Consider the following 288,358-nt stretch of genomic DNA (forward strand, 5'->3'; position numbering starts at 1 on the left):
GGGTTCAAAGAAATAATTAACTCTAATCAGTAGGGATTTGGGGAGGCTTTATAGGGAGTGTCATTTCAGCTGAATTTTGCAGAAGTTAAGTTTACTTTGTGAAGATTAGATAGATGATAAATGTTCCAGCCTGAGGGAAGAGCTGGAAAAGAAGTATCGCATGCTGTAGAAGTTTATAGAAGGGTTCCTAATCAGATTTATAGGTCAAGGGAGATTTTTCAAGAAGGTAAATTTCAAAGCTGAGGGTTAAAGAAAAAAGAAGAGTCATCTAGATGAAAGGGGAAAGGATAGGAGTGTTCCAGGTAGAGAGCACAGTATTTGTGAAGCCTAGAGACAACAAAGCATGGTTTATCAAATATCTGAGAACTGAGTGGAGTTTAGAATGGCTGAAACCAAGTGGTTCATGTCAGGAAATGCTGCACTCTAAGTATCAAGGCCTTTTCATGCAGAGATTGACAAACCGTCCTTAACAAAGAAAGAGGAACCCTCCAGAATTTTGTTAGGACTAAAAATTGACCCAGAGAGAAGATTTTTGTAGGTGATACCACAAATGTTTGTTGGTCTAAAACAGCATTTGAGTTGTAGCACCTTGAAAGTCCATAGAAGACTAATGTTGCTTGATGAAAGTAGATGTCATTTTTTGTGTATGAAATAAAAAGTCACAGTTCGTGCTTTGTGGCAAGATTAGGATTATTCACTATTCAGAAAAAAAGGGGATTACAAGAATGCTAGAGTTTTCAAAGTTTAACCAAAAACTTTTAATAAGAATTCTGATAATATTTTAGTTTTTAATCCAGGGCATTAAGGATTTTTGTGGGTTTCGGGGTTTTGTTTTGTTCAGTTTGTTTTAAATATTAGCCTTTCACTGAGGAGTCTTAAACTGACTTGGACTTTGCTTCTGAGAGCTTTAACCAACTCCAAGGCTATGGTAACCAGTCCTCTCACATCCTGTCACAAGGCCGAAGACCATCCGTGTCTCTCCATATCCTGTCTGTTTTCCTTCTCCTCTTTCATCTTTTTCTTTCTCTTTCTCTTTTTCCTTCCTTTTTAATGCTTTGTTGTGTCTGTGTCACATTTGCCTGCCCACCCTCTCTCTTTCTGGGTCTATTTCTCCCCTACCCCCCATTTTTCTTATTCAGTGCCCCACAATATGCACCGAAGTCTGTTATATTGGTTATACTTAATAAATGTCATGTTGTTTTTCTCTTCTTTTAAAATACAACATTAACCATTGGGATTTTGAAAATCAAAACCACAAGATACTACTTCATTCCCACCAGGATGTCTGTAATATAAAAGACAGACAGTAACAAGCTTTGTTGAGGATATAGAGAAATTGGAACTTCATACATTGCTGGTGGGAACATTAAATGGTACAGCCACTTTGGAAAACAGTCTGGAGTCTCTAACATGGGTAAACACAGAGTTACTACATGATCCAGCAATTCTGCTCTTAGGTATATACCCAGGAGAACATGTATCTGCACAAAAACTTTTAGATGAATGGTCATAGCAGACTTACTAATAATTGGCAGAAAGAGAAAGCACTTAAATGTCCATCAAATGATGAATGGGTAAATGAAATGTGGTAGATTCATACAATGGAATATTATTCAACCATAAAAAGGAATGAAAAACTGATATATGCTACAGTGTGGCTGAACCTTGAAAGCCTTATATTAAGTGAATGAAGCCATCACAAAACACCACATATTGATTGGTTTGATTTACATGAAATGTCCAGAATAGACAAATTGTACGGGCAGAAAGTAGACTGGTGGTTGCCTACTACTTGGCGGTGAGAATGGGATGAGAAGTGCCTGCAAATGGGTACATGGTTTCTTTTACCCTTTTTGGGTCTGCACTCATGATTTGTTTGCATAGATTTTCCCTTTTTGTACTGTTATTAACTGGTTTGGAAAGCAAGTTTGTGCTAGCCTAATAAAATGAGTAAGGAAATATTTATGTAATATCAGAATTATCTTTTCCTTGAAGGTCTGGTAGAACTTTTCTGTGAAAGTTCTTCTGAGCTCAGTGTTTATATAAAAAAATATTTTTTTTAATTATTTTTTTTAATCCTCACCTGAGGATATTTTTTCATTTATCTGTAATGAGGGAAGGAGAGAGAGAGAAACATTGATGTAAGAGAGAGAGACATTGACTGGTTGCCTCTTGCAGGACCCAACCAGCGTTGGGAACCAAACTGCAACTGAGGTACGTGCCCTTGACCAGAATCAAACCTGTAACTCTGTGGTCTGCAGGCCGATGTTCTAACCACTGAGCCAAACTGGCCTGGGCAAAACTTAATGTTTTAAAAATTATAGTTTACATTCACTATTATTTTGTATGGTTTATACATTTTTTTTTTTTTTTTTTTGCAAATGATTCTATTTATGAGTTAGAGGACTAGTAGGACTTACTCCCTTTATTTCTGGTCTTTTTGGATTTCTTCATATGATCCCAGCAATACATTTAATTTGATTTTTTAAAATATTTTATCCAGTATTATTTGCTGTTGTAGCCACCACAAGTATCATTTAGAAAATGTCTTCCATTATCTAGGAAATAGAAGCCTTCATTTAAACATCCTCCCTCTCCAAAAAGACCTGCAATATCACTCCATTAAAATTTCTTTTTTCTTTTTTTCCTTTATTTTTGTTATTGACACTATTACAGATGTCCCCATTTCCCTCTCCCCTTCACCAACCTCCCCCACCCCGCCCTCGCCCACTTCCCTCTGGCCATCACCACACTGTTGTCTGAGTCTATGGGTTATGCATGTATGTTCTTTGTCTAATTCCTTCACCTTCTTTCATCCAGTGCCCCCTCCCCACTCCCCTCTGACAGCTGTCAGTCTGTTCCATGTATCCATGCCTCTGTTTCTGTTTTGTTCGTCAGTTTATTATAAGCAATTGGTAAAAGACAGAACTGCTCTTTTTAAAATGATCAATACTCTCTAATTTGCCAAATCTAGTGTGATTGTCCTCGTTGTATTCAACTTTGCAGCAGCATTCAACACAGCTCTTCATACCATTCTTTTTGAAACAGCCCCTTTTTCACTTTATAATAATTATCTGAGTTTCCTGCCAGTCTGGCCAGCATTGTCTCTTCTTTCTACCCGATATCTAAGTGTTGGCTTTCACTGGAAGTTGGTTCTTTTCTATCTCTATATAATTTTTCTCCTGAAGTGACTTTATTATTTTTCCATTAGAGTACATTTCTTGTGTATTCTTATTGCTTCCAAATTTATATCTTAACTTACAAGCATCTCAAAATCATCATCGTTAAAACTGAACTCTTGCCGGGCTTGTCTGGCTCACTAGTTGAGCATCAACCCATGCACCAAGAGGTCATCATTTCGATTCCCGGTCAGGGCACATGCCTAGGTTGTGGGCCAGATCCCCAGTGGGGGGCATGCAGGAGGCGGCCAATTGATATTCTCTCTCATCAGTGTTTCTGACTCTGTCTCCCTCTTTCTCTAAAATCAATTAAATATATGTGAGTGTGTGTGTGTGTGTGTGTGAGTGTGTATTTAAAACTGAACTCTTAACTGAACCTTCATGTCTTCATCTTAGTAAATGGCATTACCAGTTAGTTACTTGATCCAGAAAACTTAAAATCATCTTGATATCTTGATTCCTCTCTTTCCCACCCCTTATGGAAATGTCTTGTTAATTCTTCATCTAAAATAGGTCTCCATCTTCTCTGCTACCCCTGATCCGGGTAGTCATTATCTCGCCTAGACTCGTCTAGCAGCTGCTCAATTAACTGATAATTCTCTCTTGATGTTCTGGAGAGTGACCTGTGGCTACTTTGCATTGAGTGCTCTGGGGAGGCCTCTCTGAGGACCTGGCATTGCAACTAAATCTGAACACCAAGATGAGACTTGCCATGTAAAGAACATTCTAGGTGGAGAGAACAGCTTCTTTTTTCTTTTTTTTTTTCTTTTTTTTCCTTCATTGATTTTTAGAGAGAGAGGTAGAGAGAGAAATATTAATGAGAGAGAACATTGATTGGCTGCCTCCTGCATGCCCCCCACTGGGGATCTGGCCCACAACCTGGACATGTGCCCTGACCAGGAATCAAACTGGAGACCTCTTGGTGCGTGGGTCGATGCTCAACCACTGAGCCATAGTGGCCAGGCTATAACAGCTTCTATAAAGACCCTAAGGGCAAGCAAGTTTAGAACGCTTAAGAACCACAAAGAAGACTAGTGTGGCTGGGGCAAGGATTGGAGATTTGGTTGAAGGGTTTAACAGGAGCCATATTATGTATGGAGTTTGAATTTTATTCTAAATGTGATAGGAAGCCAACGAAAAGTGATTATTTATATTTAGGGGGTAAGAGAGAAAATTCAAGGTCTGGAGTTTGGTAAAAATGTGAAAGACTAGACCTAAAGACTTGAGGGTCATCAGCATATAAATGTATCTGTAGCTATGGGTCACACAGATAGAGAAGAAGAGAGGCCCAGACTGAATGCTGGGACAACCTAACATTTAGAGGAGCCAGCATAGGGAAATGTGACCAGTGAAGAGAAAGAAAACCAGGAGCGAATGGTATCAAGAAGCCAAATGAAAAAGTTTCAAGAATGTGGAAGTGGTCACTTCTATTGAATGATAGGTTGGAGAAGAAATAGAAATACAATCCTGCTCCTATAAAGGTCATGATCTTGTAGTTTCAAGGACAATGAACGTTTCCTTTAAGTACTCTTAAAGCAGTTCTTGAGGGCAATAAACAAGTATCTGCCATGTTCCCCCAAAAAAGAGAGAATCTTCAAGGAGCTTCCCTCCCCAATAAAGAATGCCACATTTTTTACCAGCAGTAGCCTATGTTCAGCCCATCACTCAACAAATACCTCTAGATTTCTTTGTGAATGCTTAGTAGGATCCAAACTATTCTTGTTAGACTGTCACATGTTTGGTTGCCTAATTCATGCTGGTTTGGCCCACTGCTATTTTGTAGAAGTAATTTCAGGATGGTTGATAACCTTTTGAACCAGATCAGGTTCTCTTAGAGCTTACAGTTTTGCAGTATCTCAGACTGGACAGACACAAAGAAATAAATATGTTCTCCCTGGCAATCAGTCAACTTGTCATATTTAGAAGACCATTCCTTCAATCATCATTTTTGAACAGACTTTTTACAGTGAGTAATTATTGTTTGAAGTAGTGACTGGCTTTATGAATGTGTTTACTAAACAAGATTTTTAGAAGGGAGCAGCAGGGAGACACTGAAACTTATCTTTTGAATCCATTTTCTGACTATTTTGGTCCAATGGCTTTCTGACGTGTGGGACAGTAATTGCTTCCAGGGACTTGTTTTGCTGTCTGACTAATCACCATCTCATTGCTTCTGGATCATTGACCTCCTCTGTCCATCTGGACGCCGGGATCAAGCCTTGAGTCAGTCTGTACAAACTCTACTTGAAATGTTTAAAATTAACTGTGGATTTGCAGTGGTTTCATTTTCAAAGGTTTATTTTTAGTGCTAATATTTTTATATGATATCAGCTTGGGTTTATTAAATGAGTGTAAGTAGGCCTGGAAGTATTTATGCATGTATGTGTCTGTATGTATATAAAATTTATATTTGTAGTCAATCTTAGTGTTCATGAATTAGAATTTTGTTTGTATTTTTATACGTTTTTTAACTCAAAATTAGCTCAAAACATACCTAATATTTCCTGGTTATTTCAGTTACAGGGGCTACGAACTGGCAAATACACCTTAAGAAGCTTACAAATTTCTCCACTTGTGTGGATCCATTATAGATTTTTTTGCTCAGATTTTGATATACAACTACAAAATGATTGCCAGTAGCACTGCCATCTCTCCATTCCCAAAGATCACAGATCTCTAGAACACCAATCACATATTGGTAATTGATGTGGATCCATAAGAATTAAAATGTGTGAAGAACAGATTGCTCAGAAACGATGTTCCCGTGGTTAGACATTATGCCCTGGAGCCACTGTCCTCCCCCATTGCGCTGTCCTGCAGATCTGCATAGAAGCTCAGAACTGTTGTAAATGTTCTGTCACCATCTCACTTTAATTTTTTTGTCCTGCCCCTCTTCTCACATCTTCAGAACCCCTGTCCTACCTTATTCCCAGGGTTTAGCTCACACACAATCCTGATCTTCCCATCATTAGTTCCTTATCTCCTAGATTTTTCTCCCTCTAAATTTATCAGTCCTGCAGGGCCCTGTTCTCTCCTATGGAACAATAAACTCATCTCTGCTAAAGTGTTTCCTCCATCCAGAGATTATATTTGCACTTTAGTAGATCCCATATCTTAACTCAGAAGAGAAGATAGAAATGTAATGGGAAGACTTGCTTAAGATACTATAGTTAGTTGGGAAGCTGAAACTTAAGAGTAGTAATTTTCAGTCACTTACTTCACCTGTAAGTAGAGCTGCACTTGCCTATTATTTTGCAACTCCGTGATTTAAACTCTTAAAGCATTGTGTTTGTCATGAAAACAAACAAACAAACAAAATACTGTTAGAAGCTAATGAATGGTTAGTATTACTTTGTTTCTGTAGCTGATTTCTCTCAAAGTCACAGAGGAATGGACTAAATTATGTCCCTTATTTCCCCTTTGTTAATTTCTTTATTTCTTGGTTTATGCTCTGATCCTCATCATATCTGAATGAATCTACTTATGTCTCAGTTTAATATGGTAAATGTGGGAATTGAATATGATTTGCTTTATTGGTATCATAATGTATTGGAAACAGGCTAAAATGTGGAAACTTTCTCCATTTTCATAAGGGGATGTGAAATTTCCAATTTAAATGTTATCTACCCTCCTTTACTTAAAGTAGAATTTAAAATATCAAATCATTGGGCTATCTCACCAGAATACTTTAAATGAAAAAAATATACACTTATGTATATAATTCATAGCTATGACTAGCATATGATTTCATAACATTGTGGGGGAGATTTCAGGCCTTTCCAAAGTTAGCCGCAATAAACTAAACCAAATAAGAATTATATATATTTCTTGATGCCACTTCACCAACTATTTCAACATAAGAAACACACAGAGCCCACCCTACTTTAATAATATAGATACTGTGGCTTTTAGGGCTTTTCTTGATTGAAAGCCAAGAATCTTATTTACATTTCTTGAAGGGGAAACTGTAATGAGGACAAAGTATTGGCAAAATGATTGACCAAATAGAGTGGAAATTATAATTTCAGACTTCAGAGTTCAATTTAGGATGTGTATGTATGTTGCTTCCTAAATAATAGTTGAGGAGTAGAGAATACATCCATTTGGTTTGGAATCTACATACCCCAGTTCTGTTTTCCTGTGTAGTTAGAATTTCTCCAAGTAATTCAGACTCTTAAACAGATACACTCTCACTGGCCAGTATGGCTCAGTTGCTTGGGGCCTTCTCCCATACATCAAGATGATGGGTTCAATTGCCTGTCAGGGAGCATACCCAGGTTGTGAGTTCAATCTCAGTCGGGGTGCATGTGGACACAACAGATCGATGTTTCTTTCTCTCTTCTCTCTCTCTCTCCCCCTCTCTCTCTCTAGAATCAATTAAATACACACACACACACGCACACACACACTCATTCTTGGTTCTTTACAATCCCTGAAAAATTTCTTCTTCTATTAGTCTATCATCCTTTATTCTCCCGTCTGGTTTTTCTTTCATCAGTTACACCTGTAGTTTTTATTTTCTAAACTACATTCATTGACCAGAACAACACAAAATCTTGCCATCAATGTTTTTGGGTCAGTTAAGACATTATTATTTTATGTGGCAACTCCTTTATAAAATAATATGAATGTGACAATTTTTACTCTAAAACCAAAAGAAATAAAATTTAAAATACCAGTATTTATTTATGATAAAAATGTTCAGGACTTGATCAGCCCCAAAAACTATTTTTAAAGTTGATTTAATAATGGCAATGTTTCTTTTCTTATTTTAAGTGTTGTACCTAACAAACTAAGATTTGGAGAGTATCTAATTTTATTAATCATTTGCATTTCAGCTTATCCCTGATACTGAATTTTATTATATATTATACTTTGCATTATAATGTTAAAATTCAGTGTACAGTGTTGGAGGCAAAGTTTCTATTAAGAATCAATTTTAGATAAAATGCAATCAAAGCAGTTTTTAAAAAGAACAAAGTCAGATGATTTATACTCTCTGATTTCAAGACTTACTATAAAACTACAGTAGTCAAGACTGTGGGTTTCTATAAGGATAGACATATAAATAAAGGTAACAGACTGGAGAGACCAAAAATCAACCCTCACATATATGGCCAGTTATCAGCAAAACTACCAAAGCAATTCATTGAGGAGCGGGAACTATTTTAATAAATGGTGCTGAAAACACTGGATAGCCTTATAGGGAAAAACGTACATTGACCCATATCTTACATCATACATAAAAATTAGCTTGCAATGCACTGTAGACCTAAATACAAAGGCTAAAACTATAAAACTCCTTTGCAGCCTTGAGGTAGGCAAATTTTTTTTTTTTTTTGATAGACACCAAAAAAAAAAAAAATTTTTTTTTTAAATTGTAAGTTGGATTATTTAATTTAAAAAGATTTTGTTCTTTGATAGACATTGTTAAGAACAAAAAGGCAAGTCGCAGAATGGGAGAAAATATTGGCAATATGTATATTCATCATATGCAAAGAACTCAATAATAAAAAGACAAACAACTTAAATAATGAACAAAAGATTTGAACACACTTTTAAAAAGAAGTGAATGGGTGCCCTGGCCGGTTTGGGTCAGCGGTTAGAGCGTCGGCCTGCGGTCCGGAGAGACCCGGGTTCGGTTCCCGCTAAGGGCACGTACTTCGGTTGCAGTTTGTCCCCGGCCCTGGTTGGTCGTGCGGGTGGCAGCCACTCGATGTGTCCCTTCACGTCGATGTTTCTCTCTCTCTCCCTTCCTCTCTCTCCCTCCCGCTCTATCTGTACAAAAAATGGAAAAAAATATCCTCGGGTGAGGGTAAAAAAAAAAAAAAAAAAAAGAAGTGAATGGGCAATTGCATTAACAAGTGTTCAATATCATTAGTCATCAGAAGTCTAAACCTACCATATAACCCAGCCATTTCAATAGTACATATTTACCCAAAAGAAGTGAAAACATATGTCCACACAAAAACTTCTTCATAAACATTCAGCAACTTCATTCTTAAAAGCCAGAAACTAGAAACAACCCAAATGCCCATCAACATGTGAATGGATAAACAAAATATGGATATTCCTATAATAGGATTTTACCAGTAATAGAAAGAACAAACAATAGATATACCCAGCAACATGGAGCTATCACAAAAAAATGCTGAGTGAAAGACGTTTGACATGAAAGAGTATGCCATTTGTATGAAATTCTAGAAAATGCAGACTAACACACACTGGCAGAAAGCCGATCTGGGATTGTCTGTGCTCAGGGTACAGGTAGAGATGAGCACAGAAAGGCACAAAGAAATTTTGGGTGGTAATAAAACTACTGTATATCTGGAATGTGGTGTTGGTTACACAGGCGTATATATATGTCAAAACTTATTGAATTTATGTTTTAAATGAATGTAGTTATTACACATAAATTACACCCCAAGAAAGCTAATTTTTTAAATTGCAATTTGAAATATTTAGTGGTTTCTTCAAACATTATACTCTGCTTTTAAGAATGAGAAATTAGTATCTTGTACCTACTACCATTCTCCCTACGCTATCTCTTTTTAAAAGATCAAAACTGCATAAATTTGATAAGCATTTAAAATAAGTATAAACAACCCTGGCCGGTTTGGCTCAGCGGTTAGAGCGTCAGCCTGCGGTCCGGAGAGACCCAGGTTTGGTTCCCGCTAAGGGCACGTACCTTGGCTGCAGTTTGTCCCCGGCCCTGGTTGGGTCGTGCGGGTGGCAGCCACTCGATGTGTCCCTTTCACATCGATGTTTCTCTCTCTCTCTTCCTCTCTCCCCCTCCCACTCTATCCGAATAAAAAGTGGGAAAATGTCCTCGGGTGAGGATAAAAAAATAAAAAATAATAAAATAAATATAAACAGCCCTGGCCGGTTTTGCTCAGCGTCTCGAGCGTCGGCCCACAGACCAAAGAGTGAAGGATTCAATTCTGGTCCAGGGCACGTACCTCAGTTGCATTTCGTCTCCGGCCCTGGTCGGGGTTGTACGGGAGGCAGCCAGTCTCTCTCATATCGATGTTTTTCAGACTCTCCCTCCCTCCCTCCCTCCTTTCCTCTCTCCCTTCACCCCTCCCAGTCTATCTAAGATAAATGGAAAAAAATATCCTCGGGTGAGGATTAAAAAATAAGTAAATGAATAAAATGAGTATAAACAATCATAACTATTCATTATGTAAGGCTATTAGAGATTCAACGGCTAAGTAAGGAGCCACCCGGTGCAATGGGAAGCATGCAGAATTTGAAGTACAAACATTTAATTTGATATCCCAACTCTGTTTCTCACAGTATCTCTAAATTATGAGAGTACCAAATATTTGATTTGAAAATGGGGATATCAGTTATTACCAAAAGTCATGTCTGTTTCAAGATCAAGTGAAATAACAGATGCAAAAGCACTTTGTAAACAAAACAAATCCCTGTTGTTATCAGCTTATAGCTTCCTGCAAGTAAAAATTCTAAATTAAACTTTGTTCCATTTTGCCCATGGACTTTGTGAGGGCAAAATATAAGTCATTTTCCACCGGAAATTGCTAGTACCTAGTCTAGCACCTGGCATATAGGGGCACTAAATACATGTTGGGTGAATTAATTTCAATTTCTGTTTCTGAACCCCAACATTTTTATCAGTATTGGGAAATAAAGGCCTGTGGAGCCATGGACTGTCTTCTATAAGCTCCTGAACCCAAGCACAAAAGGCTTATAAGAAGAGGTATTAGGCCCTGGCCGGTTTGGCTCAGCAGTTAGAGCGTCAGCCTGCAGTCCAGAGAGACCCGGGTTCTGCTCCCGCTAATGGCACGTGCCTCGGTTGTGGTTTGTCCCCGGCCCTAGTTGGTCGTGCGGGTGGCAGCCACTCGATGTGTCCCTTTCACGTCGATGTTTCTCTCTCTCTCTCTCTCTCTCTCTCTCTCTCTCTCTTGCTCTCTCTCCCTCCCACTCTATCTGAACAAAAAATGGAAAAATGTCCTTGGGTGAGGATAAAAAAAAAAGAAGAAGAGGTATTAGAACTCACAACTTTATACCAACAACTTTAATGTTCAAATACATATATGTTAGGTGCCTATTTGCTTCTGACATCATAAAGGAACAATCACAAGAGACTTGAGTTTAGGCTGTCCATTTATCTTGACATAACAAGTTTCCAGGTTCAGAGAATCAAGTCCCTGTAGAATTAAGCCTCACTGCTTCTAATCCATGTATAACTTTCTACTAAAGATGAAATCTGATAGTCCAACCAGTGTGGATCAGTGGTTGGGCGTTGATCCATGCACCAAGAGGTCACTGGAGGCGGCCAATTGATGTTCTCTCTCATCAATGTTTCTATCTCTCTCTCCCTCTCACTCTCTCTCTCTCTCTAAAATCAATAAAGGAAAAAATTTAAAAAAAGAAAGATGAAATCTAATAAAGAACTAGCCATGAGAGGAAACATAAGTCAAGCCGATCATCACCTTCTTTATATCTTAATTAGTTAATGGTTCAAAACCTTTTCTTTTTTGGGTGAACTCCTGAATATACTCTCTACTCCCCACTCCTTTCCTGTAGTGTTAGGCAACAGCTGTGTATCTCCAAAAGGCGACTGGGCCATTGCTGCTGACATTTTCCCATTACGTTTTTATTTCATTGATCTTAACGCCACACGTGCAACTTTTCAGTAGCTAGTGGGATGCCAGAATATAACCTGAAATAAATGCAAAGGCATTACTGGGATGGTATAAGAAGAGAGTTGTAAATTTTTGTCTCCTCTGAACCCAGGAATGAGCATAACCAGTGCTTTTGGGAACTAGAGAGAGAGTCCATCTTTTCCACCTTCTCTGGGATGGAGGACTGAGCAGATATGTTGCCTGTTGGTTCAGAATTTGTTTCTGGAACTCTGTCTTTTCATTCTACTGTTATCCTCTAATAAACTGATGCATCCACTCTGTAAAATATAAGAATATGGAGTTATTTTATGTGCTTATAAACACACTTTTGGATAAATGGTTCTTTTTATTTTCTGGTTCATCTTCATCTCATTTTCATGTCATTAATTTTAGGTTTCAACACAGTACTCTTTTAAAGTAAGGATTTAAACAAAAAAAAACAGTAAACCTAGGTAAAGAACTAAAGAATTTTGATATTTCCGAATTATTCTTTCTATTTTTTTAGTAGTTGTTTGACCCTTACAAATATTTATAATAGCCAGCCACTATTCCTATTTTCTCTTTCTTCTGTGTTATAAAAATTATAACTTTAAAATAATAATGCATTACATTTTAATCAAAAGAAACCATAATGAAGTCTTTATATTTGAACATAAGCAACAACATGAATTTTTGAGATCCTATTTTTATAATAGCATCTATATTTTGTGATGTATGTGGTATGTCAATATGTGTGTGTATGTGTGTATATATATGTTGTACATTTGACTACATTTATATGTTCACAGAGATTTACATAGAGGCATTAAAATAACAAACAGGCATAGTCAGTCATGGGTGTTCGTTATATATAAAGGTTATTGGGGATGCAAAGATATAAAAGATAGAAGAACCTAGTAATTGCCTTTAAGATCAGAGCACAAAGCATTAGTTTGGATTTTACAAGGCCAGCCAGCAACAAAAGAGCAGTAATTTATGAGCTCAGCGTAAAAGAATAGCATAATTGCATTAAAAATTAATGCTAATGAACACTAAAATGGGGAAGGTGGTTATGATGAAAGTTTGTATTCATCTTCTCTGGTTTGAATGATGGCTAGTGGCTTGATTAATGGCTTAATTTCTATCAATTAGCGGGGAAAAATCTCCTGCGAGACAAGGGTAAATTGAGCATTGAATTACATATCTTGCTTTTGTGTGCTAAGAAAAAAGAGCTGCGTATCTCTGATATTAGCCACAGTGACAAATGTGGTGTGCCCTGCGATGTCTGCATTAGCTCTCCTGACAGGCAAGTTGTGTGTGGTTATGGGGTGTTTGGAGATGGCTGGCAGACAGCATTCAGTGCAAGTTCCTTAGAAACATACAGCACTTCCATCTACAGAATTTTAATTAGAGTCAATAAGAATTCTAGAATTAAAATGGACAGCAGACGGCAACTTCAGAGTTTGTAGTCTGCCCTATTAATTTGGTATACCTCAAATTATATTTCTTTCTTCTATCCTATTAAAATAAGAAAACTTCCAGTAGCCTTAGCTTTGTTGGAATAATTATTTCTTTTTACTATGAAAGTGGATTTGAATACCCATGTTTATCACAATTGAAACAATCATAAAGCAGCAGTCTCTATAGTTGGACTACATAGTGGTTATTGGTTTAGCCAGGTTCACAAAAAACATTTTATATTTTTATAACAACAATTTTATACAATAGGCAAAGAGCAGCTCTGAAGTGGTAATTTACTACTCAGGCTGGTTTCAGGCTTAAATGAAAGAATGCCAAGTTTCCTAAAATTTTTATTTTTCTTATTTATTAATAAAGGTTTTAAGAATATGACATATAATTTTTTTAAAACTTTTTCAAATGTGAAAGATTCAGAAAATATATATCTGTAATCTAGCTCAAGATAACACCAAAAGACCAAGATAATATATATGGCATCTCCTCTACAAATAAAACTACATTGGATTTTATTAAATGAATAAGCATCAAAATGCAGAATAAGAACAATACCCAAAACAGTTATTATTTCTTATAAATATATGGGAAGGAGGAAAAAAGCAATTTGTTGTTTGGCAGGTGGGGGTAAAGAATTTATTTTATCAGGAATTAATGACTGGATCACAATTTAGAGATTGGATCTCATTTCTATGGCTAACTTGTCATGTACAATGGCCAAAGTCACTTAGCCTCAGTTTCTCATCTGTACAATGGGAATAATAATAGTTCTCTCTCGCATGGTTGTGACAGTTAAATGAGGTAGTCCCTGTGAAGTACTTAGCCAACAGAGTGCCTTAAATGTAAGCTTTTGTTACTGCTGTAATGACTACTTTTGCTACCAGAACCGCTCATCTGGCCTTTTTAACAACCATTTAAATGAAAAATTAGCCTCTCTGACCTTCCTCACTGGAAAGGCATTCCAAATATTGATGATCAAAACAAAGTGTCTGTAGGTCTACAGACACTACACTAAAACACATTTGCTTTATAACATGATTTCTACCACACAACTACCATGTGGGGCAGTTCATGTTGCGAGACATGCATTAGGAAGTGACAGGACCTCCCATCTCCTGAGTCACTGGAGCCTGGGAGGCCCTGTGTCAGCACAGCCCTGCTTCCCCACCCTGCAGCAGTCTGGAGTCGGTGTGGACGGCAGTGTCCTGGTGGGGGATAAAATCCTCTGGGCCTCCGTGCCTTGGAGATGTGCACAGACCTGACCCCTCTTCGGATCAGTCCCACAGAGCTGCCACACCACAGAGTGTGAGCTACAGCTAGTTTCTACCAAAGAGGTTGCCATCTTCGACCATATGGTTAGAAACTGAGTTTATGTACAAACTTTGTAGCCAACTTCCACGTCTGTAGTACAGTTACTAAATTAGCACACTAGTACTGTTACTAGTAATATCAATCATTTACTAAGAGATTTTTTTTTTTTTTAGAAAGAGTGTGAGGGAGAGAGAGAGAAAAAGAGAAACATTAATGTGAGAGAGACACATCAGTTGGTTGCCTCCCTCACGACCCTGACCAGGGCTGGGCATTGAACCTGCAACCCAGGTACAGGCCCTTGACCAGGAATCAAACCTGTGACTCTTTGATCTGTGGGCCTACACTCTAACTGTTGAGCCAAACCGGCCAGGGCTACTAAGAGCTTTTAATGCTTCCTTAGCCCTGTATCATCAGCACAGGTATCATCTCCCAGATATTCATGACTTGTTCCTTCACATAATTCTTCTCTCTGCTGTAATATCATCATGTCAGAGAGTTCTTCCCTGGTGACCCACCTGAAGTAATGTCCCCACTTCATTCTAGCCCTCTACCATGCTCTGTTTTCCTTGATATTATATTACTTGTTTACATGTTTATTATTTGTCTCTTCCATTAAAACATAAGCTCCATGAGAAAAGAAACTCTTGTTTCTAAACCCTAAAATGTCTAACGATGCCTGGTACAGTGAATGCCCTCAGATATTTGAAAGGAGAGAGGTGGAGTGAGGGAGGAAGTCAGCCTCTCGCTATCCTATGATGTTTAGCTATTACCCCATGCCACGTTGGAGAAAACTGAGACCATCACAGCTTGGACCACTTGCCCAAGGTCACACAGCTAGTAAGTAGCAGAGACAGGGTTTAACCCAGATAGTCTAAACCTAGCTGTTAAAACTAACCAGTTAAAGAAATTTACTTTTTTTTCAATTTCAGTTTATAGTCAGTATTATTCTGTATTAGTTTCACATGTACAGCATAGTGGTTAGACAATCATATACTTTACAAAGTGTTCCCCTGATATTTTCAGTACTCAACTGGCACCATACATAGTTATTACAATATTATTGACTATATTTCCTATGCAAAGACATTTAATTTTGTAAGTTACAGAAATGCCTGATAATTTGACATTTTCCACCCCCATGAAGTTTTATTTTTTAAATGGTTAATTATTCTAATTTTTAATTTTTCAACAAATGTTTATTGACCACTTACTAAATAGTAAAGCATACTACACTAAGTCTTAGTGTTGACACAAAAAGGTATGTCCCCACTAGCTGGAGAAATGAAGCTTTCACTCATGAAGAGATTAATACCAATGCAAGGCAACATATGGCGAGAGCCAAACAAATTATGGAAGAGACCCCATTTCTCACAGGTGGCAAAGGAGAGCATCACCAAAAGGTGGTATTAGGCATGGCCTTAAATGACAGGACAGAATCAGAAAAGTTGAAAGCATTCTGGGTGATAGGAACTAAATGAGGTATTTGGTGGGGATTTTGTTTTTAATAAAGCCTAGCCTGATACCCAGTTCACTTGCATTTATTAAAATGTTTATCAGAAATTCTCACTGGTACATTCACATTAAAGTTATTCCTGTAACTTAATTTGATATGGGAAGCAGTTTAATGTAAGATGACTCTGTCTTGGAGTCCATCCGGCATGGGGGAGGTTGTTAGAGACACTTGAGGAGCCTCATCGACACATGTAACTTGGTTCTGTGTCATAAGCTTCCAGAAGACTAATAAACAAGCCACATCCTACTTAAGAAGTTTTCTCATCTTTCAAATTATTTGTGGATATCAGTTCTGAAAATTTATGCCCAGAGATATGGGACTCATGAACACAACCCTAAAATGCTGGGGTTGGATGAATTCCTAATATGTGCTTTGTATACAAAGGGAAAGCAGTGGTCGTCTTTTGTTAAAATTTATGTTCGTAAGAAATTATTTTAATAACTGTAGAATTTCATAAGTTTTATGGGCTATTTTATTTGTTTACATATTTTATTGACTTTGTTTGTTTGTTTGTTTATCGAATAGCCAGATTGCTGCTGTTTGCTCTTTTTCATTCTTGTAAAGCACATGAAAATGCTTCCCATTTCAGTACCTGAGCATTTTGTTTTCAGTATCTAAATTGTACTCCAAAAAGGAATTTCATGGACATTTACATTCTTGATGAATATTTGAATTTATTTAAACTGAAAAGAAGATATACTTATTCGTAGATTTGTAGCAGTGCTATTATTAGTATATACATTTTTTTTTCCTGGAAGAGAAGAGTAAAGTAGCATAGGTAACTCAATAACTATGAGGCCAACCAACCCAAATTCTTTGTAACGTAAAATGCATTTTAACTTTGAGTAAGTTCATAAAATATTAATATTCAAAAGGAGTCTGTTGAAGATGAGATTTTCATGTGTAAGATATCTTTCATGAAACTCCTGCTCTTTTATTCCTTGGTCACGTCTTGGGTAATAGTGCCATCTGCTGTGTTCCGCCTAGCATTGCTGCTAGTTTAGAGGTCTGTTTATGTTTATGATTTACAAATGGTGTACAGATTAAAATTTTGTCATTTCAAATAAAAGAGTTATATTGGACTTTGTCATCTTTATTTACTAATTTTAAATTTGTGTACCACTTGATACTATTTTAAAAGAAAATTCTGTAAATGTTGTATAATGTGAAATTGTCAAATATATAACCTGAAGTAGCAGGTGAGCCTAATTTTTATAATATAACATCAGCAATAACTAATAAAATAATTTATTTTAATTTTTAATCACGAAAGAAACAAATGATTTTCCATGCAGTGAGTTAGTGTTGATTGTTTTAGTCTTCAATGACTTCGCTTTCTGACTCCATTATTGTTTATTTTACCACTACGAAGCAGGTCTCCCTTCTGCTGACATCTTACAACCTATGAAAGTCATTATATTTACCAATAGTGTGTTCATCAAAAAGCATCCAGTGTTAGATGTTTCCTCCATGTTTACAGCATTATTATTTTTTAAATCCTATAATTTTAGTTTTCCCAATAACTTTGTCACTTTTATTTTTACCTAATGGTTGATGAATGCAAAATACATTGTATGCTAGGCATTCATGCCAAGTATATAAACAATGACTAGTTTTCTTTCACATTTTTCTCAGTCTTAAAATTAGCACAGAATTTTTAAATGACAAATTGGCATATATAACTTAATCTGAATTTAAAATAGTTTAGTATGTATTATTGATGTGTTTTATTCTGCTTCCCAAAATGACAGGGTTATACTCAAGACACACATTTGTGGACATCAATATTAGGATTTTGAGTATGAACCAATGTAAATTTTTATGCCCGTTGTTTTCAGACAGCATGGAGCTGAGCTGTTATGAGGCTGAAAATCTAACTCTCCCATGAATCTCTCAACTTTTAATTTAAAAATCACTTTTACTCTTTAATTTAAATATCATACTCTTTAATTTACATATCACCGGTAAAATGGTTCCCACATTGAAAGATAAAAGCTGTGTCGGTTTATTTTCAGATTGTTAAGTCAGGCTTTCCCCTGTCTGTCTTGCCACTTTGTTAGTCCCAGATGATTGTTAAAAAACACAAAGATAATGTTCTGTTTTCCTCTCATCTTTCTCCTTCCTTTCTTTATAATTTCTCCAGTGCTATTTTGTTAAACATGCTGGCTGGTTGTGTGTCCGTATTTAAAGCTACAAACACTATCAGCTTTATACATCAAGTACTGTTTGTGAGCTCACCTCTGACATTTAATACTAATGATGTGCTTTGCAAATCCAAATGAGAGAATATGTTAAAGAAAAATTTCAAAGGGTCAAACAGTTTCTACGTATGAGACATCATCCTGAAGTCAGAAGTATTTTACTTCTCTTGGGAATCAGTGATTGTAAAATAATAGTGAGCTAATTAAGATCTATACAAACAGTTTTCATATTGGCAAATTAAAGTTGGATCGTGTGGAATGGTATACATTATAGTTTTTCTCTACTGTATTAACACTAATAAAAGTATTATCCACTGATATGGGATGTGTTAATATTAATAAATTATATGAGCAAAGAATCTCATTTCACATGCTCAATTAGTACATTGCATAATTGAAATCCACAGGAGCTTTTATTCTAAAGCATGTGGAACTATTAGCTCTTCCCTGATACTCTTAACAGTGCTTGCTTTTATGTAAAAAATATTCTTCCAAAAATGGGAGTGTAAGCTCTGGCATCTGTTACATCCAAACACTCCACGAGCAGACTGGTTACAGTTGTCAGGAACACATCTGCAGAAGCACTGACTTCCCCTTAAATAAACTGGAGCTTGCATGAGACTGTATAACTTGTGATTGACCAAAAGTTGAAACAAAGATTTTTCATAAAATGTTCGTTTTTATTGAACTAATGAAACCAAAATTTTTTCATACTTTCTATAACATTTAACCTTTTCAGCCTAGATCTACTGGGATGTAAATATTACTTTGATACAAATAATTCTACCATGTAATTACTAGTTATTACAGTTGTTTTTTAGACAATAAATTCAGCTATTATTCATAGTCTAAAATCCCAACATTTTTGTATGCTTTAGCTGAGTGTACAGTAGCTTCTAATTTTGCTATGCATTCACATGAGCTTAGAAGAAGAGTTTAAACAGCAGGGGGGTGTGAACCACAATGTTGCATTTTTCCTGCCCGGCTAGCATGTGAAAAAATATATATCTGAAATGACGCATGCGCATGGCTATTTATTAAAGTACTAATTATAAAAGCAAAAGACTGGAAACAACTCAAATGATCATCAAAGGCATTGATGGGAAAAACTATCATAACTGCTAGAAATAGATTACTACAGCTATAAAATGGAATGAGCCCTGGCCGGTTTGGCTTAGCGGTTAGAGCGTCAGACTGCGGACCGTAGAGTCCCGGGTTTGGTTCCTGCTAAGGGTACCTACCTCTGTTGCAGTTTGTCCCCAGCCCTGGTTGGGGTCGTGTGGGTGACAACCAGTTGATATGTCTACTTCACATCGATGTTCCTCTCTCTCACTTCCTCCCTCTCTCCCTCCCGCTCTATGTGAAGATACATGCAAAAATGTCCTCAGGTGAGGGTAAAAATAAAATAAAATAGAATGAGGTCTCTATACTGCTATGGAGTGATAATGAAGACATTGTTAAGTGAAAGAAGTAATGTACATAGGAATGTATAGTATGCTATTTTGTGTAAGAAAGAGGATATGTATATTTATATTTTCAGAAATAAACAACAGAAGGATAAAAAACAAAACTTATTAGAAATGATTACCTTGCCCTGGCCAGTTTGGCTCAGCGGTTAGAGTGTCGGCCTGCGGTCCGGAGAGACCCGGGTTTGGTTCCCGCTAAGGGCACGTACTTCGGTTGCAGTTTGTCCCCGGCCCTGGTTGATCGTGCGGGTGGCAGCCACTCGATGTGTCCCTTCACATCGATGTTTCTCACTCTCTCTCCCTTCCTCTTTCTCCCTCCCACTCTATCTGTACGAAAAATGGAAAAAATATCCTCGGGTGAGGATAAAAAATAAAAAATAAAAAAATAGAAATGATTACCTATGGATTGTGGGGAGAACATGAGTAATGGGAATGGGAAGGAAACCTACACTTCTCTGAATGATGTTGTTTTAAGTTTTTACTTTGGAACCATGTGTTTTATGCAATTAAAAAACAAATATTAATCACAAAGACAATAAAACAGCCCGGCCAGTGTGGCTCAGTAGTTGAGCATCTACCTATGTCCCAAGAGGTCACTGGTTCGATTCCCCGTCAGGGCACATGCCCAGGTTGAGGAGGCAGCCAATCCATGTTGGTGTTTCTCTCTCATCGATGTTTCTGTCTCTCTCTCCCTCTCCCTGTCTCTCTAAAATCAATAAAAACATATTTTTTTAATAAAACAAAATAAGACCTAAAAATCAAAAATGAAATGAAACAAATTAATCTAATTGTATATCAAGTTAGTAGCATAATCATATAGAGAATTATTTCAAGTAACTTTAGTGTTTTGATAGTTCATCAGTGGAATAAATTCTGAGATTAAAAAGAATCATAAAGAAATTTTAAATGGCATTAATTCATCTTGTTAATAGTAATGTTTGCTTTATTATTGTAAAGTTAATAATACTCAGTTCACATATTAGGTAAAACAATTATGTGCTTTTGATCATTATCATTAAGGTCTAAGTTTTTTTAGAGTAAGAGAAAAGATATATAAATATAAAATTAAAGAGTATAACTAGAAGTTCTGTAATCTTTAATTTGATTGGTCCCTTTCACGTCGATGTTTCTCTCTCTCCCTCTCATTCTATCTGAACAAAAAAATGGAAAAATGTCCTCCCGTGAGGATAAAAAAAAAAAAAAAAAGCCCAAGCTCCTTAGAGAAATGGCCAATTTCAAGTCTGGGATGGAAACTACTAAATAAGCCTGGAATACCTTATCACATCTTAACCACTAGGATTGTATCAAAAGTATGCGGGAACCACCCTGCAGAGGTTCCCACTACCCAAAGGTAGAATAATTTGAGCATCAAAATATGAAAACAACTACATGGACTGAAATGCGTTAAATATATAAATATTTATTAACTTATATTGGTCATCGTTGTACCAAAATGGACAGAGGGAAAGAATTAAACATATGATCTGATGTTCCCTGTATAGACTAAATTTTACAGCCACCAAATAGTCACCGAGGGAAGTTCCTCTTTATAGAGGAATCAGAGCTAATAAATGCAGGAAGAATAATAGAATTAGAAAATCATTTTGCATTTTGAAATGATACACCTAAGCAACACATTAATATCTGCTCAAACCTTTAAGTGAAAGGTTGATGGAGAACTTTAAAATAGAAGGGTCAGGATGACACCACCGTGGACCCACTGCTAAATCTTAACCTCACTGACAGTGGGAGAAGCGCATCCTGAGGTGACGTAACAGGAACGACACCGCAATATCTGTGATGTACTCTCGGTCAAAAGAAATGGAAACTGAGCCTTATCAAGACTCCAGATCTAACTACTGGTTTACACAAACTGTGAAGCATAGAGGAACCAGTTAAATGACACCATGAGAATAACAATTAGCCAAATCCAGAGTGTGGAAATTTTTACAAGATAAATGATCCAGTTTCTTCAGTAAATAAATGGCAATGAAAGGAAGACAGTGGACTGGAAGTGATTAAAAGGGGTTTAAGATACTTATTAACTAAGTTAATGCATGGACTTTGGATCCTGTTTCAAACAAACCAACTGTAAAAAGACATGTTTTTGGACAATACGTGGGAATTAAACATGGACTGTATAAGGTAATATTAAGGGAATTGTTGATAATATTGTTGGATGTGAAGATGGTGTTGTAGTTATGTTTCTGGTTTTCTGTTTTTGTTTTTTTCCTTAAGCCCCGTCTAAGATGCCTACTGAAATATTTAGGGGTAACATCGTATGATATCTGGGATTTACTTTTAAATAATCCAGATCTAACCCCCAAAAACAACCTGAAGTTGTGATGGATAGATTGAGAATAACAGAAAGTTGCTGATTATGGAGGCTGGATGATGGGTACAGGTGGATCTATTGTGCTATTATTCCTTTTATGTGTATTTCCAAAATGAAGAGGGGCTTGGAGCTTGTTTTTTAAAAGTTTTCCCACCAGATTAGCCCAGATTAGCTTTGAATATTATAGCAGAGTCTTCTCAGCAATGTTTTAGGTTTTAGGTAAGAGTCTTAGTGTGTAGGGACGTTATATTTGCAGATCTTAGGGGAAGAATAGTTTTTTGCTATAGCTTAACTATAACTATAGCTTTTCATCCAGTTAAATTTTTCTTTTCATCTAGTTAAATTTTGTAAGTCGAAATTACTTCATAGAAAGAAAGAACACTGCTTAGGTAGAGTGTCGTTAACAAGCTTATATGCCAAAATACACTGACATTATACCCTTTTTTTTTAGATCAGACCACCCTGGTAGAACAAGTAAAAAGAGTAAAAGAAATTGAAGCCATTGAAAGTGATTCTTTTGTTCAGCAGACATTCAGATCAAGTAAAGAAGTCAAAAAGGTAAGTCTTCATCCAGGCATTATGAATAAGCCTTTAGATTCCAACTGAAGAGATGCTTTATTAATGGATTTCACTTAAATGTAAGTGCTTCTTCTAATAGATGAAGTAGGGTGAGAGAGTGTCAGCATGTGATTGAGAGAAAATGAAACAGTGAGAATCGGTTTAAGTTTAACTTGTCAAAAAATATACTGTGAAAATGTATCGAATGCCATTTTTATTTTTAAATTCACTGGGAAAACAGAGTAAAATGTCAACACAACAGTTATTTAACAATAATATGCATTTCATGAACATACACACATGGTTTTCTTTTCAAGCATATATATCTACTTTTGGAATTGATGTTGCTAGAGAAAAGTTAGAAAAGGACTTTAACAATGAAATTATAACCCAAATAGTAACATGTATCTACAGTTCTGCCCAAATGAGTATCACTTATTCAACTCTGGTAAAAGGGGCTTTGATTAGCATTTTATTACTGTTGAATATTTTGTGTATTCTTTCAATCATAATTAAGGCTGCTTTTAGGATTATATGTTCCTTTGGTAGAAAAAGGCATTCTACTATAAAATACATATGATCTGCCCTGGCAGGTTTGGCTCAACGGTTAGAGCGCCGGCCTGCGGTCCAGAGAGACCCGAGTTCGTTTCCCACTAAGGGCACGTACCTCGGTTGCAGTTTGTCCCCAGCCCTGGTTGGGTCATGCGGGTGGCAACCACTCGATGTGTCCCTTTCACGTCAGTGTTTCTCTCTGTTTCTCTCCCTCCCACTCTATCTGAACAAAATATGGAAAAATGTCCTCGGGTGAGGATATTAAATAAATAAATAAATAAATAACATACATAACATACATACATACATACATGTGATCTTTAGTAACATACATATAACAAAGGCATGGTAGTTACTAATTACTCAAAAATATTCTACATCTATAAATATATTAATGGCTATATAATATTCTACTGATGGATGTATCATTTATATATTTTTTTCCTCTGGCATTTGATATTGAAGGAGTTGTAACTTTGTAGGTTATATTATGTAGTTGTAACTTTGGAGGTTTTATATGTTTACAAATATCCATTATTGTCACCTTAAGATAAAATTTTCAAGATTAGTTTTTTGTAAAAGGTTAATGTTTATTTTCATAAGTGTTCCCAAAGTCGTCCTCTAGAAAGGTACAGCTCAGATGCCACCCAGAAGCACAGGGAGGTGCCAGCCTCTCACGTCCTGGGTAACAAGTCCGTTCATGTTGACCGACCTGATAGGACAAAACTGACCTTTTGTGTTCCCATTAGCATTTCTCTTGTAGTAGTGAAATGAACATCTTTTCAGTCACCAACTACTTTTAAAAACAATTCAGTCTGGAGACGTGACTCGAGTGTTGCACAGCATTGGACAGCCTTGGCTGATCCGTTCCCCACCTTGCCATCTGGATTTTATTTGAAATTTTTGTAGTTGCTCCACAGCTCCTAAAAAATGGAGTTGTGAAATGGACATTTATAAATATAGTTTGCCATTTGATTTAATATTTTACTCTTACATTTAAATTTTTAATTTATTTTTAATTATAGTTTTATCTTCTTACATATTAAAAGTCATTTATATGTCCTGATTGAATTTTAATTTATTTTAAAATTTATTCTCCTAGTCTTTATTTTGTGAAGTTCATCCTGACTTCCTAGTTCTCACTGGACTTGTGTAAGATGAACTAGCATTTTCTTTCGGTAGAAATACGTATTCCTCTATAGTTATTCACTGGGTTTTCTTCTAAACAGCTTTTTCCTGTTTGGTACTAATTACTAATAAAGTTGGCCCTCGTTTATCACGGTTAATCTGTTCCAGACTCTATCGCAATGAATGAATTTCTGCGAAGTAGGATTCTTTATTTGCACAGAGTCCTCCCTCACCATTTGTGCTCCGACTTCCGACGTTCACAGCTTCCCTCTGTCGAGATCTTCCAAGTATAGTGTAGAATAGTGTAGTATTTGACAGCCGCACGGGGAGGCTGCGAACGTCCAAGTGTGAAGTGGCAGGGACTACTGTATAGTACAGTTATTTTTAATTTCATTCCTCTCCCTCAAGATACCAATAGTAGTAATGGTTCCAATAACTAGTGAAATTGTCCATAAGCAAGGAAATTGATCAAAAGCCTACTTGATACAGTGGAAAGAACATGGGCTTTTGGACTCAAGGAGATCTGAGTTTGAATCTTAATTCCCACACCTCAGTCTTCAAGTTCATAAAATAGAGATGATAAATCCTACTTTTTAGCGTTGCTGAGGATTAAATATAATGATTATCAAGTAACTAGCATAGTCCTTGATTAGTGTTTATTTGTATTTATTTATTTTTTATCCTCACTCGACATTTTTGCATTTATCTTCAGACAGAATGGGAGGGGGAGGGAGAGAAACATAGACATGAGAGACACACATTGAGTGGCTGCCACTCACACAACCCCAACCAGGGCCAGGGACAAACTGCAACTGAGGTACGTGCCCTTAGCGGGAACCGAACCCAGGACTCCCTGGTCCGCAGGCCAGCACTCCAACCACTGAGCCAAACTGGCCAGGGCTAGTGTTTATTTTTAAATACCATACTCTAGCATGTAAATTATTTGATATCTAAATAAATACAGTCTATAAACTAAGCACAGTGCTTAAACACTTCTACTGTAGGTGCTCAATGTGTCTGAAGTATAAACACCTTACCCCATTACAATGCTCTTATAAACCCCTTGTTTTCCCAAGTCTCCATGCTGACCAGTAACTCGGACTTCTTGCTGAGAAACACAGAAATTCTCAGATGTCTGGTTTCACCTTCAAAGTCTTTTGAAATGTATAAATGTAATACTATTTATTAGAATTTCATGATTAGTAATGTTTTTACCTTATTGTATCACCTAGAAAAGTTTTAAAGATTATTTCCCTCTCTGGCCAGGTGGCTCAGTTGGTTGGAGCTTCATCCCGTACACCAAAGGGTTTCGGGTTCAATCCCCAGTCGGGGTGTGTGCAGGAGGCAGCCAATCAGTGTTCCTCTCTCACATTGCTCTTTCTCCCTTTCTCTGTCCCCCCACCCCTTTCTCTCTTTCTCTAAAATCAACAAACATATCATTCAGTGAGGATTTTAAAATAAAGATTATTTCCCTATAGGTTATTAATCTTAAAATAATTCCAAGAGAAAAACTATTTTTCTCAAATCTACAACAAAACCCTGTATAATGAAATGGCTTCCCATGGGACCAATATAAAGGAATTTCACCTAAATCTGTGATCAAAGGGGGCACCATTATTAATTATTTTAAGAATTAAGTTTGTTTCCTGTAGTTTATAAATGCTACCATCAGGAATTGAGAGATCTAACATGGAACAGGGTCCTCTCCATTTCATAAGGAGCCTTTTTAAATCTGTGTGAAAGAAACCCAACTTCTGTTTCAACTATTGTTTAAAACAGGTTTCCCTTTGTGGAAAGCACTACAGTCAGTTCTTGGAAGCCTAGAATTAGCTAGTTTTAGGATGGATGAGAGTGACAGAGAAGCAAACACGGCCTAGAACTATTGTTAACTTAGCACTGAGTTGAGTCAGTTAGAAATGTATTTAGTTAAAATATTTTACCAACATTTTTATTTCTGTCCTCTAAAGTCAGAACCAAATTGCAGACATCTTAGGTTTAGCAATAGGGAAGCAGTGGTCAAAAGCTAGTCAGACAGACTTGAAACCATATTCTGATTTTGCCATTTACTGGCTCTCCGTCCTTAAACTATATAACCTTATTAAACCTTGGCTTTCTTGCCCTGGCCGGTTTGGCTCAGCGATTAGAGTGTCAGCCTGCGGTCCAGAGAGACCCGGGTTCGGTTCCCACTAAGGGCACATGCCTCAGTTGCAGTTTGTCCCCTGCTCCAGTTGGAGTCATGTGGGAGGCAGCCACTCGATGTGTCCCTCTCACGTGGATGTTTCTCTCTCTCTCTTCCTCTCTTTCCCTCCCACTCTACCTGAACAAAAATGTCCTTGGGTGAGGATTTAAAAAAACAACCCTTGGCTTTCTTATCTTCTAATGGGGAGAATGCCTGTGGCACAGGTATTTCACAAGATAAACCACACACTTTATTAGAACAGTTAGCCCAGTGCCTGGCACAGAGTAAGGACTCCAGAAATGAAAGCCGTTCCCTGCTTCTCTCCCTCCTGCCCCATCCCACCTCCTCCTCCTGCTGAGTGCTGAGAGCTCTGTTTGTCTGTGGCTTCCTTAAGAGGAATTGTAGATACAAGCATTCCCGTTCTGGTTGGGCCAGAGATTGTCGTAATTTTTTATGGTATCTGGACCCTAAAATTCTGGTAATATCCCAGTGCCCCCTATTTATAGCTAAGAAGGCTGAAGCTCAGCAGACTTTCTAACCCATGGTCAGACTGCTAGTAAATGACAAGAAGCAGCATCTACACCAAATTTATCCAACTCCAGAACTTTTTTTTTTTACTACTAATCAGATGTCTCTAATAATTGTAAACTCAATGCACTGTACCTGCTGTAGTATAAAGAAAGCATACGTTGAAGTAAGTGGCACCAGCAGGGAATATGCTAAAAAGCCTCAGAAGATGGCATTTACCTGGGTGAGTGTACAATAGTAATAGCTATCCATCACTGGTCTTCTATTAGTAACTGAATTTCAAAATGATCATAAGAGCTGTGATGGGCCAACAATGAATATACTCACACTCGAATGCAGTATAAAACAGAGGGCCAATTTATTAGTTTAGAAAGTAATACCCTTTTTGAGTTTCTGACATGTCTGTGTCTATAGTATAAGGTAGGAATTCAGGATGCCCAAGAAGCTGAATTATTTATCAGGAGATTACTTAGCACAGGGAGGTAAATTATCTTGAAGACAGTTTCATCCAGATCACAGGGAAACATGATGGGGTATCCCTAATGCATAGTGAAGACTCCCTTGGATACTAAATTACCCATGACCCAAGTTTCAACATCTTTTTCTCCTGGAAAGTTCTGCACTCATTGGCATAAAGTTTGTATCTCTGAAAAGGGCTTTTCTATACTAGCCACCCCTTCAGCTGGTAGAGTCTTTCTTTATCTGTGTTAATTCCACTAATTAAGCTAGGGAGCTGCTACCAGAAAAGTAGCTATAACAATAACATGGTAGACATTGTGTCGTCTGCAACACATATCAATTTAACTAGTTTCACCCTCTGCAATTATTCTCTTGAGAGGAGATAATCTGATAACTCCTGCTATATCATCACCTTCAGGAACAAGATGCAGCTTGTTTTCAAATTGCAGTTCCTAATAAGCATATTATCAATTATTCAGCCCTAATATTGTTATATCTGGCAAATATCTGCCTATGTGTAAAAAGAGGGTAATTGCCCTGGCTGATTTTGCTCAGCAATTAGAGTGTCCTCTCATAAACCGAAGGGTCATGGGTTCGATTCCCAGTCAAGGACATGTACCTGGGTTGCAGGTTTTATCCCCTTCTCTGATCATGGTCGTGAGAGAGGCAACCAATCAATGTGTCTCTCTCATATTGATGTTTCTTTCTCTCTTCCCTTCCCTCCCTTCACCTGGAAAAGTATCCTCAGGTGAGCAATAGATAGATAGATAGATAGATAGATAGATAGATAGATAGATAGATAGATAGATAGATAGATAGATGATAGATAGTAATTTGTACTTTTAACTTGGAAATAAAATTTGAAAACAATTTTTTCCAAACTGAACCACCAGGTGGCAGTACCACTCAAAGCTGTATGTTTGATAGTGGCCTTGTTGAGGGGTTTTTTAATCATAAAATTTTCTCTTACAATTTTCCTCACTTAAATAAAGAAGCAACTAATGGTTCCTTTCACACATTTTAAATAATGTATTATTAAATAATAACTTCCATGCTTTGATTCAAACCTCTGAGAACTTCACTTATGTATGCATAAGAACTTCTCAGAGAAATATATACTGTATAGGTAAAAACAGAATGAGATTACTTGGTTTTCATAATAAAATGCTATAACTGCCATACCATTGGCAACTAGAATACCAGCACACCACAGTTTTTCAAGGCAGTCCACTCAGACAGCCAGTCGTCTAGCTAAGCCCTGTCAAAGAACGGCTGAGATATGCAGGATGACATGCTCTTATATTCTCTGCACAGCAACATAAGCTACCAAAAAATGATGTCCTGGACCTCTTTGGATTAGGATACTTCCCATTTTTCTCTATGCAGAATATTGGGCATCACTGTTACCTGTCCTCAGTTTTATAAAGAGTCAGCGTCATAGCACTTGTATAAGGGTTGTGAGACTTCTAGGCGCAGTATGTTAGAGGGATAGAAATGTCTGAGACCTGGGGGGAAAAACTATATTAGCTCCAAAATATGAGAATAAAACTACCAACTCAAATTTAATAACTATTGATTTAAATATTTTTATGTCACTTATTACAGTTTGTGATTATGTATTTATGTTGGTATTTATTTGTTAGTAATCTGTCAGTCCCATTAGGAAAATGTAATCTCCAACTGGGACAGACAACACAACTATTTTATTCTCCCTTGTGTACCCAGTGCTTAGCAACTAGTAGCACTAAATAAATCCTGGTTAAATAGATGGATTTCTAATTCTAAGATAAGTTATTCTAAGAAAGGATGAACTCATTCATGCATATTTCATTTTCTAGATGATTTTTCTTGGTGAAATCAGTTTTGCACTTCATTCAGAGAAGTGAATGTTCAGAAGTAGATAAGTTAAAAAGAAAATGGGAATTGAAAACAATAGGTATGGGGGGGAAAGGCGAAGAAGTTGAATTAATATTCCAATTGTCTTGATTTTTTTATCTTCATTTTTAATTTCAACTTCTCATCTAATTCCTTTATCCATGAAGCCTTGCTGTTAACCAGCTACTTCCCTGGCTTTCTCCTTTCTTAGGGAAGGAAATACTGGAATTAGCCCAAGTTAGAACTACACTGCTGGCTCCTTCCAGGCAGGAAAAATGATTTATTAGTTTTTTTGTTCCCAGCACTTAACACAGTTTCTGCATTATTCAGCAATAAGACGTAATGAAGTACTGATTCATGATATAATATGGATGAACCTTGAAAACCTTATGCTAAATGAAAGAAGCCAGTCACCAAAAACAAAAAATAAGACATAAAACCCACATATTGTATGATTTCTTATATATGAAATGTCCAGAATAGGTAAATCTGTAGAGACAGACAGATAGATCAGTGGTTGCTTAGGTATGGGAGGGGTGGGGAGAAAAGGGGAGGAGTAACTTCTAATGGGTATGGAGTTTTGGGAAGGATAATGAAAATGTTTTAAAGTTGCTTTTGGTAATGGTTTCAAAACTCTATGGATATGCTAAAAGCCATATGATTTGTAATATGTGAATTATATCGCAGTAAGCTATTATTTAAAAAATAACCTATACATTTGTTTTTTATGCCTAAAGAGGCCAACTAAATGCTGGAGATTTGTTGCAAGCTTGTTTTGTAATAGAATTTACACATATGAAATATATATTTTCTCAATAGTATAAACTCATAGTACTAATTACTTTTTTTTTTTTATCCTCACCTGAGGACATTTTTCCATTTTTGTTCAGATAGTGCAGGAGGGAGAGAGAGGAAAAGAGAGAGAGAGAAACATCGACGTGAAAGGGACACATCGAGTGGCTGCCACCCGCACGACCCCATCAGGGCCGGGGACAAACTGCAACTGAGGTACATGCCCTTAGCAGGAACCAAACCCGGGTCTCTCGGGACCACAGGCCGACGCTCTAACCACTGAGCCAAACTGGTCAGTGCGATAGTACTAATTTCTTAAGAAAATTATGCTGATCATAAAAAAATGATAAACCTTTTCCAGTGTTTTTGTATTTGTTTGCTTGTTTTAGGAATAATTATTTCTTACTCAATAACTTAGGGCCTTTTTGTGATTAGTATCATCTCAAAGGAGACTACTGAGCAATTATTATTCAAAATCAGAAATATTAAAACAAAATTCTAATTGTATATTGTAATGCAATTAGTAATATGTGTTTTATGTTTCAGTCAGCGGAACCCAGTGAAGTGAAACATGCAACTGTAACATCAGGACCAGTATCGGTAGCTGCTGATCTACCCAGCAATGAAAAAGAAATAGACCCGAGCAGCATCCCTACTGCTATCAAGTACCAAGATGACAATTCTCTGGCTCACCCAAATGTAAGGTCCTTAAACCTTAAGACTGTCGATTGAAGTCCAGTTGACTGAAATTAATTCATACTTTTGTCCTTTTCTTGTTGGCAACAAGAAACCATTGAAGGAAATATTCATATGTTCTGATTTGCTGAAAATAGGCAGCTAACCCCCAGCCCTCAGGGCTGTTGCGTATATTTGAATATGGTACGTCCAGGTCATGTTGCCTGACTTCTAGAAGTAGTATTTCTATGACTAAGGAAAAAAGTCAAGAAGAAGTTTTGTTGTCTTTTTAACCTGGCACTAAAAAATCTCATTCTGGCTCAACTCTAGATGGTTCATTGACTATGAGCATGTCACAGACATATTTTTCTGTCTTTTCTGAAATGGTGTCATTTCACCAGTTTCTAAGAAAGATTATAGGAAATAAACTTCACAAAATAATGTATATTAATGTTAACCAAATGATGTTGATATTAGTCCTTTTACTCTAAAACTACCTGGTCATTTTTAATTCCAAATAGATGATTTTCAACTAAAAAGTCATCAAGAGTTAAAGAGTATCCAAATCTTGTGCTGAAAGACGTATTTTATAAAGGTGACTTGCACCATGTAAGGTCAAACCCAAGTTATGAGCAGATAATAATATTTTTTTCTTCTTTCTTTTTCAGTTATTTATTGAGAAAGCTGATGCCGAGGAAAGGTGGTTCAAGAGACTGATTGCCCTTCGACAAGAAAGGCTAATGGGCAGTCCTGTGGCCTAAACAATACATGTGTGAATTAACAGTGACGTTGGAAATTTAGGTGTTCAAATCTCAATTTAACTTTTTACTCTTAAAAAGAATTGACCCAATTATATAAAAAGGTAATCTCATTTCATTCATTTCTCATGTGGGCTGGAATATTTGTTGATTTGAAGTTAAATATTGTGAGTATAAAACTAATATAAAATTGAGGAATGCATGTAAGTGCCCTACTGTGCCCTGGCCGGTTTGGCTCAGCGGTTAGAGTGTCAGCCTGCGGTCCAGAGAGACCCGGGTTCGGTTCCCACTAAGGGCACGTACCTCAGTTGCAGTTTGTCCCCAGCCCTGGTTGGCTCGTGCAGGTGGCAACCACTTGATGTGTCCCTTTCATGTTGATGTTTCTCTCTCTCTCTCTCTTCCTTTCTCTCTGTCCCACTCTATCTGAACAAAAAATGGAAAAAAATGTCCTCAGATGAGGATTAGGAAAAAAAAAAAGAAAGTGCCCTACTGTTAATAAAGCTAATCCTAAAAATTTCAATGTTAAAATAAGTGGCACACAGTATCGTTTCTAAGTTCAATTTTTAAAATATCAGGTTGTCATTTAAAAACACAATTTTGATCATGCATATATAACAATCAAACTATATGCTATAAATATGTAATTTCATCTTCCATGTGTTATGAAACCATTTTGAATCTTTTATTTCACCATACTGGAAAATTTTAGGCACAATAAAAAGCACTCTTAACAATATAAGCAGAATGTACATGTTAATATTTAAAGAATAACATATTTATTGAAAAAATTCTTGAAAATTAAACAAATTGATGATTTATTGCTTCGAGATCAGCTTTTACTAAATGTTCCTTTTAAACATGTGAGCAGATCCCAGCTCATTCTTTTAGAAATCACATGTTCATGCTAGCCCTAAACAGTTGGCCAAATGCCCATGATAGGGAAATCATTCAGGGAAAACAGGTAAGACTTCTCGCTTCAGTCTTACTCAACCATGTGCTGTCCCCTGAAGAGGATGCCAGCAAAATTCTGAGAAGGCTGTCTGTCACCACAGAATACCTTTCTCTAGTAGCCGAATGAAAATCAGTGTGCGTTCCATACTGAACATGCCAGAGACAAGGGCTGTTAGGCCTTGCCTTACAAACCTAGTTCTCAACAGCTGACATAAATATTTCCCTTTCCTGTTTTGTTCTGTTGTCTGGTCTCATTCTAATTTAATCTTTATGAAGACTGTACCTCAGAACACAAGATAAACATGGAAAATTTGGGGGATAGGATTACCAATCTATAGGACATCTAAGGATATCTTTTTTATATTTCTGAAACTACTAAAATTTGAATTTCTGTTAAAAATGAAAACTACAAAGAGCTTATACTTAATTGCAAAAGGTAAGGAAAAGAGATTGATAATAACATACATGTTTTCATACAAACATGTTTTCACGTTCTAAATAGATGCTAGTGTTCTCTTTTTCGTCGCTGTAAATGCCTAGATAAATATTTAGTGACTTAAAAAATGGATTACAGTTTCCAAAATATTTTGTATTTTCTTCTTTGCATAACTTGTAAACAGTAAAAGTACTGTCACACTTCTAGAAGGGACTAGGCAAGAATACGGGTTACCACGGGGCCACTAGTGATTCTCCTGAGAACCTGGACTAGGCTTTTCTTCTCAGCATGACTGACGTTCCTCGTATACATAACAGTGAAAACACCATGATCCACTCTAATCGTGTCTAACTCCAGTGTTCTCTGTGGCAAGTAGCTCAAATACAGAAGCTTGAACTGCAATAGATTTGTATTTTAAAGCTAAATTTTTCATAGAGATAGAGAATTGGTTATCTTTTTAATTAATTAAGCTGTAGTCCCTGCAGGAATTCAATGACTATTTCCTGTTCTTCCTGATTTCCAATATGATTCATTTTAATGTATTGTTAGCTGTGTGTACCTACATTCCTATTGAAGACTACAGTATTACCAAACACGCCAGATCACATTTAATGAGAAAGACTTCATAGAACACTATCAAACACATCACCCAGCTCAGGCTAGGTGATGCATCTGGCCTTCTTTAGTATCCTAGCGTAATTAGTCTATAAAACAGAACAATACCTTTCATGTCACTTGAATAATGATAATAGTTTGGACTTACATGAGACATCAAAGTGTTTTTTGAAGTGTTGATTTTGTATAAAATGATGAGTACTAGTAATGCAAGTTGGATTTTCATTTCTAAAGTGAGTACATTCTCAGGGAAATGGAGTAAGAACACTTTTTTCTGGAACTCCCTAATTAGGAGGGAGATATGTAAGGTTATAAGGACAGGACACACTTCAGCATGCTAGCATGTGAAATGAGAATACTAATAGTGGACTTGCCCACTTTGATTTTCAGTAAAATAACCTAAAAGAAAACCCTTCATAGAAAGAGTCTGTTGTTTATGCCAATGTAACTTTTTGACTGGGAGCCGTCTTAATGAAATATGGAACGAATAGTTGCATGGACAGTGATCCGAAAGCTACACCACAGCTCCAGTGCAGCGGACTCCTTTGTGGGTATGTGGACGACCGTGGCCAGTAGACCCCATCCCGGCATTCCCTGACCTTCCTGCCAAGACCACAAGGAACCCTACCTGCTCTACAGTTGGTGACCTAACTGACTTGAGGAATCTCCGGTCTTCTTTGGACGAATTTACCTGTTTTTTAAACCAAACTTTTTTTTAACATCTATCTTGGGCCAGGCACAATAAGGGCAGCTGGGTGTACAGAGGCTTAGTTGGGAAGCCCCAGCACGTGAATTATGTGAGAGAGATAATATTTAGTGGCAGAAGGGAGGGCATGGTTGCAAAGAAGAAGAAATTACTCCAAGTCATAAAATTAAGGAAGGCTTGGTGGAAGAAATCACAGCGAAATGAAGACTGGAAAGGACAGAAGGTTCCTGGAGCCATGAGAATGCACATGCGTCTGCTTCCATCTGCCTGGTAGCTGCTCCTGAGGACTGGGAACCGCTGCAGCCCGACCCAGGCAAGGTCCCTTCTCTCCCAGTCTTATTAAAAATCCAGGCAAAGTGTTAGGTTCCTGGTCACTCTTTGGCATTCTATGACCATTTCTTCCTTTTGGTGGAAATAAGCTAACCCTTCATTTGGCCACTGGCTTCTACAGTCTTGTATCACCACTGCTTGTCAGCCAGGATGGCATAAGTCGAGATGTGCAAGGGCAGCTGAGAGGAGACCTTCAGGACCTCTGAGAAAGGGTCACGTCTGCAGGAAAGCCCCCCCCACCCCCCGCACAGCCATGTGGACACTGTGTTACACCCGATACTCTTTGTTTTTCTCCTGTGTGTTATATAAAGCAGCAGTTTGGAGCTAAGAGACACAGTTCACTTGCCACAGCTGTGGTTAGATCCTTCCACAAATTTCCTTTGCTTTGGGCATCAAGTGAAAATCTTTAAGTGAGCAAATGAAATAGTAAAACAAAAGCTAGAAATGAAATAAGACAGGGAACATTTTGGGTCACTAAACTATGAATGAATTGGTCTAGAATTCTTACGCCCATGTTCCATGTTCCTTCTTCCTCCCCCTCTTTCCCAGCCCCAAAGTTCCTTGTATTACAGAAGAGATTTTAAACCAGGTCTTGGCCATCAGTCAATTGACACAGTGCCTGAATTATTTAGAAATGTTTAAATGCCATCCTTTGGAGCTCCCTTATAGAATAGTGGAGAAACAAATCATCTTCATAAGAAATATCTGAGTCTTTCCAGCAGAACAGGAATAGAAGTGGAGGTAAGAAAGAACCCTTTGTGAATACTCAAATTATGTTCATCTTTTATCACAGGGACGGACATTGATCAATATATTCAACTCTATTTTATGGGAATTGTTCTAAATCAAAGAAAATGTTCTGTCATAATATATTTCCAATTTATTTTTGTTATTATTATATCCTCAGAATCTAGCCCATGCCTGATACAAAGAAGGTTTTCAATTAATATTTTTCAATGGAAGAAGAGTTGGTTTGTTCATCTCAAATGGGCAGTCTATTTAAGTTTGTTTATTTCGATTACTCAAGCTATTTGGAGCCAGTGCAAAAAAATAAGTGTCTATATATACCCAAAATAATTGAAAGCAGGGTCTTGAAGAGATATTTCTATACCCATTTTCATAGCAGCATTATCCACAATAGCTGAAACATGGGAGCAACCCAAGTGTCCACGAATGGATGAGTGGGTAAGTAAAACGTGGTATTAAAATACAATGAAGCCCTGGACAGTTTTGCTCAGCGGTTAGAGAGTCAGCCCGCGGACCAGAGAGTCCCAGGTTCAGTTCCCACTAAGGGCATGTACCTCAGTTGCAGTTTGTCCCTGGCCCCAGTTGGGGTCGTGTGGGTCTCGCTCACATCGATGTTTCTCTCTCTCTCTTCCTCCCTCTCGCCCTCCTGCTCTACCTGAAGATAAATGCAAAAATGTCCTCAAGTAAGGGTAACAAAACGAAACAAAACAATGAAATATTATCCTGCCTTACAGAAGAAGGAAATTCTGCAATATGCTATAATATGGATGAACCTTTAGAGCATTATGCTAAATGAAATAATCCAATTGAAAAAGAAAGATACTTTATGATTCCACTTGTATGAGGTTCTTAGAGTAATTAGTCAAAATCATAAAGACAGAAAGTATAATGGTGGTTGCCACGGGCTGGAGAGTGGAAAAAAAGGGGAATTATTGTTTAATGGAGTTTCAGTTTCACAGAACGAAGCAGCCTGGGGTGGATGGTGGGGATGGATGACAACAGTGTGAATGTATTTAATACCATGGAACTGCACACTTAAAATGGTTAAGACGGTAAATTTTGTGTGTTTTACCACAGTAAATATATGTAAATATATATATGTGTGTGTGTGCATATAAAATAAATAAGTAGATGGATTTTATAGCCCAATTAGTTTGGTTTCTCTGATGTATGTCTCCGGATGTCTCTGAGCTGACGAAGGCCTTGGTTCACGCAGAAGTGCAGAGTAGCTAGTGCCTTCTCTGTTGCAGCAGGGACTGACAACAGGGGCTAGACTTTAAGCAAGAATCTTACCAGTCCTGTACTTGCCCAAACTTTCTTTCTGGTCTAACTATTTTATTGTATAAATAAAACTTCAAATGACGTGGATGTGGTCATTCAGGGTCCACTTACCGTCTCCTGTGGTTGCTCCCCTGGCAAGCTATAGGTCACGTTTCGAGAAATGAGGTCTACCGATATTGTAAGACAACACTTGCAACTCCACAGTGTACCGTTTTATTTTTAGGTCTCGAAAAGGAATGGCAAAGTGATCCTGCTGCAGCTCTCAGAATGACGAGGTGAACTGAGCCTGTCATTAGCATCCTGTAACTTGGCACTCAGGCCCAGCGAGAACGCAGGGAGCTGCAGGCTCCCTCCATAATCTCTTAAACAAAGCACAGCTAAAATCCCATGTCTTACATCAAGTCCACAACCACAGTCTGTCTTCCTGTGCATGTTCCACAAAAATTATGTCATGAACTTAAAATAGAATTGAAAACATAAATTTTTGAGAAATAAATGTTTTCCAAATACCAGCACAGTGGAGCGAATGACTATATTAAAGATTGAGTAGATTTTTTAAAACAGATTTTGTAACTGGATTATTTATCCCCATTGTAGCTTTTCTCTTTCCTCTTTCTATCACAGTAAGTCTAAATGACCTGGAGAAGACAGTACATGATAACTCATTGACTAATAGTTTGAAAAAAAAAAAATACTTTTTTTGAAATGCTGTATATTCAAATTAGCTGCAGTCTTGTTGTATGAAGTAAAAATGGAAAGCCATCCAAAATTAGAATCTCTGATAACTATTTTCCATGTTGAAATGTTTTATTTTTTTAAATTTTTATATACCTACTATAGAGCAAACGTAGTATCCAAAGCCATGTGTTACTTAATAGTTATGCCACGAAAAACATTTGAACCTTGAGAGAGAAAATCATTTTTCTTTTGACACTTGCTCTCCAACAACCACACTTTATTTCGAAGATCACGTGGGCTCTTTTCAGCTTAAGGTGCTCAGAGACTTGATTCACCTTCTTTATAATTAACGAGAAAATGTGACAAGTGATTGGTAAGTAGGTGAGCATTCACCACGGTCTAGAAAATACCACAGACTTGGTTTCTGTTTGGGGTCCTTAACTCAGCGTATTTTTTTTTCTTGCTATAATAACTATGCATTATAATTCCCAAGAAACATCATTCAATCGATTAATTTCTAAATCCCTCTGAAAGGCATTTACAGAGACCTTAGAAAGCTTTGAAAGAGTTATAAAAATACTGTTAAAAAAAAAAAAAGTTGTAATTTGTGGAATATAATGAACATAACAGTCTGAGGAACAGGGTAGTCCCAGGGATGTGGAAGTGGGGTACAGACGGACAATCCCCAGAAGAGGGGGTTGTGGGGGAGAGATAAACCACAGAACTTATATGCATGTATGCATGAACAATGGACATGGACAACAAAGGTGGTGACAGGGCGGGGAGGGAGGGGAAGGGATTATCAGTGGGGGGGGGGGTGAAACATCTGTAACAAAAATAAATAAATAAATAAATAAAATTTGCTATTCAAGACCAAAAAAAATAAAATAATAATAATAAAACGTGTTAGAATTACCACAATCTATGACAAAACTCTTTTTTTACTAACAAAGGCAGCATGGATTTGAAATGTATTCTTACCTTTAGTGTTTTCAATATAATTTAAATGTCAGTGGGGGGGGGGGGAGTTGAATATTGGATTCCAGTTCAGATGTGTGATTTTTAAATTAAATATGAATGGCCACCATTTTACTAAACTAATTTTCTTTAAGCTAACTACTTCAACATTTTTTCAATATTCATTTATATATTACCCAGAAATTATATAATTTAAACATGACAGCTAGCAAATGATCACATAGAATTTATTAAATCTGCTCATTTGCTAACCTTGTATAAATACAGGCCACCTGATAAAAGAATACACAAAATAAAATTATATCAAGAATTAAGCTTTTAACGCGATGGTTTCCACATTTTTGTGATTTGGGTTTATTTTTTCATTGGAAAATACTAAAAGCACAAAAGGAAAGTTACATTCCTCATATGCAACCAATTTGTGGATGTAGAGAAACGTCTGCCCCTCCTATTCTGCTGCTGCTTTGTACTTACTACCAGGTGACCACTGTCCTTCCCAGCCTTTCCCTCTGTTTAAACAAACATCTCTGAAGAGAGATTGACACATGGACTCTGTTCAGACCATGAAAACACATTGGTCTGCCCTTTTCTCCCTGAGTAAATGCCTTGAATAGCTTTCCAAATGGTGCTCTATTCTTGTTAATGGCTGTGTAGATTCCTAAAAGTGGAATTGCTGGACCATAGGATATGTACCTTTCACACGTAAACTTGTTAATAACAGCAACAATAAGTAAACTTTCAAGTAGATTATTTCATGCAAATGAAGACTATCAATCTCTGCAAATCACTTAAAAACTAAAAAGCCATGTTATAATCAGAGTATATTATATGTAGTTCTCTCCATCAGCCCTTCAGAATCAGCCTTCACTTTTTTTTCCTCTCTCAGTGTTCCAGGAGGCTGATCTTTACAGGTGGTGGCATCACCCAGTTCTCCTGCCTGATGCCCCTAGTTAGGTTCAGCTAATAGGAGGCACTGGCCGGAAAGCAAAGGAAGAAGGAGAGAGAACTGGGTATCTGTTCCCCTGCTGGCCACGTGTTCCTTGTGGCTGCCTTCCTCAGGCCACAGCTCTTGTTGGCTAGCGCCTCTGCTGAGGATCAAGCTCTCACTGCGGTCGAGTAGCAGCTCCCTCCGCCCCTTCCAACGTGGAGGCTGGAACAGTTTCCTGTAGCTGCTAGTCGGACTGGTCGGTTCCCTTAACCCTGCTTGCATCCCTGTATGTAATGCCCCATTAACCTTTGAGCATGTCACCTGTTTACTACTAGGACAGAAGCTGATAAAATATCTTCAAGGGCAGTGTATCAAGTAGGATTAAGTATACCAATTAGTTTTTCCAAAACAATGACAATAGCAGCAACAGTGAACAGTGGCTTAAATAAGAAAAATGTTTATTTCTCTCAAGAGAAAGCCATTTAAAGGCAGGTATGGTGGATTCATATGTCAGGAACCCAGGCTCTTGTTTCGCTACCCTCAGCAGGTGGCTTCCACCGCATGGTGCGGCGTGGCTGCCAAAGCCGGAGCCACCATGCTCGCATCCCACATGCCCACGTTCCAGGCAGCATGAAGAGTGTGCTCCCCTATAAGAAGACTCAGACATTAAAGCTAAAGGGTCCTGGAAATCTGTACCTCACCGACTAGATCTTAAACAAATGATTATTTCCCTGTTGCAAGAGAGATTGGGAAATGTAGTATTTCAGCTCGTCTTAGCAGAAAACATCCTAATAATTATGAATCATAATATTTCTTTTAAAACAGTAAAGGAAAACCCTGAAGAAACCTAGCTATATAGCACATCTACCCATTCAAATTTTCATTAATTCTGAAAACAGTTTCATGGAATACTGCTGGGTGGCATGTTCCCTTTCTCAGCTGCCCAGAGGCTACTAGACAAGCACACTTTTCAGGAGGTTATTAATCAGTAACAGCTGTATGTGCAAACATCACAGGCGGAGTACGTGGCATTTGGACCCTGAGAATTCCTAATCACCATTGCTCCTCAGCTCTCTATTCCAGGCCCATACTAAGCAGTTAAGGGTGGTTCTGTGACCCAGAATATATCACATTTAGAGAGATCTGGCATGAATGTTACAGCTTGTCTATATGTCATAATGGTATGACATCTTGGGGTAAGGGTCCGGGGGAAAAGAGGCAGCAAGTCATCAACATCACCTTCTCTTCCATTTAAGTAGTTCCCATGTCTTTATTCAACTTTTTATGCTTTAAAGGTTAAAAAAAACCCACCTTTCATTGATCTTACATTGTAAGCACATGGAAAATGCTCAATTCAATTCTAATTCTACATTTGTCAACCAACCTTTGATCAATGATTTCTGTCTCCACCAGTAGGGTCTTCCTGTCGACAAGTATTTTATTTTACTAAAGATTGATTTAACCAAGTGCATGATTTCATGTAAGTGAAGCAATACAATTTTTTCAGCCTGCTCTTGCTCCTGAAAAGCCAAGAGAAACCATCTAAGGTGAATGACAGGCATATTCTGGCTCTCTGTCTTCAGAAGAAAAGGTTGAAAAGGAGTCTGCCAATTTGTCAAGGTAGCAGATTAGGTAGAATTAGGGGCAGACATCCCAGCTAGTATAATAAGCCTGGAGCATGCTTTTACTTCTGGGAATCAAGTGAGCTAGCAGGAAGGGGCAGGATCCAGCAAGGAACATAAGAACCTCAACTCCGACATGTAAGGAACAATATGTAGTAGAGTATTTGTTATCCATTGTGATGGCTCTAAAACATGTCTCAAATTCTCTGATATTTCTCCCATTGAGAGGTGGGGTGTATGTCTTCTTCCTTGAATCTGGGACATTCTTGGTGACTTGCTTGTAACCAACAGAATGCATCAGGAGTGGCACATTATAATTTCTGAGGCTAGTTCAGGAAAGGCTTGTGCCTAATTCTCTTGGGATGGTCACCCCTGGGACTCTAAGCTGCTATGTAAGATGACTGCTCAAGGGCGACTCTATTGTAAGAGAACCCCGGCAATATGGAGAATGCATATTGGTGTTCCGGTTGACAGTCCCAGCTGAGGATCCAGTCAACATCCAGCATGTGAGTGAAGACTCCTCCAACCACAGTCTCCCCAGCTGAGCCCTTAGAGATAAGCCATCCTTATTTCTCAGTCTAAAACCCTTGCCCACAGAATCGGTGAGCACACTCCAGGTTCTTTTATACCACAAAGTGCTGGTGGTATAGTGGCCAGAACACCAACCCTACTGAGTCACTGAAACTCTGTGTGAACCACATACTGATCACACACTGATGTTTACTGGAGTTCTGAACGCTGGGCGATTGTCCTTGTTGGTTGAGAGGCTGCATGACATGCTATGAATATGAGCTATACAGTTGAACCCCCTGCCCCCCGAGCCTCTGTTCCATGAGCCAGCACACAGGAACAGGAACCCTTATTTGCAGAGGTCCTTTGTGGATTAGAGTTGATGTGTATAAAACAGTCAGCACAGTGCCTAGCAAAGAACAAGAATAATTTTTTCTTAATTTTTTTTTTCCTCACCCAAGGACATTTTTGCATTTATCTTCAGATAGAGTGGGGCGGTGGGGAGAGAGAGAAATATCGATGTGAGAGAGACACATCGACTGGTTGCCACGCACACGACCCCAACAGGAGCCAGGGACGAACTGCAACCAAAGTACGTGCCCTTCGCAGGAACTGAACCCCGGACTCTGGTCCACAGGCCGACACTCTAACCGCTGAGCTGGCCAGGGCCAGAATCAATTTTTTTCTAAGTTAGAAACAACAATGCTATAATTTTCTGATTTTACGTTCCCTGTTATTTCACTTGGAATGAAAATTATACTCTTGTGAGTGATCTTATTTTACAAAACCAACTCACCAAATCCATGTAAGTTGGACAGACAGACAAATCTATAAAAGTGTTTGGGTTCAAAGATAAATATAATTAGAAAATGAGAGCGCCGTGTAAAAACAAATACAGGGTTATTTAGCACCTTTGGCTAGAAATCAGCATGTCCTATAAAGCTGACTGCCATGAGTAAGATTGAGTGAGCTGCAATCATCAAAATGACTGAGAATTAAGAAAGAAAATTAATTCCTAAAGGAAATCACTGTAGATCTCATTAGTTCAGGAATAACCCACCTTAGGACTTTAATTAAAAATAATATTTATTCCAAATAAATGAGTGCTGGCAGGTTTCTGTAGAATCCATAATCTTGGCTATGCTAAATCTTTTCTTATATTAAGGCAGACATCATTAATCTCGTTTGAGATGCCCTCCAGTCTGACAGCCCTCACGGCACCAGGGCGATTCCTTCAGCAGCCGTTTTATCTTCACAAAGGAGTTATAACTCATGCAGATACCTAATGTAAAAAGGGCCAGGCAATTAGAGACATCACTCTGAGATCTACACTGGCATTTCATCATGTTAGAAAGCATCTCCTAATGAGTTTGGTCTCAAATGGAGGCCAACAGCTCAACACTACCATCAAATTAACAGTGGTTATTTTATTGGTTTATTTATTTCTGCCATTCTTTGTTCCAGAAAAGTATTAAGTGTTTTATAAAAACACATTCATAGAATATGACCAGATAAAAGGCATTTCAACAGGTTAATGAAGAAAATAGGGCAAAGGCGAGAATGAGAGTAGCAAAGGTAGGAAGAAGTTACAAGGAATGAGGTTACTATCCAAAGTGCATGCTGGAAAGTAATGAAATTCTGTCAAGTTATACACTCACTAGCTTGCCAGGACTGTTGGCTTTTCTAGTGATTCATTTTGAAAATTTTATTCTGTACATATTCTCATTATTTTTGTATAAGTTACTACTAATAGGTGCATGCACTGGGTTGACTAGTATACCCCTAAAATTCATGTCTCCCAGGAACCTGTGAATGTGACCTTATTTGAAAGGATCCTTGCAGTCTACGGCCATACCACCCTGAACGCGCCCGATCTCGTCTGAAAGGATCCTTGCAGATGTGACCTAGTTAAGATGAGGTCATACTGGATTAGAGTGGGCCCCAAATCCAGGGACTCGTGTCTTTATAAGAGAGGGAGATTTGGATTCAGAGACACACAGGGGAGAGACAGTGTTCAATACATAAGATGGCTGATGACAGAGGCAGAGGTTGGAGGGACATAGGGACAAGCCAATGAACCCTGAAGGTTGTCAGCTAGGAAGAGACAAGGACAGATTCTCCCCTGAGCCTTCAGAGGGAGCATGGCCCCGCTGACAGCTTGACTTGAACCTCCTGAGCTGCGGGAGAACACGTTTCTGTTGTTAAAACCATCCAGTCTGCGGCACTGCTATGACAGCCCTGAGAAACCAACATAACACTTAAAAACGTTTTCCTGAGAGCCTGGAGTACATTCTCAGCATAAATATAAAGGTTTGAAGGGGAAACAATGAAGGAAAAGAAATGAAATTCTAAAACAGTTGCCTAGTAACTTTCTGTTTAAAACCTATGGCTCTCCTGTACATGTTGGCTGGTGACAAAATGAGTAGCAAGTAAACAAGGGACAAATATTAAAAGGAAATACACAATCCGGCAAGCATCTAGTCACACTGAGTTTAACAGATTGTTTTTATATGGATAAATAGGCTTTTGATGCTTGATTGCATACCTTATTAGAGGCTAATATTTCCAAAACTATACAGGGAGGACAGTGTTCAATACATACAGACTTGGAATGCAAACATTTTAGAGCACAGGCAAGATGACATCAGATTGCAGAGCCGCTTTAAGACTGAACAGAATTAGAAAGGTGAAACAATACCCAGAACCGGATAAACTTGTGCTAAACTTCTGCAAGTCAGATGAAAACAATAGTTCGTCATCTAAGTACCCTGCAAAAATGAAACTGCTGCCTCTTGGCCCTGACGTTTTAAGGTGTGGACAGCCAGCAGCGAGGCAGCGCCTGGCGCCCACTCACTGGCCTCCTGCTAGGAGTCAGAGCACTTCAACCTACAGCACAGGATTCGCCATCAGCAGTTTTGTATTACACTCTGAAGCCAGTGTGTGGGTGTTGTGGGTTCCGGTGTCCTCTCGTGCCATGAAAACTCACACTCTCAGTAACTAGATCACAGGCTCAAAGCCTATGGACCAGATTCAACCCAGAGGCTTGTTTTGCTTGGCCTGCTCAGGCATTTTGTTTTTAATGAATTGCAAACTTTAAAATATTGGGGGATATCCTGTGAAATTTCCTAGTACCAGTGGGCATAAATTTCTGCAGGGCAGCCACCTGGAGCTGAATAGCAGTTGCCCCCTTGGCTGGAGCCAAGCCCCCTCCAGTGACCCCGGTCCCCAGCCTTCCAGGTGCCGGTGGTTGTACAGACAGCACAGGGTAGGAGTGCAGGTCTTGGCCTGACTCCAGGACATTTCTCTTCTCTGAACTTTAGCTTCCTCTCCTGTCAAATGGACATAGTAACAGTGTCTGTCTCATTGGATTTGGGGCGGGGTGGATTAAGGGAATTAAATCGTGCACAGCACTCGGAGCAGTGCCTGTCACACGGAAACTCATACATGTTTGTAATTATTTTGATTATTACTAATTCTTACCATCTTACCTATCCCATTTCCCTCACCTTTGTGACTTATGTGCCTCTTACTGGTGTTTGTGCTCTTGACTCCAGCTGTCCGTAAGACTTTGGCCTCGGAGGGACGGAGAGGAGACACCTGGTCTCCTGTGTGCACCGGGCAGCAGGGGCTATACCGGCGAATTGATGAAGAACCCAGATTCTACAGCCAGACAGCCTGGCTTCCAGTCCCAACTTCTACTTCCTAGCAGCATGTCCTTAGACAAATTACTCAACCTCCAAAGCCTGCGTTGATGTCTGTAAAACATTAACGGAACTGTCGTGAATCAACGTGCCTAGCACATACATAGCACGTTTTAGCTTTTATTATTAAGAACACACACCAGCCTGGCCAGTGTGGCTCAGTGGTTGAGTGTCGACCCATACACCAAGAGGTCGCCAGTTCTGGGTCAGGGCACATGCCCAGGTTGTGGGCCAAATCCCCACTGAGGGGCATGCAGGAGGCAGCCAGTTGAAGTTCTCTCTCATCAATGTTTCTCTCTCTCTCTCTCCCTCCCTTTCTCTATAAAATCAATAAAGAAAAAAAAAAACTTTTTTAAAAAAAGAACACACAGCAACCCAGCCGGTGTGGCTCAGTGGATTGAGTGTTATCCCATGGACTGAGAGGTCCCGGTTCGATCCCGCGGGGGGCCATAGAGAAGACAGCCAATCGATGTTTCTCCTCTCTCACATTGATGTTTCTGTCTCTCCCTTCCTTTCTCTCTAAAAAATCAATAAAAACATTTAAAAAAAAGAAAAGAAAAGAAAAAAGAAAAGAAAAGAAAAGAAAAGAAAAGAAAAGAAAAGAAAAGAACACACCAGGCCACAGCATTCTCCTGCTAACCAGCAACCCCAGGCCTTGGCTGCCTCAGTTTCCCCCACAGGCTGCCAGTGCCATTCAGTAGTATGAGCCGTGCTGGAGGCTGTGTCCCACGGGGGTTCCAGGTCTGAAGGAGAAATGAATTAGAAGGAAACCAGGTAGAGCTTGGGCCACTCATTATTCTCTCCCTGTTGCCCCTTTATTTTGTTACCCTAAAATATACGCCCCAGATAGTATTGAAACGTGCATGCCCTTGAAGGTAAGAACAACTCTTCTAAGGTGGAAGCAGAGTTTTCCTACCATTTCAAATATAAAAGCATCTAAGCATGTGACAAAGGGATGAAGGCACTCAAAGTCCTTAATGTTTTCCAAAATACGTTTCTCATTCCCTGGACAGACTCCTCAAATGACTGCCTTCGCAGTGGGACGTCCACCCACAGCTTGAATTCCTTCCAAATCTTATCAGAGATTTAAAAATAACTCTTAAAATAATGCTTTAGACAGTCCCATCAAACAGTTCCTGAGGCAGATGACCTTAACAGTATTTCTTAAAGAATGCTTTCTCCTATTCAACTTGTTTTAGGCTCTATGGTTCTAAAATTAATCATTTTTAAAAGAAGCAACAAAGTGTTTCTTCTATTTCATGCACAAAAGAAATATAGACAGTCAAAAAATCAAAGTGTTGACTCAATAAGAAAACCTCCTTGTGAAATTGTCTGCAGAAAAAGTTTTTCGAATCTAACAATAAAGATTTTAAAATAGCTGAATGTTAGATCGATTTTAAAAACTAATCAAGCTGGCCGGAGTGGCTCAATTGGTTGAGTGTCATCCTGTGCACCCAAAGGTTTCGGATCTGATCCCCAGCCAGGGAGCATTTGGAAGGCAACCAATAGATGTTTCGCTGTCTCTCTCTAAGCATGTCCTCTGGTGAGGATTAAAAAAAAAAAAATTAATCAAGACATGCATAAGACGCCCTGGCCGGTTTGGCTCAGCAGTTAGTGTCGGCCTGCAGTCCAGAGAGACCCGGGTTCAGTTCCCGCTAAGGGCACGTACTGCGGTTGCACTTTGTCCCCGGCCCTGGTTGGGTTGTGTGGGTGGCAGCCACTCAATGTGTCCCTTTCACGTCAACGTCTCGCTCTCTCTCTCTCTCTTCCACTCTATCTGAACAAAAAAATGGAAAAATGTCCTTGGGTGAGGATAAAAAAAAAAAAAAAATGCATAAGAACGGTCATAGAACTTTTGTCTTAAGAGCAAAAAAATAAAAAATAAAAAAATTCAAAAATCTATCAACAGTAGATGGGCAAATTACTTGTGGTAAATTCATACAACAAAATACTGCACAGAAATTAAAATGAACACACTACTGCTGCATGCAACAATATGAATGAATTTTGCAGATATAATTTAAGCTAAAGAAGTAGGTCTCAGAAAACTGGTCACCTTGGAGAAACACCCACTGGGAAAGAGCCTGAGGGGATTTCTGGAGTATTTTGGAAATGCTTTATATCTTCAACTGGGTGGTATTTTATATAAGTTTATTCGTCTATAAAAATGTGTTGAACTGTACACTTAAGATTAGTGGACTTGCCCTGGCCAGTTTGGCTCAGCGGTTAGAGCGTCGGCCTGCGGTCCTGAGAGACCTGGGTTCGGTTTCAGTTGTGCGGGTGGCAGCCACTCGATGTGTTCCTTTCACATCGATGTTTCTCTCTCTCTCTCTCTCTCTCTGTTCCTCTCTCTCCCTCCCACTCTACCTGAACAAAAAATGGGAAAATGTCCTCGGGTGAGGATTTAAAAAAAAAAAAAAAAAGATTAGTGGACTTTACCATACTTAAGTTATTGCTCAGTTTTAAAATAGCTTTAAAAAATGAACCAGGCTTTAGCTGTAGGTTTTCATCAGCTATGCGTGGCTCCATGAATGGGCTCTGTGGAAAGTCTGAGTGTTCTTGGTTAAAGAAAGTTAGTGTAACATATTGGTATTTTACATTGTCATTCAAACACTTTGTCTTTGGAGTAATAGCCTTGATGTTTATGCATTACAGAACATTTTTGTTGTTTGTTTTTCAAGAAAATTAAAAAAACCTCTTCATGTACTTAAACCAAACCATCTATGTCAAAGTTTGGACTGTCCTGACAATCTCATATCCATGTAACATCACACCATCAAGTCCTTTTTCGTTATGAGGCCTTACTGTGACTGTAGCGAGACAATACTGGTGGGCAGATCTGCATCCAAATCCCTGTTCCACCAGTCGTCAGGGGGAGCACCCTGGAGAACAAACCTCTCACCTCCCTGAATCTCTGTGTCCTCGCCTGCAACATGGAGATGGTGCCTCCCTCACAGGGTTATTGAGAGAATTAGTTGGGCTGAAGTTTGTAAAAATCTTGGTAGACACTTTTGAAATGGAAACTATTACTAAATGGAAATGAGCACTTATCTATGTTTTTATTTTGAAAAAGATTATGACACATGCTCCAAAGTATCCAAGCCTCAAAGATTTACATCTAAGACACGTGGGAAAGGCCAACATTTTTGCGCATATTTATGAACAATAATATCATCTTTGGCTCAGCCCTGTCCCTACAGTGGGTCCTCAGCTCCTTCCCAGGATTTTCTAGCATCTCCATCCTCTCTGGCCTTCCATCACTGGAACAGAACATCCCTCTGTTTCTCTCCTACCAACTCCCTCTCTGCCCTCTGAATGTTAGGACCCCACCCAGGGACCGGAGCCTCAGTTTCTGCCCCGGAAAGGCCACCTACAACGTCTTTCCATGAGGGCAGATCTCTTGTTCCCAACACCCCAGAAGGTGAGATTTTCTGATATTTTTCTAAATAAAATATGACCCAGTTACAGCGTGTGCAAAATAAACCCCAGCCATGAGTATACACCTCCACAGAGGAGATGAGCTGCAAACACCACACAGCCGAGAAAGTCTGCTGCTTGGTCTCAGTTCGGTGTGAACAAGACTCCTGGCCCTCCCCTCAGCAGCAGGCGCCAAAAAGGAGGATTTAACACTGGAAAATTACCTCCATGAACTCAAATTTACTTTGAATTTTTACTTCCCTGGAGGAAAACCAGAGTGTACTTCTGAAGGGAGAGGGGTGCGGTTGGCATTCAGGACAAGACAATTCATCGCTGGGCCAGACTGTGCCCCGCACTGTGAGATGCTCCGCGTCTTTGGCTCTGCCCACTGAGGGAAATAAAGATGCTTCAGGGATGCAGCATGGATGACAACCAACAAACTACACCTTGACATGGTCTCCCTGGGGGAGGGGGATGTTGCTCCCCATGGAATGGGGGCCCAGAATATAAATTAATTCTATTTGCAGGAAAATAAAATTGCATTTTTACACATGAGTTTGTGGATGGAGTTTGGCATTCATATACTGTCGTTCGTGGAAAGAACTCAGGCTTGGGAGTGGGGCTGCCGGGGACAATGTGCAACACCTGAGAGGGCCCCAGGCGTAGCATACACAGTGTTAATGTGTATATTTATTAAACCGTGTTCCCATTAATGAAAGCTTCTTGAAAAAGACACCCGTTCCTAGCTGAACAAAGATGCCATATGGACTAGAGGCAGCCCTGACAGGGAATTTGAAGACCTTGGGACCTATGCTCTTATTAGCTAAGTCATTTACTCGCTCTGCCTCTTTCCCCATCTTTCATAAGGGATAATACAACCTTGTTAGAGGACTCCTAAGCTAGCTAGCTGGAAAGAAGATAAACACAAAAAAGGAAATGAATCACACCTTTTAGAGAGAATGGATTCATAATACAACTTTACATTTTTAAAAAAATTTGAAAAAGAGCCCTGGCCGGTTTGGCTCAGCGGTTAGAGCGCCTGCCTGCGGTCCGGAGAGACCCGGGTTCGGTTCCCGCTAAGGGCATGTACCTTGGTTGCAGTTTGTCCCCGGCCCTGGTTGGTCATGCGGGTGGCAGCCACTTGATGTGTCCCTTTCACATCGATGTTTCTCTGTCTCTCTCTTCCTCTCTCTCCCTCCCACTCTGTCTGTACAAAAAATGGAAAAATGTCCTCGGGTGAGGATTAAAAAAAAAAAAAAAAATTTTGAAAAAGAGAAAGATCATGGGATTAGGATGGGGTTCCCCAAAAGTTCAGTCCCTCAGTAACATATTCACTGTGCCCCCAGGACCAAAGAAACACTGAATAGTTCTGTTTATTGTGTAGGAGGGTCCAAACAACTTTATTTATGTTCTAACTACTCAGTAGCCTTGTAAAACATAATACACGTAAATCAAAAGGAAAACATTTTATATCATTCTTAAATAATGACACTTACTAATGGATGGGTGCTGGCCTAGCACCGCTCAACCTCTCAAACTTGGAAAACAGAGTGGACTCTGCCCCAGTGTTCCTGTTCTACATTGGTTTTCACAAGGTACTTCCTTTTCATCATATCAAGTTGTTGTTCTTATTGATTTGAGAAAGAGAGAAACATCAATTTGTTGTTTCATTTATTTATGCATCTATTGGTTGATTCTTGTATGTGCCCTGACGGGGGATCGAGCCCACAACCTTGGCATATCCAGACAATGCTCTAACCAACTGAGCTACCCGGCTAGGGCCTCATGTCAACTTTTAAAAACCTAGCTTTCCAAAGATGACACCAACTAAAGGAATGTAGCACAATCTAATACTGAAATATGTAAACTACGTCAAGCTAGTATGTACAATGTTCAGCAGATGTCAAGTTTCTCTGTTTCTCATAAAAATTTTAAATGTCCCATGGTGCCCTGTGAATTTGCTGTGACAGCTCATTTCCAGACCACCTCTGTTCACAGTTTAGGACAAAGGGATGAGGACAATGAAACCCTGGGCAAGTTGAAATAAACTGAAGTAAAGGTGTTTATAATGGCTTAACACTCATGGCTCTGCAGAGCTATAATTAAGTCTGAAAGTCCAGCACTTAGAGCCTATTTATTTCTTCTTGGGTACTCGAGATAATGTCTTCAAAAGCATTTGGAAAATTCCAAAGTGCTGTAACAAGGGTGATCGCAGAACTAGCTGGTGAAAGAGCTATCTACTAGAATGTGAGCTCCAAGATGCCAGAGAGTTTCGTATCCTTAGTATCTAGAATAGTGAGTGCCTGGGATATCATTGGGCCTTAATAAATATTCGGTGAATTAATGAGTAAAGAAAAGAGGACTCATTGACATTTTGAACTGTTGGTGTTTTTAACAGAGTTGTAGGATTGGCTTGGATTTCACACTTTTCTCTGTTCTCTAGGTCAGTGACATTCCAAATAAACCATAACTTGTAGTGTGGTTGTAGATTATATAGGTAAAAATGCCTGGTATATAGTGGTGCTCAGTAAATGGTTAATTTAATTTTTATAGGAAGGCAAAGTTGGGTGGTAGAAAAAAATATAAATTTTGGGGTAGGGCTAATCTGGATTTGAACTGACTTTTGAATTAGAATGGACAATCACCAAATTTCTCTGGGTCTCAGTTTCTTCACATGTAATGTGGGAATAAACATCTTATAGTATACAGGGTTGTTATAAGGATTTAATGAGAAAATGTATGTAAAGCACTTAATGCAATGCCTAGAACAAGGAAGTATAAACAGGAGCTATTATCCTAATATGTAATTTTCTCTTTACTTGGCTTATCTCATTCTTCTGAAGGCAAGTTCAGGACATATGACTAGACTGCACATTATATACACCAAGCACATGGTACCTCAGGGCCTTTGCACTAGCCTGGAATGCTCTTTTAATAGATGTCTACTTCCTTCCATTAAATCTGCTCAAATTCACCTTCCTGATGAAGCCTACATAGAATTTCCTACGTATAATTGCACAACCCCCCTCTCCTTTACACTGCTCAGATTTTCCCCTTTTAACATCCTACTCATTATGTCCTTTACTTTCATCCTGCCCTCACAAGAATATGATCTACAGGAACAGGGATTTTGGTTTTGTTCACCAATGCCACAGTGCCTGATCAGTGCCTGAATAGGTTAGGCACTCAGTTTTTGTAAAATTGAATTTGAATATATTCTCATTGAATTTTATACTTTTTAGTTTGGACCTATTATTTAGTTTGTCAGCTTGATTTTGAGAAAGTACCTGCTTCATACTGAATCTTTAAGTGTGGCCCATCATCCACACTCCATGCAACCAACCCCCACTAAAGAGAACTCCAGGCACCCGGCCCAGTTCAGCCCCTAGCTCTGTGAACCTTGGCAATTCATTTAGCCAATCTGGGTCTCTGTTGCATCCTTAATAAATGGAGCTAAAAACCATCCCTACTCCATAAAAATCTTTTGAGGATTCAATACATTAACGCACATGAAGTGCCTATAACAACAGTGCCTGGCACACATAAAATAAATATTAGCTATTGTGACTGTTTACAGACAAATTCAGGACCCTCTCCCCTTTAGTCTTGCTCTGCATCTCTATTCTCCCCTGCTTAGGTATTCACCCTCTCTTGACTGACCCCTTCTTTTATCTCCCACTTCTTACCCATGAGGTAAGAAGCTGGATGAGGTCTCTCCAGCTTCAACTCTATTTCCTCCACTAACTTTTTTTTAAAGCATTTGCCATTAGGCCCAAACTGCTTTTAGAAGCTCCAGGTAACTCCATGACTAATATGTTTTAACAAATGTGAGCCTAAGAAAAATCCCCAATGGGAACAAGAGGGAAATTTTTCTCTCAAATTGCTTTATTTGACCTTAATCCAGAATTATTTTAATACTGTCATTTATCACCAATAACTTACCCCATTTCATTTAAGTTTTTTTTTTCAAGTGTGTCCTCCTTAACATCTTGGGTCATACTATTTTAAAGAGAAAATAATGCAAGTCTTATAGCAATTTTTTGTTGTTGTTGTTTATTTATTTATCTATTTTTTGTTACAGATGTTTCTCCTTTTTTACCCCATTGGCATCCCCCTCCCCAACCCACCCCCACCCTGTCCCCGGCTTTGTTGTCCATGTTTATTGGTTATGTATACATGCATATAAGTTCTGTGGTTTATCTCTTCCCATCCTCCCCACCCCCAGCAATTTTTTTTTTTTTGCCTTGAAACTAATTTAGAAATCCCCAATATATATATGCTTCCTGAGCTTCCTTCTGGGGCGAGAGGAGAAAATATCTTCTTCCCTGGAAGAGCTCTACTCCCTTTCCTTGGGCTATGAAGTCTGCCCTACCTCTTGCCACCAGCCTGGGATAAAGGAGGCTACCAGAGAACTTGGCTAAAGGTAGAGAAGTAAAAGGTCCAAAGGATTAAATTTCCATCTCCCAAAATAACCCCAGAGTGCTCCTGCCACCTCTAAATCAGGGCCTGCACGCTTCTTTGTGCTGGCTGAGTGCCACCTCTCTGGCTCCATCCCAGGAAGCCCTGTGGAGCCATAGATGGCCCTCTATCTCCACAGAAAAGCACCCTAGAAAGGTTGGGGAGTTCAATGAATTAAAGGTGGACTTGCAGTTTTATCATTCTTTCTTTAATGTCCTCTCTTCTATCTTCTCTTCCACCTGCTTCTATGTTCCTGGAAGACCTCAGGACAGTGTTTTGGGAAACTCAATAATATGTGTGCCACTGTCATACTGTGTCTTCCCCCATGTTCAAACTCCACCCGTGCTGTTTCTTTAAATTAACTCACTTTTCACTCAAATTTTTAAAGACTAGCTATTAGTATGTGCTTTAAATTTCAAACCAGTTTCACTTGCCATAAAAAGAAGACTCACATATAATTAAAACAAAAATGTACAGTAATGGAATTTTAGTTGGACAGGGGTGCCTGCTGCAAGCTTTGCGCCTGAGTCTTGCTCTGCCAGGTGAAGGAACCGGGGAGGAGCATCGAAGTGGCACTTGCTCCCTGAAATAGAGACTGTAAAGAGGGCTGAAAAGAAAGCAACTTTCTCATCTTTTTTATTTTTTTTAATCCTCATCCATGGAGATGTTTTTATTAATTTGAGAGAGAAATGAGGAGAGAGAGAGGGACATCAATGTGAGAGGGAATCTTCCATTGGTTGCCTCCTCTCTGCACCCTGACCAGGGATTGAACCTGCAACCTTTTCTGTTCGGAGAACGTTCCAACCAACTGAACCACCCAGCCATGTGTATACATAACATAAGCATTTCCCACTTTGGGATACTGTCTGAATTACAGACTTACACAAGGCAAATAAGTTTGTTGAAATCTCATAGGCACCATCCATCCCATTTCCTTCAAGCACTGAGTACACTATTTACTAACTGTACTCAAAAACGTTTTGCACATTTTTTTTCTCATTATTTGTGCACAGCTTTGGCCAATGACCACAGGCTATTTCAGATATAAGACTCCTGTGCGTCACAAAATGTGGCTGGTGAATGAGTCTTTGGATGCCACCTAGCTCAAACCTTGATGCATCTTCACTTTCCTGAAAAGAGACTTGGGTTTCGAGGCCAAGGGCGACTTGCCCAAGGTCACGCAGAGGGCGGTCTAACTGTACACGTGCTGGCCGGAGCACAAGCGCGCGTCCCTCCGGAGGCTGCAGGGTTGCACCCGCCCAAGGCCCAACTCTCACCTCGGTGTTTACCGCGGTTGTCACGGCAGCGGCGCATTGTCCCCGCCTCGTCTTTGTGACGTCAGGGAACCTGCGTCCAATGGGAAAGCAGCTCCGCGCCACGCACCGCCTCTCCCGGGGGCCCCGCCTTCGCGGCCGTAGAGAAGCGTTGAGCGTGCGGGGCAGGCGGGCTCCCGCCGCGGCTGCGGCCAGTTATACATCGTTCTGCAGTCTGTCCGCGCCGCCGCGGGACACAGCGGGATGTTCAGGATGCTGAGCAACTTTGACGAGGACCCCTTCTTCTCGTGAGTGTCGGGGCGGCAGCCCGCGAGCGCGCGGGAATTTAGGGATTTCGAAGGGAGCTATTTTAAGGGGAAAGAACAAGTTTTAGAGGGCGAGAGGGCATTGGGGGGCCTCGGGAGGCAGGCCGAAGAGGAGGACCACGGGGCGTGAGAAGGACCGGAGAGGAGGACTTGGGGGTGTGAGGGAGGGGAGAGGAGGACCGGGGCGTAGAGTGAAGCAGGAGGGTTTGGGTCCGTGTTTGGGTCCGTGAGGTGAAGTAAGAAGGATTTGGATGGGAAATGACTTAGGGACGTGGTGCGGGGAAGGCTGGGGGCGTGAGGCGGGGAGGGGCCCGAGCAGCCCTCCCCTGCCCCCCACCCCGGTGAGAGCCGCCCTGAGCCTGGCCAGACGTCGGGTGCCCCTTTGCTTTCCGCCCCCGGAGGGAGGGCTTCGCAGGCGCAGGGGCTGTGCGGGGCGCGGTGACCGCCCCCTGGTAACGCGTCTCCGTGCTCACAGGGCCCTGGCCGCACCTGCCCCGACTCCACGGGGGCGCGAGCGTGTCTCTCAGGACGGCGGTTCTCTGAAAGGGAGACGTCTCCAACACAGCACTTGTAATAATATAGGTGTTTATGACAGCACAGCAGAGTTGGAGCATTGTCCTGCCTGTCACCGCCAAGGGCTTGGAAGTTGCCGGGTGCGATGTTTGTTTTCTTTGCTTGCTTTCTTACAAAGCCAGCCTTGTTTGGGAGGGACTCTGCCCAGGCAGAAGTACAAACAGGGCGGGGGGCAGGGAGAGGGTGCATTTAACACCTCGGGTGAGGAGGGCCAGCCCCGTGGACCGTCCCAGGGAGAGAATGTGATGCCTTAGGAAGAGACACCCAGAGATTGATTCGTTGTTCCATTATGAGCTAGTTTTCTGCTTTGTTTAATCCTTCCTTTGGCGATTTTATAAAAGTAATAATCTAGTTGCATCTCTAGGACTGGAAGATATGTGATACGTTTTTGCCCACGTGTTTTGACAGTTTGAATTTTGACTTGGTGTCCTAATTTAATTTGATCACTGAAATTCTCTCTCTAGGCAACTAAGGGATCTTTTTTTTTTCCCTTTTTTTTAAAGATTAAAATGTTAACAGTTTACTACATAGATTTTTTTTTAAAGGAAAATATTGACTTAAATGTGTCAGTATTGTTTTAAACTGCCTAACAACAAAGTAATAATTGAGACACCAGTTAACAGTGGAATGGATAAAATGATTAATATAAAAAAAGAAAATTATAAATATTTTATTCTAAAGGTTATTCATTATAATTAAGGTATATATGGACTCAGGCAAATTGATTATCCTGTTCTAGTTCACTTATTTAGAAGCTCTTGGGACATTACAATCAGTGTCATTTTAACAAATTTCAAATTTTATATTATGATTTGCTCTTTTAAAAGCCTCTTGAGAATAAGGACTAAATATATTCATAGATTAGTGGAGCTGTTGAAGTGGTTCTTATGTAACTGTGATATCAGTACAATGAGTTAAAAAGATAATAAATAATACACAACTTTTCTGTTGTATTATGTTCCTGATTATATCAAAAACAGCAATGGTTTTAACTAAACTGTGAGTGTATAATTAGTACCATCTTTAAGATGTCTAGCAAAACTGTAATTTAAACTCTTGGGTGACTCTTTTTGAGCAAAGGCAATGAATCCAAGAGTCAGGGTCAGAAATAGTAACAGACCACAAATAGTAGGCATGCCTCAAAGAACTCTTCCCCTGTACTTAGGATGGAAAGGACCATCAGTTACATGCCAGTAGGTCTTTTAGTCATCACTTTGTAGCCTTTTTCAAATGTAGGAAGCGATATAATAAAAATTTAGGATAAAATTATTGTAATTAACTTTATAAAACTGAATCATGCTTGTCATTTCTTTGCTCCACAATGAACAATACAGAGAGTAAACATACTTTGGGGAGGTTAGAGAGAAAAGAATGTGAGTTTATATTTATTTCAAATAATGTCATTTGATCTACCCCTTTTACCCAAACTCAAACAAAATGAGTATCCATTACTTAATATAAATTAAACCTAACTACTTCATGCCATCTTTTATATAAACATTATTCCTATTGCTAACACTATGTATCCGGTCATTGGGTTCCCTAGTGGGTAGTTTAATGTCCAACACGTAGAAAGCTTTTAATAAATATTGTGTAATGATAATCTGGTGTTCTTGACTCTTGTCTTGTAGTTAATCTGGTATTTATTGCTTAAAGTAATTATTTGCATTCAGATGCCATTGTTGATGTTGGTACCTTTTTTGAACACTACCATTTTCTAAATAATGCATCAGCTCAGAATCAAGGATATCAATATAAGCATACTCCATTACTTTACTAATTATGCAAAAGTGGGAAGATGAAAAATATATACTTCTAGATATAAAATTAAAATTATTTTAAATAATTTGAGACAAGTGAAATACTGTGGTCAAATTGTCAAATGCTTAAAATATCTGAATAAAAAGATAATTAAAATTTGTGGTTTTGAATTCAAATAAATTCATTTTAAATGTCTACCTTTACATAATAGCTCATATTAAATGTTTTGTCAGAAAACTTAAGGGAAACTTTAAAAGTGATATTTTAAAGTTTGTTTCATTATATATTGGGGGCTTTTTTATATTGGTATCTTCTTATGTTTCTGAGCTGAAGTTATTTCAGTGAAAATTGACTTATGGCATACCTTCAGATGTAACTTGTAAAGAAAGAATACTTGTAATTTAGTTAAAAACACAAAGGCTATGACTGCACATCAAGAGGTCCCCGGTTCAAAAAAAGCCCCCATAAAGCCTAAAAAAAAAAAGCTGGTACTTCCTGGCATGCAGTTTTCTCTCAAGAACGCTATTTTCCCTTCCCATTTGTATTTGCTAAAGAAGAAATAAAAATCTGCATGTATGGGCAGGAAAATTAATTTGACGTTAAAATTATTTTGGTATCTATCCTATACCCTGAAAGAATAATTTACTGTAAACGTTTATATGTATCTAGTACAATCTAGAAATTTCTACTTTGTATGAGCTACAGAAATGGAATTCTGATCATGCAAGTCTACAAAGAATAGCTGTAAGCTATTAGACATTAAAGGCTCAGAAGTGGGTTGATATATTTATCACCCTTATTTTTAATCATAAATTGTTAGCATTTCCTTAAGGCACCCAACTCTTCATATGGGCACCATACATGTCTTTGGTCAAAGAACTGCAAATATTCACAAAATGTTGCTTTTTCCATCTCTTTGATCTCCACAGAAGCTAAAACTTACATTTTTATAATCTCTATTTAACTTTTTTATTTTGCACTTTGGAGGTAATTGGAGGACACTTTGACATACTTATTGAATGTTGAAAGTAAATGTATTCCATGTACAAGAAAGATACTGACTGGTATTTTCTTAATTGAGAATTTTGTCATAGTTGGAAATAAGACAAAATTACCTTACTAGATAAGCTTTTGTAAACAGTGTTTGAGGTTGCTTACATATTTGTTTTCAGACATATAGTTTGAGCTAGGGTCTTCATCAAGATAATGTAGTTTGGTGCTACTGAGTATCCATTACTTAATATAAATTAAACCTAAGTACTTCATGCCATCTTTTATATAAATATTATTAGTATTCTAATTCTAATAATTGAATAAAGATAACTGAATAATTCTCAGCTAAAATTTAAAGTTTTGATTATCAGGATTCCATTTTAAGACTCCTAACAGCCACTGTGAGTTTTACCACTTAAAAGTTTCTGTCCTCAGAAATATTTTTATATAGATAATTCTTATAATTGAACTTTATATATATCAGGATATCATATTTATAGAATGAAGTACTATAAACCCTAAACTGAAAGAATTTCTAAGGTAGACTTGATTTGGGGTATTTTTTGGTTCAGTGGGTAGTTAAGGAGCACGACACATTTATAACATAGTTGCTGGGTCAAGGAAAGCCTTTTGGTAGCATCTAATCATATCATAATGCTTAGTTCTATCAATAAACATAAATATTCACAAAAAAGTAGGGCATACTTATAGGATGTGAGAGGGCTTAGCCATTCCTACAACCCACTCAGTATCAATTTTAAATTGTGCTTCTGATCATTGGGAAAATAGAATTGCCTATAGCAATGTAATTCATTCTTCAAGTATTTCTTAGGTTTCTACTGTATGCTTAGCCCTGTGGACTCTAACATAAATTTGTAGAAGTTATGGCCCATCCCTCAAGAATTTCTTATGAATGTTACATGTGTTTATTTCTAGCTTCAAAATTTGGATCACCTGATGTGTGTTCTTTATACACCCATACACCTCATTGAAACTAGGGAACATTTCTTTATGATCAAAAGAACCATAACAATCTGCTGCCTAAGCTTTTGCTACTACTATGTATAGTGGAAGGAAGGAATTTCCCTTGATGAATGGGACTGCCATGTCAATCTGAGACACTTCTGTAACAAATATTGTAATGGTTTTTATTTAGAAGCATAAATATCTGTATTCTTGTACAGGCCCAATAAAATTGTAACCTCTCCCCCCAAATATGTATGTGCATGTAGATATATACATATGTATATTTATATTTGAGTCTTAAAAACAGGGCTTATTCTGAAGTGAAACTATAGCAGTCCTTAAAAAAAAAAAAGTTTATGTTGAAATTATTCCTAAGAGACCCAGAATTAATTTAAGAGTTAAAGTGTTATGTGGGGGGAGGTGGTAACAATTTATTTCTCCTAGCTTGTGATAGGTTGATAATACAGAGTAGAAAAATGACATTTAGTACCAAATGTCATTATGTTTGGTTGTGGTTTGTGTCAGTGATCTTGAAAGAGGCAGTATGGCCATCATATTAGTATAAGCAAATTTTTCCTGAACAAATGAAACATTTATTTTCAAAGGAGAATAATATGGATAGATAGAAATATATAAAAACTATTAACTTCTCACCTGATCAAATAAACTCTGTATTAGGTTAATTTAAAAACAACGGTTTACTACAAGAGATTTTGGGCTTTGATTTAAAAAAAAAATTCAGACTTGAACAAGAGAAATAGTAAAGTCTCATCTCCGAACAGTTGCTGTTCTGGGTAGACATGAGTTTAACTCACTTCAGGGTCCAGCCAGATTTCTTCCTGAATGGTTCAGACAGGTGCAAAAGCCAGAGTGCAAGCCCACTTTTATCTCAATGCTTTTTCCAACAGGCAGCCTTTTGTTCATGTCACTCAAAAAATAAAGATTTCTTTTTTAGCATTTGCCCTACATATCAATATGCCTACTCCTATTTAAATAAAGAGAAACCTAGGCAACATTTTAAATTAGCCACATTTAGTTGCTGAATTCTAGCCCAGTTGTAATGCAATCAGAAAAATACGTCTCACTAAACTTTGTTTCAATAGGAAAATAGTAGCTGTTTAATACTCATTTATCCACGGTACAAAATCTTGTATTCCCTTAAATATTTTCTGCATCACAGTTGAATCTCACCCACGTATCTAAAGGAAAGGTGAACTGGTTTTTTGTTTTTAATGTCTTTTATTGATTTTAGAGGAAGAAAGAAAAGAGAAACATTGATGACAGAGAATCCTCTATTGGCTGCCTCCTGCATGCCCCCTACTGGAGATCCAGCCCAAAACCTGGGCATGTGCCCTTGACTGGAAATCAAACTGGTAACCTCTCGGTGCACAGGACAGCATTCAACCAAATGTGCCACATTAGCCAGGGCAAACAGGTTTTCTTGAGTAATGAACATTTTACTCATTCTCATATCCTAAGCTTTAAATATCCAGTGAATATAGAGTTCTAAGCAAAAGGACTCTCTTTTGAATCATTCATTTAAAAATATCAGGTGGTATGAAATCCTTTAACTCTACGTAGTTCTATTTCTTTCTTTATTCTTTAAAGACATTTTTATGGAATATTTTAAACATACTACAAAAGTATAACAGTGTATCAATATTGTATACCCAAAACCAAGAGTTTTGAAATTTACACTGCTATAGTGGTCTCTATAACTTGTCTCCAGTGTTTTAAAAGCAAATTTCAGACTTTTTGTTATCTCAGTGCGATGTATTTTCAAATACATCCATCTGTGAAAAATATGATTATCTTCTTACATAACCACAATATCATATTCACGTCAAACAAAATTAACAAAAATCCAATTGGCTTGGTATCATCTGGCATTATTATTGAGATATGAAATACTTTGGAATAATCTCATTGTAGAGATCAGAATTAGAAATTGTTTCTTAGACAACTCACTTTAGAATCTTAGAAGTACTTGAAACTTTGTTTTGTTTTGTTTCAGTGAAAAGTAGGGAGGTACACCAAATTCTGATTCCTTAATTTTAAAGTAACTTTTGATCTTCAGATCTTGATTTGGGAAAACATAAAACAACTTTCTTTCTGTCTTCTAGTGTGTTAAAACATAAGCTGTTTATTGTGTGCCATTGATCCATTTAGGTTTTAAATTCTTACAACTTCCCCATAATACAAGTTACCTGTAATTCTGCTACAAGAGTGATTCTCCAATTTTTAACAGGTGGACAATCCAGGAATGGTAGCCTATTAAATTTTTTGTGCCTATCACTCCTATCAAGAATACAAAAATCCAAAACTAAAAATCTCACAAGAATTCATGGAAATGACCTTATTTCAATTTTTCTGCATTATTATGTATAATACCTGCACTTGTTTGTTTCTTAATATGTTAGAATCATTTTTAATTGGAAAGAATATGAAATATACTATCTAAATAAACCTAATTCTCCTGTGTCTTTATTTCCTAAGTGAATTTAATACAACTATGTTTCTCCAGTTAATACCCAACATTCAACTAAAGAGTCTCTTCATTCTGACTCAGTTACTAATTTGGTTAAGGATAACTTAATTTCTAGATTCCTGTGAAATTTTTCTGTTCTCTTTACTAAGAATATCCTTAATCTGCACTCACTGGAAAGTACTTTCCTTTCGTGACTCTGCATACAATTTTTCAGTAAGCAGGAAGAAGGCTGCAAAGTATTCAGAGCAGTGTCCCCAAGTGGATCAGTATATAAAAGGACAGGAGGGTTGTGGTAGAAGAGCAAATGGAGAAGTAAGAGTACTGACATGTTTAAAGTTTTTAAATATGGATCAGTCAACCATCAGCTTTGTAAAGTGGTTTGAATCATCCAGACCAGCAGTGGGCCTAATGCAGATGATTGGAATTATCTTATCAGTCAAGTGTGCAGAGGACCTGCTATTTTTTAAAGCCATTTGTAACTATATTTCTTTTACTACTTAACAATTTCCTTTAAAACAATTGATATTGCACAAGAATAAAACATCTGTAGAACAAGTCTGGAGACACTTTTGTATACAACCTGCCTATTAGACTTATTTAGAGAATACTCATCTTTTTATTTTTTTGTTTTAATACTTTGTAATATCTTCAAATGATAGGAAATGGTACTGCTTTCTGAGTAGAAGACTAGATTATGATTGCTGGAGCTATTGACACTTCATTCTTTATTAGTAAAACCTCACTGCTGAGATATGTTTCTGAGTTGCAAAACAGTAATCTAATCTAGTTGACCACAGTAGTTTCAAAAAAATATATTTTAGATAGCTTAAAAACACTCACCTTTACATGATTTATGGTAGAAACAACTTAATTGTTTGAAGCATTCTACATAACAGATTTCTTGATTCAATTTTCAGAAATTATGTTCAATTTTAATTAAGGCAGTAAGGCCTCAGAACTACACAGTGTTTTCGGAGTACGGTTTCTGCCCTACGATATTTTTAAAACTAATGCCTAATTAACAGCTGTGAAATACAAATTCATTAAAACATAAAACTTAGTAGCATATTACTATGAATACCAAACTTTGACAAGCTAATGTACTTTAGGGTTTTCACTGAGATAAACAGGCATAATTTTTTTACAGCATATTAGTGGGAGTTGCCACGAAATAAGCTTTATTACTATTATGAAAGGAAAACACATTTATATAGCCTGGACTGAATATTTGCATTTGATTTGGAATTGAAGAACTTTTTCCCATTTTAATTTTCCATATATACACACATACTATAAGACTTTAAAAAATGAAAAAGTCATTTAAAATTCAGTAACATCCAACATCTGGCAATTAATACCTTATTTTATGAAGTACAAAGGGGCTTCACAGAAGACTATATGGTTAAAAGCCTCCCTCCCTCCTCACACCAATGTGAATATATACTTAATACTACCGAGCTATATATTTAAACATGGTTAAGATGGGGGAAAGCTCACTGAGCTGTACACAGCATCCGTGCACTTTTCTGTATGTGCTATACTTCAACAAAATGACTTAAGAACAAAAAATAAAAAAGGAATCCCCTCCACCTTTGGCCCTCAACTATATAGTGACCTTCCCAGGATATAGCCACTGTGATCAGATTGCTGCAGAGCCTTGTGGGATTTTTTCTATACATACTTATGTACATACTTTTTTTCATTTGTTTGCAATTTTATATTACAGACATTTTTTAAAAACTACTGAATTTATTGAGGTGACATTGGTTAATTGAATTATATAAGTATTTCAGGCATACAACTCATGATACATCATCTGTATATTGTATTGTGTGTTCACTACCCCAGGTCAAGTCTCCTTCCATCACCACTTATTCCCCCCTTTACCCTCTTCTGTCCTACCTCTCCCCACCAGCCCTCTGGTAATCATTATACTATTGTCTGTGTCTGAATTGTTGGTTTTTTTCTTACTCCCTTCACCTTTTTACCCAGCCTCCCAACCCTCCTACCCTCTGACAGCTGTCAGCCTATTCTCTGTATCTATGAGTTCATTTCTATTTTATTTGTTAGTTCATTAGATTCCACATATAAGTAAAATCATATGGTATTTGTCTTTCTTTGACTGGCTTATTTCACTTAGCCCACTACTCTCCAGGTCCATTCATGAATCGCAAAGGATACGATATACTTCTTTTTTTACGGTTGAGTAGTATTCCATTGTGTAAATGTACCACAACTTTTTATCCACTCTTCTACTGATGGACACTTGGGCTGCTTCCAAATGTTGGCTATTATAACACTACAGTGAACATAGGGGTGCATATATTCTTTCGATTTAGTGTTTCGGGTTTCTTTGGATAAATTCCCAGAAGAGGCCCTGGCCAGTTTGGCTCAGCAGTAGAGCTTTGGCCTGAGGACAAAAGAGTTGCAGGTTCAATTCTGGTCAAGGGCACATACCTCTGTTCCAGTTCAGTCCCCAGCTCTGGTGGAGGTCATGTGGAAGGCAACCAATTGATGTGTCTGTCTCACTTCGATAGTTCTCTCTCTTTCTTTCTCTCCCACTCTATCTGAAGATAAAAATAGAAAAAAGTATCCTCAGTTGAGGATTAAAAAAAAAATTCCTGGATGAGAAATCACTGGATCATAAGGCAGTTCCATTTTTTAAGGTAATTCCATTCTGTTTTCCTTAGAACTGATAAATGAATTCAGTAAAGTAGCGGGACACAAAATATCCAGAAATCAGTTGCATTTTTTTTTTATCTCACCCGAGGACATTTTTCCATTTTTTATTCAGATAGGGCAGGAAGGAGAGAGAGGAAGAGAGAGAGAGAGAGAAACATCGATGTGAAAGGGACACATCGAGTGGCCGCCACCCACATGACCCAACCAGGGCCGGGGACAAACTGCAGCCAAGGTACATGCCCTTAGCGGGAACCGAACCCGGGTCTCTGTGGACCGCAGGCTGACGCTCTAACCGCTGAGCCAAACCGGCCAGGGCCAGTTGCATTTTATACACCAATAATGAACTATCAAAAGGGAAACTAAGAAAACAATCCCATATACATGAATTTTTAAGTACAAATGGAGGTATACTATATATCTTGCTAATCCTTCCATTTCACTACATAAATATGGGCTTTGCCCTCTTAAAAATGGCATAATATTCCACATAAATTCTTTTAAAGTGCTGAAAAGTGTTTATTAACCCTTCCTATCCTTTTTTGGGTATTCTTTCAGTCAAGAAACATCTGTGGGCCAGATAATTTTGAACAGAGGAGTGAGCAAGAGAGATGTATTCTCTTTTTTCAAGAAGCTTCTAATCTAGCGGGGGTGGGGGGGTGGACAATGTTTTCTATATGTTAACTTTAATTTCCAATAACATTTGCTTTATAAAGATGACTAACAAATAGCAATATTTTAATTATTTTAACTTGAATTTTTTAAAAAATACTTTCAAGTTAAAGTAATGATAACCTATGTATTCCCTTTGAGAGAAAGGGGGAAAAAAGTAGAAAAAAAATAATGATGAGTACTTAAAAGGAAAATGATAATTAAAAAAAAATAATAATTGGAATGGTCAGTACTACTCAGAAGTGCTGGAATGAGGTTAAAGCTGACAAAAAGAAAATGAGCCTGCCTTCCCACTTACGTTGTTTAAGTTTGCAGAAAACAACACTTACTCTAGCACCTTTAGGTAGAAATTTATTACAAAGCATTAAATGGCTTAGATAATTCTTGTGATGACTGAAGAAACAGACTCGAGACTGAACTTTCAGGAATGACTCCCAGCGTCACATCACAGATCCAGACCGCCAAGGGGGCAACTGCTACTGCCAGCAGTAGGGACTGCTGAATCGGGAAGCTGCCGCTGGCTCCAGAGCCATGGTGTGCTTGCCAGGCCCCTGCCAGCAAAGTGGGTTCCTTGTGCCTGCCCCAGTACCCGTGAGGCTTAGCGGTCAGAACCGAGTTCCGCTAACACTGCCACAGGAAAAACTGTCCTGCTTACCAACAAAAAGAAGTAATAGTTATATACAGACTCTGCCACACCTCTTCCTTGCACTTCTCAAATAGTTGCCTATAATCGGCAGAAGTTAAATCTAGTTAGAACCTTAAAGCTGTAATGGAATCTAAGAAATTAAATTTTTAGCTTTGTAGCCTCTGCGGTATAGAAAGGCACATTGAAAGGAAGTTAAATGGATTGAATGTTAATCTACCTTTTATATCCCCCTCCTTTTCCCCCTCAATCTGTATCTCCCCTCTGACCCCAAGCCTGCTCCCTAATTTCTGGTAGGAAAATTTTTTTTGTTTTTCCTCCCACTTATGTTGCTATTTAATTTTTCAATCCTCACCAGAGGATGTTTTTCACTGAATTTCAGACAGAGTGGGAGGTAGAGAGGGAAAGAGGGAGGGAGAGAGAGAGAGAGAAAGACAGAGAGACAGAGACACTGATGTGAGAGAGACACATCAACCAACACCACAACTGAGGCATGTGCCCTTGACCAGAATCGAACCTGAAACTCCCTGGTCTGCTGGCCGATGCTCCAACTGCTAAGCAAAACTGGCCAGGGTTTATGTTGCTATTTTAAAGCAGGTAAGTAAAACTAACTATATGTGATGGGAAAATGAAAGTTTGCAATCACTCTATCCCTCCCCTCACTTATTTTTTAACAGGATAGATTATGGCTCCCAGGGTACTCTTTTGGTATACTTAATCTCAGAAATGGAGGACCAAGAAAATGATAATCTACAGATCTGTACAACATTGTGCCTATAGTCAACAAAACTATACTGTACATTAAATTTTTGTTGGGAGAGTAGATTTCATGTTAAGTGTTCTTACCGCAATAAAAAATAAAAGGAGCCCAGCCGGTGTGGCTCAGTGGTTGAGCATCGACCCATGCACCAAAAGGTCGCCAGTTTGATTCCCAGTCAGGGCACATGCCCAGGTCGTGGGCCAAATCTCCAGTCGGGGGGCACGCAGGAGGTGACCAATTGATGTTATCTCTCATCGACGTTTCTCTCTCCCCCTTTCCATTTCCCTCTCTCTAAAGATCAATAAAGAAAAATAAAAGGAAATTTTAAGCTAGGGAAGCTATTTTGATAAGAGAAAAAGAGAGATGTTTATTAGGCCTTGGATTAAAAGAGTTTGGAGAAGATATTAAAATGAGAGCTTTTTCTTATTTAAATAAAAGGATAGTTGCCAAGGTCTGAGAGAGAGAGATGGAAAATAGACCTCTCAGCCAGTGAACCAAACTAGGAATAAGCACACATTCCAACTTCACCTTCCTAATTCAGATCTATAAAAGTCACTTAAAATACTTTAAGTCATTCATTTTTTAACATTCATTACTTTTCTTGTTCTGAATATATAAATAACTGCAAACATTTGAGGAAAACTAATATGAGAAATAGAAGCTAAGCTAGCATTTAAAAAATCAAGCTAATGAAACAAAGAAGACTATAGAAAATGTAATTAATATCTTCAAGAGACTTTAATTTCTATTGTGGCTCAGTTGTACCAACTCTCCTGCAGATAACACTTTATGCCCAGGATAAAATACAAAAACAGCTTTCTAAAGAATGACCAAAAGCAGACATGTATTGGAGGTGGTGACTCAATAGTTGCAAGAAGGGAAAGACAATTTAGCCTGAGGGTAAGCTTGATTTGTGCGGTGAAGGGTAGCTAACACTCTGATAGAATACTTGAAATCATTCAAGGAACCAGGGACAGAGTTTATTTAATGTAACCATAATCACTGGAAGATGTGGGGGAACATCTCCAAAAGGAGAGAATCAGAGAAGGTGGATACCAAGTACTGTGAAAAACTGCACAAAAATCATCATCAGGCTTAAACCATGCGTGTGTGAGACAGACATAAAACATTCCAACTGAGGATAAAAGAAGTAAACTGAGATTTGAACTGCTACTCACAAGACAGGATTTGAATTTGAAGGCCACCAGGGTAGTTGACTACTTAAAAAATAGTCAACATTCCTGAATATAACAGATATATAGCTTCCACAGCATAATAGCCACAATGTACAGATACAATTTTAAATTATTTGACAAAGACACAGGAAAATGCGACTCGTTCTCAAGAGAAAAGATAACTTATAGAGATTGATCCCCAAGTGATCCAGATGTTAGAATTAACAGACAAGAAGTTAAAGCACTCACTATAATTTTCTACAGTGATATAAAGGAAAGTATGCTTGCAATGAATGAAAAAAATGAATTATTGGTGGAGGAAGAAAAATTATAAAACAAAACAAAAAAATTCTAGAACTGAAAATTCTAGGATCAATATTTTTAAGGAAAAAATTCACTGGATAGCAATAACAGCAGAATGAAGATGACAGAGGAAAGAGTCAGTGACTTGAATATATATTAATAAAAATCAATCCAAAACACAACAAAAATAGAATCTTAATTGGAGAAGAGAGAGAATGAGTCATAAAAACTAGTTGAGCCCTGGCCAGTTTGGCTCAGAGGTTAGAGCGTCGGCCTGCGGTCCAGAGAGACCGGGTTCAGTCCCTGCTAAGGGCGTGTGCCTCGGTTGCAGTTTGTCTCCAGCCCTGGTTGGTTGTGAGGGTGGCAGCCACTCGATGTGTCCCTTTCTTGTCAATGTTTCTCTCTCTCTCTCTCTCTCTCTCTCTCTCTCTCTCTCTCTCTCCTTCTCCCTCTCTCTCTTCCTCTCTCTCCCTCCCACTCTACTTGAACAAAAAATAAAAGAATGTCCTCAGATGAGGATAAAAAAATAAAAAAAAAAACTAGTTGAAATAATAATGGAAATTACCAAATTTGTTGAAAGATAACACTTTAGAGAGCCAAGAAGCTATAAGCAAACTCCTAAGAATAAATATGAAGAAAAACATGCCTAGATTCATCATAGTCAAACTTCTGAAAACCAAAGATAAAGAGAAAAATCTTAAAAGCAGCTAGAGGAAAATGACACATTGATTAAATACAGGATAATAAATATTTTGAATTATCTTAGGCTTCTTACCAGAAACAACAGAGGCCTGTAGACAATGAAACATCTTTAAAGTGCTGCAGGACTAAAACTGTCAACCTAAATTTATTTTGTAAAAATATTCTTTAAAGGGTGAAATAAAATATTTTCATATAAAAGAAAAATAAGAATTTATTACAAGTATACCTGCAGAACAAGAACTGTTACTAATGTTTTTAGTGAGAAGAAATTATATCCGATGACAACTTGGATATTAAAAAAAGAAGAGTGTCAAGCCCTGGCCAGTTTGGCTCAGCGGTTAGAGCGTCAGCCTGCGGTCCACAGAGACCCGGGTTCGGTTTCCACTAAGGGCATGTACCTTGGCTGCAGTTTGTCCCCGGCCCTGGTTGGGTCATGTGGGTGGCGGCCACTCAATGTGTCCCTTTCACATCGATGTTTCTCTCTCTCTTCCTCTCTCTCCTTCCCGCCCTATCTGAATAAAAAATGGAAAAATGTCCTCGGGTGAGGATAAAAAACAAAAAAAAGAAGAGTGTCAAAATGTTAAATAAGCAGATAAATGTGAAATAGCTTCAGAGATTTCAGAAGATAGTGCATTCATTAAAAAGAGAGAGAGATACCAGAAATTAAATTTTTGATCTTAAAAATAATAAGCCAATGTTCACAACCAAAGACTGAATTAGTAACCTGAGCCAAGGATTTTCTTCTGATCTGCAGCACAAAATCACAGAGGGTTGAAAGTTGCCCTGGCAGGTGTGGCTCAGTTGGTTGGGCATTACCTTGTGCTCCATGAGGCAATTGGTTCGATTCCTGGTCAGGGTACATGCTATGGTTGTGGCTCGATCTCCAGTGAGGGGCGTATAGGAGGCAGCCGATTGACGTTTCTCCCTCTCCCTCTCCCTTCCTCTCTCTCTAAAATAAAATAAAAAACAAACACTTTCTGTAAAGTTCTACAAAGAAGGAACAGATAAAAAGAAGAGAATAGTAAATAACGAAAGAAGTAACAAGATTAATTTCTAGGTATAACGAAAGGCTGAAATCCTTAAAACCAATATTGAGAAGGGAAATTGAGGATTGACAAGATCATGTTCTTTTTAAATTTTACACTTGGACCCATGATAATGTAATTTTAATACATTAAAAAATAGATTACATATTGCTTAGTAAGAATGAGAATCAGACTGTGATCAGAATTCTCTTAACACTAAGGAAGATCAGCCATTGTTTCTGTTTGCTGTGAAATAAACTTAGACCTATGACTACTCATTTTACTGTGCTCAAATTACTAGATGTTAGACTCTAAGAAGGAAATAGTAAGATACAAGAAACAATGGTAATTTAGAAGTAAGCCAACTGAAACTTTTTTTTTTATTTAAATTAATCTATTTTTGTTACAGATGTTTCTCCTTTTCCCCCCACTAATTCTTCCCTCCCCATCCCTCCCCAACAATTTTTTCCTTTTTTTTGGTGGTACATGCCCCTAGTGGGAAAGGAACCCGGGACCCTCTGGTTCGCAGGCCAACGCTCAACCGCTGAGCCAAACTGGCCAGTTCTGAAACTTCTTGATGGAGGTTGATTGAACTAGAGCATTTGCCGTCTCCTTTATTCTTCCCATGGAACCAGAGTTCATCTTTTTCCTCCCTTGGAGCTAGCATGATAGATAAAAACCCAGCTAACTTTTGGTCCTTTCCCAAAATTTTGAACTTGGATGATTCAGAGAATAATAGCATCCCTTTAATGGAAATAGAGATTTAAAGAGGAAAAGCTATCTAGGGAAAAAGACTGTTAAAAATGTTAAGTTTAAAAACTTATTAAGATAGAAATAGGCAAATGTTCAATAATCACTTCATTATTTGTAATTTATACTCTGAGTACTTTATTTGTTTGTTTTATCCTCACCCGAGGATATTTTTCCATTTTTTGTACAGATAGAGCGGGAGGGAGAGAGAGGAAGGGAGAGAGAGAGAGAAACATCGACGTGAAGGGACACATTGAGTGGCTGCCACCCGCACGACCAACCAGGGCCAACTGCACTGAAGTACGTGCCCTTAGCGGGAACCGAACCCGGGTCTCTCTGGAACGCAGGCCAACGCTTTAACCGCTGAGCCAAACTGGCCAGGGCTATACTCTGAGTACTTTAGAAAGTATTACAACTTCCTGGCAAACAGGTACTTGAAAATTGGCTATAGCCCTCCCAAAGTCAGGGCTCCATTTCCACTGCCTGGCACAGTGCCTTTGACATAGCTATTCAGTAAATATTTGTTAAATAAATGGTACCATTTGCATCAAAACAAGCAGCAATTGAACTAGAGGTTTCCGAAAAAATGGTTGAGGAGAGTAGATTAGTGTTTTTATTCATTAGTGTTTATCCTTGGAACATCTGCATTAAAGTTACTTAAAATTCTTGTTAAAATCCTGACTACTGGCCTTGCTCCAGATATGCTGCATCAACAGTCCCTGGGTGTATATCTTAGGAATCTGCATTTTAATAAGTACCTCAAGATTTTTAAGCATGTTCACGTTTAAATAGTCCAGAGAGGGCAGGGAAAAGAAGTCTAGATAAAGGATAAAAGAAGTCTAGAGAAAGTATATTTTTAGGGGGCAGTACTTTTCAACATTTTAATGTCATTCACAATTAGAAAATATTTGCAAAACTCCTTGGGATACAATAAGTAGAGACTGTTAGAAGCGTGAAATAACCAGCACCAGGGGCTTCACAAGTGCAGGCCCCACCTGGTTGCCCCGAGGCTGAGGACATCAAGATTGTGAAACACCAATAATGTATCTGTGAAACTCAGGAAGCTCTGTCAAGGACAAGAAGGAAAATGAACTATCAGAAGATAATTTAAAGGCGAGATTTATCAAACAAGCCTCAAAACAATGCATTGTCCCCCAAATTAGGAATGCTGCGGAGAATTCAAGGATTGGGAATGAAACGGGGTTCCAATAATTGGAAGGTTAGGGGAATTCTTGAAGTTTTAATGCAGAGGTCAAAGGAAGGAAAAAGGATTTCTAAAGAAACAAGTGAATGAGCTACAAGGAAGTAAAGGACACAGACTATTTTAAGTGCTAAAGGAAAGGAGGCAATAGCTGGAAGAGTATGAGGAGAGGACTTGGGTGTTAGGGGGTCAGGGAAGTATAGCAGAAGCTTCTTTGCCACAATAGGAACCGAAAGCCATTTTTATTGTCATGGATTTCATAAATTATTTTTTAACTTTGCAATCATTTAGTAGTCTAAGAAAGACCTCAGAAGTCCCCTTGAATTATAACAGGAAATAACAGTTACAAATCAGACCATTAGTGCAGAGGCTGCCATTGGGGTGGATACTTCTTCAGGAGCTGACACTTTCAGAATCTCTTTGGTTTATCCTAATTCAGGTTTATGTTTTTTATTATTGTCTCAATCAGTCATTGAAATCTCATTCAGTATATTAGTGCCAGGTTAATCACAGGCTGTATTTTATAGTATTTTAATCTTCTAAGGCCATTTTATGTAGACTGGCAGGAACAGTTAGAAATTGTTTTACATAATGTGATTTTAGGAATATATCTGTGGTAGGCAGAATAATACCCACACCCCCCAACCAAAAAATGTTCATGTCCTAATCCTTAGAACGGTTTAATATGTAATTTTACATGGCATGGGGAATTAAGGTTGCAGATGGAATTAAGGTTGTTAATCAGCTAACCTTAAATAGGAGAGTAACCTGGATTATTTAAATGGGCCCAATTTACCACAAGAGTCCTTTATATATGAAAGAGTCAGAGAGATTTGAAGATGCCATGCTGCTGGCTTTGCAATTGGAGAGACTGCAAGCCAAGGAACACAGGCATTTTCTAGAAGCTGTAAAAAGCAAGAAAACAAATTCTCCCCGTGGCCTCCAGAAGGAACACAACCCTACCAACACCTTGATTCTAGCCTAGAAATACCCATTCTGGGCTTCTGAGTTCCAGAACTGTAAGAAAATAATTTATGTTGTTTTAAGTTACTAAATTTGTGGTTGTTGCAGAAGCATTAGTAAACTACTATAATATACAAATTTTATCATCTTAATTTTGAAACATGTAAGTCTCACTTCTCTGTCAGACTATAAGTTCCTTCTGACCTGTAATCAGCCTCTGGGTTTGACGTACAGTAAACGTTAAAATGTTTATTGAGCCCTGGCCGGTGTGGCTTAGTTGGTTGGGCACCGTCCCATGCACCAAAAGGTTGCTGGTTCGATTTCTGATCAGATCACATGCCCAGGTTGAGGGCTCAGTCCCCGATAGGGGGTGTGCAGGAGGTAGCTGATCGATGTTTAGCTTTCACATCGATGTTTCTCTTCCCCTCCCCCTTCCTTTCTCTCTGGAAATTGATAAATTATTCTTAAAAGTAAAAGAATAAAAAGTAAATGAAAAGATATATGTTTATTGCAGTATTATTTACAGTGCCAAGACATGGAAATAATTGAAGTGTCCTTGGATAGATGACTGGATAAAGAAGATGCAGTACATATATACACGGGAATACTACTCAGCCATAAGAAAAGATGAAATACTGTCATTTGTGACAACACAGATCTTGAGACTATCATGCTAAGCTAAATAAATCAGACGGAAAAAGTAAAAAACCATACGATTTCACTCATGTGGAATATAAAACTAAAATCAACAAATGAACAAATAAGACAAACAAAAACTCATGGACTCAGACAACAGTATGGTGGCAACAAGAGAGAAAGCAGGGTGGGAGGAAGTAGTAAAGGGTAAAGGGGGCCAAATATATGGTGATGGAAGGAAACTTGACTTTGGGTGGTAAACACACAATGCAGTATACAGATGGTGTATCATAGACTTGTACACCTGAAACCTATATAATTTTGTTAACCAATAAATTTAATAAAAAGCTTTTAAAATGATGTTTTATCTTTGGTGTTCATAACATAGCTATAGTTCTCAGTGCTCATTTCATACATAAGAATCAAATATAAACAAAAACTCATAGACACAGACAACAGTATGGTGGTTACCAGAGACAAGGGTAAAGGGGGCCAAATATATGGTGATGGAAGAAGATTTGACTTTGAGTAGTGGGCACATAATACAATATACAGATGATGTATCATAGATTATACACTTGAAACCTATATAATTTTATTAACCAATATCTCCCCAATAAATTTAATTTTAAAAGTAATAAATACTAAATAAGCCATCATCCTTTATTAGTCCTGACTAGAATTTATACTGTCGACCGCCCAAGGTGGTCTCTATCCGGTAGCAGAATTGTTCAGACTTCTTTTTGCCATTCCCTTTAGCGCTGGCTTATACTATCAGCGATGTTTTACTTTGTGTTTGTCATTTTTATATAGTCACGGATAACTAAAGCTGTATTTTTATTATGATAGTGAATTATAGTGAATAACAGAACAGTTTTGTATTTATGAATAGTCTTCATGAGAATTCTATTGTCTGTAAACTGTATTAATGAATACTGAGTTTTTATGAGGTAATTCTATTCTAAAGTGTTCTTTGGTCTCTCTAACAAAATATATTAGCTCAAAATGCTTCTGTGTAGTATTGATCTGCCTATTTATCATTAAAATTCCACACTTATTCTTACATGATTTTATGTTTTTTCAACAGTGATTCTTTTAATGTGCACCGAGAAAGTATGCGACAGATGATGAGAAGTTTTTCTGAACCTTTTGGAAGAGACTTGCTTAGCATCTCTGATGGTAGAGGAAGAGCTCGTAATCGAACAGGACGTGATGATGGGGAAAATTTCTTGACTGTGAGTTCTTTATTTTCAAGTTAGTGAGACGGTCCTGTGGGAATTTGAAGAAAGTTATTATAGAAGAATAAATCTACCATGATAACATATGACTCATACTTATGTCATGGAAGTAACTATTTCTTAAAGGCAGGGACTTGTTGGAAAGCTGAATCCTTTAACAGTGAATTGTTAGCTGTATAGTATTTCACTGTTTTACCTAAACTTTTAGGATCATAGTGTTATATATTATAAAACAAATTTAAAGCATTATTTTTCATATGCATATATATGGTTTGTTCTCACCTTATAATTGCCTCCCATATCTTAAATTAGAACAGGCAAAGAAATAATCTTCCTGTCCCATACAACACTTCTCCCTACCACCACCACTTTAAAATAGTAGCCTAAGCGCTGGCTGGTTTACTCAGTGGTTACAGCATTGGCCTGTGGACCAAAGTGTTGCGGGTTTGATTCCAGTCAAGGACACGTACCTCGGTTGTGGTTCATCCCAGGCCCTGGTAGGAAGTTGTGCAGGAGACAACCAATTGATGTGTCTCTCTCACATCCATGTTTCTCTCCCCCCCACACACACACTCTATCTAAAGATAAAATGGAAAAATATCCTCAGGTGAGGATTTAAAAAAAAATAGCAGCCAGAGCTATTGCATAATGCTTTGTCTTTATTGGATCAGGAAAAATCAATCTTCTTCATAGTTAATTGACGTCTTCAAAGTCAATCTAAGTTTTAGACCTTCAAAACTTAGATTAACTTTTAACTGTATTCAAAAGTCTTGCATAATTGCAGTATATTTTTATAAGTATTATCTGAGGGCAAAGCTAGAAGGTTACAAACATACTCAACTCAAAATAAATCTCAGGATATTTATATATCTTGACCCTTTTCTGTTTATTTCTATTGCTTTTCTAGCCTCAGGAATAACATTTCTAGAATAACAACTCCATAGAAGATTCTATAAAGATGATTCTCTGCATTTGAAATGTAGATATTTGGAACTCAGTAAACATTAAATTGATCAATTAGAAAACTTACAGAATCTTCCAGAAAAAAGCACATTTTCATATTTTCAATGATCTTAAATAGAGCAAATTATTTTAAATACTCATAAGAATTTTGATGGATAGAATTACATTTACTATTTAAATGAAAGAAATCTTTACATTCTTTCTCATTTACATATTATCCCACTATATATTACTCACATTCCAGTTTGTTTTCTTTTTATTAGTAAATAGTGGTTATATATGTGTGTATGTGTGTGTGTGTGTATATGTTATTGATGTCGATAATTTTTACTTTTAATCAGTTATAGGCAAGATTAACTGATGTTTTAAAAATATGGAATAGTTAAGCAAAGTAAAGATGATATCATCTTAATCATTGTATATTATGTTTTAATTAATGTTGGTGTACATTTGTGTGTCCTTTGAGAAATGTATGTATGAAGCCACAGCAAATACTTTTCAACTCCCTTTAATAAATACTAGAGTAGTCATATTTAAAAGTGATATATGGCCTCCCCTATTTGCTTGCCAGGCTCCTGTCAGGCTATACAATGAATAATAAGCAGGGAATTTTTTAAATATATGTTGAGTTCTGTTTGATTAAAAGATTCTGTAATTGTATTAGCACTGAACTTTGTGAGTATATAGTGCATTTCTTTTTTAGGGATTATCATGTAATAAATATCATAACCAGAATTAATTGGATTATTTTCTAGGCAATGAATTCTTTTGTGCCTTTTGGCAATTATGGTGGTATGGTTCATATCATGAGACACAAACCATTTTAGCAATATTTTCTGGCAAATATTTATTTTTCATTAGCTCAAGCAAATTGAATTGGCATGCAGTTTTACTTTTACAATGGCTTTTTAGTATTTGTACTGAAAACCCGTTTCATGTATTAAATTTATTTTAGAGTGTTTCGGGCATGTGTTTTCTGAAGTAAGTCCTATCAACATATATAAAATCAGTCTTCAAAAATAAAAAGTGCATTTTAATAAATGAATGAACACTCACTTGATTTACAAAAGGGATTGAAAGTTGGAGACGTGCTTATGATGACTTTCCAAAAGCTGAAAAGCACAAGACTGTAGATAGACAAGCATGTTTGGAAAAGCTCACTGGCTGTTTTCTCTAGGTGTCTCTTGGCAATTTGTTCATGCTGATTTTTCTTTCCCATGTCCAGATGTGCCTACTCTGCAACCAACTTTCCCCTCACTCCTGTTTCTTAGGGCTTGCATCCTATTTCCTGTGATGCTAGTTTCTAACACATAAAGGCAATCTGAGGAATAGCAGAGAAGAGCATGACTTTGAAACATTTCCTATGGATGCATCTATACTCTCATGAAAAAGTTTCTTTTATTCTCTTGTGCCAAACTTCAACCATTTGTCTCCTTAAAGTTGAGCTTCCTGACCAGGGACAAATGACAAAGAAAAGAAGCAGTTATAGCACAGAGTTATCAGTAAAATGATAGGAAGTTCAACATGCTGTGGCAGCACAGATAGGGGAAAAATCCTGTAACCCTTTGGGGATATGAGGGTAGAGGTCAATCAGAGAAGACTTCCTGAACCTTAAAAAATAATAGAAGTTAGCCAGGAAAAACAGGGAGGGGGAGAAGAATGTTCAGCACAGAGGAAGCAGCATGTGCGAAGACCTGGAGGCTAGGGAGCACAAAAATATTTAGGATCACTTGACCCTAGACTACGCGAGTTGAAGGGTGGATGTAGAGGAGGATAGAGAGGTAACCAGGGACTTCTTATAGCCCTGGTAAGGACTGTGAACATTATCATAAGAGCAAAAGAAGCAATTGATGAATTTTTATCAAAGTACGAATAAAGTCAGATTCTCTTCTTTAAAAAATATATATATATTTTTTAAGTTGAATATTTTAGAGAAAGAGGAAGGGAGAGGGAGAGAGAGAAACATCAATATGAGAGTGAAACATTGATCTGCTGCCTCCTGCACGCCCCCTACTGGGAATCAAGCCCACAACCCAGGCATGTGCCCTGACCAGGAATAAAACTGTCAACCTTTTGGTGCATGGGGCAATGTCCAGCCAACTAAACCACACTGGCCGGGGCTAGCTTTTCATTTTTGAAAGGTCACTGTGTTTGTAAAGGAGGGAGAGATTAGAAAGGACCACAGTGGAGGCAGGGGGCCCAGGAGGCTGTTAAAGTGTTGTGAGTAGTAGTTAAGATAGGTTCTACATGGGTAATGGCTGTAGTGATAAAGAAAAATCATCTCATTTGAGAGAGAGTTAACGAGGTGAATGAATGGATAGAACTTGGTGATGGATTGGGTTGCAGGAGCAGGAGAGAGGGAAGAAAGGTATTACACCTATTTTTCTGGTGTGAGGAATTAGACGGATGGGAATGCCGCTGAGATCAGGAGCAGAGCATGGATTCGTGTAGACATGAGGGCAGGAGGGCCCAAAAGATATTTCATTTTGTATTTGAGGCATTTGTGGGTTGTCCAGTTAGATCTATTTATCTGGTAATAGTTAGATACACGGGTTTGAGCTGAGCTAGAGAGAATTTGTTTATTCACTCAGCAAATATTTATTGAGCCTTCCTGTGTGCTTAGAATTATTTTTAAAGAATTGGGAATATAGTAGTGGATAAGACAGAGAAGATGGCCCTACCTTCACAGACGTTATTTTTATAGAGTGAGAAGCCAGACAGTAAACAACAGCATAGTTTCAGATAGTCCAAGCACTCTGAGGGAGATGAAGCAGGGTAATGATACAGTGAGGGCGGTGGGAGGCGAAGCAGAGAGTAGTTTAGATAGGGGGCCTTTCTACGAAGGTGGTGTTCAAATGATAAGAAACTGCCTATGCTAAGAGTCGGGAGAAAACATTCTAGGCATAGAGAAGAGCATGTGTACAAAGTTCCTGAGGCCTCCAGAGCCCACTGGAATCTCAGCTGTAATTTGTACCCCTACTTTTTATCACTTCAAGGCGTTGGGCCACCCCACAGCAGGTACAGATACATCTTTTGGTGGCTGATCTGACAGTGAATTAATAATTGGGCAGGATGTGCCCAAACATCGGATCTTCTCCTCTTCTCTGCCTCTTTCTCCCCACTTCTCCCTCTGCTTCTCTCCTTCCGCAGGCTATCCCCCTTTCATCTCCCAAGGCTGGTGTCTCTTATACAGTCCTGATTCTCGGCCTAGTATTGGAACAAAATATTCAGAATAGTCCCTGAATCTCTGAAATGCAGATTAATGCTATTGCTGTCCTTTGTGTACCCAAAGGTGTATCATTATCTCCTCAATGTGCATTTGTGTTCTGTACTATGTTAAGTGCATATTCTAAATATTCACAAAATTATGGGAATTTAGTTTTCCCATCTATTTTCTGTTGTTACTAGCAATAAAAAGCAAACAGACAGCAGAAACATAAATAGGCCTGTGATCAATTTTTGTTGAGTCCTAGCTTGGTACATGCAAAAGAATCTCCAGCAGGGCTGGACTGTCAGCATTGAAATACAATGCCTAAGAGAATTCAAAAGATTCCTCCTGCTTGAGTTACTTGAACCAAAAATTCTCAGTTTTATATGAGTAGACAGTGCATTGGGTGACACACTAGAACGTGTGCTTTGCTTTTTAATTTCTGGTGAGTATTCCAGTGATGAAAATGAAAATTATTAGTAGTAGATTTTCCTAGAGCAGAGTTTCTCAGATGTGACACTGCTGACATTGGGAAGGGGCAGGGGGGAGCTGCCCCCTATGCTTTGTAAGATGTTGAGCAGTATCTCTGGCCCCTACACACTGCATGCCAGTTGTACAGCCTCCTCAATTGTGACAAACAAAAATGAGTATTTCCCCTGGAGTTACAATCTCTCTTGGCTGAGAAACCACTGTTCTGGAGGAATTCTTAGCTGTTCTAAAGGAGCATGTCTTGTGCTTCAAGGGTATGCCCTCCTGAGCCTGTGATGGTAACCAGCAAATTCAAGCTATTAGTAGAGTGAGTTAGCCTCTATCACTTGGACTCCACAATGATGAAAAGAAGAGCTGGCTCATCTTCCATCAGCCGTGTGGTACTACTGGTGGAGGTGACACTAGTATCTTATGCCCAAGTTTTATTTATTTGTGTGGTGGGTATGAAGAGAGGGAAGAAGGAAAAATTCGAAGACTAGTCTGTACTAGAGCTGTCCCAGCCCAGAATACATCACTCTGTGTTTAAATATTAACTGTGTTCTGAGAAAGTTGACGAATGATATGTGTGTGTATATTTATATGTTCTTGTATGCACAGGGTGGGGCAAAAGTAGGTTTACAGTTGTTCATATGGAAAATGATACAATAATTATTAATAATACAAGAATAAACTCTTGTTTTTTGCATACTCACAACTGTAAACCTACTTTTGTCTCACTCTGTGTGTGTGTGTGTGTGTGTGTACACACACATGTATATATGCATGTATTTATAGTGTTACAGCTCCCTAATCGTTTGTTGGCTATTTTGGATTTTGTGTATGCTTTAATTTTTTTCTTTAACAAATCATTTTATTGTATAGTCCTTAAATTATCTTTGCCTGGTGGATTACTGCATGAGATCCACTGCATAAATCTAGAAGAATAGTTCCAGCTGTTTTGGAAAGGTTGATTTGTTTCTTCTGTATTATAGTTAATAACATACTTCCTAATATCCTGTAGCGTACAGATGTCAGCCCTTTTCAGGCAGTGGACCGAATGATGTTAAATATGCGAAACAATATGCAGGAATTACAAAGAAACTTTGTAAGTACTGAAAAGCTGATGAGAACATTGTTTTCAGTTATTGGTACTCGGTATTATAGTGGCTTTCAAACACAGTGGTTGATAAATACTGGTGTACTGCATAAGTATACCTGAGAAAAAGTTTCATGAGAAAATGATGAAACTATTTACTATGTGTAGTGATATTTTCTATTTTATTTTATATTTTAAAAATTCTGGTCATAACCCACAAAACTGACTTCATAACCAACAAGTTTGAAAAAACAGTATTACTTAACTTTCAAAATTAAAAAAATTTAACCTCAAAAGCATTTGTTCTGCTGAAGGTCACTATTATAAATGAACATTTTGTATGAATTTAGAGTTTTAAAAGTTATTTTATAACTTGTCTACTTAAAAGGAATTGTATCATCTAAGAAATTAAGTTTTAGTGTTTAAAAAATTTGATTCAGGTATGATATTTAGACACTGGATTAGATCTATACAGTTTAAATACTTATAAACTAGTAATAATACTTTTTTCTATTCATAATATTAATATCAAAACAATAACTTGATTTGATATGAAGAAGACCCATATTACTTTAGTCATCCAATTTGAAATCTAAGGATCATTTCAGAATGATTTCAGTAATGTAGCAGTCTGGTACCCACAGGAGGTGTGACACTCTTGGTGTATGGGTAATTGGCTCAATGTTGGCAGATTACCACACAAGTGTCAACCACTGACTAAAAGTATCACAGCATCTATGTTTAACTCTAAGCAATTGGTCTTTGATTCCAAAGACTTAAGGATCTTTGAGTGAATTGCTTGTTATTCCTCACAAGGAGAGTGGGAATTGGTGGCTAAGAAGGAAGGAAGTTAGAATTTTCCTGGGGGTGCCATTTGGATACACCATACTGATAGCATAGTATCCTTAGTAGAACTTCTGGTTAGTGTTGTTACTTACTTGAATTCTCTGACATTAATTCTTCATATTTGACTAAACTCTCTGGATTTACAATTTGTATTTCTAGGGTCACCTTTCAATGGATCCAAATGGACATTCGTTTACTTCTTCCTCCATTATGACTTATTCCAAAGTAGGAGATGAACCACCAAAGGTTTTCCAGGCTTCAACTCAAACCCGTCAGGCTCCAGGAGGAGTAAGTATTTTATAAGCATTCTTAGAGCTTGATAAAGTTATGGAATGATAGATCACCTATATCAAATGTTAATTGTTAAAATTTGACCTGGTACTGTGGGATGTGTGGAGGGGAGAAGACCCATGTCACTGTGAAAAACAATGAGGCATTTTTGGTCTCCCCCTACCTTTTTTCATGTAAATACCTATGATGTTTATTCATTGACAGGTACATAGACACTAAAAGAGGTCTTTGTATTTGAAATAAATGAATTTTTTTAACTCATGAAATATTTTAAGTGTACAGAAAGAATATAAAGAATAATACAAATACCCATATTCCTTTCACCCAGTTTTGTCAAATCCCAACATTTTTTTCTATTTAAGTGTTCTCTTGTTTTGCTTCCTTTTTAAGCAAAAAACTTTGCAGATGCAATTAAAGCTTCCAGTGCACTCCTCCCTCCTTGATCCCTTTTCTTTTCTCCCTCCCCCAAAGAGAACCATTTTTCTGTATCTGGAATTTATCACTCATGCATGTTTTCAATTTTATTACTTATATATGCTTCATAAATGATATAATAAATTATTTTTAGGTTTCTAAACTTTATATAAATGCTTTTATATTGTATGTATCTTCTGTAACTTGACTTTGCTCAATAATACGCTTCTGAGATTTATTCCAGTTGATACATGCGTAGCGCACTGGTTTCTTTAACTTCTTTTTTTTTAATTCTTGCCCGAGGACATTTTTACATTTATCTTTAGACAGAGTGGGAGGTGGGGGGAGAGAGAAAGAGAGAGAGAGAGAGAGAGAGAAAGAGAGAGAGAGAGAGAGAGAGAGAAACATCGATGTGAGAGAGACACATCAATTGGTTGCCACCCGCATGACCCCAACCCAGGCCAGGGATGAACAGCAACTGAGATACCTGCCTTTGCCTGGAATCAAATCCTGGTCTCTCTGGTCCCCAGGCCGACGCTCTAACTGCTAAGCCAAACCAGCCAGGGCTCTTTAACTTCTTAATAATATCCCAAATATAAATATACCACAGTTTTTAAATCTATTTTTCTACTGATAAACATTTAGGTATTTCTGATTTTTCATTTATTCATAGTTGTACAAGTCTCCTTGTGCAAAGAGTCTAGGAAATGGTATTGTTAGGTTGTAGGAGGTGTGTGTCATTTACCAAGTTAGAAATTACAAAGTTATTATCACACAGTGATTAAAACAGTCAGCTTCCACAAACTCTGGTATGAGAGTTCCCATTTCTCAATTTCCTTGTTAGTACTCATAGTAAAAAATTAAGGTTTGCCTGTCTAATGGGCTTGAGTGGTTTATTTTTTAGTTCTTAAATATAAGACATACATTTTAATGATGCTTTTGCAATAGTGCAACTAATTAATCTCAGACATTTTAATTTTAATATGCTATAAGTGACATACATCTTAAATGTAAATAGAATATAAATGTAGATGTCCCACAGCAAACCATGTTAATAACTTTTGGCTATCATAAATATTCTGACCTATAGAGCTCATAGGTGGGAGTCATGAGATTCAATCCCATCAGCATGACTGCTGAATGCTAGCCTGTATTCCCATCTTTTACATTGTCAAGGGCAGTGTTGAAGGCACTGCATTTTGTATAATTAAGTTATTCTTTGTTTTAATATTGATTGCAATTTTGGAAAAGGTTAAATTGTATTGGTTCTATTTGTCCTTAGACATTTTAATTTCAAGCAGTTCAGGCAATATCAGAGAACTATTATCATAATTTTACTGCAAGTTGGTAGTGGAACTGAGTACCCATTATTTTTAGAAGAGTAGATTTATGGTCTAATTTTTATAGTAAACAGGCCCTGAAGAGTAGAGTTATATCCATTCTATATATATTTAAATAATAGCTCATTTTTATTTTGTTTATTTTTACAGATAAAGGAAACTAGGAAAGCACTGAGAGATTCTTACAGTGGACTAGAAAAAATGGCTGTCGGTCATCATCTCCATGACCGAGCTCATGTCATTAAAAAATCAAAGAACAACAAGACTGGTGATGAAGAGGTCAACCAGGAGTTCATCAATATGAATGAAAGTAAGTTATCACAGAAAATAGCATTCTTTCTCTTAAAGTGAAAATAGCACCTGTACTAGTGGAATCTGAGATGTCATTTTGAAATAATTTATGAATGTACAGGAAATTCCTTATCAAAGGAATAAAATTGTTGTTTCATAATTTCAGAGTAATACATTTTTATAGTAATTTTTGGTAATGCTGAGTATCATTTATTTTTTGTTTTCTATTTGAGAAATGCAATATTTTTTATTGTTATCCAGAAAGATTCAGTGGACAAAATGAGTTTAAATATTTCTGATTTTCAAAGAAGTACATTTGAAAAGTATAAAAAAGTATAAAGAAAATTAAAATTATCTGTAATCTCAACTCAAAATAACTACTATTAATATTTTAGTGTATTTCTTCATAATAATTTTGTGCATCTGTAAACATACATACTTTTTCCAAGTTAATATTTTACTATATATATAATTTATAGTGTGCCTATTTTACTTCTCCATTATAATTGTGAACAGTCATCTATGATATTTTTCAAAAACATTCTAAAGCATTACCTAAAAGTTTTATCATGAATAGGCCATCATTTATTTAAACGGTTCTGTATTTTTGGAAGGTTTTTATATAGAGAAGATTTTAATTTCTGATAATAGTAGAAATATATATTATATATAATATACAATATACCATGTATGTGTCAAGTAAATATTTTCATTTTCTAGATTTTATATTCTTTTTTTACTATGTTTTTATTGATTTTTTGAGAGAGAGGAAAGAAGAGAGAGAGAGAAACATCAATGTGAGAAAGAAACATCGATCAGCTGCCTCTTGCACACCCCGCATGGGGTATCCAGCCCACAACCTAGGCATGTGCCCTAACCAGAAATAGAACCCGTACCTCCCAGTCCATGGAATGATGCTCAATCCACTGAGGCACACCAGCCGGACTAGATTTTATATTCATTTTTAAGTGAATTTGTCTTTCGGCTCAGTTGGTGTGGTGCAGTGGTTGCACATAGACCCATGCACCAAGAGGTCACCGGATTGATTCCTGGTCAGGGCACATGCCCAGGCTGTGGGCCCAGTCCCCAGTGGGGGGCATGCAGAAGGTGGTCAGTCGATGTTCTCTCTCATCAATGTTTCTCTCTCTCCCTCTCCCTCTCCCTTTCTCTCTCTTTAACAATCAATAAAAAACATATTTAAATGAATTTGTCTTTTCTGTATTCTAACTCTTCTCATTGTAGTTTTAATAAGTTATATTGATCTCCTGTTTTCAAAAAATATTCTGAATAAAAGTATTTTATGACAGTATAGGGTTTGAATTACTGTATATTTTAGAAAAAGAATTTCTCTTAAAGTTGGAGTTTGATAAACTTTCTTATGCAATGAGATGAAAGCCACAACATCTTAACCTTTCTTTAATTTTAACCTTTGTAATTTTGTCATATTGAAATATATACAGAATACTTCACAATAATTAACATGTGGAAAAAATTTAACATGTGGAAGGAAATATTATTATAAAGACAATCTGAAAGAACAAGTATTGTCATTTATCTGTTGTTGATATTATGGAAGTTAGATTACCTACTTCATAACAACATAAATTGACAGTTGAGATGAGGAACCAGTCTTAGGAAATTAACATCAGTAGCCTGTGAGGCCAAGTTACATAGGAAAATGGTGAGGTTAGTAGGAAGTGCTAGCCACAGGAGGAGTGTCCGACTGCAGAGAAAAAGGATGATCACTATGGGAAGACCCAGTATGAAAGACTGTATGTAAGTCAGTGTAATTGGGTCAAGGATTCCATTGGGTAGAATAATATGATACCCAGGCAGGTGTGTGAAAAACCAGATCATCAAAATTATCAATAGGAATAGGAGAGGAACAAACAGAAAAGCAAATATTACCCTGAGTCAGAGACCGTTGTTTGTGAAAGAGTTTCCTGCCTCTACCTTGAGGTTAGGCTGATGGAAACATCAGGCTAGAATGAAGTATGTGGGGAGCAAGGCATTTACTGACAATTGATAACTTAATATGTACTTACCCCTTTGTTTTGATATTTAATGTAGGTGATGCTCATGCTTTTGATGACGAGTGGCAAAATGAGATCTTAAAGTACAAACCAGGGGGACAGCGGCGCAATCTAGAAAACACTAGGATGCGAAATGTTGGATATGAAAATTCAGGATCCCGAGAACTTAAAAGAAGGTAAAAGTTATTTGTAAAATAAATTGTGTTGTGTAAAGAAGAATTAGGAAAAAAGTTATGTAATTTTACCTCTGTTATCAAGAAGTTCTCATTAACATCCAAGTTGTTTGTATCAACAATATCTTTTGTAAAAGATATAATTTTACATTATATTTGAGTATTCCACAGCAATTTAATTTAATACCTAAAAACCAGTATTTCAGGATTACATAATTAGTAACTCACTAGCAAATTATGCTTCAGAATATAGGGGCTAAACCCTCCTAAGGAACTGTGACATGTTCTAATGTAGTTATTCTTGTGAAACAGAGTTTGATGTGGATATAGTAGGTAGGAGTCACATTTCACATCAGGTAAAGATATTGGTATCTAGAGATATGATAAGGGGAAAAGGGCTGTATTTGAAAGGCTTAACAAAACTTTTCTAATAAGTCAAGAATCAGTATTTAATGATAAGGGCATTTTAGACACTTGTTTAATATGTAACAATATATATATTAAGTATTTGGAAGCCTTTTGCAAAAATGTTAGTCTCCTTTGGAATTACCTTTGGAATAGCTGTGAACTATAAACATTACAGATTATAGGGTTTTTTATGCATTTAGTATATATTCTAGAGTTACAATTTAATTTGCTTCTCTGGGGAGGAATGGGGAACAATACCTACTTCCTTTTGAAATTATGCTCAGGAGGGAGAGAGAGGCCTCAACAGCCCTTCAAACAGAAATCTGTTCGAGGCATTGGAGTGGCAGATTGCTGCAGGAGGCAGAGGCTTCACAGACCCAGCAGACAAGGGGGCAGCAAGTAAATCAGAAGCCTCGTGCAGTTTCACGTGCTAGCATCTTTTACTTTAAAATACTTCTTTGGAGTTTAAAGTCCTAATATTTTCTATAGAAAATCTTCTCCCATATTAAGTTTAGATAATATTTTTTTCACTTTGAAATGGTTATTGATAAAAACCTAACAGTGGTAAGATTGACTAAAAACCAGGTCCCAGTAAAAGAAAGTATGTTCTTTATAGATGATCTATAAATCTATGGCCCTGTCAGGGGGATTTTCTGAAAACTAGCACCGTGTGACAGAACTTTCTGAAATGATTTTTTGCAGTGATGAAAATGTTATGTATCTGTACTGTCCAAATATGTAGCCACTGGCCACATGTAGCTGTTGAGTCACACTTACAAGGCAGCTGGTGCAACTGAGGAATGGAATTTTGAAATTTTTATTGCAATTAAAAAATAAATGAGCCCTGGCCAGTTTGGCTCAGCGGTCAGAGCATCAGCCTGCGGTCCAGAGAGACCCGGGTTCGGTTCCCGCTAAGTTCGTGTGCCTCGGTTGTGGTTTGTCCCCGGCCCTGGTTGGGTCGTGCAGGTGGCAGCCACTCGATGTGTCCCTTTCATGTCAATGTCTCTCTCTTTCTTCCTCTCTCTCCCTCCCACTCTATCTGAACAAAAAATGGAAAAATGTCCTCGAGTGAGGATAAAAAATAAATAAGTAAATGATATTGCTAGTGGCTACCATGTTGGACAGCTTGGGTAAACCATACACAATTAAATCGACCTCAGGAAAGTAGCTGCTGTTTTTCTTAAACATTATGCGGAGTAGTCTGCCACATGCTTTTCACAGCTCTTAAGGAACTGTTAAGATAAAGCTGCTTAAATTACAGTGTTTTTTTAAAACATGTTTGAATTTACTTATAAACCATTGACCATTAAAAAATGGTATTAATTTTTATATGTATATTTCTCAGGGAGAAATCTCATCAAAATCCAGCCATCGAACATGGAAGAAGATCAAACGTTTTTGTGGACAAACTCAACATCAAAGGATCACCTGTGAAAATGAACAAAAAATAAACATCCTTGAATTTGATGTGTTCAGTTTGGGTTGTTTTTAACAGAGAAAGTAATGGTGCTGGGTAATACACATAAGACCAATCTCTTGTTAAATCAATAGTGTACTTAGCAACTTTCTTCTGATATCTCGATGTTTTTGAAAGTGCTGACTTTATATTGTCCCTACTTTGGAAATAAAACTGATTTTCAACAATGTGGCAAAGTTGTTAAGCATTCAATCACACTCTTTACTTTAAAACATACTAATTTTTAAAGCTCACATGCTGGTTTTGCTTTCCCAGTTATTTCCTGTTGGCTATGTACTCTTTTATACAAGATTGGATGTGGAGCTAGTTCTATAATTAGTTGTAAGAAAGTTAAATGTTAAAAAAAAAACTCTCAATTTTCATTAATACAGTACTACACTAGAGTCATGTTAATAAAGGTTAAAATAATTTAACTCAAATTTCATAATGTGTTATGCAGCCAGCTAGCTTAAAGATTTTTTTAAAATAAAGAAAACTATACTAGTACTGTCTTATGAGAAAATTAGTTATCATTTTGATAAAGAAAATAATTCATTTTCAAAGAAATATTTTAAGTTGCTAATATACAGGAGTTTTCTTTTGGCTTCTTTATACAGTATATTTTTTGTTCTGTATTACATTCTTAACATTTATCAGACTTTAATTGACCTTTCTGTGTAACTTCTTAAGGTAGCATATTTCTACTCTCCTTTCCCACAAATAGCGTAATCCGTCTCCACAGTTAACATTCTCAAGTTGGAGTGTCCTTGGAGAAACTCTGCTCAGCCATTTTGTGACATTTAGAAAAATGCATTTGGTATTCTGTAAGCCTGAATGATTGATTGTCTCAAAATGTCTTAGACAGGTGATATGTGTGTTTGACCAATTCAGTTGGTCCCTTTTAAATGATACCATTTAAAAAATCAGCTCTAGCATTTGTATTCTAGAATTCAAGCATTAATTTGCTTTTATAATGGTTAAGTTTGAACTTTATTGGAATATAAAATCTTATCTCTTGAGTTTGTTGTTTCAAGGGGAAAAATAGAACAGAAAACCCACTATCATTCTATAATCCTAATATCTTCCTCTTTTAACTTTGGAAGTAGAATTATGTGGTTGTGCTTATACTCTTCTAGTTTTCTACATCATATTGTTGTAACCCAGGAGATCGACCACACTCAGACTCCATTTTTCAGTTTTTGGGGATGTTTTATTACCTGCGCAGGGACTGCAGCCAACCTACACAGAGGAGAACTGCAGCCCCGAGCTCAGGGGGAGGGTTGCTTATATAGGGCAGGGGTCACTCAAGAGTTTAGCAGAGCAAGCAAGCTGCTTGTACAGAAGCGGAGGCAGTTAGCGATAAGCAGGAGGGAACGGAGGGGGGAGGGAGCTGAGGCGAAAGGGAACTGGGTCAGCATACATCTGTCCTGCTATTCATTCCATTATCCAAGTTTTAAAAACTAACAAATTCGAGACAGATATCAGCAGTCAGTCAGGTGCAATACACACATGTTGAACAGTTACAGTTTTATGGGGTAAAGGGAGCTTCAGTTTCTCCCTATCAGTTTCTTTACAGAGCATGCAGGACACTCTGGCCTTGGGGCCGTTTCTGTCCTCCCTTTTCCTGAAGGATGTTTCTTTTCAAATTCCCAGTGAAGGTCAAACTCTAGTTAATTTTTATGGGGCTAAAGCCCTCTATAACATTTCCCATTGTTCATCTTGTTGTCTCTGAGGTTGTTAATTAGGGCAGCTTAAAGACAAGTTGGATTCTAAGGACAGTGAGCTACAACATTCCCCCCTTTTTCTTGATAGTGGATCAAACCATTGATCCACAATTGTCATGGGGAGACAATCTCTAGTAGGATTGTGCTAAGACCCTAAGTTTTACTGATTAGACTCTCTCTCTGATGAAGGCTAGGAGTCTATTAAATTTGGATGGGTTTACAAGTTATTCCGATTAATAATAACAGTAGGGCCCTGCTATAGCTGAAATCAGGGATGTTAGCTATGGTGACTAAATAAGTTTTCATATTAATTATGGGAGACCTGTTCTCCTTCTCTTAGTTTCTTTGTCTTAGAATTTGGATGCTCTGTCTGATTATACCTGAATGGTTGGCATAGAAATAGCAGGTTTCACCTAAGGCTGCATATAGACCCTCTTTTGGTTGACATTTCTTAAGATTTTTAAAAAATGTTTTATTTCTAAGTACCCAGTTCTACTGGGGTCTAGATCTATAAAGATTCCCCTGTACAGTTATAATTAGAAAAATTAGAGTCCCGATAAACGTAAGAGTCTTATTTTAAGGGATCTGGAGAGGTCTGCACCGTTCATTCTGCTTTTTCTGCCTTCAACCAGGAATGATGCAGCTAGACCGGGATGCCGTTGACCTTGATAGCCGTTGGTGAAGGCAGGATGACAGTGTGTGGTCCCTTCCAGGCCAGAGTTAGTCCTTGGATGGTGAATTTTTTATTTGCATCGAGTCCCTGGCTGGAAAGGGTGCACAGAGTCTGAGGTGGGCACAGGCAGGGCATCGCAGATGTGTTTATGGATGGCCTTCTGGGCAGACTGCAGGGCCTGTAAGAATTGTAAGAGGGCGAGGGGAGCAGAGTGGTCCAGTTTTCACCGGTTTCTAAAGTAAATTTGGTTAAGGTTTCCTTTAAGGTCCTGTTCATGCGCTTTACCTGCCTGGAACTCTGTGGGCAGTAAGCACAATGGAGCTTCTAATTTATATTTAATCCCTTAGAGATATCCTGTGATATCTTTTCTATCAAGGTGGGGTCATTGTCTGATCTAAGGGCTAGGAGTAGCCTAAACCTGTTACTCCCTTTATTGCATCCTAGACTATTATTCTATTAGTAGGGGCAAGTTCTCCCCTCTCAGTGTCTTATCTTCTTCCCTTCCTGAGTAATCCTCTATTGTCCTGTCTTCCTGTAATATGTATGCCCCTCTCTTTCTTCTTCCTATCTTTTTATTTTTCTGCATAATCCTTCTTCAACTTACATAGACTCTCTGTGACTTTTCTAGTCCCTCCCCTGACATGAACCTGAGAGCTTGCTCAATCTATCTGCTGTCTGCATATCCCCTAGCCTTTTTTCTTTTCCTCCCTATTTAGACCTATATATTCCTGCTTCCTTCTATCTTTTCCTTTTCCCTGTGACCTTATTAGAGTTCAGTAAGCTTGGTGTAACCTAAGAGGGTAGGCTGGTGCAGCTGGTTGACTAAAGTCCGACCTAGAGCCTCTGGGACCAACAATCTCCCAGCAGGCAGTGTCTATTATTTGTTGATTTTCTTTATGACTTGTTTCTGCTCAGTTAAGTCATTTTCTGACCCAGTGTAAGTAGGAGTCAGAGGTGAACTTGGGTTTGGTGTGGTAACTGATATTTGGAGAGGTCCCCACTGGTTTTAGGGCTATATGTTGATCTTCCTTATTTGCAGCATGGTTTCCCCTTGTCTCATCAGAGAGCCTGGATTAGGGCTATGAGTTCAGCCCATTGGGCTGAAGTTCCCCTACTTAATGACATGGTCCAGAGTTACTACTGTTGCCCCGGCATACCTGATATCTTCCTGGACATAGTTGCTCCCGTCTATGAGCAATACCTCATCTGATGATGGCAGTGGGTCATCCCTGAGGTCTGGGCGGCCGTCTGCAGTGTCGATTGCCTCTAGGCCGTCCTGCAGAGGTTATTCCGGGTCATCATCTGGAGGCAGGCTGGCAGGATTGAAGGCCAACGTCTTGTGGAACTTGATGCGGGGTCTGGCTTGGAGTGGCAGTGGCCAGCAATTAAATGATCTCTGGAGGAGATCACGTCCGAGTAGGGGGTATGGGTACTCCGGCAGGAACAGAAACAAATGAGTTACAGTATTTTCCCAAGGTCTATATTCCTCTTTGAAGTCCAGGGGTAGGTTAGGGCCCCATTGGCTCGGTCAAGACTGAGTCTGCTGCACCAGTGTCTATTAGGAAACTAACTAGTTTATCCCCTATTATTTAGTATTATTCTGGGTTTCAGGGCTCAGTTGGAAGGAGCCCTGGCCCTGTCATTTTCCTAAATTAAGTATAGCATTTTATTTTGTTTTTCTATACCTGACTTTGTCTTTGTCTTTTCTATTCCTAATTGGGACCTAGGCCTGTGGTCCTGACCCTTCCTTATATTTCCCTTCCTAGGGTGACCCTATTCTATGTGCCCTGTTTCTCTTAAGGCTGCTATTACTACCTTTGCTAATTCAGCCAATTGGGCCAATAGGCCTTACAGGGGAACACGGTGAAAAGTGTTCTAAGGAAGCCCTTCCCCCGACAGTATTTGAGTCCTACCGTGGGCAGAGGAATGGGAACATTTCCTCTGACCCCAGGTTTACAAAAGGACACAGGAAAGGGGAGCAATGTCTTAACATTGTTTACATGGGGCAGAGTGTTGTTTTTTTTAACTCTCTAAGAGAATTTCGTATCCATGCCTGGGATCCCTAAAGTTCAGAGAAGCCTGTTGGAAATTAGTTGCTGTCAAACCCGCTGTGGACGAGCAGCCCGGGCTGGCATTTCAATGGTTAAACAGTTTGCCTGTGAGAATATTATTAAGCCTTGCAGAGAGGCAATGAGACCTCATCATAAAGAAGCTAGTACATCCGTATCCACATCCATATCTATTCAGACATTGGGTCCCCCCATACACAGGGGACACAGCAACTGAGGCTCTGAGAGAAGCCTGCCCTGCCGACAAGGCAGGAGAAAGCGGCAAAGAATCATCTTTTTTTATTCCTTTATGTCAATTTTTATTTTCCATCATTCATAAATCTTAAATCTTTATTATTTTTATAATTTTCTTTTCATAAAGCCCTTCTCAGGTGGAGACCCAAGTATATTAGAGATATTATTTTATTCATGCTATAGTAACTATAGCTCAGATTTATTTATTTATTTTTTTCTATTTATATGTGAGTACATTATCGCACCATGAAAGAAAAAACTTTTTTAGTTAAACTAAAAAGAGCCTGATCTTTAGGCCTCTGGGGCTTAATTATGTTCTTTCTTTAAATAATTCAAGCATGACTTTATAAAATATATTATAAGCCCCTTTAAAGTGAGGACTGTTTGCATAACCCACAGCATTAGTAGAGACCCCCGTATAAGAGGCATCTGTGCATCTGCTAAGTGAACAAATAATCACTCTTATTAGTGTGTATGCTCTTGCATTTGGAATGTGTTGTCCTCTTATTTATATTTCAGTGAGGAAACAGACTGTGTTAAGCCATCTGCACTGATTTGATTTCCTTTTATAAGGAGAGAACATAAATCTTTGAGGAATTCCAGGTCTTATTGGAATGACTCAAAACTAATTCCAGGTCAAGAAAAAGTTTCTTAAAATTCGAATCCTGGAAAGTTGTCAAACATATTTGACCAAAAGATTATATAATATTATATATATAATTAAATAGTATTCAATTATTTATTTAAAGTGACAATGACAAATGTTAAACATAAACATAGGTCAGTGAAACTTCAGTTCTTATGATTTAAAAAATGGCTCTTTAAGGAATCAAGTACTTGATTAACATAACATAAAACCATTTCAATAACATATATATAACTTTTGCTTTCCAGGCAAATATTGGGAAAAAAATGTTTTCCCCTTTTAACAGGCTGAAAAAGAACCAAATAAATTCTATATTAATTTATTTTATTTATAATTTCTTTCTAAGATTTCTCTTAACAAATCTTTTAACTTTCATAAACCTTTTTATCTAGTCAGAAATAACCAGTTTTAGAACAATTTTAAAAATATATATATTTCTATATCTTATAGCTTTTCTGTAATAAGAACCCAAAGTAGGCAAACTCAGTTTAATTGACATTTTTGTATACCTCAAGTGGGTCCTGAAGGATGGGATAGAATTTCCTCGGGGGCTGGGAGGAGTTAACTGTCCTTCAGGACAGGCGGAGGCATTGTTAACAAAACTTTTTTCCTTTCATTTGAACCTCCGGACACTGACCTTTCTAATCCAAATATTAATGTATACCTTTGATCAGGGTGGGGAACCCCGTACATAACGGACCTCACAGCAAACAAAAGATTCAAGTCAAAAGACCCTTCGGATGGCTAATTAACTCGGAATGTTGGCCACTCCAACTCACAGAGGGTCCGGAGGACCCCAGGATCGGCTGGTGTTCTGTAGCCTTGGGATCTCCTGGAAAAGTCAGAAAAGTTAGCAAGAATGCATTCAAGGGGGGTACGGGGCATTGACAGTCCTGTCTCATCCTACGGAAAGCAAAACAGTTAGAGCAGCAGAGAACACGGAACACAGACAGACAGACAACCGCGGTCAAAACACAAAATACTAATTTCAGAACAGACGCACCCGAAAGTGCCAGATGCACCCGAAAGTGCCAGATGCACCCGAAGGTGCCAGATGCACCCGAAAGTGCCAGATGGAAACCCACCGGGTTTCCTGCAGACGCACCCGAAAGTGCCAGATGCACCCGAAGGTGCCAGATGCACCCGAAAGTGCCAGATGGAAACCCACCGGGTCTCCTGCAGACGCACCCGAAAGTGCCAGACGCACCCGAAAGTGCCAGATGCACCCGAAGGTGCCAGATGGAAACCCACCGGGTTTCCTGCAGACGCACCCGAAAGTGCCAGATGCACCCGAAGGTGCCAGATGCACCCGAAAGTGCCAGATGGAAACCCACCGGGTCTCCTGCAGACGCACCCGAAAGTGCCAGACGCACCCGAAAGTGCCAGATGCACCCGAAGGTGCCAGATGCACCCGAAAGTGCCAGATGCACCCGAAAGTGCCAGATTAAAACAGATTGGTACCAATTTCAGAACAGATGGAAACCCACCGGGTTTCCCAGGTCAGGAGTCGGCGTCCCGACCCTGAGGGGGAAGTGCGGTTCAGCGGCGTCCCGCCCGCAACAATCCCAGAACGCTCCGGAGCTACTGAAAGGGAAATCCCTTACCCAGATCCTCGAGGCTGAAGTCTTAGTCCGAATTAGCCGAATCAAAGCCAGAACGAATGTAGGTGCGGAGGGCGAGGAGGCAGCCCTCCGCGTAGTCTGAGGAGGTCGACCCCACGGAAAAGGGGGACCTCGCGGCTGATCTCGCTGGGGCCTCCAAATGTTGTAACCCAGGAGATCGACCACACTCAGACTCCATTTTTCAGTTTTTGGGGATGTTTTATTACCTGCGCAGGGACTGCAGCCAACCTACACAGAGGAGAACTGCAGCCCCGAGCTCAGGGGGAGGGTTGCTTATATAGGGCAGGGGTCACTCAAGAGTTTAGCAGAGCAAGCAAGCTGCTTGTACAGAAGCGGAGGCAGTTAGCGATAAGCAGGAGGGAACGGAAGGTGGAGGGAGCTGAGGGGAAAGGGAACTGGGTCAGCATACATCTGTCCTGCTATTCATTCCATTATCCAAGTTTTAAAAACTAACAAATTCGAGACAGATATCAGCAGTCAGTCAGGTGCAATACACACATGTTGAACAGTTACAGTTTTATGGGGTAAAGGGAGCTTCAGTTTCTCCCTATCAGTTTCTTTACAGAGCATGCAGGACACTCTGGCCTTGGGGCCGTTTCTGTCCTCCCTTTTCCTGAAGGATGTTTCTTTTCAAATTCCCAGTGAAGGTCAAACTCTAGTTAATTTTTATGGGGCTAAAGCCCTCTATAACATTTCCCATTGTTCATCTTGTTGTCTCTGAGGTTGTTAATTAGGGCAGCTTAAAGACAAGTTGGATTCTAAGGACAGTGAGCTACAACAATATCCTATTAATTTTACTAGTCGGTGTTTCATGCTTTTAATTAGTCACTAAGATAAGATGCCTCTGTATCAATTAAAGATGTTAAAGTTGTTTTTTGTTTTCTACATACTTTATTGTACTAATATACTATAACATTGGTTGGTTGTCAAAAGGCATACATTTTAAAGAACACTTCTGCATACATTCACTTGATAAAGCAAAATCTCGAGAGTAGATACTGTAATTATTCTCTTTTTGCCTAAATCATTACACTGATGATAACTGGAATTATTATATCAAATATAAAAACACTTCAATAAATAATTGTACTTAAAACTGTGTAACTTCTGTGCCTTATTAAAGCAGTTAGAGAATTCATGGATACATTTTTCCTCCCAGTTTATTTGCCATAGAAATCAAATTAAAACTAAATTATATATATATATACATTTCTTATCCCATAGTGCGTCCTAAGGGGCCAGTAGACATACAGAGATTAAATGTCAAATCTTTATGTTCACATGATGCCGAAATTGACTTTTTTCAAAATTTATTTTAACCATAATGCTGAGGTCAACCAATATAAAAAAGAAGGCTCTGTAGCTTGTAGTTCACATATTACTTTTTCTTAATAGACAACATTGATCTTTCTGGAACCCTGAGTCTTTGGAGAATGCAAGGATATTAACAAGTTGTTGAATGTGGCCTTGATAATAAGGTCAAGTTGCATAGTTAAGCTCCTTGCCACTTTAAAGATAGTCTCACTGATAAGTTTTCATTACCTTCATGACTCCATTGTCCTTTATTGTCACAGGGCAGTGACAGGAGCATATTGGAATCTGATGGTGCCCTGCATGTGGCAGTGTGATGGCATTTGGAGGTGGGGCTGTTGGGAGGTGATTAGGTCATGAGGGTGGAGCCCTCATGAATAGAATTGGTGACTTTATCAGGAAGACCCAGCGAGGCCCCTTGCCCTTTCATCCATGTGAAGATAGAGTGAAATTGACTGCCTTTGAATGAGAGAGTGTTTTCTCACCAGACACCCAATCTCCCAGATTTGCTCTTGGACTTCCCAGCTCCCAGAACTACATGAACTTTCTATGGTTTGTAAGCCAACCAGTCTATGGTATTTTTTACAGCAGCCAGAATGAACTAAGTGGTCTTAGGGTGATCAGGGTAGGACAGTTTGAAGATTTTACTCAGGTTCAACCTAGACACTTACTACATTGAATAGGACCTTTAGGACCTTCAGTTTGATAATTATGTACATATCCGAGACCTCTTAAGGCCCCTCTGTCCCTGATTACATGAGTTTTGCAATAATATGCATTCTGATGACCTCTTTGGCCCCAATGTAATGTTGGGGTTTGGAGATTCTGGTGAGACTTTGGTGTCCTTTGGTGAGTTTGGCTATAAACACATCTACCTTCTGTCTGCTTTCCCACCATCTTACACTATTTGTCCGTGAAACTTACCTCAGTCTTGCCTTTGAGAAGTTTGCTTTAGGAGAATCCTTCTATCCACCTATGTTGCCTTCTAACCACATGATTCTCAGGTCAATACTCAGCCTGAGGCAGACATAACAATGTTTTACATTTGATAGCACATCAGGCAATTTTTCATGGGTTTGTCTGCTAATAGGTTTGTAATACCTGTGGCATAACTTCAGCAAAGAACTAGAGTGACCACTTTGGGGAACTATGACATGTTGAAGACTTTCACTTAGAAGACAACACCAGAAAACATAAAAACCTCAAGAGGACAGCCTTTGCATTATTTGTCTGAAAAGATCACTTTATTGCCCTGGCCGGTTTGGCTCAGCGGTTCGGCCCACGGACCAGAGAGACTCAGGTTCGGTTCCCACTAAGGGCACGTACCTAGGTGTCAGTTTATCCCCGGCCCCAACTGGGGCTGTGTGGGTGGCAACTAGTCGATGTGTCTCTTTCATATCAATGATTCTGTCTTTCTCTCTCTCTCCCTCCCACTCAATCTGAAGATGAATGCAACAATGTCCTCAAGTGAGGATTAAAAAAAGAAAGAAAAATAAATTTTAAAAAGATCACTTTATTTACATAGAAGGCCACTCATATTTTATTTTCATACTTCAGGGGCTTTATACTTAAAAAGTATACAGCTTATATTTAAATTCCTCTTTTTTTAAAAAAATTCACCTTTATTGTTAAATATATTACAGACTTCCCCCCCTTTTTTCCCCATTGACCCCCTCCATCCCAGTCCCATCCCCCTCCAGACTTCCTCACACTATTGTTGGTGTCCATTGTTTATGCATATATGAATACAAATTCTTTGGTTTATCTCATCCTGCCCTCCCTACCCCCTTTGCTTTGAGGTTCATCAGTCTAACAACCAATTTGCACTTCTTAATTTCTTCATCTTTTTCACGCATCCCCCCAGCTCCCACCCATCTGGCAAGCAACAAAAAGTTCTTTGTATCTATGAGTCTGTTTCTGTTCTGCTTGCTCATTTTGTTTGTAGATTCAATTGTTAATAGATATGTATTAATTGCCATTTTATTGTTCATATTTTTGTTCTTCTCCTTCAAGAAGACCCTGCAACATTTCATATAATACTGGTTTGGTGGTGATGAACTCCTTTAGCTTTTTCTTGTCTGGGAAACTCTTGATATGTCCATTGATTCTAAATGACAGCTTTGCAGGACAGAGTAGTCTTGGCTGTAGGTCATTGCTTTTCATCACTTTGAATATCTCTTGCCACTTCTTTCTGGCCTGCAAAGATTCTTTTGAGAAATCAACTGACAGTCGTATGGTAACTCCTTTGTAGGTAATGAACTGCTTTTCTCTTGCTGCTTTTAAGATTCTCTCTTGGTATTTAACCTTTGGCATTTTGATGATGATGTGTCTTGGTGTGGTCCTCTTTGAGTTCATTTTGTTTGGGACACTCTGTGCTTCCTGGACTTGTATGTCTGTTTCCTTCACCAAGTTAGGGAAGTTTTCTGTCATTGTTTCAAATAGATTTTCAATTTCTTGTTCTCTCTCTTCTCTGTCACCCCTATGATGCAAATGTTGGCATGCTTGTTGTCCCAGAGGCTCCTTACACTATCTTCATTTTTTTGGATTGTTTATTCTTTTTGCTGTTCTCATTGGGTGTTTTTTGCTTCCTTATATTCCAAATCGATGGTTTGCTTCTTGGCTTTACCTACTCTACTATTAATTCCCTGTAAATTATTCTTTATTTCAGTTAGTGCATCTTTAATTTCTGACTGGCCCTTTTTTATGTTGTTGATGTTCTCACTAAGTTCCTTGGAGATCGCCTTAAGTTCCTTGAAGGTGTCACTAAGTTCCTTGAATGTCTCACTAAGTTCCTTAAGCAACCTTATAACCTGTGTTTTGAACTCTGCATCTGATTGATTGCTTATCTCCATTTTGTTTAATTCTTATCCTAGAGTTTGGTTCTTTTCTTTCATTTGGGATATGTTTCTTTGTCTCCTCATTTTGGCTGTTTCCCTGTGACTCTATCTGTGTATTAGGTAGAGTTGCTATGTCTCCTAAGCTTCGTAGGGTGGCCTATTATTGTAGGTGTCCTGTAGGATCAGTGGTACAGCCTCCCTGATCACTCTAGTGGGTCCTCAAGGTGCACCCCTAGTGTGGACTGTACATCCTTCTGCTATAATTGAGTCTTGATTGCTGTTGGTATGTCAATGGGAGGGATTTACCCAGGCTGATCAGCTGCAAGTAAATCTTGCTGATTTACTTCAGTAGGGCTCTTGTACCCACTGAGTCCATTCATTGAGTGTGTCACTTGTGGAGGTGTTTGGGTGGTGGTGCTTCGATGTGGTCTGAAGCTGTCCACTGGTGTGCTGGCTCTGGGGCAAGATCAGCTACTGCCTGTGATCTATCTGGGGCCACCCAGCATTAGCTGCAAAGTGATATGCCGATGGCTGCTTCTTGTGCTGGGCTTGGAGGTGCCCAGGAAAAACCAAGTTGTGAACAAACGCTGGGACCACTTAACAAGTATGGGGCTTGCTGAGACCAGATGCTGCTTGTTTGAGAGATTTTAGGAAACTGTGAAGCAGGATCCAAGACAGGCCAATCCTATGGTAAAGCCTTTGGAAACACTTGGGTGAGCCTGAAAGTTGGGTGAGGTGGGGCCTCAGGGAATCACCAGGCCGGGGCAACCAGTGTGAGCCAGGTTGCTGGAGTCCCAGATATGGTGGCCATTTGCCACCCCAGGGAGGGGCTCACCAAAGGAACATCAACCTTCACCAGCACATCTGTCCAGGAGAAAGCTGCCCCTCCAGCCCTCAGAGCTTAGAGGGAGCTGGTCTAAGTTCATGCAGGCCCTTTAAGAGGAACTGGCCCTGGCCAGTTTGGCTCAGCGGTTAGAGCGTCGGCCTGCGGTCCGGAGAGACCCGGGTTTGGTTCCCGCTAAGGGCATGTACCTCGGTTGCAGTTTGTCCCCGGCCCTGGTTGGTCGTGCGGGTGGCGGCCACTCGATGTGTTCCTTCACGTCGATGTTTCTCTCTCCCTTCCTCTCTCTCCCTCCCACTCTATCTGTACAAAAAAATGGAAAAATATCCTCGGGTGAAGATAAAAAAAAAAAAAAAAAAAAAAGAGGAACTGCCTGGGACTCGAAGCCTTAGCGTCCCTCAGCCTCAGTTCCTGCTGGTTTTTTCAGGCAGAATTTTTCAGGCGACTTCTCTTCCTGGCACTGGAACCCTGAGCGGGGCACCTGGTGTGGGACGGGGACCCCTCAGTCCTCAGGGAGGACCTTCCCAGCCGAGGTGTCCTCCTGATTTTTATCCGCCACACGTGGGTGTGGGACCAGCCCATCCGCCTCCGCCCCTCCTACCAGTCTCCATGTGGCTGCTTCCTTAATTTTGTAGTTGTAGGACTTCCATGCAGCTTGATTTCAGGCGGTTCTGAATGATGGTTGTGTTGTAGTTTAGTTGTAACTTTGATGTGGTTGTGGGAGAAGGCGAGACCGCGTTTCCCTACCCGCCATCTTGACCGGAAGTCCTGCACTCCTCCCTTCTTGAAGAGGGAAGGTAATTAACCTTTTACAGGGATACTTTCATATTTGAATTATTAAATCAATTAAACAAGGAGGCCATTCATTTAAGGTGGATTTAATGCTTTAGTAGCATCTGTGAGCAAAGCAAAATCTAAACCTGTGACGCCTCAAGGTTAAGAAATTGAAACCTAGAGACACCCAGTCACAAACAGGCAATTAGGCTTTCCCACTTAAGCTATAGCCAACCCAAGAATCCCTTGCTTTGCTTCTGCCTCCTCTATGAAAGTCTTTCCCTGGCGCCTGCTGGTGGGGCACTCCTAATCACACCCAGAATGACGATGCCCTATTGGAATCAATTTTGCTCAAACAACATTTTTAATACGCTTCAGTGTATCTTTTAACAGTATAAAACTGGCTCTAGCCAAATTTCAGCTAAAATTTTAATTTTTCAAATACTCAGTTAATTTTTCAAAACCTTGGAAATGTTAAATTACTCCTTAGATATTTGGACAATTTCTAAGTAAAAGTGGTTACTAAAGATAGTTTCAATTTATCTTTATTTTTATACATTATAAAATGACTATGCATTAACACAATGTGCAAATAGGTTAGATGATATTTCGGTTCCCTGCGACCCGAAAGTTGAGAGCTTCTAGGCGCCAGGGAGGGGGGTGGGGTGGGGTGGGGAGGGGGGTAGGGTGGGACTGCACCCGGCGGCCCGGCGGCCCAGCGGCCGTAACCATGCCACAAAACGAGTATATTGAGTTACACCATAAGCGCTATGGATATCGTTTGGAATACCATGAGAAAAAGAGAAAGAAGGAAGGTCGAGAGGCTCATGAACGTTCAGAGAAGGCGAAAAAGAAGATGGTCTGAAGGCTAAGCTCTACCATAAACAGCGCCCTGCTGAGAAAATACAAATGAAAAAGACTATCAAGATGCATGAAAAGAGAAACACCAAACAAAAGAATGATGAAAAGACTCCACAAGGAGCAGTACCTGCATATCTACTGGACAGAGAGGGACAGTCCCGAGCTAAAGTACTTTCTAATATGATTAAACAAAAACGAAAAGAGAAAGCGGGAAAATGGGAAGTTCCGCTGCCCAAAGTTGGTGCCCAAGGAGAAACAGAGGTATTAAAAGTTATTCGAACAGGAAAGAGAAAGAAAAAGGCATGGAAGAGAATGGTTACTAAAGTCTGCTTTGTTGGAGATGGCTTTACCTGAAAACCACCTAAATATGAAAGATTCATTAGGCCAATGGGTTTACGTTTCAAGAAGGTCCATGTAACACATCCTGAACTGAAAGCCACATTTTGCCTGTCAATATTTGGTGTGAAGAAGAATCCCTCATCCCCACTTTATACAACTTTGGGTGTTATTACCAAAGGTACTGTCATCGAGGTGAACATGAGTGAGTTGGGCCTCGTGACACAAGGAGGCAAGGTTATTTGGGGAAAATATGCCCAGGTTACCAACAATCCTGAAAATGATGGATGCATAAATGCAGTCCTGCTGGTTTGAAAGCAGTTTCATACAAGTAACTCCTTATAATTATTGACGATTATGCACCAATCAGGAAAACTCCTTTACTGTGATGTTTCTTAGTACTATCTCACAGCTTACATATCTGCAGTCAACAACTATTTATTCTATTGTCAAGAACATTAAAATGGCCTCTTTTACAAATTAATAAAAAAAATGATATATATGTATATTTTACTACTTTAAAACTTAACAGAGGTAATCTATAAAGGATACTCATAAAAATTGAGAAAAATAGTGTTCGGTTTTCTGTGTTTCCATTTTCTATGTAAACAAAACAAAACTTGACTACTTTGGCTAAAAGTGGTATTAATAAAAATAATAATATACTTGTATAATAATTATAGAAAAATATGAATATATATACACAAGATAATGAGTATACATTTTACTGAAGGAAATTTTGTTAAAGTGGTCATTTCAGTGTAATAGATAGATACACTTTTATTTATCATAATTACTTTAAAGTAAAAACCTTAATTTTATCACCGTTTACATAATTATGTATTTAATTTATATATTTTAGACAAATACATATAAAGACTTATAAAGACTAAATTTTTATCAAGTCTATAAATGAAAAAGTTTAAGTAAAGGTATATTCAACTCTAATGAATTTATCAAAACAGCTTACAAATTCTTTATTCTACATTAATACATGGATGATATGCAAAAAGTAAATTCACCATTGAATCTGATATTTTTCTTGTCTCTTTCAATTTGCTTATTTCTATTTAGTTGATCTTATTCATTCATTCATTTAACAAGTATTTATTGAGCACCTCGCACATGCAAGGGGTAGCAACAATTAACAAAGCCAAATCACTCTCCTTATGGAACTGACATTCCCATTGGTAGTCAGACAGTAAACAGGTATGTAAAATATCTGGATATATCTAAGAAGTACTCTGCAGGAAAATTAAGCAGCATGAGAAGATGAGAGGAACTTGCTGTTTTAGAATAGTTGGTCAGGGAACATCTCGCTGATAAAGGCTATTTGAACAGAGAGAAGAAAAAAGGAAAAGAGGCACGCTAGTATCTGGGGAAGAAGCACGACTCTGGTCATGTGAGGATAAGTCAAGGCCAATGTGGCTGGAGCAAAATGGGTAAGGGAGGTAGAGCTACATTGTCTCAGCTGCTCAAGCAGGGCCCTGTAGGTGCTTACTCTGACAGGGAGAGGAAGCCGATTAGATTTTTATTTTTAATTAGTTATGAAAAATTTCAAACCTACACAAAAGTAGAGATAACAGCAACAATGAATTCATTGAATGGAGTGTTTGCAACAGAGAAATGATATGATCTGGTTTAAAGAGATCCTTTAGTTACTGGATGGAGACTAGAAAGAACAGCAAGGTCTATTACAGTAATTCTGTGGAGATGGCAGTGCTTGGGAGGTGGGGAGAAAGGGCAGGTTCTGGATCTATTTTTGAAGATAGTGCCTATAGCATATGCTGACAGAGCAGAGGTGTCAAAGTGACTAACATTCTTGATATGAACAACTCAACGGAGTTTCCATTTTATGCAATCAAGACTGCAGAAGGGTTTGGGAGGAACATCAGACGCTCCGTTTTGGACACTAAGCTTAAGATGCCGCTAAGAGATTCAAGTGGAATCATCAAGGATACTTCCTTGGACTGGACATACGTTTAATATTAAACAATGACGGAACATCTTGAAATGAGAAAATGCACAAATAACTGGCAGTTATTGTTACACGTTCTCTTCAAGTCATGTCCTACAAATAATTATATTTTATATTTGTAATAGCATAGATAACAATTTTGCTTTGCTTTTCCACTTAAATTCTGTTATAAACATTTCTCCACATTGCTGTATAAGCAAAACATTCACGTTTAAAGGCTGCATCTTTCTGGGAGTGTAAAAAAAAGCTCGATTTGAACCGCAAAGTGACTGCACTTTCTCTTCCAAGCCGGCAGAGGGCGCCTGGGCAGCGGGGGGCGCTGCTCTGCTTGGAGGTCCGGAAGCTCCTCCCTCTTTCCCTTCTTTTCTCCCTCACGTCCTTCGCCCCGGAAGTGCTCACCCGGCACTGACTGCCGGCGTGACTTTGAACGCTCACGCTGAGGTGCGGGTTGCTGAGCTAACCCGGAGCCGCGGGACCTTCGCATCAGCTCTGCGTTTGCCATGAGGCTGCTGGGCGCAGCCGCCGCCACGGCTCTGGGACGCGGGCCGCTGCCGCGGGTCCCGGCAGCCCTGGGCTGGCAGGGCAAGCAGGTATTAGTGCCCGGAGAGGCGAGACCTGAGCAGGGACACTCCCCGGGACCTCGCGGTCCTCCGGGGCCGGGGAGGTGGTAACAGCCCTGCCTCCCCTCCCTGCCACCTCCCTCTTGCTCCCCATACTTGCACACTGCCTGTTGCTCCTGCCCTGGGAGGTCGGGCGTGCCTCCGGTTGATGGTTAAGCCTCCACTTTTTGCTATGCCTTAAAGAGAAGTGACTGGAGTGAATGTCAGGACAGCTGAAAAACGAGTGTGCCCAAGGCTCGAGCCCAAGGCTTCTGATTTGTCACGTGCCCCTTTCACTGTAGAGTGCGGTTGGTCTGACCGCCCCCCTTGCAGCCGACTCTGGGTTCGTTGAGACGCTGGGACCTCCCGGAACTTTTCCGTGGTCTTCTTTCTGCCTTTTGTGGGGGGTGCGGGATGAGGTAGGATTCGGTGGGAGTTGAGCCTTCCTGACCTGCAGACCTCCTTTTCTTTGCTCACTGGTTTCTCTGGGATTGTCAACTAAGCGCCAATCGATCGCCCAGATTCCATTTAGTATTTTACCCACCTTTTCCAGGAAGCGGCTGCAGTGCATTTGGATGTGCACTCCCAAAGGAAAAGGTTTATATTATGTCTTGATTTCATAAAATGCAATATTTCCCCCCGATTAAAATGACGTTGTACCCAGCCAGCGTGGCTCAGTGGTTGAGCATGTACCCATGGACCAGGAGGTCTCCAGTGAGGTTCCCGGTCAGAGCACATGCCCGGGTTGCGGGCTCGATCCCCAGTAGGGGGCGTGCAGAGGCAGCCAATGGATGTTTCTCTGTCATCATGATGTTTCTCTTCCTCTGCTTCCTCTCTCTAAAAAAAATAAAATAAAATAAAATCGTAAAAACATAACATAAATAAATAAAGTTTTTTTGTTTTTTTTTTTATCCTCACCCGAGGATATTTTTCCATTTTTTGTACAGATAGAGTGGGAGGGAGAGAGAGGAAGTGAGAGAGAGAGAGAAACATCGATGTGAAGGGACACATCGAGTGGCTGCCACCCGCACGACCAACCAGGGCCGGGGACAAACTGCAACCGAGGTACGTGCCCTTAGCGGGAACCGAACCCGGGTCTCTCTGGACCCCAGGCCGACGCTCTAACTGCTGAGCCAAACCGGCCAGGGCAAATCTTCTTCTTTTTTTTTTTTTTTTTTAAATCCTCTCCTGAGGACATTTTTCCATTTTTTGTTCAGATAGAGTGGGAGGGAGAGAGAGGAAGAGAGAGAGAGAGAGAGAGAGAGAGAGAGAGAGAGAAACATTGATATGAAAGGGACACATCGAGTGGCTGCCACCCGCACGACCAACCAGGGCCGGGGACAAACTGCAACCGAGGTCCGTGCCCTAGCGGGAATCGAACCCAGGTCTCTCGGGACCACAGGCTGACACTCTAACCACCGAGCCAAATCGGCCAGGGCAATAAAGTTTTTAAAAATATCTAATTTTTATTGTGTGTGTAGAAGGAATTGGAAACCTTTTGTAGGCTGCCTTGGAACTATTGGCACCACTGTATGGAGTATATAAGCCCTCAAACATCCTTGCTTGCTGTGAACTACAATAAAGGGGGAGAGAGAAAAAAATCAAAGTAAAAGTTAAACTAAAAACTGTATTTCCTATTAAAGTAGTTGTTGGGAGCTGTCTTTCTGATTTTATCAGCCCCAGTGTATATTTTCAAACCTGTAACACTCAGTAAAAGTATCTGCCCCTTTTGTTTAATTAATTAGTTTGAATATATCTTTCTTGATTTATTTATTTAAGAATATATCTTTTCTGTCCCCTCTTGCAGTCTCTCCTTTGATTGCAAGAGTTGTGGGTTGAGCCATTTTACTTTCTGCCTTTCCAGGCTATCTCAGATGATGCTTTGTGTCCACTGATTCCTTGGAGGAAAGGTCTGCCAAACCCATTCTAACTGCCCGTTGTTACTTTGTAAAAAGTGCAATGAATAGAGCTTTCTTTTTTTTCCCCCTCAGGTTAATTGGAAGTTCTGCCGGTGGTGTTCATCAGGGGTGATTCCTAATGAAAGGATAAGAAATATTGGAATCTCAGCTCACATTGATTCTGGGAAAACCACATTAACAGAACGAGTACTGTACTACACTGGCAGAATTGCAAAGATGCATGAGGTATGTCATTCATGTTGATGCCATACTAGTTAGAGCTTGGTTTTAATTGTTTTATTTTATTTATTTATTTATCCTCACTCGAGGACATTTTTCCATTTTTTGTTCAGATAGAGTGGGAGGAAGAGAGAGAGAGAAAGAGAGAGAGACATCGACATGAAAGGGACACATCGAGTGGTTGCCACCTGCATGACCCCAACCGGGGCCGGGGACAAACTGCAACCGAGGTACGTGCCCTTAGCAGGAACCAAACCTGGGTCTTTCTGGAGCGCAGGCCGACACTCTAACTGCTGAGCCAAAACAGCTAATTGTTTTATAGTTGTGATTTAATAAACTTCACAAAACCTGAAAAGTTTAAAGACTGGTACAGTGGTATCTTTCATCAGAGTCATATCACATAGTGGATAGTTTGAGGCTTGAAAGGTTGCTCTGAGACCCTCACTAAAAGTATACTGAATAGATAGTCTTTTGAGAATGTTAAATCAATATGGTGTACCCTTAATCAGCCATTAAAATAGTATTTACATAATTTTTAATGTTATGAAGAGATGTTTATAATATTAAGTGGAAAAGGGGATTTCAAATGATGTATTGCATGAGTCTAGTAGTTAAAATAAATACATATATCAGAAAAAAGTTAAGAAAGTCTTGAAATTCTCCTGAAGAAATAACATATTAATGAGTAACTTAACTCTCCATTTAAAAATATTTCTTCAGCCCTGGCCAGTTTGGCTCAGCGGTTAGAGCACTGACCTGCGGTCCGGAGAGACCCAGGTTCAGTTCCCGCTAAGGGCGCTTACCTCAGTTGAAGTTTGTCCCTGTCCCTGGTTGGGTTGTGTGGGTGGCGACCACTCGATGTGTCCCTTTCAAGTCGATGTTTCTCTCTCTCTCTTTCTCTTCCTCTCTCTCCCTCCCACTCTATCTGAACAAAAAATGGAAAAATGTCCTCAGGTGAGGATTAAAAAAATATATATATATTTCTTCAGATGAAGGTCATCTTAAGTCACATACTTTAAAAGATGAATTCTTCCCCCTTCTCTCAAAATCCACATATGGCAGAGCAGGAACAAATCTGTTCTCTGAACATCTCACAGACTGGCACAAGGCTGGCGGGCAGGAGCAGTGCAGAGGAGCAAGGGTGGCCTGAGAGTGGGTGATTGCTCTGGGAACAGCAGTGAAAGAAGGGGTGGGCAGGCAATTGAGTGAAAATCTGTAATCGGTTTCCTATTTCATGAGATGATGTGGTTTGACGAATTAGGCTTCTCTGCAAATTGCATCATTTAACTACCTGTCTTCTGGTTCCATCTCAGTAAAGATTTCTTTGCTTCTTGGAATGCAGGGACAGAGAAATCTGAATTGCTGTGCTTGTGTTTAGGTGAAAGGTAAAGATGGAGTTGGTGCTGTCATGGATTCCATGGAACTGGAGAGACAAAGGGGAATCACTATTCAGTCAGCGGCCACCTATACCATGTGGAAAGATGTCAATATCAACATTATAGATACTCCTGGTGAGTTGAGTTTTTTATTTTATTGCAGCTTTTTTGGGCAAAAGCACATTTAACTCTTTTCTCTACAGTGACTCAGCTCATTTTTGAGTATTAAATCATACTCAAAAGTGTGACTGAGTCCCTTTTAGAGAAATTTGACTTGGCACCTAGAGCACCTCATCATTTTGTGGTTTCCCTGAAAAATAGTGCTAACAAATTGTGGGTAGGAAGGCTTGTACCTTTTACATGTTGCAGCTGATTCCAGAGGTTCTCATGCCCTTATATCTTTTCAAAGTGATCTTGTTGGGCCCCTGGACCTCATGGTGAGTAAATGTATTAGTGATTTTAAAAATTTGCATTCTAATTAGAAGACTTATATGATGAGTAAAGATACAGAAACTTTTACTTGTGCATGTTATAAACCTTCAGACTTCTCTGTAAGACCCTCACAAACGTCTTTGTCTCATTCAGGGCATGTGGACTTCACAATAGAAGTGGAAAGGGCCTTGAGAGTGTTGGACGGCGCCATCCTTGTTCTCTGTGCGGTTGGAGGGGTGCAGTGCCAGACCATGACTGTTAATCGGCAGATGAAGCGCTACCATGTTCCATTTCTAACGTTCATTAACAAACTGGACCGAGTAGGCTCCAACCCAGCCAGGGCTCTGCAGCAAATGAGGTACTGAACCTTAGGAAGAATAGGGGGTCTGATGGTCTGATAACAAACTTGATATCAGAAGAACAATTAACTCAGTGCAATTAAGCTTTATCCTTACATCCGCCCCCCCTTGCTTTAAAAAATTTATTTATGTGAGTGACTTACCTTAGTAAATGGAACACTGAAATCAATAGTTTTGTTTGCGGTATGAGCTCATCAACTGCCTTCTAATTGTAGCAATGCTGAAGGTGAAGTCAGAAAACAAATCTGGCAGTTTATACTGTTTAGCTATAATTAGAGACGTTATAATCTAAAGTAGATTCTCAAAGTACTTTGCAATTGTTTAGACAAATCTAGAGGATGATCTTCAGTTTAACCTTTACTTGAGGAATTTAATAAATGCCCTGAAGTAGTATGCTGTATTTCCTTGCTCTCATATGATAAAATACCTGCAAAGACCACAGGAACACCTTCTTTCTGTACCAGCTATAACTCAGTGACTGTATTGCTGTGTGCACTTTGGTGAGTGATGTATTTGAGAATATGAGAGTGAAATTTTTCTTTGTTGGATACTTGTAGTTTTTCTTCATAAAATTAAACATTTTCACTTTTAATCTTTATTTATATTTTAGTTGTGGTTGGCAATACAGGAGGGACTCTTTCGACCAAGTTTTTTTCTGAATTTCAGTGGTATTTATAGCATGTGACACTTTGCACAATTCTATGTGTTTCAGATAGCCTTTGAAAAGAGTTTCACTGTTCACCTCTTGTAGTTGTGTAAATGGAACTATAGTTTCTACTCAAGTTTTATAAAACAGAGCTGATGGACATAGGCAGCAAAGTTTGTGATAGTGGAAAGACTGAGTAAAATGTCTGATAACAAAAGAGCCAGTATTGCCCTGGCCAGTTTTGCTCAGTGGTTAGAGCATCGGCTCACAGACCAGAGAGTCCCAGGTTCGGTTACTAAGGGCACATACCTTGGTTGCAGTTTGTCCCCGGCCCAGTTGGGGTCGTGCAGGTGGCAACCACTCGATGTCTCTCACATTGATGTCTCTCTCTCTCTCTCTTCTCTCCTCTCTCCCTCCCACTCTATCTGAAGATAAATGCAAAAAAAAAATGTCCTCAGGTGAGGATTTTAAAAAAATATAAGATCTAGTGTTGAGGAACTAGAAGTGACTGTATTACTGTGTGCAGCACTTTGATGAGTGATGTATTTGAGAATATGAGAGTGAAATTTTTCTTTATTGGATACTTGTAGTATTTTCTTTGTAAAATTAAACATTTTCACTTTTTTTTTTTATCCTCACCCGAGGACATTTTTCTATTTTTTGTTCAGGTAGAGTGGGAGGGAGAGAGAGGAACAGAGAAAGAGAGAGAGAGAGAGAGAGAGAGAGAGAGAGAGAGAGAGAGAAACATCGACGTGAAAGGGACACATCGAGTGGCTGCCACCAGCACAACCGACCAGGGCCGGGGACAAACTGCAACCGAGGTACGCGCCCTTAGCGGGAACCGAACCCGGGTCTCTCAGGACCGCAGGCCGACACTCTAACCGCTGAGCCAAACCTGCCAGGGCAACATTTTCACTTTTAATCTTTATATTTTAGTTGTGGTTGGCAATACAGGAGGGACTCTTTCTACCAAGTGTTTTTCTGAATTTTAGAAATATTCTCTTTTAGCATCTATTTGACTACTTTGGTTTGCTCCACTCCCTTTTTACTTGTTTTCTCATTTTGTAACTTTCATTAAACAGATTTTAAAACTTCTGGACCTGGTCTCTGTGTTTTAACTTTTCTACCATACTTTCTGTCTGTATTTTACCCTGGGCAATAAGCGAATTCTTGAGGTCAGTTTTCCAGTTTACTTATCTGCTATTCATCTGTATCCCTTCAGTTATTTAACCTGTTTTTTTCTTTTAAATCTCAGCAATTATATATAATTTCCATAAACTTTCTCTTTTATTGTAATATCTTTATTAATAGAGGTAATTACTTCTCAGACCTTTACTTTTTACTTTCCTCTAGAATATCTCTCCTTGGAGGTTAGTGCTGTTTCTTGAGCTCACACCTCTCTTTCAAGCTGTTGAATTTCTTGAAATATTTGGTGATTCCTAGTTATCTAGCTATAATTATTGATTGGCACCTAGAGTCTAGACTAAACAGTGGTAGCTAGAGCCTACTTCTTCTCTAGTGAGAATCCCTGCCTGTGAGTGTAATTTTTATTCATTGATTGTGCCTGATGGGGTTACCGGCTGATGATGAGTGTCTGACTTTAATACCTGCTCTGAGAGTTTTCCCCTAAGAACTTCTCTTCAGAGAGCTATACTGTTTTGCTAGAGTCAGTTGGTTTAAGAATGATATGTGGGCATAGTTATCCCACCATCCTTTTAGAGTTATTTTTGTTGCCTAAATAGGGTTGTGGCTTTGTGAGCATGATGAGTTTGCCTGTCAGTCTCTCCATCTGCTTTATATCTTCTGTTTTGACCTGCTAATGACACCCCTCCCAGATTCACAACATCTATCATTGATTTATTTTTATACTTATTTTGTCATTTCACAGGGATTTGGGGAGCAAAAAGGAAGTAAATATATGTATTTATATTTTTCAGGTCTAAACTAAATCATAATGCCGCATTTGTGCAGATGCCCATTGGTTTGGAGGGTGAATTTAAAGGTATTATAGATCTTATTGAGGAACGAGCTATCTACTTTGATGGAGACTTTGGGTAAGTATTTTAAAATATACCATTAAACTCTTACTTTTAAAAAGTACTGAAGAGCCCTGGCCAGTTTGACTCAGCAGTTTGGCTCAGCCCACAGACCATGGAGTCTCGGGTTCGATACCGGTCAACAACATGTACCTTAGTTGTGGTTCTGTCCCCTGCTCTGGTCAGGGTCGTGCAGGAGGCATCCAATCGATGTTTCTCTCTCATGTCAATATTTCTCTCTCTCTTTTTCCCCCTCCCACTCTATCTGAAGATAAATGGAAAAATATCCTTGGGTGAGGATTAAAAAAAAAAAAAAAGTACTGAGAGAAGGAAAAGGATGAATAAAACACCTTTTTGAAATGTGGCTGGAAGAATATCTTCTAAAATGATTTTGTTTTAATGCCTTTAATCCTTTTGCTTCCCATTTTGCTTAATATTTATTCCAAGGGAGAGCATGTTACTTGTTGGCTAATATATTTATATCACATTATGACATACATGCTGTGGCAGAAGGAGGCCTTCATTCATTCTGCAGGCTTCTAGGGAGCAGTGATGTCCTGGGTATTGTGATAAAAACTGGTAAGAAAATAGGGATCATAAATATTTCCTCTACCTACTTCATGACATTTCAAAGATAAGAAGATGAATATGTAAAAAGCAGTTAAAAATTGTACAGATATGGTTTAGGCAATACAGGAGGCAAATAGGTAACTCTTTGACATGGTATTTGGTTTGTCATTCAACTTTTGAGTGACCTTTGCATACAAAGCACTATAAATGCTCAGTGGTTGTCAAACTATGGCATTCAGGACAATCACCTGGAGAGCCTTAACAAACACACATTTTTGTATCCACCTCCAGAGATTCAGTAGATCCCAGGGAGGGGCCTGGAATTAGCATTCTGGAAAGCTCCCAAATGGTGCTGATGTTGCAGGTCTGTGGATCACACTTTGAGTGGCACTAATCTAGACAATGTGAGGGGGTCATAAATGACTGTGCTGAGGAGTGCCCCAACAGCCAGTTTCTCCACAGGTACTTCTTGAGGGGTTTCCTTCCTTTGCTGTGGAACTAGGATTGCTGGTCTGGCAGGTGGTAAAGGGTGTCGTGATCAGTTAAATGTGGAATTTATCTTTATCAGCCATCTTGTAGGGAGGGAAAAGATGGTGGCTGACCAACAGATGAAGTGTTTCTTACACGTCTTGTGTGACAACTGAGCAATGACAACAAGTCGGTCTACTATTCCTTAGAACGTAAGGACCAAGAGAACAGGGATTTTTATCAGCTTTATTCACTGCTATGTCCCCAGCCCTAGAGCTGTCTGGTATAGAATAGGGACTCAAAAAAGATTTGTAAATAAATGAGTAGATCCACTTCCCCAGAATTACCAGGGCACAAGTTTATGTCTTCTAAAGTAGAGGTATTTAAACTTTGTTGTACATCAGAACCTCAGATGAAACTTCTTGATATACCTGCCCCCTTTCCCAGACTGGGTTTGTATACTTTGTAAAGACTCCACAGATGATTCTGACATAAAAAAAAGTCTAAGAACCAGAGAGCTTTCCAGAAAGGAAGAAATTTAGTTTTAAAGACTATGAAGAACATTCTTTAGAACTATTTGCAATTGGCTTTTACTTTTTTATTTAGTTATGTGTTTTCTGAAAAGATTATTATTATTTAAATATGTTTTTATTGATTTTATAGAGAGAGGGAGTTGGGAAAGAGAGAAAGAGAGAAAGAGAAAGAAACATTGATTAGTTACTTTGCTGGAAACCTGACCAGGGATTGAACCTGCAACCCAGGCATGTGCCCTGATGGGGAGTCAAACCAGCGCCCTTTTGTCTGCACCAGACAATGCTCAACCCACTGAGCCACACCAGCCAGGGCAAGATTATTATTATTTTTTACTTTGGTTTCTTAAAAAATACTTTGCACTCTGACCAGTGTGGCTCAGTTGGTTGGGTGTCGTCCTGTCCACTGAAAGGTTGCCTGTTCAGTTCTCGGTTGCGTGCTTGCAAGAGGCAGTTGATTGATGTTTTTGCTCTCACATTGATGTTTCTCTCTCTCCCTCTCCCTTCCTGTCTCTCTAAAAATCAATTAAAAAAAAAACTTTAAGATACTTTGACAACTTTCACACTAATATTTCTAAATATCAAGTATATTCACTTCTCAGTTGTATATATATTTTTGTGACTCTTACCTATTTGGCCCCTTGGCCCCTAGAGGAATGGAGAACTGGAGCCAAGGTTAAAGAGTCTGTCGTATTTATAATCTTTTTTTTTTTTTTTTTTTTTTACTACAAAATGATGTGTTGTGTGTTTAAAATTGTTTGATTGGGTTTGTTACTAATGGGAAGGAATAGGCAGGTCTCTAATCCTGCTTGTAAGAGACTGTGATGTTTTGATTACTTGGGTTAATAGAATTTTCAAGTGCTCACATGGCTGTGGAATCAGGTTGGCTTTAAATCTTGGCTTTTCCGTTTATTAGCAGTACAATCTGGAGCAATTTGCTTTACCTAGTTTTCCCACTATCTGTCTGAATTTTAAAGATATCCGTTAGTATTATTTTCCATATTAATACAAATATATCAGAGCTCTTTCTCATCTAAAAAGGTATTTTAGCTATTTAACTTTTTCATTGGTGCTTTATATGTTTAATTGCATATCTTTAAAGTTCCAAAATAAAACATTTCTTTCCTTAGTCAGATTGTTCGGTATGAGGAAATTCCAGCAGAATTCAGGGCGGCAGCGGCTGACCACCGGCAGGAGTTGATTGAATGTATTGCTAATTCAGATGAGCAGCTTGGTGAGATGTTTCTGGAAGAAAAAATCCCCTCAGTTTCTGATTTAAAGGCAAGTGCTCTCAAAATAAGTCTTATATTAACAAAAAATGAGAAGGTTTTGTTTTGCAGGGAGGGGACATGATGCTTTTATGCATGGGTTTTATTAGTGAAATTGGAATAAATTTATTTAACATAATTGGTTTCTTCAAAACGTACTTGACATGGCATATAACAGTTATATATGACTGAGTTATACAATTATATATATTACGTTATGTAACTGAGTTATAGATAATATCTTGGAAAGGGAGTCAAAGTTTGTTCTAGAAAAAAAAGACAAACAGCTAATCTCTTGAGTATATCTTTATTAAGAAGAAAAGATATATATAGAAATGTTGCAGTAATAAGTATGTATGTTCTTTTTATTTTTTCTTTATTGATTTTTAGAGAGAGAGAAAAGAAAAGGGAGAGAGACATCGATGAGAGAGAACATTGATTGGCCACCTCCTGCATGCTCCCCACTGGGGACTTGGCCCACAATCTGAGCATGTGCCCTGATTGGGAATCGAACCAGTGACCTCTTGGTGAATGGGTTGACGCTCATCAAACACCGAGCCATTCCAGCTAGGCAGAAATTGAAGACTTTTTTATTTGACTCTCCATCATGAGGCAAATGAAATCACTGATTTACCAAGCAGGGACAATGTGCACTTATTTCATATCCAGACTATTAGATATGAATGGGCAGGAAATAAAGATGATTTATACAATAGAATGATTCCCCTTTTACTCATTTATCTACAATAATCAGTCATTTAGAAATGTTAAATTTTTCTTGTGTTGAAGCCAAAAATATCCCTTAAGTTTGGCTGCAGAGTTTCATCACCAGAACTGTTATTTGCATGACTCTTTGGCAAGCATGAAAAATACTGTCATCTAAGAAAAAAATGAAGAGAATTGACGACTCTGGGGGAGATTGGAAGGTGGGGACTGACTGGGAAGGACATGAGGGAACTCTCCGGAATGATGGAAATGCTGGAGAGAATTTACTATAATATAAAATACTATATCTTAATAGGGGTTAAATATGTAACAGATGTATACATTTGTGAAAACTCAGCAGATTAAAAAGAAATTCCATGGATATACATTTAACAGGTGTCCATTTTTATCATATGCACATTTTACATTTTCTTCTAGGATTTTTATGGATTTACGAGTCATTTATTCATTTTGAGTTTATTCTCGTGTATGGTGTAAGTTGGTGGTCTAGTTTCATTTTTTTTGCATGTGGCTGTCCAATTTTCCCAACACCATTTATCAAAGAGGCTGTCTTTACTCCATTGTATGCTCTTACCACCTTTGTCAAATATTAACTGAGCATAATGTCTTGGTCAATTTCCAGGTTCTCTCTTCTGTTCCCTTGATCTATATGCCTGTTCTTGTGCCAGTACCAGGCTGTTTTGATTACAATGGCTTTGTAGTATAACCTGATATCCAGTATTGTGATCCCTCCTACTTTGTCCTTTTTATGATTGCTGTGGCTATTCTGGGTCTTTTTGGTTCCATATGAAATTTTGAAGTTTTTGTTCCAGTTCTGTGAAATATGTCTTTGGTATTTTAATGGGGATTGCATTGAATCTATAGATTGCTTTGGGTAGTATGGACATTTTAATGATGTTAATTCTTCCAATCCATGAACAAGGTATATGCTTCCACTTTTTTATATCTTCCTCTATTTCTCTTTTCAATGTCCTGTAGTTTTCTGTGAAGACGTTCTTTACTTCTTTGGTTAAGTTTATTCCTAGGTATCTAAATTTCTTTGCCACAATGGTAAACGGGATTGTTTTTTTAGTTTCTCTTTCTGTGAGTTCATTATTGGTGTTTTAAGAATGCTGTCAATTTCTTGACGTTAATTTTGTATCCTGCTACTTTGCCAAATTCGTTTATTAAATCTAGTAGATTTTTGATAGCGTCTTTAGGGTTTTCTGTGTACAGTATCATGTCATCTGCAAATAATGATAGTTCCACTTCCTCCTTTTCAATTTGGATCTGTTTTATTTTTTCTTCATGTCTAATTGCTGTGGCTAAGACTTCCAGTACTATATTAACTTAGAGTGGGCATCCCTATCTTGTTCTTGTTCTTAAGGGAAATGCTTTTAGTTTTTGCCTGCTGAGTATGATGTTGGCTGTAGGTTTTTCATCTATGGCCTTTATTATGTTGAGATATGATCCCTCTATTCCCACGTTGCTGAGTGTTTTTTATCAGAAATGGATGCTGGATTTTGTTGAATACTTTTTCAGCATCTATTGATAGGATCATATGGTTTTTATCTTTCATTTTGTTTATGTGGTGTATCACATTTATTGATTTGCGAATATCATACCAGCCTTGCATCCCTGGAATGAATCCCACTTGGTCATGGTGAATGATTTTTTTAATGTATTGCTGGATCCGATTTGCTACTATTTTGTTAAGGATTTTGGCATCTATGTTCATCAGGGATATTGGCCTGTAATTTTCTTTCTTTGTAGTGTCTTTATCTGGTTTTGGAATCAGAATTATGCTGGCCTCATGAAATGAGTTTGGAAGTTTTCTTTGTCCTTGAATTTTTTGGAATAGTTTGAGGAGAATGGGTGTTAGTTCTTTGAATGTTCTGTAAAACTCCCCTGTGAAGCCATATGGGCCCAGGCTTTTGTTTGCTGGGAGATTCTTAATTACATCTTCAATTTCCTTAGTTGTTATTGGTCTGTTGAAGTTTTCTATCTCTTCCCAGTTCAGTTTTGGGAGACTATGTGTTTCTAAAAATTTGTCCATTTCACCTAGATTGTCCAATTTGTTGGCAAATAATTGTTCATAGTAATTGTTAACGATCCTTTGTATTTCTGTGGTTTCAGTTACTTCTCTTTTGTTTCTGATTTTGTTTATTTGGGTTTTTTCTCTTTGTTTCTTGGTGAGTCTAGCTAAGGGTTGCCAATCTTGTTTATCTTTTCAAAGAACCAGCTCTTTGTTTCATTGATCTTTTGAATTGTTTTTTTAGTCTCTATGTTGTTTATCTCTGCTCTGACCTTTACTATTTCTTTCCTTCTACTTGCTCTGGGGTTTTCTTTTTTCTTTGCTTTCTAGTTCTTTAAGTTGTGAGGTTAGATAGTCTATTAGAAATTTTTCTTGTTTCCAGACGTGGGCCTCTCAGGACTGCTTTTGCTGCATCCCATAGATTTTGTGTTGCTGTGTGTTCATTTTCATTGGTTTCCAGGAAGTTTTTAATCTCTTCCTTGATCTCCTTGGTAACCCATTTATTGTTTAATAACATGAATTTAGCCTCCATGTTTTTGTTGTAATTGATTTCTAGTTTCATGTCATTGTGATCTGAGAAGATGCTTGATATGATTTCAATCTTTTTGAACTTGTAGAGACTTAGTTTGTGTCCTAGCATGTGGTCTGTCTTTGAGAATGTCTCATGTGCACTTGGGAAGAATGTGAATTCTGCAATTTTGGGGAGTAATTCTCTGTAGATATCTATTAAATCCATTTGATCTAGTGCATCATTTAGCGTCTCTGTATTCTTGTTAATTTTTTGTCTAAAGGATCTATCCAGTGATGTCAGTGAGGTGTTGAAGTCCCCTGCTATGATTGTATTGCTGTCGATTTCTCTTTTGAAGTTCTCCAGAAGTTTTTTAATATATGTTGGTGCTCCTATATTGGGTGCATATATGTTTACCAAGATTATATCTTCCTGTTGGGTAGATCTTTTCAATATTATGTAGTGGCCTTCTTTGTCTCTACTTATGGCCAGGCTGTTCTTTTTGAAAAGGAAAATAAATCAGTTAATCAAATAATTTTTAATCGATGATACTTTCATATGGTTTAAACATTTTAAAAGTATACAAAGGTACACAGCTGCTCAATTCTCTGTCTCCTCCCTAAAATAGGTAACCAGTTAATAAGTTGCTGGTTTATATTTCAAGAGATTTTGTGTGTGTGTGTGTGTGTGTGTATGTAACCTTTCCCTTTATTTTTCACAGTTAGCATACTGTTTACACTGTTCTGTGTGTGTTTGTTTTCTATGTGTATATATATATATATATTTTTTTTACCAAATTAAAAATTAGTGACATTTTGAGAGTGTTGAAAGCAGCTTCCTAGCCTTGAAAAAGGAGCTGTTTTTTTCTCTTTGTTTTGTATTTCGATTCTAAGTTATAGAGGACCTGATTCTAGTCTCCACTAGAGCCAATACTCCAAAGAGAATTAATTCACGTATTTCCTTTGTTGGTTTATAATTGTTTTGAAACGCAAAGTGTAGTTTTTAGGATTGATTAATCATTCCTTTTTTTTTTTTTTTCTTTTGTAGCTTGCAATCCGAAGAGCTACTTTAAATAGGTCATTTACTCCTGTCTTTTTGGGAAGTGCCTTGAAGAACAAAGGAGTTCAGCCTCTTTTAGATGCTGTATTAGAATACCTCCCAAATCCATCTGAAGTCCAGAATTATGCTGTTCTCAATCAGGAGGAGTAAGTCTTGAAAATTGATTCTTAGTTTATGCAGAAATACTGTAGCATTTATGCACTATGAAAGAATGTAAGAATGATTCTTGTAGTTGCGTTTGTGTTATTTTTCATAATCTATAAAAACAATCACCATTTCTATTTGGGTAACAATTTTGGCATATACAAAAGCATTTATTATACCAGTTCCCATATTATATTCTGTTTGTGAGTTAGAAGTATGATTTGTTTTATTGTCCAATAAGGTTTACATCATTAGAAAATTTTCTCATTTGGAACCAGCTGTTCTGTCATATTTTTTAAAAATGGCTTTAAGAAGCAAACTTTTTTTTCTTTTTTTTTTTTTTTTTTTTATCCTCACCCGAGGACATTTTTCCATTTTTTGTTCAGGTAGAGTAGGAGGGGGAGAGAGGAACAGAGAGAGAGAAACATCGACGTGAAGGGACACATCGAGTGGCTGCCACCCGCACGACTGACCAGAGCCGGGGACAAACTGCAACCGAGGTACATGCCCTTAGCGGGAACCGAACCCGGGTCTCTCGGGACCGCAGGCCGACGCTCTAACCGCTGAGCCAAACCGGCCAGGGCCAAACTTTTTTTTCTTAAGCTCTCATTGATTTTTTTTTTTTTCTCTACGAGACCATTTCTGTGTTTCCTTAGTTTCCTCTGTTACCACAATGTAGTAACTAAGCCCAGAGAAGTTACTCTCATAGGACTCTTTCAGTGAAATTTCACTGATGTGTGAAGTCAGGTGGTTAGCACATATGCTTTTTCTCAGATAATACTCTGACCAAACAAATTGTTATAAAAGAAATATCCAATATTGCATCTCACAGAGTTATGTATCTTTTATTTTAAGTGACTCAAAAGAGAAAACCAAAATCTTAATGAACTCCAAAAGAGACAACTCCCACCCATTTGTAGGCCTTGCTTTTAAACTTGAGGTAAGTTGCTTTCTAATGTATTTTACTGTTAATATATGGAAGTTTTCTTTTAGGCTTTTATTCCTGTTACAAAATAATACTTATGACAGATTTGGTTATAGGTTTCTCTATTACTCCTTTCCCCCCTTTCCATACTGACTCTTCTTTTTTTTAATCCTCACCAGAGGACATTTTTGCATTTCAGATAGAGCAGGAAGGAGAGAGGGAGGGAGAGAGAGAGAGAGAGAAACATCAATGTGCGAGAGATGCATCGAGTGGTTGCCACCCACAAGACCCCAAACAGGGCCGGGGACAAACCACAACCGAGGTACATGCCCTTAGCAGAAACCGAACCCAGGACTCTCCAGTCTGCTGGCTGACGCTCCAACTGCTGAGCCAAACCAGCCAGGGCCATACTGACTCTTTAGAAGGAAGTTCCTATGCACAGCCTACAGTGAAGGGGTGGGAACTGTGCTCTGCCTCCTTGAGGGAGCAATATCAACTCAAGTTATTTGGGATTCTTCTTTATGGGAGAGTTGTCTTTTCCCCCATTTATTTATTTATATCAGTATGGACTTCCGGATATTAACTTTGTACTTTGAGTTATAGTCCAGTGGTATGTTACTTATTTGTTGCCTAGATTGGCGGGGTGTGACCATTGCAGATGTTGCAGGTGGCTCCTCATTCTCCTTCACCATTCTCTAGTGTTTGCTTTTTTGACTAATTTCTCCTCTCTGGCACTACAGGATGCTCCAGGCTTATTTTGTGTATTCCCTGCCCCAGTCCTAGAATCAGCCATTTCTTTAGGAGTCCTGGTTCCTTTTAATAGAGAATAATATTAGAAACCATGATTTGGTCACTGGTAGTTTTTGTTGGGGTGTTGTTGCTTCTGTTCATAATATTTTATGTGGGGAAAAAGGTAGCTAAGTTGGAAGTATTAACAGTGACATGGATGGAATTATATTTGGGGGGCTTTTTTCTAGATTTTACTTTAAAATTTTTACAATATACTTTTTATTACCTCTAAAATGAGAAAAAGGAAATTTTAAGTTAAAAAGTAGAAATAACATTGCAATGACCAGTTTTATGCATAAAGCTTTTAAAAAATGTTTAGGAATATTTTCCTAGAATCCCCAGAATAGCAGATACAGAATTAAAGGTATAGAATATATTAATATTTAATGGTTTGTATTGCCAAATTGTTTTTGTACTCTCAGAATTAATGTATTGGATTATTTCAATGAATATCAGCATTCATTGAATATTATTTAAAAGTTATTACTAACTTCATAAATAAAAAATAGTATTTTAATATTTTGTCTTGCGTTGGCCGGTTTGGCTCAGCGGTTAGAGCATTGGCCCACAGACCAAAGAGTCCTGGGTTTGGTTCCCTCTAAGGGCATGTACCTCGGTTGCAGTTTGTCCCTGGCCCCGGTTGGAGTTGTGTGGGTGGCAACCAGTCTATGTGTCTCTCTCACATCGATGTTTCTCTCTCTCTCTTCCTCCGTCTCTTTCCCACTCTATCTGAAGAAAAATGCAAAAATGTCCTCGGGTGAAGATTAAAAAAATATATCTATATCTATATATATATCTATATAAAAAAAAACTTGCTTTAATTCCTAATAATAGAAAACATTTTTTTCATATACTTTTATTTTGCAGTTGTATTTTCTCTTTTATAATTGTCTCTTTTTTAAAAAATTAGGGTCAAAGTATTTTACTTATTTGTTTGAGCTTTCTCTAATAAAGTTGTTTTTTAAAAACAATTAGTACTTTAAAATTTATATAGTCAAGCCTATCGGTCTTTGTCTTTAGTCATTCTCTCATTTTTAACCTTAGAAACCCTCTTCATTGAATATATTTAATAAATATTCATTGTTTTTTTCTACTAGAGTTTGATTTGCTGTGTGCTGTAGGTAGCATCCAAATGTATCTCCTCTGTCTCTAAGAACCATTGTCCAGTTACCAGTTTTGAACAATATTATATTTTTCTATTGATTGTCATGTCTCCTTTATTATTTAGTGATAAATGAATTAAACATTTTAGATACTTTTACTATATTCTATGGGCTGTTCAATCTGATTTGTGCTAGTTCTAAACTTTTTAAGTTTTGAAATATTTAATGTTTTTATATCAGTCTTAGTTTCTTCTTATTACCATAGTTTTTCAAAAATTTTTATTTGTATTCATTCTTCTAAGTGACTTAAAATCACTAATGAAATGTTTAAAATTTTCCATTGCTGTTATGTTAAATATGTAAATTAATATGGGAAGAATTGGCAACTTTTAAATACATCTTTTGTTCTTACTATTCAGGAGAAATTGATCCTTAATTATTCATTTTATATTCAGTCACTTTACAAAGCTGTTAATTTTATACCTTTCCAGATGATTTTTAAAGTTTTAAATGTCTTTCTATTTCTAATGATATTTTTGTTGTCTTTCCATATTTCGCCTTATTTTTATGTCTTATTGTATTAAACTGAACTTACAAAATAATATCAGAAGACAAAAGGATAATTCCTTATATAAATAATTAAAATATTTTTCTAATAACTTTTATTTCAGAGGAAGCAGAAGTAGTGTCTTGGATTGTGATACCAAAAGGAGTAACAACTATTTAACTTACCTATATTCAAAACTACTAAAATTGATAAGGGAATATTTGGAGATAGTTGTGAAGTTTTCCTCCTGATTTTGATTCTTTTTTTTTATTATTCTTTCTGCCCTTACCCAATCTTGACTTTTAGGCAGGTCGATTTGGACAGTTAACTTATGTTCGCAATTATCAAGGAGAGTTGAAGAAGGGTGACACCATTTACAACACAAGAACAAGAAAGAAAGTGCGGGTGCAGCGGCTGGTTCGCATGCATGCTGACATGATGGAGGCAAGTGCCTGGTCATTGAGAGCTCAGAACTGTCTCTAGTGCAGGTGAAATAGATCTACTGTCTTGGTATCCTGAGCCCCACAAGAAAATCACTTTTGGTCAAATGTGTTTTCCTAGCTGCTTCCGTTTTAGTATAGGCTAAATTAGCAGATGTTAAGAACAGTTTATACCACTATTGGTGAGTTAGCTGTATTTTCTCAATGGCCAAGGTTAAAGAGAAGGGACAGTTAGTTCCCTAAGACTCAAAACTCAAATTCAACACTTTCATCAAGAACGATCATAACAAAGAATATAATGGGTTTTTAGGACAGTGGAGCTGTGGTTCTCAAAGATAAGTGAAAATAGTAAATTCACTTTTGATTTCCCACATTTTCAGTGAATTTACTTTCTAAAATATGGCAAGTCTGAAAGCTCTGTTTAACACTAGATCTTTAGATTCGTAGAACCCACCCCAAGAAGGTCCATAATGATGTCAGAATCCATCTGAAGATTTAACACCTTTCAAGGCATAGTCTGGGAGATCAATTTCGGCTTGAATTACTGAATTGGTTCTGAGTCTGTCCTAGCCCTCTGTGATCCATGGTAGGAATACTGAGTGTGTGAGGTTGTCTCCTACTCTCACCCTTTTCCAGTTCAGCTCTGTATTCTTGGAGAAATGTATTAGTCTGAGCCAAATCTTAGGATGTTCAGTAATTTTGGGTGACCATAACTTTTCTGTCTCCTGGTAGAATTGGCAGTCTTTCAAAATTGGACAGAATTGCCATTTTGAGTGATAGGCAGCAGGGGGCAGGCTAGAGGGATTAGTGATTGTCACCACTGTTTTATGGGCCAGAACTAGGAGAATTGCATAGTTGTGTAACCATTAAAGTCACACACACACACTCACAGTTGCTCATTCACAGCCACAGCTGTTATGAATGAACAGTCAATATAAAAAGACAAAAACAAGGAAGTTTAGAGGCACAATGCTTTGTTCTTAGATTTCCTGTGTTTTTTTAACTGCTTGCATCTGTGAGAAATTAAGATTATTTTAAGTAAAGTAGGTTCCATTCTCCTGCCTTTGTTTTCAAAACTTCCTTTGTAGGTTTTTCTCATACACCTTTGTCATATACATCTCATTGTTGGACTGTGGCAACACATATAGTACACGCTTTCAGTTCCATAGAAGTAACTTGAGAACTCTGAGGCTCTGGGTTTTGTCAGTATTGCAGATCCCCCAAGTAATGATGCCATAACCCTGAGTTTCCATATAAAGTAAAATCTTGTCTGTTGAGATGTGGTTCAAATGAATCCAGTTTAAACTATATATTGCCATGGTTTGCATGTTGGTATTGCATTGGTTCTAGCTAATTCATTCTTTATAAAATTCATGGTAAGGTTCTGCTATGGTTATTTATGTACAGTGTGTTTATTGTGCAAGTACTTTTTGGTCGCCCTGTTGTGATTTGTAGTACTTGTAAGCATCACTTTGTGTTCTTTATTTAGGATGTTGAGGAAGTATTTGCTGGAGACATCTGTGCATTGTTTGGCGTTGACTGTGCTAGTGGAGACACGTTCACAAACAAAGATAATAGTGAACTCTCTATGGTAAGTCATTTAATTTCAAAGCTCTGTATCACGTGAATTTCAGAAGTCTGTTTTTATATGACACGTTTAGTAATGCAGTAAAACAACCACAGACGTTTTCATTGAGTAGTGCTGCAGGCATCACGTGTGGCTCTTTAAATGTCCGTTAGACAGGTGTTCTGTGTAAGCTGGTTTTTCTTCATCAAGTCAGTCCACGATCCTCCAAGGTTTAGTGTGGAGGGAAAATCTTCACTACATGCACCTGGACTATGTAGGTCTGACTCCTCTACCCAGAGATCTGCTCCCCATTGTTTTCACCATCATCAGCTGGTCCCAGTGGAATGCTCCTTACTTAGTAACTCAGCAACCAGAGTAAGGCCCTTCCTTCAAGAACTCAAAGACCAGACTGTAACATTAGACAGACTTGGGGATAACATAACAGAAGGGAGCCATGATACAACTAGATAGTCTGACTTACTTCAGACAGCCTGCTCTGTGGGACTCATAGATCCCTTTTTATCACTGAAGGACCCTAAAGGGAAGAGCATGCTATTCGTACACATAGACCCTGGGAAAAGCCCTGTGATTGAAAATCTACCTCTAAATGGAGGGCAGGGAAAGACCGAAGAAAGAGGCAGGCCACTCCCGTCTGTATCTAACAGAGTTTATTAAGGGAAACTTGCATAGGAGGCACTATTTGGGCAGCTGCAAGATGAAGTGGATAGTGTCCACCCTCCTGACAGTTGCCAGAGAATTATTATATAGGGTAAGGGTTGGAGGGGATAGTCACAGGTACTAGTACATAAATGCTACCTGATGTGGAAATTAATTAACATGCTTAACCAAGTCAGGGCAACAACCTGTTCCAGGTACCAGCTCATTGCAGGAGGCAGGGGAGAGGTGCTTACTTATGTCAGAGTGAACATCAGTTACCATCAGATAGTCTCTTAGAGGTTTTTGTGGGAAGCAATCTCTGTTCTGGCCCAGGTTCAGCTCATGGTCCAGTGGTCACATCATGGAGTCGTCTCTCCTCCACACGTACTTGGGCAGTTCCTGCTTTGAATTCCCCCACTTTACTTTTTTTTCCCCCCACTTTTTGTTCAGATAGAGTGGGAGGGAGAGAGAGGAAGAGAGAGAGAGAGAGAGAGAAACATCGATGTGAAAGGGACACATTGAGTAGCTGCCACCCGCACGACCCAACCAGGGCCAGGGACAAACTGCAACTGAGGTACATGCCCTTAGCGGGAACTGAATCTGGGACTCTCTGGACCTCAGGTCGATGCTCTAACCGCTGAGCCAAACCAGCCAGGGATCACTTTACATTTTTGCCTTTCAGAGAGCAGGCTGTCCCATAGTAAGACCCTCTACTAAATTCAGTAAAGAAAGAATATGAGTACATAGGGGATAGGTAATTTGCAGTGAAAAAATTTACAGTGGGTCATTTATGTAAGAACTGGTCCAACCCTAACAGGTGAGCAGTATAATGGTTCCTAGATCATATCGTGAATTCATAATTTTACAATTTAATGTTTTGTATAAAATATTATCTAATGTCTGGTTTTAATGTTGATTTTATTTTGTAATGTTGATTTAAGACACTACAAAAATCATACATCTTTACAGGCTTTTCAGAGCTCTCTACCTAAGAGGAATGGTTTATGAGTATAATTATAAGGCTTTCTCTACACACTTGTCATTAGCAGTATGAAGGGACTGGAGACTGTGGGAAGTGCCCAGGCTTTGAAGCAAGTAGACCTTGGTTAGAGTCTCACCTCTGCTCTGTATTACCCACTAGCCTTTGGCCAAATTATTTTATCTTCTTTCCACAATTTTAAGATTTTTATTTGTATAATGGGGATAATGTTTGCATCTCCGGGTGTGGTTGATTAAATGAGGTATCATGTGTAAAGAATCTAGTGCCTTTTCCCCATTTCTCTTATCAGTGATTGTAATAAATTTTGATTAAATAAATAACTTCTCAAAAGACAGCAACAGTAAATATAGCTGCCAGCCAATAAGAATTTCACATCTCAGCATTTGGATTTATTATAATGATTTTATGTTAAACTAAAGGTGTCAATAAACTTAAGAGTCTTAAACAGTTAAGTAAATATGTAGATACTTTATTTTTGTTGTTTGGGCGAGAGGAGATCATATAAGTGGACACCTTTATTAAAATGTTATATTAATATATTCATTTAGTTAATGCAAGCAGACCAAGATATATATTGTCTAGCCTAAAGATGTTTAGTGTGTGTCCTTTGTTCTTTGTAAAATAGAACATTAAAATTAATTCATTTCTGACCCATACAGTGCTATATTTGAATTCTTCTCTGGTTTTGTTTTTTTGTGTTTTTTTTTAAATATTTTAGGAGTCAATTCATGTTCCTGATCCTGTCATTTCAATATCAATGAAGCCTTCTAACAAGGTAGGAATTTGATTTAATGTTCAGTATATCACAATAAAGACTTGAGCTCTTTTTCATCTGTCTCCACAAGGCACATGGTATCTTGTGATAACCAGCAACCTTATTGTCTCTGTTTCCTCTTTTGATATGGAGGTCACCTTTTAGAATTTACCAATCAGTTAGTTGTAATTATTCCTCAGTATATTTGAAGAAATTGATGGTCCCAAAGTAGTCACAAGACTGTGCTTAATAATTGTAAATAAAGATATATACTTTGGTAAGTATAACTTCTAGATTCAGATCCTAAAGGGATGGAAAGGGGGACAGGGGCATTTTTCCTGAGATGTGGGAAAACCTCACTGTAAAATACATTAGAATATTGCATAGATTAATTGCCTCATGTATTATAATACATCTCTAGATTTGTGGTAGTTATAAAGTAAATGTCTGATTATAACATGGAAAGCCTACAAAAAAAGACTATTTTTCTCACTTTCAAATATAACAAGTTTATGATTGGATTTGATGTCCTTTAGCTTTTTACAAAGCCAAGATTACTTGAATAAGTTCTGCATTCACATTAGCTTGCCATTAGAATTAGTCCTGATCTTGAACCATAATTGTTTAGTTCTTAAATTGTCTTGACATCCATAACATGTTAATATGGTATACTGAAATGAACTCATCTATGTATGCATGACCTCTTGTTGTCTGGGAACTATCATTTACAGGACATATTCTGGTTTGTCTTATGGATACATTAACAGCTCCTACTTCATCTATTTTGAGGAACTTGAGATTTTGACAGACCCTTCTCATTATAGAAAGGAGTGTTGAGGTGGCAAGAAACATTAAATTACTCCATATCAGAAATCTGAGGAAAGGCAAATCTTACATCTTACTACAGTAAGATGCCACCATTTGTTTCAAGTGCTTTGCTAAATTGTTTGCTTTTTCCTTCAGAATATACAGGATTAGAAGTCAAAGATAGAATGCTCTTCATTCCTAAAGTCAGAGTTTATGTAAAACTTTTGTCTTAATAGTTTACAATAATGGAGGGAAATCAAATGTATCGATATCCAAAAGGTTTTTTTGTTTTGTTTTGGTGTCTCAGGATTATCAGCTTGCTGGAGTAAATGAATATAAATTAAATAACAAAATCACTGCACAAAGCTATGAATCTCAGTAATGAAGGCAGGGGTGATCTTATAGTAAGTTGAGAGTACCTGGCGAATATAGGAAAAAGGACTTTGGAGATAGACTCACCCAGGAATCATTCAGCTTTGCCATGCATTATCTGTGTGACCTTGAGCAAGTCACTTATCTGTACCTAGTGTCCTCACCTGTAAAATGTGGATAATTCTGTCTTGCAGCATTGTGGTTAGAATCTGAGATAACATATACAAAATACATGGCACATAGCTCCATGGCACCCATGTAATAGCTATTAATGCCGGTGATTTAAGGGCATGTTCATTTTCTGTTGCTGCTGTGAGACATTACCATAGACTTGAAACATCACAAATGTATTATTTTATAGTTGTGTAGGTGAGAAGTCTGACACAGTTTTTAATGGGTTAAAATGAAGATATTGGCAGGGCTGTGTTCCTTTCTGGAGGCTGTAGGGGACAATATATTTCTTTGCTTACTAAGATTGCTGGACAAATTAAGCTCCTTGTAGTTGCAGGATTGGGATGCTGCGTTCACCATTCCTTGCTGTCACCTGAGAGCTGTCTCTAGCTTCTAGAGATTGGCCCCCTTCCTCCTGTCTTCAGTACCAGCAACAGTAAAATGAGTCCCTCTCATGCTTCAGATATTTCCTGCCTCTTCTTCCCTCTTCACATCTCTCCCACCTACCCCTCTGCATTCCTCTTCCATTGTTTAAAAGCCTATGTGATTACATTAGGCCCAGCCACATTATTCATGTCTGTAACCCTAATCATATCTGCAAAATCCCCTTTACCGTGTAAAGTAACATTCACAGGTTTGTGGGGGAATTAGGGCATATGCTTAGAAGTTCATTATTCTGCCTACCACATAAGGAAATTACATCTGAGGAGAAGAAAGGTGCATGAAACCACACCCAAACAGATTATTTTTAAAGTCTCAATGCAGCATTTACCTTACTATTGGTCTTAACTGTTCTCTTGAGTCTACAATAGAATAGAGTGTTGGTTAAACATGCTGATTCCTTTGATTATGTGTAAGATTTCTGAAATATAATACAGTAACACATATTCTACTTTCTGCTTTATGGGCAGCTTTCTACAAATGGACAGTTTTGGTCAAAATAATAGGGAAGGGCACAGAGTTAAGTCTTGGACTCTTGTATCTTGGTATGAAAAGAAAATTCTATCAGCTAGTTATTCCCTGCTCCCTTGGCTGTGTGGCATCCAAGCTCACATAATTAAAGGATATGGTCTAAGAACTAGATGGTAGATCATTTTTACTTTTTAATTGTATATTTAATTTCATTAACAGTCAAGTTCTTTCAACAGTCTTGTTGCATATCACGATTAGTAAAATGTATGATGACTTTCTTTTTTTAAAGAATGATCTGGACAAATTTTCAAAAGGTATTGGCAGGTTCACAAGAGAAGACCCCACATTTAAAGTTCACTTTGACACTGAGAGCAAAGAGACCATTGTATCTGGAATGGGAGAATTACATTTGGAAATCTATGCTCAGGTAATGAATAGCAAGTTAAATTAAATTCACTTTATAGAGCAAAAGTCAGTAATTTTCAGTCTAATGTCCATAAGCTAATGACAGTTTTTCAAACTCACTCTGGTTTGTATCCAGATATGGTATACAGCTTCCTCTACTCTGTATTACAAATTAATTATTTTTGATCTCTAAATCTTTTTATTTGTAAAATATTGCAGACTTCTAGAATCAAGGTGCAGGGGATTTGTAATTAGACCATCCATCCCTCCCTGCCCAGGTCGTGGTTAGCTGGGTTAAGTATGTCCCAGCCTTAGGGGGACAACCTGCAGGCAGAAACTTGCTGAGAAAGTTGGCCCACCAGTTCCCACTCTTCATGCCATTTCTTGCTTGTTTTATTCTCCAAGTTAGTACTTGGAGGTCATTATAATATAGGTAAAAGAATGGGTAGATGGGGCACGTACTTTCCTAGGAAAGGTCTAAGGTCTTATGTATATCTGAATGAAAACAAGATATATGACTTAAGATTAAAAATTCTGGTTGTGATCATACCTCTGAAGCTGAAACAGTACAAAATTCTGACAACAAATTCATATACTGTTCCAGTTAATATGTAATAAGGTAGAACAAAGATGAAGTTTTAGTTGATGTATTAATTGGATATAAGTATAAATTAAATTAATCTAAAAATCACGTATATAGAATCTATAAAAGCAGTATGTATTTAATATCATGTATCTAATCCTTGTAAGATACTTAAATGATTTAAGATTGATCATTTGTTTGTCTATTGTCTTTAAACGAATGCTTCTAAAAGTTAAAGATTCCTAGGATTTTTTTTTTCTGTTAATTTTTAAATTAAATATACCAAAAAATTATTTTCCCTGCTCTTTTTAGAGGATGGAAAGAGAATATGGCTGTACTTGTATCACAGGGAAGCCCAAAGTTGCTTTCAGAGAGACCATTACTGCCCCTGTCCCGTAAGTATGCACCACAATTGAACATACTATGAGGCTAGAATCAAAGCTTTTTATTATGGGATATACATAGCACTCTTACTGGTATTAAGACACTTTTACATCATGACACTCTTTATTATGGAAGCTATACAGTTCTGGGCTGTGGTCAGACATTTATACAAAGTGACACTTTGGGATTTGTTTGGCCCCTTCAGCTAGATATCAGTGACGATTGACATACACACCATTAATAAGCATACTGACACTTCATCCAGTGTTGGGGTCTTCTTTTATTCCACTTGTGCTTCCTTTGGCAGGCGGCTGTTATGTTTTACTTTAGTGCCATATTGAGGATGCCAGAGAACTTGCATTTGCCAAGGAATAATCTCCTGCAAGTAAAGGAAACTAATGCTAAGATAAAATTCATAAAACACTTGAGAAAACAGAGTTGGGTTTATCTCTTGTTAGAAACAAAATAGTCCTCATAAAGGATAGCACAAAACAAGTTAACTTGCTATAGGTATAATGTACTTCATGCCTGTTTGGATTTACGTGAGTTCTGATTTAGAATTATATGGCATACTGTGGCTATAAAACAAATCTCAATTTTTAAAGTGGCATCAAATAAGGGTACCGATACTTTACCTGAGATGCAATGTCATGAAGCAGAATGGTGTAGTCTAACTCAATGAAGTCATCATTTCTCTGCTATAATGAATAAAAACCCGGTGTGTAAAACAGTATCATTGGAAAAAGTGATATTTTAATTTTAAAAATCAGCTTTCATTAGATGATGATAATACTTCCACTTAAGTAAAAATAAAAATTTAATGTCATTATTTAGCCAGACAAAAATGCTCTTATAAGTTTTTTCAAAATATTATTTAAAGTTATGATTTTGCATCTGTTACTCTAAAAATCATTTCCCTTTCTGTTTTTAGTTTCTGAGTTGTGGTAACTACTTAAGAGTATTACAGTCTACAGTTTGTCATTTAAAATTCCTTAATGTTTACATTGTTCAGAAAAGCATAATTTAAGGCATAAATTACTGAAATAAGTGTTTACATTAAAGGAAACCAATTTTATAATAGAAAGTCTCTTTAAAAAGAGAGAGAGAATAGCCCTGGCCAGGTGGTTCAGTTGGTTAGAGCATCTTCCCATACACCAAAAGGCTGCGGGTTTGATTCCCAGTCAGGGCACATATCTAGGTTGTGGGTTTGATCCCCTCCTACTTCGTCAGGGCCCATACAGGAGGCAACGGATTGATGTTTCTCACATTGAGGCAACCGATTGATGTTTCTCTCTCACGTTGATGATTCCCTCTCTCTCACCTCCCCCTTCTCTCTCTAAAATCAATAAAAAGATATCCTCAGGTGAGGATTAAAAAAATAAATGCACAAAACTGAAAATAGTAAAATATAGTGAATGTAGTTATCTAATTTTGTAATTAAAGTTTTGATCTGTGCTTATTGCGTTGTGCATATATTTTTACCATGAGCAACACAAATATTGCATTCACATAGTTTAAAGCCACAGTCACCAGAGACAATGCTCTTTAATTGATGTACTGAAATAAGCCCTGGACTCCAAGGGGCAGCACCAGCTCCTGTGGCTCCTTTGGTTAACAGTGATTAGAAATGGCCCCAGGCCCTGGCCGGTTTGGTTCAGCGGGTAGAGTGTCGGCCTGCGGTCCTGAGAGACCCGGGTTCGGTTCCCACTAAGGGCGCGTACCTCGGTTGCAGTTTGTCCCTGGCCCTGGTCGGTTGTGCGGGTGGCAGCCACTCGATGTGTCCCTTTCACATCGATGTTTCTCTCTCTCTCTGTTCCTCTCTCTCCCTCCCACTCTACCTGAACAAAAAATGGAAAAATGTCCTCAGGTGAGGATAAAAAAAATAAAAATAAAAAATAAAAAAAAATAAAAGAAATGGCCCCAGGGTCAAAGAAAAGCATACTATTCTCTCCTTATGGTCTCCTGAAGTAATCTTTTCTTTGACTATTTAAACAAAGAATATCCTTTAAAAGATAAGGTAAAAATCAGTAGTAAGGTCTCTTACATGTTGGATCTTAATAGGTAAAGAAATATACGTAATGTATATAGCCTGAAGCAGTGGTTAAACCCTTCTGTTGAGATTTTCATTAATGTTTTGAAACTACAATTTGGGGAAGGGTTATAGGAGTTTTCTTTCATAAAACTACTAGCCCTGTCTTTGTGCTATTTTGCTATTAAAACTTGACTTGAAAAATCAGTTACAATTATATAGCCTCTGTAACCTGGACCAGTTACTCAATTATTTGAGGCTTCAGTACTCCTATAGGAGTGTTGTAATCAGGATTGATGTCTATAAAAATACATTAGAAAAAGGCACCGTTTCTTAAAATGTTGTTGTAATATTTATGTTATGTATTTGACACCATACTCTGAGCACTGTAAGTGGGTATCCTGCCCCCCAGTGTCTATAATGTATCTAATCACTGGTTGCAAAAGCCTTTGGAGTAAAGGTGCTCCAGGTGCTGCCTTGCAGGTCTCAACAAGCTGTAACAAATCAACTGGAAAGCCTTTGTCTTTAATGGATCTGAAAACTGTTGTGGTTTCTTTGCACACTATCTTCCTTTTTCATTAGATACCACTAGTTGACATAGTTTTTTTCTTTTTAACCCCTTAATAAAGCTCAAGTCAAATAATTTATTTTTATCTCTTTAAGGTCTAGAAAGAAGCAGTTCAGAATAGTCATATCAGACTTAAGAAAACACAAGGCTTGCCCTGGCCAGTTTGGTTCAGCGGTTAGAGCGTCCGTCTGTGGACCAGAGAGTCCCAGGTTCGGTTTCCGCTAAGGGCACATACCTGGGTTGCAGTTCTTCCCCAGCCCCAGTTGGGGTTGTGTAGGTGGCAACCAGTTGATGTGTCTCTCTCACATCGATGTTTCTCTCTCTCTTTCTTCCTCCCTCTCTATCCAAAGATAAATGCAAAAACAAAACAAAAAAATGTCCTCAGGTGAGGATAAAAAAAAAAAAAAGAAAACACAAGACTAGCAACAAGTAAGATATGAGGTTATAAATTATGACTCACTGGGATATAAAAGAAAATTATACACAGCAAGCTCCACAAAGCCTGAGATGCAAATATTTTTGTTCCGGCTGATCCCTGGGGGAAAATGGCAGCCATGTTTCTAGGTACCTCTGTTACTACCATTTCAGTAGAGGAAAAAAGCAGAGGTCATTTAAATATTGCATGGCTAGTAATTTGCACATAAAATTTAGGTTGCCAAAGGAGATAATCTGTATTAAGCTGAGCACAAAAACTGAATGCCAAATTATTTGTAACAAGACTTCACTCTTGAAACTGCAGCTTCACTTTCTCTAGTCTAGATTGACCTCTCCTTCAAAATACTAGGTACACTATTTTAAATATAAAATTACTAATGTGGCAGTATTTACCTAATAATTTATAACTTTTTCAGTAAACAATAACCATATTAAGAGTGTATTTTATAGACATTACTTACCACTTGCTTGACAGTTTGAATTTTTACCATTTTATACCACGTGTTTTCAGTAGAATTCTGCCATATTATATAACCACAGGCAACCCAAGCTAAATGTCGAACTGGCTTCATTGCTGGAGATACATTTCCAAAACTGTCTGGTGAGGGAAACATGATAATAGAATTACTTTATAAATGCAGTATTAACCTTTTACAAAAATCTAAATAAGTCATGTCTTAGTTTCCTTCAAATGTGTACAGAAAATAATTTAATTAAGCCATGAATCTATAAAGTTTCAAGAGATTTTGTTGTTGTTGTTGAATTAGATTGGTAATGGATATTTTTGCAAAAGCCAATATGTTTCCAACATAATACTAACATCTAACAATTTTGAGCATAGATCATTGATATTGATCTTAAAGTTGAAAAAAAATATTTTCCACGTCATACCTGGAATATTTTGTGCTTCTAGTGGTTCCTTCATGGACTTGAGTTTTTGATAAAATGTGTTATCTTCTTCATCTGGGTTCTTTCCAATTTCTCCTTCAAATGTGAAGTTGACTTCTGGTGCAGTATCTTGTCCCATTGGAGGGTAAAGTACTTCAGCTGTGCAGTTCACTGTCACTTGCTGTTTGACACATTTTGCAAAAGATCTTTACATGTAGATGGCCATTCATTACTATTGTTCTTTGAGAGATAACATTTACAGTGTTGGCCTTCTAATCGTGTTGTTTCAGACTTGACTTCAGAGTGCCTACCTACACCAGAGGTAATCTAATTGGGGATAGTCTTGTAAGTTTCTTAGCTGTATCTAAAATAGATAACTTCTTTTATAACTTATATGGTCTCATACTTTTTTAAGTTCATCTTAAAACTTGGAATACATTTAAGCATTAATGGGGTACCCATTTTCAAGGCCAGATTTTAGTCTGACTTTATATCCCAACTCCAAACTTTGGTTATTTTTTCATTCTTTCCATTACTCCTACTGTCTGCTCCAGGAATAACAGTACTTTTCTCAAACTCAGATACAGCAATCTGTATCTACATATAAAATGAGAAGATTGATTGGTTCTGCTTTGTAAAGATGGTTGTCTAGCAGCTCAGATGCCTTTTAATGAATCTCCTTATGTTAGCCTCTATCTCTTCTGAATTATGCTCTACAAAAGGGCAAGCTTTTTTTTTTTTAAATTTCAAGATGGCTCTGATACAAATCGCAATTCCTTCCTTTAAAGTTTATCTCATTAATAATTTGACAAGTATATCAAAATTTCCCTCTCCCATTACTGAAAGATTCTCATCTGAACATGATATCAGTTGGCCATTCTATTTCTCATAAATATCTAAAACCACTCGCTTTCTTTAAAAAAAAATAAAGGAAATCAAAAACAGAATGAGAAAAAGGCAAAGTGATGATGATTGGAGAGTAATTTATTTTGCTTGTTAATGTTAGGCATGAATTCAGACTGCTCTGTGAATACATAACATTTTTAAAGGGAATTTATTTGAACTGAAGTACATAGAGTCTATTTTTTAAAAAGCTCAATAGAAATACTTCCTATAGCTCAGAATACACACAGAAAAGAGTAAAAACTGACCCTTGTATAATCATATTTTTTCAAGGCAGAGTTTCACAACAACTTACAAAAATACAAATTAATCCTATGATTTGATCAGCAAAGGTAATCTGGAATATTTAGAATTAAATTTTATTTAATAAAGGACATTTCACTTACTTTTTGGATAATTTCTTCCACAGAAAACTTAAGGCAATACTTATGTCCTCTTCCTGGAATATCCTAAAATTAAGAAAATGTGGTGAGTTATTATAACAATAACTCAATTCTTTGCATTGTTAGAAGAATCCATTCTCATTTGGTTTGGGGGTGGGGGATGGCTGACTGTGGGGGTAAATAATTAAAGCCTTAGACCTTAAAAGCATATTACTGTGTACGTGACATCTAATTTAGCAGGACCTCTATCGAGTTTATTTTGGATGAAAAATAAAAGGGTGGGATAAAAGCATATATAAATAAAAAGGGTTCCAGTTCACTTTCTGTAAGAGGACTTCATCCTCTGGATATGTGATCCTAAATTCTCTATATAAGAAATTTTGAAACAGTTTTAATTCTAAAGATGGCAAACAAGATACATCACTGAAAAGATTTTTCATAAAGTCCTATGCACCCTCCAAATAGTGTTCAGTGAAGGTGAATTCTATTTTGAGGCAGATTACTGCAAAGTGATTAGACATATTAAGTACTGTTTTTACTTGTATGTTATTGGGCCAGAAAAATACTTTAGCCCTGGCCGGTTTTGCTCAGTGGTTAGAGCATTTGCCCGCGGACCGGAGAGTCCTGGGTTCGGTTCCCGCTAAGGCCACATACTTCGGTTGCAGTTTGTCCCCAGCCTTGGTTGGGGTCATATGGGTAGCAGTCAGTCAATGTGTCTCTCTCATATCACTGTTTCTCTCTCCTTCTCTCTCCCTCCTGCCCTATCTGAAGATAAATGCAAAAATGTCCTTGGGTGAGGATAAAAAAAAAAGATTATACTTTAACAAATTGTATAACAGTATGACAAACATTAAGGTATTTCACTTTTGAGTCAAGTTACAATTGGGCATTTATACCTAATTATGTTATCTGGTGCAGTTAATATCTATCTACTCCCTCTCTGCACTTAAAGACTATGAGCAGTTAAACTAATGTCAGATGAATAAATAAATAAATAAATAAAGTCAATCTTAAACCCATTAGATTTTGGTAAAATGGAAACAAGCTTAGTAATGGCTGAGGTCTCAAGCATTAGCCAGAGGGAGCAAGCACATCATTTGTGGCCGTTGGTTGTACTTGTGTTTTGGGTGGTTAAAGAGAAGCTTCAGATCACACTGACACCGGTTGTCAGTTTCTCTTGCTTTCTGTTTTCCCCATCATTTTGGTCAAAGGGTCTAATAAGGATTGGTCTTAAAATGAAGGATAGGAGCTTTTGTTGATCCAGATTGTGAAGTAGATGAGAAATGTCATAGCAGTTTTAAGATTATTTTGAATGGTTCCTACAGGTTTCATTCCAAGGGAAAATGCTGCCCCTCGTTGGGAACATTTTCCCATTTCCTTGTAATAGTGCCCACAAAAACTGTCATGTCTCTCTGCCTTCCCTTGAAACAAACAAGCCGGGGCTATCCCCAGAGACTGGATTGTCAACTATTCCCCAGCAGTGTTAACCCCTGTAGACCTGACGCCAGCAGGCAGTCCCAAAACGAAGATGGGGGAAGGGTTGTGAACCCTGGGGAGTGGAGAGAGCTGGTGCCCGCCTGTGGACTCACCTCCATGCTGGCCTGTTTGACCGTCTGCACCAGAAACACCTTGTTGGGGGTCCCCTGCTGGTAGTTGATGCAGTTCTCCACCACCGTGGCCGCCCTGGAGGCTGGGTAGTGGGTCGGTGGGATTTCCATTCTCGGGGAGCCGCGGCTGTGAGAGCACGGGTCTGCTCAAGCTGAAGCAGACGCCTACAAGTGCGCCTCCTTCCAGCCTGCAGCCGGTTGCTGAGGCAGAGGAGTCGGCAAGCCCGGCTGGGCTGGGCTGGGCTGGGCTGGGCTGGGCGTGGGCGGGGTCGCCAGCTTCTTCCCTCCCTCTATTCCTCCTCCTTCCTTCCTTCCTTCCTTCGCTCCTTCCGGGTTGGGAAGCTGCGCCAGTGCGCGGGCTGCGGGACTGGCCACTCCTGGGCCCCGCTCCGCGGGTTTGTACTGTCAGGTTTCCGCCGGCTGCAGAGCCCCTGTCTGGCGGGGAGGAGTCGAGTTGTGGCCAGGGGTAGGTGGTCTGCGTTGGCTAGGACGTCATCTTTCCTTTTATCAGTCTTTACAGAAGCGGGAGGGGCCTTTTGCCCTTTGCCTTTATGGAGCCTCCAATTTCCTCTCTATGAAAAGACACTCTGTGTCACTTGCAGACTACAGCACAACTTCCTTATACACCAGCCACAATGTCACAAATAGGACAAAGTGCAAAGGAGCTCCTGGTAGTCAGTTGATTCCTAGTCCTTCTTAACACTTCCAGGAACAGGCTTGTACTTTCCCAGCTTTTTGTGAGGTTAGTTCTGCCCAAATCAGGGTATGAGAGACTGCAAACTATTGTAAAATTTGGAGGATTATGTAATTTGGATCAGGAGAAATTTTAAAATGCACCTCCCCCCTGTCTCCCCTCACTTAGGTGAGATTTTGATATAACACTATGCTTTCAACTTTCTCAGTCACTTCGAAATTTTAATTTGAAGGATTTAAACACTTAAATACTGAATTTATACAGAGCCAGGACACTGAAGTAGCTTCTAACAAAAGAAGGGTTTTTAAAGCTACTTAGTTTATTTAAGCAAGTCCAGAGAGTTTTAGTAGGTAGTGCATTTTCACTCTAGACTTCTTAATTACCTTCTTGGCTCACCTTTAAAACAACTATAATGGCCTGGCCAGTGTGGCTCAGTGGTTGAGCACTGACCCACACATCAAAAGGTCACCAGTTCGATTTCAGGTCAGGGCACATGCCCAGGTTGTGGGCTCAGTCCCCAGTGGGGGACATGCAGGAGGTGGCCAATCTATGTTCTCCCTCATCGATGTTTCTATCTCTCTCCCTCTCCCTTTAAAATCAGTAAAGAAAATTTTTTTTAAATGTTTAGGAAAAAAACAGCTGTAATGTAGGCTATTTGAATTTTGTTCAGATCAGGAAGCTAAGGTTCCTTTTCATCAGATGTATGGTTAAACCTTCACTTTAGCGTGTTAGCTTGGAAATCAAGATTCTTTTGCTTTTTTTCTCAAAATGGATTTTTGGGGTTGTTTGTTTTTTTGCTGGACGTATGTTGTGGTAGAACTTAAAAAAAAGTAAAAAATGTATTTGTAATATGTTGTCTTCCTCAAATAGTAAGCAGTAAGGCATTTCCCATCCTTTCTAGTTATGTTAGCCAAAAACTGTCAACTAATTAGCAGATGAAGAGGTTAGTTTCTCCTTAAGGCTTTTCCTAAAAAAATCAAAGGTTGTTTTTCTTTGGAGGGGGAGGGGGAGGGGTATGAATCATTTATCTATCAGCCAAAGCCAAACTCTTAAGTTTGTGTGTGTGTATGTGTGTGTGAATTGTTTGTGTTGTGTGCTCCTTTGATAGTGTCCAGGAAAGAGTGGCTATCGCCTTCTGATGGCACTGAAGAAAAAGCTTTTTGTTGATGATAAATTTTAAAGTTTCACAAATAATGATAGAAGTATAATATGTGCACTTCCTAGATAAGGTCACCATTTGGAAGCTTTATGAATATAATTGCCATCTCTGTAGATCAAGGCAAATAGTATAGTTGTGATGTAACAGGCATTTATTAAAAGTACACATATCAATTTAGGTTCTTTTAAAATATGATTATTATGTAAAAAGTTAACTGCCTTTTTAAATGTTAAATAAACTGCATTAAGAGATCTCCTTATATAATTCCTATATTTGAGTCCTTGAAACCTTACTAAAGCTTCATGAGATCATTATCCTCAAATAATGTATGGGTTATCTTAAAAGTAACAAAATTATTATTGGTCTCTGGGATCAGATAAATTAATGATTTTATATAACAGTGTGAACATAAAAGTAAAAACACCCATGGCTTGCACTTGGGTCAGATTATAAAGTTAAAACAAATATACAAAGTAGAGATAAGCAGTAAAATCAGCACAATTATAACTAACATTAATTTTTTAAATATGTTTTTATTGGTTTTTGAGAGAGACAGTAAGGGAGAGAGAGAAACATCAACGTGAAAAACATTGATCTGCTGCCTCCTGCACGCCCCCTACTGGGGGTAGGGCCCACAACCTGGGCACATGCCCTGACAGGGAACATGCCCTGACCGGGAATCTACCCGGACCTCTCAGTCCATGGGACGATGCTCAATCCACTGAGCCACATCGGACAGGCCTAACATTAATTTTAATATAAAAGGTGATGTTTTGTCAACACTAAATTGCCTTTCACAGCATGTCAGTGATCCAACCAGAGGGCCATGGGTTCTTTCACCTTCAGCATACCAATAGCCTTCCACCTCTTCGCTGTTTAAATTCTTGTGAAATCTATTTATGCCCTCTAACAGCTTTTGAAGTGAATGCATCATTTGCAGATTTAATCAGTTTATGTTCTTTTCTTATTGGCCTTCTAGAAATGTTTGATTAAGAGCATTGGTTTTTGTGCATATCCTCGCTCTGCCATGTGACAGCTGTATTGTGTTTGGCAAGTTACTTATCTTCTGTGACCCTTAGGTTTCTCATCTGTAAAATGGTGATAAAAATAGTCCCTACTTTATCAATTTGTGGTGTAGAACAAGTAAGACAATCCATAAAAAGTGCTTGCTACAAACCCGGCACATAAATGTTTTGTTATTTGGCATCCACTTGATTATAAATTCAGACATGGTCCCTGAAGCTGCACGGGTGGCTTGTTTGTGATTGGGTCCCCCAGAGCTGTTCTGCCCAGTAGAACTTTGAGCAGAGATGGCAGTGTTCTCTGTGCTGTGCTCTACAGTAGCCATTCTCCAAATTTGGCTGTTGACCATTTGAAATGTGACTAGTGCATCTGAGGAACTGAATTTTAAATTTTATTTAATTTTAGTTAATTTAAATATAAATATCAGAGGTTACTGATTACCACATAGCACATTTGTAGAGTATGTTGTGTAGATGTTATATTATTTTCAAATTGAAAACAAAATTTGAAATGTCTCCAAAACTCATGCACACCTGAGAAAATGGCAGTGGACCACAGTTTTGGAATCCCTTCAGTAATTCTGTGGTGACTTGGCAGTTGTTTCTCTTCTGCTTTCCTTCTCTTCATTCTGATGTAAGTTTTCATTCCTCCCAGGATAATTAACCTTTCAGCATTTCATTTTTCCCAGCCCATCTGAAAGCTCTTGACTACTGGAAGATCATTTAAAAGCATTTCATCAGGCACATTCAGACCTAGGTTCTTTAAGAATCTGCTTACTCCAAGTTAGCATCTCCTACCAAAATTGATACTTACATCTTCCAAACCACTCAAAGATATGTATGCAGGAACACACACTCATTAATGTCCACTTCTCTGCAGTTATTTGCAGACAGTTTTTTTTTTTTTTTTTTTGGTGCGTGTCCCTAGTAGGAACCGAACCCGAGCCTCTCTGGTCCGCAGGCGGATGCTCCAATCACTGAGCCAAACCAGAAAGGAGCTGGCTCTTCCACTTGATAGTCTTGAGGAAGGTTTTATTTTAAAGGAAGAAATGCCTTGTAAACAGTAGATACTCATGAAATGTTTTTTAAATGAAATAGTAGTCTATGTTTACATATGCTTGATTTGTATGTAAAATGCTTACTCTTTTCTATTTATTGTTGCCATTAGTGACTTGAGGTAAACACTGATTGGTGTCTATTTGAATGACTTGTGTTTAGTCATTATCATTTTGCCATTAATCATTTTTAGCTGTTAATTATTCCAACAGAAAGTCCTTCTCTTGTATTGTATCAGTCCATAATGTCCAAGTAGCAAAATCACATAGGAACTCTCTGAATAAATTAACTGCAGAGCTCCCACTTTCAAATAACTGTCCTTGGTTTAGAGATTTAAGGAGAGAACACTCTCCTAGGGAAGAGAGGCATTGCAAAAGAAATGGGTAAGCTCTTTGGAATGTAGGTTACTAGAACAAGAACCTTAAATTGATTTATTATTTTAATTACTTGACTTTTACTTTTCTACTTGGGAAATAAATTCAGAATTGGCAGAATTAAGGCCATGGGTTGTTTTGGTGGTGTACCCCACCCTCACCTCTTAAGTAAGAACAGAAAGGAGAGGATTCCTTTTTAAACAAGTTCTACAATAAAATTTTATAGCAAGCCCATCATAGTCAAAGAAAAAAGTAAAAATAATAAGTGTTTTTTTATTTAAATTAGTAGGAGTGATTTTATTTTGGTAATTACATAATGCTATGTTGGTTTTGTTTTCTTTTTCCCCCTCCTAAATCACTTTTAGGTTTGAGTTTACACATAAAAAACAATCAGGTGGTGCAGGCCAGTTTGGAAAAGTGATAGGTGTCCTGGAGCCTCTGGACCCAGAGAACTACACTAAGTTGGAGTTTTCAGATGAAACATTTGGGGCAAATATTCCAAAGCAATTTGTGCCTGCTGTAGAAAAGGTAAACGACAGCAATAAAAACGTTCTTGCATTTTTAACAAGCAAAAACAGTTTATCAGATATTAAATCATATTTTTATCACATTGTCTTTCATGGTTCATTTTAGTTACAGTACTGCTTTATTTATTTATTTATTTATTTATTTATTTATTTATTTTTATTTTTATTTTGGTACGTGCCCCTAGCAGGAACTGAACCCGGGACTCTCTGGTACGCAGGCCGACGCTCCAAACGCTGAGCCAAACCGGCCAGGGCTACAGTACTGCTTTATATAATTATTTAGCTTTCCATCTGATTTAGAATCTTCAGTTCATTAAGTTCAAGAGCTATAAATATGGTATGACGATGAAGGGAAATCATTCTGTTTCTTAATCTGGTCATTTCTCTTGGTAAACTGATGAAGTTAAATATTTCTCTTGATAAATTGAAACTTCTCCATTGACTGTATTCAGTAATTGAAATTTATAGTAATCATTAAGGATTTATGAAGATTTTTAGGTGACTTTTGTAGTAGAATGACCATTCATTAAGATTCCCAATACCTGTCAAATCTGCTACTGGTTACTGGGCTCTTTGGTAAATCACAGTGTTCAGAGCCAGTTTCTTTAACTGTAAAGTGAGAGTAAAATACTTAAACTTGAACCCCTTGCAAAATGAGGATCACATAAGACTGTGACATTTATTTGAGAATTGTGAAGTGCTTTGCACATATAAGTGGTTAGTGTTTTGTTTGCTTTCTAGGTCACTGGCTTTAAGACTGTTGTAAACTTTTAGTAACTATCTGTTCTTATAGATTGAGGTTATTAGTTGTTTTTTTAACCTTTTAACTTACATACCTTTGTTAACATTATAGTTTGGTTTCAGTGGTGATAGCATTTTTTTGTAATGTATTTTATTCATTACTCTTTATTTCAAGACATTTTGTCATTCACATACTTTTAAATTATCTTCTATTCTCCAAGATTAATGTAGCTGAATGAGAGCTTAGATTTTTTTTTTAGCATACAGAGTTTACAGTTTTGAAATATATTGTAGTATATGTGCAGTCATGTGACTATTTTGCAAGAAAAACTAACTTGAATTGTAGGATCTCTACAAATATATGTTAAGTGATTGAAGGAGAAAGAATTGTGAACTTATCAAATTGTACTCTTTATATATAGTTCATTGTCATTTATACATCAATAAAGTTATTTTTTAAAAGAAGAATTGCATTTGGAAAAAATACCTTTTAATTTTAGTTCTTTGGACACAGTACAACACTAAAGTTATGATACAGTGATCTGCCAGTGAGGGAAACAGTGACAGGTGTGTAGGAGGAGCTCAAGACATAGCTGTTGAATAAATGCCAATTTTGGTGGGGGTTTTCTTTTAGGGAGTCCCTTTGATTTGCCTTTCTTTTGTTTCCTTCCTGTAAAATTAAGATCATGCTGTCTCTGTTGGGGGTTATAAGAGTTATGTAATTCCTGAAAATGGGATTTCGAAAAAGTGAGTGTTACCACTCAGCCTCACTTTCAAACCAGCTCACACCTCTAACTAACATGCGTGTCCAGGGGATTGTTCATCTAGATGCTGCAGTAATTAAGTAATAAGGCTGTTCAGGTTTTTTTAAACTTTTTTTTTTAGGAGTGAAATATAGCATACATAAAAATGTTAAACTTCTGAATACTAAAATGTTTGGGGATTCTTGGTAATGTATCTGCAAGTGAAATCCATTCACTCCAGAAGTGCTGTTCATTAACAGGGGTTTTTGGATGCCTGTGAGAAGGGTCCTCTGTCTGGTCACAAACTCTCTGGACTCCGGTTTGTCCTGCAAGATGGAGCGCATCACATGGTTGATTCCAATGAAATCTCTTTCATCCGAGCAGGAGAAGGTGCTCTTAAACAAGGTATGCTGTGTCCTATCACTGGCCACAGTACTGTGACTAATTCTGCTGTGCTGTTTTGGTCTTCCCTTCCCAGAGTACTGGGTGGCACCCCAGGGAACATGGCTAGTACTGGGCAAATATTCATAGAATTGAAGTGAGGACAGATTACTATGTTCTCTTTCTTGCAAAATTAAAAGCCTACCCTGTTCTCCTAAGTTATATGTTAATTTTTTTATATTTAAAATAATCTGTAATTTCTGTTTTTGATAGAAAAGACAAATACTCATGATTCTACGAAATATTTTGAAGACACATCTAACTACAATCATGCTATTTTTTGTGATTTATTCAGATGTCAGGAAATCCATAAATTTATAAATAATTTTTTCATGTAAGACAGTGAAGGCTTTTAGGCATTTTGAGGATGGCAAAGTATTTTGAAAGAATTCAGTAAACTTTATTCACAGTGCAGACTTCTTACTAAACTGCTAAAATTGTCAGCCTTTCTCACACAGAATAATATGTCTATTAAAATCCTTATGAAACAGAGCCCTAAGCAATTGCAGATATATCTGATTCATTGCTTTTAAGAAAGAAAAGCAAATGACAACACGGCAGTTTGACATCAGGGTTATTTAACAAAGGATCTTCGAAGTTGTGTCCTGAAGCCAGAAAGCTCATTCTTTTTGTCATCTCTTCCATATCTGTTAGATAGTAAGTATCTGTAGTGATGTCTGCAAGTGTCTTTAGGAGAATTATATCATGATTCACAAAACATTTCAGAAATGTTTTCAACATTTCACTTCAGAATGGACAGTAGAAATTAGATTAATGAACATATTTTTTAAGTATTCTGTAAGTCAGGATTTTATTGATTCTGTATGAATTTTGGACTTCATGTTGTTTTTGGTCTGTTTGCCTCTGTGATCGGGGGAGGGGGCAATGGTTGGAAAAGGTTGCTGATTCCTTATTTTACTGAAACTAATGGGAAACATTAATAATTTGTATTTTTTTTTTTTTTTTTTTATCCTCACCCGAGGACATTTTTCCATTTTTTGTACAGATAGAGTGGGAGGGAGAGAGAGGGGGAGAGAGAGAAACATCGATGTGAAAGGGACATATCGAGTGGTCGCCACCCACACGACCAACCAGGGCCAGGGACAAACTGCAACCGAGGTACGCGCCCTTAGCGGAACTGAACCCGGGTCTCTCCGGACCGCAGGCGGACGCTCCAACCGCTGAGCCAAACCGGCCAGGGCAATAATTTGTATTTTTGTTTCTCAGTTGTAAAAAAGAATCTTCCCATTTTTCTTTATGCCAGCTGTCTATTAAAAATTCAGTTGAACTCTGGCCAGTTATTAGCCTGTGGACAAAAGGGTCTCAGGTTTGATTCTTGGTCAAGGGCATGTACCTGGGTTGCAGGTTCGATCCCTGGCCTTGGTTGGTGTCATGCAGGAGGCAACCAATCAATGTGTGTCTCTCACATTGATGTTTTTCTCTCTCTCTCTTCCCCTCCCTCCCTTCTACTCTATCTTAAAAAATCAATGGAAAAATATCCTTGGGTGAGGATTAATTTTTTAAAATGCAGTTGAAATCTGTTCTAGAAATCCTGTCTCAATCTGAAGATTATGTTTCAGGAAGAAGGAAAATAAAGTCACAAAGAAAATAAGACTTAATTAGGCACGATTGAGATTAAAATACCTGCCTCTTATCCTCTAAGTGCTTTCCACTTTGATTTTATTTTTTCTTTATTGATTTTAGAGAGAGAGGTAGAAAGAGAGAGAAACATCGATGAGAGAACATCGATTGTCCACCTCCTGCATACCCCCCACTGGGGATTTGGCCCACAACCTGGGCATGTGCCCTGACTGGGAATCGAACCAGTGACCTCTTGGTGTATAAGTCAGCACTCAGCCACTGAGCCACACTGGCCAGGCTACGTGCTTTCCACTCTAATAAATCTCAAACTGACAGACTAGTTGTAATCACTTTATATTGTTTTCTTTTCAGCTTTATTAGAGTATAATTGACAAACTTGTAAGATATTTACAGTGCATAATGTGATGATTTGGTAAATGTATACATTGTGATACTTTTTAAAAGTACAGTTAAAACAAATTAGAAATCACCAATAGCTCTATGCTGGTTCTCAGCTGGAAACTGGTAGCTTTCCTGGAGATAGAGGCTAGAGGTTACATAAAGGAAGAGAGCCTCATCTTTTTAAATTGTTCCTATGTGAAATATAAATAAATATAGATGTATATGCCATACACATACATCCATGAGAAAAGTCTGTATATCTATGAATATTAACTAAACAGTTGAATGTGTATTATTTAATTTTTAATTATTTAAGTATATAAATATTATTTACGATGATTAATTGCCTTTTGAGTGTGCAAAGGAAAAGCACTAGATGATTGAATTGAGAAGTTTGGGGATTGTTGTTGTTGTTGTTTACCAGATAAATATGCAGATAAGCAGGGTGCTAGTATGAAAAATGAATTACTTTGCTGTTTCCTCATCTAATTCTTATTTCTCCATGAACAAAAGACAGAAGTGTAAACAATAAAATAAAGTTTTTGCCAAGCTCAGTAAGAAAATCAGCTTTTAAGCATACGTCTCCATTGAATGCCATATGAAAGTTTTAGGGTGAAAATGTTGATAAATGAGCTTAGTATTAAAATAGCTTATGCTTATTAGCTATTCTCTATTATCAAAATTGGAAGAAAAATCATTTCAATTTCCATGTATTTTTCATGTAAAAAATGAAAACTACCCCCTATATCTCAATAAAAACAAATCCATAAGAGTTTAAAAAAAAGAAAACTGGAACTGTCTTCATTCATAATTTAAACTTCGATCAGTTGGTGATGGAACTGAAATGTGAAATTCTGTGGGCATGTTTCACTTTATGGATGTGACCCTTGCCATCATTTTCTATGGCCAAATTTTAGAAAGAGCACTATGCTTTATCTCCCAGAAACTCTGAACATGTAGCCACTCCATGAGAGAAATGAAGGCCAACCCAGAGTAATGGTTAGTTCATCTAACTTAACAGGGCCCCTTTTTTAAATCTCTTGCCCAATTACATGTTGGGCTTTGAGTCTGAGTGCTAGCCTCGCTGCTTCATACTTACTGCATGGAAATAGGCGAGTCATTGGGACTTTTTTGTTTTTTTAAGTGTTGAAAATTTTATTTACATTCAGTTTAAAACACTTTACACCTGGGTATACCAAGACATAGGAGTGTTACTTCTTTTTTTTTTTTTTTTTTATCCTCCCCTGAGGACATTTTTCCATTTTTTGTACAGATAGAGTGGGAGGGAGAGAGAGGAAGAGAGAGAGAGAGAGAGAAACATCGACGTGAAAGGGACACATCGAGTGGCTGCCACCCGCACGACCAACCAGGGCCGGGGACAAACTGCAACCGAAGTACATGCCCTTAGCGGGAACCGAACCCGGGTCTCTTCATACCGTAGGCCGACGCTCTAACCGCTGAGCCAAACCGGCCAGGGCAGGAGTGTTACTTCTTAAAGAAGTTACCCTTTAGGGTTTGGTCCTTGGTTTAGAAGTTGTGGAACTTCGGTATTTTTTATTGTTGCCGTTCATTGCCTTATGAATTCATTAGCTTAGTGCATGGCTGCTAATCTGCTGTTTTTTCCTTTCTCACAAAAGTGGTTCTCAGTAACATTCAAAGCAGTCAGGGCAACCTGACAGTTCCCATGAAGTTGCCAACCCTCAATTCTATCAATCCCACTGAACTCTTCTACCAGGTTTTCATTCTCAGAAAGCTTCTCTGTGCCTGGAAGTGAAAAGCAATGTGTTGAGGATGATGCTTGGAGATAGTGATTCCACAATATTAAATGGGAATATACTTGCCTGACTGGTGTGGCTTCGTGGATTGAGCGTCCTCCCATGGACTGAGAGGTCCTGGTCTGATTCCTGGTCAGGGCACATGCCCGGGTTGTGCTTGACCACCAGTAGGGGTTGTGCGGGAGGACCCCTACTGATCGATGTCTCTTTCTCACATTGATGTTTCTGTCTCTCTCCCTTCTTCTCTCTCTAAAAAATAATTTAAAAACACTTAATATATATATATATGATATATATATTATATATATGTGTGTATATACACACACACACACACATTAATGGGAATGTACTTGAAAACACTTGTACATACATATTTGAGCATAGTGAATGCTAATCAGTCTTCTCTTCATATTACCTTTGACTTAGCACTTGCCATGCCACCCATTCTTTGTCTCAAGTGGTCATAATAATATCTATTGATCACTTATGTGCTATGTATTGAGCTGAGTACATGGATTATCATATCTTCACAGTGACCTTATATGAGTACATGGATTATCATATCTTCACAGTGACCTTATAGTTGAGAAAATAAGAACTCAGAATAGTTCATTGAATGGCTCAAGGTAAGATACTAGTTAGTGGTGGAGCTGAGCGTTAAACCGAGACTGGAGCCCTGGTCCTTGATCACCACCTCACTCAGCGTGCTCAGCACCCCGGCCTGGTGTGTCAGCGTTGTTCCCAGTGGGCTGAAATAGAAGCCTTGCCACCTATACCCACCACTTTAGACATAAAAGGTCCTATGATAATGTTGGTATTTTTACTTTCTGCCTTAAAAACTACAGGCCACATGGATCTGCTTGAGGAAAAATTGTGTTTAGGACTTGGCTATCCTCTGACTGTTGAAAAATGGCAGGGTAAATTATCGCATGAACGAAGTTAGAGGAAGGCATGAATAATGTCAAGGTTCTTCGGAAGTGAGTCAGGAGGTGGATTTAGGAAAAGAGAGGAAGTTGAAAGGAGCAGGATAAAGGAATAGGAACTGGACAGGCTGTTCTCAGCAATTAAGTAATGGGTACTGTATCCTGGGCCCCTTTTTTCCCTTTAAAGTATGACCCTTTCCCAGCCTAGCTCTGTATTACTGACCTGTTGAAAACGTTAACTGTTATGTAACTAAGTTATAATATGTCCCCTCTGTTCACATTTCTCTCTCTTGGTGCCTTCTTCTGTATTAAATGCATTTGTTTAGAGCCCTGGAAGCTCTGCTGTTGTGAAACCCAAGAAGAACAAGAAATAGAGCTATTTCCATAGTCTGGAATTGTTCACCTGCTGCTTTAGATGTCTAGGTGGGGTTCCGCAGCGTCCCTCCAGTCTGAGGCTGGAGCATTATTCCGCACTATCATAACATTCAAATTAAGTATGAATGTTTAAAGTTATATTACATTCTTCACATTCTATTTAAATTTCAATGAGCTGTACGAAGTTTATTGTTTATATGTTAAGTGGGATAAAAAAATAAACATGGACATAACATTGAGTTTTAGTGCTTTAAAAGCCCTTAGTATCCAGTTCAGTGTCTTTTTTTTTTTTCAATCTTCACTCAAGGATATGTTTATTGATTTGAGAGAGAGAAACATCTATGTGAGAGAAATATCGATCAGCTGCCTTTTGTATACACCCCAACTGGGGACCAAAACTGCAACCTAGATAATATGCCCTGACTGGGAATCTTACTCATTGTAACCAGCTGAGCCACACTAGTCAGGGCTGTCTTTCATTTTTAAGTGAAGAAGCTCGAGACGTGGACAATTTTATGTTTTCCAAAAGGTATATAAATCATGATTAGAGGAAGAGTAGAAACTAGAAACTTGGTCTTCCTAATTCTCAGTTAGATATTGAAATTGTTCAGCCTAGAAAAGGAAAGACAGATCTCAAACATGACTTGATTATTGTCTCCAAGTAAATGAAGGATACCCTCCTCTCTGCTTCCACCTGTGATAAAAGTTTTCATATAGTTAAAAATAACTGTCTGCCAGGGACCAACAAGAAAGAATTGGCTTACCTTGGTCAAAGACTTAACAGTTAGTGTCTTTACTCCTGAAGATTTTTCGAAAGAGAGAATAAGTAATTTTCAAGAAATTGCATAATTTAAATGGTAAAGACTTGATTAAATGTGGTTTTAAGACTCCTTTTATATTATCCTCTGCAGCTTAATGATTTTTAAGGGTAAAAATATGGTAATGGAAAATATTAATACTAAAACTTAGTTTTGTCTTATTGAAATTTCCATTTAGAAGAGTGACTGTTACTGATACCAGAAAAATGAGTCCAGATTAAATATTTTTACCTCATCATTTGTGTGTGTACCTTTGGGAGGGTACCTTCTATCTCCTTTTTGCATATCTGGATAGAAAAATGTTCCAGTTAGTTTAAAGATTAATAAACTAATTTATTATTATTTTTTTAATTTAGCCTTGGCAAATGCAACATTATGTATTCTTGAACCCATTATGTCTGTGGAAGTGGTGGCCCCGAATGAATTTCAGGGAGCAGTGATTGCCGGAATTAACCGGCGCCATGGGGTAATCACGGGACAAGATGGGATTGAGGACTATTTCACACTGTATGCAGATGTAAGTACTGTTGGCCCCTGCCAGTCTTGCTTTTATTAACCACAGCAGGAAATTAGAGTTAGTTTTTGTTTGGGGAGATTGTAGATCAATTTGACACATTTCCCTGGCTACTAGAGTGTTGAATTTGTGGCTTATAAATATATGTGGCGATTTCTATAATTTGCTGTTACAGCAACTCTTAAATGTAAAAGCTAAAAATAAGGTTGATTTCATGTAGGCCTTTTGTGACTGTGTCATTTTCTTAGATATTTAGTTATTTTTCTCATTATAGCTTTATTTGCACAGCTGCTGTATTTATTTTATCTTTTGTTTATTGGAATAATATTTAATTTCCTTTTTTGTACCTTATTTGACTTAAATCTCATGGGAGCAAGTGTTTCATCACGGTCCGTAAGGCTTCCTAGAAGACACTGTCATTGAGGTGTCCAAGGAAAGTTGTGTTTCCAGTTTCACAGAAGAAACGCTTTGAACGCTGAGCTCAGCCAGAGGGCGGAGTGGGGATGAAGAGGGAAGGCTGTCAGTGATGGCCATTCTGTGAAACGGACATTTTCTTTCCAGTTGTGACTGTCACATGAAATTCTTTTCAAATAGGATTTCTACTTGCAGTAAAACAAAAATGTGTCTCTTTGGTTTTTAGTTCTTTGAAACCAGGAGTTGTTAGTAGACACCTAAGTCTAAAGGAATTAAATGGCTAAGGCTTCTATATATTTTTCTGAAATATTTTATATCTACTGTGTTTGTTTCCAGGTCCCTCTAAATGATATGTTTGGTTATTCCACTGAACTTAGGTCATGCACAGAGGTAAGCAAGTGTTTAAATTTTACTTTAGTGCCTTTTAAGGGACTACTCTACAAAATGGTAAAATTTGTGAAATCTTTTTGCATGACTTTATTTGACAGTTATAAAAAGTTTTTTAAATCTCTGCTATTTTTTTTTAACTCTCAGGGGAAGGGAGAATACACAATGGAGTACTGCAGATATCAGCCATGTTCACCATCCACACAAGAGGATCTCATTAATAAGTATTTGGAAGCTACAGGTCAACTTCCTGTAAAAAAAGGAAAAGCCAAGAACTAACTTTCCTCACTTACATTGCCTAACTTTAACTCAGCAGGATTTAGATATTTTAATGGGTTCCAGTAGAATGAATTCAGGCAGAAACAAGAAATTTTAGAAGTCCTTTCTATTATATATTCAGGAGCTCCTTCATATCAAAGTTAATTCTATGTATATGTCAACTCTGTTGACTGGTTTTATAGTTCACTGGAAAACCTCAAATAAAATATGATTATTATTGAAATATATTTAATATTTATTTTAATGAGGATGAGACATATCAGTTACACTTCTAGGCTTAGAATATTCATATGTCACCTTCCTTTCCAAATTTTTATCATAAGAATTTTTAACAGAAAAGCTGAAAGAACAGTACAAAGAACAGCCATATACCTTCCATATAGTTTCAACAATGAACACTTTTTTTAACAATTTGTTAATCAGATCATTTGTTTTGTAGTGTTTGTTTTATCTGTTTGTTGTCTATATGTCTCATACTTTTATATTTTTAATTTTTTAAATTATTGTTTTACTAAACACTGAAAATGAATTGCACATATCATGATGCTTCTCGGAATGCCGTCTTCCTTTGTGTTTGTGCAGACTTTTGTGTTTAAGAGTAGATTCCATATGACCTTAACAGAGAATGTTTTTCAGATTCTTCACTGAGGTATTAAAATGCCAGCTAAATTTGTAGCTGTTTTATATAGAGCTGATTGCCTTACTTTGTGGGTTCTGCTGCCTTCTTTTAGGAGTGTTGATGTTAATTTCTTGTGGACCTATGAGGCAAAAATACAGACTCTTGCGTATGCGATTCTCAGCTGTGTTCATCTGAAGGTCTCTGCAGCTCTAAATAATAAAATATAATTTTCAGAGTCCCTACCTAGTCAGTTTCCTTCACCTACTAAATGCTCATTGAATTCGAGTCTGTTGGAATTTATCATATTGTATTCATTGAGACTGTGAAAGAACAAATGTTGAGCTTTTGTTTTTGGAATAAGTAGTACTTCCCTGACAGTTCTACCATATTGTTCAGAATTGCTTCATCCCAAAATCACCTGATGTGATAGATGTATACAAATTCTTTCCCTTAGTAACTAATAGAAATAAAATTACTTTTAAATTCCTTTGTTTTTCTTGATTTGTAGATTTGGCTTTATAACTTAAAGGTTTATAGAAAAAAGATTTAAAAAAAGTATTGAGCACATGTTTTCAAGGCATTTGCTAAATACTTTAAATGCATTGTCTAACTTAGTTTTTACTCCTTTATGAAAGTGGTACTGTGTAATAGACCACGCAGCTCATTCTGTTTTCAGTTGATCATTTAAATTGCTTATTCATCATCTCAAGTGCATTTTTCCATGAATATGTCTGTTGCTACAATACCATCAAACCTGAAAAATGTTAGTGCATTGGCATTCCATCAGCATCTCAGGCTCTTCAAAATCACTTAGAATATCGTTCCCGATGAAGAAATGCTTTCATAGAACTTAGCACAGTTCCTCTGGCTATTTCCAGCAGTCAGAAAAATTAGAACTAAGATGGATAAATGTTGATGTTTTTAACTTGTTAAACATTCTGGTTATTAGGATACAGTGTCAGAAAAGAGCATAGTTATCTAATCCAACACCAACATTTCATAGGCAATGACATAGGCCTAGTGCGTAGAAGTAACTAGAATAGGATCACACAGGGACAGATCCAGGACCAGAACCCACACTTCTTGCTAACTGATTAGTTTGGTTAGAGTTAGTAAAGACCATATACCTGCCAAAGTCTGTAGCAAGAAAGAAATTAATGAGAATATTTTTAAATGTGGATTTTTTTTTTATTTTAAATACTACTGTTGTGAAGGATAATTGTTGACTAATTGTTGGAGAATGGTAGTGGCACAAGCAGTATTGCCTTGATTTCTGTCCCTGGCCACACTTTAAAAATCTCCAGGGTTACCTTAGAGTCCTTACCTGATTAAATTATGGTTATGCTTGAGTGTAATCTCACCAATTACAAATGCCTTTATGAGGATGAGGTGAAACTCTGGAAAGCTGAAACACCCAGGCCAACCCTAGGTAGTCTTCTCTGGATGAAGATAAAAAGTTTTCCAAGTGATTATAATATACCGGTTAAAGACCACTGCAGTATTGCTTGCACCTTCAAGATGTGAAGTGGAAGACGGATTCAGATGTGTCCCGTAACTAATATTCTTTTGTGCGGTGTTCAGGTTTGGGCTAGTGGTTCTTAGTTTGATCACTTTATCTTTAAAGAAATAGTTTTCCATGATTACTTTCCTCCATGTCACTTCAGGTTGTTTAAAAATCACAAAAATTTTATCAGTTCTGAAGTTTTGTTTCAATATTTTTGAAATATGGATGAGTGTTAAAATGGATGCTGATGAAACTAAGCAGCCATGAGGTAGTAATAAATTGTGACATGATGGAATACATCCCTTTGTAGAAGACAGCTATATGCATTGCTAAAACTATAAATTGTTTAATTAGAGCTTTAATTGCTGCTTAAAGGGTCTTCAAATAAATAACAATGGAATGCATCATTGAAATAGTTCATTGTATTCAAGACAATATAGTGTGATCATTCACATCAGCGCCAGGCAGCATGTTAGGTGACATGGAAAGGTCACAGAACAGGTGCTAAACTGGGAAAGATGGATGTAATGAACTCATATCATGAAGGACTATCATTCAAGGGCAAATACAGAAACTTCCAACTGACTCTCTTTTTTTTTTATCCTCACCCGAGGACATTTTTCCATTTTTTGTTCAGGTAGAGTGGGAGGGAGAGAGAGGAACAGAGAGAGAGAGAGAAACATCGATGTGAAAGGAACACATCGAGTGGCTGCCACCCGCACAACCGACCAGGGCCAGGGACAAACTGCAACCGAGGTACGCGCCCCTAGCGGGAACCGAACCCGGGTCTCTCAGGACCACAGGCCAACGCTCTAACCGCTGAACCATACCGGCCAGGGCCCAACTGACTCTCAAAAGAACTTGTTTAACTTCTAACAATTCATAATTCAGGTAGGAAAAAAATGAAACTATGAGTAGAATCAAATGGGATGTAGTGGTACTAATGGATATGCCTGAAAATTCTGCAAGAGGCTGGGAAAATGAGTGATGCTGTATGTATATAACTGTCATTGGCTCAGAGTGATTCAAAAGGAATTAGACTTAATGAAAAGAGGGCTTAGGGAATTTAGAGTTTTTCATGTTATGTCAAGGCAGATGAAGTAATTTTTCTCTACTGTAAGCTAGCAAAATCAGTATTTGTAAAATCAAATCAGCAATTTTTCAGTTTGTGTTAGAAAAGATGTTCTAATGGTGATATTGAGAATTTTTTATTGATTTTATTAATTTATTTTTGTTACAGATGTTTCTCCTTTTTCCCCCATTTGACACCCTCCTCCCTATCCTGCCCCCTGCCAAGCATTGTTGTCCATGCCCATTGGTTACACATACATGCATAACCATGTATGGTCCATCTCTTCCCTATCTTCCATCCCCCTCTTCTGAGGCTTGTCAGTCTGTACCCTCTGACTAAGCAGCCTCTGGGTCTATTTTGTTCATCAGCCTATTTTGTTCATTATATTCTGCAAATAAGTGAGATCATGTGATATTTGTCTTTCTCTGATTGGCCTATTCTGCTTAGCATAATACTCTCTAGGTGTCTCCATGTCATCTCAAAGGGTAATAGATCTTTTTTAACTTATCTTTATTGTTGAATGTATTACAGATGTTCCTTATGTTTCCCCCATTGACCTCTTCCTTCCCATTTCCGCCCCCCTCCTGCCTTTCCCCACACTGTTGTCTGTGTCCCTTGGTTATGCATATATACATATAAGTTCTTTGGTTTATTTCTCCTCACCTCCCAACCCTCTCTTCCCTTTGAGGTTTGTCAGTCTAACAACCAATTTGTACTTCTTAATCCCTTCACCTTTTTTCACCCAATCCCCCAACCCCCTCCCATCTGGCAACCAACAAAATTTCTCTGTATCTATGAGAATGTTTCTGTTCTGTTTGTTCATTTTGTTTGTAGATTCAATTATTGATAGATATGTATTCATTGCCATTTTGTTTGTTCATATTTTTTATCTTTTTCTTTTTTTTTTTTTTATCCTCACCGGAGGACATTTTTCCATTTTTTTGTTCAGGTAGAGTGGGAGGGAGAGAGAGGAACAGAGAGAGAGAAACATCGACGTGAAAGGAACACATCAAGCGGCTGCCACCCGCACAACTGACCAGGGCCGGGGACAAACTGCAACCGAGGTACGTGCCCCCAGCGGGAACCGAACCCGGGTCTCTCAGGACCACAGGCCGACGCTCTAACCACTGAGCCAAACCGGCCAGGGCTTATCTTTTTCTTCAAGAAGACCCTTCAACATTTCATATAATGGTTTGGTGGTGATGAACCCTTTAGTTTTTCCTTGTCTGGGAAACTCTTTATATGGCCATCGATTCTAAATGACAGCTTTGCAGGATAGAGTAATCTTGGTTGTAGGTTCTTGCTTTTCATCACTCTGAATATTTTTTGCTACTCCCTTCTGGCCTGCAAAGTTTTTTTTGAGAAGTCAGCTGACAGTCTTATGGGAACTCCCTTGTAGGTAACTAACTGCTTTTCTCTTGCTGCTTTTAAGATTCTCTCTCTGTCTTGAACCTTTTGCATTTTGATGATGATGTGTCTTGGTGTGGGCCTCTTGGGGTTCATCTTGTTTGGGACTCTGTGCTTCCTGGACTAGTATGTCTGTTTCCTTCACCAAGTTAGGGAAGTTTTCTGCCATTATTGTTTCAAATAGATTTTCGATTTTTTGTTCTCTCTCTCCTCCTTCTGGCACCCCCATGATGCGAATGTTGGCATGCTTGAAGTTGTCCCAGAGGCTCCTTACACTATCCTCATTTTTTTTGGATTCTTTTTTCTTTTTGCTGTTCTGATTGGGTGTTTTGTTGTTTTTTTTTTTTTTTGCTTCCTTGTATTCCAAATCAACGGTTTGCTTCTTGACTTTATCTACTCTACTATTGAATCTGTGTAAATTATTCTTTATTTCAGTTAGTGCCTCCTTCCTTTCTGACTATGCATCCTTCATTTCTGACTGGTCCTTTTTTATGCTCTTGAGGCCCTCACTAAGTTCACTGAGCATCCTTATAAGCAGTATTTTGAACTCAGCATCTGTTAGGTTGCTTATCTCCATTTCGCTTAGTTATTTTCCTGGGGTTTTGTTCTGTTCTTTCATTTGGGACCTGTTTCTTTGTCTCCTCATTTTGACTGCCTCTGTGTTTCTTTCTGTGTATTACTTAACGAGAGGTATGAGGCTAGCTGAGACCAGATGCTGCTTGTTTGAAAGAATTTAGGAAAACCTGAAGCAGGATCCAAGACAGGCCAATCCTATGGTTAAGCAACTGGCAACAGCTTGGGTGGGCCTGAAAGTTGGGTGGGGCGGGGCCTCAGGGAATCACCAGGGTGGGGCAACCAGTGTGAACCAGGTTGCTGGAGTCTCAGATATGGTGGCTGTCTGCTGGCCTTGTGGGGGAAGAGCTCACCAAAGGAACAAAGGCCTCTGACAGCACATCAGACCTCGCTGCAATGCCAAACAACTCAGTTCTTCCCCATATGTCTCTGGTGCCTTTCAAGCTACCTTCCCCATGCTGGAGCCTGGAGGGTGTGAGTCTGAATAAGTTCGTGTGCGGGCCCTTTAAGAGGAGCTGCCTGGGGCTCCAGCCGCCGCAGCCTCCCTCAGCCTCAGTTCCCGCTGGTTTTTCCAGCCCGAAGTTATGGGGACTTTTCTTCCTGGCACTGGAACCCTGAGCTGAGTGCCTCATGTGGGACTGAGACCCCTCAGTCCTCAGGAAGGACCTTCCCAGCCGAGGTGTCCTGGTTTTTATCTGCCACACGTGGGTATGGGACCAGCCTGTCCGCCTCTGCCCCTCCTACCAGTCTGGATGTGGCTTCTTCTTTAATTCCGTAGTTGTAGGACTTCCATTCAGCCTGATTTCAGGCGGCTTTGAATGATGGTTGTTCTGTAGTTTAGTTGTAACTTTGATGTGGTTGTGGGAGGACACGATACTGCATTTACCTATGCTGCCATCTTGACCAGATGTCAATAGATCTTTCTTCCTGCTGCATAGTACTCCATTGTGTACATGTACCACAGCTCTTTTCTCCACTCGTCTACTGATGGACACTTTGGCTGTTTCCAGATCTTAGCTGTTATAAATCGTGCTGCTATGAACATGGGGGTACATATATTCTTTCTGATTGGTGTTTCAGGCTTCTTAGGGTATATTCCTAGAAGTGGGATTACTGGGTCCCTTGGCAGTTCCATTTTTAATTTTTAGAGGAAACATCATATTGTTTCCCATAGGGAGAAATTTTTAGTAGGTTTAACTTGTAGGTTTTGTAAATTTATTAATTAGGTAATTGTGTTTGTATGTTGTTGGTGTGTATGGAATTCCCCTTCATACCGAAATAAATATGTTAAAGGGTTACCTTAGGCAGCGGTTCTCAACCTGTGGGTTGCGACCACTTTGGGGGTCAAACGACCCTTTCACAGGGGTCGCCTAAGACATAACAGTAGCAAAATTACAGTTATGAGGTAGCAACAAAAATAATTTTATGGTTGGGGGTCACCACAACTTGAGGAACTGTATTAAAGGGTTGGTCGCAGCACTAGGAAGGTTGAGAACCACTGCTGTAGAGTCCTGGCCTGATTGAATTATAGTTATGCTTGAGTATAATCTCACCAATTAAAAATGCCTTTATGAGGATGAGGTGAGACTCTGGGAAGCTGAAACCCCCTCTAGTCCTTAAAGCGACACCACAAGAGTGATTAAAGGTCACAGGATGTTGAATATGCCACTGCAATGCTCTTGGCACCTTTTTTGAAGTTTATTCAGGGAACTTCAGTTAGAGGGGTTTATCCTTTGATTTTGGCATGATTTAATCATTGTAGATTGATATTTTAGAAAAAGCGTTTTCTCTGCATTATGACAGGTGGGAGATCTGATGTTTTCTTTAAATGACTATTTCTAGTGCTTCAGAATACTTACAGTTCTTTAAATCAAGTGGATGTTGGGAAGATGAATGTAAAGGGTTGGGGTTTTAAACAGAAAATATAAACTAGATTTACTAAAAAGTAACAGTATCATCCATCTTTTATTTTGTATGAATCCACATCTTTAAATTTTTTTTTCTCTTCCATGTAGATTTTTCCAATTTTCTAATAGTGCAGACTTAAAAACTAGAATTTTGGTATATGTTTTAAAGCTGATGCTTCCTAACCAATTACTAGCCAAGGAATCTGGCCACGTGTTTTTACACACGGATGTAAGCGTTCCGTTAAACGATACTGATTCTGAGAGGGTCTCCCGGACCCATTCTGCCTGCCTCGCGGAGGTGCTCCGCTGAGTCGGGTTACGATACATATTGTGTCTGCTGTAAATTACTTAGGCCCACACTGGGTTCAAGTTGTCCTTGAAAATGAAAATTGTAAATACTTGATCTATTTACTTTCAATTACATCACTGTTCCATTTAATACACATTTGCAGACAGCTTTATCCATGAGACATCCTATATTTTTATTTGTAGAATATGAATTAAACAGTATTGAGAGTTCATTTACATCCATCTTAGTGCAGAATTCGCTGCATAGACAAACATTTAACACATTTTGTTTAGAAATGTAAACATTTATTTAAAAGTAGCTATCAAGTTATAAAAGAATACTTGCTTGAAATCATAAAAAATAGTAGAATTCTTCTTAAAGAGATAGTATTTTTCTACAATCTGCTTTCATGGCAATATATTACCTTTAAAAACCCCAGCATCTTTTCATTTTTGAGCATCGCAGGCTTCCCTGAATTATTAGAATGCCTTGGACCTCGGCTATTTTGCTAGAATAATTATTTAGGCTATTGAGTACAGTCACTTTGTTTAGAATTTGGGGTGGGCAGATCTTTCTTTTCTTTTCAGAAATTGCCAAGTTCTGTCGGTGCCACGGCTGATCCCTCTTCAGTTCCAGAGGCTTCTTCTGGTGTCTGCAGCCCCTGACAGTGGTACTTCACTTTAAGTGGTTTGCTCGGGTACCAGACCAAGTGAATACGACAGGGAACCATTTCCTAGGAAATAAGAGTTTTAAAATACTATGACCTACAGACTCTTCTGGTGAAAACAATTCTACATATAATTTTGTGTTTTACCTGTGTTGAGAATTCATGGAGTAGAACAGTGTAAGTGAAATCAATTGCGTCGTCATTTGTTTTCTAGAGGAAGGAAAACAGAGTTAGTGTAATAAATAGGTAGGTTTATGTCAGCTCAGAATTGGGAGAGCTTATCTTATAAATTGGATGGATGCCTTGAATCTCCTTCTGCCTCTTGGACTATAGTCTCATTTCCCTTTGGTAGGACCCTGCATCAAGATATGGAAGTCACAGATTCTTACTGTTTGGTCACTATGTTATATAAAAATCTAGTTGAATGTCTTTCTATCACTTTTTCTCTAATATTTAAGGGTTTTGATGGAGGCTAAGGTGGTGGGGATAGGGAGAATCTTTTGACAACGTTAGGAGTCTACATGCATACTGTGTATGTACCTCAGGCTGATATGTTAGTCCTGACCTGCCAGGCAATAGACAAGGGGCAGGGCAGCCGGTACTTCGAGGATGCCACGGAGGCCAGGTTCTGCGCTACGCACTTCATTCATATTTTCATGTCATTCTGACTGCCTTACAAGAGTATGAACTATGAGCCTGGTTTTACAGATATGTAGCTTGAGGTTACAGCTAGCAAGTGTCAAATGGGGATTCAAACCCAGAGCTATCGACTCCACCGCCCACACGCGTTGTGCTACATCACACCGCCCCTGAACCCAGAGCACCGCTGACCTACAGAGCGGCAGGCCGTCTTCCTAACGTCTCCTACTCACTTGATCTCTCTGAGTTTTACTAGAGACTAAACCAATGTCCTATTTGGTTTTTGACACTTCCTGGGTTTGATGGGGAGCGGGGCTAGGGTGCTTATCTCTAGTAAAAATGGAAGAAAAGAAATAAAAAAATAAATTCAACTTGGATTATAATATTAACCTACCAGGTTTTTACTGAGACTATTAAAGAATATATATATAGGAAAGCAAAGACAAACAGAAGGACTTGATATCAAATTTTGCTTAAAATGATGGAGATTTTACAAGCCATGCAATTTCCAGGAGGTGGGGAGGGGGCAGGGGAGGCACCACAGGAAGAAGATAGGAGAGCGAGAGCGAGAGCGGCCTGGATTGATCAGCAAGTGGCTGCTTGTCTATGCTGTCTGCATGGCTGGGATGTTCCGTCCCTCCTGCCTGGCGGTGTACCTGTCAGTGTTCGAAGCAAGTACCTGAGGCACAGACTGCAAAGCCAGAGAGAATTCGGAGTCTCTTTTTTCCTCGACCCTCATTTTGCTCGACCCTGCCTTGACCTTGGAAGGAAAAGGTGATCTCCAGATGGCTCACACCAGCAGGCTGCTGTGTCCTATGATTTTTGTCTCAGGCTTTTGTGCTGCCTGCCCTATTTCTCGGGGCCTGACTATTAACGGTGGATTTTTCTATAACTAAAAAATTGGTTTTGCTTATCAACTTAAAGTGTTTTTCAGGCCAATAATGCCTTCTTATTCTGTTTCTGAAAATAGCATTTCTGAAGGAAATCACGGCATTCTCCAGATTTTTGGCAAAAAAGGCAAGGCTGGAAACTGGGAGTCCAACTCCCTTTGACGAACTGTTCCGCTAAACACACAGCATTACCCCATTTTTAATGCAAACATTTGCTTTATTATAATGCTTGGAACCCTGTACCTCCCCGCCTGCCAAGGTGTTCCAGGGTTGCACTGTCCTCACCAAATGGAGCTCGGCCAAGAAGTCATTATTTTTAATATTATTCAGAAATAATCTCCTTGGCATCTATTCAGATCGTCACAAAATGCCAAATCATTAGAGTCCAAATTGATGATTTACTGTGACATTTTCTGGTAACTCAGCACTTTAATCTTCCTAGAGACAGACTGGAAGTGCTTTGTTTGTTCCCTTTTACTTACTCGTCACCCACCCCACCCTCACCCACATCCCCCCAAAAAAGAAGGATCCCTAGAAGAACCAGTGTGGTTTTACTAGAGAGTAAGTAGGTTTAGGCGGCTATCGGATCCCATCTAAAGTAGATTTCTTAGCTGAATAAATAAGGCAGCTAAGATGGTTTCTATAACGTACCCTTGGCCACTGGGGGCTCTGGTGACGGCAGGACTTAGCTTATTGACAGGGATGCATGGCAGTTAGGTAGTTTGGGCTGCTGACAGAATCTGTATTGATAAGAGTGGGAACGATGCTCAGTTTTGCTTTTCTTGTTTCGTGTTAAAGGCCAAGGGTGTAGGGACAGTCCTTGTCCATTTTTCCCTCTAGCCAGCAGATCCCTCCCCAGCCCCGGCACAGTCCTCGTGGTACTGGGAACGGCACTGGTTGTTTGGTTCTAAAGCAGTAATGTGCCAGTGAGGCGGGCCTTGTGTTTGTACTCGGTGCTTTCTGTCGTAGCCCACGTCTCCCGCGAGCTTTGTTCCCTGCAGCTGGGGTCTGGCGACCTGCACTGCCTTGCACACGTTAACCCTGAGTGTACAGACAGTAACTCTCACCCGAAAGCACTTGGAAAAACCATAATCCCTGTACTCTCCTGAGCTACCTAGGGCCGCAGAGCACCTCAGTCACTTCCTGTACCTGTGCTGGTGGCCTTGGCTTTGTCAGCCCTGCCGTCCTGCTTCTAGTCTCCCGGGGTGGTACCTGGGTTGTCCAGTCTTAGTGACTTTTTAAAAAGTGTTGCTTATATACCCTAAGAAACCTGAAACACCAATCAGAAAGACTACATGTACCCCTATGTTCATAGCAGCACTATTTACAATAGCTTAGATCTGGAAACAACTCAAATGTCCATCAGTAGACGAATGGATAAAAAAGCTGTGGTTGCCCTGGCCAGTTTGGCTCAGCGGTTAGAGCATCGGCCTGCGGTCCGGAGAGACCCGGGTTCGGTTCCCGCTGGGGGCGCGTGCTTCGGTTGCAGTTTGTCCCCAGCCCTGGTTGGTCGTGCGGGTGGCAGCCACTCGATGTGTCTCTTTCACGTCGATGTTTCTCACTCTCTCTCCCTTCCTCTCTCTCACTCTCACTCTATCTGTACAAAAAATGGAAGAATGTCCTCGGGTGAGGATAAAAAAAAAAAAAAGCTGTGGTACATGTACACAATGGAGTACTATGCAGCTGTAAGAAAGAAAGACCTCTTATCATTTGAGATGACATGGAGGGACCTGGAAAGTATTATCCTAAGCGAAACAAGCCAATCAGAGAAAGACAAGTATCACATGATCTCACTTATTTGTGGAATATAATGAACTAAATAAACAAACTGCTGAACAAAATTAACCCAGAAACATAGAGGTGGGTACAGACTGATAAGCCTTAGAGGAGGGGGGTTTGTGAGGGAAGAGATAAACCACAGAACTTCCATGCATGTATGCATGACCAATGAACATAGACAACAAAGCTAGGGATGGGACAGAGGGGAAGGGGAGAAGGGTGTCAATGGGGGAAAAATGAGAAACATCTGTAACAAAAACAAATTAATAAAAAATGAAAAATAAAATAAAATTACATTTTACTTTCACTATTAAAAAAAAAGTGTTGCTTGCCCTGGCCAGTCAGTCCTGGGTTGCATTCCCAGTCAGGGCACATGACTAGGTCTCTGGTTCAATACCAGGCCCCAGTTGGGGGGTAGTAGGGGGTGTGCAGGAGACAACCGATCATGTTTCTCTCACATCTTTGTTTCTCTATATCTCTATCTTCCTTTCCCTCTCTCTAAAAATCAGTGAAAATGTCCTTGGGTGAGGATTTAAAAAAAAATCATTGCTTGTTGCCATGTTGCTCTTTTTGCTGAAAGATCACAGGAAACTTTAGTGGCCACCGAATGGTGAGATTTGAAAATCTGTGGCTATGGGCATACTTTGCTTTAGGAGAACTCTAAGCTGAAATGCTCGATCAACCTTGAAACCTTATATGCCAGGCAATAAGGCAAGGGGCAGGTACCAGTACTTCCAGGATGCCACACAGAACAGGTACAAGGTACAGGCTAACTGGGAAGTTGAACTCAGTGATTTAGATTTATGTTAGTGTCAAGGACTTCAGTAAATCTGTTCCTCCTTTAAGAGGCCCTAAGAGATGAGGTGGTTTGTCTTGGGTGACCCAACAGGTCAGTAGCATATTCATTTATTACTCATCTAAAACCCAAACTCCACAATGTAAAAAAACCTAAAACTCCTATTGTTCCTGATGAATCAGCACTTTAGTTCTCCAGACTTCGTTGTTCCTACTTGCCCGCTGGCGGGGCGGTGGAGGGACCTTAATGGACAGGTGATGGACTGGCTAGGGCGGCAGAGAGATGGGGCTGCTGTTTCCGAACCCTGGCGTGTGCTGGGGTTAGTCTGACCGGGCTCATGCACCACTGTAAGACAAAGGAAAACGCTGGCGTTGAAAGATCTGCTTTTTTCTCGGTTGTGTCTGCGTTGATCTGCTCCTGTTGACTTTTCCTCTCACGTGCATTATTCTGACACCATGTTCTACACTGTAAACAGGAACATTTCCGTAACTTCTCAGTTAAGGTAAACGCCTCTTGGTGAGGATATGATCCTCTTGGTGGAGGAGAGAGAAAGAGGGAGAAAGTTTTATCTAGTTATATAGCAATAATCAATTAAGTGGTAATTTCTATTAGAAAGCACTCTTTAAAGGGAAAGAAGTGTGTTCTTTCTGATGAGTAGAGAGAAAAACTATGTTTTCACAAATGGCCTTTGGAAGGCTCACCAAGGGTTCTGGGAGGTCCACGCATGGCTGGATGCTCTGCTTCACACAGCCACGAAGAAAGCAATTTTTAGACATTTATACTTGCAATTGGCTCAGTTTGCCTCTCAGACTAGTTGATTTTGTTTACTCTGGAAATGCCCCTCTCTCTACCTCACACTTGCCTGACAAAAACTCCAGCCTTGGCTACATCCGTGCCCATACCACACAGCTGGGCCACTGGTCCTCCTCTAAACACGTGACCAGCGTCCCAGGGCCCGCGGTGCTGCCCGATGCTCAAGTCCACGCGCTCCCAGCCCTGCTCATGCTTGCTCGCAGCCCATGGCTGCCTCGTTTGTCACTTAGAAGACAAAAGCCGTGAGAACAGAATTCCATAAGCCACCACCTGACGTCTACCCTCCTACCAGGGTCTCCGCCACGCTTCTCTGCCCCTGCAGGTGCACTCTCCAATGTCCCGAGATCACCTCCTGGGTTGATCTTACCCTCTTAAGTCTGACTGCCCCCTCTACTGGATTTTTCTCATCAACATATAAATGATGCTGTCAAATCTCCCAACCTAAAAATACAACAGAAACACACCCTCTTTCAGCCCTGCGCTCACCCATCCTCCAGCTATTGCGCGTTCCTTTCTTTTACCCGCCTCTAAGGCCAATTGTTTAGAAAGAGGTGGAGTGTCCACCTCCTCTACCCCTGTTCTCTTCTGAGCCTACTCCGGTCAGGCTTTTGCCCACATTGTGCCGGGGAGACAGCTCTTGATAAGCTCCCATGGCCTCCCGCTGCCTAAATCAAATGGTTAATTCTGTCTTCTCGACTTTCCATCAGCGTCTGCTACAGCCAGTCGGTCCTCCTCCTTGAGCCACTTTCTTTTCTGTCTCCAGCCTCTAAAGTTAGAAGTGTTCCAGGACTCAACCCTTATGTAACTTCTTTTCTTTTCTGTACAACACTCATTCTCTGTGATCTCATCCGGTCTTGTGGCCTAAAAAACCATCAACAGGACGATGATTCCAGCCCAGACCTCTCTCTGTACCCAAGACTCTTATATACAGATGATTCTATAAATTCTCTACTTGGATATAGAATTTAGTATGCCCCAAATCAAGCTAATTTCCCCCAGATCTGTTTTTCCTGTAGTCTTCTCCAATCGGTAAATGAAATCTTTTTTTTTCCAGTTAGGCCAAATTCCTACGAATCACCCTTGACTTTTCTCACCCTCTGCTGTCCATATCCAACCCATCAGCAAACAGTCTCCATCTGTCTTCAGGACATATCCCGAATCCAAGTATTTCTCACCACCGGCGCGGCTAGCACGGGCCGAGCTCCCTGCAGGCCGTGCCTGGGTTATCGCGATACTTGACTGGCCGCCCGCCTCCACCTTCGTGTCTGTACACTCTGTTCTCCGCAGAGCAGCCAGAATGGTCCTGTTGTAAGTCAGATCACGGCACTCCGCGCGAACACCGCATAGTAAGTAGGAGAGAGAGTTCTCATAGCCTCCAGCCTTGCATGAACTGGCCCCTCCTGGCACTGCCCCAGCTGCTGTTCAGCCACACGGGCCTCGGGACATTTGCCCAGCCCAGCAGCCCTGCTGCTTCAGCTCCCTCTGCTGCAGCCGTCCCCTGAGGGAGCCGGGCTCTCACCTGCCTTCCCCGCTCCAGCGGCACTTCTGCTCCCAGCCGGAGGCAGGCCCTACTTCAGACCGTGCAAGGCGCCACTGTGTCAAGACCTGCGCTCCCTTGTCCCTGCCTAGCTTTTCTCCAGGGCACTCAGCACCGTTGCCTCCATATCTCCTTGTTCATTAGTTCACCGTCTCTCATCTCCCCGCACTAGACCCCATCTGCGTGGCGGCAGCTACGTGGTGTTTTCTGTTCACTGCTGTGTCCGCCCCAATACACGCCTGGCCCATTAGAATATTGAGTGAGTGAGTGACGTGCAAATGGAACGCCTGCCGTGAGATGGGACACTCACGCGAACTCAGTCCAAGCCCCTGCCCTGGCCGTGTCCTGTGCACGTGCATCGCAGCGTCTTACCCACTGCTGCACGCTGCTGAGCTGCGCCAGGTAGTAGTGTGAGAACTGCGTCGTCTTCTCCCACATCACGTAAGAGCTGCCAAGGAAAGCTAAGTCCCAGATGGGTCTCAGAGAAGGATCAATGTGTCCATGACTGTCTGAGAGCACACAATTAAAAAAAAAAATAGTATTAAGCATGTTGGGAACAAAATTTCAGAAATTTCAGTAATTAAATAAGGGCTTAGTCATCTCTCTCACAGCAAGACCTTCAGCGCAATTTGTACCTGTTTCTACATTACACTGAGATTTACACGCTTCGGGGAAAGCAACTATAAACAATTCCAGGGCTATCCGATGTTACTACATAAATGCAAAGTGAGAGCTGTAATGATACGCAAAGTTAATCTAAAATCTTGTTAGATCACAGTGTCTATCAGTTATCTTCCCCACAGCACCCCTGGTTTGGGGTCTACACTGCGCAGGCCATGGCCCGTCTTCCCGCCATGTTTGTCCTTCTCTGGTGGTGCGTTGGCCACAAACATCTCTGTCCCTTGTTTTGAACACATGAAGGAATCAAGTGGGTTTTTTTCTGTGATACTGTTTTTGGACCTGCAATCTTTTTAATTCAGCAAACATTTGCAAAACATCCCTGCTTAATATCAGATACTGCTAGAGGGAGGGATGCAGTGAGTAACAACTGACCTCTTTTGACTTTTAGGAACTCAAATTTTAGCAAGTAACTTATGAGATAACTGTTAGTGGACCTGTGAGATTAGCACCCATTAGCCGAGAAGATAACCCAGTGACAGCGAATACGGTGAACAAGGAGGACATGTGAACATGGAAGTCCTGGTGGCACTGGCCTGAAGTCCAAGGAGGGACGTCAGCGGGCTGTCCCCTCAGCCCTTCTGGTGCAGGGCACGTGGGCTCATCTATAGGAAGTTTATGAATTCATTAGGAAAAGTGAAATTTTTTACTCGTCATGAAATCCAGACCACTACTCCTTTAGGGAAAGGCCGTGTAAAGTGAGGACATCCTGGAGAGGATTCAATGGCCTCTGCTCCGCTGTGGCCCAGCCTTGGACTGATCAAATACTGGGGGTCTGCTGAGATCGGACCTGGCTACTCCAAGGATATCTCCGTGGTTCCGATTCACTTTATCTAGAACCACATTTTTTCAGTTTAAATTAGATAATTTTATATATATGGATAGGCATTAAATGTCTCTGCTGAATTTAAAGTGACAAGAGAACTTACAAATTTTGTTGATAAAAAGGTACCTTCTATTAAAAATTTTTTTATGCTATATACTAGCCACACTAAGTTAGATTGTTATGGAATGATCCTTGTGGGCATATAGGACTTATTACTGAACATGAGCCAGCTAACCCGCACTGTTAAAAAGTGTCCAAAATCTAGTGATATTGTGTCAAATCTTCAAAGAAGAGGTCCTATACAATTTCTAAAATTTGTGTATTAAGGAGGATGTACAAAACCCTATTTCCCCAACTAATGCTAAAGAGGAAAAAAAAAATCCCCGAATAACTATGTATTTTAAGTATTTCCTATCAGCCCATTTATTTCAGGCGGTGCTCCTGAACTTGAGAAATGCGAGAATCCTGTTCCACCCCCAGGTTGGAAGGACACCGGCCTCCGTAAACTGCCGGGGCGCAGGGGCGCTAGCCTGGAGTCCAAGGAGGGACGGAGCGTCCCGTGTTCGCGGGCCTGGCACAGTCTGCGCAGGTGAGCGGACTGTGCCGGACGGAGTGTGGGACGGGAAGTGCTGCCGCGGTCAAATGTCAAGCTCAATACCCAAGTGCAAACCCAGAGATGACTTCTGTGGCTTTGGAAATCGAATTTGCCGGGAAGTGCCGAGCGTGGGCTGCTGCCCGCAGGACGAATGGGCTCTGCCGCGCTCCCGCTGACGCTGCCAGATGGCACCGCTACCCATTAGCTCTCGCTCTAAAACAAGACCACTTGACTGCCCTGCGGCCTCGCAGCAAGGCCTGAGACAGTCGCTCCACCAGCCCCTGGGCGGACGGCCAGGGAGGGCACCGTGGAGGCCCTGCATGGTGTCACTTCAACTAGCCACAGCCACCACCAGAAACCACTGGAAATGTCCCCTCAGGTTCTGGGCTCTACCTGGAAAGGCGCCCCCCCACCCCCATGTTTGCATCCTGTTTTCAAGACTTCTACCAACTCCTTGGAGACTCACCCCGTCTCCCTCGTCCGGGAGATGAAAAGGGCATACAGATCCTACACTGCCCTCGAGGTGAAGAACAGGAAAAGGGTGCTTCTGAGCTTTGTTTAAATAACAAGGTGTACCCCATTTTATAGTTGGATTAAAGTGCCATTTGGGGGATAACAACTTAAATGATCCCTCTTTTTAAGATTTTGTAATTACATACATTTCTGAACATAGAAATTCCAGATACTGGTTCCTACCAGGTATGCTGACTACATCCAAGGGGCTTTTGAGTTGCTTCATGTGCTGGTAAAGCTGGAAATCCTCTTGTTGCCTTTTGCTCTTCTCGATGAACCGTGTGCAGGTGACATTGACGGCCGGTCTGGGTTTCTCACCCCTGAAAAACACTCGAGCAGAACATTTCCCCAAATGTTCCTCACCTTCCTGAAATAAAGATTTTGGACTGAAATAGATCGGTTCCCTCTCACTCCCCACCCACCCCAATACACACACACACAAGACGGGAGAAGCTCCGTGTCCATGGCAGGACTCGGGCTCAAAGATGTAGCGGCCTTTGCTTTGCAGAAAACAATTTCTGTGCTCACAGCTGAACACAATCATGCCTCACTCTTTGCTGTCATTTAAACTTCTGCTTTCTGATGGTGCCCTCATAAAATAATGCTGGGTCTGTCCCAAAGGAACACCGCTGATGTCTCGTGAGCACTGCCCGGCTCCAGCCTCTGCGAGAGTCTCTGGGAGAGTGGGAACTCCCCTCTTCTGTGCACCAACAAAATGCTTCATTGGACCTCAGCTTGCTAACTTGAACCAGAAGGTGAAGCTGGTTCCTATTAACAAAAATGGCAACATCTTCACGCTGCCTCATGAACTTGGTCTTCTTATTCCAATTTTACAGATTAAGATACTGACGGGTAAAGAGGCAGCTACTCCATGTCTCACACTAGGGAGAGGTGAGCTAGGTGGAGCTCATGTCTGTCTGCGCCCAAAGCCCTGCTCTGCACTCACTCCACGCCTGTGCTCGAGATCTCGAGGGCACTAATCACCTGTCGGCCTGCCCAGGCGTGCGTGCACTCACAGGTGAACCGCACGTGCTGAGCACGCTGGGATCACCCTTCCTCTGCTCCCTCCACAGACACCTGGATAGGCGGTGGATGCTTCAAGTGGACGTTGAGGGTGGGACTCATTTCTCCACCCTTTTAAAAGGTCACATAGCCCATAACCCGACAATAAAAGCCAGGGAACCTAGTCCTAGGAAAAATGCATCCCATCAGCACTGGGCTTGGAACTTGAGGAAGTGCCTGGGCCTAGTCCTGGCCCCTCCCACCCTTCATGGGCCCGAGGGAAGAACTCTATTGTAATGTGGTTGGTCAAGTTGTTCAATTCTTTTCACTTTTTCAGTCATATAAACTGGATGGACTCTCTAAACAACAACCAAAAATAAGCTTAAAAAGAAAAAGCCCACAAGGAACCAAACTTATTAAAATTGGATCTGCTGCCTGGCCGGTGTGGCTCAGAGGAATGAGCGTCGTCCCATGGACTAAGAGGTCTCAGTTTGATGCCCGGTCAGGGCATGTGCCGGGGTTGTTGGCTGAATCCCCAGTAGGGGGCGTGCAGGAGGCAGCCAATCGATGCTTCTCTCTCACATCAGTGTTTCTATCTCTCCCTTCCTCTCTCTCTAAAAATTCAATACAAACATATATTTTTTAAAAAATTAGACCTGCTTATGGGCTTTCCAATAGTCATCTGCTATTGGAAAGTGAGTGCTACCTTTGCGAGGGAATGTCCATGAGGACATTTATTATTATTATTATTATTATTATTATATATTTATTATTATGAGGAAACTCCTCATAAATAGTGCAGTGTAGAAAAAGAGGTGAAGAGCATCAGGAAGAGACTCATCAAAGGCAGAAGCCAGGCTGGACTGTCTCCTTTGATGTCAAAGACGTTTCCAGAGAAGAGAAAAAGCCAGGCCTCGCCCCTTTCTGTTCTGCTTTCCGTATTTCCTCCCCCAAACAGCACAGAAACAAAGCAGTTGTCTGGAGATGCAAGGACTCTCCTCACCCCCTGAAACGGAACACTTTCATTAGCTAGCTGTGCTCATCAGAGAAACATAATGTCGGTCGAAATAATTGTTTTTTCTTCAGCTTTAATCTAACACTTTCCGTCTGCAGCACCGGAAATTAAAGGCGTCTTCCTTAAGCTTTAGGAAAATTTTTAATTCTTAAGTTAATGAGCAAACTCAGAGTATGCCGTTGTCTTGTTAGGACTTGTTTCTGAATACTGGCAAGTACTCTTCCAGAAGCCTCGGGCTGGGGGCATGGCCTCCCCTCCGAAGCTCTGCCTGGGGGACCCTGGGGTGCGCCGCTGCCTGCTCATCTCTGGCCCCTTGGGCTCAGCACCACAGAGCGTCTGGGCTGACCCCACCCCGTCGCTGCCGCGCAGCTCAGCCCAGGGGGGGGGGGGGGAGGGGGGAGGTGGGCTCTGATTTCTTCACGTGTTCTGTGTACCCTCTTCTTGAGGGCAGGGAAGGAAACGGGCGACCGTGGCTGCCTGGTGGCGTGCATGGCCCTGCCTGCTTCACAGAAAGCCTCTGAGCTGGCAGCTCCTCGAAGGGGCCTGCGCTAGCTGGTCTGCTAGGGAGAAATGTCACCAGCTGACGGGAAGAGGAGCAGGTTGGCATTTGAGAGTGAGTCATTCTCAGGACTCTGAGGTGCTGGGGAGGGGCCGGGGGAGCTGTGAAGTCCCCTCCCAGGCCGGGAAGGAGGGAGTGAGGGCTGGGTGGCCAGCAGCCTGCAGAGGGACGCCACGTCGCGGGACTGAAATCTGGGTTTCCTGCCTCGCTCTGTTCCTCAGTCCTTGGAAACAAATAGAAATAAAGACAGAAAAATCCCTCCAGGTCACTACATTTCCTTTTAAATCTTCACCCAAGGATTTTTTTTTTTTTTTTTTTTTTTTTTCTGAGACAGAGAGGAAAGGAGAGAGGGGGAGAGAGAACCCAAAACCTGTGTATGCACTCTGACCAGGCATTGAACCCGAAACCTTCTGGTGTATGGGAGGACACTCCAACCAACTGAGCCACACAGCCAGGGCAATATGCTTTTTAAAAATAAATTCCTACGAGTTGCTAATCAGATACGGCAGCTTACCCCCGGGTTGTAGCGCTCCGTGGTGAACACCAGGTCCACTTGGCATTCCTTCTTGGAATTAACCTGGAATGCAGAAACTGAGTCTTAGCTACTGGCAGCTCTGCTAACATCTCCATTTCCGAGAAGCACACTCTTGGGATATACCAGGGCATGGAAACGGCAGCAGTAGCAGCCGTCCCTGAGTAATATCAGTGCTTTTTCAGGAGGAGGAAAGAGCTCAGGTTTTGGTCTGCTCTCGCCCTTGCCGGCTGACACCCACTCGGAGCGGGAGCGAGCGGCGCTGGGCTGGGGCGGGAGCCGCCTGGGAGCCGCCGCAGGGGACAGGTGTGTGTGCAGGGCTGCGGAGCGAGGTCCTTCGCCCCAAATATTCCGTGCCCTGGGCCCCGAGCTGCGTCAGTGAGGGAGACAGACCCGGCTCTCCCTTCTCCATTCAGGCTGAGCAGGGCATCTGGCAACAAAGGTGTACCCCATAATAATACCAGGTTTTCAGGTGGTGATAACAGAAGAAATGGATGGAGTGGTGGGGCGGATGTGACTTTACTAAGGTGTCATGGAGGAGAGACTGTCCCATGATTCAGCCGCTGCCAGGCCAGAGAACTAGAGGGGCCAGAGAAGAGACTGTTTCCCCAAATCCCCTCACAGACCGTGGGATCAACCCTCTTCCTGTGCCCCGGCGTGCTGGTTCCTGCCCCGGGCGAGCAGGAAGGCGGTTGCTGTTCTCTGTCGCCGGTACCCCACCCATCCTGCCCTGCTACAGAGGATTCTTTAGCAGCCAAGTGCATGGAGGAGACCCACTTCGTCCTGCCTTGTATGTGAACTTCCCTTGATGAACTTGTAACTGGCAGACTGCCCTGGATGGCCCTCAGTCTTTCCCAGCCCTCCCTTGGAGGCTGAGTTTCAGCCTCAGGCCTTTTGCCTGGGTCTGTGCATACCAACGGGTGGTCCAGGAAGGTGCCTAGGAGGAGGATATATCTGCTGAGATCTAGGGGACAGTCGGGAGCCAGCCACACCCATACTGGGGTGTAGCAGAGGGACCTACCAGTGAGGTGGGATTTGCCTGTACCCAGGACAGGGTGGATTACCGCCGTGGGACAAGTCCGCGGCGTGAGGGTCTCTCCTACTCTTGCAGTTTCCACAAGCAGACACCTATTCTTCAGAAATGCCTTTTAGCCTTTCAAACTTTTGAATTGATTCCAATGCATATTTTTAGAGTATACATACCCAGATTTAAAGCAATTTAAACTGTTTAGAAGACCTTTATGTTGTTTGCCATCATCTTTTTTTGTTTTGATAATTTTTTAGGGCAAAATAATCATTCAGTAAAAGGAATATTTTCTAGAGAAACAAGAGAACTTTGTGCCGAATGGAGCCGAAGTTACTTCATATAACCCTGATTAAGTTAAACTCTGGAAACATCAATTTCCTTTGACTCAGCCCAGGAACACAACAACCGATCAGGATCATCTTATCTTAAGTAGGCCAGTAACATCCATTACTGTTATAGACTCTGAAAATTCTGGGAAACTGGAGAATGGAGGGATAGGATTCTGTGGCAGTTATTTATGTAGAGAATATTTAAACACTCGAGCATATAGATGGTTCTGGGGGGAGGGGAGCACCCAGGAGCAGTTTGCCTGGGGCTCATTTTCAATCTTGAAACATTGATCTCGATTTACAAAACTCATACACACAAGTCTGTCTTCTCACTCGTTCACTGTTTGCCTACTACTGTGGCAGGCACCCGGGAGATACAAAGAAATATAACATTCAGGCCAGTTGTGCCAGAAACCTGCTGATTGAGTGGAAACAGCAAGTCACCAGCTACACAGTGTAGCTCATCAGTGTGGCCAAATGCTGCCTATGAGCAAGACTTTGTAGAGTAGGTGAGGCCTGAACTAATTCTCAGAGAATCAGGTGCTAGCCCAGCAAAAGTGTAGGGTGGGAGCTGTGGGTGAAAAAATGGTTTGCCCTGGCCAGCTTGGCTCAGAGGTTGGAGCGTCAGCCTGAGGACCAGAGAGTTGCGGGTTCGGTTCCCGCTAGGGGCATGTACCAAAAAAAAAAAAAAAATAGTTCTATGGAAAGTAGCCTCACAGGGTGATCTGATCATTATTCCTAACTGGCTAGGTCATGGGGGTTGTCATGCACCAGGCCTGTCGCTTCTTTAGTGAAAGGTTTTAAGTCATTGTTCTTGTGCATCTAGGCTAACACACCTTTGGGAATTCTCTTTTTTTAAAAAATATTTTTCTTTATTTTTATTATTATTATTTTTTAGAGAGGGATGGAGGGAGAGAGAGATAGAAACATCGAACAGAGAGAACATCGATTAGCTGCCTCCTGCAGGCCCCCTACTGGGGATCTGGCCCACAACCTGGGCAGCATGTGCCCTGACCAGGAATCAAACCAGCAACTTCTTGGTGCATAGGTTGATGCTCAACCCGAGAGCCACACCAGCCAGGCTCTCACACACCTTTGAAATGCCTGAAGTGACACTCCTCGAAGGAGAGAGCACATAGTCTCGCTGACTATCCTCACTCCTATCCCCGCCTTGCCTTCTCCCACCTCCTCCTCGCCTTCCTAGCAGCCCTCCTTACTTCCAGATGTATAAAAGAAGCTGCAAAACTGTTATTCTTCGGAGCATTCGAGGTCTTGCTCCCAGGCATATGCCATCAATTTGGCTTAAATAAACTCATAAAAATTCTCTATGGGTCTGGATGTTTCTTATGTTGACAACAAAAATAGTCTTTTTAAAATTAATGATATAATCATGCTTGTTTTAAATAGAATACTTATGCGCACTGGAGTGGCTCAGTGGTTGAGCATCGACCCAGGCACCAAGAGGTCGCAGGTCAGATTCCCAGTCAGGGCACATGTCCAGATTGTGGGGCCGATCCCCAGTGGGGGGCATGCAGGAGGCAGCCAATGGATGTTCTCTCTCATCGATGTTTCTATCTCTCTCTCCCCCCCTCCCTCTAAAATCAATAAAGAAAAAAAAACATTTTTAAAAATAAATAAATAGGGTACTTATGATATTATTTGACTCAATAGTTTTTTTGGAAACATGGAAGCAAGGGGGGTGTGATGCCTTTTCTCTATGGGGAGAACTGGGTGGTGAAGCCTGTGAGCGGGGTCAGAGAGCAGCCCCGCCTCTTTTCTTTGGAGCAAAAAGTATATATATATATATATATATATTTGTATTTAAGAAGCTGGGGCCGGTGAGGGAGGGAAAGAGAAGGTGCTCCAGGGGCGCACCTCTCCCCTCACCCCACCCAGTGCATGTTTGATGGGTACAAGCCCTGCAGAGAGACCTTCAGGGCGGGGTCTGGACCCACAGCGCATTAGCTGGAACAGCAAAGTCTACTTGCGGAGGCTTGGGCAAGTTCGGGGTGCCCATGACCTTGACGAAGCCCTCGCGGCTGAGAGTGAGCCGAGGGTAAGGTCCACGCCTCCTCCACAGTGGACGCCGTGAGCCCGAGGTAACCGCGCAGGGTCGACCCGGCAGTCCTGGACCTGGGGCGATCTTTCCGTGGACGAGCAGCGCGGGCCGAGGTCTCGGCGCAGCCTGGCTGGACGCCCGCGCCCACACCCTGCCGAGCAGGGCATCTCCAGTGAGGGCCCTGCTGCGATGACTCAGGGCGGTCCATCCGCTGTGCCGGTCCACCTGGCCCGCCGAGGGAGACGGCAGCCTGCAGCCCCGACGGGGTCGTGGCGGTGGTGCTCACCGCAGCCGCAGCCCCGCTTCCGTGACCAGCTTGGCGGCCCGCGCCGGTCTCCAGAACCAGGCAGATCAGAGCGGGCCCGGGACTGTCACCCAGGGGGCACGGAGCCACGCCCTGGGCTCCAACACCTCCGGTGCTGAGCTGCCGCCCAGTGTGCGTGCGGCCGTGGGATCGAGCCCCGCCAGCCCCTGGGCCGGGTGCACCTGCCAGCCCCCAGGGCAGCAGCCTGTCCTTCTGAAGAGCTATTTTCTTCGCTGATTTGATTTCCTTATTTTGTTTTAATTAGGCACTCTTAAAAGCGTCTACATTTTGTTCAAAATAAGATTTTTATACTTTGGGTTGTACTTTATCACTTATCAAGGCCTCTCCTTTCTCCCTTCCTGAGTCACACGTTCCCCCAGGCGGCTCTGCCGGGCCTCCTGCCATCAGCGGCAGCCAGCCCTGCGGCCTTCACCGGGACACAGTGTCTCGGGCTCTGGCTGCCTTAGAACCGGGCTTCACGTGGGTTAAAATTATTCTGCGAACAAGAGGTCTTTGTCGTCCAACGTCCACTCTAGGGTTTGTTGAGCGTCCTCCTGTTGGGAGCCCTGTGCCGGGTGCAGGAGCACAGGGAACAAGACAGAAACAGCCTCGTCCCCGGGCAGTCTGGTCGGGGGAGGGGCGTCACTGCAGAACTCCCTGATTATGGGTGACAACGGCTAGAAAGGTAACTGGAGAACTGATCTGGCCTCACCATGGGGAAGTTACACTGAACTTTGGAGCTGATACTGAAGATCAAAAAGGAATTGACTTTGGGGTCTGGGGGAGGAGTTGGGAAATCCCTCCCACAGGAGCAGAGGGGCTGGAGCAGGAGGAGCAGCCAGGGGGCCAGAGAGACAGGAGCCAGGATCAGGAAGAGGCGCACCAGGTGGGCAGGCCTGGCTCCTGCGGCTCCAGTGAGGGTTTTTATGTAAGAAACGAGAAGCCCTGGGCAGGAAGGAAGGGGTTTGAAAAGATCCCTGTAAGATGGAGTGTGGAGAGCTGTGCTGGAGTGAGGTGTCCAGGGTGAGAGTAGAGACTGTCGGAGGCCAGAGGACTGGGCAGATGAACCATGGTGGGGGTTGGAAATGGAGAGAACTTTGTTGTGGGTAGACAGGTGTGTTAACGGTAACACAAATGGTTTTGTAACTGAAGATGAGAAATGATCACCAGAATGCAGGTTTCATACAGAGACGATATTATTAAATGGACCACATTTATATGGTGCTAGCACTACAGGGTGGCAGCCAACCAGCTTGTTGGGCTGTGCTGGGGCTGCTCTGGGCACGTCCCATGTCCCTGTGCCCACAGCTCTCGGAGGGCCGGCTCAGCTTCCCGAGTAAGTGCAGAAACGCAAAGCAAGAGGTCAGGAGGTATACCCTGTACGGTTCTCAGGCTGGCAATACGTTAGAAAGTGGATAGGGCCAACTGTTAGCTGGGGAAGACTGCTCCCCTGTGGCTGGTGGGAGGGAGGCCGGGCAGCCTGACTGAGGAGCAGTCTGGCCCCCTGGGTCAAATCCAGTTACCTTTGCCCTAGATCTAGCAGCCCCCTCTCTGGGTGAGTCTCCAAGGAACCTGTGATGCAGGGCTCAGAAGGGATGTCCTTTGAGACAATGTCCATATGGTGCGAAGTTGGAGGCAATCTGGTATTCCCTCCCTGGGGTGGGGGTGGGGTCGGGGGCGGGGCAGGTAAAGGGGGTGCCTGCCATGGAGTACCAGCTAGCCACATATACAGCAACGCAGATAGACCCTGAATGCTGTGCTTGAAAACAACAAAGTGCATGACATAATTATCATTTAAGACATTCTAAATTAAAGTTTGCACACAAACCAACAATATTATAAGCACACTTACAGACAGAATAATACACACTAGACCAGTGGTTCTCAACCTTCCTAATGCCACGACCCTTTAATACAGTTCCTCATGTTGTTTGTGGGCGTATCTGATGTGGGTGGACCCACCTGGAGACGGATAGAGGAGCGGGGTCTCGGTTCCTTAGACCACCGGAAATAGGTGTTTTCCGATGGTCTTAGGCAACCCCTGTGAAAGGGTTGTCACGCAAAGGGGTCACAACCCACAGGTTGCGAACTGCTGGTCTAGACCTTTTCCAGGGGTCACCCAGGAGGTCGGAGTGAACAGAAAGAGGGATACAAGAGAATAAATGCACAAACACCGGAGAGGAGCCTCCAGGGGCCTGGACCACAGAGCTGCTCCCTTGTACCTGGACCAACAAGCACACCACCAGGTTTGCAAAAAAAACGTCATTTAAAAACATTACGTCCAAAGTGCCCTGGCCGGTTTGGCTCAGCGGTTAGAGCTTCGGCCTGCGGTCCAGAGAGACCCGGGTTCGGTTCCCGCTAAGGGCATGTACCTCGGTTGCAGTTTGTCCCCGGCCCTGGTTGGTCGTGCGGGTGGCAGCCACTCGATGTGTCCCTTTCACGTCGATGTTTCTCTCTCTCTCTCTCCCTCCTGCTCTATCTGAACAAAGAATGAAAAAGTGTCCTCGGGTGAGGATAAAAAACAAAACAAAAAACATTACGTCCAAAGTAACTCGGTATGGATGTCCCCACCCCCTGTCTTAAACGTGTATGTTTGTGTTTGACAATGTCAGTTTGATTAGATCTGAGGAGAGCAGTAAACTCTCGCTCTGTGTGGCTTAGGATCTAGAAGCTCAAGGTCAGATGGCCCTCCTTCTGCAGCTTGTACACAGACTGCAACACCCACATGGTGCAGAGCTATTATTAAAAAATAAAAAGCTACATTGTCATTTTTTGCAAGCACCGACCTGATGCCGGGGAAGGGGGCAGCAGTTCTCTCCTGAGGTAGGGAGTGTTCCTGTAACAGCACAGCCCAGTCCCTTTCTCCCCAGCTGCCAGACTGTCCATCTGCCAGACAGGTTAGGACTGCACATCCCCTCGTACAGTACAGCCAGAGGCCAGCGCACTGTTCTAACGTCTTCCAGAATACAAACGTCTTTGGAAGGCAGCTATGCTCACCACTATACCACCAATGCCAAACGTCTTTGTATAAAGAAAAAGTCAGCAAACAAAGCAAATGACCATGTGACTGGATAGCCTGAAGCAAGGAATTAGCAGCTCTTAGCTACAGATTTCTTTTTAATTACAGTCCCCCCCACCCTCATCTGAGGGGAACGTGGTCCAAGACTCCCGTTGAATACCCGGAACCCTATATATACTCTGTTATAGACATACAACCTACGATAAAGTTTAATTTATAAATTATGCACTGTAAGAGATTAGCAACAATAACTAATCATCAAATAGAACACACAGAACAACCTACTGTAATAAAAGTTCTGTGGCCTCTCCCTCCCTCCTTCTCTTAAAATATCTGATAGCCCGGGGACCACTGTGACTAACTGCAGCGGCAGCGTACACAGCTGCAAAGGGGTGACTCATGCCCCGGGCACAGGTTTCATCATGATACTCAGAATAGCACTCCATTTTATACTTATGAATTGTTTATGTCTGGAATTTTCCATTTAGTATTTTCAGACCACAGATGACCACAGGTCAATGACACAGGAAACAGCACTGGATGCGGGGTTCCACTGCCTGCAGAAGGGAGGACGGAGCTACTGTCGCCCAGAACTAAACGCTTGACAATCTGGGACCCCTGATGACACGGTTAGGTTCTAACCTGCTTTTTTGTGTGTGTTATTTACTTTTAGGTTTCTTGATTTTTGCTGCCAGTGGCCGTGAATAAGGGCAGAACCCAGCCCTTCCCCAGGCCTCCCACGCATACCCTCCGCAGGCCAGGCCTGGTCACGGCTTCAAGGGACCGGTCAGCTCTTCGATCTGGGGTTTTGCTTGCAATCAGTTGTGAGTTGCGGAGGAGGCAGGCCACTTTTAATGCCCTGTTTGAGAATATCAGGGAGTGCCTTCAAAGGGCTGAACTCATCACACTGTGTGTGTGTGTGTGTGTGTGTGTGTGTGTGTGTGTGTACTTTCTGTGGTAGAAAAAAATGCTCCTCAAATCCTAATCAAATCAATACCAAACATGTATTCACGGCTGTGTGTTAAAAAAGTACCCTGCTAGCCACTGGGCGGGAATCATGATAAAAGCACTACTATACACAGATGAGCGCTCTCACATGCCTCCTGTGGTTCTTAAATGGGGCCTGTGTGTCACTCATTACATCACAAGGCGCCTTGGAGGAAAAGACTGTTGCTATCCCCATTTTAAGGATGAAGAAACTGAGGCACTGCCCAGAGTGAAAGAGCTGCCCCAGTCACAGAGCAGGTGCGGGAGGAAGCCGGGCCCGGAGCTGCGGCTCGCCCCTCACGCAGCTGCAGCCTGTCCCTGGAAGGTGGAAAGAAGCGGCCTGGAGTGTGAGGCTGGGGCACTGTGCTCACAGCCACGGTGTCTGTAGCCAGACCACCCGGCCTCTGACGGAGGCAGCCGGGCAGCCAGGAGGGCAGGTGTTCTGTGTGTTTCCTGGGGCGGCCGTAACAAACTACCCCACACTGGGAGCCTTCACACAACAGAAATGGATTCTCTCTCCGTTCTGGAGACTGTAAGTCCCAAATCAAGGTGTCGGCAGGGCTGTGCTCCCTGTGAGACTGGGTCGAACCCTCTGCTGCCTCTTCCCAGTCAGTCCTTGGCTGGCAGCTGCCTCCCTCCAGTCCCAGCTTCTGCCTTCAAATGGCATTGTCCTCCATCTTCACATGGCCGTGTTGTAAGGACAGAGGTAGGACTCGGCCCCATGCTAATCCTCCTTGGCCGTATCGTGATCACATGTGCAAACACTCTATTTCCAAGAAAGGTCACATTTACAGCCAGGAGGGTTAGGGCTTCAACAGCTCTTTTTGGAGGACACAATCCAACCCACAACTGCATGGAAATGATGATGATCTGTGACTTTGGAAGGGACCCCTGGCTGCATTCTTTCAGGTGAGGTATACAGGGGAACAGGAGGACAGGGACAGACAAGGACTGAGACCAGCAGAGACAGGGAGGGGCTTCTGTACTGGAGGAGAGGGGGGAGAGGGAGGAGGAGGGGGAGAGGGAGGAGAAGAGGGAGGAGAGGGAGGAGAGGGAGGAGGGGGGAGAGGGAGGAGGGGGAGGGGGGAGAGGGAGAGGGAGGAGGGGGGAGAGGGAGGAGGGGGGAGGGGGAAGAGGGAGAGGGGGAGAGGGAGGAGGGGGTAGAGGGAGAGGGGGGAGGGGGAAGAGTGTCAGCCCGGGGCAGGAAGGGGAGCGGCCAGGTTGAGATGAGAAAGCTCACAGACAGGTGGACTTGGAGCTGAGGTCAGGTGGTGGATGGGGGCCAGGTTAGAGAAGGTCTCCTGCAGGGACTGGATTTTAGAGCAGTGGGTCTCCAACTTGAGCTGCACTAGAACCTCCTGGAGGCGGCCTTGCTAAAACAGCATGCTGGGCCCCACCCTCAGTTCGGATCCGTACTGTGTGGAGCCTGGAAACGTGCATTTTAGCGAGTGCCAGGGCATGCTGATGCTGCAGGTCCAAGCACCACACTCCCGTGAAATCTCTAGATGCTGGGACCTCTGAATTCCTGAGGGGGTAGGAAGGGAGGAATGGCTCCAATGACATCACTAGAACGCAGCCCATGACCACATGACAGTAGTTCTCTCCAAATGCCCAAGGGTATCATGAGGACTAAATTAAGGGGAGGAACATTATCTCAAAATCGGTGATGGAGCCTCTGGTAAATCGGCTCGGATGTCTCAGAACTTCCGGAGGCAGGTCGGCTCTGTGCTTCAGCAGGTGTGCTCAAGAAACTCTGATGACACGCGGCGCGAGCTTTTTCAAGGAGGAGCATCTGAAGACGCCAGTCTGGACTATAGTTAGTGAAGACGATTCACTCCCTGCTTCCTGTTACATGGAGAGCGGTCTTGCCTTATAAAGACATTTACATATGCGCCAGAAAGTCAAACCCGGCTTGTTTTCAGCAAGAAGCTGTTTACTGTGAAACACAGAGCTTTGTTCTCATGTCAACAGATCAAAGATTTTTCTCCAGCACCTGTCGGGACTATCTTTTTTTTTTTTATCAGATAGAGCAGGGGGTAGGGGGGGAGAGAGAGAGAGAGAGAGAGAGAGAGTAGTTGCCACCCACATGACCCCAACCAGGGCCGAGGACAAACTGCAACCGAGGTAGGTGCACTTAGCGGAACTGGACCCGGGTCTCTCTGGTCCGCAGGCCGACGCTCTAACCGCTGAGCCAAACCGGCCAGGGCTGGCTGGACTATCTTTACATTAGAGACAATACAATGTTCATTTAAGTAAAGTGTTGGAAATAAACCTGAGGAGCTTGATGAGGAATCCAGAATAGGTGTCATCTATTCCGAGAGCACGTATTAGAAACGTAACGCCCCCTGTGGTCACTCAAAACCGTGGAGCAAATGGAAGAGCTGGGCGGTGCCCCAGGGAAACCTGGTGTCCGCTGGGAGAGAGGCCCCCAGGGAAGTCTGCTGGGAGAGAGGCCACACAACTCTGCCTGTGGGAGTCTCCAAAGACATGGTTCTGCTGGAAGCTAATCTGGAGAAGGAGAACCCTGTGCTTTGGGGAAATGCCGTCCCTTGTTTTTCTGCCGTTGTTGCTAAGCACGGTCCCACCATGTTGCCTCAGAGCTGGTGCTGACAACTTGCAACTTCTTGTTTTCAGGTTGTGGGTGGGCAGGAGGCCCAACTCTAGCTGTCAGGAGCTCCAGGTGACTTGAATCTCCCCGCCCTCACACACTGGGCCTCCCTAACAGACTCGGCTTCTAAATGTCCCCTGCAGCCTTCCATCTGGTAAGAAAACATAAATGTCGTGTCATCCCAGTAAAAGCGAACTTCTTCATTTTATAAGGTTAGTTTTATGAGTCAGGCTTAGTTGGAGACAAGTAAACAACTCATTTGTGGATAAAAATTGCTGTGCCGTTCCTATGTTCAGGACAGAGCGAGTATCGTGTTACATGATACCCCAGAACTATCTGGTTGCATTTTCCTTCTCTTCGGGCATTGCCACAAAAGTCAGTGACTTTCAGATCAGGCCTCGTCCAGTGGGGTCTGGGGAGCTGTTTGCACAAGGACACTTTGCTTTAGCAGGTTAACAACGTGTAGAGGAGAGAAAGGGATGGTACACCCTGTGTCAGTCTGTGTTCAGTGGGTACCAGTCTCTGACCCTTCGATGGGAGCCCGTGGGAATGGCCAGAGGCAGAGTGCTCCTCTGCTTGGCCTCCAGGCTCAGGGGGAGGAGTGGTAATTAGAAAAGTCTGGTTGTAAGAGGGACTCGGGGAGTTGAGTCTCCTTCCCTGCTCTAGAAGGGCTGGGAATGGTCAGGGCCTGGCTTGGTCTCCTGTTCCAGGTGCCCGATGGTCCCAGCCCCTTCCAGCTACCTTTGTTTTCATTTTAAAAAATATGTAACGTGCCCTGGCCGATTTGGCTCAGCAGTTAGAGCATCGGCCTGCGGTCCGGAGAGACCCGGGTTCGGTTCCCGCTAAGGGCATGTACCTCGGTTGCAGTTTGTCCCCAGCCCTGGTTGGTCGTGCGGGTGGCAGCCACTTGATGTGTCCTTTCACATCGATGTTTCTCTCTCTCTCCCTCCCTCCCTCCCTCCCTCCCACTCTATCTGTGCAAAAAATGGAAAAAAATGTCCTTGGGTGAGGATTAAAAAATATATATATATATGTAACATGTCTCTCGCAGGGCCCTAGGTTAGTTAGTGCGGCGGAGGAGATGAAGAGGCGCACTGCCTTCCACCCTGCACAAGCAGACACATGTGCGGAGTGGACATACACTGGCGGCTGAGGAGCAAGCAAAAGCAGCCCTGGCCAAGAACCAGGACGGGGTGTGGAGGGCAGGCACTCTCAGAGGTAAGATCACCTGCGCTGCAGAGACCAGCCAGGCAAGAGGTGGAGCAAGAGCTGCCAATCCTGGGGTCCGGTCACTTATGTGGAGGTGTCTTTCACGCGCTCAGCCACCCGGAGCTAAGTGTGGAAGGCCGAATGGTGCCCAATGGTGCCCACATCCTAATCCCCAGAACCTGTGAATGTCACTTTACATAGCAAAGGGGACTTGGTCAGTGTGACAGGCAGAGTGTCCTGGATCATCTACACGCACTCACGGTGTCCTCACAGGAAGGACACAGCAGTGTTACATTCAAGGGAGGCTCCGCTGCTGGCTTTGAAGATGGGGAGGAGGCCAGGAGCCTTTAGAGGTGCAGGTGGCCTTTAGAGGCTGGAAAAGGCAAAGAAAAGGATCCTCCTCTAGGGTCTCCAGAAGGAAAGCCGTCCTTCCAACACCATGGTCTTAGTACAGTGAGATCCATTTTTGAATTCTGACCAGAATTACAAGAGAATAACTATGTTTCTTTCACCTACCAAGTTTGTGGTCGGTGAAAGTTGTGATAGCACTGAAGCTAATACAGAACAAAATTACTGTGATCTTAAATGTCCCCTTGGGGCCATCATGAAATCGCATGTGTCTGGTACACAGAGATGGTCCCAGACCCCCTTTCATGACTTGACTGAGTGGAGACATCCTGAACAACCTCAAGGCACCCAGCATGGAGACCTGCGATGGCCACTATCCCCAGCCTCTGCGGGACCAGCTCAGGCAGCGGTGCAAAGGCAAATCAATGCCAAGGCTGCATAAATCTCTAGGGTGAATCACTGCCAGTATGTTGAGATCAAGGGTCAAGATGGATTTGGGCATCTACCAGTCATTTGAGGGCTAAGTGTTTACATTTGCTCTTCAGCAACCTAGGCCCTTCAAGAAAGAGTGTGCAGCCAAGCTGGCCCCCTGGGGGTTAAATTCACAACCTACCACCAGTGGTCTTTATTTGGGGTCACTACTAATGTTCTGTGATCACACGCATCCTTGGCCATGACACCACATGTGGCAAGACAAATGGAAAATATTGTAGTCTGGTAAAAAAAAAAAAATGTTTGTGTATCCAAAACAATTTATTACAAGCTAGTTAAAGGCATTCCTACTTGCTAGTTTATCCAGGAGCAGTTGGCTTGGGTAACCAGGGCAAAGTGCCAAGGAGGCCAAGGCCAGAATTCACCCTCTAGCGCCAGGTGGCCTTTCCCAGCCCATGCTGGACCCGGGCTATGCAATCAGAGCCTGCAGTCCAGGCAGAAGGTGGGGCGGAGACCTTGGGTGCACCTGTGCCATGTCAGCAGGAGCAGGGCCCGGGGAGGAAGGAGGAACCGTGCCTCTCTGTTCTGTGCCTGTCAGGATCGCTAGGTTTCACCCCCGGACAGTATGAGCGCACTGAAGAGCCAGAGTTCTTGCAACCCTACCCCCACCCTTGCATTATCGCGCAAGTTCTGTGGAAGCACTTAGGAGCCTTCCTTGCGTGAAAGTAAAGATTACTTCACTTCAGTGTTTTATTTCTGATCTTTCCCCTCCATTTGCTTTGCAGACTATTTCATTCTCCAGTTTTCCCTTAATGTATTGCTTTCCTATTCTTGCGAACAATCATCTCTGAATTATTGACATTAATGGAGAGAAGACTTCAAGAAGAGCAGTGATTAGATGGATTATGTGGTATTATAGTGCTTTAGAGATTGAAAGGAAGGCTTTTCTTAGTAGGGTAGGTGGTCACCTAACGGCCTTGTGGCTCAGAGGACAGGCTCCTGTCTGCCATCAGCCACACGGACAGCTGCCCACAGCAATCTGGATAGGAGCCCGGCCTGCCGGCACAGGGGTGGCCTGATGCTTGACCAAAGTCATTTGTTTTGCTCCCAAACTTGCTTAAGCCAGGTGTACTTGTTACCTCATTGCATAATTAAATGTTATATAAACTGGTAAAGAGAGGGCAGCGAAAAGGATGTCATGTCCACGAAAGCCACAATAAGTGCTGTAGAAGGAATCGAAAAGTGAAGTCTCTAAAACTCCCGCTGTTGAATTGAGTGTGGGTGAGTCGAGGCTGGGCACGAAACAAGAAGGACCCGCCAAGGATTTGGCGCTGCATCCCTTGCGAGTGCTCCCTCCACGGAAGTAACCCAGAACACAAACCACAGATCCTCATGGGTGTGTCCTCTTGCTTACAAGACTGCGAGGAGTGCCAATTAAATAGCCTCAGCCCCACAGCAAAGGATAGGTGACACATTTCTGTGTGTATTGATTTTAACTTCAACAGAAGCAATTAGAGTATGAGCATAACTTTCCACCACCCTTTGGTCAGTTGTTTCAATTATGTTTCTAACTACTGGTCTGGTCCAGGCCAGAGGGCATTCATTCACCTTGTGTGACCGATCCCCAAACACTAGCTGATTGCCAAATGGGCTGATGTAACGAACTGCGTGCACACCAAGGTCTCAGCCAGTCTCTCTCCGGGTCAGGAAAGGGCTGGTCTCTCACAGGCTGCTCCGGCAGGGGCCAGTGGTCCCAGGACTTGCTGAGTGGCCAGAGGAGACCTGTCTAAGTGTGAGTAGTGGGAGTGGGGCTGACTTGGATACCCTGAGGTTGTGCCACGTGGTATCAGAAAAGCAGCAGTGCCCTTGGTCATGGAAGACTAGGGTAAGGCCAGGAAGGAGATGACGGAGGCAGGGAGGGAACAGAATCTGAGTCTGTGATTTCTCCCTTCAGTTAGTAAACAAAACAAGACAAACAATGCTCACTTGCCTTCACCAGTTAGCACTGATTTCTCCTCAATCCTTAGTTGCCTTTACTGCCACAGCCATTACTACGTCTCACCACTAGAGGACAACAGTGTTTCTGCAATGGATTCTTGCAGAACCAAGAAATCACTTAGAATCAAGGAATTTCGTAGTTGGGAGGGATCTTAAAAATCATTTAGTTCACTGGCTTTCAATTTTGTTCAGCTGAAACCCATAGCAAGAACTGCATTCTTAATGACCTAGTTCATACATATATATTTGAAACATTTTGAGGCACTACTTACCCTTACTTCAGCAATGCACCCTAATAGTTTGTATTCAAAATATTGCAATAAAAACAAACCAAAAACCCCACAAAACAGCTGCAACCTATTAAATTGATTCCATAACTCACTAGTGGGCCATTAATTTGAAAACTCTGACTTGGTCCCAGCCTCTCATCTTACAAAGGGACATGCTGACCCCGAAGATGGAGAGGGATCCCTACCAGCTACACTTCCCTCTCCCGCCCAGCCACCTGCTTACCCTGGGGCAGTCCTGGATGCATGACAGACATTGTGCAGCAATGGAGCACTCACTCTAAAAATGCTCTGACTGGATAAAGAATGCAAACCTGAGTTTTGGGGATCTACCATTTGTCACCTACCAATGCTATGACTGCTCTTGTAATTGAAGCAGAAATTCCTAAGTCACTACATTGAAAGCTTCATGCGGTGGTGTCTCTGGTCCTCATTAGGGCAGCTGAGTGACTGCTACACTGAATGAATCTCAGAGGCCTTCCTGATGACCCCTCTCCCCCAATCTGAATTAATGCCACAGTATCTATCCCAGTGCCTGGCACATAGTAAGTGCTCAACAAATTAATGGATGATTGGACTGCCCTTCAGTATAATGGTAAGTAACATTTTTATACTTTACAATTGGTACTTATATCACCTTATAAGACTCTTAAGAATAACTGGCATAGCCCTGGCCGATTTGGCTCTGTGGTTAGAGTGACCACCCATGGACCAAAGAGTCGCGGGTTCGATTCCGGTCAAGGGCACATACCTCGGTTGTGGTTAGGTTCCCGGCCCTGGTCAGGGTCGTGTGGGAGGCAACCAATCGATGTGTCTCTCTCACTTTGGTATTTCTCTCTCGCTTGCTATCTCTCCCTCTCACTCTGTCTGAAAATAAAATGGAAAAATATCCTGGGGTGAGGATTAAAAAAAAAAAAAAAAAGAATCACTGGCATGGTTGGCAGAGCATGAATTATTTCCACTCCAAATGAAAAAGCCAGAAAAGACTTATATGGCCTTCTGTAGGCTGTGTGGGTCGTTGGAGGAAAAGCAGTGGCCTGGAATGTGGGTTCCCTACAACACCTCACCTGCTGGCCCCCATATTCTGCAAAGGCAGCTCCCCAGGAGGAGTGAGCATTCCCTCTCGGCCACCTCCTCCTCCTGTTCTGCCATCCCCAAGGATCCTGCCTGGCATGCTGCTGTCACCAGTTTGAGATACACCCTGCCCCAGGCTGATTTCACCCTTGGAGGCGGGCCCTTCTTCAGTGGTGATATTTGGACGAGGCAGGAAAATGGAGGAAAATAATTTCACTAAATTCCTGGGAGAAACTGACACCACTTTAGTCTCTAGAGGTTCTTGGCCCTGCAAGTCACTGAGCTCTCTTCCTTGGCTCCTTGATTTTAAAACATAACTATTTTTGGAGAAATGTAAAGGCAAACCAGATGACCATGGAAATGATCCTTTCTTAGGGTCAATGCCCTGGGTTCTTCTACTTAACTCCTGCTTCTCATGCTTAACTCTCTCTAATTTATTTTTTATTTATTTTTAGTAGAAATCCAAACATATATTTAATTCCATGTGACTTCTAATTTATTGACTGATTTCCCCAACCTCCTCCCTCCTTTGGCCCCAAAGGAGGATCCCTTTAAAATTCAGGGACATTTACTATTACTGATGAAAAGCACTAACTGGGATCTTTTTGGAAGAGAACAGGTCTTTTTATTTTCTTACTCAGGTTTTGAGAGCTAGTTATTTTGTGCAAGATGCCAAGTATTTTACTTTTCGCAAGGGGGTGATTAAGTGTGTGAAAATGCCAAGTATTTAATTTATTTCTTGTATGGCCTTGGAAGAAAAAATTCCTGGAATTTTGAAAGTGGTGGCCCTTAGACATCTGAGCTTGGTTTTCTGTAGGGAATCCTCCCTGCTGGTTACCAGGAGCAGACCTATAGGAACAACCTCTTTGGGCTCTGAGAGGCGGCTGCTTTCTCCCACGTTGATAGTAAGTTCTTAAGTTCTGTTTACTCACTCCTCTGTTGGGCCAGTAAAACTGAACTTTTTCCTCCCTGAGACAGCAAGGATTGTTAAAACAGGTGACCCGAATAGGTTGCCTTTTCCTAGGAACAATTTGATTTCATCATTCAATAAATTTAGCCACTCTAGCTGCAGAATTAAGTCTTCGAGGAACCAAACTGAGCCTCCAAATGGCCTTCCCCACCCACCTGTCTGACACCAGGTCGAGAACAATCTTCAGGTAAAAAACTACTGCCCCTCTTTAAAACTCGACCTACTTATACTCCATACTGAATTCTAGATTCTTTGAGGCCGAGTCTGCAGGCTCTGTGGAATATGTGGGAATTAGTGGAAAGAGAATGGTTACTTTTGGGGCCGACTTAGTCTAGTTGTGTAACTTTTGGAGTCTTCTATCTGCTGAAGACAGCAATGTAGCTCTACCGACAGCAGGAAAGCCACAGCCCGTGCCTTGTGATCAGCAACCAAATCATGGGCTGTAATGCTCTCATTCGTGGTTCACATAGAAAACGGCCCTGGTTCACTCACGCGCATTCGATTAAAGCAGACGCCAAGATTACCAAGGTTCCTACCCAGGCTGATGTGTAAATTCCAACCACATCCTGGAGCCCTTACGCGGTGGTCCGAAATTGACAAGCCAGTCTGTCCGCCTCCAGGCGTGGGAATTGGCTTAGAATCTGGACATCCCACCCAGGTCTTATGCTGCAGCTACGGGTGTGTCGTACCCGCCATGGCCATCCACATAGCAACCAACTCTGGGTCCCCCCCCCCCAGGCAAGATCATGCCTCGCCTTTTGATCCCGTTCCTCAGTTTCCCCATACAGCTCTCCCAGGTATAGGAGATGCCCTGTGAAAAATATATGGCCTCGCAAATGCCGGAAAGAACCACCCAGTTTTCCACGGACTCTGAGCACCGACGCGCGCCGCGGACCCGGGGCCAGGCGAACAGGCGCGCACAGGCGGCACCGCCCACACGGCGCTGGCGGGTCCCCTCGCGCGCCCCCCGCGTGGCTCCCGCACTCACCCACGTGCGGCCCTGCTGCACCGCGGACAGCACTCGCAGGGCGCTGGGCGAGCCCACGCGGAAGTTGAGGAAGTGCAGCGCCGCGCGCGCCGCCTGCTGCAGGGTTCTGCGCGGGATCTCGGCGTCCTGTTGCCAGCCCGAGTCCTGGGGCTGCTCGGACCCCGCGGGGGCCGCCGCGGTGCCCTGGAGGGCGAGCAGCAGCAGCAGCGCGAGCAGAGGGGCGGCAGGGCGCGAGCCCCCGGGCCCAGGCGCGGGCAGCGGTAGCCGGTGGAGCTGCATGGACGCGGGCTGGCGCGACGCTGGGCCGGTCAGGCTTGGAGCGGGCGACACCAACGCTCGAGGAAATAAGGCCGCCGCGGCCCCTCCCCTCCGCCCCCGGGCAGTCAGCTCCAGGGAGCCGGGTGCTGTCGCCGCGCCTCTCGGGGATTCCCGCAGACCCTTGGCCCTCGCCCCGCCCGCTCCGCCTGGCAACTGCCCTGCGGGGCTCGGGCGGGACGCGGCGGCGCCTTGGCCACGCGGGGCCAGGGGCTCGGGCGGTGGAGACTCCTCCCCCAGGGAGCCGGCCCACTCGGCGCCACCCCGCGCCGCGCCTCGAGCCCGGCTCGGACCCAGCTCCTCTCCCATGCGGTTGCTGCAATTTCGAAACTCGTAGGGTTTCACTGCTTCAGTTCTCCAAGGCTTGGCGCTGTGATTTCCCAGAGGGTGAAATTGGGGACGGGTGGAGAAGGGGGCCAGCACTGATAGGGTCACTGCCGCACAATGACCTTAGAAATGGGGCAGGTCGCTGGAGAGCTGGGGCTGGAGATGAGGCTGAAGTCGTCAGCAGGGCAGAGTCAGATAAGGACCAAGAGGCCCCGTTGGACTTAGAAACAAGTAGGTCACTGAGAACCCCGGTGCGAAGCGGATTGAAAAGCTGGAGGTGGAAACGGGATTCCAGTGGGGTGAGGCGTGGAGGGGGCTTTAGGGCACCGGAGGCAGCAAAGGAGGGTTCACAGCTCTTTTTAGACACGTGGCAGTGAAGGGATGAGATGGCCATTGTTTTTAACCCGCAGACTAGAGAGAAAGCCCAGGAGAACCAAGGGTCCGAGGGCAGAACTGCTACTGCAGGGCATTCCCAGCATCCACTTCTCCATGTCTCCCCAACACCCACTGACTCCACCCCACTGTGAAGCTAAAGGAAGACCCCTCTCTTTGCCAGAGACTCCTTGAGACCCGGCATGCGTGATTCTGGATGAGACGCTGGGGGGAGGCTGGGCAGTGATGGATGGGGTTGGGGGTGCCATCACTAAAAATATCCTCCCTCCCCCACTTCCTCCTATGGATGTTGACCATCTACTGTCCATCTTTCCTGGCTTCTGCAGATATTTATGGGACGCCTATTCTGTTAGGCCCTGGGAACGATGAGGGGGGCCTGTCAGAAAAGCATCTCCACACTCCTGGAGCTCACCTTCTAGGCAGGTGGGGCCAGAGATGGAACAGGCAGGGAAATGTGCCCTGTTGTTGGATGCAGTTATGTGTGGAGAAAATTGAAGCCGGAAAGGGGAATTGGGAGGTGGCTATAATTTTAAATAATGTGCTCAGGTCAGGTCTTACTGGGAAAGTGCTATTTGACAGGACCTGAAGGGGATGGGCAGCCAGCTAGACAAGTATGGAAGACACTGTGGGCGGGAGGATCAGCAGGCAGAGAGGCCCTGGGACAGGAGCCCACAGAGCGTGTTTGAAGAAGAGCAAGCAAGTGCAGCTGGAGGGAGAGGGAGGAGAGATCAGGATGAGAAATCAGGGGTAGTGGGGGGTGGGGCTCATGCAGGACTCCATAGCCTTGTCATAGCTGGATGTACCACCTGGAAAAACGCTCCTGTCTTGCTAGCAGGTGGAGAATGAAGCCCGTTTGAAGAATGGCTAAGCAGACAGAGGGGAAGATCCTGGGTTCCTGATGCCATTGTCGAGCACCCTAATCAACTGATCCCGAAGCTCATTTCTTATCAAGTTCCTTGAAGTTGGAGTTTCTGTGTCTTACATTCAGAGATATCTCTTCAGAACCCCGTCATCTTCACCTCCAAGAGGTTATGGTAGTAGGCTTCTTGAGAATTTATCACCTTCAAGTCTTATAAAGATTAAATTTTCCTTATTTTACTTCAGTGCTTTGTCCCCTGTGGGTTTAGGCTGCTTTCAGCTGCAAATAATAGAAAAACTGGTTAACACTGTGGACTGTTCACTGGTGTGGGGTGGTAGGTCATGGGAATGGTTTGGCGACTCAGTGTTTTATGGAAGAGTTTAGGCTATCAGTATCCTTCAGCACAGCTATCTTGAGCTGTTGGCTTTTTGCCCATAGACTTATTGCTTCATGATTATAGAATGGCTGCCACAGCTCCAGACATCCCATCTGGTAGGTAGCAGGGAGTAGTAGGTCACCAGGGTGGCAAGAGAGCTCTATGTCATGCACCTGTTTTTCTTAGTTTGTTTTTTTCCATTTGGGAAAAAAATCTTTTCCAGAAACCTCTTCCTCGAAATTCTTCTCCCCATTAGACCTTCCTTTACATCTCATTGGCTAGAACTGGATCATGTTAGCAAAACTTAGCTGCAACGGAGACTGGAAAGCAAATATCTACCTTTTTTAAGCTTCTGTACTGGTGGTCTGGACTATAAATTTGGCTACCTATAACAAAAAATCAAATGATATAGGATTTAAAAAGAGAGAAACGTATTTGTCACATAAAAGAAGTTGAGCCCTGGCCGGTTTTCTCAGTGGTTAGAGCATCAGCCCACAGACCAGAGAGACCCGGGTTCAATTCCCACTAAGGGCATGTACCTCGGTTGCAGTTTGTCCCTGGTCCCATTTGGAGTTGTGTGGGTGGCAGCCACTCGGTGTGTCTCTCTCACATCGATGTTTCTCTCTCTCTCTTCCTCCCTCTATCCCTCCCGCTCTATATGAAGATAAATGCAAAAATGTCCTCAGGTGGGGATTAAAAAAAAAAAAGTTGGGATGGGGTGGTAGGCAATCTGTGGTTGGTATTGCCAAGTCCATGAATTTGTAGGATGCCCAGGCATTTCCCAGATCTTTGCCCCCACATCGGTAGGGTATACTTCCTGTCATAGGAGTCCAAGATTAGCTCTAGCCATCAGCTATGGACTTCCTAGAAATCTCACAGCAAACTTCTGTTTACATCTGATTGAGAAGAACTTAGTCATATTCTTAGTTGCAAAGGAGGCTGGGAAATGTAGCCCTTATTCAGGGAAGCCATGTGCCAGAACAGAAGCCAGCATTTTGTTACTCAGAAGATTGTGTTTACGTTGGTGTCCCAGAAGGAGGCCCTGAAACAAAGATTGTGTGCAAGTGATTTAAGAAGGAAACACTCCCAGGAGAAATCAGTAGAGGGAGGGTGGCAAGCAAGGATCTCAGGCCAAGTCATATGAAGGAAAATATCACGTGATCTGCAGGAGTTTCAGAATGTAAATTATGCCTTAGAGTTGTCCTCATCCGGACAGGGGTCTGGGCTTCAGTTTTGCGTCTGTCAGTCATTGGCTAAGGGCCATTCTGGATGACAAAGTCCAGGCACTTCAGGCTCTCTTACATGGGTACAAGAGACAGAGGGCACAAGGACCTGAGGAGTCACAGGTGTCGTCTCAGGTTGGAAGCAAAAGCACACCAGATGGTAGGGTCAGAATCCAAGGAAGGGATCCCAGGGATCCCAGCAAAGCCCACGTGGGGCCGCTGCAGGGAGGGGGGTTGGGGGCAGGCAAGTAGTAATCTCTATCACTGAGACAGGGAAGGGGTGGGAATGGCTGATGGGAGCATTGGTGCCGATGGGGTGATGAGAATCCTGGAAGTCATAACAGAGGGAAAGACAGACACACAGAAAACACCAGGGGGAACCCACGCTGCTGCCTGAGCACAGGGGTCTCTTCTGAGGCCCACTGTTTTACACAGCAATGGCAAACTGGGGCAGATCGATTCTGATCAGGAAAACACACTCAAACATTTTTATTTCTAGCATTTATTTTATAAACAGATTTTCTGGAATACAGGAGAGTGTTTCATTCCCCAAGGCTCGTTTGTCCCTTTATCTGTGGGATGGTTGCATTTCTAATTGATTTGCAGAAACTCTTTACATGCTCGGGAAATCAGACCTTTGTCATGGGCATCACTCATGTATTTTACTCAGTTCATATACAGCGTTTGTGTGTGCAGCTTGTTCCACCTTGCCAAATACACGTGTGTCACTGATAGTGTTAACTGCACACCCCTCTCTCCAAAGGGCCTGGCCTATTGGGTCAAGTGTACCACCTCCAGCCCTACTCTTTCCTCCTTGGGGTTGGGTTGTCCGAAGAGTCCTCCCTGCTGAGGGAGAAAGGTCCTGGTGGGCAGGGCTGCCCCCAGCCTTCTTGCAGAGCAGATGAATCCCCGCTGCGTGTGTCCCATGTCATGTTTTCCAGTTCCTTAGTCATGAGCATTTTTATACACAGAACTTAGTTTGTGTTCAAGAAACACAATGGCCCCTGGCCACTGTGGCTGTTGGTTGAGCATCATCCCGTGCACCCAAAGGTTGTGGTTTGATTCCTGACTATTCCTGACTGGGACACATGCCCAGGTGTCCTTGATCCCCAGTCGATAGTCAGGGGCAGGTGGGGTGTGTGTGTATGGGAGGCAGCCAATGCTTTGCTCTCAGATCATTGTTTCTCTCTCTCTCTCTCTTCCCCTCTCTCTAAAAACCAATAAAAATCTTTTAAAAAAGAAACATAATGGTATAAAAGACTATAGTGACTTTTAATCATATGGAAAGATATTCAGCGTAGAGGTCAAGGGAGTAAATTAATACAACCTTAGTGCTGGGCTAATTGCAATATCCATCAAAATCAGGAATGCGCATACCTTCTGGCCCAGTAGTTCTGCCTCTAGAGTTTATAGTAACAATACACTCACACATGTGCACATAGAAGTGTGTGTGAGAATGTTCATCTCTGCATGTGGTTTGCACACTCCCGAAATACCTCATTTTCTATTCTTTGTCCCTAAAACAGCACCTGGCACACCATAGGCACCAATGCATATTTTGGGGGTAAGGACTAAAGAGTAGAAGGCTGAGGAAAGTCTAAGTTCCATGGCTGAATAATTATGACACCTCCATCTAGTGGAATATCATGCAGCCATGAAGAAGTGGTGAGTCCCAGGCTGCTGGACAGTGCACCACACCTGAGGTATAGGTTGTTAACAGCAGCAAGGTGTAGTATAGGGCAAATTGTGTGCTACTGTTTATCTAAAAAGAAACAAATAACATACACCTAAGCATACACACATACCTTTGGAACTATGCAAAGATACCTTGAAAAGGTTTATAAGAAACTAACAGTTACAGGATGGAGGACAGGGGTGTTGAAGACACTTTTCACCATAAACTTTTTTTCCCCACCGTATACTCTTTTGCGTGGTTATTTTCTTTGTAGCGTGTGTTACCTATCCTAAATAACTAAATAAATCAAATGCTGTGCATGAAGGCACTTCCTATCAGTTTTCTCCCAGGTAGGAAGGTCCACCATTTCGACAAGGACGTTACAATTCTATCACGTAGCAGGGCGATGGCAAGCCACTTCAGGCGTCTCTACCACATGATGCAGGCTTGTCTTCCTCTCTCCGAGCCTCACCTTTCGCTCTTCCTTTGCCTCAGGCCCAGTCGCGTCTCCCCACGTTAAAGTCCAGGAAAGGTGCTGAGGAGCTCATTCATACTGTGTTGTCAATGACTGCCAGGGCTCACTGCATGCTCCTCTTAGACGCAGTATTTTAACAGGGACAAAGCCTTGAACCTGGAGAACTGAGCTCTGATTGAACAGGTCACAGGCATTAGCAACTTTTCAGTGTGCTAAGTAGAAGCCTTCAGCAGCCCCTGAGCATCCGTACCTGCCCCTTCCTACTCCTTTGAGTAATAAGAGGCCAGAGAGCTGGGTGGGAGGGTTTTGAGGGTGTTGACTCTTCATTCCCCTCCTCCAGGCAGGAGGAACTGAAATGTGTCTTCCCTGGAGATGGCTGAAGGACCCTTGCCAGGGGCCCCAGGGACCAGGCCTGAGGGGACCGGGCCGTGGTGTGCTCAGGAATAGGGGCACAGTGATGGTGCTGCCTCAGCTTCTCCACTCTCCGGGCTCGTGGGGAGCACGGGTGAGGACTCAGGAGCCAGCTTCACGAGCCACAGGCTCCGTGTTCCTGAGCCAAGCCCACAGGCCACGCAACAAGGTGAGGTGCCATTGCTGTGCCTTTAAGAGGACGCCTGTGGTTCCAGAAGCTGCTGGTGCCGGCTGGAGAGTGGGCCTCAGGATGAAGGCAGAGACCAGGCAGGAAAGAAACCAGGGCCCTGGGGATATGTCTGACCTGCCGGTTCACGACCTAGCTGAAGCTTGCTCTATCTGGACTTCTCAGTTATGAGAACCCATAAGCCAGCTTTATCGTTTCAGCCAACTTAAGCACTTTTATTACGGTAGCTGAAAAATTCCTAATGGGTTTTGAGGCAGGTACTACTGGCAGCAACCAAAGAGAGCCGAGGCCATGCCTGCCTGTGCCAGTGCTGGGGACACCTCAGCTGCCTCTACCGGGAAAAGACCGTATTGACAGACTCCACCAACTTTGGACTGAACCAGCTGGTGCAGGGCCGTCCTCACCAAACAACCCCAGCCATGGCTGTACCTCGCCAGACACAGGGGCTGGCCCGGCGTGGGTCTCCAGTGAGAAGCGACTGCTCCTGGGCAGCGGTCAGCTCCACTCTCTCAGGCTCTCCCTCCACTGGAAAGAGCAGGGTCAGGGAGAGCAGGAGGGGAAACAACGACCCTGCAGGAGGAGAAGGCGCTTCCTAAGGTAGAGACTGGAACCTGGGCATGGCTCCGAGTCAGATCAGGGGAGACTACAACATCCCTGGGGTGCAGGGGATGTCTTGCGAAGGCCTGAGTACCCTTTATTAACAACTTGACGTTCCCCCCCACACCCCTGCCCCTAACCTCACCAGGGCAAGTGCCCCAATGGGGGCTTGGAAAGTGAGTGGTTGCTGCCTCAGGGTGGAGGTGGGGTTCACTCTAAGTTTTTGGTTCTTTTCTATTATCATTTGCAGGTAGCACAGCGGATCAAGGCACGGCCTTGGAGCCAGACTGCCAGTTTGAGGAGCAGCTGCACCAGTGTGAGCAGAGGTGAGTAACACACACCAGGCACACACACGCACATGCACACCTTTGGAGTACTTCCTCACGCAATTGTTGGTGAGGTTCATGTGTGCTAATATCTGTGTATACGTAAAGCACTTAGGACAGTGCCTGGCACAGGGTAATGGCTACGTATGCGATCACAATTATTATTGCTGTTAACTTGGCAATGGAAGAAACATCCAAACCTGTAAGCATTTTTATGAGTTTATTTGAGCCAAACTGATGACAGTTGCCTGGAGGCAAAATCTCAACGGATTGAAAAAATGCTTCAGAAAACAGCAGTTATGCACCTTCTAAAATTCATTGGTGATAGATTAGGGAGGCGGGAGAAAGCAAAGCGGGGAAATCTCTGGGACTGGGCAGAAAGGAAAATGAGTGGGCACATACTTCTTTTACCTTTGTGGGTATGCCACAGTTAACAGTCAGTAATTAACATGGTAACAATAACAATGAGAGGATTTGTGGTCAGGGAGGTTACCTCGACATTCCAGAGGCATGTTATCTTAGATGCAAGAAGACAATACTAGGTAGGCTCAGTTAAGGTAAAGAATGACCTTTGTCAAGGGAGATACCAGCCTAGGACATGACTACCCTCCATGACTCTCTTAGTTAAGAAGTTTTCAGTTCCGACCCTCCTGTGGGGTTACTTTTGGTCTCTGAGTTTGGAAGCATGCAGGCCTCCCCTGAGCTTGTCAGGTTTGGGATGTGGCCCCTTTTTCGTCCATCAGCTTAAAAATATTAGTCATACTGAAAAGAATGCAATCAGCTGTGGATTTCTTTTCACAAATGATGAGAAGGGATGGTGAGGACCAAAACCTGCCATTAAAGAAAATCTGTGCTATTACTTTTGGCCTCCCTGACCTAATCTTTTATTGAAGCCATTAGCAAGGCAGAAAGTGTGAATCTGTAGCCCTTTTTATTTCTTCTCCTTGGCAGAGGTGACAGTAAGTGGGAATGGGAGAAGAATATGAATAATCAATCCTCGACGACTGAAAACTGAACAACCAAGCGTGGGTGTGACCGAGATGAGGTGACACGATCCTTATCTCCATGCCTCGGAATTCGGAACCCTGCTGGAGAAATGCAGCTCACCTGGTTCTCTGGGTCTGCAGCTGTGTGCTCTGCTTCTGTTTCGGTTAAGCAAGCCCTGCAAACCTACGTATGTTCCTGCTGTGTCCCCAGCCTATAATGTCTGTCCTGAAACCCTTGGGGGGAAGAACAGCCCCGCTTGATGGAGTGAGCTGCTTTGCTAGAACATTGAGCTTCCATATCTCTTCTGGTAGGTGCTTGTCCTACACCCTGGGCCCACGAGCGACCTGGGGCTCATGCCGCTGCAGCGAGTTCTCAAAGGTGGTGTTTTGCTTTGGGAATAAGACCCAGGGCTAGGAGCATTCAGCCTCAGGCCTGCACCCAACTCTCAAGGCAAGCAGTGCCCAGGGCCCTAGAATGCAGGTCTAGGCACAGCTCACGAGGGTTTTCCGAATCTGTCTGGAGACAGCATTTCTAGCCTGAATTCTTTGGGATGCAGAAATGGAGACAAGAGTCTTTCTCAAGGAGATGTGACAGGAAACAGTGACTGCATTAATCCTGTCATCCGGGAAAGATTGCACACGGCGTGGTTTAGGCGGAGACGGACAGGGAGGTGTTTGAAAGCCTCAACATTCCAGTGACCGAGGTAGCCAGCTCTGTCCAACAGAACTTTCCGATGAAAGCGTCCTAGACCTGCACAGTCCAGTGTGGTGGCCACCAGCTACATGGGGTTACTGAGTGCTTGAAATGTGCTTAGTGCAGTTGAAGAACAGAATTTTAAATTGTATTTAATTTTAATTGATTTAAATATACAAGGCACTTGTGGCTGGTGATTACCGTGTTAGTCAGAACAGTACAGAGAAGTGACTTTTCACCCCGGCAATGATTTGGGGAGAGAAACGGGAAGTCATATTTTCAGGGGCCGTGTTTCAGACAGGATGCTAGATGCTTTTCTTATGGGAGAAAGTGTGGTGTCCTCTTCCCTACTTGGTGCTGGAGGTGATGTCCTTATGATATCTTGAGAAAAACAATTTTTTGATACCCACATGGGAGGGTGAGTGATTTTTATTTGCATGGAATTACATTTCTGCATTTCCAAAGTCCCATTTCCCATAGTCCAGTCATAGAAGAAGTGCAGCTGGGGTTTCAGTAGAGCTAGAAGCAAAGCCAGTGTCCAGAGTTTTCTTTCCATGTTGGAGCCGGGTCCAGTTCAGCATCAGGCTAGTTACAGTCCATTAGTCCACTGTATGTGGGGTCCACATGGCTGTGGGCCACGTGGGTGAAAACAGGAGAGCGTGCCCCAGGCAACAGAGTCCCAAGAGCATAAGAGGAACCAAGAGACCAAACTCCTTTGTTTGGGGGATTCAGTATCCCTAATTTCACACCCTTGTAGTGGCCATGGCCATTCCTGTCAATGACCTGTTCCCAGGTGTGACTGACAGGCAAGTACCTTCCGGAAGTCACCCCAGCTTCTGCCTTCCCTTTGTCTAGTCCCCTGCGGAATATAAAGTTGCAGCTTCCTGGTAAGCTGCCCAAATGACTTGCCTGTAATATTTGGCTTTCCCTTTGCTTCTTTGCTATTAGTAATAACTAGGTTAATTATAACAGTATCATTATCTGGTTTACTCCCCACAATTTGGAAGATAAACTGGGGGCCAGAGAGAGGTTAAGTGACTTGCCCAAGGTTGCATCTCCAGCAAGGGACACGGAAGGAAGCCACCCTCAGGTCTGGCCACCCTTTCTCCAAGCACCATCTTCTACGTTCCACAGCCAGAGACTCCAGATGGACCGGAGGGGTTCAGTTACAGCCGCAAAGCTCATTCAGAGCTGGAAAAATCCATTGTGGTTAGGGGAATTGGGATTATTTTATTTCAAGGGAAGAATACTGAAGGAGCCACTCAATCTTTAGAACTAAATTTAAAAAGACCCTTTGTAGGGAAGAGTGTCAGGCTTTCTCTGTGACCATTAGCAAATGCTTCATTTTATTCTGGTTAGTGTGGGGGATGTGAAAGAATCTAATCAAGCCTCGGTTCTGATGTGGGGACATTTCTCTCCACAACCCAGTGAGCCTGGTGGGACCTCGGGCCACGTGGGGCCGACTCTGGACCACAAGGAACTCAGCCACCTGGGTGTTGGGCCTGTCCCAGCAGCATTTGAGCTAGCCAGAAACTGGTGGCTTCTAAGGGAAAAGCCCATTTGGGATTCCTTGGAGATCTCAACACTGGTTGTTAGCAAAAGCAGACAGTGTGAACAGCCTATTTGCCTGCTTCCTCTTGATGTGGAGTTATTGCTACATTTGAGCAGATGAATAGAACTGTCGTCCAGTCCTCTCTTCCACATACCTAGGAGCATGAAACAATTCTTTTAAAATCTACCATGTGTTCACATTTAAAACTAGCAGTCATTTAGATTGTGTGGCTTTGAGAAAAATTTCTTCTCTTGCAAAGATTTGCCAAGCTCATTTTGACAAATATTAGCCAACAACTGCTTTTTGGTTTTTGTGTTTTTTAAATTTATCTTTATGATTGGAAGTATTACACAGCAAAATATTTTTTTAATGTTATGAAACGAACATGGTCAGTATTACGTAGATTGGATTTTGCAGTTTTCCAAAGTAAGTCCTCATTGTCCGCCTGTCCTACTGGTCAAGAACACAGCTTTCTAGTTCGGCCGGTGTGGCTCAGTAGTTGAGCATTGATCCATATGCCAAGAGGTTACCGGTTTGATTCCTGGTCAGGGCACATGCCCAGATTGTGGGCCAAATCCCCAGTCGGGGGGCATGCTGGAGGCAACCAATCAATGTTCTCTCTCGATGTTTCTACCTCTCTCTCCCTCTCCATTCCTCTCTCTCTCTAATATCAATAAAGAAAAACAAACAACAACAACAACAACAAAAAACACAGCTTTCTAGATCAATCATACATTTCCTGGGGCATTTCACATGATGTTTTGTCTTTCTGGTAAGCACTGAAGACAGTAGTATTTGCCATTCCCAGAATGAATGAATATTCTACTTGGTGATCTATAAACTGAGATGTAAAATAAATTACAAATTGGGATTGTTATAATTTTCTAAGCAAAAGATATTTCATTAAAGCTTGAAATTGTATGGTTTATTCTTTCCTGTTTGAGAAGATGCTATCTATATTCACTACAGAGAGAAAGAAAGGATTTTAAAGTGTTTTTGTTTTTTGTTTTTTTCTGGCAATAATACTTAGAGTTTTATGTTCTTCAAAGAAAAATCCCTAATAATTGTTACTATTTGTATACCATGAACTTCCCGGAGTGATTGATTTGTGAAATTCTGTGTATGACACTAGTGTTCACCAGTCAAATGCACAGAGTGTGTTTCGGGGCAAACCAGAACCAATTCCGCACCCCACCGAGGGAGACAGCTGCCCACATATGGCAGCCCAGATAACAGGACAATGGGTTAGAAAACCCACGTTTATTTTGTTCCCCCACCTCACCGCCGTGTCCACGGGGTACGTGACACGGCCTGTGTCTCACAGTGAGAACGAAGCCCTGATACTAACCCCCTTCCCTGGCGAACAGGTGCTCGTGGCCGGACAGCCGCGTGCAGAGGCCGCGAGCCGTGGAGTGCAACAGCGCCGTGGGCGGCTCCCGCGGGAGGGCGTCGTCCAGGAAAAGCTGCGTCTGTGGTCGGTTTAGAAGAGCTGGCGACGTGTGAGAACATCAAGGGACAGACTGTCCCAGCAGAGGGGTGGCCTGAGCAAATCACGGGAGGATCAAACACGGACACTGCTCCTGAGGCGAAGCAGAAAGTGGGAGAGAGACCTGAAGCCCTGAGTACTGCGGACAGTGTACTGCACAGGTGAGCTGCACCTGTGAACTTCGCCGTCTGGACACGTGCCCTTGCTCACGGTAAAGGACAGAATATGAGCAGGCTGGAGGAAAGGGCGGTGCTACTGTCAGCTAAAATGAAATGATACCTTTTTACTCGTAAAGGAAGAATAAGTACAGCCTAATGCAAAGGCTCCTTTCTGAGAGGCAGGAGGACTGAGTTCTATTCTAGCTCAACCACTCCAACTGGCTTCAGTCTCTTCTGTGTAAAATTCTGGGTGTAGGATGAATGGAAGGATAGTCAGAGGGAACTGCCGGCTGGGGACACTGGTTATTTTCTCCTTTGGCTGGGCCTACCCAGTGCAGAGCAACTTACTACCTTGTCTTTTTTTTTGACTAATCTTATCTTAGTGAGATGTTCCCACCTTTTATAAGAAGCCTGATGCCCTCTTACCAGCATGTAGGTATCACATATGGCTTTATTACCAGGCATTTTAGGTTCTAAAAATTCCAAACCAAAAAACAAAAATCAGTAGTTTTAATTGATATGCCTTATTATCTGAATTAAATGAAACAATTGACTGAAATATGATAAATGAGATGACTCATTTTAAATGGTGAGTAAACTGATGTAGCAGTCAGGATAGGCTGGGAAATGCTGCAATAACGAGCAATGCCTAATTCTCGGGGATTACATTAGCAATTTGTCACCTACCATGGTGGTCTGGGGCTCCACTGGTATTGCTCGTTCCGGGGAGCAGGCTGGTGGGGCAGGCGTTTGGGAGCATTCTCCTTGCTGTGGCTGACAGGGAAAGAGCGGGAAGAATGTGCTCAGGCTCTTGAAGTTCTTGCTGGAAGTGACACAGCACTTCTGCTTACCTTTGATTGGCCAAAGCACATCACGTGGTCACGCCTAACCTCCTCAGAGGGTGGGAAGCCCCCAGGAGGTGGGGAGCTGGACATGTTTGGAACAGCACAAACGCCTGCTGCAGCAGGAGTTGCCTGCAAAGACCCAACCTTGGCACGAGTCTTTTGTATATTGTATGTTTGCTGGGGCTGCCATGACTAAGTCACACAGACTGTGTAGATCAAATGGCAGAAATTTATTTTCTCGAAATTGTGGAGGCTAGAAATCTGAGGTTACGGTGTCAGTAGGGTGGTTTCTTCTGGGGCCTCCCTCCTTGATTTGCAGATGGCCACCTTTTCCCTGTGTCTTCACGTGCTCGTCCCTCTGTGCTTGTCTATGTCCTGATCTCCTCTTCTCATAAGGGCACCAGTCACATTAGGGCCCACCCTAATGACTTCATTTTCACCTTGTCACCTCTTTAAAGGCCCTATCTCCAAATACATTCAGAAGAACTGGGGGTTAGGAGTTGAACATAGGAATTTTGTGGGACACAATTCAGCCCTACCAGTTATCACGTTAAAATTTGGACCTGTCTCACTAATTGGGCGATAACAATGGTAGGAGTATGTGGACCTTTTTGATACATATTATCCTTACACTTGGTGCCAAAACTCTAAAAAGATTAATTTCTGAAAATACATTATTTCTTGCTTTAACCTTCAAGACAGATATAAAGAGATGTGTGATTAGAATAATAAAAAAGATTTAAGGAATTTAATTGCAGGTCTGTAGAAGGTTTTCCTAATTCATCTCATACCCTAAACTCTCTCTGAGTGTATTAGGTAGTATAGAGTCCAGAAGACTGCTTGAATTTTTTATAGATTTAATAATTCTCTTGTGATACGTGTTAGAAAACATAGGCTGGTTACTTTTATTAACTATTTCCCTGCTATTAGACTTTGATCTAGGCCAGTGGTTCTCAGACTTACACATATATCAGCATCCAAGCAGGTCTGGGGTGGGCCTGAGGTTTTGCATTTCTTACAAGTTTCCAGGTGCTGCTGGTGCTGCTGGTCCATGTCCAGGGACCAGACTTCAAGTGACACTAGTTTAAGAAGTTGCAGTTGGGGTGATGGAAAGCCATCTTCTTATGCTTCCTTGTTTGGGTGCCTGTGTGTGGGTGCCGGAAGGCAACCAGGTTAATTTAGGTACATCCACTGGCACCGTAGAGGCACCGGCGGACAGCAAGCAGGCAAGAGTCACAATTGTGAATTGTTTAACCAGGACTAGCTCTTTTGTATTTAATCATATATTAACTGCATTTTTGACCAGTCTGTACAAGGTCTGCCTCTTCTTGATCCACTCTTCAGTCATTTTGTTTTTATTTTTATTTATTATTATTATTATTATTATTATTATTATTTTGGTACGTGCCCCTAGTGGAGACCTAACCCAGGACTCTCTGGTCCGCAGGCCAACGCTCCAACCACTGAGCCAAAACAGCCGGGGCTTGTTTTTATTTTTAGGACAGAGGGTACTGGCAGAATATTTTTTTTAACAGTTATGCCAATTTCACCAAATTCTTGGGGGAAAAAAAGGACCCTTTTTTTCCCCCAATTCCATTTCATAAACATGTCCTGGGGCCCACCTGTGCTGGGACCACTTCTGCTTTGGGAGCCACGGAAATCCTTGCCAAGACACAGCACTGCACCCAGTACTCACTCTTGGTGCCCCTGCCCTCCGGGGTGGGGCTGCACACTAGTGCTCCAGGATGGGGCCCTGCCGTTCGTGCTGGTGGTTTTCTGTCCCCCCACAGATCAGTGGCAGCGGGGGAGGTGACGAGGGTGTATGCACACAGGAGGTAGCTGAGGCAGACACTGCTCTCCACCTACCCAACGTCCCTTCTCCTTTTCTTCCTTACTAACCAGATCCTAGTGTTGGTCAGGGGGCAGTGTGTCCAGGACATACTGTGCCGATGCCCTGGCAGCTGGGTATGGCTGTGTGACCTGGTGCTGGCCAACAACATCCCAGGAGTTTCTTTGTGGGGCTCCTGGGAATGGCTTTGAAAAGGGTTATTGCTCCGCTGGGGTGCTCTCGTTGCCCTTGGCCCTTGGCCCTTCGCTGTTTTCCTTCGTGGACTCCAAACACTCGGTTTGGAGGTGCGTCAGCCACTTCGTTACGACGAAACTATCCATGGAGGAAGCTGGAGCGGGAAGACAGCAGGAGGCTGCTGTCCAACGACTCCCCGAGCAGCTGCTGACCGCCAGTCTTCCTCCCGTGGAGAGCACAGGCCGCTTGCTCAGTGCGGCCTCCGTCAGGGCTTCAGTGATTCGTGGGAGCCCCGCCTCGGGCAGCATGGAGTCTGGGGACAAAGAGAAGGGGTCGGGGGGACATGAGAATGCTCCCTGCCACTGTGGGTGATGACAGGAGCAAGCATCTACCAAGTTCCTGAGGACTTGCTGTAGGTCAGCACGATGCCAAGCCCTGGACAGGCCCTTTTACAGATGAGGATTCAGTGGTGGACCCGGCATTCTAGACTGGTGACATCCCCCCACTGACCGTGGCTCTTGACCCCTTCAACTCCGGTCCTAAGGCCTTTGCCCTTGGTGTCTGGAGTCAGGTCTCCACGTTTGTGGCCCGGGCTTCCAAGGCTCGTATCTCTGTTATAGGCTGAATGTTTGTGTCCCTCCCAAATTCCTGTGTTGAAGCCCTAACATACGATGATATGATGGTCTGTGATGGTGGGACCTTTGGGAGATTATTAGGTTTAGATGAGGTCATGAGGGGGGGACCCCCATTATGCAATGATGTCCTTATGAGCAGAGGAAGAGCCCAGAGTACATTCTCTCTCTCCACCATGTGAGGACATAGCGAGAGGGTAGCCATCTGAAAGCCAGGAAGAGAGTCCTCACCAGGAACAGACCCTGCTGACACCTGGATCTTGGCCATCAAGCCTCCTGAACTGAGAGAAATAAATGGCTGTCGTTTAAGCCACCCAATCTATGGTATTTTGCTCTAGCGCCTTGAGCTGACTAAGACATCCTCCACCCTGAGGCCGGGTGTTTGACCCGCAAATCTCCCCCACTCCTTCTCTGGCAGACGCAGCCTCTTCTCCAGGGCTCCGCTGTGAGCCCCTCCGCCCTCCCCGGGTTCCTGCCAAGCAGTGGGTGTTCTTGCAGAGGGGGGTGCTTATGAGCTCTCTTCCCTGTGTTCTCATCCTTTGCCTTCCTCATCAGAATGAGAATAGGCACACAGCTTCCTCTTATTAGAGTTTTCATTTTTCAGAGTTGCAAACACATGTGCTCTTTATACTGTATCCTCCTCCTTTTCTTTGATGTCAGTTTCTAGATGCTCTTATTATGTAAATATAAGAGAAGCAATATCAGGTTACATATAAATTATAAGAAAAAATATGTACAATATTTATAAATTATTAAACCTTGGGTTTGAAAAGAATCTTGAGCATCATCCAGCCTCACCCTTTCCCATGAGGGCAGCAAACTCAGGAAGTGGGCTGGGCTGGGGAGGGGGTCCGAGGACTTGCAAGGGCACTGGGAGCCGAGCATTCGCTATAGAAAAGTAAATCACGTCTCCCACTTTCCAAGTATATCAAGACACCATTGTTTTAATTTGCATCTCTGATGATTAGCGACGTTGAGCATTTTTCTATGTCTATTGGCCATCTATATATCCTCTTTGAAGGAGTGTCTGTTCAGGTCCTTTGCCAACGTTAAAAATTAGATTGTCTTCTTGGTATTGAGTTGTATGAGTTCTTTATATACATTGAAAATTAACCCCTTATCAGATATATAATTGGCAAATATGTTCTCCCATACAGTGGGTACCCTGTTCATTTTGTTGATGGTTTTATTTTGCTGTGCTAAAGCTTTTTAGTTTGATGCAGTCTCATTTATTAATTTTTTCCTTTGTTTCCCTTGCCCTAGGAGATATATTGGCCAAAATATTGCTATGAGAGATGTCTGAGATTTTACTGCTTATGTTTTCTTCTAGGATTTTAATGGTTTTGTGACTTACATTTAAATCTTTCATACATTTTGAGTTTATTCTTGTATATAGGGTAGGGGGGTAGACTGGTTTCACTTTTTTTTGCATGTACCTGTCCAATTTTCCCAATAACATTTACTAAAGATCTCTTTGCTTCATTCATTGTGTGCTCTTGCCTCCTTTGTCAAATATTAATTGACCATAAAGGCATGGGTTTACTTCTGAGCTCTCTGTTCTGTTCCATTGATCTATATGCCTGTTGTTTTTTTTTTGTTGTTTGTTTGTTTTTTAATCCTCACCCAAGGATATTCTTCCATTTATATTCAGATAGAGTGGGAGGGAGGGAGAGAGAGAGAAAGAGAAAGAAACATTGACATGAGAGGGACATAGCGACTTAGTTGCCTCCCACAAGACCCTGACCAGGGCTGGGGACTAACTGCAACCGATGTATGTGCCCTTGCCTGGAATCAAACCCTTGACTCATTGGTTTGCAGGCTGATGCTCTAACCTCTGAGCAAATCCAGCCAGGGCTATATGCCTGTTTTTATGCCAGTACCAGGCTGTTTTGATTACTATGGCCTTATAGTAGAGTTTGATATCAGGTGTTGTGATACCTCCAGCTTTGTTCTTTTTTCTCAAGACTGCTGAGGCTATTTGGGGACTTTTTGGTTCCATATAAATTTTGGGAATATTCATTCTAGATCTGTGAAATATGCTGTTGGTTGGTTGGTTTGTTTATTTATTTATTTATCTATTTATTTTTATCCTCGCCTAAGGACAGTTTTGCATTTATCTTCAGATAGAGCGAAAGGGAGAGAGGGAGGAAGAGAGAAAGAAACATTGGCATGAGAGAGACACATTGACTGGTTGCCACCCACACGACCCCGACTGGGGCCAGAGACAAACTGCAACTGAGGTACGTGCCCTTACTGGGAACCAAACTCAGGTCTCTCTGGTCCGCGGGCTGACGCTCTAACCGCTGAGCCAAACCAGCCAGGGTGCTATTGGCATTTTAATAGGAATTGCATTGAATCTATAAATTGCTTTGGGTTATATAGACATTTTAATGATGTTAATTCTTCCAATCCATGAACTTGGTATTTGCTTCCATTTATTTGTATCTTTCTCAGTTTCTTCCTTTAATGTCCTAGAGTTTTTCAAGTCCAGGTCTTTTACTTCCTTGGTTAAATTTATTCCTAGGTACCTTATTTTATTTGTTGTTATTGCAATAGTAACTGGGATTGTTTTCTTAGTTTCTTTTTTTGGATAGTTCATTATTGGTGTACACAAATGCCACGGATTTCTGAATATTAATTTTTTATCCTGCTATTTTGGCAAATTCATTTACTAGATCTAGTAGTTTTGGGGTGGAGTCTTTAGGGTTTTCTATATACAATATAACGTCATGTGCAAATAATGAATGTTTTACTTCCTCCTTTCCAATTCGGATGCCTTTTATTTCTTCTTCTTGTCTGATTACTGTGATTACACCTGCCAGAATGGCTATCCTGAATAAATCAACAAATAACAAGTGCTGGCGAGGATGTGGAGAAAAGGGAACCTTGTGCACTGTTGGTAGGAATGCAACTGGTTCAGTATGGAGTTTCCTCAAAATTAAAAACGGAACTGCCTGTGCTCGCTTCGGCAGCACATGTACTAAAATTGGAAGGATACAGAGAAGATCAGCATGGCCCCTGCGCAAAGACCACACGCAAATCCGTGAAGCTTCCATGTTTTTAAAGGGGACTCTAGTGCACTGCTGGGGGAATGCAGACTGGAGCAGCCACTGTGGAAAACAGTATGGTGTTACCCCAAAAAGTTAAAAATTGAACTTCCATTTGACCCAGTGATCCCACTTCTAGGAATATACCCTAAGAAGCCTGAAACACCAATCAGGAAGAATATATGTACCCCTATGTTCATAGCAGCACTATATACAATAGCTAAGATCTGGAAACAGCCCAAATGCCCATCAGTAGACGAGTAAATAAAAAAGTGGTGGTACATATACACAATGGAGTACTATGCAGCTGTAAGAAAGAAAGATCTCTTACCCTTTGAGACGACATGGAGGGACCTGGTTAGTATTATGCTAAGTAAAATAAGCCAGTCAGGGATAAACAAATGCCTTGTGATCTCATTTATATGTGGAATATAACGAACAAAATGAACTGATGAACAAAATAGAAACAGAGGCATGGATACATGGAACAGACTGACAGCTGTCACAGGGGAGGTAGGAGGTAGGACTAGATAAAAGAAGGTGAAGGGATTAGCCAACATATATGAATAATCCATAGACACAGACAAGTGTGGTGATGGCCAGAGGGAAGGGGAGGTAGGGGCTGGGTAGAGGTGAGCAAATTGGAGGGGGGTGTATCTATAAAAGTGTCAACAATAAAAATAAAGTTAAAATAAATAGTTTTTTTTTTTTTTGTACAAAACACAGACTCTGTTGCGATTAATATAGTGTATTAATTTTAAGAGGGATTCCTTTGAAAGCATCACTGGACTTGGACGTTCTGACTATGATGAATTTACTAGCATGTGTGCATGTTTAGAGGGTTTTCATACCCCAGGATACGGACTCCTCCTCACGCAGACCTGCCATTGCTGCTCATTCTTCGGAGAGAGCTCCTTAGGAACCCTAGTCCTTCCTTGTCTTCAGTTCAGCTCTTCCTGAGGGTAACTTCCACTGTTGCCCTGGTCCACTTCCATGCAATTGAGAACGAGCCCCTCTAACATTTGGAAATCAGCAGTCGTGTGTCCTGGCACCTCTTACCCCACTGTCACCTCATCCTAAGGTGACAGTTTGTCCTGGTTTGTCTGGCACTATCCCAGTTTTATTTTTAAAAGTTTGTAAATATGTTTTTATTAAATTTTTAGAGAGAGATGGAAACATCTATGTGAAAGAAACACCTATCAGCTGCCTCCTGCATGCCCCCTACTGGGCGTTCAGCCCACAACCTGGGCATGTGCCCTGACCAGGAATCGAACTGGGACCTGTCAGTCCATGGGATGATGATCAGTCCACTGAGCCACACCAGCCTGGCTGGCACTATCTAAGTTTTAAAACTGAAAGATCTTTGGAAATGCCCTTGGTCCTGGGCATGCTAGGAAGTTTGGTCACCCAGCCTCTATCTGTTTACTCTTTCTCAGGCTAAACAATGAGTTTCCTAAAGTGTTTGTAGTAGAGTGAGGTCCTCCTCTCTGGCATACACCCAATTTGCCCATGTCACTCTTAGTACGCAGTACCTGGAGCCGAAGGAGACAGGCGGTGTTGTGGTTAGTGGACACGTCTGGCAATGCTTTCAGTTGTTAACCGGCCGCACTACATGCCATTGGCTGTGGATCAATTGGAACCACAGGGCCTTTTCTGTTAAGTCAGGTTTTACCACTTCTACCCTGGATTTGGCAGTTGGCCTTTTTGGCCTAATGGAAGTTAGTGCTTTTTTCTTCTTTTTATCCTCATCTGAGGACATTTTTCCATTTTTTGTTTAGTTAGAGTGGGAGGGACAGAGAGGAAGAGAGAGAGAGAGAAACATCGACATAAAAAGGACACATCAAGTGGCCGCCACCTGCACGACCAACCAGGGCTGGGGCCAAACTGCAACCAAAGTATATGCCCTTAGCGGGAACCGAACCCGGGTCTCTCTGGACCACAGGCCAACGCTCTAACCGCTGAGCCAAACCGGCCAGGGCTTGCTTTTAAAAAAAAATTTTTTTTTCATTGCTTTTAGAGAGAGGAAGTGAGAGGGAGAGAGAGATAGAGACATTGATGAGAAAGAACATCAACAGGCCGCCTCCTGCATGCCCCCCACTGGGGATTTGGCCCACAGCCTGGGCATGTGCCCTGACCGGGAATCAAACTGACGACCCTTGGTGCATGGGTCGACGCTCAGCCACTGAGCCACACCAGCCGTGCTGGAAGTTAGTTCTTTAATTTATTTTACTTTAACTTTTTGTCTTGGGCCTAGTCATTATCCTAGAAAGAGACCTGGAGCATACCACTTAAGATACCCATTTAAATTAACATCAAGCTGTCAGCCAGTCAGTAATCTATGGTTTTCTTGTTCAGCAATCTAGAAATAGATCTCATTGTCTTTTGCCCTAAGGGGCAACACCAGAGGCTTTGAGCACAGGCTCCTGAAAACTGTAGACCCCTCAGGGGCTGAAGCCTTTTCCAGAATGTCTAGGGTGTGTTTGAGACGACCCCACTCTGAGTGAGCACAGATAGTTAAGGCGTTGACCTTGTAATTAAGTGGGTGGTTTACTCCCAGCAAAGTCCTAATCTTCAAGTGACTCCCTTTGCCACTCACAGGTCTCTGAGTCAGCTCCTCTTACCAGAAATTATTTAGCAAACCACTGGGGAATTCAGATTAATTTGCTAGTATTACAAGATTTTGTTCTGTCACATAAAGAAGTCGGTACAGCCCTGGCCGGTTTGGCTCACCGGTTAGAGCGTTGGCCTGCTGTCTGGAGAGACCAGGGTTTGGTTCCCGCTAAGGGCATGTACCTCGGTTGCAGTTTGTCTCCGGCCCCGGGTGGGTCGTGTAGGTGGCAACCACTTGATGTGTCCCTTTCACGTCGATGTTTCTCTCTGTCTCTCCCTCCCTCTCTATCTGAACAAAATATCAAAAACAAACAAAAAAGACAAAAACTGTCCTCGGGTGAGGATAAAAAAAAAGTCAGTACAGTGGGTACAGTTACCTTCAAGTGTAACCGTTTAGAACTTTTGTTTTAACTTTTTTATTCCTCTGTATGTTCCTATAACAGCAATTAAAGTTGAATTAATATCTACAGAGACATGCCCAGGTCTTAAATGTATAGTTTCATGAGCTTTGACAAATGTACAGATCCACGCCCTGGTTGGTTTGGCTTAGTGGTTAGAGCGTTGGCCTGTGGTCCAGAGAGACCCAAGTTCGATTCCCGCTAAGGGCATGTACCTCGGTTGCAGTTTGTCCCCAGCCCTGGCTGAGTTGTGTGGGTGGCAGCCACTTGATGTGTCCCTTTCACGTTGATGTTTCTCTTTCTCTCTTCCTCTCTCTCCCTCCCACTCTATCTGAATAAAAAAAAAAAAAAAAAAAGGAAAAATGTCCTCAGGTGAGGATAAAAAAAAAAAGTACAGATCCATGTAACCTACATCCCAATCAAGAAACAGATCATGTCCCTCATCCTAGAAAGGTCCCCGTCCTTACCCTTCCTGTGGGCTAAGGCTCTAACACTCCAACAGCCTTACATGATATGCAGATATAATGGGGGTAGAATAAATATCCTATCAAATAAAATAAGACAGATATACATGATTTGAAAATACCTAAAAGTTTAACATTTTCCATCTTTCTCCACAGGACAGGTAACCAACTATTTACTACATTGTTTTCCCACAGTTCCAGTTGCATAATTTTCTTTAAATAGTTCAGTATGTCATACCAGTTAAAACATTCTGTGTTGTAATTTCTAGTATTTAAAAAATATGTGTGTAAAATTGAACTTAAATGGGGACAGTCTGGCTGGACCTGAGTGTTATTAAGTATGCAAGGACCAGTGGCATGGTCTTTGGCTGGCAGGGTTCACCCCTGAGGTCTGCAGCCAGCAGAGGTGCACACAGGCACAGAGGTGCACACAGGTGCTAATGAGTACTAACATTTTTTGAGCAATTGCTCTGTGACAGATGCTGAGCTGAGAGCTTTAAATGGGCTCTTATTTGGTCCTCGGGCCAATTCTGTGAGGAGAGAGCAGATCCTTTATTGTGAAATTGAGAGCCCGGCAGGATTTGGATCCTCATTTACTGTTGCTCTGCTGGCTTGTACTGTTCAGACGATTTCTTTTGTTGTTCACTTACACTCCACTATCTATCCTGTTCTTGACCTTGAAGTGTGAGGTAATTTAATTGCCTTGTGAAAATAGTTCTTGAAAATGTAAAAATAATTTAAAAAATAGCTCCTTTTCACTTTGATGTGATCACAGGAGTTTTTCTTCTCTTCCTCACTGGCGCAGTCCAGAATGGGCAGGTGTACTTTGATCCTCTTACAACTGGTGACAAAGGGTGGAGAAGGAAAGACTAATTCTAAGCTATAAGGGAGGACTGATTCATAGAATAAATGAATAAATGACTAGAGCTATAGCTTCAAATTTGCCAAGTGCTGTGTAACGGAGAGAATGAGCTTTGGGATTAGACCAGGTTTGAAACAGCATTCGCTGCTTACTGATGATGCCATGCTGGACGCATCACCTAAGGCAGCCTCGGTGGCCTTGAGAAAAGAAAAGGTTTTGGTGGTGCCCAGCCAGTGTGGCTCGGTGGTTGGGTATTGGCCCGTGCACCAAAAGGTCGCTGGTTCGATTCCTGGTCAGGGCACATGCCCAGGTTATGGGCCAAACCCCCGGTGCGGGTATGCAGGAGGCAGCCAATCAATGTTTCTATCTCTCTTTCCCTTTCCCTCTCTCTCTAAAATCAATAAAGAAATTTTTTTTAAAGTTTTGATGGTAAATAAAATTTCATACATAAGAAAAGTAGGTCACAACAATATAATTTGTTAAATCAGAGCATTATTGTGACTACAAGTCCTTAAAGACACTTCACTCCAGTTCTGCTGGCCATGGAGAATATGAGTTGGGGCACTTTTCCTGACATTCAAGCTCTTGTGCACCTCTCTGCGCGGAATTAGTCTCCAGAAGGAGCCAGGACCCCTGGGGGGAAGCAGCTTCTCTGTCGTAGCCTGAGAAAACCTCAGGATTGATCTGGACCAAAACAAGGACGACTTCCAGGACCCCAGGGCTGTGCTAAAAGAACACAGGAGTTGACCTGGAGTGATTCCCACCTGCCTTTGGCAGTACGAATATCACAAAGAGAACGGAAATTATAGTTCATTGGAAGAGTTGCATTTGTAAAAAGCCAGTGATATGTAAAAGAGAAAAGTTAATATAAAGTGAATAAAAAGTTATAGTGAAAGGGTGGATGCCATGGCGTGTTTTTAATTTCGTGTTGTTGTGATAATTAGAACAGTAATATATGTGGGCTTTGTATTTTGTGCTGTGTCTACTTACAAACACGGGGCATGGGAACGTGCTTGTTTCTGACCGCGAGGAGAGGAGGCGAAGAACTGCTGGGTTTGGCTCTGGCGCTGACGGGGTGGGCTCCCCGCTTCCTGTGAGGCAGTGGTGGCAGTGGGGTGCTTAGGAGCCTCCAGTAACACCTAACTCCCTATGTCTGCAATACCCCCGTGGGTTTGGTTTTCCCAACTGGACCCTGAGTGATCCTGCCTGCCTTTTCTTTTGGCCTGGGGCATTTGTATAGAACTGGGAAGGTGTTGAAATAGGTAGTGCTGCATTTTGTAATAACCTCGAGCAGGCATAAGACGTGTAGAAATAATTAGAAAATGGATGGGGTTGATAGTTTGAGAAGCTTTAACAGTTTTGTGGTCATTGCGTTTTATGTTTGTATTAAAACTTTATGCCAAAATTTTAATTGTAGCTTAAATAATTTAAGTTAATTTAAGTATATGATCATTGCTTGAATGGGTAAGAAGATTTGATTTTCAAAGTTTGGGCTATTAAACTTACAGGTTTAATAAGGTGAGCATTAAACAAAATATAAATAACAGTGAGTGTCCTCCATATGAGGAGTACCTTGAACATAAAGAATATAATCACCTTTCAATGTGCATGTGCTAGAGATATTTGTGAGTGTTAAATGAATTATGGAATGGAAAGCAGGAGATAAACTTCCTCTTTAAATGAACACTCAACTTTTATTGTCTTCCTGTTTTTTGGATGGTAAAGAGCTGTTTGGTCTGTCCTGGGTGTGAGGCCAACTTTCTCCAGGGCTGAGAGACAACATCTCTCTACTCTCCTTGGGGTGAAGGTTAGACTCTGGATGTGATGAAGAATGAGCACTGCTTGCCCCTGAGGACTGACGTGGCGATGTCAGTTGCTAACAATTGGGTCTCACCACTGAGGTGATGAAGAACTTTCCCAATAGGTCAACAGCACATTGTGAGAGAAGAGGAGAGACCAAGGCTTCGGCTCAGAGGATGACAAGAGAGGCCAGGAAATCCAGGAGAAGCCAGGCCCCCTGGAGCTGGGAGAGCCATCCTTGAATGGGGGCCTTGGCCTACCAGCAACCTCGGTGGGTCCCGTACATCCCAGGAGCTGTGACGGACTTCAGCCCTGAGTAGGCACCGTCCGGCATTTGCATTATAGGGATTTCACATTCGTCTTTCAGTTTCTCTGCCCAAAGGACCATGGCTTTGAAACAGAAGTCTTGGCACTAGTCACATACGTCATCACAGCCTTAAAATGTATTTCATGCTTTCCAGAGCAATTTACCCTTATGCTTCAAACAAACTTATTTGAAAAAGTGGCTCAAAAGGTGAGAAGAAAAAACACATTAAATAAAGGGATTAAGCCAGAAGGGGTGGTAGTTTGTTTCAGAGAAAAGGGGGCAAAGTATGCATGGAGTACGCAGAGAGCTCCCTGAAGGCTGAGGCATGCGCTGTGGTACACCTGGCTGATCTTCGTGTCCCAGTCGGTCAGAGGGACAGTACATGAGCAGCAAGGACAACTCTCCTTTGTCTGTTCGGGTGAACACAGATTGAAGTGGCATTTGACTGGCCGCCTTGGTCAGGGAGAGGATCTCTAACAGTAGAAAATTTTAGGAAGCTCAGTTTTCTTGACCAGACTGCTAAACATCGGCCTCACATCAGGTTACATGACATTTGTAACATCTGCCTAATGTTTAGCACTATACATCTTTGATGATTTTCTTTCTTTTTGAAGGCTGGAGATGCATGGGTTCAAGTAATCAAAATACTATTAAATTCTAAAGAATAAGACATGAGTGAATCTTTACTGTATTTGGGATGGAGATCTGCATGCTGATTATACCCTGGGCTGGAGAGGTGGGAGCGAGCCCGGACATCACATGTATAACGCATGGGGCAGCCCGCTACCATGCATGTATGCATCAAGCGTTTGTTGAGAGCCCATGAGGTGCCCGGGGCGAGCATCAGGATGTGGGCAGGGCCCACGGAGGTCAGCGCGTAGTGGGGGGGGGGGGGGGAGGACGTGAATCAAATCACCATGCACCCGACCGCATAACTGCATATTGGGATCAGTTCTTGAGGGAGAGTCCTAGTGCTGGGGGGTAAATAGTGTGGGGCAGGAAGCTTATGGAGGAGCAGACTCGAAGCCGAGGTCTGGAGCACGCGCGAGCCGGCGAAGGGAGGTCTGTGCCGAGGGTCCTGGCGGAGGAACGGCCTGTCCTCTGCGGTGGGAAAGGGCCCGCGTGGAAAGCTTGCGGAGCTGACGGTCAGTGTGCAGGAGGGGAAGTGGGTGATGGTGGAGAACGGGCGGGGCTGGTACCAAGCCCTGCAGACCCTACTGTGATGGTCTTTGTTCTCGGCTTGACGCAGGGCCGGGATGTTTAAGCACAGGTGTGACGCGGGCGCACTGTGCCTGGGAAGGGCCACCCTGGCTGCCCTGCTGTGAGGATACGGGAACAGGCGCGTGGGTGCGGGTGAGGAGGGTGTCACCACCGCGCCTGGCACGCAGGAGTGGTTTCTCGCTCCCCCGCGCCGTCCCCCGGCAGGAAAACATCAGGTTACTTGATATTTGTAGCAATAACCTTTCTCGGCAACCCAGTGCCCCGGCCTGTGGTCAGGCTCTGAGGGGCTTCCATGGTTTCAAAAGCACCCCAGGAGTGCTAAGCGCTGTTGTTATTACTGACTCAAGGGGCACGAGGCCGCCTCGACCCTAACTGCACGTCCTGCTCTCCCCCGAGCGCTTTTGGTGGGAACATGATCCCACAGACCTCGAGGGGGTATGGCTTTGGGCCATACCTTGAGCAATCTTAATACTTATGAAGTTCATTTCTGTTTTCCTCTTGATCGACCTGCAGCTCGCTCACAGCACTTGGGGATGAATCACGAACTCGGAGGCAACGTCCACGTAAGATGAGAGCTGTCTTTCCAATCCGAACGGGGAGGGAGGAAGTTATTTTTCTCAGGTGGAAGTATTAGCGAAACTATTCCTTTTTTGTACTGTTAATTTTTCATCACAAAATAATAAATGGTACCAACAAAATATGGTGGTATACACCGTCTGAAAATTAAGTCTAGTGTTAAGGATTCTGAGCATTCAGGACTACATGTCAGTATGTCTTAGATTCGGCAATCAGAACAGTTTATTTTGGGACAGATTGCATTTAAAAAGTACTTTGTTCTCTAATTAGAGAGAGATTCTTATCCTATCAAAAGAGATCAGGTCCACTCTGACCACCACCCTGGGGCCGGCGGAAGGACGCCTGCCGGGCGCAGGCCTCTGGAGCGGTGGCCATGCTGCGGAGGCTGGGTCCAAGGCCATTTTTGCTGGCCATCAGTGACGTCTCCAGAACCACACAGCTCTTCTTAAAATTAAAGGTGTTTATGCCTAATATGAAACTGAATTTCATTTGGGCAAGAGATGTGCTTATGAGCATAAAGTAGATACCACAGTGACTCTAGGGGGCACACCGAACAAAGCCAGAGGCATCTGGAGAAAGGTACCTCGTGCCTCCGGACACAGTGGCCTGGTTCCGCCCGACTCCAACGCAGCCTTCCCGCGAAGGCCACTGCACACTGACCCCATGTGATGCTGTACCCTCAAGAATTCACATTTATGAAAAATAAAAAACAAAATTGTGGATTTTTTTTCTCTTGAAAAAAGAAAAGATCAGATTCTGATGCATCATCAGAAGGGTCAACCATGGAATGTGGAGCTTTGAGGAGAGGGTAGCACGTGAGTGTCCTTCCTCCTCCTGACCTGCCTGGTGTCACCAGCCTGTCTGGAAGGTCCTTCCACGTGCCGCCTGCTCCACATCCCCAGTGGGCACTGACGGGTTGCTCTTCACTCCCTAAGGGACCTCTTGTGGGGGCTGAAGGGTGTCCTTTCTGAGGTGATGATCCTGGCAGAGGTAAGAGCATTTCTTGCAAAGAAAACTAATCAGACAAATACCACATGATCTCACTTATTTGTGGAATATAATGAACAGAAAAAGATGATAAACAAAATAGACCCAGAGACGTAGAAAGGAGTACGGTTCAGACTGACAAACCTCAGAGGAGGGGGTGGGTGGCAGGAATGAGATAAACCACAGAACTTATATGCATGTGTGAGTAACCAGTGGACATAGACAACAATGCTTGTGTGTGTGTGTGAGGGGGCGGGTTAGGGAGGAGGGTGTCTGGGGGGGGAAAGGAGAAATATCTGTAACAAAAATAAATTAATTAATAAAGAAGTAAATTAAAATTAAAGAAAGAAAGCTAATCAGATAAAAATGTTAAGCAGCTTGAGATCAGGACTGTGAAAATAGGTCATGAATATTGTGAATTGTTCAAAGAGCTGTTATCTGCAAACTGGAGACCCAGGAAAGTGTGTGTGTGTGCGCGTGTGTGTGTGTGGCTTTGCTGCCCGCGGGTGTAACAGGCCTGTGGTATGGTGGGCTGCTGCGGCAAACCCTACTGACAGCTTGAGCTGTGGTAACAGACCCTGTCCCGGTCAGCTCTGTGGTCAGTTTGGATGGACATATTTTTTCAAAAAAGTGCCAGTAGAACCACCTCACATCCATAAAGATGGCAACTCTCAAAAAACAAAACAAACAGTGAGGATATGGAGAAATGGAAACTCTTGTGTACTGTTGGTGGGAATGTAAAATGGTACAGCTGCTGTGGAAAACAGTATATAGTTTCCTGGGGGTGGATGACCGTATGACCTTGCAATTCCACTTCTTTGTATATCCCAAGAGAATTAAAGGTAGGGTCTCAAAGAGATGTTTTTACACTCATGTTCATAGCATTATTCACAATAGCTAAAAAGTAGAAGCAACCCAAATGTCCATCAATGGATGAATGGATGAGCAAAATGTGGTATATACATATAGCCATCAGATTTAAGGTTTTGATTTTTCATTCATTTAAAAGTATTTATGGAAGAACTACTCTATGCCAGCTCTGTTCTGGACATAGCTAGAACTGAGCGCTCCAACACACAACTGAATCCCTAGAAGGAGCCACCCCGAGAGTGCAAGAGCCTTTCAGAGACTGTACTCCTCCTGTAGTTAGCATACTTCCCAAAGCCAGGGACATTTAAATGCCACAGGCATGCATTTTACTAAAAAGCAATATTTACAAACCAAAAGAATGTTGCGCGTCCTAGAATTTTTACAAGAGTAAATCAAAGCAAAGCAGCCAGAGCTAAAAAAAAAATGCATTTGGTGAGGACTCCATACTTTGAAGTCTGAACAAGTGCTGGGTGAAACCAAGAATTCTCCTCCATTAGGGTATTTCTCCTAAGACAAACGAGGAAGAAGCTGCTCTGGTGTGAATTGGTGGGGCCAGTAGCGGATCTGGTGGATTCCTGAGGACACAGTGGAGACACAGGATTCCGGACTAAGTCAACACCCGAACACGTGGCCTCGATCTGGTTCTCTTAGCTGTTCCCAGACCATGGTGTGATCATTGTTCCAGTGGGCAGAGGTACCCAACCACCTCCACCTGCAGTCGCGGAGTGAGCAGGGCAGGCGGCCGTCAAGCAGCCTTCCCACTGCCCTCCTGGCAGAAGGAAAGACAGATTTCATCTCCAGAGGAACTCTCATTTCTTTGCCTTAGAATAAAAGCACTAACATAAACATGAGAATGCTGGTGGGAAGCCAACAAATTTGCTTTTTGTTGACTTTGTCAATAGGAGTGTCAGTTGATGTGACACTTTGTTCTCATTTTCCCACATTCCATGTGAACAAAATACTTGGAAAAGACTCCAGGGACTTTACAGTCAGTGTTGGGAAAAGCCACACCTCCTGGCACCAGCCTCCCATTAAGGTTATGGGCTCAAGTCCACAGTAACTTCTTCCTTTGCACCCTTCCTTGACTGTCTGTGATCGTGAGTTCAAATCCTCCTTTTTCACATTTCACCTTCCCAAACACATGTAGTTCTCTGAAGACAGGAGTGTCCCTTGCACGTGAGAGGCGCCTACTGCATATACAACAAAATACATAACGGGCCATTAAATCTCCCAGTGAATCAGAGAGAAGCACTAGAGACAGACCGTGTGGGTCCTAACATTTGTTAAGCATTCACAATGTATGAAAACTAATGGGCTTATTGTCGTTCATATGCTGATTCTTTCACCCATTCAAACGCATACTGAGTGCTTGTACATAGACGGCTAGGGAAGTCACTCGCGTTCTTCATGTTGTTAAGAAACAGACGCAAGAGGCTCAAGGAACAAACCTTCTGTCCTAAAGCCCACACATCCGTGTGGGCTCTGGCTCCTTCCCTATCTGTTATGACACTTTTGGCTTAGAAACAAAGGACAAAACAAGGTTCAAGTGAAGTTCACTGTGTGTGTTTGTGTTTCTTTAGAACTTACACTTGGCAATCCTCAAGGGAGGACTTTGGCTGACCCAGCGAAGCAGGGGGAAAGAATCACGAAAAGTCTGGGGTTTTGACCAGAAAAATTCCCTGTGGTCTGACATTTCCATTTCCCAAATGTCCTCCTCATCAGAGAAACGAAAGTCTCACTTTCAGTTTGTTTAGCTGCTGCTTCTGGATGTTTCCTCCGTGTGTCAAATAAAATGCTTCTGTACTGATTCTCCAGATTTAGATATAAACTCGATTTCCTCCCACAAACGACAAGAACTTAGCACTCTTCTCTCCATTCTTCCAAAGTAATCATATCACATTTTTTTTTGATGAATCAATAGTTAACATTGTTGTAAATATTTTTCCCAGCTAAGGCGTGCAGTGTACATGGATAATGTTTCCTTTGTTATACAACTTTTTCCTCCCAGGAGTTCAAAATTATCTCATGTTTTGATTTATACCTATCCTTAATGTTCCTCCAACTCTGAACTGCGATGGTTACTCTCTCCTAATAGTTCCAACGTGTTAGGTAATCGTTGACTTTCTACTTTCACACACCCCTCTGGAGCCCACTGGCCTCCTGCTCTGATGATGCCTACTTCTGGAATTCTTTGTCTCCTGGTTTACTGCCTCATTTTGGTAGAGTACCACCTCTTGTAGCTTCTTAATAAAGCATGCTTTGACTTTCTTTATTTTTTAAAAACTGAGAAATCGGTTTTGTTCTATGAATAGTCTGTTGTTTTTTCACTGGTGTCGTCATCTACTATTGCCTCTCTGAAAATATTAATTATGGTTTCCCAGAAAGTTTTCCTCTGTTTTGGTTTCTGTGTTTGATTAGGATTCCCAATGAGCATTGTCTACAGTAAGTCTTTGCTTTGAGGATCTCGGTTTCCCAGAGAGGCAACGTCTGGTCTGCCCTCTCAGGAGTCTAAGCTGGGCTACCAGGACCCTCAGCTGCAATGCTGAAGCGTTGCTGGTGGACCTCAGCATTCATTCAGCACGTTGACTTGCCCTTAATTCTCTTCTCCAGTGTATTTTCTGCTGGATGGGGAGCTGTTGGGCTGGTGAGGTGCAGAAGCAACCTAGGAATCCCCTGCATTTAGTACAGACTTTTAACCAACACCCACCCTTTGAGAGGTACCTGGGGTGTCCAGTCCTATGCCCTTCAGAGGCTCCCTGGGGCCAATCTGTTAGCTTCCCACATCCTTTCTGCAAGCCATGCCTGGTCTCCAAATCACTCATCACTTGCCATCTGCTTCCCAGTTTCCAGCATTTTGCTCATAGCTCTCTTTCCATTTTTGTTGCATTTTCTTTCATTGTTGTCCTTGATTATTCTGTTGCCTTTAACAAAATCTTTATATCGCAATAAGATTTCAAGAGGGAGCCCTGGCCGGTTTTGCTCAGTGGTTAGAGCGTCGGCCTGCGGTCCAGAGAGAACCAGGTTCGGTTCCTGCTAAGGGCATGTGCCTCGGTTGCGGTTTGTTCCGGTCCTGGTTGGGTTGTGCGGGTGGCAGCCACTTGATGTGTCCCTTTCACGTCAATGCCCTCCCCCCCATCTGAACAAAAATGGAAAAATGTCCTCAGGTGAGGATTAAAAAAAAAAGATTTCAAGAGGGGATGGAAGCAAAAGAGGGTGTTGAATCCACCCTGTTTACTTGGATGGTTACTGCATCTTTCTTCAGTTGAAAAAGAAATAGATTCCGTGGAAATTCCATTCCATTTGAGAATGTTGCTGAATCCTCATGTCTCCAGGCCCAGTTCACAATCCTCCCTGGGCTGGTGTCTCTGCCAGCTAAAAGGTTAGCAATTATTGTTGGCTATTTAATGAATCAGTGGTTCACTGTTAGTGCTGTTGACTCCTCTGGAAGCTAAAGGTCTTTGCAAACTCAGAACAGGGGACAGCAGAGCAGGTTCAGTGAACTCTGGGACAGCAGCTTCCACATCTGGACTCAAATTAGGATCACCTGGGAGGTTTTTAGAATTATAGATCTCCAAGATCATTTCACAACTAAGTGAATCCTATTCTCAGTCACTGCATCCTGGGAATCCGCATTTTAACAAAGCAACTGCCCACCTCTATTCTTCTTGTTACATGAGACAAATAAACCTCTAGTGCAGTGGTTCTCAACCTTCCTAATGCTGCGACCCTTTAATACAGTTCCTCGTGTTGTGGTGACCCCCGAACCATAAAATTATTTTCGTTGCTACTTCATAACTGTAATTTTGCTGCTGTTATGTCTTAGGCGACCCTGTGAAAGGGTCGTTTGACCTCCAAAGGGGTCGCGACCCACAGGTTGAGAACCGCTGCTCTAGTGTTTAAGGCACTGCTAATCATAATTTTTGTTGCTTGTAGCTGAAGTATTACTAGGGGCTCAGAGTGTCCTGAAACACTGAAGTGAGGTGGTGGTTCCATTTAGGGGAGTGTGGATGGAGCTTGGCAAATGTTTCGGGGATATTGCAGTCTGCTGAGGGCCTCCTGGAGGTGGTGTTGATGAGGAGTCCTCTCAGGTGCTCCCCAGGCTTCTAGTGCTGACCTGCTCCTCTCCCTGCGCCCCCCCCCCCCCCCGCTCCTCCCCATGCTCGGGAGAGCTACTCTGGTCTCCCTGGGAGCTATAGGGTGTGGCTTCCCAGTAATTTCTATAGTTTGTCTCCCTGTTCCATGTTTTTCATGTGCTTCATACCCCAAACCTCATTTTTTGATTCTCAGAAGATGTTTGGGAGTCATAAAGCTTGACATTGACTATTTTTGGCCCCTTTTCAATCCCTCTCTATCAACTTTACTCTTCCATGAGGCCACTTGGTCACTGTACAGGGAAGGAGGAATAGAAAACTCCACAGATTAATGTCTCAAGATAATATCTTACCATGCTTGTTAATAAAAACCCACCCATTATTGCATCCACCCTTAGCCCTATCCTTAGCAAGAAGGCTGGGTTCATTCCATTAACTGCTGGAGACAGATTATGATGGATCTTACGAAGATAGTAGAAATACAGGGCCTTCTGGGGAGAAGGCAGTAGCTAGAACCCAAGAGAATTACCCAGGGACTAAAGAGCAAGGCTGTGGTTCCCGGGAGAAGAGGTGGGGATGAACTCCAGGGCCGAAGCCTGCGGCAGGGAGGCAATGGGAGAGGATGGTGTGCATAGATGGGGGAAGGGAAATACAGGTGGGTGGTTCCTGGCAGTTCTTTTTATTGAAGAAGTCATGAAGACCAACCCAATGTCAAGGGAAGGGACATAGCTTCCACCTCTTAATGAAAGAACAGCTAATTTCCAGATGAGCATATGGAGTCAGAAATATTTGCAGCCAATTTTAGAAAATACATCTGTCACAGCAAGCATTCTTTCAAAGGCTGGAGATCAATGAGGTACATGGTTTTATGATGGAAGGAACTGCATTTGCAGTAACAGAGGACACCATCAGTGGTGTTTGTCACAGTTAAGTCCTTTTAATTTGCCCTCTAGTCTTGAGCCATGTAACCAATTGCTACTGGAAATTTCCACAGGATGACCCAGGAGTATCTCAAATTCAGTGTACGATCACTGTCCCAGCTTTCTTCTCTGTACTCCACCTCAGGTGATAGCAGCACCCTCTGTTAGTACACACGGGCCAGGGGAAAATCCCTGAGGCTGAAAATCTACCTCCATACGCAGAGGGCAGGGGAAGACCCAAGAAAGAGGAAGTCCAAACCGGTCAGGCAGCTAACAGAGTTTATTAAAGGAAAGTTACATACGAGGGGCATCTTGGGTGACTGCAAGACAAAGTGAACTTCCTCGGTGTAGCTTGTCAGGTGCCAAAGAATTACATAGAACAAGGCACGATGGAGAGGAAGAGTGGTATGTGATCAGTCCCAGGTGTGGGAGAGCATCTTACATGCTTGACCAAGTCAAGACCACGGCCTGTTCCAGGAGCCAGCAAGTTGCGGGACACAGGGGAGAGGAGCTGGTTTATGTCAGAAGAAAAGTATCAATTATGATCAGACAGTCTCTAAGGATACTTACGGGAAGCAATCTCTTTCTGGCCTGGGTCTAGCTCACAGCAGTAGTTGCATCATGAAACAGTCTCTTCTCACACCATCCACCCAGCTGCCAAGCTAAGAACCTGGTGCTATCTTTGACTTCTTCCTCTTTCTCACCCCCTTGCATCACCGAGCCTGATTGCCTTTATATCCTAAAGGTCTCTCACATCAGTCACATCTCTCTGTCCTCACTGTCTCGACCCTGCCTTGCCCATTGCTGAACCACAGACCAATACTTAAAATGGAACAGTAACTCTACTTGCTGAATGAATGAATGTCCACCACTCAGGGAAACAGTTTAAGATAAACAATGACTATCCTCTTTCAATATCATTTAGCCTCTTTTCAGATGCTGATGGGTCCCCCAAGGGTTGTGGTGGGGGAGCATAGATATAGCAGGATGGATTAGTAACAGAAGGACATTATAAAGAATATAATGTTTTAACTTTCTGTGGGGACTGTGCTTCTCTTCTCATCATAGAAAACAGAGCTGTCCCTGGAGGTTATAATAACCACAGTGAATAAAACTCCGAAAGCCAATTTTCAATTCCCCAGTGTATTGGCTATCTGGAATTTTCAGTGGACTTGATGGATCAGAGTAATGCAAAAAAGCGGGACCTCCAGCCCCAGGGTTTTATAGCACCTATAAAACATGTTTTACAGTTTCTGCTCAATTTTATGCTGTTAAGCTAAACATTTGATATCATATGGCACTTTAAGCACATTGATTTATGGTAAGTCAGCAATTGCATCTGTAATAAAAAGTCCAAAGTATGGGTTTTAAAAGTAATCTACTGTATTTATTATTGACATAAACAGTTACCTGCACCCCATTTGAACATCATCTTAGATTTAACTCATGTATTAAAGATATTATGTTTCCTACTCAGCAAGGTCATCACCAAGGTGAAAACTGTATATGGTTGGAAATGAAAAAGATCAAATATGTAATGATAAATATTTTTCAAATAAATGATATATAGGATTTCATCTTTCTACAGTCCCGATTAATAATCATATTCTGTTTATTTTTTACATTCACTTCCTTCCTCCAGCTCCCAACTTCGGCAACCACTAATCTTTTCTTCATCTCTATAATTTTGTTATTTCAAGAATTATGTATGATAGGATCAATTTCAAAGGAAACCATCTTTCTTTGCGACCCACAACTCTTTTGAAGTTATCTATTTTACAGAAAAATCATTATATCAACACAAGCTATAAATTTAGGATGGAAAACTAAAAAAAAAAAGTATAAATGGAATCATATAGTTTGTAACCTTTGAGACTGACTTTTTTTCATTCAATTTGATCTCTATCTCTCTGACTACTACTGTGTCTTAGAGCCCAGGTGGATAAGAGACGAGGTCTGTTTAGTTTTATGTAGATTATCTCATGTTTATTTTGACAGTATAGTTACAACTAGGGTGGCATAATTCAATTAATTCAAGAACTGCTTCAATACAAACCAAAGTAAGAGACTCTAAATTCAAAGTAATTTCATGACAGGGGAACATTATTTATAATTGAGTCCATGTTAATGAGTGAGAAATGCTTATTTTTAGATAGCATTAGAGAAATTTTTTACAAAAATGAATGTAATTCATCTAAGAGGTAGTTGGTAGCATAATTTTAAAAATACCCAAATTCCCTAATGCTCATTTAAGAGATGTTTTAGTTAAACATTTGGAAAAATTTGAAAAGATTCTATTTTCATTTTTTTTTTGGTTATATAATGTATATTTAAAAGTATTTAAGCATTTATTGAGTTCATTCTGTGTGCACACAGTAAGCCCAAAAGTCATGAAAACACAATTTGTACGGACCAAAGGCACAGATTTGCATCGCCTTCCTTTGACTAGCAGGTGTGTTTCTTGCTATTATTTTTAAGATATTATGTGTGGGCCTATTTTTATTTTATAAATAAATTAAAAGTTTGACCAAGGCACTTTCTTTTCAAATACCTCAACAAAGGACTGTCTGCAGCCTGCAGTTTGGGGTACGTTTATTCAGGGAGTGCTGGCAGGCCATGTCATGAAGACCCCGAGATCGCCCCAGGTTCAGTGATTCTCTAAAAGGCCTCACAGAACTCAGTATATAGTCATAGCCATGGTTGTAATTTATTGCAGAGAAAGACACAAAGCACACTCAGCAAAGGAATAAAGAGCACTGGGTGAATTCCAGAGAAAACCAGGTATAAGCTTCTAAGGGTCCTCTCCCAACAGAGTCACCTGGGACACTGAATTCCCCCAGCATCGAGTTGTGACAATGAAGCCCATTAGAGAATCAGTGCCCATAGTTTTCCTTGGGGCTGGTCACATAGCACCCTTATCTAGAATATACACAAATTCCAGGCTCCAGAAGAAAAGCGGACATTCAGTATAAGCCACATCATTTGTGCAGTTTGGCCAGTGAGCCACAGTGTCAGTTAATGGGTGGGAACCCTCCTGAAATCTAAGTTTCCAGATGCCAGCCAAGGACCAACCTTGCAAGCTGGAATTTCCAAGGACCGCTGCGTAGGACTGCCACGTTAACTTGTTTCTGCACATGGGTTCACAAAATGTAATCGCTATCAATTCGATCTCCAGCTCTCTGACTACTACTGTGTCTTAGAGCCCAGGTGGATAAGAGACGAGTGTTATTTGGTAACTCTCAGCTAAATAATATGCGGGTACAGCCCTGGCTGGGTAGATCAGTTGTTTGGAGTGTCGTCCTGATGCACTAGGGTTGCAGGTTTGATCCCTGGTTGTGCACATGCAGGAGTCAGCCAGTGAGTGCATGGATTGGTGGAAAAACAAATCAATGTTTCTCTCTCTATTCCTCTTTCTATAAAAGCAACAACAATTAAAAAAGTAAATAATATGGCAGGTACGAATGAACAAGAAAGTGGCTAGGCAAAGATGCCTCTCTTTCTCCTAGCATGAGAATAAACACACACAACAACAACAAACACAGCAACAAAACCAACACACAAAACTTTAAGATTAATTTACATTCACTATCCTTATTGATAAAGTCTATATTGTGGCTTGAGATATTGGTAACAATGTATGGAGCATCCCAATTCACCAGACATTTATTTAACACACATCAGTCTGGATCCAAATGCCATCCCGGCGGGTCTGCATGCTGGAGGAGACATGAAAATACAGGAGGCTGGAGGAGGGGGTGGAACAGAGCAGGGAAGATTGTTTCTGCATTATAAGATGCACCATTTGTCTAGGAGGCTGGTGCAAAGTGCTGTCAGCTACGATGCCTGCAACAGACACTGTGGACTGCCGTGCTGCAGAGAGCGTTGTGTCTTATACCCCGAGTAAGCACAGACTCCAGCGTGCAGAAGGGCTAAGCACAGACTGCAGCGTGCAGAAGGGCCTCCCTTTGTAATAGTCTGTGGTCCTTCCATTAGGGAAAAAAGACATTTAAAACATTGTTTAGCCCTGGCCAGTTTGGCTCAGCGGTTAGAGCGTCGGCCTGCGGTCCTGAGAGACCCGGGTTCGGTTCCCGCTAAGGGCGCGTGCCTCGGCCGCAGTTTGTCCCCGGCCCTGGTCGGTTGTGCGGGTGGCAGCCACTCGATGTGTTCCTTTCACATCGATGTTTCTCTCTCTCTCTGTTCCTCTCTCTCCCTCCCACTCTACCTGAACAAAAAATGGAAAAATGTCCTCGGGTGAGGATAAAAAACAAAAACAAAACAAAAACATTGTTTATTTCATTTTAAACATTAAAAAAATATTTTTTTATTGATTTTTTTTTTTTTTTAGAGAGAGAGGAAGGGAGAGAGAGAGAAAAAAATATCAATGTGACACAGAAACATGCCCCCTACTGGGGATCGAGCCCACAACCCAGGCATGTGCCCTGACTGGGAATTGAACTGGGACCTCTTAGTCCATGGGTTATGCTCAATCCACTGAGCCACACCAGCCAGGCTGTATATTTCATTTTAAAATCTCATCTTTTAAAATTTTCTTCTTTGTGTTGGTTTATTTCATTTTAAAATCTCATCTTTTAAAATTTTCTTCTTTGTGTAGTACATGTGTATGTTTTGATACTAAACAAACATGCATATATTTGGGTTGTGTGCTCAAACTGTACTGATAGGGGTTTCAAAACTATTTCATTTGGGTCACAAAATTTTAAAACCAGAAGGAATCATATAGACCCAGTTAAATTTCCTCATTTTACATTGCAGCAGTATTCACGGTAGCCAAGTTATGGAAACCACCTAAGTGTCTGTTGACAGATGAATGGATAAGAAAATGTGAGATATATATATATATATATATATATATATATGTCTCCAAAAATATATATACAAAAAAGGTATAATTATAAAGCCAGTGTTTATTAAAATACATTTCATTTTCAAAATTTAATAGAATCTATAGATTTATGCTCAGTTTCTTCTCTGGAGGGTGATTTCACCTTGGAGTGTATATGGGACATTGCTGGTTAGACTCTGGCTGGGACTGTAATTGTTCAGACATTCTATATACATTTTTTGAGGGACACCCTGTATATTCAGCCTTAAAAAAGAATAAAATACTGCCATTTGCAACAACACAGATGAGTCTGGAGGACATTATGCTAAGTGAAATAAGCCAGACACAGAACGACAAACATCTCATGATCCCACTTATATGTGGAATTTTTTAAAAAAGTGGAACTCACAGTATTGGAGAGTACAAAGGTGATTACCAGAGGCTGGGGAGAGGGTGGGAGAATATGAGGAATATTGACCAAAGGGTGCAAACTTCTAGTTATAAGATGAATAAGTTCTGAAGACCTAATGTACAGCATGGTGACTTAACATTAATAATAATGTTTTGTTTAGTTGAGATTTGCTTAAAGAGTAGATCTCAAGTGTTCTCACCACACAAAAAAATGGTAACTATGAGGTAATGAATATATTAATTAGCTTTCATTATTATCATTTCACAATGTGTATGTATGTTAAAACATGACATTGTATACCTTAAATATATAAGGTATTTTACAAGTCATATCACAATTACGCTGGGGGAAGGGCGAATAACTTGTCCAGGTGACACAGAGTCAGCGGTGAAGCCAGGCTAGAGCCTAGATCATCCTTGAGCCAGGCAGGGGTGTGTGACAGGATCTGGGCGTCTTGGGAGTCAAGTTTTTTGGGAGAGGAATGGATGAACTACGCTTCTCCTAGTCTGTTTCCCCTGTGCCATCCTGCCCTGACCTTTTCTTGTTCACATTCTTCTTTCCGAGGAGGGCAGGCTGCCACCGCCTGCCTCGCCTGGAGAGAAGGCAGGGAGATTTATGCTCAGTTTCTTCTCTGGAGGGTGATTTCACCTTGGAGTGTACATGGGACATTGCTGGTTAGACTCTGGCTGGGACTGTAATTGCTCAGAACTGTGAGGTTAGTACATTATTTATTTAGTTTTTAAAACCCTTACCCGAGGATATTTTACCATTTATCTTCAGATAGAGTGGGAGGGAGAGAGAGAGGAGAGAGAGAGAGAAAGAAACATTGATGTGGGAGAGACACATTGACTGGTTGCCTCCCATGTGACCCCGACCAGGGATGGGGAGGAACCACAACCGAGGTATGTGCCCTTGACCGGAATTGAACCTGCAACTCTTTGGTCCTCAGGCTGAGGCTCCAACAGCTGAGCCAAACCAGCCAGGGTGTACATTATTATACATTATCTCACTCTTTTCCAAGGGACGAGGCTGGAATTGGGTAGAACTTAGATTAGCCTGGACCATCAGTAGTAATACTCCCTTATGTTTTCACAAGGTTTCCTCAGTTATCAAGTTTTTTCCTCTACCTGGTATCAGTTGGTTATTGCTTAAACCACTAAACCTGGGGTAATTTATATAAACAGAAAAGAATGAATAAAATGATTACTTCAGTTTTATAGCAGGAGGGACCAAGACCCAGAGATGTTAAATATGTATCAGTGCTGGGTCCCAAACAAGGGCTTTCGATTCTTCCCCCCATCATACAGCACTTCCATGGTTCTTCAACGTCAGCCGTCTTTTCCCAGAATATTTTGGAAAAGGGGAAAGGACTGAGTTCAGGTTAGTGACTTGATGTCCTTCCTATCTGTAATTTTAGTTTGAATTTATTGGTGTTCTTATATTATAGACTTATTTTGAATAATTTAATGAGCTGATTCTAAATGTACATGAACTATCAGTTTCTTAAAGTTAAACACATGGTGGGGCAAAGTAGATTTACAGTTGTGATTACACAAAACAGTTTATTCTTGTATTATTTATTAATTACTGTATTATTTTCCCATACAGACAACTGTAAACCTGCTTTTGCCCCACCCTGTATATACTTATCACACAACAGCAATCCTACTCACAGGTTTTCACTCCAGAAATATAAATGTCCTCACACACACTTGTACATGAATGACCCCGGCAGCTTTGTTCATAATAGGCAAACTGGAAGGGACTCAGGTGTTCATCACCAGATAAGTTGGTAAACAGACTGTTTTATACCTATGCAATGGAAGGCTGCTTGGCAGTATAAGGGAATAAACTACTGGTGCCCACAACAATATGGAAGAATCTCGAAGGACTTATGTCGAGTGAAAGCAGAAAAAAGGGCTACATATTCTATGATCTCATTTACATAAACATCTAGAAAAGGCAAACTATAATTAAGGAAACCAGACCCATTGGCATCTAGGGCTAGGCGTAGAGGAAAGGAATTGACTACAATGGGTCATGAAGGAACTTTTTGGGGTAACGTCTATTTTATGTCTTGATGGGGTAGTGGATACATAATGGTATAAATTTGTCATTGATTTGTACAGTGACAAGAGATACATTTTTTCCCAATGTAAATTATACCTCCATGAAAGTTATTAAAATTTTTAGAAAAAAATCAAAGAAATGTGAAATTCATGGAGATAAGGAATTGCGATAGATTACATATTTGTTTCCCCCCCAAAATTCATTAGGTTGAAACCTAATCCCTAATATGATGATATTCAGAGGTGGTGAATTTGGGAGGTGCTTAAGTCATGAAGGCAGAGCCCTCATGAAAAGGGTTAGTGCTCTTATAGAAGAGACCGTAGATAATTCCCTTACCCCTTTTGCCATGTGAGGGCGCAGCAAAAAGACCGCAACTTGTGAGCCAGGAAGTGGGCCTTCACCAGACACTGCATCTGCTTGATCATGGATGTCCCAACCTCCGAGACTTGCAACCAGGGGAGCAATGGGCAGCTGCAGCTCCTCCTGGGCTGATTTCCTGAACCTATCTCCAAGGGCCCCTTTTCTCTGACTTCCCAGTAAGTTGACAGCAGCCCCAGGCTGTTCTTCTTTCCCATAATGCTTCTAGAGAGCCAAAGCAGCCCCACCTCGGCTCAACTCCTGTTGCTTCTTCTATTCTAGGCCCTTCCTTGTTTCACTGTCCCCAGCTTTAATAACATACTCTCAAAATCACCTGGACTTGTGTTGTGAAATCTTTCCTACACGAAGTCAAGAACCCACACACTACTGGTCAGCCTGAGGAAGAGCTGCTTTGAGCCCAGTCCCCTTTCTGGTAACAAGATGGCTTTGGAACGAGAGCATGCACAAGAACTTGGGACGGTCTGGTACTGGAACAAAGGCTGTAAGATCTACAGGTGATGTGTGTGGCAGGATGTTCACAGTGTAGAGAGAGAGAAATTCAGAATAGAGATGATTTCTTAGCCAGACCTGGCTAAGGGTTGTCACAAGGAGAGATTTAACTGTTGATGTCAGAACTCAGTGTGTTTCATTTGTTGTCAGGTTTATTAATCATGGTTATGTTTGCTGAAAACTGCACTTGTTCTAGAAAGGGTGCCTGTACTCACCTGGTTCATTGTAGCACTCTCTCTCATCCAGGAACACGTGCCACCACGAGGGTCTAGCAGCTGTCTGGGATCCAAGGCAGACTGCACGGGCTCCAGAGGACTAAGCTTTAATGTGACACAGAAACTCTGGACACTGACCTTTGTTTTGGCTTTCATGAAGACAAGATTGGACTTTTTCCGTGGTGGGATGGATGGAGATGGCACATTGGGAACGGAGGAGGGGCAGCTTTTACTTCTACCTGAATAGACCTTGCCACATCACAACCTCCTGTGTGTGGGTCCGTGAAATGCTTCACTCATCGTCCTGTGGAAGAACACAATTTCTACCAGCAGCATGGGGAGTTTGGCTATTCTCAAGTAAAACTAATCTTTTGTGGTCTTCATTAAGACTCTTAGATCCACCCTGGTGGGTTTGGCTCAGCAGTTAGAGCGTTGGCCTGTGGACCAGAGAGTCCTGGGTTTGGTTCCCACTAGGGGCATGTGCCTTGATTGCGGTTTGTCCCCAGCCCTGGTTGGGGGTTGTGTGGGTGGCAATGGGTCCACATGTCTCTCTCACGTCGATGTTTCTCTCTCTTTTCCTCCCCTTCTCCCTCCCGCTCTGTCTGAAGATAAATGCAAAAATGTCTTGGGGTGAGGGTAAAAAAAACAAAGACTCTTAGATCCTTTTTTGATGTATCCTAGGTTGAATATGCTATCATTTTTCTGCTGGGATTCTATTGACAAAGCATCTATTAAAATACCATCTATATGACATTTAATGAATTTTGATAACCAACATGCTTGCTACTGATGACAAATAACATAGCTCTGTAAACTCAATCTTTTTTAACTTAATCATTTCTTTTTAAATTCAAAATTACCTGCTTTTTGAAGTAAACCACAATAACTATTAAAGATATATAGTTTAATACCCTCACTTTGTCACAATTTCTTTTTCCCTTTAATCTACTAAGTAATTAATGCAAGGATTTTCTGGGTCCTTAAGACTATCCTTGCCCATTTCTCTTAGTGAACAAATGCTCTGGGCGTTCGTTTAAAGGAGGGGGTCAATGGGGGGGACATCTGTAATACTTTCAACAATAAAAAGAAGAGTTTTATGGAGGCAGCGCTAGGAGAGGGACTGCGAGAGCTAAGCCCAGATGCCGGCATGTCACGTTTGGAGACTGCTGTAGGCGAAAGGCCACTGCCCTCGCTGGAGAGGGGTCTGAAGTCCCGTTCTCCGGACCCGTGTGAGACCCCTTTCATCAAGGCCAGAAATGCCACGCTGCTCATGTTTACCTACGTCAAGGAGCCGCATGATCATGGCTTGGTTCCCACTGCTCACAAATTTTGCTCTTAAGTTAGCTAATTTTAGTTATCAGATCAAAATGATCACATGCTGTTTAAATCAGAAAATGCTGAATTGGTTTTCTTTACCCCTTTACAAGGCTCCCTCCTGTTATGAAAAGTCTTGGACTTTTCAAAAAAGACATCTCTGGGGCGGGGGCAGGTCTTGAGGGTGTGTGGAGGGACTGAGGAAGAAGAAGAAAAAAACTCAGAGAACCAAGAGAACTCATGGCCACGGACAACAGTGTGGTGATGGTGGGTGAAAGGGGCGGGGTGGAGGGGAAGAGGACATAGAGGGGATAAATGGCGATGGAAAAAAAGGCTTATCCCTTGAAAGCTCTTGACTAGTTTATGTAATGAACGCATGGAGATTTTAAAAGAGAGTTATTGCCCTAACATATATGAAGCGAGGGTTGTGTGGTCTTAAAGTGGCACTGGAGTGACATCCACTGGCCGAACAGCCTCGGTGGCTCTGTGAGAGAGCTTACTTCTGATGAGTGACAGAAAAACACTCAGAAACACTAAGTGGCTGAATACATCTGCCCCAAACCAAATGACGTCTACCTTTACAAATCTATACCCATGATTAGATATAGTTCTTCATGTTATTTTTGAAAATGTATGCAACATATGTCAATCCTGACTGGCAAAAATTCAAAAGTTTGACAATATATTCTCTTGGTGAGGTTGTGGGAAAACAGGTATTTTCCTAATAAAAATGTTATAACCCCTCTAAAGGGAAATTTGGCAATATCTAACAAAACCAGATATGCATTTATCCTCTGACACAGTGCTATAAAAATATACATGCACAAGATTATTTACTGCAACATATTTATAATAGAAAAATACTAAAAACTTAATATTTAGTTAATATAGGAGAGTGGTTGAATAAACTGTAGCACATATATACAATATAGTACTATGCAGGTATAAAAAAAGAATGAGTAACGTCTATATGAACTGATACAAAACACTTTTCAGGATATATCATTAGGCAGAGAGAAACAACTTTTAACAACTTACATCAATGCTGTTTTTGACCTAATTCTGGAGATAATTTAAATTTTTAGTACTAGAGATTTGTGATGACTCAGGAATGGTTGAGATGGATGAGGGGGGCATTTCAAGCTAGGTATGATAACTGTCTCTGCCTTCCACTGGCCAACCCTCCTGACATACTTACTATTGCAGATCAGATAGATGATATGTGGATGATAGATAGATGATAGATAGATAGATAACGGAAACAGATAATGCAAACGTGTTTCTGGGTTTAGGTGCATGACTTGAACCACACATCGACTCGGCCATGCTGCAGTATTCACAGACAAATCACACTTCAATAGATGACAGCAGGTGGACCAGAGTCCAGTAAGTTTTCACTCCAAGATTTTACACTAATCTGTTTGACATGGGCACGTGTTGATTTAAATTTCAGGGTTAGAATAGGGAGGAACTTACTACTTCCCAAATGGTAAAATCTACCCAACATCTGTAGAGGTTTGCTCATATTTCCCCTTCTATTATTATTCTTCCAACAGGCTATTTTATTTAGTTTATTATTTTTTTCATTCTTCTCTTTAAATTTCAGAGGTACCTTTGTTATAAGTACTCTATTTTTGTTATAGTACTTATTTTATAGATTTACTTCTTCTATTTAGCTCTGGGTTTCTTAGTATTTTCTTAAAACGAAATCCACCTGTGCTACAGGAACTGGGCGCTGGAGCTGCCCCGCACTCCGCAGCCGCACTCCGCAGCCGAAGCCCTGCGTGAGCACAGACCGGGAGGCAAAGCCCTTTCTGCCTGAGGTGTTTCTCCTGCGCCACCTACTGACTGAGCTGAACATGGTGCCAGTTGGCAGAGAAACATTTTCACATTTCCATAGACTAGGTGGAAAGGATGACCTTGCCACTGAGACAGCAAATCCATACCTACTTAAGGAGTGTCCGTATATAGTTCCCATGGCTGTTCCTCTGACAGCTGCATATTTAAAAATATTCTCTCAACCTCTGTGTTCCTCTTCCTCAATATCCCATTCATAAATGTATGCACATTTTGATTGCTTAAAATGCATATATGTATGCATATACACACATATATGTATATATTCATATATTGTCTCTTTTACAAACCTGGAGGGTTCCTTTACACTTTTCCTATTAGAAAATGTAATATAGCTTGTTCTTTCCTGACCCTCTTTGCCTGTTATGAGGGAGAAAAAATATGGTTAATTTATTAATTAATTTGTTAATCCTCACCCAAGGATATTTTTTCCATTATTTTTTTTTTAAGAGAGAGTGGAAGGGAGGGAGGGAGGGAAGGAGAGAAGGATGGGGGGCAGAGAGAGAGAGGAGAGACACATTGACTGGTTGCCTCCCATACACACCTGACCCCGCCGGGTCTGCTCCCACCTCAACCTCTCCCCACCAGCTGGTGAGTTTCTAACTGGGACAAGAGAGAGGCCTGTCTGACTGTGCTTGGGAGCCCAGAAGCAATAAGTGAGCTTGATCTCAAAGAATGGAGAAGACTGAAAGGGAGGAAAAAGGAGGGGGAGAGGACTGAGAATATTTCGGGCAAAGGCAACGTCACCTGCAAAGGCTAAGAAAGGGATACAAAATCACATCAACTGCCACATCAGCTTCACCCAACTCTATGTGGAAGATGCACAAAGGGGAACTTTGAAAGTCTGGTAAAAAATAACTAGATTGATTCGAATTAAGTCTCATTTCTCCATATACTGACTCACGGAGATTATTTTATTGTCTCTGGTCAAGTTTATATAATCATAGGAATGAAAATTTTGTATATGCTTATTTAAATGAGGTACATATTTTAAAAGAAAAATATGTGCTTTAGTAGTATAAAATTACCCTTATATTTTAGAGTTGAATTAGCAAAACTAGTGGCCCAGATGATGGAAAGGCATCCACTCAGAGGTTTGGGGAGTCTCGACTAATTTATCTATTAATCACTTTTTGTTGTTGTTAATCCTCACCCAAGGATATTTTTCCCATTGATTTTTAGAGAGAGTATAAGGGAGGGGGGAGAGAGAAACATTGCTTTGAGAGAGACATATCTATTGGTTGGCCCCGCACGACCCTAAATGGGGCTGAATCTAGAACTTAGACTTTTTTTTTATCCTCACCCAAGGATATTTTTGCATTTATCTTCAGACAGAGTGGGAAAAAGAGAGGGGGGAAGAGAGAGAGACACATCGAGTGGTTGCCACCCGCACAACCCCAACTGAGGCTGGGGACAAACTGCAACCGAGGTACGTGCCCTTAGCGGAAACCGAACCTGGGACTCTATGGTCCACGGGCCGATGCTCTAACCACTGAGCAAAACCATCCAGGGCTAGAACTTAGACTTTTGAGAGAACCCTACTCTCCTTTCTACCTGTGGGGTTAACTTCACTCCGGAGTCGGAGTGAACGAAACTGACTGATGAGTCCGGTGGCTGTGTCCCAGATGATAAAGTCTATACCTATACCCTGGGTCATTCTCATTTTTTCATCACTTGGTAATTGCTTTACTTATAATAGGTAGTGTAGTTAGGATGAGCAAGTTCATGGTGTAGGCGGAACGAATTTTTCCATGACAATAAGCTTTCCTTGTTACACCACTCGCTGCTGCTGCAACTCTTCTGATTTAAGGATCAACAGCCTGCTCTGTTTGCACAGATTATGCCTACCCAGCATGACTCTCCCCTACTAAAGCACACAACAAATCCAGTTTTGTCTTTTTTATTGCATAGTTGTCTCATCAGCCTTTAACGAACCAAACCCCCAAACTAACTAAAAAGATCATTCTGATTGCTGTGTGAGCAACATACACAGAAACGCAGTGGAGGAAGTAGGGAACCCAGTAAAGGCTGTTGAAAAATCTTTGGGAAAGTGTCCATCAGTAGACGAATGGATAAAAAAGCTGTGGTACATATACACAATGGAGTACTATGCAGCTGTAAGAAAGAAAGATCTCTTATCCTTTGGGACTACATGGAGGGACCTGGAAAGTATCATCCTAAGTGAAACAAACCAAACAGAGAAAGACAAGTTTCATATGATCTCACTTATTTGTGGAATATAATGAACATAACAGTCTGAAGAAGGGGGTAGTCCCAGGGACGCGGAAGTGGGATACAGACTGACAATCCCCTAAATAAGGGGGTGGTGGGGGAGAGATAAACCACAGAACTTATATGCATGAACAGTGGACATGGACAACAAACTGGGGAAAGGGCAGGGAGGGAGGGGGAGGGGGTAATCAGTGGGGGAAAAAGGAGAAACATCTGTAACAAAAATTAATTAATAAAAAAAAGGAAAGAAAAATCTTTGGGAAGCAAACCCCTGGCGTTATAAAAAGTTATATATATAAAAAAAGGATACATTTGACAGTAAAAAGCGTTTGGAATATATACCATAAACATACTAAAGTAAATATTTTCAACTCACAGGTAGACAAAGAGCCAATTTCATCAATAAAAGCAAGCCAATGAGTCACTTGAGAAAAATGATTGAAGGCTGTGAAGAGAATTCCCAGAAAACAGAAGTTGCTATTAGTCATATAAAAGAGGCTCAATTCACTCAATATAATAGAAATGCAAATTGAGACACACTATTATAATCACTTTTTACTTATTAGATTTGCAAAAACCAATAATCTGGTAACAAGCTTAAATAGGGATGGTGTGAGAAATAGGCTTTTTCTTGCATTGTTGGTGGGAGTGTAAATTGCTATAACTTTCAATGGGAACAATTTGACACTATCTAACAAAAATTTAGAAGTGGACCTATTTGACCCAGTGATTCTACTTTTAGGAATGTATCCTGTATGTCAACATATGTGAAATGACCATTGTCCAGGCAAGTCACCTCAGTATTGTGTATAGTAGTTTGTATATACAGTGGTTTGCAAATAGTATATATTATTTATAGTAGTATATATAGTAGTTTGGAAACAACTGTTCATTAATAAGAGGCTTGCTAAATAAATTATAATACATTCATACAACAGAATCCTTTGCATCTGTTAAGAAAATTGAAGACAATCTCAAACTGAAAGAAAACTGGCTGAAAGTAAAAAAAAAACAAAACTGTGTGGGATAGCTCTGAAAGGATATACAATAATCTAGCAATGGTAATTACTTCCCAGAATACTAACACTAGGGAGGCAGAAAAGACTTGTTTTGAACTCTAGTCTCTTTGGTAGTGTTTGAATGTCATCTCAGGTGTAAGTATTTCTCATTAAAAATAAGCAAAATAAAACATTTAAAGAGCCTGTTGCAGTTGTCCAGGTGATACCAGTTCGTTGCGAACAGTGGTGGTGGAGAGCATGTATGGACTCAGGACATATTTTTGGAGAAAAATTGCTATGACAACTCCAAAGATGGAGCAGAGTTAGGAGATGAGGTAAGTAAGCCATCAAGAACAACTGGTAGGCTCAGGGCTAGCAACTTCTGGGGAGCTCCTAGGGAGGAACAGGTACAGCATGTGTGAGAGAACTTGATTCTGTTCTGGATACGTTAAATTTGAGATGCCTATTAGTCATCCACGTGATGTCAAGTAGGCAGCTGGAATAGCAGTCTTACCGCTCAAGAAAAGAATCTGGAATGAAGGTATCAGCATATAAATCTGCACTAATAAACAGAAATATAATGTAAGCCACATATATAATCTAACATTTTCTAATAGCCATATTAAAAGTAAAAGCAGGTGAAATTAATTTTAACATATCCTATTTGGCCCAATATATGTAAATATTATCCTTTTAATACACAATCAGTATAAAAACCAAAAAGATAGTTTACATTCTTTTTTTTATTCTAAGTCTTTGAAACCTGGTGTGTATTTCATACTTACAGCACATCTCAATTAGGACTAGCTATGTTTCAAGTGCTCAACAGCCACACCTGGTGAGGGCTACCTATTGGGCAGCAGAGATAATGCTGATATTTAAAGCTATGGGACTAGATGAGTGGAGTGGGCTTTGGAGCTCTTGAACATTTGGATTTGAGGTAGCAGAGGAGAAGCTGACAAATGAGATAGCAAATAAGAGACCCCAGTAAACTAGGAGGAAAACAAAGCAAATGTAGTGTCAAGAGGGCCAGGAAAGGGAGCTGCCAACTGCATCAACTAGTGCTCAGAAATCGAGTAAGATGAGGACAGAGAAGTGACCACTATAATTGAAAAGATGGAGTTGCCAGTCACCTTGGCAAGACAATTTCACTAGACTGGAGGTGCCTCCTTCAGAGCTGAAGAGAGAAGGGGCGGTGGAAAGTGGAGACATCACGTATAAACATCTCAAGGGCAACATTTCCAAACTGATCTATCTCCTGACACTCCTCCACTCTCTTCCTATATTCTGATCTCTACCAGGAGCCCAAGCTAGAGATCTGGGACACATTCTCAAATTCTTCCTATCTTTCAGACTTCATATGCTGTTATTTACAAAATCATCCCCATGTTATCTCCTAAATACTTTTTTGGGTCTCTTTTGCTTCATAGCTGTTTCCCCCCTATAGGCCACTGCTACCTCCAATCTTCCTAATACTTAATGATCCTCATGGTTATTCAACCTCTGACCTTGAAACTCAAAATTTTGTTGGCAAAGCCTGGGGAGAACCAGAAAGTGGGGTGGGGGCTGGTGGTAGGGTTGTGTTGCCACATTGAATTTTTAAAAACATAAATCTTTCATTCTTGCTGCTCTGCCCAAAATCCTTGCATGGATTCTCACAGGTCAGGTTTAGTGTTTTCTACTCTAGAGTCCCTTCCTTCGCTGTCATTCCCAGGTCAATAGGGACACACACATCTAATTGTCTTTATCATCCCTCCTAACCATCCCCCCACCCCCACCCCCTGCCCTCCCCCACCCCCTGCCCTCCCCCTTAAACAGGCACCATGACTCCTAGCTTAGATGTCCACTTCAAGGGCTTCGCCACTCCCCTCCTCTTTGCTGCCACTTTCCTCCAAGGCCGCTCAAGCTATTCTGCTCTTCTCCCTTTCCCAAATGTCTCCCCCAGGCATTAAAAAAAAAAGAATGTAGTGCGTATTTCTGTCTGTAATAACTCCATCCTGACCCTCAGTTACTGCACCTGGCAGTTACTTTTTTGAAAACATGAGGACCTTGAGAAACCCAAAGAAAACTATAAAGATAAGGAGTTAATGATGGCTTTGGGAAACTCAGGAGTCACAAAAATAAAGAGGTTAATGGTTGCCCTGGTCTCTGTAACAGCTTCTCTTGCCCTCCCTTCTATCAGCCCCTCCACCCCACTTCAGGGCACCAATTAAGCGGAGCCAAGAAGAATGTAGGTTTTTTTGAATGTAGTTTTTTTTCTGTAGTTTGGGCCTATATAAACAAAGAACAAAGGAAGCACGAGGCTGAGGATTTGGGGAAGCTGTACCCCTGCAGCCTGCAGGTGGTATAATAAAGTGCTCCTTTACAATTGGGCTGTGCATCTCTGGTTTTCTCGCTGACACATTACATGTCCTTACTCTCATCCCATTCATCCCTTCATCATGTTGCTTTGAACGGTTATCAGTTTGAGTTCACCTCTCCATGGAAACCTCACACTCTGAGGTCTGAGACTGGAGCAGAAGGTCCCAATCGAGTCTGCACGAGCAGCCCAGAGGCGGCGGAGAGCAGCGTGCAGGCCGCAGCCCCGAGCCAGGGCGGAGGGTGGGAGGCCGCGCTCCCCCCAGGGCGCAGGCGCCGGCTGCAAGGGGCGCTTTGCTAGAAGTCAGGGGTCACAAGTGGTGCGGTGAGCTGGGAGGCCGAGGGTGAGCGCCTAAGGGACCTGAGACTCACGAACCGCTTGCCCCTGCGAACACACCAAAACCTCACCTCCAGTCCTCCCCGCAAGCCCCGCCCCCTACGTGGTCACGTGAGCGTGGCCCTGCGTGCCCTGTCGCGACGTCACGTGAGCGACCGGGGTCATGTGGCCTGAATCTCGGCTGGGCTCAGCCCTGCGCGATCCCGGCCGGGGCCGGAGTTGCCGCCGCTCTAGCCTCTGGGTCTCCTGCCGGCCCGATGGAGGAGGAGGAGGAGGAAGCGCGGGGGCTTCTGAGCAGCGGCCCCCACGAGGCCGGGAGCGATGCCCCCGCCACCCCCGGGGCGCTGCCGGCGCTCTGCGACCCCAGTCGCTTGGCGCACCGGCTTTTGGTGCTGTTGCTGATGTGCCTCCTCGGCTTCGGTGAGCGGCCGGGCCGGGCGGGCGGCCGGACACCGTGTCTGGCTCTCGGAGCTCGGGATCAGCTCCCAGTGGGGCCGCCGGGCCTCAGTGGCTTCCTCCCCCTTCGCGGGCCCGTTCCAGCCCGTGGCGCCCCGAGGAGGGGTCGGGACCGAGCTGGCGAGTCGTGTCCCTCCTGCTCCTGGACTCCGTGGAGTCCCGAGGCTGGCCACTCACCCCTGGGGCCTCGGCCGGGAGGATCTCTGGGTCGCCAAGTCCCTCTCCCGGCGCTTTGTTCGGAAAGTTTGAACTGTGTCCCTTCCTTCCCCGCTCCCTTGTCCGCATGAGATATACTTCTGTTTTAAAAAGTCAGTACTTTTGTTGGTAGGCTTACAAGTTTCTCAGCCTTTGGAAATCGTGTGAGTGTCTCGCTGACAGCCTGGGAGAGGGACGTGTTAAGTCTTACTCTCCGCGCTGCCGCCGTGAAGCAGGCGGTGGACTTGCAGGCTTGGCCGTGGTTGGTTCCACTTGGGTCATCTGATGACTCCGGAGGCAGATTCTTGAGATAATTTTTGAAACATCTTCCTGTGTTCCAGCAAGTAACTTACTCAGCAACATTGTAATGTCCATATTAGTTTGGTATGAAAGGAATGTTTTTTTTCAGGGGGCTCACAGGAACCGGTGTAATTAACAAGTTTAGGAACATGATGGTGGATAACTTGCTGCTGCTGGAATACATAAGTAGGCACGAAGGATGCTTTGGGCTTCAGTTTCTTTGCTAGTCTTTTTGAGCACCCCCCCGCCCAGTCCCTTTTAAAATGATTTGAGAGAGACAGAGAGACATGATTTGTTCCACTTATCCACACATTCATTGGTTGCTTCCTGCATGTGCCTTGACCCGAGATAGAACCCGAACCCTTTGCATCCTGAGGAGGCTCTAACCCACTGATCTATCTAACCAGGGTCCCCAATCTCTTTTTGGAAAAAAGATGTCCATCCATTAGCTTTAAATCATGATAGTGGTACCCCTTACAATGGTGATTAAAGCAGGAATCACAAATTGCTGGTTTAGGAACAAAATAGAACAACATAAAACATTTAAAATGGTCCCTTTTCAAGTAGACAGATCGTTTTTGGTAACATGGTTACTTTCCTGGGTTTCAGAATCCAGGTTCATACCCTTCTAATGACAGCCTTTCTTTCTTTTGAATCCATAGCTTCTATGTACTTTTAGAGATAGTAAGTGGTAAAATGGAAGCAGTATTATCTTGAAGTCTACCACAAATTTGTCAATTATAGTACTTTAAAAATAAATCTCTAAATGAATGTCGAACCTCTCTTCACTTCCTTCTTACCCACCAACAGACAATTTTATGTTTTTACTTCATCCTTTAGAACTGTATTTTATTTTTCTTCCCTCCTGGCACTATGTTTGTTAAATTATTTGATTTGGAGCATTCTATGTGTAGCATTAGAACTCTTATTTCAGATATTACTCAGAGTAGTTCAGCTTCATTCCTCTGCTCTTAAGATAAGTGGTGGCCTCAGGAAGCATTACTAGGAAACTACTGATGATCTTTGTGAAATTTTTAGTGTGTCTGTCTTGGTAACTTTAAATAAGGAAAATACAGTTTCATGAAGATGCTAAGGAAATAACAGACATATGAAGCATCATGAAAGTAAAATGGAAGAACAGTTATTGATTAACTTCTTGGTTCAGGTTACCAGTATTTGCTGTATATGCACACTAATAACTTGTAAATGATTTGGCATGTGTTCTCTGGGTTATTTGGCTACAACTTAGAAAATAATGATGGACAGGGAAATGGTTTAAAAACTCTCCGGAGTGTCAGTCCTCGAACCCAAGAATAAACATTTAAAATCACCATTTGAGTAGTAATTGCAACTTGAAACTCTTATTTGGATAGTATTATTACTTAGAAAACATTTATGCTTTCTTTTTCTAGGCAGCTATTTTTGCTATGATAATCCTGCTGCCCTTCAGACTCAGGTTAAACGGGTAAGTTGATTTTTCACCTTTGTTTGATTCTGGATAGGTGTAGCTGTTGAAGCTTCAGGTTGCATGGTCTGCAGCAATATCCAGTGAATCCATGTAAATATCTATAATCACCAAAACTGTGTGTGGCAGGGAGTGTTCTTAAGTTGTAATAAATGGCCACAAAATTCATTTATAGCACTCATTTGTAACTTGACATTGTTTCACAACTTAGATAAATAATTATGTGCTATTTCCACAGCATTGCCAAAAAGTAGTATTAGCAGATTTCTGTTTGCTTTTCATTGTCCCTTTGAGTAATCACCTGAATGACAAATCATTTGCTAGGATAGCTTTTTGCCTTATTAAGTATGTTTTGTTGTTATTTTGTTTTTTAAATGTGGATACTGATTGCAGAAGATTGTCTAGTTCAGTATTTTTAGTCTGGTTTTGTAAAAATGAATTTGATAGTTAAAATTTCTTGTGCATTTAGATAGTCTCATTTCTATGTCTTCGGACAGAGAGAAATGTATAGATTGGCCCTTCACATTCTAGAATGAAAGGGAAGGAAGGTAGAGTTAGTGGAGGGAGACTAAGATTATTTTTTCCCATGAGGTGGGGCGCCCCAGTGCAAGTAGTATAGGGGGAAGAAGAATATAGAATATAAAGGCAGATACAGACACAGGTGGTCTCCATGTGGGGGATCTGATTGATCCTGGACTCCACGAAGCCTCTGAAATGGCCTGTGGACTCAGGAAGGTCCTAGGTGTGACCTTTTTCTGAGGCAGGGGCTATAGCTGCCATGAGAATCCCAGAGCAGTTAAGTGACTGCAAATGGTTAAGAAACTCCTTTCCTACACAGAAAAAATGTTTTGATTTGTTTGTTACTAAGCTTAACAGTTTGGAAAAAATAGTTTTATTTTCTTTCCATATAGGATATGCAAGTGAATACCACGAAATTTATGCTGCTGTATGCCTGGTATTCTTGGCCCAATGTAGTTTTGTGTTTCCTTGGTGGCTTTTTGATAGACCGAGTATTTGGAATACGGTAAGCTTGAAAAAAAAATCTCACCTATTGGTAAAATCTGATTATTAGGAAAACACAGAATTAAATTAAATTTCTAGAAAGAATTGAATACAATTCTGTATTGCTGTGATATTCTGCATTAGTTTTTTTCCTAAAGGTATTTTTATATCTCGGGAATTGGTTTTTCGAACGAGATTGGCATTTCAGTTACAGTTGGGACTTACGAACTAAGGTAACTCAGTTAAGTCCCCACTGGGATCAGGCAGGCCACGTGTGAGTCCCAGTGCTGCCACTTGCTCACTGTGCCAGCTCTTCGGCTGTCCGGGCTTCCTGAGCTTCAGTTTCTCATTGGTAGAGTACAGACCATCATTCCTGCCTTGCAAGGAGGTTAGGACTGAGAGATGGATGCACAGTAATGGACACATATGTAGCATTTGCCTCTCCCTAGTGAGACTTTCTCTCGGCTTTTCTTTGGGCATTGTCTCGGCTTTTCTTTGGGCATTGAACTTTTGTGACCACTTCTCTTAGATACTGAGAGAGGAATAACACGTAAGCTTTGTCACTTTTCACTCTTATGATTGTGCGTGTGTTGTTAGTGGAGGCTTTAAGAGGGATATAGACATGGGAATATTTTCAAAAGGCAGAGGACAAATTGATGTCTGATGGGAAAGCACTGAAGAAACTCTGAGTGTTTAGACTTGGGGACTTATATTTAAAATTTTTGAAGAGTTAAGATATAAAGGAGGATTTAAAATTTTTTTGCTTGATCTAGAGGGATAGAATTAGCTGGAAACTTCAAGGGAACAGATTCCACTTAGTATGTTGCAGACTTTGGTCACTCAGGTTGGCAGGATGGGCCATGAATTGCCTTGGGGCCATGGGGGGTTTTCCAGTGCTAAATGAGGTGTGGCCATTTCATGGGGTGCGGGGGAGACTTGGGATTCAATACCTTTACTACTGTGCTCCTCAAGGACTTTTCCAACACCAGCATTTTATTACTCTGGGGAAATGTTAATCAGATGTTCCAAGTGTAGGATGTTTGAGTAAAAAGACTTGTAAATGTATTCACATGGTTGGTATTTGTCCTTTTAAAAACAGTTGTTATCAAGAATTATAGCCCTGGTCAGTTTGGCTCAGTGGTTGGAGCGTTGACCCGTGGACCAGAGAGTCCTGGGTTCGGTTCCTGCTAAGGGCATGTACCTTGGTTGCAGTTTGTCCCCGGCCCTGGTTGGGGTTGTGTGGGTGGCAGCCAGTTGATGTGTCTCTCTCACATTGATGTTTCTCTCTCTCTCTCTTCCCCCCTCCCTCCCTCCCACTCTATCTGAAGATAAATGCAAAAAATGTCCTCGGGTGAGGATAAAAAAAAAGAATTATAACCGCCCTGGCCGGATTGGCTCAGCGGTTGGAGTGTTGGCCTGCGAGCCAGAGAGTCCCAGGTTCGGTTCCCGCTAGGGGCACGTACCAAAAAAAAAAAAAAAAAAGAATTATAACCACTTAAAATTACTTAATCTGGCATTCCTTAGAATTAATCTTAAAGTCTCATTAGGAATTTTATAAAGAATGTCTATTTTTTTTTTCTTTATTGATTTTAGAGAGAGAGGAAGGGAGAGGGAGAGAGAGATAGAAACATCGATGAGAGAGAACATCGATTAGCTGCCTCCTGCATGCCCCGACTGGGGATTTGGCCCACAACCTGGGCATGTGCCCTGACCGGGAATTGAATTGGCGTTCTCTTGGTGCATGGGTCAACATTCAGTCACTGAGCCACACTGGCCAGGCAAGAATGTCCATTTTTATTTTATTTATTTTTTATTCTTCACCCGAGGATATTTTTCCATTTATCATTAGATAGAGTGGGAGGGAGAGAGAGACAAAGAGAGACAGAGAGAAACATCAATATGATAGAGTCACATCTACTGGTTGCCTCCTGCACGACTCAACCAGGGTCGGGGATGAACTGCAACTGAGGTACGTGCCCTTGAACAGAGTTGAACCCGTGACTTGTTGGTCCTGGGGCTGACACTCTAACTGCTGAGCAGACCAGCCAGAGCAAGAATATCACTTTTTAAATTGGAACCATGGGTACTTCTTGAAGATTAATGTTTTGTTTAAGGGATGACAGTGGTTTAAATGAACACATGCCATTACCAAAGCCTCTGGAATCCCCTCATTCCGCAGAGGCAGACCAGCGCTTCATTTTCTTTCCTTGGAAGGAATGCAGAGGAGTCAAAGAAAACATCTCTGAAGGATATGGTGACTGACATATTCTTAATTCATATTCTCTCTTTTCCCCCTTCCCAACAGATGGGGCACCATTATTTTTAGCTGCTTTGTTTGCATTGGACAGGTAAGAAAGGTGAAAACATTCATTAAGTAAGTGATAGTGACTTGAACTATTTTCTAATTCCAACAAAGATGTGTTTAATGAGTGCGTAACTTAATTAAGCAGGGTCCACAAATGCCCATATAGTATGAGGCATAATCTATTTTAAGGCTTAAGACAGATGTACATTAATGTTTTAATTTCACAGATTTACTAAAAAGGAATATTAAAATTATCTTAGAAGTTGTGATTTATCAAGTTACTTAATTTCTCTTGAATACCTTGAATTTACATTTTCATTGATTCTACATTATATTCTGCATTATAGGTTATTTTTGCTCTGGGTGGAATATTTAATGCATTTTGGCTGATGGAATTTGGAAGGTTTGTGTTCGGGTAAGTTATGCATAATTTCATTTGTCCTAATACATTGTTTTGGTGTTCAGCTATCAGTTTACTAAGGATTTACAAAAAATATGTTACTATCTCTTACAGAGTATTACTTCAAGTCCTTGAAATGTAGCCACATATAAATAAGACTGTTTATTAGTTGTCTTAATTTTCCTTTAAAGTAAGCAACAATTTTTTTTCTCTTTAATCCTCACCTGAGGATATTTTTCTATTTATCTTCAAATAGAGTGGGAGGGAGGGAGAGAGAGAAACATCGATGTGAGAGAGACATATCGATTGGTTGCCTCCTGCAGGACCACAACCGCGGTACATGCCCTTGACTGGAATCGAACCTGTGACTCTTTGGTCTGTAAGCTGACACTCTAACCACTGAGCCAAACCAGCCAGGGTCTAAGAACAATTTTGAGTGGCTATGGTTAACTCTGTATGGGGTTTGAATATTAACTAGTTCTCCGAAAATGTTATTTTTTTCTAGGTGTTTTACTCTTCTGTTGTATTGAAGACTATGATTTAAACCTCATTTTTAGTATTATAGTGTAGACCATCCGTTTCCAGGTTGGTGATTCATGGATGTTTTTTGTTTCTTAGTGGGTAATGTGCAGGTCCTTTTGAACCCTGTTGGAAAGGCTTGAATGAACAAAATACCAATAGACTGATTGTTCTTCATGAATTTCAGTGTTGTTCACTAAGCCCATTTCGAGCTTCCTGACCTGAGGGGACGCAGATGATAGAACTTACTCAGTCTTTAACTTAAAAGTATAACTTATTCAGTCTTTTTACTGGTACTAGGGACGTGTAGACATGTGACACACTCCAAAAATGGTTCTAAGTGAAACAGAAGGGAACAAAATGTATATAAAGATAGAAAGAGATTCAGATGTAACTGTGGTCAGAAGTAACTGTGGCTTTCCAGAAAACGTGGGCTTTGCCATCAGTATGGAATTTGGATTAGTAGAAGAGAGGGGAGCTATTTTTGAACTAGGTTGGACAGAGTGGCTCAGTGTTAGGATATGGAGGAGAAGCAGCTCCTAACTGAAGGCCTGGAGGTGGAGGGTGGTCAGTATATAGAACTTTTCTATAACCCAGGAAGTAGGAGAATGTTGAATATGGAAGGTGTTGGCCTAAAAAGTGACTTTCTGTGTTTTCTCAAAGTATGACTCACTCTTCACATGAACCTTTTATATAGCATAATGGTAACGTGGTAACCCAGAGTCCCTTTATTGCTTGTCAGGGTTATTATTGCAGCGTATTAAATTCCCCAGTACTTCGCAGTGGACTTTGTAGGTTAGGAACTTGGACAGGGTACAGCATGGACGGCTTGTCTGTACTCCTGCTGTCTGGAAGGTTGCACGGAAGGCCGCGGGCTGGAGTCATCTGAAAGCTCGTTGGTTCACGTGTCTGGAGCCTGGCTGGGGTGGCTTGAAAGACTGGCACTGCGGGCTGCAGGGCCTGAGTGTGGCCTCTCCACGGGGCTTGGCTTTCTCACTACTCAGGGTAGTTGGTCTTTTGCAAGGTGCTCCAAGTGGGAGTGATTGATGAAAAAACAGGTGTCATCTTTTACGACCCAGTCTTGGGATCACACAGCGTTATGTTCACCATATTCTATGGTACAAACAGTCACAAGCCCACCTGGATTCAAGGGAGGAGACAGTGACACCACCCTTTTTTTAATCCTCTCCCGAGGACATTTTTGCATTCATCTTGAGATAGAGTGGGAGGGAGAGAGGGAAAAAGAGAGAGAGAAAAACATCGATGTGAGAGAGATACATCGAATAGTTGCCCCCACACGACCCCAACCAGGGCTGGGGACAAACTGCAACCGAGGTACGCGCCTTTAGCGGAACCGAACCCAGGACTCTCTGGTCTGCAGACCGATGCTCTAACCCAGTGTTCTCAACCTGTGGGTCATGACCCCTTTGGGGGTCGAATGACCCTTTCACAGGGGTCGCCTAAGACATAACAGCAGCAAAATTACAATTATGAAGTAGCAACAAAAATAATTTTATGGTTGAGGGTCACCACACGAGGAACTGTATTAAAGGGTCATGGCATTAGGAAGGTTGAGAACCATTGCACTGCTGAGCCAAACCGGCCAGGGCGCAACACCACCTTTTGATAGGAAGGGTGTCAGAGTTTTACACCTGCTGCATTCTAACTGTGGTCTTTTTTAAAAGCTTGGCTTTTTGCCCAGCTGATGTAGCTCAGTGGTAGAGCGTCGACCCATGCACCAAGAGGTCACCGGTTCGATTCCTGGTCAGGGCACATGCCCAGGTTATGGGCCCAATCCCCAGTGGGAGGCATGCAGGAGGTGCCAGTCGATGTTCTCTCTCATTGATGTTTCTCTCTCCCTCTTCCCTTCCTCTCTCTCTAAAAATCAATCAATAAAATAAAATAAAATAAAAGCTTGACTTTTCTTCCTTTCCCCATTTTTTAGGATCGGTGGGGAGTCCTTAGCAGTTGCTCAGAATACATATGCTGTGAGTTGGTTTAAAGGCAAAGAATTGAACCTGGTGTTTGGACTCCAACTTAGCATGGCTAGAATTGTAAGTATGACAAACCTAATGAAGCCAAAAGCAAACAAAAGATTGAATCCTACAGTTCTTGCAAAATTTACAGAATGAGCCTGGCTGGTGTGGCTCAGTGGTTGAGCATTGACCCATGCACCAAGAGGTCACTGGTTCAATTCCCAGTCAGGGCACATGCCCAGGTTGTGTGCCCGATCCCCAGTGAGGGGCTTGCAGGAGGTGGCCAGTCGATGTTCTCTCTCATCAATGTTTCTCTCTCTCTCTCCCTCTCCCTTTCTCTCTCTCTAAAAAAATAAAGAAAAAAGAAATTAATAGGATGAAGTGTTTGTGTAAGACAACTTAGGTATGGATTTTTAAAATATTGCTCTAGACCAGAGTATGGCATTTACCTTACTTTAATTAAGGCATTTCTAACCTTATTTCACTTGAGAAACAGTCTAAAATGGCTAAATGAGCACTCATTAGTTCAAAGAATCTGAGCATTAGAATGGCTCTTAGTAGGTTTCATTGTCTAGTTTCTTTACCCATTTCAGCATCCCTGCCGTAAGTCTTCACATGTGGTCATCTCCTGGCTCTACTCCATGTTTTCAGTGATGGGAGCTTACTGTGGGAAGGCAGCCCATCTACCCCTGGTAACTTGGTGAAGTTCAGTCTCACATAGAGATGACATCACCTGCACAAGGAACTTGTACTGGTGGCCCTGACTTTGGCCTTCTGTAGTTAGTGGTTATGTCCTTGCACCAGCACTTTCCTTATGAAGACGGCTCTTAAGTTCTTGGTCAGATATGCGCATTTCCTGTGTTTGTCTAAGCACACGACTTGGATTTCAGCTCCCTGACCGTGGTGCTGCACCTTTCTGGACTTATGGCAGGTCTCCAGTCGGTACTCCTCATGTCTGAAACCTGCAAATGGTCATGATGTTTCAGGTTTGGGCTGATAGAGGGTACGCAGGGGAACAACATTATGCTTTAATTAATGCAGCCTGTAACGTGTTTTGGCAGCCTCAAACCCCGTTAGTTTTTTCCTTATTAACTCCTTTGAATACAGTTTTTTTGTTTTTGTTTTTTAATTTGCCATTAAAAATCAAGGTTTCAGACTAATAAAGGGAATGAAATGTTTATAACACATTCTTAGGCTTGAAGAAATCCAGTATACAAAGTTTTTAATGTAATATTTCATCATAAGAAATATATGACATATTTTGTACATGTGGGTTTTGTCCATATTGTGAACAGTGCTGTTTGGGACACTGTAAAACTTATCTGCCTCTGTTTCCTTAGGCTAGTTGCTAGGAATGGAATTAGTACTGACTCAGAGGGTTTATTAGGGGTTCTTAGGACTGTTGAGATATTTTCACGTTATCCTCTCAGAAATATTTATATCCCCATTGTCCGAGAGCCTGGGAACTGGCACCAGGCAAACTGCTCAGCCATTACCTCGCTTACCCAACCTAAACTCCCAGCCTGTTTCAGGAACTGTTTGCCCCGAACTCATAGATCAACTCCTGTCCCATTCTCCTGTCCTAGTCCAGGAACTGTTTGCTCTGGGACAATAGACTCACATTCCAGGGGCCCCCATGCGTAGCCCCTCAGGACCTAACCCTAACAACAAGTTCCCGCTGCCACAGGCGCAGATATAAAAATCACAAACCCCAGCATCGGGCGCGGCTTCTCGGACTCGACCCCCCGAGTCTGTGAACCCGCCCGGAGTGTACCCAATAAAGCCTGATTTCTGCTTATTCGGCTGTTTGGCTCTCTGGTTTCTTCCCACCTCCCACCGGCGGCACCTGGCTACCTTACACCCATCTGTGGAATATGAGCGCATCCTTTTTATTATAGCTTTGATAGGACAGGCTATTATTACTTTTAAAAGCCTTGTCAGTTTGATAGGCAACATCTAAATTTTTTATTTTATAATTCTCTGATAACTACTGTGGTTTTCCATGTTTTGTAAATTTTATTGGCAAGGATATTTTGAGTATTCATTATGTATCTTGTACAAGTCAAGATAGGTCTGTGGGAATTTGTGGATCTCATTGTCTAGTAACTTCTCAAGGAAATGGGAACACTTGTCTCCTGTTCAGTGATGCCATTGTGGTTACTAGTGATCTTCAGGTTCTTTTCTGTGTGGTCTCAGACTTGTTATATTCAATATAGCCCTAAGTTTCTAGAAAGGAATCTCAGGTGCTTCTAGGCTGTGGGATGGGGGTTTTTAGATTGGTGGGGAGACCTGAGGAGGAGGTGGAGTGAGCCAGATTTCAGACAGCCACCTCATTTCTCAGTCTCCAGTGTTTGACCAGTAGCATTTAGCACAGTTGACATTCCCCCTCCTTGATCTCTTCTCTTGGGTCCCAGGACACTACAGTCTCAGGTTTCCTCTTGCCCTTTTGTCTGCTTCTTCTCTACCTCTTTTGCTAGTTCATCTCAGCCTTCTCAGTCTGTAAATGTGGGAGTGCCTCAGAACTCGGTCATTAGACATCTCTCCTCTCTTCATGCTCATTTCCTTGGTGACCTTACCTAGTTTTGATATTTTCGATAGTATGTTTTTGCTCCAGGCCTTTCCCTGAAATCCAGTACTGATATGTATAACTTCCTACTTGGCATTTCCATTTGAATGTCTAGCAGGCATATGAAACCTGACATGGCCAAAACCCAGCTCTGATATTCTACCTGCCATCCCCCAAACCAGCTCATGCTGTAGTCTTCTCCTCCTCAGTCATGGGCAACTCTTTTCTTCCAGTTGCTTGAGCAAACACCGTGGGGTCATTTGGAACTCCCTGCCCCCCCAACATATTTTTCTTTAGCAAATCCTATTAGCTTTACTTTAAAAATGTATCCATACTCCTGCCACTTCTCACTGCCCATTCTTGCCACCCTAGTCCGGGACCCATCATCTCCATTCCGGACTATTGCAGTAGCCCCCTAATGATACCCTTGCTTCTGCCTTCGTGCCCACTTCAGTCTGTTTGGATATGACAGCCATAGTGGGTCTGTTAGAACACATGGATTGTGCCACTTCTCTGTCAAACCCTAATGGCTTTCCTTCTTACAAAGAGTAGAAGCCAAAATCTTTACTATGTCTTATAATCACCCCCTCCCCCCAGCCATTTCCTCTCTGGAGACTTCATTATCCTCTCCCCTCTCCATTTACACTGTTCCAGCCTCTGCCTCCTGCCATTCTTGAGCACACTGGGCAGCCTCCCCCTTGGGGTCTGTGTGCTGGCTGTTCCTTATGCCTGCAATGCTGTTCCCCTAGATGTCCTCACAGCTGACTGCCTTCGGGTTTTTACTACAAAGTCACATTCTCAGTGAGATCTTTATATACTCCTTCCCTGCTTTATGTTATCTCTTATTTTTTCAAGCACTTTTAAGCACTATTTAATATACTATGTATTTTACTTCTACCCCACTGAAATGTAAGCCCTATGGGAGCTAGAAATTTTTTTGTTCTGTTTTATTTATTTATTTATTTTTAATAATCCTCACGGGAGGACGTTTTTGCATTTATCTTCAGATAGAGCAGGAGGGAGAGAGGGAGGAAGAGAGAGAGAGAAACATTGATGCGAGAGAGACACATCGAGTGATTGCCACCCACATGACCCCAGCGGGGGCCGGGGACAAACCGAGGACAAACTGCAACTGAGGTGTGTGCCCTTAGGGGGAACCGAACCTGGGACTCTCTGGTCCTCGGGCCAACACTCTAACCGCTGAGCCAAACTGGCCAGGGCTTGTTCTGTTCTTTTATTATATTTCTAATACGTAGAACAGTGACTGGCACGTAATCTGGGCTCAATAATTGCAACATGAATAAATAAGTGAATTAGGATATTATCTATAACTGTTACCATCTTCTTTTGGATGGTCAGAGGATGAATATTTTTTTCAGTTGTCAATACCAGGAAGAGGTGTGCTTTTTCTGAGCTAAGATTTTGTCGTAGGTACCTATGAATTTTGTAATTTGGGTTTCATCTTTGTTTTGGCTAATAGGGAGTTATAAATGTGCTGCTTTGAATACTAGCATTTTCTATTAATTGACATTTTTTGGTGTGTGTAGTAATCTTATCTGGGTTTATCTTAGTTTTTTTCCTTTATAGTGTTTTAAAAAAAGTTATCTCTTTAATCTGAGTCCTCTATATCCTCTAAGGCACCTCACATCCTATTTCGAATAAGGCAAGGCTATAAATAAAAATTAGCTGATTTTTCCCCCTTCTCTTCCAGGGAAGTACAGTAAACATGAACCTCATGGGATGGCTGTATTCTAAGGTTGAAGCTTCGCTGGGTTCTGCTGGTCACACAACCCTTGGAATCACACTTCTGATTGGTTAGTGAATCCCACTGCCCCACGTTTTGTCTCTTCTGAAAGCATGTCATAGGAAGCATCATGGCAGAGAGGAAAGAACACTGGAATTGGGGTTATAATTTTGCCTGCACAATTCACGAGTTCTATGGCCTCATAAGAAATAACGAGGCATTCATGCTGTTTGTGTTTCCGTTTCCACTTCCTTAGAAGGAGGAGCTTGTCTCTCTTATCTCCTTCAGTGTTGTCCTGAGGATCACATGAGAGAGTGTATGTGAACACTCTGAAAACAGAGTTTGTACATGTAAGGTGTGCATTATTAGTCTCTAGCAGAAGGGAGAATTGTTTCTGTTTGATCAGATTCAGTTCGTATGCTTCTAGAGCTTGATTTTGTGGAGATGATGTGATGTGATGAGAAAGCCACTAAGTTGGGAGCCTGGGTTCTAGTTCAGTTCTAACAGTCCTGTCATTCTGGACCAGAAAGTTATTCTGTGTCTCAGTTTTCTTTTCTGTAAAACTGCGGGTGTTTGACCAAAACTGTACAGATCCTTCCTGGCCCCAAGTTCTCTTAGCTAAGGCTCCACTTCGGGTTGCTGGTGGGTTGTTGAGAAGTGTCTGAGGCCCTGTGGATTCATCACCCATGCTTTTCCTCTGAGCAGCGAATTTGTCTAACTGAGCCCCATGGCGTGTAGGGGCTGCATGCAGAACCCTAGAGAGACCTGTGAGATGGGGTGAATGTTCTGTGCCATCTTTTCTTCCTTAGAATTCCTTAGTACAGCCTGGGAAAAAGAAGAAAGGGGAATGGTAACCCTGAACAGGCAGCTTGTAGGAGACTCCTCCTTCTTCCTCCCCTCCTCAAATCCTTTTCTTACTTAAAACCTCTTTCTTACTCTCAAATGTTCTTCAGGATTCCTTCTAGTTCTCTCTATGATGGAGAGTTTGAGAATTTTAGAGCCAGCAAAGACCTGTGCTATTGTGAATCAGTGTCTCATTTTACAGATGGGGACATTGAAGCCCAGAGAGGTTAAGTTCTATGTCTAAGATCATTCAGCTTGTTAGTGGCAGAACCAGAGCTAATATCTACTGTCTCTCATTTCAGCAGTTTTTCAACTGGACCGTATTATGTCAGCCAATTAAAGGTGCATTTATTTTACTAAGCTTTTTTTTTTTTATCCTCACCTGAGGATATGTTTATTGATTTTAGGGAGAGAGACATCAATCAGTTGCCTCTCCTACCCTATGACTGGGGATTGAACCTGCAACCATTTTGGTGTATGGGATGATGCTCCAACCAACTGAGCCACCTGGCCCAGGCTAGTAAGCTTCTTTTTAAAATTCTCGACAAGTATAAATTTTATTCACTCTTTATCTGATTTACAGTAAAGATATGAGGTCATCATTCGTGAGTGATGCTGAATACTCAAAGGAAGGAGAATCTGAGTGAACTGTGCTGTGGGAAGGTGGAGCCCTTGGGCTGCCCCTCTGGCAAGAGCGATAGTCTTTGGGAAGGAATCAGAAAGAAGATAGGTGATCAAAGAATCAGACTTTGTTTTTATAACTTTTCCCCTGGCATCCATTAAAAATTGGTGCTGAGACTGAATTAAGAGTGTAGCACTTATTTGCAACTGGTCATTGGCTTTCTTCAGTTTGTATTCTGCAGTAGATGACTAGACTAGTTAGTTCTAGTCTTTTCCATCTAATCTCCAAACTTCTACTGGGAAATAATATAGTAATAGCGATGACTGGTTGTTGAGTCCCTACCATATGCTCTTTCCTTCCTTCTGTCCTCACTTAGTAATTGTGGGCTTTTCTTATAAGTGTCTAAATATTATCCCCTTTGGTTGCTATGTTTTCTGCTGTAAATGTGATGTGCTATGTTTTAAGGAACCTTTAGTCTGGCTCTCTTTTAAAAACCTCTTTCTTTAAATTATAGGGGGTATAACCTGTATCCTTTCACTAATTTGTGCCTTGGCCCTTGCTTACTTGGATCAGAGAGCAGAAAGAATTCTTCATAAAGAACAAGGAAGAACAGGTAAGTCTAATTGCAAGAAAAAGTGGGACTTAGGGGAATTATGACCTTTTTGAAATAATGTACAATTATGCAAGTTCCTAATGCAATGTTGTAAACCCAGTGAGGCTTAATACATATTTTTTGATCTTTTATTTCAAATCTGTTTGAGCTTGTCTAAATTTTGGGGTACATTTTCCCACTTCTATGTTCTTTGTATATTTGCAAAATGATGAGTGTTCCCCATTGTTAGGTAGGTAGATACTAATCTTAGATTTTGCTTTTTCTAATGTCTCTTTACGTTATTCCAGAAACTATGTCCCAGTAATTTACTGAGAAAAGTATTTTTTAACAGAATTGCTGAGGTTAATACATGGTAAATGAAAAATAATCTTGACTTAGGTATGCAAAATGATACTGATTCTTCTCTCAGGTGAAGTTATTAAGTTGACTGATGTGAAGGACTTCTCCTTGCCCCTGTGGCTCATATTTGTCATCTGTGTCTGCTATTATGTTGCGGTGTTCCCTTTTATTGGACTTGGGAAGTGAGTATTCTCTAGCATTCCACTTTTGTTGGTTGAATTATAATGAGCGTTCAGTCACATAAATGGAATTGTTTTAGCTGTAAATTTTGCTTCTCTGGTTATAGTTTATATATACACAGTAATTATTTCATACAACTGATTTTCTTAGCTTAATACTTTTTAAAGTTTTTTTGAAGAAATGCCTAATAACAGTTTTTGATTCAAAATATGGTTTATTTTAATGCTTAACTTTAGATTAGTATTTTAAAAAATTACCTCTTTATTCCTTGGTTAGGAAGACTTTTATTGAGAATGAAGATAGCATATTGGTTCATAGTGATTGAACATATTTTTATTTCCTAAGACTAATTCCACCACATTCAAATTCAAGATTCAAATAGAATTTTTTTTTTGCTTTATCTTCTACCTCTCTCTGTTTTCATTGGCAGCTGCTTAAACAGAAGAGTGTGAGTGTGACTGTATTTGCGGGGTGGGGGTGGGGGTTATAACTATAACCTTTAAATTCAGGCTGTCGTTTTAAATAATTTGAGACAAGAGTCCTATGCATTATATAGCAAAGGACCTGTTCAGTACTGCTTTTTAGGAAAAGCTCTCTTAATTCCCTGTAGTAGTACATTTGATTTTCTGAAAATTTGTGTGTACTGTTTGTGGTATATGTAAAAAGGGGAAAAATAGGCATCAGTATATTTTATTTAGTTAGTGAAATTTTTATATAAACACTAAAGCATTAGCCAGTTACTTGAAGATGAATAATATCAAATAAGGTGGGAAAACTGTATCAGAAAGGAAAAGTTGACTAAACTTAGAATTATTTGTATTTAGTTTTATTTTGCCTTTATTACAAAACAACAACAACAGAGTAGTTCTCTCTAAAGTGCTTAATTCTCTCTCTCTTTTTATTTTAGAGTTTTCTTTATAGAGAAATTTGGATTTTCTTCCCAGGCAGCAAGTGCTATTAACAGGTATTTCATTAACTCTGTAAGTGCATGCTGTGTGCCTGGTGTGGGTCTTCCGTTGTAACCAAATGTAAGACATGTGATGTAGCTTCCGCAGGGCGAAACTAAGCTTATACTGGGACCTGATCCTCAGGGGCCGTCTTTACATCAATGGAAAAGTAAAGAATTCTTGGACCACTCTATATATTTCTATTTACTGATAACCGTTTTAGGAGATTCTTAAACTAAATGAGCTAGGGCGTGCTTTGCCTAATGGTTTTAGGGATTTCTTTTTTGGCTATTGTGATATATTTCATTAACTAATCTCTTTTTTATTCTCTGGACAGTGTTGTATATGTCATATCAGCCCCCATGTCCCCAATATTTGGGCTGCTGGTGGATAAAACAGGGAAGAACATCATCTGGGTTCTGTGTGCAGTGGTGACCACTCTTGCTTCCCACATCCTGCTGGCTTTTACACTGTGGAACCCTTGGATTGCTATGGTAACGTCACTGTTAACACCTGTGGGCTAGGGCTTCAGGGAGGACTCTGAGAAGTACATGTCAGGAGCCACACTCAGCTCGTCCAATAGCAGTGCTTTGTGACAGTGGGGAAAACAATGATGATTTCAGTTTCTACAAAATGACTTTTTTTTTTAATCCTCACCCGAGGACTTTTTGTTTATCCTCACCCAAGGACATTTTTCCATTCTTTGTTCAGATAGAGTGTGAGGGAGAGGAAGAGAGAGAGAGAGAGAGAGAGAGAGAAAGAGAAACATCGACGTGGTTGCCACCCATACGACCCCAGCCCGGGAAGGGACAAACTGCAACTGAGGTATGTGCCCCCAGCAGGAACCGAACCCGGGACTCTGGTCCACAGGCCGATGCTCTAACTGCTGAGCCAAATCGGCCAGGGCCAAAATGACTTATTTTTAAGTTATATAAATATTAATTATTAATGCATCAGGTATTTGTAATTTCATTTGGCTTATTTAATAGAGTAACCTCAGTGCCGAAATAGAATTTGAAATAAAGTAGAAATAAATTTTAAAAGCCAAAATGCTTATTAGTTCCTTTTATTTTTCTGTGCTTCATGAAAGTGGCCATTCCATCATAGGTGGCAAAAAAATCTATCGGCCCAGTGTCCATGATTTCACATCCTTTTGTCTTTGACTTTTAGCAGGTCAAAAAGTGATACTGAGTTTATTGAGTTTTTGTTGTTGTTCTTCAGAATTCCATTTTTAAGACCATAGGCTAAATTGCTGTTTTCCTTTCCTGTTAATGAAAGAGTATCTGGAACACATACAGGGGGGGGGGGCAAAAGTAGGTTTGCAGTTGTTCGTATGGAAAATAATACAATAATAAATAATAATACAAGAATAAACACTGTGTTTCGTGGACTCACAACTATATACTTAACTTTTGCCCCATGCTGTGTGCACTACGTGAGAATTCTGTAGGAAAGATTCCTAGCTTTGCACATTTAACTTCTCCTCAGAGCTTTAGCAATAATATAAGAATATATCTTTTTGGTATTCTTGCCATTGCTAGACATTGGCATTATTTTAATTTTTGTCCAAATGATAAGTATAAATTTTATTTTAACTGAAATGGTAAGGTCCTTTTCTAATTGAAGAAAAAGCCAGCAGTGGGGATGTTTAACAAGCAGTGGTGGTTGGTTCTCCGCCCTGCTCTCCAAGTGGGTGTTGATGACTAAGAGGGAAGATAATGGACTGGTGACGTGATGTTACCTTGGTTACTTAATTTGTAATTCCTAATAAATATTGGAAAAATAACTTGGCTAAAACATTGGTAATAAGTTTTTGCCAATTAGCTTTGTTTTCTTTCTTGGTTCTTGACTGTACCCTTTGGCCAGGCATTTATATATACATGTATATAAAGTGGTTAAGACAATGTGCATGTATTTAGTCACTAGAGGGATACTGTCAGGGTAGGCCAGGACTTTTTTTGTATTGAATATGAGTTTTAATCTGATTACAGTAAAAGTTGCCTGCATGTTCATGTATTAGCTATTATGTCCGTCTTGCTAATCTGCATCAAAGGAAAGTCACTTAGGTTATTATAAGACTTTTACCCTTGTCTGTATTGCTTTCTATAGACTCTCCTGGGACTGTCCTATTCATTGCTTGCCTGCGCTTTGTGGCCAATGGTGGCGTTTGTAGTTCCTGAACATCAACTGGGAACTGCGTATGGCTTGTAAGTATTTGCACCGTGGATCATATAATGTCTCTCTTTGCTGTAGTATCAACTTAATTATCATATGAAACTCCAGGTTTCCTGAATCTAGTCTTTAAGCTTCTGGGACAGCTTTGAACCTGGAAATAACTAGAAAAATCAGTTAATCTTTTTTTGAGGTGGTGGCAATGAAAATGCTCCAAGCCTCCAGCAAGACAGCTGGAGTTAACTAACCCGTGAGAGGAAACTGCTTCCATTGTCATCCCTGGTTATCTGAGGGCCTCTCAGTGAGAAGTTGAGTTCTGGCCTCTGACCCAAAAGGCAAAAGGGGGTTGATATTCACTTACCCCTTCATTCAGCAGGAAGGCTTAATAAGGCACGCTCCCTTGCCTTTGAGTATGACACTTAGTAGAGGAAACATGAGGTAAAAAACAAATCTAATCAGGTCATCCCTAGTTGAAAAAGGGGTATGATGTATCGATACTAATATTTGTAGTGAATAGGTACTCTGTGTGAAGACTTGAAATTGAAATGTCTTTTTATATTTCTTAAAATGTAGCATGCAGTCCATTCAGAATCTTGGGTTGGCGATCGTTTCCATCCTTGCTGGCATGATATTGGATACTCGGGGATATTTGTTTCTAGAACTTTTCTTCATTGCCTGTGTGTCTTGTAAGTGGCCATGTGGCAACATTTATTTAGTTTCTTTTAATATGTAGCAGAATGTTCTTACTTAGCTTTTAGGTTTTATTGTTATTCTGTTTTCCCTTCCTTTTTTTTATTCCTCACCTGAGGATATTTTTTTATTTATCTTTAGATAGAGTGGGAGGGAGGGAGAGAGAAAGAGAGAGAGAGGGACAGAGAGAAACATTGATGTGATAGAGCCACATCAGCTGGTTGCCTCCTGCATGAACCGACCAGGCTGAGGACAAAATGCAACCAAGATACGTGCCCTTGACCAGAATCGAAACCATGACTCACTGGTCCACAGGCTGACGCTCCAACTGCTGAGCCAAACCGGCCAGGATATTTTCCCTTCTTTTAAACCAAATATCTAAGATTTATCTCTCAGATTTGCCTAATTCTTAGCCTGTGCCATCAGAACTTCCTAGTGGGTGACTTTGTAGTGCTTAGAAGATTCACAGGCATTTTTCGGGCAATTCTTATTCTCAAAGGCAGCAATGGAATATGCTTTATTTATTTATTTTTTATTATTTTTGTTATCCTCACCCAAGGACATTTTTTTGTTTTTTGTTCAGATAGAGTGGGAGGGGGAGAGAGGAAGAGACAGAGAGAGAAACATCAACGTGAAAAGGACACATCGAGTGGCTGCCACCCACATGACCCAACCAGGGCCGGGACAAACCACAACCGAGGTACACGCCCTTAGCGGGAACTGAACCCAGGTCTCCAGACCGCAGGCCAACGCTCTAACCGCTGAGCCAAACCGGCCAGGGCGGAATATGCTTTATATTCTGTTTTAAATATTTATGGTTTAAAATTTTTTTTCCCTTTTGAAATTGGAACCATTTGAAGGGTCATAAGTATGTCCCTGGTGTGAATGTGTGGATATATGTGTGATTTAGGTATGCTCATAGTTAATTCATTAGATAGTTTAAATTGCTTTTAGTCTTAGTCCTTTTGTTTAATTTTTACCTGTAATGATTCATTGGTTAAAAAATAGGAAGTGTTAGGAAACTGCTGAAAACTATAAAAATAAGTCAGCATTTTTCCATTTATAGTCTTCACCATACACATAAATTGTGTTCATCTGAAAAAAATTTTCATATAACATATTAAGATGCCTTTTATACTTTGATAACATGTATTTAAATGACAAACCCCAGTGATGATATTGTCAGACTTCATATTCATTTACCGAGAATAATGACTATCTGTACTTGGAGTATGGTGTTTGTAGATAACTGTTTATGTATAGCCTGGATATGTTTTATTACCTCATAATTTTAGAAATAAACACATCAACTTATAAAACATTATTTGTTTTTAAAAAGTGATACCTTTGAGAATTTAAAAAACTGGGTCATGAAAGTATTTTTGTCTGTTTCTGATTCTGCAACATATGGTTTAATTTCAAGCTACAGTTTCATATATATTTGGCTCCCAAACCAAATAACATGTTATTTAAAAATGTTTTTGTTGCCCTGGCTGGTTTGGCTCATCGGTTAGTGTGTTGGCCCACAGACCGGAGAATCGCAGGTTCGATTCCAGCCAAGGGCACGTACCTTGGTTTCGGTCGTCCCCGGCCCTGGTCAGGGTTGTGGGGAGGCAACCAATTGATGTCTCTCTCTCACATCGATGTTTCTCTCTCTCTCTCTTTCACTCTATTTGAAAATAAATGGAAAAATATCCTTGGGTGAGGATTTAAAAATATGTTTTTGTTGCCATGTTAATTTTAATTTTAAGTAAATTAAGTGGGCCTCACTTGGCTTTCTGAGGTTTTCACTGGCTCTGGGCTTCTAGGAGTCTGGTGACCACATCCTAATGTTTGGTTAATTTTAAAATGGACATGGTGTTTTCAGACCTAAAACACCCTCCTGAGGATTACTTCTGTTTGGCTCTCTGTAAAAAATATAAACAGTCTAGGAGCTGGCAGAAGGTTTTGGGAAGTGCCAGGAAGGAACAGCATTTACAAAGTCAGAGGACAGAACAGCAGGATGACCCATGGGTGGGTCGGCTCCCTCCTATGGGTGTCTCAGCTCCTCTGTTTTTGGTTTTGCCATCCCTGGGCTCATGTAGCCCATGGAGAAGATGGTGTATAACTTATTTTTAAAAAATAATGTAAATAGTGTTTTTATTTTTAAGTGCCAGTTAATAAAGATTTATTTGATTTGTGAAGTTTTACTTTGTAGTTATGATCACTTAGGACTCATCGGGAAGAAGTGCATGTCTTTCAAGGGTCCTGTGTTTTTTCACTTCCAGTGTCACTTTTAGCTGTGGTCTTACTGTATTTGGTGAATCGTGCCCAAGGTAAGTAGTTCTTACCTGCTTTCTTCCGAAACCACGATGGATGATCTTGTGGGGACACTAGATTGTCCACATACCTTTTTAGAGGCCAGTGAGTGCTTTAGCTCAAGCAATAATGACATTCTGTTCACATTAAAATTGTTGTCATGTTCTTTCTGGCCAGTTCAATGTAAGTTCCTAAAACTTTAGATGTTTTTATATTAGCATAAAGAAGCATTTTTAGAACCTAAAGCCCTTCCTGTGTTACTCTTATATTTAAAAAAGATAAGTAAACACATTTATAGCTGAAGTTTTCATTTTTTAAGGTTGAAAGTGTTTGGTATAGAATGAGAAACTGCAGCATTTTTTCTTTTGCGAATATACATGTACTACCTGCATTTGTGCTTTTTTTCTTTGTTCTTTATAAGATTTTGATGTTACCTTTATTAATTTTTCTAATTGGCTTACCCTTAAAGGTTGTTATATATTTAGAAGAATGTATACACATACTGTTTAAATAATTTCAAGTCATTTCCTTTAATTTTTTAAAAATTTCAGTATTACTGAATATTAACAGTGTCCCAATTAAGAAAACTTGAGGCATTATATAAGTCCAAACTTTAAAGGAAATGTGAAAATTAAGGAGTGATTTAAGAATTCTTAAAAAGACATTTCTTTCCCCTTAGGACGGTTCCAGGAGAGAAATTATTTCTTTCTCATCTTCCATAGCCTGTTCTGTTAATTTAAGGTGTATGAGTGCAAGAATGTGTGTGTGTGTGCGCGCGCACGCACGCACCTATGTGCCTGTGCTTTCCTGCATATTTGACTTTTACTTATAATAGTTACATTGAAAATATTCTATGCTTATTTGTGTTTTAGGTGGGAACCTAAATTATTCTGCAAGACAAAGGGAAGAAATGAAACTTTCCCATTCTGAGTAAGTATTGAAAAAGAGAAAAGTTGTCTTTATTTTGCAAATCTTGAATATTAGCATTTTATTTCAAGGTATTAGGATTGGATTTTTAAGAAATTAAGTCTTTCATTTGGAGAACTAATAATTATCTCTGGAACTACTCTAACACAGTTCTTGTTTGTGTCTGAGAATTTTTAAAAGGTGGATATCAAGGGCTAAAATGAAGGGAGAAAAAAGAATTTGGTTTCCAGTTGCCTTCTGAGAGACAGATATGTAGTATTTATAATTTATTGGAGCAAAGGTGTTTGTCCTCAATTTCTCTGTTGGGCTCACCCTTCATTCTCTGATATTTTCTTTTTCTTAACTAGTTGTGATGGTTTTTTTTTTATCTTTTCTTGGTACTAATATGCTGTTCTTTGTTCTCTGATTCATTTGGAATAGATTAAAGAATATAGTGTGGTTTAAGTTAAATTAATCTGTTCTGTGAGTATGTACTACAACATAATAGTGATTCTATTTCCTGTTATTTCTAATTTTTTGACATTGAATATTTTTTTACTTTGAAAATTTAGTTTTAAATATATATCATGTAATTGTAAGTTTTGTGAATTTTGAATGGTTAAAATGTGGTAGAACAAGGCTGGTTTCTCTGGGCTCTTTCTTGGCCATCTCCTCCCCTTAGAGTAATTTTATTTCTAGAAATACATTTTAAGAAAATAATCAAAAGTGTTACAAGTCTTAAGTATCTATGACAGTCTTGTTTATTATGTCAAAACATTGGAAATATCCCAGATGTCTGAAAGTAGGGAAATGGTTAAATATATTATGATACATCCATATAGTATGTTTTAAAGTCATGTTTTAGAAGGATTTTTAAAGTCAGAAATACTTAACATACTATATGTTATGTAAGGAAAAAATAAAAATGCAAAAATAATACCTTAATTTTATTTTTTAAGTATGCAGGCACATGTATTTCTTAAACCTCTTATTTGTATATAACAGAAAAAATACAAAAAGAGAAAAAATGAAAAGCCTCCAAATAGTAATAGTTCTATTTGAATTGTAGAGTTATAAGAATTAATTTTTTTCTTTGCTTTTTAATATTTTCTAAATTGGTCCCATGTTACTTTTAAGATCAAGAGGAGTTAAAAGAGTACCCAACCCTGGCCGGTTTGGCTCAGTGGTTGGAGCATTGGCCTGTGGACCAGAGAGCCCGCAAAGGGCAGAACCAAAAACAAACAAACAAACAAACAAATAAAAGACTACCCAGCAAAATGTGGACTTTTGATATTTGGCACTGTGTGTTTTGGAATGCTTATGGTTTTCATTTTGTAAATCAGATGGGGCTTTGTGTTTTTTCCTCCCCCTTTTGATAATGTATTGCATTATGTTTTGCAGATGAGAAGTTTAAATGACTGTGTCATGAGAATGGGCTGCACACATCATTGATCTGAAACCTCCATTTAAAAAAATTTTTTTTCTATATAGTTTAGTCATTAGGAAAAATAATGGTCTGGAAAGTTATATTTATATTTCAGGTACACCTGTTTTAAAGTATATTTGTGAAGACTGTTTACCCTTTGTCTTTGTGTGTTGCTGTCGAATTTTACTTCAGACTAGGCTAATCAGCAATGAAGTTTAGAAAATTGTGCTGGAACATTCAGGTGAATTTTAGTAGGGACCATGAATAATGGAAACCATTGGATCTTGTATTGAGATCATTTTCATAGAGTATATCATGGGGATATGGCTTTTTTTTTTTTTTAAAGAAAGAAAATATTTTTTTAAAGCTTTTGAGGAGGTAAAAGGGATGTTTTATATAGAATAAACTATGGCGTCTAGGCGCTTCCTTTTGTAACGGGGACTATTTGAAAGGCTCTTATGAAGTCTCTCATTTTCACAAATAGCAAATTGTGTTCTCTTTTCAGTTATGAGAGGTTGCTGAGTGGTGACCCTTTTGAGCTTCTTTATCTCTTCATCACTGAGCACTTTTATTACTTAAGGACATTCTTTTGTGGTAAAAACTCTCTGTACACTTTTTATAGTCTAATTACTTAAAATGTCCTTTAAATGATAATTGCATACCTACCTGGATAAATAAAAACACTGTACAAGGAATACATGATGTCTTCTATGTTTTGATTTTTTAAAAACAAATCTGAAAATGCTGATTTTAACTCTTACGTATGTGAAAGATTATAAGGAAATCTGTGTTGGAATAAAGAAAATTTGCTTAATTATGGTCATTGAAGGATTATGGGGATTAGCTTTTTCTCCAGAGCAGGATCTTAAAGTGACATTTATGTTTTTCACATTCAATAAAATGTGGATATAAAATTTCTCTGACAGACTTAAACACTTATCTAATTGACTTAGTCTTAGCATATTAAAGTCAAATAATTTTTCATGTATCTCGCTGTCTATGGGCACACAGATATTTTGGACAACTATTTAATGAATTTAGCTGATTATATTGTTTATAGTACATGGCATAACACTGTATGCTTAAAGTTTCTGGAACAAATTGAACATGCATTCTTTCTCAGGGTACGTTTTCTCACGACCATTTTTCTGATTTACAGTATATTGTGTCCTTACTCAGTTGATAGTGCTTTGGGCTTTGACTGCCATGCCCCTCAAAAGTGAGTGAGTGTGGGCCTCCCCTGCTGGGGAGAATGCAGGACGGGGCTGCTGCCACCAGAGGGCGGCGGAGGGCGGTGTGGCCTGGCTCCCTCCCAGGGTCTGTCCACCACCTCTAGGCGCCAGTGCAGGGAGCTACGCACATTTTTTCAAATGAGTCAGATTCCATTCTTCTCAGGGGCTTTGTCCACACTCCTTTAGCTTAGAATATTTTGTTCAGAATTCTCTGTGACCTGGTTTCACTTGATTTCCAACAGGAAATTTAACCTCAGCTCAGAAGCATTCTTCCTGTGGGAACTAATTCCTGTGATCTCAGAAAACCCTGAACTTTTCCTTGCTGACTCAGCCTCTAATGAAGAACTTGTGGCGGTGTGGGTTCTCTCTCTTCCCCCTGAGTGGAAGCTCCCTGGCAAGAGCTGTGTCTGTTGTATAAACTGATTGTGTCGATAGTGCTAGCACAAAATAAATACTTTTTGAAAGATGCATAAATAAAAAGGAGAGTAACTTGCAGTAACGTTTTTGAAGCATAAATTGGCAGTGTGAAGAAGAAGACCTAGAAGGGGGATAGTGGTGGGCTGCATGGCTTGGCCTAGCGATTCTCTTTCTAATAGTTTATCCTAAGGAAACCATCAGACAGACAGACACGTAAATCTATTTTAAGAAAGTACCTTAGATGAGTGGATAAAAAGGCTGTGGTACATTTACACAGTGGAATACTACTCTGCTGTAAAAAGGAAGAACATTTTACCCTTTGTGACAGCATGGATGGGCCTGGAGAACAATGCTAAATGAAATAAGCCAGTCAGAGAAAGACAAGTACCATATGATTTCACTCATATATGGAATTTAATGAGCACACTGAACCATCAAGCAAAATAGAGACAGACTTACAGATAGAGAGCAGGCAGACAGCTCTGGGGAGGGGGTTGTGGAGGGGTGGAGGGATTGAGCAAAAAATGAAAAAAACTCATGGACATGGACAAGAGTGTGTTAATTGGGGGTGGGGTGGGGGCTGGGGTGGAGGTGGTAAAGGGCATAGAAGGGATAAAAGGTGATGGGGGAAAAGAAGTACCTTCTTTGCATGATTGCATATGATAGCCTAAAATAGGAAACCACCCTTGTTTATATAGGAGATTAGTTAAGTATATTATATGTGCCGAAAATGAAATACGAATCAGTTGTTAAATGGTTTCGTTAGAGAGCGTACTGACTTAGGGAATGGTGGATTATTCTGCGGAAGATTCGGTGCTGCTCTTCTGTGAAAGCAAACGTCTGAAAGATAGGTGCATTAATGTCTGAGTGTGAAGAAAGCGGTATTAGTGTTCGGAAGGGGAGAAGGGAGCAGGTAGTGTTTTCCAGAGAACCTAGAGGATGCAGGTGGGACATAAACTGGGCCCTGAGTTAGGGAATTTGCATCGACAGGAAGACAATCACACGTGATGGGAACTGTAGGAGACAAGCAATAGAGAATGGGCTATGGGCTAAAGGAAATAATGCACTTACATTTTTATCCCGGTGGTTGTGAGGAACAGCTTTAGGTTGTCTACAAGCTGCCCATACTTTCTGGAGTGCCTCCACCTCAGCCACAAACCCCTTGGCTTCTTCCCTTTGCATGTTCTTGGAGTGCCCCCCTGGGGCCAGGGGTGAGGGTGTCAGTAAGCTCTGAGCAGGCATTTGCTGCTTAGAAGTTGGTGGGGAAAACTTGGATGTTTTGTAAGAAATACTGAAAAGTCCTGGACTTAACTTCATGCAGGTAGGCCAGACAGCCACCTGATGCCACACTGATTACCACTGTTCCCCCGAGATGTTTGTGTATGTGGTCATGCACTCTAGTGATGTGTCGTCGCCTTGGTAGATCTTTATTAGTCTTACGTCATGGCAGCTCTTCTGCCTAACTTACAGTGTTCCCTAAACTGGCTTTCCCTCCATAGGCTGGACTGCACATCAGTTGTGTAATGGAAATCAGTGGACCTGAGGCATTCCTTTTGCAATTAGCATGAATTCTGTAGGAACGCCTCTTTTTGGAATGGATCACCTCTTATGCTTGTTGACTGTTTTACTAGGTGGTAGCTCTCTGTGCTTCTATTTCCTGATTAGCAAATAGAATATCACTCTTAGCACTCACATTCTTAATTTATAAGACATACAGCTATGGTTACTTACCTGTGTTAGATGTATATTCATCGATGCATGACCTAAAACACTCTAGAGAACTACGTGTTCATTACTTGCATTTAGCGGATAAATTGATGGGTTGGAACACCATGGACTTTCCTAGGACTGTGTTCAGATTCCTTTGGGCACTCTGGCAAGTAAGCGAAACAGCCGAAAGTGTGGGCTGGTGACACTTCCAAGCTTCTTGCAAAGTTTATCCCGTTGCCCCCCCCCCCCCCCCCCCGCCAATATTAAGGCTTGCTCAGTTTTCCAAGGAAAATCTGATGATGTTGGAGTTCTGTGTCTTACCACATTTGGGTAGTTTTAATCTTTCAAAACAGGCCCTGTCTGTCCTGGGGAAGAGGTAAATAGGTGTGAGGACAAAAGGCAGATCTCGTCCCCGTCCCCAGCCCAGCAGGTTTCAGAGTGTACAGTGGACAAGAGAGGAGAGAGGCTGGATTTGTTTTCCAGCAGTTGGACTTTAAAATGCTTTTCTAACCTGATGACAAAGTGCATCCAGTTCTTATGATTATTTTACTTAAATTAATATGCTCTTTCATAGACTACAATGTTTCACCTTTGAACATCTCTGAAATTGGGGTATATCTTGTCTTTGACATCATCTTCCAATCCAAAGAAATGTTGGTGTGGGGACAACCAAGCACGAAGCTATGCTCATGCTGGACAATGTAAGATAAGCAGATTTCTGTGTTATCACTCATTTCTGGTGTCACTGGACCCAAGGCTCTTTCGTAGAGGTGATTCAGAGACGTGGACAGTGAGGGCCACCGTCCTGAGTCTCATCGCTGGCGGGGGGAAGTGGACAGAGGGCCGGTGGCTCTGACTGTGATGCAGCCTGATGAGCACTGTCACAGAGCAGCAGCCACTGGTGTTCAGGGACGGTGTCCGGGCTGCACCGTAGAGGACGATTCACCTAAGCAGAGAAGGCACGGGTGGGAGGAAAAGAGGTTCCAGAGCCAACCCGAGAGCCTGCTGGTCCCTGAAGGTGGAGTGAAGGGCGCAGGGAGAGTTTAGGTCGACAGCTTGCACATGCGGCCCATCGCTGAGGGCCTTTCAGTCCTGTTCATGTTGCTCTTAACCTCGAAGGCAGATGGGAACTTTCAGAAGGTTTGCATGTTGGGGACTTAGACAGGGTTTACGTTGAGGAAGATGACTGGAAGAAGAAGGAAGGGAATGCACGGGAGGCTGAGGGGAACACGTGAGGAGTCAGGAGAATGACTAGCAGGTTGGGGCAGCGAAGCCCACGAGGGATGAAGGGAGCGTGACCCAGGGCAGTGCAGCCACGAGGAAAGGAGAGAACAAGTTTGCGTGAAGCTTGGGAGGTTGAACTGACAGTGTGATCACGACTGTGACTCGGGGAGGTGCTGGAATTAAGGATGACCCCTGGATGTCTGGGAGCTTGCAGTGCCCTTGGGTCCGTGTTATGGACGGAAGCCTAGGTTTGAAGTAGGAGAGGGTTTCCGGGCCGTCAGTGAGGCCGCCGGTGAGTCAGTGGGATCGCACAGGAGAGCGTGGGAGTGAGTGCCCTGGGGTTTGCCCACCACTCGTACAGTGGGAGCAGGACGAGGTGCAGAGGGGGAGGGTGCATTCTGTGGACGCAAAGGGGGGTTTAAGAAGGGAGTGGGCGACTGGCAAGTGCTCTGAAAGCTGGAGCAGGACAGGGTCTCGTGTCCCGTTTGTAACCGGCGAGTCATTAGTGCTCTGTAGAGAGCAGTGCAGTGGGGTGGGCGGCACTGGCCTGTAATGATGTGGAGAATAAGTTCAAGGTAGAAATTGCAGCAAAAAACATGTAGCATACCCTTGTAAGAAACTAGGCCATACAAGAGGAGAGAACATAAGGAGTCTTGAGTGGCCGTTTCTTTGAGTGTTGGGTTAATGCTTTATAAAGGTCTTGTTGCCGATGTGTTTTTCTATTTGGGGAGTGGAACATTCTCAGACTCTGTGATGCGTTCATTTTCTTGGAGTGGCACTTTTTGCTTTTTGTTCATGATTTAACCACTATAAAAATGCCCAGTTATAGCTTGCTGCAAGAACATGAGTTCCTCTTATCATGGAATTCTTCTTGAGGCCATTACCTTTGAAGTTGTTTGATACAGTAAAAAAAAAAAAAAAAGACCCTCAACAAAACATTGAGAAATGGAAATACTAAAGAGATTTGGCTTGTTTATAAGAAAGTAAAAGATAATGGGAATATATCACTTTATAAGCTTAGGTTATGCTTAATTGCAAATGACTTTGTGAAGAATGCCCCCTCTTTATTGTCTTTGAAATGTGGTCTAAAAAGAGAATGTTAGTAGGTATTGTGTGTCCTGGAATTGCAATGAATTGGAGTTGGTGTTAAAACAAATCAATCCCAAACAATGTGTGATTTAGTTTTATAGGCACACATTTATAAATTGGGTTTAGGTAGTAATTCCAGAAAAGCACACACAGGAGAACTGTTTGCTGTGTATTCATTTGTTCCACAAAGATTTAGTGAGCACCCATATGTTCAAGCCTCTGCTCGCTCCTGTAGGAGGGGAGAGAAGGGCCTAAATAATGCTGCTATACCTGGCGGAGGGAAGATGTGCCTTCAGAGGGATGGACGATGGGTCGGAGAAGGAATAGGGCCTTCTGATGGGTGATCAGGGGAGGCTTCTTAGAAGAGGTGGCATTTAAGTTATTTGCTGAGAGACAACTATTCATTCTTTTTCGGCTGGTCTGTTCGTGCGACACTCTTGACTACTCTCTTGAACCTGCTCCCTCATTTGATTTTCCAGTGTTCTGTTGTCTGCCTCCACCTCCTATCTTCGTGTTCCCTGTCAGAAGGTTCTACGATTCCTGTATCTCCTAGGTCCTCTATTCTTGGTTTGTTCTTCTTCCTCAGATATGGTTTACGCCTGCAGCTCTGAATGTTCAGCTGGACAGATAACTCTTCTAAGTCCAGAGCTTGGGTCTGAGCTGTCCCTGGTCCTCGGGCCTACATTTCCACTTGTCTCCCTAGCAGCTCACATTGAGCTTGTCTGAGTCTGACTGTCCCCACAATGCACAGCCTCACCCCCCACTTCTCTGCCTCCCGTTGTTCCGTTCTTCCCAGTGACTATGGAGCACCCACTATGTGCTTGTTTTCTTTTGGCTCCTCAGGCTAGACTCTCAGTTACTTTTGTCTCCCTTACCACTTGTGTCCAAATAATTGTTTTATTTTTCCCCGTTCTTTCCATTTAAAAATCTCTTCAGTTCTACTCATGCCCATTATCTGTATGTTTGGGTCGTGGCAATGGGCTTCTAAATGTTGATCACCTTCTTCCTGCATCATCAGCATCACCATTGCTTACTGAGTGTCTGTGCTCAGAATGTTGCTAGGATGCCTATAGATGGCAGCATTGAATCGTGGGGGAGACCAAACAGACCGAAGTGATCCAGGAGCCAGCAGCAGCTCCGAGGGGACCAGCCCAGTGGGTCAAGGTGGTGAGGAGCAGTGCGGAGTGGGATTGCAGGTAGCTGGAGGAAGTAGACTCCGTGCTCTGGGAAGATGAGTACTTAGGCATTTGTTGAAACTGTTATGGGGGGGTGGGTGTTGAGTGTTTCCCTGTGCCTTGAGGAGTGGTTCTTTCCCTGGCTTTGGGGCACCCACCCTTCCAGCGTCATCTCCACCTCCTCTCCCTCACTGGCTCTCACAAAAATTGTTCGTTTTCTCCACTGCTTGGGGAATTCTAATAATTGAAGTTTCTTGCAGCACCCAACAGACTCGTCATACCTTTCTTGGCTCTCAGCCAAAAGTGCGCTCACCACCTTCCCCCAACCTTCCCTAATACTTACTGTCTGTGTTGTTCATTCGGACTAATCAGTAACTGCCACGGTTTCTTCTGGAGCTGCTGAAGTTGTTAATCAGTGTGCACGTGTTGTTTGTTTTTGTTTTTCTCTCCTCTAGTCTCCTTAAGGGCTGGCAGCGTGCTTGGGGTTTTTTAGGTGGCAATAGCCATTATATGTGCATCCTGTACTGCTCCCCGTTCATGGTATTTTGAACTTGATAATATTCCCTGACCTTTGGTTTTATTTTAACTTGCCAAACAACCAGGCTGATTATTCAGGGTGCTTGGGACTCGGAGCGGGTAACACACTTGGGGATCCCAGCTCTCACCAGGGTGGTAGGCATTGCATGGGCAGATTCGGGAAGAATGTGTGTTTCTTCTGGTCTCCTTGTCCCCTTCTATGGATGGGTTTCTGACAATCACAGGAGAGACAGACATATTTTCACCTCCTCCTACCAAGGGGCCCTGTCCCCAAAGGGAATAGTCTAGCTTGTTTCTCGTGTCTTGAGATAACTGTCCCTGGAAACCAGGATACAGTGTCAACTAAGTTAAAACTTTGTGATCCCAACTATCCAGAAATACGTTAGAAATGGATGCTTACGCTTTGCTGTTAAGGAGGTCAAAAGACTGCAGAAACAAAATTAGCGTTGCGTGGATCAGAGAATTAATTGCAGGCATAGGTTAGCAGACTGCAGCCTGGGACCGGTGGTGGGTGTGAAGCAGGCTTTGGAGGTAAAGGTGATGCGTCCGAGGGTCCCAGGTGCGTTTCCTCCACCTCCGGGGAGGCCGCTGTGGGCGTTAGAGGGCCTGGCGGTGAGGTGTGGGTGGCTTTAAGCTTTTCGGGGGGAGCCTAGTGCACAAGTTGCCCAGTGATGTAAAACTGTATTAATTTATAAGGGGTGACATAATTGGGACTCCAGGGTGGCTGAATCTTCCCTGTGTGTGATGCAGCGACAGCGACAGAAATTAATAAGATAAGCCACAGAGCTAAGAGAATGTTCAAAAGAGCAAACAGGTTTCCGCTCTCGGTACTGTAGCCGTGCACATGTACGAGGAAACAGCTGACCTGCTAATTAGGAAACAGCCTTCCCTATTCATTAAGCTAATTATCCTAAAGAAATCTGCTGGCAACACTTGGTCTAGTCTAATTACTGTGTGCCCTGGAAAGCAGTAAACTTCACTTTTAGAATAAAATTTTGTAATTTAGACATACGTATGGTTTACTCAGACATTTTCTGTAATTAGAGGGGGTTAGTAATGAGGGGTTACACTTTGGTGTTTATGAAAAAGGTTTATCCACCTCTTTATAGAGAGATGATAATGAATTCTTAAATAATGTATGTTTAGATCTGAGAACTCTTTGGAGATCATTCTTCTTTAAATATGAGGTCTTTTTAAGGTTATCTTTTTGGATTACGTTGGATCTTAGATAATTTTTTTAGAGAATGAACGTCATATTGTGAGTTAAGACAGTGGTAAACTTTCCTGTCATAAAGTGCTGGGAGACATCGTGTCAAGCGCAAGCCGCCATCCAGAGCCACTTCGCCCTGTGTCCCCCACTTTCCCAGCAGGGCTGCGTCTGACCTTTCCCGGAACACCCGTTAACAAGTGTAGTGAAAGAGCTCATGCACCCAGCGGTCTGCAGGTAACAGTAACCATGTAAAAAAGTGAGCTGACCTAAAACGAGCTGATTCTTCGAGGGCTGGAGCGTGACCAGCCTTTGGATGGGGCCACACGCTTCAGTCTTAGGAGCGTGTACTTGACAGGCCAGTCCCTGGGTCCGGAGGCTCCGTGTGGCGCTGTGACCTGGGCCTTCTCCGGCGGGGTGATCTCGGACAAGTGACTGAATGCTCTCTGCTTTGGTCCCCTTGTTTGTCAATGGGGCTAACAAGAGCTGCTCTTTATTAAGTGAGTTACTCCATGTAGCGCTCTTACATAGCAATTCACAGTAATCACATAGCACTTGACTCACCCATCCACTTCCTTCACTTGCTCGTTCTACCCCTTCTGCTGTGCTGCCCGTGCTGCGGGCCCCCTGCGGAGCCTGGCGTGAGAGGTGCGGCCGGCAGAGGGCAAGGTCTGTCTCATGGGAGCCTGTTGTCCAGGGGCAGAGACAGATGCTGAACAGGTAAACGAACTAACGAGCCCAGGTACTAATCAGTGTTAGAGAGACAGTGGGTAGGATAATATGGTGGCTGGGGTATGTGGAGGGATCTCGACATGAGCTGCGGTGGGCATCTGAGGAGGTGACATTCGAGCTGAGGCGCCTGGGTGATGGGACAGATGTCAGCTCTCCTTGAAATGAAGTTATCCTTTGTGTTGGCGGCGCTCCCTATATTCTTATTTTAAAAGCTGTCAGCATCAATGTAGTCCTTCCCTGCACTCTAGTCCCTCTGCCACCAGCTCAAGGCTGTATTCAGACCACTGTCACCATCTTGGAGCTCGTTTCCCCGAACTTCATCTTGACAGCACCCAGATGTGCCCACCCCTGGGCCTCTCTCCCCGGGCTCCAGCTGGGCGCTCACCCCCCTTGTCAGGCCTCAGTTTTGGGAAGAGCCTGACTCTGTTGTTCCCAGCCGACAGGAAGTACAGGACTGGGTTGAGGCAGCTGCTCACGCTCACCAGAGGCCTCCATACCTTGTAGGCCACGCTGGCCGCCATCAGGAGCTGGCAGTCGGGCGACGCGAGGAAGCGGAGTGTGAGGTAGACGGAGCGTGTGACGTGGAAGGGCACGAAGCAGAGGGCGAAGAGGCTGCACACCAGCCCGATGGTCCGGATGGACTTGGCCCGGGCCGCGTGGCCCGTCCTCGCGAGGCTCTCCTCTGGCCTGGCCAGGCTCCTCACCATCAGCGAGTAGCACACCAAGATCACCAAGGAGGGCAAGACAAAGCCAGACAGCGTCAGAACCACACCGTAGGCAAAAAACTGGGGGAAGTCCTCCGGACTGGTCATGTCGTAGCAGACCACCTGGCCGTCGATGTAGTCCGTGTGGGAGAAGCCCAGCGTGGGCAGCAGCTGCAGGACCACCAGGGCCCAGGTGGCAGCTGCTCCCAGCAGGGCGTGCCGGCGGGTCCGGTAGGGCAGTGAACTCAGAGGGTGGCACACGCCCAGGAAGCGGTGCACGGAGATGCAGGTCAGCAGCAGGATGCTGCCGTACAGGTTGGTGTAGAACAGGAAGCGCACCAGCCTGCAGAGCAGTTCCCCAAAGGGCCACCTGTCGTCCAGGGCGTAGGTGATGATGAGGAAGGGCAGCGTCAGCACATAGAACAGATCAGCCACCGTCAGGTTCACCAGATAGATGGTGGCACAGCTCCAGCGCTTGGTTTGGCGCCAGGAGAGCCACAAGACAATGCCATTCAGGGGCAGCCCCAGCACGAAGATGACACTGTAGGTCAGGGGGAGGTAGATCTGCTTGTAGTCCTCGGAGAGCTGGCAGAGCCCTCGCTCCTTTGAGGTGTTAGTGTCCAGCTTCTCCATCTCCTGGGAGGCTCCCCCTGGGAGCACAGCGGCTCCTGCTGCTTCCGCTGGGAGGACACAGAACGGACAGCAGAGCATCATGACCTCAGCTGGGTCTCAGCCTCTGCCTGCGTCTGGCAGTCAGCTCTGTATGACACGTGTGGTTCAACTCTCTCCAAAGTCTGGTCAGAGGCCTTGTTTGAGAGAGACCACCTGAAGGAAAACAAGAATTAAACTCAAGGGCAAAGCAGTCTTCAACACGAGGGCGTCTCGACTTACCGGCTCCAGAGGGCTGGCCCACACTCACCTGTACGCTTCCCGCTCCAGGCTGGGCTGTGCAGGAAGCTCAAGTACACAGGGTGGCCCGTGGGTGCTGCTGTCGTCTCAGCGGCACACAGCCCCCAGCGATGACCCCTCCGCTGCCAGAATCCTTTGCATAGAATCAGGAAGTGGCCAAGGGGAGAGATTCCAGGCCCGCGTTCTCGGGCGATACTGCCCACGATCTGGCCCTAACCCCACTTACCATGGTGGAAGAGAAAGTGATCCTTCGGGGTTAGGAGGATTAGGGAAAGCACAGGTTTTGCCTACAGGCTCTGCTGGAGGATTTTCATTTGTATCTCTTTCAGGATTTATTAACTGTGTATTTGAATACTGAGGCTGATTTGCCTATTAACCATCTCAGCACCCCGAAGAGCCAAGAAAACAAATTTGAGCCATGAAGCCAGGTGCAGCTCCTTCCTTATCCCCGTCCCTGCTGGCAGAGCTGCAGTGGTACCCCCACAGGGCTGGGGGAGCTGTGGCTCAGTCAGCCGATCAGCATGGAGTCCAGAGGGATAGAAAGATGTTCATCTCTAGGGCTTGGCATTCAGAAAGAGTTAATACACAGCAAGAGAGAAAATTTAAGACAGGTAATTTGCAGATACATTGAATGTTGATAGTAAACTTACAATATGTAGAACTTCATTCAACAACAAAAAGGAACAGAGTCCTCATTCACTCAGTCAGTCAACAAACTTATTGAACATCTAGTGAGTCAGGCTCCGGGACTGCAAGGGTCAATAAGACAGCCCTCGCTCCAGGATCTCACAGTCTGGCGGGAAGACGGGAGCTGATACAGCTGATGGTGGTACAATGAGGAAGGTGGTCACACTGCTGTGAAAACCAGCAGGATGCAGTGGTCCTCCTGGAGGGGCGGAGTGAAGGCTTCCTGGACCAGGTGCCATTTGGCTGCTTGGGAGAACAAAGCGGGGCTTGGGAGGCAGAGAAGGCTGAGGGGCATTCCTGGTGGGGCAGCCCATGCAGGGAGCTGGAGGGGAAGGCTCAGGGTGTCCTGGGGGGGCAGGAGAGCGGCGTGGGGGTGAAAACCAAGGATGCCACCACAGGGAGGGTGGATATCCTTCAGCAGGATGCTGACGGGATGAGGCTGTGTGTGAGGAAGATGACCGGCAGAGCACGGCCCGGGCCCTGGGCAGTCAGACTCTTAGGCGGGCCGTCGCCGTACGTGCAGGTGAGCGGGGCTCAGGACCCCAAGTCGGGCCACACAGGCCGGATGGAGAGGAGGGCCCTGAGGCAGGAGTGACAGGACTGACTGGACACGGCATGAGCCTGAGGTGGTGAGGGTGTCCCTGGAGCTGGGTGGGTGGTGAGGCCAGTGTCTGAGCTGCAACCTGAAGCTGGAAGGCAGGGACCGGTGTCCTGAAGCTGCGGGACAGCGGCTCCTGTGCCGCCTGCCCGGGGCTTGACACCTCGCCCACCCGCCTCAAGATCCACCCAACTGGGAGAGCAACGCCTTCCGGCTGGGTGAGTAAAAGGAAGGCAGTTTTCATTCCGTTTGCTCCCTGTAATCTCTCATGTGGGAGGCTGGCAGAGAGATGCTTAGTTCTTTCCAGAGAAGCTGCCTTCCCAGCCAGTGTGGGCTCCCGGAGGGAAGCCGGGAGGGGACCAGCCCGGGTGAGCCCAGGCTCGCCAGCAGGTTCACACCTGAGATCTTACCTAACCCTCAGAACAACCTTGCGGATGAAGCAGTAACCCCGTTTCACTGATGAGGGTCAGAGAAGACACCCTTGTAGGTCACTGCACACTCGGATCTAATGGGTTCGCTCCTGCTGGGCATCGTGGGCCCACCCCTTGTGGCATGCTGTGGGTGGTGCAGGGCATTCAACACCCGCTCTGCCAGGCCCGTGAGGACAGTGTGAAGCAAATCACCTTGTCTCAGCCAGGGGCTCCTCAGCGGTAGTAGGGGACAGTCTCTGGTGAGGGTGCTCTGAGAATCAGTGAGGAGAGGCTCAGGCACCACAGGGAGACACCCAGCCCATTTTAGCTCTCATCCTGCCCCTTCTCCTTCTTGTCCTAGACTGTGGTGCCCAGTCTCTGGTTTATGTCAGAGGGCGGAGCGTCAAGTGTGGCTTTGCTACCAGAAAGCTGGGTAAGGTCACTTTTCTTCTGGATGCTACCTTCTGCTCCGGTCTGAATTGTGTCCCCTACACATTCAGAGGTTGAACCCTTAGCCCTGGTGTGCATTTGGAGTAAGGAAGTCATTAAGGTCAAATGAAGTCATAAGAGTGGGGCCCTAATCTGACAGAATTAGTGTCTTTATAATTTTTTGTCTAGAAGATCTATCCACCGATGTCAGCGGGGTATTGGAGTCCCCTGCTATGATTGTATTGCTGTTGATTTCTCCTTTGAAGTCCTCCAAATGATTTTGAATATATGTTGGTGCTCCTATATTGGGTGCATATATGTTTACCAAGGTTATATCTTCCTGTTGGATAGATCCTTTCAATATTATGCAGTGGCCTTCTTGGTATCTAGTTATGGCCTTCATTTTGAAATCTACTTTATCAGATATGAGTATTGCTACCCCAGCTTTTCTTTTCCTTTTCATTTGCTTGAAAGATTTTTTTCCATCCCTTCACTTTCAACCTATGTGAGTCTTTTGTTGTGAGGTGGGTCTCTTGTAAACAACATATATATAAGTCATGCTTTCTTATCCAGTCAGCTACTCTGTGTCTTTTTATCGGATCATTCAAACCATTCACATTTAAGGTGATAATTCATATGTTCTTATTTATTGCCATTTTTGTTTAGTGTGGTTCTATTTTTCTTCCTATTTCTTCTACTAATTACAGCAGTCCTTTTAGCATTTCTCACAGTGCTGGTTTGGTGTTAATAAATTCCCTTAGCCTTTTTGTGTTTTTTTTTTTTTTGTCTGGAAAGCTCTTTATTTGACCTTCTATTTTGAATGATAGCCTTGCTGGATAGAGTAGTTTTGGATTCAGATCCTTGTTTTTCATGACCTTGATTACTTCATGCCACTCCCTTCTGGCCTGTAGTGTTTCTGTTGAGAAGTCAGCTGAGAGCCTTATGGGGGTTTCCTTTGTAGGTCTCCTGTTGCTTATCTCTTGCTGCCTTTAGGATTCTCACTCTGTCTTTAATTTTTGGTATTTTAATTATTATGTGTCTTGGTGTGGGCCTGTTTAGGTTCTTCTTATTTGGGGCTCTCTGTGCTTTTTGAACTTGAATGCCTTCTTCCTTCACCAAGTTAGGAGAATTTTCTGTCACTATTTCTTTAAATATATTCTCTAACCCTTGCCCATTTTCTTTCTCTTTGGGGACTCCTATGATGCAAATGTTATTACATTTCCTGTTGTCCCACAGTTCTCTTAAGCTTTTTTAATTGTCTCTTTCTGTTTTTTAATTGTTTTTCCCTTTTGGTCTTCTGATTGGTTGATTTTTTTCTACCCTGTCTTCTAATTCCCGATCCGGTCCTCAGCTTCCTCTACTCTGCTGGTTAGTCCTTCCAATGTGTTCTTAATTTCTGCTATGTCATTCTTTATTTCCACTTGGTTGGTTTTCAGTGTTTCTATATCTTTACTAATGGTGCTGATGTCCTTACTCATGCTGTTGAGCTTCCTCAAGATCATGGCTCTTAACTCTACCTCTGATAATTTGCTTAACTGCATTTCATTGATCTCATTTTCGATAGAGTTCTCTTGTTCTTTCATTTGGGATTTGTTTCTTTGTTTCACCATTTTGGCTATCTCAGTGGGTTTTGGAGCCTGCCAAATTTTCTCTGTGGGTGTTGGTGTTCTGCTGTTTGTGGCTCCGTCTAGTGGGTTTTGATGAGCCTGGGTGGGCCCACATTAAACACCACTGTCAAGTCTTACTTTCTTGGGTAGATTTGCAAGCCCAGGAAAGGTTAAATTATCCTCTAGCTTTTTCCTGGAGGCTAGTAGTCTCAGTTACTCACTGCCTTAGAATGTAGCCCTGGTGTTCTGCATAAGAGGATTTTCAGAGGGTGGGATAGATGCTGGTTGTTAATGAGCCTCAATTTGCATTTCTTTGCCTCACCTGAGAAAGGCTGAATCTCCAGGAGGGAGCTGCTGCTTTCCCCCACAGCTCTGGGAAGGAGCACACTGGCTGCTGTTCTGTGTGGCTACAACTCAGCAAAAACTCTGAGTGCCCTCCAAATCCCGGGTGTCCCCACAGAGTTCCAGCCCAGTCTGTGCTCCCTCTGCCGGAGACCCAAGGTGAGTGGCTGTAGCTATTTTAGTGCTCTGTCCAGGCTCTGCGCTATGGAGCAGGCTTGGTCTTTATCCCCGAAGGGCTCTGCTCACAGCTACAACTGCTGCTGTCCATGGGCTCCCAGCCCGCCACCCTCTCACGCCTCTGCAGATTTCCCAGTGTCCCTGGTTATATGGTCCTGTCCTGCTGCTTTTCTGTTGCTTTTTCCCAAGGATTTGTCTTTATTTTAGTTGTAATTCTCGTTTGGTCCTGGGAGATCGTCTGTGTAGCTTCCATTCACTCCACCTCCATTTTCACATCCTCTACACCTTTCTTGTGCGTAGCTGGGTCTCCCAGGCCTTTCTGGTGCCCCCACTCCCTGCAGGTCCCGTGGGTAACTGGACTTCACAGTTCCTTTGGGGACCTGGCTCTTTGCCTATGTTATGGTCTGCTGGGTCATACAGTCCTCTCTGGTGCTTCAGCACCCCACAGGTCCCGCGGGTAATTGGATGGCACAGTCCCTGTTGGGTCACACAGGCCTCTCTGGTGCCCTCGCACCCTGCAGGTCCCGTGGGCGGGCAGCTGGATTGCATCAGTCCCTCTCAGGCTCCAGCTTCCCACTGCTCTTCAGTCTGAATGATTTAAAATTATTTTTCCTAAATTTTTAAAATCAACTGGATAACTTGTTATTTGGCCAACAGACCACTGGATGGCAGTGAAGACCAACAGACAAGTTCCAAATTTCTCACGCAAATGGAAGCAGGAATTGGGTTAGGGCTCAAGTCCAGGAATAGCAGCTGTGGGTGTGATATAATTAATTGAAAACAGAGAGAAAATTCCACCAACAAACCACCTCTTATGGGTCTTTTGTCTCTAGTTACAGTTCGGTTCACACAATGAAATGGCATTACAGTCAGCGAAAGCAAACCGAGGTTCAGACTGGTTCTGTGGAAGTCCTTTCTGCTATGATTTGGGGAAAGCATGGATTACTTTTACAAAGTAGAGACTCAGCAAGTTCCCACATTTCCAGGGATTTTTTTTTTAACCTACGTACCCCCTCTATCCAATCATACAACAAAGAAAGAAGACGGAAATAAGAGTGGGTTACCCCTAAAGTCAATAGATGCAGAACCTTTGTTATAAATGACAGAACCCTAGCTCGAAAAGCATGATCTGAAGATAATGGTAAGGAGAGACGTAAGAGAATAAATAAGAACTTTTTAGAAACTGACCCTCTGCTGGCCAGTGTAGCTTAGTGGTTGAGCATCTACCCATGCACCAAGAGGTCTCCAGTTCTATTCCTGGTCAGGACACATGCCCAGGTTGTGGGCCTGATCCCCAGTGGGGGGCATGAAGGAGGCAGCCAATCGATGTTCGCTCTCAATGATGTTTCTATGTCTTTCTCCCTCTCTCTCTAAAATCAATAAAGAAAAAAACAAAAACAAAACGTGTTCCTCTACCCATGTTTATACTTTGAGTCTCCAGATAAAAGACACTGACATAGTTTTCTAATGAATTTGTTATAAATTTACAGTGTAGGCTTATGCCTGCTGTGCACCTGGACCCCCCTTCCATGTCTGAATTGTCCCAACACATAGGAGACTGGGGGCTTTAATTTTTTCAGAAGGAAAGCAAATTGGATCCTTCAAATAATTTAGAAGACTGTCTAGAGACTGAGTACTTAATTTTAATAATTAAATAGCAGCTCGCACAGTGTTGTTTTCTGTTGACAAGGATCTGACATAATTGGCAGCTTCAAATGGGTGTAAACACAGGGAGTGGCTGGGAAACATTGCTCTGACATCGTGGTCACCACCGAGAAGGTGACTGCTCTGCAGCCGCTGTTACTCTGGAGGACACGCTGCTATAAAAACCCCAAACAATCTTTTACTCCATCTGCAGGAATGTGTGATCCCCACCAAACTGACTTTGAAGTCAGAATTTTTAACAAACTGTGATGCAGTAGGATAACTGTAGCTGTACCGTCCTGTGGTTGTAGAAGTCTATCACTGCCTCTGGCAGCGGTTCTCAACCTGTGGGTTGCGACCCTTTTGGGGGTCAAACAACCCTTTCACAGGGGTTGCCTAAGACCATCGGAAAACACATATTTCCGATGGTCCTAGGAACCAGACACCGCTCCTCTATCCCTCTCCAGGGGCCCGCCCACATGCAGATACGCCCACACACAACATGAGGAACTGGATTAAAGGGTTGTGGTATTAGGAAGGTTGAGAACCGCTGGCTCTGGGCTCACGGTCCTGAAGGGGATCTTCATTCAACGTTTTCTTTGCCTTTCCTTGGGCTCCTTGAGCATCAGACAACCTTTATTTATTTTTATTTATTTATTTTTTATCCTTACCCGAGGACATTTTTTTTTCCATTTTTCTTGTTCAGATAGAGTGGGGGAGAGAGAGAGAGAGAAACATTGACGTGAAAGGGACACATCAAGTGGCTGCCACCCACACGACCAACCAGGGCCGGGGACAAACTGCAACTGAGGTACGTGACCTTAGCGGGAACCGAACCCGGGTCTCTCTGGATCACAGGCCAACACTCTAACCGCTGAGCCAAACTGGCCAGGGCTCAGACCACCTTTAAAGGCATCATAACTCTGTGTGCTGTGTGAAGAAAGGTAGCCGGTCTGGTCTGGAGCAAGAGAGGAGATCATAGCAGAGCCTGGGCTCTGGGCCGAGCGTGAGTTGCCGAGGCGTTTCCAGTGCAGAAGGCTTGTACCTGGACGCCTTGGCCCCCCCTTCCCCTCAGGCAGCAGGCTCCCCGCACAGCCTGCCCCTCACATGCTGTTTGCGGTGTAACAGACTCCATGTGCTGCCCACCATCACAGCCTTTCCTGTTGCTAGGGTGTTGCTAGGGTGGGGTGGCGGTGCGGGAAGAACCCACAATGGCTCTGGACACTCAGCAGTGGGGGAGGAGGAAGAGGATGTTGTCCTCCCCTCGGTCACCCAGGAAGCAGAGCCCAGGCTCACTGTGTGACCATTTTATTTGGGAGTGCAACCCCTGGGGGCAGGGGGGAGGGACAAGGGGACCTGTTGAATGAGGAAGGGGTGACTGAGACTTGGAGGTCGGTATTGAGTTACCCCACAGGAGCCCCTGAGTGCGCAGTCCCTGGGGATTGTCCTCTGGGAACCTGAATCGGCGAACCTCAGGAAAGTCCCCGGAGCCGGGAAGGAGCGTTTGTTCGCCAGCGGCTGTCCCCACTGCCAGGCCGCTGTGGGCGCAGGGCACAGTGCGCAGGGAGCTCAGGAGGAGTCACAGCGGGGAGAGGGCATGCTGCCACCCGGCCGCCCTCCGTTCGCCCTGTGCGGTGCCCCCAGCTCTGGCCTCCGCGTGGGAGGTGCGGGGCTCCTGCTGTATCCGGACCCAATCCGTTGTGGGAAGTGGTTCCTCTAGTTTCTTCTAGATTAGCTTTTTCCTATTGCGTTATCTGTCTCTTTGGCACTGATTTTTAGGAGTTCTTCACATATTTTGGATAAAAGTCTTTTCAGTTACTCATTTTACAAACATGTTTTCCTACTCTGTGACTTTCCTTGACTTACACACTTTTTTTTTTAAGGCATGAGAGTTCTTAATTTTAACGTAGTCGAAATGATCAACTTTCCTTCATGGTCTGTGACCGGGGTAGTCACCGCTATTCCTGTTTGGATAGGACGGCAGCAGCCAGGCCTCTCGCGTGTTGGCTGCCTGGGTGGCTCCTTGACCGTGCCTGGGCCGCTGTGACGGGCCCACACCGCGTGGGTGGACACCGCAGCTGCTCTCGGAGGGGCTTGGAGGAAGACAGTCCCCTCAGGGGGCTGGGAGCCGCGGCGCTTGGTGTACCCTGGGGGTACAGGAGCGCACTGGGGAGAAGACACACCGAAGAGAATGAATTTTCTCTTTCACCAAACTCCATTTTTCTTTAACGTCTACCTTGTGAGCTTGCTTTCTGAAACACATACTTATAATAGAAACTTCTCATGACTCTAAAACAATTGTGGGTGGCCAGTATACTATCTGAAGCTTGTCTCCAACACGAGAGTTTCATTTATCAGTAGTATACCAGTCAGAGCTTTGACTCGGAGATATTTTGTTCACGCATAAACCATAAATTTGAATCGACAGGCCTATTAATGATGGAATGCAGTTCTGTATGTTTATGGCAAAAGAACCAAGTGGGTATTTTTGAACCTTGTTATATGCAAGACAGATTAAAAGCACTGGTTACAGAGAACGAAACAGGCCTTGATGTCATGTTCAGTAAAACATGTCAGGGATGAGGCCTGGGAAGGTGCCACGGTGAAATACGAGGGGAAGGTGTGGAGTTACAAGGGGTTTCATCTAAACACAAGGCTCATGTATTAATATTTTCATTGATTTATTTTCATGCCAATACAGTCTGACATAAATATGGTGATCTATAATGTATCGGCCATAAAAGTCAACATTATTTTTAAAGCTGACTCAGGGAAATAAAAGCTCATTGTTAGTGCTGATATATATGGTATGTTACCCTGTTGAAAAATTAACCTCTCCTGTCCTCCTTCTGATTGAGATAAATAAGAGGGACGCATTTTTACAGCTGCTGACCTTTTGTGCGTGTTTTGCTTCATGGCCAAAGTCCAGTTTGCAATTGGACTGGCCCGTGGTGTGAAGTAAAAAACAGTGTGTAGTCAACATTCCAGAAGGGACTGCCAAGGATGAAAGCTAATCAGCAAACGTCTGTCTTTTTGAGGATTAAAAGACCTGTGAAAGTCTCCTAGACAGATACTGTGGAGCCCGCATCTTGTATCTTTGGGAGATGGTGAGAGCAACAATGAGTAAGTGGAATAGAGACCCCCAAACAGAGAAGACACGAGGGGACAATGTCAGTATGGGTGAACACGGAGAAGAGACGCAGTCGGCACTGCCAGAGCCGGGGGCACAGCCCAGTGCTCTGCTCAACCCCGCCCACCACGACAGTGATACGGTCTTCAGTGACATGATTCTATGCCATGACAATTGAGCCAAGGAGAATTTAATTTAGCAGCGTAGGAGAGAATGCTAATGATGACGTCTTCCACTAAGTTTCAGAACAGACTAGTGTTGCTGAACATAACAAAATACTGAGAATTTTAGAGCTACTGGGCTCCTGAGTGTGAGGCAGGGGTCATTACTGGATAGGTGAGGACACTGGTAAACCTCAAAAGGTTAAGTGAGTAGTTTGTCCAAGGTCCCTGAGCTGGTTTGTGGCTAAGCTGTATCTGATCCCCTGGTTCTCTGACTCTTTCTGCTCCATTTTATCCATTAGGAGCCAGGAGTGATAGTACACGTGTGTGGAGGATATTCTACATGACCACTTGAATCTGGTTTCCTGATGGCCTCCGTGTTGCTACATTCTATGGAAAGTGACTCGTTTAAACCTCTAATCATGATATGCCGAAGTTGGGCGCTCCTTGAAGCAGTCACCGCTCTGGCTTTCCCCATTAGTTAGGACTTCATTGCTGGTGAGACATAAACCCATGCCAAAGGTGGCCAAGCTAAGTGATCATTTATTGGCTCATACAACCATTGTCTTGGTGTGGCTGGCTTTAGATATGGTCTAAGTCAGGAGCTTAGATAATGCTACTGAGACTGCTTTCTCTCTGTTTCTTGGCCCCACTTCCTCCAAATTGGCTCCATTCTCATACATACTCTCCCCTCACAGTGGAGAGGCTGCCATCAACACCACTCTTCAAGTTAATTATGTGCAAATCCAGCAGGAAAATTGTGCCTCAGCCAGGAAGTCCTGGGATCAGCACTGATTGCTCCTCTTGTCTTGTCCTGAACTCTGTGTTCATCCCTGAGCCAACCACTGTGGCCAAGGGCATGCCATGCATTGATTAGCCTAGGCCTCCATTCACTTTCTGCCCCTGGGGCCTCAGGAAGAGGAACTTCACCCAAATCCCTTGCTATTAGAGTGAGGAAAGGGTGGTTCTCCTAAAGCATGTTTGAAGTCCTGTTACCACAAGACAGGGGCTGAATACTGGGCAACAAAAGCAACAAATGCCCATAACAACTTCCCTGACACCGCATTTTCCTAATGTGCACCCTGCTTCACTGTTTTCACACCCACTCACTGTATCCTCCTTAACGCGATCTCGAATGTGGGAGTTCCTCCAGGCCCAGCTCCAGACCTTCTTCCCTTCCAGGGTTGTACTTCCTCTCAAGGTGATTTCACCCAGTCTGTAGTGAAAGGAGATTAATGTAGCCCAAGGCACTTTGAGTCAACCTTAGCTAACATGGTAGTAGACACAGTAAGCTGTGGAATTTAATGAGAAATAGTATTTAATGGAAAATCATGAGAGGAAAGAAGGTAGTCAATGCAAGTGTATTATATGAGAATGCAAAGCACTGAGCTACTCCTTATCCTTTGCTCCAAAGACAAGGGATAAGGTTGAAGAATATTTACAAATAGTTACCATATAGGCCAAAGGAAAAAATGTTTTAGCCAGGTGGTTTAAAAGTCCTGTTAAGGTTAGATCTATATATATTTGCTTTCCTCCTTGTGAGATTGAATTTCTGACTGCTTTGTTTGCTGAGAATATAAAGTAATCTCTTGGGATATTTTTCCCTTTATTATAGAGGTTTGTTGTAATCATGTATAGAATTGCAATCTTTAACCTTGAGACTATGGTTACTGCATAACTTGTTTTACATATTTGTTGTGGGGAATTGCATTTACTCACTGTATGTCTGATGTAAGAAACTGTATGTATTAGAGTCTGTCTGAGTAGGAGACCGGGTTTATATACCTCAGCTGTCGTGTGCCCAGCACTATCAATGACCTCACTAACTTTATTCCATAACTCCATTTCTACATAAATTCATAAATCCAACTTCTAGTCAGAAACCATAAGGTCCTTTGTTTTGGTCTTCTGGTTATTAATTTATTTGAGAAAAATAAATTTGTGATTCTAGAAGACTAATTTCTAACAGTTCTGTGAAGCTTGTTTTCTTCACAACATTCAACTCTTGACAACTCTCTAATCCACATCCACAGCCCTGTTCTGTGCCCGGAGCTCCAGACCTGTATACCCAGCTGCCCACTTAGCACCACCTGGATATTTTATAGATTTCACCAACCCAATGTGGCCAAGAGTGAGCTTCTAATGTCCTCTTTTTTCTCCACCAGATCTGTCTTTCTGCTCAACGTTCTTCATCATGTCAATAATGGCACTATTATGTATCTAGTTTCTCAAGCAAAATTTTTGGAAATCATTCCCCCCTTTTCTCTTCTCCCTTCTCTCACATCGTCTGTCACCACATCCCATCGAGTATCTGTCAAACCACCTGCTTCTGCCGGCTCGCCCCCCACCCTGGTCCTGGCCACTGGAATCTCTTGCCTCACCCACTTCAGCTGTGCTCCTCACCAGTCTTCCTGCTTCCGTCTGCTGTAATCACAGCATCCAGGCTGACGTGTATGAAGCATCTGCCCTTCTAAGGACTTCCCTTGGTCTTCCTACTGTTCTACAGGATAAACCTCAAATGTCTTCTCAGACTACAGGGTCCTGCGTTGTTGTGTCCCTGCCTCGCTATTCAACCTCATCACATTTGTTCTGTCCCTCAGTCACTGGGCGGCAGCCACCCCGGCTTCCTGTGCTGTCAGGTAGGGGATGGGCTGGAAACAGGAGAAAACACACACACACACACACACACACACCCACACACACACACACACACACACGTGCGCGTACGTCCTGATTTGTATAGTCAAGGCCCAGAAACTTCAGAAAAAGGGTGGCCACAGAGGGCGCAAGCAGATGCAGTGTATTCTGGTAGGGCTTATGCCTCATTGATAGTTCTCCAGTGTGATGTTCACATGGAATAGGATAGCGTCCTTCTGGTTCTAAGAAACAGCCAGATTTTTGCTATACAACAAGTGTTTTACACATAGGACTCACATCAAGACTCAGCCTAATAGTCTGTGTACTGTGCACTTAGATTTCCCAGGTTTGAACCATATTCAGCAACAGAAAAGCCACATCCTCATCGGAGAAGAGTCAATATAGCAGTACCCTCTACCTGTGGGGGATACATTCGGAGATTCAGCAGATGCCTGAAACCATGGTTAGTATGGAACCCTAGATATACTATGTTTTTTCATTTATATATATATATATATATATATATATATATAAACTTTACCTATGATAAAGTTTAATTTATAAATTTGGCATGGTAAAAGATAAATAATAATAACTAATAATAATCAAGAACAATTATAACAATATACTGTAATAAAAGTGATGTAAATGTGGTTTCTCTCTTTCTCAAAATATCTTATTGTACTGAGCTCACACCTTTCTTCTCGTGATAATTTGAGGTGATACAACGCCTTAGGGCCGAGATGAAGTGAGCTGAATGACACTCTTCTTCTTGTGTTAATGTGAGATGATGCAGTGCCTTAGGGCCGAGATGAACTGAATGGCGTAGGTATTGTGACATAGCATTAGGCTATTATTGCCCTTCTGACAATAGGGTTACTTGAACATAAGCACTGCAATGTCGTGACAGTGGATCTGATGGCTACTAAGTGACTAGTGGGTGGATAGTGTTTACAGTGTGCATATGCTGGACAGAAGGTTGATTCACGACCTGGACAGGATGGAGTTGGATAGTGTAAGATTTCATCACACTACTCAGAATGGTGTGCAATTTAAAACTTATAAGTTACTGCCCTGGCCAGTTTGGCTCAGCGGTTAGAGCGTCGGCCTGCGGTCCCGAGAGACCCGGGTTCGGTTCCCGCTAAGGGCACGTACCTCGGTTGCAGTTTGTCCCCGGCCCTGGTTGGTTGTGTGGGTGGCAGCCACTCAATGTGTCCCCTTCACATCGATGTTTCTCTCTCTCTCTCTCTCTCTCCCCCTCCCACTCTATCTGAACAAAAAATAAAATAAAATAAAAATAAATAAAACTTATAAGTTGTTTATTTCTGGAATTTTCCTTGTAATATTTTTGGACTTCAGTTGACCATGGATAATTGAAACTGCAGAAAGTGAAACTGTAGATAAGGGGGGAACTATTATATTTCAGTTAAGTCTGAAAAATATGTCTGCCTTTAGCTTTTACGTATTCTAGTAAGCCTATTTTCCCACACTCTACCCCTTGACTTGCATTTAATCTGGGTTATTCTAATGCTGAGTTTGGTCCTAGAACCCAAATAACAAGTCTATTTCACTGAAAGCCTGCTTATTCCCTGAACATGTCAGGCTCATTCATGCCCCAGAGTCTTTGAGATTCCCACCCCCATTACTTGAAGCATTTTCTCCAGTTCTTTCTCTGCATCGCCAAATTCACTGTATCCTTCAGATTTTAGCTAAAATGTCATGTTCTGAGAGGGGTTTTTACTATCTGAAACAATTTGTGCTGTAATTCCTTAGTGTAGCATCTTATTTACTTTCCATATTTTTCACAAAATCTGTGTATATTTATTATTTTGTTTGGTTTTTGCCTGCCTCCCATTAAAATATAAATTAATTGAGGTCAGGAACCTTGTCTGTCTTCTTCTTTTTTAATATCCTCAGGCCTAACAGTGCCTTGCACACAGTGGACACTCAACAGATCCTCAGCTGAATGAGGGATTAGAGAAAAAAGTTTTATGTAGAGGGACTTTATTGCTGGATTCATGCAGACGATAACAGGCTAGCCTCTTGACACTGGTTGTTAGGTCACTAGGTCATGGATAAGCATAGAGACAAGTAGCTTGAGCCTTGACTCTTGGTGTTTTGGGCTCCTCTATGACCCCCTACTCATTAGCCTCTTTTCTAGAAACCATTGGTGATGAGGTAGAATATTTTATTTTCATGCTCACAATCTCAATTCCTTTGATATGAGATGTGTGTTCTCTAGGAGGATAAGTGAAAAGCACCTGTTAGTGATCCCACAGCCAACTTTTCACACTG

At 41.5% G+C, this 288,358-nt stretch overlaps 8 protein-coding genes and 1 non-coding gene across 11 annotated transcripts in view; 6 read left to right on the forward strand and 3 right to left on the reverse strand.

The window, feature by feature from the left end:
- The window catches only part of RSRC1 (arginine and serine rich coiled-coil 1), a 295,687-nt gene extending 263,829 nt beyond the window's left edge, over nucleotides 1-31,858 (forward strand). The window contains exons 6-8 of the mRNA XM_036242873.1: nucleotides 22,557-22,663; nucleotides 30,723-30,875; nucleotides 31,520-31,858. Coding sequence (XP_036098766.1) covers nucleotides 22,557-22,663; nucleotides 30,723-30,875; nucleotides 31,520-31,612 — 353 coding nt within the window. The 3' untranslated portion in view covers nucleotides 31,613-31,858. The remainder of the gene's footprint in view (nucleotides 1-22,556; nucleotides 22,664-30,722; nucleotides 30,876-31,519) is intronic.
- Nucleotides 31,859-54,399: 22,541 nt separating this feature from the next.
- MLF1 (myeloid leukemia factor 1) lies at nucleotides 54,400-87,246 on the forward strand. Of its 2 annotated transcripts, none has more exons than XM_036243825.1 (7): nucleotides 54,400-54,528; nucleotides 73,924-74,071; nucleotides 79,735-79,818; nucleotides 80,815-80,943; nucleotides 82,851-83,010; nucleotides 85,062-85,200; nucleotides 86,951-87,246. In XM_036243825.1, exons 1-7 carry the CDS (start codon nucleotides 54,485-54,487, stop codon nucleotides 87,054-87,056), a joined length of 810 nt encoding a protein of 269 aa, XP_036099718.1. In that variant the 5' UTR covers nucleotides 54,400-54,484; the 3' UTR covers nucleotides 87,057-87,246. The 2 variants fall into 2 exon arrangements, with proteins under 2 accessions (XP_036099718.1, XP_036099719.1); XM_036243826.1 differs by having other exon boundaries at nucleotides 86,955-87,039.
- Nucleotides 87,247-100,521: 13,275 nt separating this feature from the next.
- Nucleotides 100,522-101,347, forward strand: LOC118617191 (ribosome biogenesis protein NSA2 homolog). The gene is given in 2 exon segments (XM_036242909.1): nucleotides 100,522-100,646; nucleotides 100,649-101,347. Coding segments are annotated over 2 exon segments (780 nt in total). The 5' UTR covers nucleotide 100,522; the 3' UTR covers nucleotides 101,305-101,347.
- A 2,085-nt stretch (nucleotides 101,348-103,432) lies between these two features.
- On the forward strand, nucleotides 103,433-150,710 carry GFM1 (G elongation factor mitochondrial 1). The gene is made up of 18 exons (XM_036242908.1): nucleotides 103,433-103,557; nucleotides 105,558-105,710; nucleotides 107,083-107,215; nucleotides 107,666-107,870; nucleotides 110,455-110,571; nucleotides 113,252-113,402; nucleotides 117,685-117,842; nucleotides 118,696-118,780; nucleotides 121,511-121,648; nucleotides 123,134-123,235; nucleotides 125,587-125,643; nucleotides 128,174-128,311; nucleotides 129,185-129,267; nucleotides 140,740-140,902; nucleotides 142,646-142,790; nucleotides 149,057-149,217; nucleotides 149,965-150,018; nucleotides 150,163-150,710. The coding sequence occupies exons 1-18, from the start codon at nucleotides 103,468-103,470 to the stop codon at nucleotides 150,292-150,294; spliced, it is 2,265 nt and encodes a 754-aa protein (XP_036098801.1). The 5' UTR covers nucleotides 103,433-103,467; the 3' UTR covers nucleotides 150,295-150,710.
- LXN (latexin) lies at nucleotides 129,297-136,275 on the reverse strand. Its single transcript, XM_036242910.1, has 6 exons — nucleotides 136,052-136,275; nucleotides 134,466-134,528; nucleotides 133,180-133,357; nucleotides 132,750-132,886; nucleotides 129,892-129,954; nucleotides 129,297-129,635 (listed from the first exon to the last, which is right to left on the reverse strand). Exons 1-6 carry the CDS (start codon nucleotides 136,178-136,180, stop codon nucleotides 129,537-129,539), a joined length of 669 nt encoding a protein of 222 aa, XP_036098803.1. The 5' UTR covers nucleotides 136,181-136,275; the 3' UTR covers nucleotides 129,297-129,536.
- Nucleotides 150,711-157,893: 7,183 nt separating the features above from the next.
- RARRES1 (retinoic acid receptor responder 1) lies at nucleotides 157,894-188,424 on the reverse strand. The gene is made up of 6 exons (XM_036243521.1): nucleotides 188,146-188,424; nucleotides 170,489-170,551; nucleotides 167,582-167,765; nucleotides 165,159-165,295; nucleotides 158,480-158,542; nucleotides 157,894-158,398 (listed from the first exon to the last, which is right to left on the reverse strand). The coding sequence occupies exons 1-6, from the start codon at nucleotides 188,422-188,424 to the stop codon at nucleotides 158,249-158,251; spliced, it is 876 nt and encodes a 291-aa protein (XP_036099414.1). The 3' UTR covers nucleotides 157,894-158,248.
- An 18,217-nt stretch (nucleotides 188,425-206,641) lies between these two features.
- Nucleotides 206,642-206,748, forward strand: LOC118617919. Its single transcript, XR_004956880.1, has one exon. It is a non-coding gene; the product is annotated as a U6 spliceosomal RNA (small nuclear RNA).
- A 32,759-nt stretch (nucleotides 206,749-239,507) lies between these two features.
- MFSD1 (major facilitator superfamily domain containing 1) lies at nucleotides 239,508-263,651 on the forward strand. Of its 2 annotated transcripts, XM_036243606.1 has the most exons (16): nucleotides 239,508-239,761; nucleotides 241,705-241,757; nucleotides 242,669-242,781; nucleotides 245,065-245,107; nucleotides 245,412-245,479; nucleotides 247,929-248,037; nucleotides 252,237-252,339; nucleotides 254,249-254,347; nucleotides 254,757-254,868; nucleotides 255,774-255,830; nucleotides 256,151-256,307; nucleotides 257,923-258,020; nucleotides 258,559-258,671; nucleotides 260,943-260,990; nucleotides 261,846-261,903; nucleotides 263,281-263,651. In XM_036243606.1, the coding sequence occupies exons 1-16, from the start codon at nucleotides 239,599-239,601 to the stop codon at nucleotides 263,282-263,284; spliced, it is 1,398 nt and encodes a 465-aa protein (XP_036099499.1). In that variant the 5' UTR covers nucleotides 239,508-239,598; the 3' UTR covers nucleotides 263,285-263,651. The 2 variants fall into 2 exon arrangements, with proteins under 2 accessions (XP_036099499.1, XP_036099501.1); XM_036243608.1 differs by lacking the exon at nucleotides 263,281-263,651 and having other exon boundaries at nucleotides 261,846-261,907.
- Nucleotides 263,652-272,945: 9,294 nt separating this feature from the next.
- LOC118617677 (P2Y purinoceptor 3-like) lies at nucleotides 272,946-274,043 on the reverse strand. The gene is given in 3 exon segments (XM_036243661.1): nucleotides 272,946-273,072; nucleotides 273,074-273,372; nucleotides 273,375-274,043. Coding segments are annotated over 3 exon segments (1,095 nt in total).
- Nucleotides 274,044-288,358: the final 14,315 nt, after the last annotated feature.

Source organism: Molossus molossus, unplaced genomic scaffold, assembly GCF_014108415.1.
Source record: "Molossus molossus isolate mMolMol1 unplaced genomic scaffold, mMolMol1.p scaffold_m16_p_5, whole genome shotgun sequence".
NCBI classification, from domain to species: domain Eukaryota; kingdom Metazoa; phylum Chordata; class Mammalia; order Chiroptera; family Molossidae; genus Molossus; species Molossus molossus.

What these genes read in the sequence shown, in the direction of transcription:
- LXN (XM_036242910.1), bottom strand. Translation starts at nt 136,180, where the DNA reads ATGGAAATCCCACCGACCCACTACCCAGCCTCCAGGGCGGCCACGGTG. An exon ending in TTCAAACTGTCAAGCAAGTG is followed by an intron (nt 129,955 to 132,749) that starts GTAAGTAATGTC and finishes TATTCATTATAG; the next exon opens with CAGAGAAATGATGACTTCAT. An exon ending in TTCATGACATTGCATCTCAG is followed by an intron (nt 129,636 to 129,891) that starts GTAAAGTATCGG and finishes CTTTACTTGCAG; the next exon opens with GAGATTATTCCTTGGCAAAT.
- MLF1 (XM_036243825.1), top strand. Translation starts at nt 54,485, where the DNA reads ATGTTCAGGATGCTGAGCAACTTTGACGAGGACCCCTTCTTCTC. An exon ending in GACGAGGACCCCTTCTTCTC is followed by an intron (nt 54,529 to 73,923) that starts GTGAGTGTCGGG and finishes TTTTTTCAACAG; the next exon opens with TGATTCTTTTAATGTGCACC. An exon ending in GTTCATCAATATGAATGAAA is followed by an intron (nt 83,011 to 85,061) that starts GTAAGTTATCAC and finishes TATTTAATGTAG; the next exon opens with GTGATGCTCATGCTTTTGAT.
- RARRES1 (XM_036243521.1), bottom strand. Translation starts at nt 188,424, where the DNA reads ATGCAGCTCCACCGGCTACCGCTGCCCGCGCCTGGGCCCGGGGGCTCG. An exon ending in TCAGCAGCGTGCAGCAGTGG is followed by an intron (nt 158,543 to 165,158) that starts GTAAGACGCTGC and finishes TCCTTCCTCTAG; the next exon opens with AAAACAAATGACGACGCAAT. An exon ending in TCCATGAATTCTCAACACAG is followed by an intron (nt 158,399 to 158,479) that starts GTAAAACACAAA and finishes CTTATTTCCTAG; the next exon opens with GAAATGGTTCCCTGTCGTAT.
- GFM1 (XM_036242908.1), top strand. Translation starts at nt 103,468, where the DNA reads ATGAGGCTGCTGGGCGCAGCCGCCGCCACGGCTCTGGGACGCGGGCCG. An exon ending in GAATTGCAAAGATGCATGAG is followed by an intron (nt 105,711 to 107,082) that starts GTATGTCATTCA and finishes GCTTGTGTTTAG; the next exon opens with GTGAAAGGTAAAGATGGAGT. An exon ending in ACCATTACTGCCCCTGTCCC is followed by an intron (nt 129,268 to 140,739) that starts GTAAGTATGCAC and finishes AATCACTTTTAG; the next exon opens with GTTTGAGTTTACACATAAAA.
- MFSD1 (XM_036243606.1), top strand. Translation starts at nt 239,599, where the DNA reads ATGGAGGAGGAGGAGGAGGAAGCGCGGGGGCTTCTGAGCAGCGGCCCC. An exon ending in CTGGGAACTGCGTATGGCTT is followed by an intron (nt 258,021 to 258,558) that starts GTAAGTATTTGC and finishes CTTAAAATGTAG; the next exon opens with CATGCAGTCCATTCAGAATC. An exon ending in TTTGGTGAATCGTGCCCAAG is followed by an intron (nt 260,991 to 261,845) that starts GTAAGTAGTTCT and finishes TTTGTGTTTTAG; the next exon opens with GTGGGAACCTAAATTATTCT.